Source organism: Acomys minous (genome assembly GCF_964271855.1).
Source record: "Acomys minous genome assembly, chromosome: 12".
NCBI lineage: Eukaryota > Metazoa > Chordata > Mammalia > Rodentia > Muridae > Acomys > Acomys minous.
This window is the reverse complement of record NC_140493.1, coordinates 111985127-112227542: the sequence shown is the minus strand read 5'-3', so window position 1 is coordinate 112227542 and position 242416 is coordinate 111985127. Positions and strand designations below refer to the sequence as shown.

General features: G+C 55.5%; 13 protein-coding genes and 4 long non-coding RNA genes across 40 annotated transcripts; 8 read left to right on the top strand and 9 right to left on the bottom strand.

The window, feature by feature from the left end:
- Window positions 1-6428: 6428 nt before the first annotated feature.
- SLC25A10 (solute carrier family 25 member 10) lies at window positions 6429-12794 on the bottom strand. The gene is made up of 10 exons (XM_084803140.1): window positions 12590-12794; window positions 10158-10277; window positions 9696-9810; window positions 9552-9600; window positions 9304-9345; window positions 8192-8235; window positions 8034-8104; window positions 7627-7719; window positions 7263-7340; window positions 6429-6726 (listed from the first exon to the last, which is right to left on the bottom strand). The coding sequence occupies exons 1-10, from the start codon at window positions 12677-12679 to the stop codon at window positions 6568-6570; spliced, it is 861 nt and encodes a 286-aa protein (XP_084659266.1). The 5' UTR covers window positions 12680-12794; the 3' UTR covers window positions 6429-6567.
- Window positions 12795-16254: 3460 nt separating this feature from the next.
- MRPL12 (mitochondrial ribosomal protein L12) lies at window positions 16255-20541 on the bottom strand. The gene is made up of 5 exons (XM_084803141.1): window positions 20361-20541; window positions 19703-19889; window positions 19405-19491; window positions 16705-16842; window positions 16255-16614 (listed from the first exon to the last, which is right to left on the bottom strand). Exons 1-5 carry the CDS (start codon window positions 20432-20434, stop codon window positions 16498-16500), a joined length of 603 nt encoding a protein of 200 aa, XP_084659267.1. The 5' UTR covers window positions 20435-20541; the 3' UTR covers window positions 16255-16497.
- Window positions 20542-21199: 658 nt separating this feature from the next.
- HGS (hepatocyte growth factor-regulated tyrosine kinase substrate) lies at window positions 21200-37954 on the bottom strand. Of its 5 annotated transcripts, none has more exons than XM_084803127.1 (21): window positions 37806-37954; window positions 36519-36603; window positions 36009-36084; window positions 35366-35458; window positions 32049-32172; window positions 31213-31265; window positions 29995-30063; window positions 28986-29110; window positions 27646-27724; window positions 27469-27567; window positions 27238-27333; window positions 26798-26836; window positions 26575-26718; window positions 26426-26485; window positions 25924-26134; window positions 25479-25651; window positions 24902-25217; window positions 22422-22555; window positions 22226-22345; window positions 21988-22074; window positions 21200-21796 (listed from the first exon to the last, which is right to left on the bottom strand). In XM_084803127.1, exons 1-21 carry the CDS (start codon window positions 37840-37842, stop codon window positions 21686-21688), a joined length of 2331 nt encoding a protein of 776 aa, XP_084659253.1. In that variant the 5' UTR covers window positions 37843-37954; the 3' UTR covers window positions 21200-21685. The 5 variants fall into 5 exon arrangements, with proteins under 5 accessions (XP_084659253.1, XP_084659254.1, XP_084659255.1 ...); XM_084803128.1 differs by having other exon boundaries at window positions 25924-26131; XM_084803129.1 differs by lacking the exon at window positions 37806-37954 and adding an exon at window positions 37537-37686.
- Window positions 37955-38080: 126 nt separating this feature from the next.
- ARL16 (ARF like GTPase 16) lies at window positions 38081-40880 on the top strand. 5 transcript variants are annotated; one of them, XM_084803143.1, is made up of 5 exons: window positions 38081-38196; window positions 38311-38368; window positions 38661-38774; window positions 39808-39923; window positions 40149-40880. In XM_084803143.1, the coding sequence occupies exons 1-5, from the start codon at window positions 38135-38137 to the stop codon at window positions 40318-40320; spliced, it is 522 nt and encodes a 173-aa protein (XP_084659269.1). In that variant the 5' UTR covers window positions 38081-38134; the 3' UTR covers window positions 40321-40880. The 5 variants fall into 5 exon arrangements, with proteins under 5 accessions (XP_084659269.1, XP_084659273.1, XP_084659272.1 ...); XM_084803144.1 differs by having other exon boundaries at window positions 38087-38179; window positions 38312-38368; XM_084803147.1 differs by lacking the exon at window positions 38661-38774.
- A 363-nt stretch (window positions 40881-41243) lies between these two features.
- Window positions 41244-47186, bottom strand: CCDC137 (coiled-coil domain containing 137; the record flags this gene model as incomplete). The annotated part of the gene is made up of 6 exons (XM_084803154.1): window positions 41244-43680; window positions 43808-43887; window positions 44046-44128; window positions 45885-46107; window positions 46582-46715; window positions 47053-47186. 6 exons carry the CDS (start codon window positions 47184-47186, stop codon window positions 43465-43467), a joined length of 870 nt encoding a protein of 289 aa, XP_084659280.1. The 3' UTR covers window positions 41244-43464.
- Window positions 47175-48601, top strand: OXLD1 (oxidoreductase like domain containing 1; the record flags this gene model as incomplete). Its single annotated transcript, XM_084803142.1, has 2 exons — window positions 47175-47522; window positions 48037-48601. The coding sequence occupies 2 exons, from the start codon at window positions 47175-47177 to the stop codon at window positions 48457-48459; spliced, it is 771 nt and encodes a 256-aa protein (XP_084659268.1). The 3' UTR covers window positions 48460-48601.
- Window positions 48602-51379: 2778 nt separating this feature from the next.
- PDE6G (phosphodiesterase 6G) lies at window positions 51380-57169 on the top strand. Of its 4 annotated transcripts, none has more exons than XM_084803122.1 (4): window positions 51380-51707; window positions 54249-54470; window positions 56124-56164; window positions 56582-57169. In XM_084803122.1, exons 2-4 carry the CDS (start codon window positions 54325-54327, stop codon window positions 56656-56658), a joined length of 264 nt encoding a protein of 87 aa, XP_084659248.1. In that variant the 5' UTR covers window positions 51380-51707; window positions 54249-54324; the 3' UTR covers window positions 56659-57169. The 4 variants fall into 4 exon arrangements, with proteins under 4 accessions (XP_084659248.1, XP_084659249.1, XP_084659250.1 ...); XM_084803123.1 differs by lacking the exon at window positions 51380-51707 and adding an exon at window positions 52270-52629; XM_084803124.1 differs by lacking the exon at window positions 51380-51707 and adding an exon at window positions 52649-52671.
- Window positions 57170-58197: 1028 nt separating this feature from the next.
- On the bottom strand, window positions 58198-64387 carry TSPAN10 (tetraspanin 10). The gene is made up of 3 exons (XM_084750607.1): window positions 63864-64387; window positions 60530-61161; window positions 58198-59073 (listed from the first exon to the last, which is right to left on the bottom strand). Exons 1-3 carry the CDS (start codon window positions 63906-63908, stop codon window positions 58758-58760), a joined length of 993 nt encoding a protein of 330 aa, XP_084606733.1. The 5' UTR covers window positions 63909-64387; the 3' UTR covers window positions 58198-58757.
- Window positions 64388-69192: 4805 nt separating this feature from the next.
- Window positions 69193-116464, top strand: NPLOC4 (NPL4 homolog, ubiquitin recognition factor). The gene is made up of 17 exons (XM_084748180.1): window positions 69193-69404; window positions 71129-71209; window positions 73482-73594; window positions 82095-82274; window positions 84310-84358; window positions 85088-85182; window positions 88391-88514; window positions 90288-90467; window positions 93042-93128; window positions 95008-95079; window positions 95794-95920; window positions 100889-101049; window positions 106183-106254; window positions 109390-109485; window positions 110927-111043; window positions 112357-112459; window positions 114255-116464. The coding sequence occupies exons 1-17, from the start codon at window positions 69390-69392 to the stop codon at window positions 114410-114412; spliced, it is 1830 nt and encodes a 609-aa protein (XP_084604306.1). The 5' UTR covers window positions 69193-69389; the 3' UTR covers window positions 114413-116464.
- Window positions 116465-116898: 434 nt separating this feature from the next.
- FAAP100 (FA core complex associated protein 100) lies at window positions 116899-127246 on the top strand. Of its 5 annotated transcripts, none has more exons than XM_084748177.1 (10): window positions 116899-118198; window positions 118297-118415; window positions 119023-119981; window positions 121010-121166; window positions 121818-122587; window positions 123173-123313; window positions 124227-124339; window positions 126177-126263; window positions 126501-126636; window positions 126784-127246. In XM_084748177.1, the coding sequence occupies exons 1-9, from the start codon at window positions 118034-118036 to the stop codon at window positions 126630-126632; spliced, it is 2643 nt and encodes an 880-aa protein (XP_084604303.1). In that variant the 5' UTR covers window positions 116899-118033; the 3' UTR covers window positions 126633-126636; window positions 126784-127246. The 5 variants fall into 5 exon arrangements, with proteins under 5 accessions (XP_084604303.1, XP_084604302.1, XP_084604301.1 ...); XM_084748176.1 differs by having other exon boundaries at window positions 116901-118198; window positions 123173-123309; window positions 124223-124339; window positions 126817-127246; XM_084748175.1 differs by having other exon boundaries at window positions 116901-118198; window positions 126817-127246.
- A 1212-nt stretch (window positions 127247-128458) lies between these two features.
- Window positions 128459-144079, bottom strand: FSCN2 (fascin actin-bundling protein 2, retinal). Of its 2 annotated transcripts, none has more exons than XM_084748181.1 (7): window positions 143966-144079; window positions 139575-139706; window positions 136432-139470; window positions 129945-130101; window positions 129460-129581; window positions 128803-128970; window positions 128459-128729 (listed from the first exon to the last, which is right to left on the bottom strand). In XM_084748181.1, the coding sequence occupies exons 3-7, from the start codon at window positions 137255-137257 to the stop codon at window positions 128524-128526; spliced, it is 1479 nt and encodes a 492-aa protein (XP_084604307.1). In that variant the 5' UTR covers window positions 137258-139470; window positions 139575-139706; window positions 143966-144079; the 3' UTR covers window positions 128459-128523. The 2 variants fall into 2 exon arrangements, with proteins under 2 accessions (XP_084604307.1, XP_084604308.1); XM_084748182.1 differs by having other exon boundaries at window positions 139575-139785; window positions 143966-144061.
- Window positions 141971-146317, top strand: LOC311578299. The gene is made up of 2 exons (XR_014772814.1): window positions 141971-143920; window positions 146002-146317. It is a non-coding gene; the product is annotated as an uncharacterized lncRNA (long non-coding RNA).
- Window positions 145754-148246, bottom strand: LOC311578300. The gene is made up of 2 exons (XR_014772815.1): window positions 148080-148246; window positions 145754-146115 (listed from the first exon to the last, which is right to left on the bottom strand). It is a non-coding gene; the product is annotated as an uncharacterized lncRNA (long non-coding RNA).
- A 111-nt stretch (window positions 148247-148357) lies between these two features.
- On the top strand, window positions 148358-151243 carry ACTG1 (actin gamma 1). Its single transcript, XM_084748183.1, has 6 exons — window positions 148358-148501; window positions 148866-148994; window positions 149078-149317; window positions 149610-150048; window positions 150132-150313; window positions 150400-151243. The coding sequence occupies exons 2-6, from the start codon at window positions 148872-148874 to the stop codon at window positions 150541-150543; spliced, it is 1128 nt and encodes a 375-aa protein (XP_084604309.1). The 5' UTR covers window positions 148358-148501; window positions 148866-148871; the 3' UTR covers window positions 150544-151243.
- An 8225-nt stretch (window positions 151244-159468) lies between these two features.
- LOC311578301 lies at window positions 159469-161686 on the bottom strand. Of its 2 annotated transcripts, XR_014772817.1 has the most exons (3): window positions 160772-161630; window positions 160382-160635; window positions 159469-160196 (listed from the first exon to the last, which is right to left on the bottom strand). It is a non-coding gene; the product is annotated as an uncharacterized lncRNA (long non-coding RNA). The 2 variants fall into 2 exon arrangements; XR_014772816.1 differs by having other exon boundaries at window positions 159469-160635; window positions 160772-161686.
- Window positions 161687-163685: 1999 nt separating this feature from the next.
- LOC311578302 lies at window positions 163686-169126 on the top strand. Its single transcript, XR_014772818.1, has 3 exons — window positions 163686-163875; window positions 167735-167807; window positions 168699-169126. It is a non-coding gene; the product is annotated as an uncharacterized lncRNA (long non-coding RNA).
- A 10482-nt stretch (window positions 169127-179608) lies between these two features.
- Window positions 179609-241890, bottom strand: BAHCC1 (BAH domain and coiled-coil containing 1). Of its 7 annotated transcripts, none has more exons than XM_084748168.1 (28): window positions 240940-241890; window positions 236691-237091; window positions 215571-215726; window positions 205152-205274; window positions 200984-202735; window positions 200678-200786; window positions 200359-200549; window positions 200058-200216; window positions 199547-199776; window positions 199058-199388; window positions 197328-198143; window positions 194334-194536; window positions 194057-194193; window positions 193225-193353; window positions 190471-190585; window positions 189242-189537; window positions 188420-188598; window positions 188038-188336; window positions 187808-187909; window positions 187563-187710; window positions 187351-187465; window positions 187182-187257; window positions 186936-187044; window positions 186174-186293; window positions 185823-185999; window positions 184485-185662; window positions 183229-183465; window positions 179609-182114 (listed from the first exon to the last, which is right to left on the bottom strand). In XM_084748168.1, exons 2-28 carry the CDS (start codon window positions 236866-236868, stop codon window positions 181908-181910), a joined length of 7872 nt encoding a protein of 2623 aa, XP_084604294.1. In that variant the 5' UTR covers window positions 236869-237091; window positions 240940-241890; the 3' UTR covers window positions 179609-181907. The 7 variants fall into 7 exon arrangements, with proteins under 7 accessions (XP_084604294.1, XP_084604296.1, XP_084604295.1 ...); XM_084748170.1 differs by lacking the exon at window positions 240940-241890 and adding an exon at window positions 239360-240087; XM_084748169.1 differs by lacking the exon at window positions 240940-241890 and adding an exon at window positions 237308-239349.
- Between the last annotated feature and the right edge of the window lie 526 nt (window positions 241891-242416).

The window sequence follows — 242416 nt, the reverse complement described above, 5'->3', positions numbered from 1 at the left end:
TGTAAACGGTCAATAAATCCAGCTGGGCCGGGCGATGGTGGCGCACGCCTTTAATCCCAGCATTCGGGAGGCAGAGGCAAGCGCATCACTGTGAGTTTGAGGCCAGCCTGGTCTACAAAGTGAGTCCAGGACAGGCAGGGCTACACAGAGAAACCCTGTTTTGGAAAACTTAAAGTAAAATAAAATAAGTCTGGCTGGGATCTTTTTGCAAAGTGGGGCGCAGCTGAATTCCCCAAGATTATAGTTGGTTGTATTGGAGGACAGTCACTCTCCACAGTTAACAGCGCATACTGCTCTTGTAGCGGACCCTGGATCCTGACCAGGCAGGGTCACGCCAGTTCCAGAGAACCCAACACCTCTCCTTGTTTCTGCAGGAACCACATACATGTATGTGCACACACACAAAGGCACACATAAATAATTAGAAAAAAATTTTTTGGCTTTTTGAGACTGGGTTTCTCTGTGTAGCCTTGGCTGTCCTGGACTCACTTTGTAGAACAGGCTGGCCTTGAACTCACAGAGATCCTCCTGCCTCTGCCTCCCAAGTGCTGGGATTAAAGGTGTGGGCCACCATGCCTGGTGGAAAATCAGTTTAAAAGTTAAAAACACGCCGGGCGTGGTGGTGCACGCCTTTAATCCCAGCACTCGGGAGGCAGAGGTAGGCGGATCTCTGTGAGTTCGAGGCCAGCCTGGTCTACAAAGTGAGTCCAGGATGGCCAAGGCTACACAGAGAGACCCTGTCTCGAAAAAACAAAAAAACAAAAACAAAAAAAAAGTTAAAAACACTTTTAAAAATATAGTTGGCGGGGTGGGGGGTGGGGGTGGGGTGGGGGCTGGAGAGATGGCTCAGTGGTTAAGAGCATTGACTGCTCTTCCAGAGGTCATGAGTTCAATTCCCAGCACCACATGGTGGCTCACAACCATCAATAACGTGATCTGATGCCCTCTTCTGGCCTGCAAGGTATACATGCAGGCAGAGCACTCATACATAATACATTTTTAAAGATATATTAATATATTTGGGTGTTTTCCTGGTGTGCTTCTCTGTGTACCCCAGGAAGCCAGAGGTGTTGACTCTCTAGCCCAGGAGTTACAAATCATTGTGAGCTGACGTGTGGGAGCTGGGAACTGAGCCTGAGCCTGAGCCCTCTGCAAAAGCAGCAGGTGCTCTTAACCTTGGAGCCATCTCTCCATCCCAAAAAACAAATCTTAGAAAAGAAAGGCCAGGTGTGGTGGCGCACGCCTTTAATCCCAGCATTCTGGAGGCAGAGGCTGGTGGATTGCTGTGATTTCAAGGCCAGCCCGGTCTACAAAGTGAGTCTAGGACAGCCAAGCCTAACACAGAGAGACGCTGTCTCAAAAAGAAAAGCAAACAAACAAAACAGCAACAACAAAAAAGGAAAAGAAAAGAAAGCTTGGCAGCTGTGGCCCACCTCTTTAATCCCAGGCAGAGGGCTCCACGGAGAAGTCCTGTCTTGAAAAACAAAAACAAACCCCGGAAAACCACTCTTAACTGTCAACAGGGTTCTGTGTAGCTAGCCCTGGCTGTCCTGTAATTTGCTTGTGGCTGGCCCCCAACTCATAGAGATCTGCCTACGTTTGCCTCCTGAACACTGGGATTAAAGGCGTATGACAACATCGCCTGGCTTTAAGGTTTTTTTTTTTTTTTAAAGATTTATTTGTTTTTTACTTATTGCAAATGAGTGCTTTATCGGCAAAAGAGGGCATCAGATTATATTATAGATGGTTGTGAGCCACCATGTGGTTGCTGGGAATTGAACTCAGGACCTCTGGAAGAGCAGACGGTGAGCCATCTCTCCAGTCCGGCTTTAAGTTTTTTAAGTTTTGTTTTTAAGTTTTGTGTTTATATGTATGTCTGCACGTAGGTTGGTCTGGGGTTGGATGGGGGTGCTGAGAAACCAGTGTTGGTCCTTTGCAAGAGCAGTAACCATTCTTCACTGCTGAGGCTTCTCTCCAGCCCTTCCTTCTCCCCTTCCCCCCTTCCCCCTCCCTCTCCCTCCCTCATCCAGATTAGCCTGAAATTTCTCTGAGCCAAGGATGACCTTTCACTCCTGGCTCTTCAGCATGCGGGTTAGGTGTGTGCAGTGGAGACTAGTTTTATACAGTGCTGGGGATGGAACTCAGGGTTGTACTCACAATAGGCAGATACTCCACCCACCAAGCCACACCCCCAGCCCTCCAGCCCCCATTTTGCTTTGTTGCAGCCATTTGCTTGTGTTGGTATTTTCTGCTAAAAAAAACTCGAGAAGAAAAGTAGTGGTGAGTCTTCATGACTTCAGACTTGGGGACAGTCCTAAACTTGACAGCAAAACAAGTGGTGAACATTTCATCACAAGGAGAGCAGCCCAGGGTATCCTGGTTACAGCTCAGCATGGAGGGCCTGGGAGGGCTACAGTCCTGGACTCCCTCTGTAGACCAGGCTGGCCTCGAACTCACAGAGATCCGCTTGCCTCTGCCTCCCGAGTGCTGGGTTATAGGTGTGCGCCACCATGCCTGGCCCCCAGGGTTTCTTTGTGTAACAGAGCCCTGGATGTCCTGGACCAGGCAGATCACAGAATCAGAGGCAAGATGTCAGGGTAAACACACACACACACACACACACACACACACACACACACACACACCACACATATACACACACCGCACACATGCACCACACACACCACACACACATACACATACATACACACACACCGCGCACACACACTCCATACACACATACACACCACACACACACACCACACACACACAGAGTAAAAGACTTTAGGTACAAACAGCACTGATGGAAACACATGGAAAGCTGTCTGTGTGCTCAGAGGCTGCCCTGTCCTGGCTCTGACACAGCAAGTGGCCAGCCATGCTTTGCCTTTGACAGAGACCCTCAGAGCAAGAAACTAAAGATTAGCCAGGCGTGGTGGTGCATGCCTTTAATCCCAGCACTCGGGAGGCAGAGGCAGGTGGATCGCTGTGAGTTCAAGGCCAGCCTGGTCTACAAAGTGAGTTCAGAATGGCCAAGGCTACACAGAGAGACCCTGTCTAAAAACAAAACAACAACAACAAAAAAGCTTGTATTTCTTCCTTCCTTCCTTTTTAAAAAAATTTTTTTTTAAGATTTATTATTTTGTATACAATGCTATGCCTGCATGTGCACCTGCAGGCCAGAAGAGGGCACCAGATCTCATCATAGATGCTTGTGAGCCGCCATGTGGTTGCTGAGAATTGAACTCAAAAAACCAACACAACAACAACAAAAAAGCAATAAACAATGATGTCTCAGAGCTTGGGAGGTTGAAAGCAAAGGAGCAGTGAGGGTTTGAGGCCGCTTGGATGACACAGTGAGTACCAGGTCAGCCTGGGCTACGTGCACTGCGAGGCCCTGCTTCCAATTCCAGGGAGGAAGCTGGGGACCCTGGTGGCTCCACACTCTCCCAGAGTTAGCTGACCAAGGCAGCTGTCCTGATACCCTAACCTGTGCTGACACTAGTTTTCACCTAAAATCCCAAGTAAGCCTGGCTCAAAGGGCAGGGGTGGGTCCGATGTCCTCAGAAATGGGTTGTCAAAGATTCAGGAGATATTGATCGCATGAAGAGTGAGCTGTGATTGTTGAGCCGCGAGTCACTTAATGTTCTTATTGACACAATTTTTTTGTGGGGTGCTTTCTGAGACAGGATCTCTCTGTGTAACCCTGCCTGTCCTGGAACTCTCCATGTAGACCAGGCTGGCCTCTGCCTCAGTTTAGTTTTTTTTTTCCCAGCCAGGGTTTTTCTGTGTAGACTTAGCTATCCTGGACTCCTTTTGTAGACCAAGCTGGCCTCGAACTCAGTGATCTGCCTACCTCTTCAGTTTAGTTTTTTTAAGTTAAAAATGTAGCCAAGCGTGGTGATGCACGCCTTGAATCCCAGCACTCAGGAGGTGGATCTTTGAGTATGAGACCAGGCTGGTCTGCGTCAGCTGGTGTGTTTAGTGTGAGGTAACCTCTCAGCGTCATCCCTGACCACGTGGGCAAATTCCATGGCACCTTGTACTGAGTGCATACAAGGGCACACGTGCCCATGTGTGTGCATCCAGAGGTCAGAAGTCGGTGCCCAGTGTCTCTCACTGGACCTACCTGGATCTTGCCATTTTGACTGGAGTGGCTGCTGGCTAGGGAGCGCCTGCCTGTCCTTGTCCCCTGGCATCCACCTGAGGATCTACGCAAGTTCCTGGTCAGACAGCAAGCAAGGTGATTTGTTTTTTCTGAGCCAGGGTCTCTGTGTTAGCCGTGGCTATCCTGGACTTGCTTTGTAGACCAGGCTGGCCTCAAACTCACAGCAATCCTCCTGCCTCTGCCTCCTGAGTGCTGGGATTAAAGGTGCACACCACCACAGTGGCCTGCAAGGTGTTTTGTTTTTAACCCATACATCCTGTCCTGGCACCTCTGCTGACTTTTTTCCCCCAGACAGGGTTTCTCTGTGTAGCCTTAGCTGTCTTAGACGCCCTTTGTAGACCAGGCTGGCCTTGAACTCACAGCAATCCACCTGCCTCTGCTTCCTGAGTTCTGCTGACTTGTTTTTTGAGAGCAGGTTTCTCTGTGTAGACCAGGCTGTCCTGAACTCACTCTGTAGACCAGGCTGGCCTCAAATTCAGAGAGATCCGCCTACCTCTTCCTCCCAAGCTCTGGGATTAAAGACACGCACCACCATGCCCGGCTGGGCCCTGCTGACTTCTTATAGTAAAAAGTAACTATTCACCTTTGGTCACTATAGTTAGCTTTGGTGAACTATAAAGTCATTCTTTAGGGAAAAAACACCTAAGGTTCATTGGAAAGTGCGCATGACTCAGGCCTTGGAGCTGTGCCCAGGGCTCATGTGGAAAGTGGCGTTCTGCCTTGGGCCTACAAGCCAACAATGGGAATGCGAGGCTAGCCCACTGTTCCCTTCTCCCTATGAAGAGAGGGGCTCCTAGGATGGCACCCCAGGCTGGCTGTCCATTGACCTGCCCTACTTGTTTCTCTTTCCCTCAGGGAGCAGGGAACTTTTCTAGCTGCCCTCCTCTGTGGCAGGGAAAGCAGGCGTGCAGACCTACCTCATGCACCTTTGCCCTGCAGGGCCTGTTGCCAGGCCTGACCCCACCAAACCAGACTGGCCACTTCCTCACATTCAGGGAGGCCATGCAGGCCATGAGGCTGCCCGGGAGCAGCAGATCAGGTGTGGTATCTGCCTCCCAGTGGCCTTGGCGTCATGAGTAAGGCCTAGCCCAGGCTCCATGTGGAAGCTGCGGTGTCAACAGCCTGGGGACTGACTCTAGAGGCGCCTGTTACTGTGGGTTAAGGTGGCCCTCTCTCCTGGCGGTCCCACTTCCCTCTTCCTACTGACCCTTACCCAGAGGCTCTCCCCCATCTAAGAAGTTAGTCCTTAGTTGGTGGGTGCAAAAACCCACTGCATTGTCCTAATCAGTGAGAGAGCTTAACAAAAAACAAAAAAACCAGCCAGTGCCTCAGAGTGGGTGAGGAGCCTGCAGGGAAGACGCGGAGGTCTCCCAGGCTTCTTGCTTTATTAGATCCTGAAGAGCGAGGGTGCAGGCAGTGCCCCTGAGCCCACTGATGCCCCCTGGGTGAGGACCTAGTGCTGAGGGGACTGTGTGAGGCAAATGAGCACAGGGCCCAGCTTCCCACCTGAGGGAAAACAAGGCTGCTTTGAAGCCTGCGGGATAATGAAGGGGTGGCCACTGCCACTCAGGAAGACAGGTCCCCGGAGGGCACATACACATCATGGCTTCAGCTCTGCTAGGTTCCTGTGTGCCCCTGGGGAAGCCAGGCCCAGGAGGGCACATACACATCATGGCTTCAGCTCTGCTAGGTTCCTGTGTGCCCCTGGGGAAGCCAGGCCCAGGAGGGCACAGATGTTTGAGGGCCATGGTCAGTCCCTGACAACAGCAGTAGCTGCTGAGTGGCAGGTTCGGCAGCACTGACCTCAAAGCGGCCAATGCTGTAGCAGGAGGAGCACGCGGGAACCCCATGCGCCTACTGGACTCCACTGTCACACACGTGCTGGTGATTTGTGCTCCCTCCCCTGAAGGCACTACCTTCCACAACACCACACAATGGTCCCTCTCGTGTCGAAAGTGCGTGCGTGCTCTAGTGCTCTGGTGAGTAAGGAGAAGCTGCCTAGGTCTGCACCCCGCCACACCACCCAGGTTCCAGTGTACAGAGGGCCAGCGGGATTCAGATGTGTACTCAGCTTTTCCCTGCTTGCCGGGCAGGGCCAGGCAGCAGCCAGGGAGGTGGGGACAGTGACACTGCCCTGGGACAGACCTCTTTCTCCTGAGTGAATCATGGGGTGAGAAGACAGGACAACCCAGTGGGGAGTAAGTAGGGCAGAGGTGCCACGGGAGGGACAGAGGACACTGAAGCAAGCCTTGGCCGAGGCAGGGTCAGAAGGCCTAGCCAGCCCCAGGGTGGGAACACAGCAGGGGCCCAGGCCGAGGAGGAGGGGAGTCCACTCCCGTCCACTCTTCCGAGTAGCTCAGCACAGGGTCTGAGCACGGCCCAGGTGTCCCTGGGTGACATCAGGTTGGCACTTTGACGCCGAAGTGCTTCCGCAGCTGCTCCAGGAACAGGAAGGTGAGCACGGTGTGGGGGATGAGGCGGATGCCCGCGGGGAAGAGACCCTTGTAGAAGGCTTGTGGTCCAAGCTTTGCCGTCTCCACTGCACAGTGGAAAACGCCCTGCGAGAGACGGTAAAGGAGACGGAGGGCTTCTCACTCAAAGGCCCAGAGAACCTGGCAGCTCCGAGTGATGCCACGGACATGGTCGGTGCTCGGAACAACTTCGGCCCAGGCTGTGACATCACCGGGACAGAAGAGTAAGAGCCACATGGGCCGAGTGGACGGACTGTTCAGATAACCAACATGACTGGCTTTCAGGGCCAACTCTACTACTGCCTGTGTTGAAAGCTGCTTCGGTTAAAAGAAACGTGTGTAAAATAAAACCAAGGCCCAGGCCTTGGAAAAGTACAACCCCACCCCAAGCTACCAAGAGAGTTGCTCAAGTAGAAGGAAACAAGGTCAACTGCCTCGCCTCGGCCCCCATGCCCGGGAAACACATCCACCCCAGGCCAAGAGCCCAGGCCGAGGCCCCAGCGGGAAACACATCCACCTCAGGCCGAGAGCCCAGGCCGAGGCTGAGGGGAGCCTTGCTCCAGAGCATGGCTGTAGGTGGCAGGGACCGGAGCCAGGCCCACAGCCTGCAGCCCCGCCCTTACCTGATATTCTCCCTTGGAGTTCATCAGGCGGGTCTTCAGCACGTCCAGGGGCTGGCACAGAAACGTGGCACATCCACCCTAGGGAGGGAACTTGTCACCGACGGACCTTCAGGCACCCTAAAACCCTCACTGCATGCCGACCCACACGACACCTTGAAAGAGCCCTTCTCCCTACTGAGTGTCCCGGGGCTACCTGGGTCCCCAGGACAGGTGACACAGGAATTACCCTGGCCTGGGCTAACGTGTGAACTTGATTATTCCCAAATGTGGCCTCCGAGAGGCTGCATCATCAGGCTCACCCCAGCTGTGCCTTGAAGGGAGCCCCGTATTCCCTCACCCCATCCAACCACGCTGGGGCACTTACCGCAATGAAACTGGAGACAAAGTGGGTGAAAATGTTGTCACGCAGGTAGCCAGTGCTGAGGACCAACTGCTTGGCCTGGTCATAGCAGGACAGCTGCACATAGGAGTAGGGACAGTTACGGCCAAAGAAAAAAACCCCCAGGCCCAGGAAGAGTAGACAGGGTCCACAGCGACAACACTTGACAGTGAGCAAGCGCCTGCTGCCAACTCCATCACCACACCTGGACGGTGCAGGCGAGGGTCTGCCTCAAAGTCACCCCCGGCTGCAGCAGGACCCATCCATCTGTGCCCACCCCTCCCCAGGATAATCCTCCCACCCCCAGGTTACCCTGTGCGCACTGCTATGCTCTGTGACCCCTGAGGTCAGAGGTCAGAGATGTTGTCCACAAGCCCACACCAGAAGCGTACCTGGCCGACAGTGACGAGGGCCCCGCGGCTGGATGCCATGGTTGCTCCAGAAAACAGCTTCTTCAGGCCTTCTGCAGGAGGAAGCGGAGGGCCAGCCCTGTAACACCGCGCCTGATCACCCACATATTTACAGTAACATGAAACCCCCCTGCTCTCACCTTCACGGGCTACGCGGTACAGACCATCCAGGGCATGGGCGTAGCTGTTGGTAGCAAAGGTGGGTGGTCAGTGAGGTTCACCACAGCCGCCTGTTCTGCAAAGTGCCTCAGACCCCAGAAAGGGGCGCGTTCCCAACGTGGGTCACAAGACTCTTGCGTCATGGGTATCAGACTCAGTGGGGATCTCACAGGGGTGTAGTCCTCTCGGGGGTGGGGGTGGGGGTACTCGGGAAATGATTCCTGCAGGCTCTAGCTGGTTCTGCCTGGGGGCAAAGCTTTAGTGGTCTGCTCCGCCATTCCTTTGGCTGGAGGTTTTTCCTGAGAAACCCCGGGCTTGCTGTGGCTCCCAGCACACAGGATTGGCCTCTGCCCTCTTGGCTAACATGCTGTGATTCCAGCACTCGGTCGGTAGACTGAGATAGGAATTCAAGGCTAGCCTGAGCTACAGAATGAGGGAGAACCTGCCCCCAAATAAAAATAAACTATAAGCTGGGATGGAGGAGAAGTAGAAACCGATCTGTTTGGCCCTGTGGAGGGCAACCCAGGAGGCTCTGGAGTCCACGGGCGACCTGAGCCAAGGGGGGAAGGGGCCTAGAAACAGCCTGGACCCCCACGGTGAAGGAGAAAGGGAGGTAGCTCGGACTAATAACAGACACAAGGCTGTGCCAGGAAGGGCAGGGCAAGCGGCTTCTGCAGAGGACACTGACCCCACGTTGTGCCTGGGGCTGGCTGAGAATGGAGGATGGCCACTCCCACGCCAGGCCTCCTGGCCGTGAGCCCTTCTCTCAGGTGACCTACTCAACGGGCTCTGATGCTGGCGTGCCCCACCTCACAGACAAGACGACTGGGGCTATCCTCAGCTACAGCGAGGCCCAGGCCCAGTGAAAGAACAACAACAACAAAAGTCTCAGGGGACCAAGTGACAACAGCCCTTAGTGACCCCAGGGCGACTGTGCGCGGTACCTGTTCCAAAGCCATCAGCTCCCTACTCCCCCATGAGCAACCTGGGGGATCCCGGCTAAGTCACAGCACAGCTGTGCGGTGTCCTCCCTGTCCCGGACTCTCACCTCTGCTCCCCCCACCGGGCTAAAGGCCGCCCCACCACAACTCACTTGCGCCGCTGGCTCAGGGGCAGCTTCATGTCATTCTGCATCCTGAAACGGTAGGAGAACAGGCCGTGAGGGGCGGGGGCTGTACATTATTAGCCCAGGCTAGCTCACTGGCCCGGGGCAACGATGCGGGATTGCCTACCCAAGTCCAGGGTAAGACCATGGGATCCAGTTCTTCCATAAACCCACACTGCGTGCTGCAGAGTCCAGGAAGCCCTTGACCCTTGGGAGGCCAAGAGGCACATACAAACCTGACGTTGACCAAATCTGCTGGGGTCCCCACGAAGCCTCCAGTTAAACCTGTGGCGATACAAACGCCAGGCCCATGGGTGACGGTTCCCTGCATCCTGGGCCTTTGCCCTGGCCTTGCCCTGACCGCGCAGCGCAGCGCTCACCACTGATGCCGCCCAGCAACACCTTGTTGTAGAAGGGCAGAGGCCCCTGGCTGTTCTTGGTCATGTAGTCCCGCATGGTCTCGTAGATAGCGAACCGAGTCAGCGAATAGGTCATCTGGGGAAGGAGCGCGGCTCAGAGGACTGGACACACTGCCCAGCCCAGTCATCATCGCATGGACCCCGGGGCCACACAGTAGCCGTTCTAAGGCCACTGAGCTCGCAAGCAGCCAAGCCACCTCACAGACCAGAGGCGCTGCTTGCAGCTGTCCACAGCCTCGGTGTTCCCACCCCCGCCCCATTCCTACCCCGCGTTCCGTCCGTCATAAGTCTGAAGAGAAAGCAGCTGGAGCTGCCTGGGGCTCCCTCAGAGGACTGGGCCCCAGAACCAGGACCTGAGGAGCTGGTTCCGAGACCTAGGAAGCCGATGTCAGGCCGGGAGCCCCCCACCGGCCGTGCACGCACCTGCCTGCACAGCGAGGCACTCAGGCCGTTGTAGAGCGCCAGGACGCCGTCGGTTCGCACCACCTGCAGCGCCATCCCGGTCATCCGCAGTTTCACCTCCTGTTGGGTCTGTAGGTGTACCTGTGCACAGGCAGGGCGGGCGTGTCATGTCCACGCTCGCGGGGCAGAGCTCTCACCTGGCCACAAGCTGGTAGAATCGAGGTTGCCACGGAGACTGATGCCTGGACAAGCTCTACTGAGGCAAAGGCCGGAATCAATCATTTCCAGGTCTGTACCCTGTGGACTCCGGGCCATCAGCACCCCGGGCTAGAGGTGAGGAAACCAAGGCAGGGCGGTGGAGGATCCTAAGGGACTAGGGCTGCTGGGTGTGCCTGGCCCCAGGCCTGTAATTGTTCCCTCTTTTATTTTATAGCCTTGGCAATTACTGCCCTCAGGGCCTGGCGTCACTTCCCGCTCCTGTGCTGGTGGCTCAGGATAAGCACCCTTCTATTGGTACTGATCCTAAAGAAGCCTGTCCGTGGCCACATGTGGCGCCACAAGCGGCGCCACAAGCACAGTCACACCCTCATACACCGTCGTGCCAAGAGAGGATGAGGAGACAGCTAAGATGGGGAGGGCAGAGGGCCAAGGCCCAAGCAAGTACCGGTGGCCACGAGGGCAACAGCCCCTGTGCACAAGCGCACCAAGCAACCTCAAAACAAGTTTTCTTCCTTTCTTTTTATTTTGTTTTTTTCCGAGACAGGGTTTCTCTGTGTGGCCTTGGCTGTCCTGGACTCACTTTGTAGACCAGGCTGGCCTCAAACTCACAACGATCCGTTTGCCCCTGCCTCCCGAGTGCTGGGATTAAAGGCGTGCGCCATTATGCCCGGCTCAAAACAAGTTTTCAAAGCTGGCATAGTCGTTCAAGCATGTGATGCCAATACTCAGGTCACTGAGGCAGGAGGATCGTGAGTTTGAGGCCAGCCTGAGGTAAAGTAAGATCCGGTCTTGCCAGGCGTGGTGGCGCATGCCTTTAATCCCAGCACTCCAGAGGCAGAGGCGGGCAAATTGATATGAGTTCATCAAGGCCAGCCTGGTCTACAAATCAAGTCCAGGACAGCTAGGGCCACGCAGAGAAACCCTGTCTCAAAAAACCAAACACATACCAAAATACCCTCAAGAGAAGCCCCTCAAGACAGCACCTTCCTCCCACCAGTGCCCAGGGGCTGCAGCTGTGCTCGCGACTCCCAGGACAGGGAGGCTCCAATCCCACTTGCAACCAGGGGCCAGCTTTCTCACTAATTAGAAAAGCTAGCCGGGAGGGATTTGCCCGGAACCCTTGCCCCTGGAAGGCAGAGGCGGAGGACACAGAGTCTTAGGCCAGCTTTAGTTGCATACCAAGTTTCAAGATAAGCCATGGCTACAAATAAACAGTACAGTCCCCAATCAGAGACCAGCCTGGAACCTAAAGTGGCAGAAACTGCCTGAGGCTCAGACCTCAGGGGCCAATCCAAAGTGCTGTTTGAGGGGGGTGGCAGCCAGCACCTCTATCCACAGGCCAGCCTGGGGTTCTGGTCGGAGCCCCGTGCGTAGAGTGGGTGAGCTCTTTGTTCTCCGTGGTGAGACAGAATCAGGGCTGGCCCCGGGGAACAGGAAGAGTGCTGTCATAGTTTAGTTTGCCCTATAAGCTTTTTTTTTTTTTTTTGGTTTTGGAGATAGGGTTTCTGTCCTGGACTGGCTTTGTAGACTAGCTGGCATCAAACTCACAACCTGCACTCTGCCTCCCTCAGTGCTGAAATTAAAGGCGTGCGCCACCACACCCGGCGCCCTATAAGCACTTATTTTTAAAGAAAAAAACAAAACAAAACAAAAAAACCCAAGCCCCACAAAACCACGTGTCTCATTTGTTTTTTCTCGCGCCGAGGCGGCCATTCGTCCTGGGCAGGGCCCGGAGGGTCTCCTGGTTCACCTAGGGCTGTGCAGACCCCAGCGTGACAACCACACAAACGGAAGCACCGCCTCTTAGCCCGCCACCCTCACGTCCACCCCGCAGCACCTGCTAAGCACCAGGCAGGTCTCTGCGTGTCCCCTGCAACTCTACCCACAACTTTTAACCAGAGTTGTCGGATGTTTGCGGCCCCGGGACGGCTCAGAGTGGCAGCGTTCACACGGGAATTAAGGCGCAGGGCTGAGGCTGGGCAGCCGTCTGTGAGGATAAGGGGGTAACCAGGTGACAGCGGAGCTGTCCGTCACCTGTGGACACAGGGTTCCCGGGGATTTTCCACCGCTGCCTCGTGGGAAGAGAGCGCAGCTGCGCACAGCGGGCGGCGTGGGCGTCGCCGGCCGCAATCACCGGGTGCGCAGCCGAGCGGCGGCCGCGGTAGGCGCCGGGCCCAGGACCGTCCGGGCGCCCGGGGCTCGCGCAGGCGCTCGGCCTTGCGACTCAGCCTCACCTTGAGCAGGTCTAGCGGGTGCGTGCAGCAGGCGGCCCCGCAGGAAGCCAGCCCCCCAAAGTACCAGCGAGACGTGCGCGTCTCGGCCATGGCCAGGGCACCGGCGACAGCAGCAGCAGCAGCAGCAGCGACCTGGGCCGACCCGGTCAGCGCGGCAACCCGGGTCCCAGCTGCAGGACGCCTGGTTCAAAGTGCCACGGAGCGCCCGCGCCCGGTGCAGCCAATGCGCCCGCGCGGCCCCAGGGCGGGGACTGGCGGACTCCGCCCCCGGCAGGGCGCGGGCCTTGGAGACTCCGCCTCTCTCCTTAAAGCGGCCGCAGCTAGGCGCAGGAGGAGGAGGTCCCACGGAGACGACCGTGAAGCCCCTTGCGGCGAGCCCATGGTCACCTCCACTCCCCAGGTTCTGGCGTGGGGCGCAGATCCGAGGTTGTTCAGCCATTCTCCACTCATCAGGAGCCTGGTTTCCTACCGGCACCCTCTAGCCCTAGCCTGAACTTGCACCCCGGTGCTGACTTAGTGTTACCCAGGCGAAGGACACGTGCTGCAGCCGTGGACCTCTGTCCCCCATCCCCCACCCAGATGTAGAGGGGGATGGAAACCTTCTTGGGGCCAGCTTGCAAATTAAACAGAAAATGGGGACAAAAGGCCCTTAGTAAAGGGTAGCGGCGCTCCTCCCCCATGCCTACACCCAGTGCCGCCTTGCCAAGTGCTGAGAGAGCCCAAGCCTGCTGTGGACGCAGTCCTAGGCAGCCACCATGGAGAAGGTTCTGGGCTGTGAATCTTTCATGGTTACTGGCTCGGGCTCCTAGAGGCCCGGTCTGCATGGTCTCATGAGAAGCCAATCTCCACCCCCCACCCCCCACCAAGATGAATTCTGAATTCCAAGTTTGGCCACATATTAAATTAAAAAGAAAAGAAAAAAGCTGGCTTCGGTGGTGCACACCTGTAACCCCAGCATTTTAGGAGACAGAGGCAGCCAGATCCGTGAGTTTGAGGCCAGCCTGGTCTACACAGAGAAACCCTGTCTGGCGGGGGGAGGGGGGGCTGAAGAGATGGCTTAGAGGCTAAGGGATAGCTCTTCCAGGGGACCCAGGTTCAATTCCCAGTACCCGCCCACACGGCAGCTCACAGCTGTGTGACCACAGTTCCAGGGGACCCAACACCCTTACACAGCCAAGAATGTACACAAACACCAGTGCAAAAGCAAAAAGGCATGTGTCCTGCAGCTCTGGCTTGACTACTGTCCGGTGCAAGAGAATGGTAAGACAGACCTAGCAAACAGCTCTAAGCCCCGAATGACCCTGCTGAACACCCAGCCCTGCCACCCAGTGCCCACCTTGGTAGCAGTGAGGGAGGCAGGGAGTGTGATGGCTTCTAGAACTCCAGGCAGCCTCCCATGCTGTCTTGCACCAAGGTTACATGACGCAGGGGCTGTGGTGTCCTGGCATTGCTCCCCATGCCTGCGAGCACCCTACCCTGCCTGGACCCACTCCTCCCCCACAGCACATACAGGCAACACGCACGCCTTGGGACCAAGCAGGTCTCCAGGTGCCAACAACCATGATAACCCTAGGTTATCATGGGGAACAGCTGGGTGCCTGGCCTTGGTCTTGCCCAACAGGACAGTCCTACCCAGGACCCAGACATAACCACCAGGCACAGCGAGGCCACAGGCTGGAGGAAGCCTGGCTGGTGTTTCTGTGTATGAAAGGGTCAGGGTGCAGGAGTGGGCCTAGTCTTCAGAGAGGGGTCACAAACAGCGGGCCGGCCTTGCCCAAGACAACCCAGGCTATCCAGCATAGCTCGGGAGCAACGCTGTGTCTACATCTGTCTAGGGTCATCTGCTGCAGACCCAACAGCAGTCTAGTCATTCTGAGTGGACGTGGCAAGGCTACAAACGTGCAAACGTACCTGTGAGCACTGGCCAGAGACCAAAGTCCACCTGAGAGTTTACAAGTTACAGAGTAAGACATTCCCAACTGGGAAACGCAGGCCAGGAGTGAAAGACCAGTTTCACCTTTGAGACAGGGTCTTATTATGTCGCTCAGGCTGGCCTCTGTTGGGAAGGCAACCCCTACACATGCGCGTGCACGCACACACAGAGCTGTCTAGGTTAAGAAGTCATCTGTAGCAAGGACAGGAAGGCTGGGGGCTGACTTAGGTGCTAAGGTTTTTCTTGTCTTTGCAGTGCTTGCGAAAGGGCTCAGAGCTCACACACACATCACTGCTGCTTTAGATTTCAAGGTTCATGGTCAGAAAAACGTCCAGTGGCAGGAGTGAGGCTAACTCTGCAGCCATGGAGGTGGCGGTCACCCCCACCTTTCAGCACCTGCCTCAGAGTTCAGACAGCATGGCCTGGCAGCAACTCTACCCTAACAGGCCCGACACCTCCTAGGTGTTGGCAGGGCCTGGCAGGTCATGCCTAGGCGTCCTGGGGGCCACCTCTGTGGAAAATCATCAACAGGAGCAGCCTGGCCACATGACCCCCACGGAGTCCAGCAGCTCAGCCAGCCTCAGGCCATCCTCACAGGGCCACACCGTGGAGCACGCTGCCCTCTTCTGGTCTCTCAGAGAAACCGAAAAAGTTCTCCCAACAGGGGAACCAAACAAGGCCTGTGCGTGTTTCCCTCCCCAGGCTCTGCTCAGAGTTGCTGGAACAAAACTTAACTACTGAGCTGGGAGTGGTGGCGCACGCCTTTAATCCTGCACTGGGAGGCAGAGGCAGGTGGATCCCTGTGAGTTCGAGGCCAGCCTGGTCTACAAGGCGAGTCCAGGACAGCCAAGGCTACACAGAGAAACCCTGTCTCAAAAAACCAAAAACCAAAAACCAAAAAAAAAAAAAAAAAAAAAAAAAAAGCAAAAAAGCTACTGCACACCCTACCTTGGGGGTGACCCACTCCAGGCTTGATCAGGGTCTTCCACGCCCTGCAAGCACACGCTCCTTCTGCCTCCCTGCCCCTTGCACTTGCAACTTTTAGGTGTGCTCACCACTCCTGCCTTGGGCATTAGGCTTAATAGCTCAGTCCCTTTCCCCTCCAGCTGGAGCTATGCTGGACCCAACACTGTCTCGGTGGGCTGGGCCAGCATTACACTGTTACTTTTAAAAAGTCAAGTATAGCCAGGTGTGGTGGCACACATCTTTAATCCCAGCACTTGGGAGGCAGAGGCAGGAGGTTCTCTGTGAGTCCAGGACAGCCAAGAAAACAGAGAAACCTGTCTTGAGAAAACTTAAAAAAAGAAAGAAAGAGGCAAGTACATGTTGGGATGTGGTGGCTGAGGCCTAATCCCAGCACTCAGGAGGCAGAGGCAGGTGAATTCCTGAGTTCGAGCCCAGCCTGGTCTACACAGTAAGTTACAGGGCAGCCAGAGTCACACACACACAAAAAACCGTCTCAAAAAAATTTTTTAAAAAGCCTTCCAAGCATCTAACTGGAAAGTCCCCATCCAAGCCCCAAGATGCACCCTCTCCCTAAAGCCTATGTCTACGTGGGTACAACTGTTATGGGGACCAGAGGACAGTCTCCAAACAACAGGAAGTGATGGATGGCTGAAAACTCAAGCATCGCCAACAGGGAAGAGCGTGTGGAAGGTCCAGGACACACACACGCCTCCATGTGACTGTTTGTACTACCAGCCCTGGGCACACACACCACTCAGTGCACACACCCAGCCTGAACAGTGTATTTTTCTCAGTAGCCACCAGAGGGGTGTTCACTTGGTAAATTCCCTAGGTGGTTTCTTGAGAGCTCTGCAAAGGCTGTGGCTGCCCTCCCCTCCACAGGAGGTCCATCCTGTCCCTCTCCCAGGAGAACTCGGTCACTGTCATCAGCAGCTGGGAGTGAGGCGGGGAGGGCAGGCCCTGGCCCAGATCCCAGGAGCTCCAGTCCATCAGTCCTCACAAGCAGACCTCACTCCAGAACGACCGTGCCACCCACTGCTTCCAAGGCTGCTTTGATCTTCTCAGCCTCAGCTTTGGCGACGTTTGCTTTGATTTCCTGGGGCAAGGACTCCACCAGCTTCTTGGCCTAAAAGAGACAGCAGTCAGAAACAGGGTGCTTAGATGCAAGCAAGAAAAGCCACTTCAGCAACACCCCAGGGGAGGCTCGGGACGCCACCTGGACGAGGTTGATGCCCTGGACGTAGTTCTTGATCTCCTTGATGAGCTTCACCTTGTCCACAGGCTTGGCTTCTGTCAGGCGGACGGTGAAGTGTGTCCGTTCTTTCTGTTTAGGCATGTCTTCTTCCTCGGCCGCCTGAGGGTGTGGAAAACAGAGAGGATGAGGAAGGGCGGGGCGAGGTCCCCACCAGGACCTGCAGGTAAGAGCCAAACAGAATCCTAGCTTCACTCTCGACAAAGCCGCGCCAGGCAGGGCACCGCCTTCCTTCAGACGGTACTCTCTCACCCAGACCCACTTCTGTGTCTCCACAGGACGATGCCCAAACAAACATGCTTCTCACTCCTCGTATCTCCTTCTAACCCCCCAATCTCGCCTCCGCCCCAACCTCACCCTTTTAGGATTTTTGAGATGGTTATCTCAGCGGGCGGGTCTTAAACTCAGGAGACCTGCCTGCTTCTGCCTCCAGAGTGCTGGGAGTACAGGTGTGCACCACTACACCGGCTCATTTTACTTCCTGAAACCTGTAATTTATGGGGCTGAGTAGATGGCTCAGCCAATGAAGTGTATGCTTTGCAAGCATGGAGACGTGAAATGGGTCCCTGGAGCCCATGTTTTAAAAAAAAAAAAAAAACAGGCATGGCAACTTCCACATGAATACATGGGTAACCCGCAACTGTAACTTATGAAACAGAAAACAAATGCTTTATAGATAGTAAGCGGTTTCAGTCCTCTGACTTTTTGTTTGCTTATTTTGTTTTTTTCTAAGATTTATTTATTTATTTATTATGTACACAGTGCTCAGGCCAGAAAAGGGCACCAGATCATGTTATAGATGGTTGTGAGCCACCATGTGGTTGCTGGGAATTGAACTCAGGTCCTCTGGAAGAACAGTCAGTATTCTTAACCTCTGAGCCATCTCTCCAGTCCCCTATTTTGGTTTTTCAACACAGGGTTTCTCTGTGTAGCCTTCGCTGTCCTGGACTCTCTCTGTAGTCCAGGCTGGCCTCCAGCAAATCCTCCTGCCTCTGCCTTCTGAGTGCTAGGATTTAAAGGCGTGCGCCACCTCAACAGGCTGTGACAATGATTTTAAGCTCTATTCCTGCAAGATAACTCAGTGGGACAAATGGGCCATGGTATTCCTCATCTGACGCGCAGACCTGGTGGCCCCAGCCTTGAGCCCCCCACTAGAGCACAACTGGGTCAGTCTACTTCCTGACACAGTGCGATCTTTTCCAGCTTCGGCAATGGATCCTCCCCTTGCTTTAAAAGGTCAGTTTGGGCTAGAGAAATGGCTCAGAGGTTAAGTATATGCTGTTCTTTCAGAGGAACCTAAGCTCAATTCCTAGTACCCATGTCAGGCTGGTCAGAACAGTTCAAGGGGATCCAATACCCTCATCCGACCTCTGTAGGTGCCCACATACATGTGGAACACACTCACATGTACACAGAAATATGAATAAAAACAATCTTTTTATTATTATTCTTTTTAAGTTTTTCCAGGCAGGGTTTCTTTGTGTTAGCCTCGGCGTCCTGGACTCGCTTTGTAGACCAGGCTGGCTTGGAACTCACAGTAATCCACCTGCCTCTGCCTCCTGAGTCCCTGTGCCACCATATCCGGCTTTAAAAGCAAATCTTTAAAACAAAACAAGCCAGGCAGTAGTGGCACATGCCTTTAACCCCAGCACCTGGGAGGCAGAGGCAGGCAGAACTCTGTTTGAAGCCAGCCTGGTCTACAGAGTGATTCCAGGGCAGCAACCATGTCTTGAAGAACAAAAACAAAAACAGAGGGGGGGGGGGGCTTAGAAGAGAGAAAGAGAGAAACCAAAAAGCTTAGCCTGAGTCTAAGCAACACTCATTTGCCATCGGGTTTCACTGTGTGGTCCTGGATGGCCCGCCTCTATCCCCCAAAGGACGGGATTCCAGGTGTGTGCCACCACGCCCAGGCACTACTCAGATTTTAAACATCGCCTAGAAATCCTTCTGTCAGCTACATCTGTTCGAGGGATGCCTCAACACCTTCAAGTTTCATTCAACACTGTCACCTCGTGAAGGCCTTCCTTGCAATTCGAGGCTTCTACCCACCTGAAACTGGTTCGGTATTCCCTGCCAACCCAACTCAGTGCCTCACAGGAGGCAGGCACGCCACCACATCTCTGTACCCTCCCGACGTTTAAAGTTATTTATGATACTGTGCTGTTTGACACAACCCTTTCTCTCTTCAAGCCAGTGCTCCCTTCTTTTTTTACCCCTAAGACAAGGTCTCTCTGTGTAGCCTCCCTCTGTAGACCAGGCTGGCCTCCAACTCACAGTGATCCGCCTGCCTCTGCCTCCCAAGTGCTGGGACTAAAGGTGTGCGCCACCACGCTCCGCCTTGATCCCTTCTCTTTGAAGGTCTACCCACCAGCATAGCACAGGGGTGGAGGAAAGCTTACAGATATGTTTTATCCTAAGAACCCCGCGGAAGAGAACTCCTGAAACTTGTTCTTTGACCCCCATTATGTGCTGTGACATACACACCCACGCACATGCACTCAATAATAAACAAAGATCTCAAATGCCTTGGGCAGAGGAGTCTCCAGAGGTGTTGTAGGGGAGCACACGGGGGTATCCAAGCAGGAACAAGAGAAATGCTCCCCTGGTTGAGGGCAGCAGTTAACTGGGCACACAGAAACGGGTCGTCCTGCGGCTTAGGCTCACCTCAGGGGCTGCTGCAGCAGCAGGGACCGCACCAGGCACCATGCCTCCCATTGGCATGAAGCCAACATCCTGGATCTTCAATGTTTTCTGTAGGGCAAAAGAGAAGGCTCAGTGGCTGGTTGTCACACCCAAAATGTAGGTACTAATGTTTGGCCTTGTCATCTAGGGAAGTACATTTGACAGTTTCCCAAACTCCCCAGACCCCAAAAGAGACGGAGACCTCTGAGCCTGGTTTGGGGAAATGCAAACACAAGGCCGGGACTTTAGTCCTGGTCTGCGCAGAGATCCCTCCCAATACCTTCAGTAGTTCATTGAGGTCTGAGATCTCCAGGAGCGTGAGGCTGGCAATGTCGTGGACCAGCTGCTGGATCTTGGGGGGATATTCTTTGGGAGCATTATCCAGAGGGGCGCCGGCGAGCGCTTCACTCTTTTGTTGGCTGCTGCTTCTCAACTGCCGCGCTGCACAGACACCGGGCACCTGTTGCCTACACCCCCGCCCCCCATGCAAACAGCCGTCAGAGTCGGGACACCGGGAGCTTCAGAGAACCGAGGACACAAGTGGTCCATGTACTCGGTCCGCCACCACTGGGGCCAGGATCCTCCAGCTGGGGGCAAGGGACCTGAAAAACCATCCCTACACTTCTTATAGAGTCTCAGGATCCCACACGGTCATGCCGTTATCCTGCCGGGAACAGCAGGCTCCTGGCTGAATGAAATACATCCGCCTAACGGGTGCACCGCGCTGCAGCAGGCCAAGCCCGTCCACGCGGACGGGGCTCGGCGGCAGGAAGCTGGGGACCAAAGGTACCTGCGCCCAAGGTCGCCGGGCCGAGCCGCCCTCTCCACGCCCCGCAGCCTGGGCCGCGGAGGGTGGCCACGCGCCCGCCACCCCTTCCCTCCGAGCCCGCTGCGGCCCGCAGCCCGGGGTCGGCGCCCCAGACCTCCCCGCACCGCACCTGGCAAGGCGGAGCGCGGCCCCCCGGAGTCCAAGCCGCGGCCCCCACAGGCGGCAGGCGGCCGCGGGCAGCATAGCTCCGCAGGCGGGAAGGTCACACGCGGATCTGTGCGGAAGCGACGCTCTAGCTCGGAGCAGGCGAGCCGGACCGGCCGCTCTAGCCGCGAGGCCTCCAGACACTGGGGCCGACGGCCACTCTAGCCTGCGCGGGCGCCTGACGTTACGTAGTAGGATGTGCGACGCGCAGGCGCGGCGTGGACCCGGAAGTAGCTCTGGGCTGGCGGTGCCTCCGTCACCCGGGGACATGCCTTTGTCTCCCCGCCCAATCGCAGCCGCCCCCCTATCGGAGCTCGCCGCAGACCCTCGAGTCCCTCTAAGTCGTCCCAGAGTCCAGTGCTCTAAGCCTAACACGGCCTCTTTGTTATAGAAGTTGGAATCCTTCCCCCGCGCCCCCAGCGTGTGCAGAGCTCTTTAGGGGGCACAACCGCCACCTCAGCTGCCGGTGCCCTGGCTTTCTGAGAGAGAAAGGGCGAAACGTGAATATCCGCCCCAGAAGTCAGGGTGAAACGTAGTCCCCAAGCGATGGTTTCCTCCCACTAAGGCAGTAATGGGTAATCCCGAGGGCGGACGGCTGGAAAAGCCCACTTTTGCCCCTTCAGAACTGCTTGGCCATATCCCGCGCCGGCTGAGTCGGTGCCACCATGCAGTTCCAGGTGAGCCCCCACCGGAAAGCCGACTGTTAACGGTCCCCCATACTGCAGACTGATGCAGACTATTGGCAGTGCAAAGCACCCTCACTCTGGTCCAAGGCTGAGCCTGATGCCCCATCAAACACTCACGAGCGTTTTAAATACATTTTATTATCACTGTTCTGCACTGGAGAGATGACAACTGAGGAGCGGGAAAGCTAGAGATGCCTGCAGCTTCTGTCTTTGCTGTGCAGGAGCCAAATGGTCCTTCCCAGGTACCAGGGCCATGCCTGGACACCACAGCTAGTTCACACCAGACTCTCTGGGCCAGGCTGAGCACCCCCACAGCAGTCACCTGTGGCAGGCCCAACACAGAGCTGGGCACTCTCCAGAGACGTCCTACTTGCCCTGCAGAGTCCCAGCCCTGGGGAAAGTCGGACCGCATTACAACCAAAGCAGGGAGCCAGTGACAGGAGCCAGGCCACTGAGGACGGGGAGGAGGGCGAGGGTGAAGGCCACCCTTGCTCACAGAAGGGACACGACAGGGCGGTAACAGGGAGGAAATGGCTAGTTAGACACTTGAGTGGTTTCTGGTGAACTGTAGTGTTACTCTGCATGGGGAGACCCCGACTCAAGGTCAGTCGAAGGAGATGAGCTGGGCTTCACTACCCTGTGCTGGAGGTCCCTGTGTGGGCGGTGGCTGGGCCACAGGAGGCTGCTGCTGGGGAGGGCCGGTGGACGGGGCCATCTGGGGAGGAAGAGCAGACAGGCCTTATCACTCCTCTTTCCACAAACAAAAGCAGGAGTAGAAACCAGCTGTTACCAACACTACAGTGAGCAACTGTGGCCTCTCCTGTGTATGCATACGGTGATGTGCTTGCTTTGAGTGGCTGCCATCGTGCCGTCTGTTAAACGTCCCTGGTATAAAGCAGCGCTCACCTGCTGGTACATGGGCTGTTGCCCAGCCAGGTAGGGCTGCTGGGCCGGCAGCGATGCGTCCTGGCCTGGAAGGGTGGTCATGAGATTCTGTGGGAAGGAAGATGGAGGCCAGCACTGAGTGTCTGTGACCAGACAGACACAGAACTCCTGGCTGGGAGAAAGCAAAAGGGAGGGCCAGGAGGAGAGGACCTGTCCTGCGCTGCCCCCCTCACGCCCAGCAGGGGCGAGGCCTCCTTACCTGCATGCTGTACGGCTGATAGCCCATGGACACTGGCTGGCTCCCCATGTAGCCGATGCTGCCGGTCTGTGGAGGCTGGGAGATGGCTGGGAGGCTCTGCGGGGCCGGAGACGCCACATTCTATGGCGGGAAGAAGGGTGACGTGAGGGACAGGTGAGGGCTGGGTGCTGAAGGGAGGGCGACCGTGGCCACGTACCTGGTAGCCTGGGGTTGGGGTGGGCTGGTAGGAGGAATAGGCAGGGCTGGCGGTGGGCCCAGCCTGGGCCTGAGGGGCTGCCTGTGCCCCAGGGGCACCTGTTGGGTACATGTAGGCGCTGACCATACTGGGATCTGTGACAAGAAAGATAAGCAGGCTCAGCTCAGAAACGACGGAGTGGGAAGACACTGCCCTTTCCTGAGTTCTGGGCTCTCCTTCAGTAGTGACTTTCAGAACCAAGCACATGTTTCTTATAAAAGGAAGGTAAACCCAATTTGTGGGGGGGTAGAGGGAAAGGCGGGGAGGGAGGGAGGTCCTAAAAAAAGAATGAAGGAAAAAAATGAACCAAATCTTGTTTGCTTTTGCTTTTGTAGTGCTAGGGGCTGAGCCCAGTCCTGTGTGTGTTGGCAGGTGCTCTATGTAAGCCACACCCCCACCATTCAAACTGTTCTGAAGCAAGTGGTAGTCAGGGCGAAGGGAAAGGCTTAGGGAGAGCTGGCACTGGTGATTTTGGAAGCCTACAACTTCAGAACAAAGACAAACAAATGGGACAGAGAAGGACACCCCAAGCTGAACACTGAGTGAGCTTACTTTGCACACCACACACACTCTTATGGTCCTGTGACCTAGAAACTATAAACACACAGCTCTTGACCTTGGGGTCCTCAAGCTCTCAAGGGTTGGGATCACAGGTGCACACCCCCATTTACAGCCCAACACTCTCCCTTCTAATGGCCATCCTCACAAAGAGGAAGCAGGATCCCAGACTCAAGCGGTCACACCAGGGATAATGTAAGTATTAAAGGCAACAGAAACAGGCACCAGGGGATGCTCAGCAGGTATGAAAGCACATTCTTCTTGTCGAAGACTCAAATTCAAGTCTCAGTTCCCATGTCAGGTGGCTCACAGTCACCTGTTATTACAGCTCCAGCGGCTGCACCTGTTTTGTCTCTGAGAGCACCTGCATTCACAGGCAGATACCTCCATACAGACATGTAATAAAACAATAAAACTTGCCAGGCGTGATGCTGCACACAGGAGGCAGAAGCAGGAGGATCTCTGTGATTCCAAGGACTGGCAGGACTACATAGTGAGACCTCGCCTCAGAAAATAAGCAAATAAAACAATTGTTAAGCTGGGCACAGTGGCACACGCCTTTAATCCCAGAACTCAGGAGGCAGAGACCGGTGGATCTCTGAGTTTGCGGCCAGCCTGGTCTACAAAGTGAGCCCAGGACAACCAGGGCTGTTACACAGAGAAACCCTGTCTTTAAAACAACAACAACAACAAAAAATTGTTAACAAAACTCAGGGCCTAGAGAGATCTCAGTAGTCTACAGACAAGGACACAGACTGGAATTCCAGAGCCCAGGTGGTGTTGCAGTCATCTGAGACTCCAGTTCCAAGGCCTCCAAAGCCTCTTCTGGCCTGGGTGGGCAAAATCCAGCACACATGTGGTACACAGACACACAAAAGCAAAACATGTAAAATAAAAATCTTTATAAAACACTGCCAGAGGTGTGTGTGATGTCACACACTTGTAATCCCAGGAAGGCAGAGGAAGGCAGGTCTCTGAGTTCGAGGCCAGCCTGGTCTACCAAGAAGTCCACAACAGGCAAGGCTACACAGAGAAACCCTGTCTTGAAAAATGGAAAAAAAAATAGATAAAATTGTTGGGAGGTGGTGGCAAGAGCCTTTAATCCCAGCACTCTGGAGGCAGAGGCAGGCGGATCTTTGAGTTTGAGGCCAACCTGGTGTCCAGTGTAAGTCCAGTACAGTCAGGGAGACCTTGTTTTAAAAAACAAACAAAACCAATAGCAGTGAAGGGCTGCTTCCCTCTGAGCAAAATGTCCCTAAGCCCACACCTACATAGATGACAGGGGCAGAGGAAGGAGAAAGGCATTTGACAAACAAGTTCAAGCAGAACAGTACGGAGACATCTACAGTCTCAAGGTCTTTTCTAGAATGATGCCTGCTGAGCCCACCTCAGTCGCACAGCCGCAATGCAAGAAGGAACAACGTTCCCCACACGCCAAAGCTCCACCTGTGCCTGTGCCTGAAGGTGTACTTCACAGCATGAGCAAGCAGCAACACCAGACAACCTGCCAACTCCAGGACAGCGCTGAGTCAGCACCACACAAAACAGAACGGGCAATGCTTTGAAAATGGTGGCACAGGCTGGCCACAGTCACAAGGGGATTTTTCTATTAGCACAAAAGTCAGTGTGTGATAATGACCTGCTGTGACCCCGTGTCTGTGAGCATATCCTGATTTTAGGAAGTGCATTATGGATAAAGGGCCTTCACCTGCCTGCACCCTAGAAGAGATCGAGAAAGGTGTGTGTGTGTGTGTGTGTGTGTGTGTGTGTGTGTGTCCATGTTTCCATATGGACAGGGAAAAGCAATTGTAGAACAAGTCACTGAAAGGATTGGGAAAATTCTTTGTCTTATTCGCACAGCCTTCTGTAGACTGGCATGTTACCTGCTGTGGTGCCAGGCATGCTGGGGTACGGGCCAGCAGCTGGGGCTGGCTGGCTCATGTACACACCATGCATCGGGGAGCCCTCCACTGAGCCTGCTGGGCTGAAGGTGCCAGGAAAGTTGGTTGGGCCTGAGGGCTGGTAGAGAACGCCCCCAGCTGTGGGCACAGCCTGGAGCTGGGCATAAGGCAAGGGGAAGGCAGGCATCTGGGCGCGCATCTGGACCGTCTGCTTCTGCTGCTCCAGGCGCATCTGGCGTTCCTTCTCCTGCTCCTGCAGGCGCTGGATGGCCAGCTGCCTCTGCACCTCCAGGTACTCCTGCAGCGAGTGACACGGGGTCAGGCTAGCCTCGGACCCCCCTACCCACACATGGGGTCAGGAGGTGGTCAGGCTAGCCTCGGACCCCCCTACCCACACATGGGGTCAGGAGGTGGTCAGGCTAGCCTCGGACCCCCCTACCCACACATGGGGTCAGGAGGTGGTCAGGCTAGCCTCGGACCCCCCTACCCACGTGTGGGGTCAGGAGGTGGTCAGGCTAGTCTCAGACCCCCTACCCACACATGGGGTCAGGTGCCACACCTGCTTCTTCTGTCTCATGATCTCCAGCTTCTGCGCCAGTTGGATCTGACGTTGGCGCTCTGCCTCCTCAGCCGCCCGGCGCAGCTTCTCCCGGTGCTCCTCACGCAGGGCACTCAGAGCTCCTCGGGCATCTCGTATCTGGGCCAGCTTGTCCTGAAGCCCCTCGTAGTACACTGTGTGCAGAGAAAGGCAGCTCAGACCTCTCAGGGGAGGGTGCCTAGCTGGTGTGTGCTGCTGTTCTACTTGGGCAGAGGTGTCGGCACTGGGGCGCAGTGGGAGGTCCACCTCCCACGGGCACTCTCAGTGGAGCATGGAAAGAGCCCCGGATCTCGCAGGGCCCCAGGAACCATCAGCTTAATCACTGAATGGGGCTCACAAGACTACTGAAGCTCCTGCGGCCCCCCACGGCTCTGAAGTGACCCTCAGAGAGCCCATGGGCACCTACACCTGCGTTCATCCAGTTGGTTGAGCAGCTCGAGCAGCTGCGGGTGCATGCTGTTGATGGACTGGAAGAGGGACAGCACGGCGGAGTCATTGGTGATGCTGCGGCCCCGCATGTGGTTGCTCTTCATCCGATTGACAAAAGTGGTGACTGCGTTCTGCAGGGCCTTCAGGAACTGCTCGTGGCTCTCCTCGGACTCCCCATTCTGGTACTGCTGGGGACACACAGCACAGGGCTGAGCACCCCCCACCCCGCCCCCCGAGTACACACTGCCTGTTACGTGACGTCATGCTAGCATTGAACGCCGTCAGCACCCGTCTACACACAGCACAAAGCAGGGCCTCACTCCACTCAGACGTGGGTATAACTGGCAGGCAGCTCAGCAGCTGCGGGAGGAGGGCCTCCTCTGAGCTGCTCTGGGTCACTGGGGGCCACAGAGCAGCTGGCCCTGAGAGACACCTTGCTCTCCCACACTCCTCCATCCTGGACGGGAGGCACAGCTTACCTCACTAAAGGGACCACTGGAGGGAGTTATGGGCTGAGAGTCCGTCTCGGGAAGAGGACCCTGGAAAAGATGAGAGGATAAGGGGGTCTTTGTCCAGCCTCAGACCTTGCCCTAGGGACTGACAGCCAAGGTGCAGAGGAGGCCCTCACCTCCACCATGCTGCTGGGGGCCGTATGCCCTTCCCCAGGCTGGGCAGCTGGCTCTGTCAGGGGCACAGGTGCAGATGGCGTGGGGCTTTTCCGAGCCTCTTCCTGTTTCTTCTCCCAGTAGTTTCGGTTGAGGTACCGAGCAAGCTATGAAGCCGTGAAGGAGGGAGGGGAGTTAGTGGCATGGGCAGGAAGCAGGGAGGACGGCACCCAAGACGCTGCTTACCTCAGGGTCGATGTCCTCAGCCAGAGGCGCTGATGAGTTCTGGGGAGACAAGCAGAGTCTGAGGAGCCACAGGATGAAGGAGGCAGGGCTGTGATCCCCAGTAACCACTCAGACAGGGAACCCAACGGCGCCAATGACAGCAGGTACCAGGGCTGGTTGCAGCCCCAGGCCCCATCTGTGGCTCACTGTTCTGGAGAGCTCCACAGAGCCTGCAGGTGAAGTTCTAAATCTGCACATCTTCACCCCCTATTTCCAGGACTGAGGTGGAGCCCCGGGCCAGGCCTGTAATGCTCACTATATGCAAAGTGTGGAAAGGATCCATCACCCTGCGAGGGGACCCTTCCTGGTGTCCACAGTACCCCACAACAAAGCCCCGAGCCAGCAGGACCCTCTGGGTGATCCCTGGAGAGTGAGAAGCCAGCCTGGCTGACAGGGCTCACCACAGGCGAGGAATACAGGCTCCCGGCTGGAGGTGCAGATGACGCCAAGGGTGTAGGCTCTGCCTTTGGGTGCGCTGTATATGTTGACTTCTGTCTCTGAAGCAGAACCAGGAACAGACGTCAGTAGAGGAGCGTGTGGCTCAGGCTGAGGAGCAGAGCCTCCACATGGAGGACATCGGGGCCTCCATCGGTGGGGAAACTCAAAGTGACTCTCTTAGGCCTGTGGCTTACCATCCTCTCTTTCTCCTCAGCCTCTGACTGTGATAGGGCCAGAGCCAGCTGCAGCTCCTCCTCCTCCTGCAGGGCTGTCTCATCCCGCTTTGGGGGCAGCTGAGGACACACAGAGTTGGGTGAGTGGGGCCCCAGGAAGAGGTGAGAAGGTGCTCGCAGGACTAGGGCGGCTTGTACCTGTGACTGCTGTGACAGGGGGCTGGTCAGGTACTCTGGGGGCAGCTCAGTGGTAGAGGCAGCCTTTCCCTCAGCTTTCCTGCGGGCAGGACGAGATGCTGTGAGTGACCGTGCACTGACACCATCTCCACAGACTGACAATGAAGGTCCAATGAGGACAGAGCCCACTCTCAGGAAATGTGGGTACTTAGCCAGCCCCAGAACATGCTTAGGTCACTTGGTCTACGTCACTCCCTCTCCTGCAGGCCTGAGCGAGGGCCTCTTTATAGCACCTAGGCACTGCCCGCGGCATCTACGATGACCAGCAATGGGCCTTCCCCTCATAAGGTGCCAGAAAAAGCAGCACGGCCCAGGCAGGCCAGGTCTTTTCTGGAGTTTGAAACAGATCAGAGATTTCTCCACGATGTGGGGCTGAGAGCCACATGTATACGACACAATCAGGGTTTTGACCCTCACATGCTCTTTTCTAAAAGAAAACACATGCTTCAACCATAGCATTAGTGTCATACCAGCTGTCCTCGGCCCCTCCCAACAAATTTTTAAAATTTAGAATACAATGCAAATATACATGGACGCACGTGGACACAGGAACACAACGGTGAGGTAAGGATCAGATTGTATGACAAACCACAGTCGAGAGATCCAAGTGAAGGGCGCGCACATGTTCCCATGCACGCACATCTCTGTAGTACACCTGCTCCCTTCTGTAAACTACCGTGTCCCGTCCCCTCTGGAACTTACTATGTAGACTAGGCTAGTCTCTAACTCACAAAGCTCTCTCTGCTTCTGCCTCGTCACCCCGAGTGCTGGGATAAAGATGTGTGCCGCCACACTCAGTTTGAAAACTTCATTTCCAACCCAAGGAAACTACAGAGCATGGTGGCCCAGGCCTATAGTTCCAGCATTTGAAAGTCTAAGGATGGGGCTGGAGAGATGGCTCAGAGGGTAAGAGCACCACCTGCTCTTCCAGAGGAGCGGAGTCCAATTCCCAGCACCCACATGGTGGCTCACAGCTATGTATAATGAGATTTGGTGCCCTCTTCTGGCCTCCAGGTATGAGGCAGTTATATACATTTTAAAAATGAATATTAAAAAAAAGAAAGTCTAAGGAAGGAAATTCAAGTTCAAGCCAGAGTCTATATAAACTGAACAAAATGTTCATAAAAGACAGGCAGTCTTAGGCTGCTGTGGGCCATGTTACCCTGCATCCTAGAGCTTGGGGTGCTGGAGCCCCTGGGATAGCTGCATGGGCTTGTCCCTCAAGCCCTCTGACGGTGCTTCAGGAGCCTTGGAGGCCTGCAGCCCTGAAGCGTGGCAGAGCCCGTCAAGTCTACACTCACTTGTTCAGCTGCTCGTAGCACGGCTCACACACGCGCACCTCCTTCTCAATGCCGAACTTAGGGATGGTGGAGTACTTGGAGGAACACTTGCCGCAAAAGATCTGCCCGCACGCCCGGCAGTGGTGCTGTGGGACAGAGCACGACAGGCCAGTGACCTTGGCAATGACTACCCTGCCTTCCCAGCAGTCTACTCTGGACAGTGCTATGAGAGCAGGGACAGGGACAAGGACAAGTACAGCAAAAGAGATGGGAGCCTTGCAGGGAAGTCAATGCTAGCCACCATTTGGAGGGAAAGGAATTAAAAACAAACAGCAGGCCTTCCCAGTAGTGACGACCTCCCTGAGAACACACCTCTCGCAGAGGACCCCTTCATCCCTCTCCAGAAGAGGAGAAGAGGAAACACGGGGAAAGCGCCTGGTGCAGAGCCCCAGGTCACACTCTATGGACGTGAATGCCCAGGCTGCTATGAATCACCATGGTCGTTAGCCATGTGCACATGGTCATCCTGTGTGCTGACTGCTCCACTGTTCTGTCAGCCCACAGGAGGAAAAGCAAGGCTGACAGAGGATGCTCCTGCAGGAGGAAGCAGCACCAAAAGCCGGATTCCAGATGAGGGGAACCACCCCAAAAACAAAACAAGCAGGTGCTGATTCTGAGGAGACTGGGCTCCTGAGTGCGCAGTGACTTCCAGTGCAGCCCCACATTTAGTGTCAGCCAGGAAGTGAGATGGTAGCTACAGACGCCAGACAAGCTAAGCCACCCCAGGAAGAGGTCTTTACCCAACCCTGGAAAAGACTAGCGTGGCCTTTAATCGGGCTGCAGCCTAAGCTTGGGATGTTCAGGCAAACGTCTAAGGAGGGTCCCAACCATCGCAGCGGCCAGCACAGGCCTCGCCCAGGCACCACACAGTTCTAGGTGGATCTGCTTTCAGGCCGTCAGGCTGGAGCAGAAGAGACAGGCTGTTGTGATGATGGCGGCAGGGACTCCGAGCTCAACAGGGGCTACTCACCTTGCGGGTCACCACCCCAAACTGTACTCTGCACCGGTGGCATTCCTCAGCATCCACCCAGTCAGGGGCCTAGGGACAACAGTCATGATCACATGCCATTCTCCCTCCCAAGGGCTCAGAGTTAGCTGACTGACTCCATGTCCCAGACAGGACTAGAGCCGCTATGCCGAGCTTACCCGAATCCATGGCCTAACCCATATGGTCCAGGGTTACGCTGCTTGCTGCTTCAAAGGAAGAACCTCCTCCAACAGCCTTCCTGCCAAGGGTATGACCCTGATACTGGACAGTTTTATGGGCATGGGGTTTTGCTGTCACCCAGTTTTTGAGATAGGGTATCTCTGTGTAACCCTGTCTGTCCTCCAACTCACTGTGTGGACCAGGCTAGCTCTAAAGTCACAGAGCTCTGCCTGCCTCAGCCTCCAAAGGAAGTTCTGGGATTAAAGGTGCGCACTACCACACCTCGTCTGGTTTAGGGTTGTGTAAAGAAATTCACCCTGGGTGTGGTAGCCTTTAATCCCAGCAATCGGGAGACAGAGGCAGGCAGTTCAAGGCCAGCTTGGTCTACAGAGTAAGTTCTAAGACAGCCAAAGCTATACAAAGAAACCCTGTATGGAGAAACCAAAAGAAAGTCACCACCACCCACTTTTTTGTTTTTCGAGACAGGGTTTCTCTGTGTAGCCTTGATTAGTCTGGACTCTTTTTGTAGACCAGGTTGGCCACGAACTCACAGCGATCTGCCTACCTTTGCCTCCTGAGTGCTGGGATTAAAGGCGTGCGCCACCACGCCCAGCTTCCCACCCCACTTTTTAAAAACAGTGCTGCAGATCAGACTCAGAGCCGCGTACAGGCCGAGAAGTCCTCCACCCTGAGTCATGCTTGTTTTAGCCACATGAATCCAGCAGCTACAACCCATGCACATGTTTTCAGCTTGGCCTGTGCTAAGAGCTGCTTTGTTTGTTAGTATGTTACTACGTTCTGCTTTGTGAGCACTACACTCAGGACCATGTGCCTGACAGGCCAAGCTTTAGGGAGCTGGTCCCCAGGCTGCACGCCCTCCTTCTTTGAGCTGGGGTCTCATCACACACTCAGCACATGGTATTGTGGAGTTCAAGGTGACCTTCCCTACAAGGCTGGGATTAAAGGCTCGAGCCATCCCTACCAAACCCCAAGCCCAGGGGCCTTCCTCCTCCGACCAGCAGGGGCTGACCCAGGACTTACTCGTTCAGCAGCAAACATGGCGTCACTTTCCTTGAACTCTGGGAAGACATGTCCTGGCAGAAAAGGCAATCGTCACTACTGGGTTCCACCTACTCAGACACTTCCTAACCCTGACACCTGCCTGGTCAGACAGAACTGACAGGTTAGGACAGGACACTCAGAGCTCTCTGAGACCCAAGGCCAAACAACTGTCACTAAACATCCTAACCGCTCTCCACGGCTACTCCGCCTCAGGGAATGGGGGCGGAGCATGAGAAAAGACCTTCTGCCCCTGTGGCCTGGCCTAACCCGACACTGACTTCCTCCACACACCACCGCATTCTGGTCTTTCTCTCTGCTGGCATGAGCCACTCTTCTGTCCCTCCTGCAAGTCCAGTGCACTCTGACCCCTGGAAGGTCTCAACTGGAGCTCTCCACAAAAGGCACCAAAGCAGAGCCGGAAATGGTCAGTGGTCCCAGCACACAGATGGTAGCCCACACTGTCTGTAACTCCAGTCCCAGGAGATGCCACACCCTGTTCTGAACTCCAGGGGCACCAGCCATGCACATGGGCCACAGACAGATGCTGCAGGCACAGCATCCACACACATTAAAACAAAACAAACACGGTGCCAAGGCCCTGCCTTGTGCCGAGGCCTCCTAGAATCCATGGTCTTGACTTTCCAGGTCTTCCCTGGCTGCTCGCCCTGTGCTGGCCCGGAAGCACATCACTCTGAAAGGTGCCCGTCTATGGACTTCACTGCTTACTGGCTGACCATATAGTCCACTGACTCCTTCCCAGTGCTGGGATTAAAGGTGCGTGCCACCGCCCAGCTCGCCAGGCGGCTCTAACTCACCTTCTACCTTCATGATCTGGTATGTGTCCTGGACCACCTTGTACTTGGGCTCGTTCCGGAAGGCATGCGCCCAGGCCTGGATCAGATACAGGATCTTGTTCCGAACATTAACTTCCACTTGCCTCTGTGGAGCAGGAAGAAGGTGGGGAGGGCTGCAGGAGACTCGTGCAGTCTGAGGGCTCAGTGGGAAGAACCTTCTGCGGAGACTAACTGCCCTAAGCAGAGACAACCGGCATAAAGGCCAGGAGAGTCCCTCCCGCCTCAGCTCAGGGGCGACCCTCCTGGGTGTCTACACCTGCTCAGGGAACTCGTAGAAGCCACACTGGTCCATCTAGAACCATGCTTCCTTCCGTCTCTCCAGGGAACCCTGGCCAGTAACCCAAGCCTCACTCAGGGGTCTATGGCCATCACTAAACCTCCAAGAGGCACTACACAGGCAGGACCTAAGGCATTGGCTTCGCTCTGAGGATACAGACACTAGGGAGCCAGGCCTCCCTCTAACCATAGTCTCAGAGGCGGGAGATCTCCTCTCCAGATGTTCCTCACAGAGGGCTCAGGCTTCGTGAGCCACAGTCCAGCTTCACATGTGGCACACTCTCAAGGAGGCAATGACACCTTACGTTGAGTATGACATGGGCCGCAGCAGCCTCAAGAAGATACAAGAGCGCTTCCACTGAGATCCGGGGCCCCTAAGCATTCCCTCACTAGAGGGCAAACCAGCTGGTGCACGTGCAGCACACGGAACAGCGTGCCTGAACAGGAGCAGGGAGGGCTCCTCATGTTTGCCTTATTCCAGCGAGGACCTTCAACACCCTGGCCAAGGTCAGATTTAAGCCCCAAGTGAGAAGGGCCCAGCTAACAGCTGAATGCCTGAGACTTCAACACACTGAGGCAGCATGAGTTGAGGGTGGGGCTTCCTGTGAGACCAAACCCAGATATAGGCTGATATGAGGAACAGCATCACTTTGGCCAACCCAGCTGCATCGCCACCCACACCACATCCCTTAGGTGCCCTAGGGACACCTGGATCACCTGGATCCAGAGCCTTTCCTCCTCTGCTGATGCCTGCGAATCCCACCCTCCCTGGGGCAGCTCCTCGCGCTATCATTTTGCCCTCCTGACTCTGTCACTGACGCACCTAACCTTGAACCTCTGCACCTTCGCTGCTCAGCTCCCTCCCTCCCTGACTGTGCTGCTGCTCGGGACCTCTTCCCCAAGCCATGGTCACACCTAGGTTCCAGGACCATCTCTGCCCACAGGCGAGTAATCTACGGCCCTTAAAGACTCAGCTCCATGCGCTGCTTCTCGAAGCCTTCCCCAGCCCACAGAGAAGTGTCTTTCTCATTCTGCAGGTCCTGTCTCTCCCAGGACCTCACCCAGACCCTCACCTCCTCTGACACGCCCACCGTTCCTCTTGTGTGGGTGGCCCACAAATACTTAGGAGCTGGTACTGCACCCGATTCTACCCTCTCTGCTGCTCCCCAGTCCCCCCACCCTCTCTGCTGCCCCCAGTCCCCCCACCTTCTCTGCTGCCCCCAGTCCCCCACCTTCTCTGCTGCCCCCAGTCCCCCCACCCTCTCTGCTGCCCCCAGTCCCCCCACCTTCTCTGCTGCCCCCAGTCCCCCACCTTCTCTGCTGCCCCCAGTCCCCCACCTTCTCTGCTGCCCCCCAGTCCCCCCACCTTCTCTGCTGCCCCCAGTCCCCCCACCTTCCCTGCTGCCCCCCAGTCCCCCCACCTTCCCTGCTGCCCCCAGTCCCCCACCTTCCCTGCTGCCCCCAGTCCCCCACCTTCCCTGCTGCCCCCAGTCCCCCACCTTCTCTGCTGCCCCCCCAGCCCCCCCACCTTCTCTGCTGCCCCCCAGTCCCCCCACCTTCCCTGCTGCCCCCAGTCCCCCCACCTTCTCTGCTGCCCCCAGTCCCCCACCTTCTCTGCTGCCCCCCCAGCCCCCCCACCTTCTCTGCTGCCCCCCAGTCCCCCCACCTTCTCTGCTGCCCCCCAGTCCCCCCACCTTCTCTGCTGCCCCCCAGTCCCCCCACCTTCCCTGCTGCCCCCAGTCCCCCACCTTCTCTGCTGCCCCCCCAGCCCCCCCACCTTCTCTGCTGCCCCCCAGTCCCCCCACCTTCCCTGCTGCCCCCAGTCCCCCCACCTTCTCTGCTGCCCCCCAGTCCCCCCACCTTCTCTGCTGCCCCCCAGCCCCCCCACCTTCTCTGCTGCCCCCCAGTCCCCCCACCTTCTCTGCTGCCCCCCAGTCCCCCCACCTTCTCTGCTGCCCCCCAGTCCACCCACCTTCTCTGCTGCCCCCCCAGTCCCCCCACCTTCTCTGCTGCCCCCAGTCCCCCACCTTCTCTGCTGCCCCCCCAGTCCCCCCACCTTCTCTGCTGCCCCCCAGTCCCCCCACCTTCCCTGCTGCCCCCCCAGTCCCCCACCTTCTCTGCTGCCCCCAGTCCACCCACCTTCCCTGCTGCCCCCCAGTCCCCCCACCTTCTCTGCTGCCCCCCCAGTCCCCCCACCTTCTCTGCTGCCCCCCAGTCCCCCCACCTTCCCTGCTGCCCCCCCAGTCCCCCACCTTCTCTGCTGCCCCCAGTCCACCCACCTTCTCTGCTGCCCCCCAGTCCCCCCACCTTCTCTGCTGCCCCCAGCCCCCCCACCTTCTCTGCTGCCCCCAGTCCCCCCACCTTCTCTGCTGCCCCCCAGCCCCCCACCTTCTCTGCTGCCCCCCAGTCCCCCCACCTTCCCTGCTGCCCCCCAGCCCACCCACCTTCTCTGCTGCCCCCCAGTCCCCCACCTTCTCTGCTGCCCCCCAGTCCCCCCACCTTCCCTGCTGCCCCCCAGTCCCCCCACCTTCCCTGCTGCCCCCCAGCCCCCCCACCTTCCCTGCTGCCCCCCAGTCCCCCCACCTTCCCTGCTGCCCCCCAGTCCCCCCACCTTCCCTGCTGCCCCCCAGTCCCCCCACCTTCCCTGCTGCCCCCCAGTCCCCCCACCTTCCCTGCTGCCCCCCAGTCCCCCCACCTTCCCTGCTGCCCCCCAGCCCCCCCACCTTCCCTGCTGCCCCCCAGTCCCCCCACCTTCCCTGCTGCCCCCCAGTCCCCCCACCTTCCCTGCTGCCCCCCAGTCCCCCCACCTTCTCTGCTGCCCCCCAGTCCCCCCACCTTCTCTGCTGCCCCCCAGTCCCCCCACCTTCTCTGCTGCCCCCCAGCCCCCCCACCTTCCCTGCTGCCCCCCAGTCCCCCCACCTTCTCTGCTGCCCCCCAGTCCCCCCACCTTCTCTGCTGCCCCCCCAGTCCCCCACCTTCTCTGCTGCCCCCAGCCCACCCACCTTCAGCAACTCCTTCAGCTCCTCCATGGTCTGCTTGTTGGCCACTTCATCGTGAACTGTCTGGCCACAGTTCTTTACCACAGACTCCATCACCTGAAAATCCCAAGGACGAGAAAGGTCCAGCTGTGTCTGGGCCTCCTACTGGAAGACAGGCCTCTAACAGGGTTTTGAACCCACCCAACTTGTTAGAAGCCTCTTGCAGCAGCTCAGAGACAGACTGAAGCAATGACAACATCGCGTGGACAAAGGTCACTGCCGTCCCTTCCTTCAGTGGTGTATCTCTGGACTATAACTAGAAAAGCAGCATTCCTTTTTTTTTAAATCCAGTTTTTCAAAACACAGTTTCTCTGTGTAGCCTTGGCTGCTCTAGACTCACTTTGTAGCCCAGGTTGGCCTTGAACTCAGAGATCCACCTGCCTCTGCCTCCCGAGTGCTGGGATTAAAGGGTGCACCACTACCACGTCCGGCGGAAAAGCAGCGTTCTTGCTACCTCCCCTGTTCCCTTAGGAGTGGTCAAGCTCAGTGGCCATGCTTACGGCTGTTCTTAGTGCTAGAGGGACCCCACCGGTTGCTATGCACCCAGGAAACCCGGCGTGACCGCCTGACGGAGGCCAGCACACGGCTGCAGCACAGTCCTAGTTACCTCCAGAGCGTACAACGCCACGTGGGGGTTCTTATCATTGACTTTCTTCTTGATGGAATTTACAGCGTATTTTGCCCTGAAAGGGGAGAAAAGGAACAGTGACAGCAGAATCAGAAGGGGAAACACCTCAGTAAAGTGAGCAATGCTCTCCACCTGAGCAACACTCTCCACCTCTTTACTTTTTGACAGGGTTTTGCTGGCCTCAAACTCAATGTGTAGTTATGAAAGACCTTGGCCTTCCCACGCTCCTGCCTTCTTCACAGGCACTGGGGTCACAGGCGCTACCATCCTGCCTGGCTTATGCTGTGTTGGGATAAGCATTGTGCCCTCCACCCACCAGTGCAGTCCCACCAGCCTCCAAGGGACATTAGCAGCCAACTGTGCGGCTCTAACCGTCCACAGATACACCCAGGATATGGACCAGGCAGCCATCTACACAAACACTGCATGGTCAGCTCCATCCTGGAACAGGAGTGGGCGCCGGAAATCAGCATGGCCCTCCTCACTTACTGTGTGTCCCCCTGACGAATCAGGTCGCAGATCTGCAGAATGGACTCCCAGTCTGTCTCCAACAGAAGCTGGCTGGTGGCTTTGTCTGAAGGAAAAGAGAGGCCATTCAAGGGACCCATTGTATGTTTTTTTCCCAGGTGGCCCCCAGGCCAGCCTCTTTCTAAACAGTTGAAACAAACAGAAAATCTTCTTGGAGTACACTGACAACCATGGAAACGGCATCCTCCCATGCTGCTGAGCTTGTCACACATCAGCTGTCACGTCAAGCTCTGAATCCACTCAGTTCCCACAGAACCTCATAAGACAGGCGCTACCTGCATCCCCTTTTAAAGACAGAGGCACGTGATCGCCCCAAGTCAGATGCACTGCTGCTTCTCAGCAGGGTCACCTGTCTGAGTGTTTTGTCCTTTTCACCAGCTCCTAGCTGGGCAAGCTCTAGGGAGATGAGGGACCATGACTTCTCCATGTGGGGGAGGTGAATCTAACCTCCAAGGAGTCCCTAGCCAGCACCTGTCACATCCTTATCACTTCTCCTTTACAACATGAGCTATGCCGGCATACACCCGCTCGCTACCGATTCAACAACTTACTGGATTCCCACATGACGTGCCGAACCTCTCCGGAATGGGAGTAAGGAAAATGTTTCATCTAAAACCCCGCCCCCCTTTGAAAACGAATCGAGAAGGAAGGGGAGCAGACTATGATGGCACCCTGGCGCTTGTTCCTGGACAATATTCTTATTGAGGGAATAGGGCACGCATGGCAAACCCATTTTCCCTCCTAAAATTTCCACTCTCCAGGAGGCTCAGACAGGACCAACAAGCACCTTCGGTAATTATAGAAAAATGTCTTCTAAAACCCTGAGGCACTTCCAGAGCCCAAGGGATGGGGCTGGCTGGGGTCCTGGGAAACATTCTCCAAGAGGATGAATAAGGTTTAAGGAAGGCAATGTCGGTTTCCCCCTTCGATTGGGTATTAGGGTCAGGGGACCCGCATGAATCTAAGATCTGAGTCATACACTTCATGACTCAGGACTTTGGCCCAATCGGTTCGGGGCCGTCGGACCCGGAGGAAGAGGCGTCCATCGCGGACTCCCAATGAGCGTTCCTCACTGGATGCCCAGGACGCGGAGCACAGCGCGGGCGGCCACACCCGAGGCCCGGGAACCGTGCAGTGCTCCCGGGACGCCGGCGGCCGGTCAGGGTGGCTCGCCCGCTCCCCCCGGAGACCCGCCGAGCGGCGGGTGCGCGAGAGAGCTGACGCCTAGCCGGCGGGCGGACGCGTTACCTAGGAGACGCTCGAAGGTGCCGCTGCCTCGCCCCATGGCGACCCCGCTCCGGACCGACGCCGCGGGCGCTCCCTCTTTCGGAGCTGACGCGCCCCCCGACTTCCGCTTCCGCCTTTCTTTTTTCTGACCGCGCGTGCGCACTGCCTCCGCCCCGCCCCGCGACCCGCTCCGAGGCAAAGCCTTGCGCATGCTCACTGACTCTCAGCGCCCATTGGGCCGCGCAACTAGCCAATGACCAGTCTGGGCGAGAGTCTATCCAATGAGAGCCAAGCGGAGGCGGGCCTCATGGCGTCACCCCGGAAGTCCCAGCGCCTGGACCCGACCTGGGATGTGTCTCCTGCTGGGGGCTGCGGGCGTCGGGAAGACCCTTCTGGTAAAGCGCCTGCAGAATATCCTTCCGCGCGCCCCGTGGGCAGGAGGACCCGGGCGGGGCTGGGGTGGGGTGCACACGGCGGCCGGTCATCGCGGCCATCTGCCTCACTCAGACCCTTGACCGCACGTACAGCTGAGCTCCAGAGATGCCAAGGGCGAGCTGGGAGAGCCTCCGCCGACGCGCCCCACGGTAGGTGCCGGCCTCTCCCAGTGCAAACCCTGCTGCCGCCTTCGGGAGAGGAACTCCCGCCCGGGACAGCTGCTCTCCCCTCTCCAGAGCCTCAGTTCGCTGTCGCCTCAGGGCCCATCTCTGTGTTTGACGTTGCCTTTGGAGCTGCTCTTCTTGGTGGCGAGCTCTACCGAAGGGCTTGAGTGGTTGTCACTGGCTGGCTTAGCTCCTCCACACCGAAGAGCTGCCGTTCAGGGGTTTACAACGGCACACGGCTTGCGCTGGTCTCTGTGCATTGTGGCTTTTTCCACAGGTGGGCACCAACCTCACTGACATCGTGGTCCACAGGAAGATCACCATCCGAGAGCTCGGGGGGTGCATGAGCCCCATTTGGTCAAGTTACTATGGAAACTGCCATTCGCTCCTGGTGGGTCAACTTAGAGATTTGGGTTTTTTTTTTTTCTCCTTCTTTCTTTCTTTTGGTTTTCTGAGACAGGGTTTTTCTGTGTAGCCTTGGCTGTCCTGGACTCGCTTTGTAGACCAGGCTGGCCTCGAACTCACAGCGATCCGCCCGCCTCTGCCTCCCGAGTGCTGGGATTAAAGGCGTGCGCCACCACGCCGGCTTTGTTTTTGTTTTTCAAGACAAGGTTTCTCTGTGTAGCTTTGGCTGACCTGGACTCACTTTGTAGACCAGGCTGGCCTCGAACTCACATCGATTCACCTGCCTCTGCTTCCCAAGTGTTGAGATTAAAGGCGTGTGCCACCATGCCTGGCTAAGAAATGATTGTTTTTGAGCCAGGCAGTGGTGGTGCACGCCTTTAATCCCAGCACTGGAGAGGCAGAGGCAGGTGGATCGCTGTGAGTTCGAGGCCAGCCTGGTCTACAGAAAGAGTTCCAGGACAGCTAGAGCTGTTACACAGAGAAACCCTGACTCGAAAAGGGAAAAAAAGAAAAGAAAAAGAAAAAGAAGTCATTGTCTTCAAGGACTGGAGAGATATCTCAGAGGTTAAGAGCACTGACCGCTCCTCTGGGGTTCCTGAGTTCAATTCCCAGCAGCCCCATGTTGCTCACAACCATCTATAATGAGATCTGGTGCCCTCTTTTGGCATGCAGGCATACACACAGACAGAACCTGTGTACTTAATAAATCTTAAAAACAAAAACAAGCTGGGTGGTGGTGGTGCACACCTTTAATCCCAGCACTCGGGAGGCAGAGGCAGGTAGATCGCTGTGAGTTCGAGGCCAGCCTGGTCTACAAAGTGAGACCAGGACATGCAAGGCTACACAGAGAAACCCTGTCTTGAAAAACCAAAAGAAAAAAGAAAAAACCCCAGGCTGCTGTCACAGTTTGGCTGCACTGTGTTGCCGTGGTTGCTGTGCTCTTCCTGAGTCATTTGTGTGGTGTCCATGTGGAGCGTTGCTCAGGACTGTCTTCCAGAGCATGTTTTCCTTTTCCCTAGTTCGTGATGGATGCCTCTAACCCCACGCAGCTCTCCGCGTCCTGCGCACAGCTCTTGGGTCTCCTTTCTGCACGAGAGCTTGCAAACGCCTCCGTCCTGATACTGTTCAATAAAATGTATGGGCTGGGGCTGGGGAGGGCGGAGGCCAGGGAACCCCCCGGGGCTGCGGTGCTTCAGGGCAGCTGGGACAGGGTAATCTGTGGGGGCCCCGGGGCTGCGGTGCTTCAGGGCAGCTGGGGTAGGGTAATCCGTGGGGGCCCCGGGGCTGCGGTGCTTCAGGGCAGCTGGGGTAGGGTAATCTGTGGGGGCCCTGCCCTGATGAAGTGCTTCTCCATCTGCAGCGACCTTCCCTGTCACATGACCACGGAGGAAATAAAGTCATTAATCAGGCTTCCAGACATTATCGCTTGCGCCACACAGAACATCACCACGGTAGAAACAAGTGCCAGGAATGGCACTGGGCTGGCAACGGTGCTGCTCTGGCTCCAGGACCAACACAGAGGCAGCAGCTGACTGCATGAAGAAGCATATGGCCGACTCACCCTATGCCTAGGAGCTGAAGGACGCGGATGGCCTAGGAAGGTCTGTGCTGACAGCAGGCCTTCAGGGACCTGTGCAAGGATGCATGGGCGAGCACACTGCGTAGACAGCACCGTCATCTGAAGTATGTTCCCAAGACTACAAGGACAGGCTGAACGCCATCTTCCATCCAGAGAAGTGCTGCTGGGACTCCCACCAGGAAGCCCTGGGCTTATGTCTCTATGCTTTGTACTGCACAGCTCCGCTGAGCACAGATCTTTATAGTACAAGCTCTGCCTTCTGAGTGTCTGGTATCCTGAACATGCTCCCAGAGAAATAGAAAATTAATAAAGATAAAAATGGTCTCTCAAATGAGAGACAAAAACCAGGCAGGGGAGCTGGAGAGATGGCTCTGTGGTTAAGAGAACCTCCTGCTTCCAAATTCCCAGCAACCATCTGTAATGTGATCTGATGCCCTTTTCTGGCCTGCAGGTGTATATGCAGGCAGAACACTGTACATATAATAAATTTTTTTTTCTTGTTTTGTTTTTCGAGACAGGTTTTTCTATGTATCCTAGGCTGTCTTGGACTCACTTTTTTGTAGACCAGGCTGGCCTCGAACTCACAGCGATCTGCCTGCCTCTGCCTCCTGAGTACTGGGATTAAAGGCGTGCACCACCACACCCGGCTAATACATCTTTTTTTAATGGGCAGGATGTGGTGGTACTTGCCTGTGGCTTGATCTACTCAAGAGACTAAATGGAAGGGCTGTTGATATGAAGGGGGACGGGGTGTGGTGGGGCTTCCTTTAATCCTAGTACTAGGGGGGCAGTAGGTTCTCTGAATTCTGGTCTATGTAGTGAGACAGGGTCTCAAAAAAAACAAATATGGGGGAGCAACCTCACCAGAAACAAATGTTCTAATTGGTTCATTTATTCAAAGATGTGTGGTGGTGTGGTATCAGTTCCCACAGGTGGACAAGAGGCAGCTCAGGTGGCCACAGGAGATGGCAACATTCTGCTGGGATTTATAAAGCAGTTTAGAGCACTTGATAGCTTTACCAGTGCGTCAGTGAGATCTCTGTCCTCTATACCATCAAGACCTAATTTCTATGTGTACGTGTCAGTGCCTGCTTGGTCCTGGCCCGGCAGTGGTGCTGCCCCAGCCGTCCCGTCAATGTCAGGCGTCCAAGATGGCAGCCAAGACCAGAGCTGGCACATGGCCTTCATACAGAAGTGAGGAGCACAGGAAAACCACACTAGACGCATAGCTCCACACCATCAGGTCCGAGGTCTGTGGAGAAGGCTTGAGCAGAGCAGGTCAACAGTCCTTTGTAATGAAGCAGAGCTGTGCTTTTGCTGCTCCACGCTCATTTTCCTCCCTCCAGGATGTGAGCTGGGCTGGGCTGGGGGAGGGAAGCTTAGCCAGGGTGTCGGTTGGGGGTGAGTGCAGGCAGCGCGTACCCAGGGACAGCTCTGGGGAACTGGTTGAGCTTACTAGGGGCAGGGTGCGGGACTTTAGCCTCTGGGGCAAGGTTTGTGTGGCCATGTCCAACTATCCAGGACAGGAGTATTGAAAACTCAGGATACTTCAGGAGATACGGGGTCTGAGGGGGGACACTCATAAGGTCGGAGGAGGAGTAGAGCCTGAGAGCTCTCAGGTGGTGAATCCTAACCGCTTGATGGTGGGGCAGCCAGGTCAGGAGGGGAGAGGGAGCCAGGTGGTGTCCTCAGATGAGGCATCTGGGGTTGAAACTCTCGGCCCTTCCCCATTAGCCCCCATTTCGGCCCCACAGGGTTTAATAAAGGTATTTTGATTGGAAGCCGCGCTCAGTAGATCCTACCTGGAAGCATGGGGTGACTCATAAGAGCCGCAGAATCCGAGACGCGCTCAGCTACGTAGGCACGGGCTCTTTGCGGACAGTTAAGGGTGCTTTTGTTTGCCTCTTTGGTTTCCTGAGACAGGGTTTCTCTGTGTAGCCTTGGTTGTCCTGGACTCACTGTGTAGACCAGGCTGGCCTCGAACTCACAGCAATCCGCCTGCCTCTGCCTCCCGAGTGCTGGGATTAAAGGTGGGCACCACCACGCGCGGCCAGTTAAGAGTTCTTCAGTGCAGTTCGCAGTTGGCTACAGAGCTGGCCAGTGCTTCCGCTGGATCGTTGCATTGCTTCCCAGAAAACCCTTCAAAAGCCTACAGCTGATAAGTGGCCCTGGCCCTGCTGCATCCAACCTGCTCGCCTCTGGCCCCTGCTACTGCTGGGTGTGTGTCTGAGCACTCAGCTGTGAGTGTCATGTCAGACAGCAAAGGCACAGACTTCAAAGAGAGCAAAGTGTTCATCTTCACTCTGGAAAACGCACATCTAGAAGGAGGGACTAAAGCACTCCCCTCCGCTGCAGCTTTGCTAGCGGAAGCACGAAGGCCTGGCGGGACTGTGGGCTCCTCACAGCATCCAAGCTTAGCTCTTCAAGTCTAGGTAGGTTTTGAGAGACAGCCCCTTGCAGTTCAGGCGGCCTCACACTGGCTGTAAGTCAGGACTGGCTTGGAACTCCCAATTCTTCTGCCTTTACACTCTGGGTATAAATATTCCACCCTCCTACCAAGGAAGCCTGGCTAATGTTGATAGCTCAAGGCACCCTGCCAGTACTGACATCCCATGCATCCAAACCAAGCCTGAGCTGGGTTCTGGTCAGCAAGTGCTGACTGCTGGCCCCACCCTGCACTGGGTAAGTCTGCTCTTTCACTGTCCTGCGAGCCTTGCAATGGCTGCACTGAGCCCATGGGAGCCTCTTAAGACAACAGACTGACCTACACCAGCCGCTTCAGGAATTAGCTGGACTAAGGGATTGCGTCCTTGCTACAGTGCTCTTGGCATCTATCAGCTGAGCCGTGTTTCAGAATGAAGCTGGACTCAGGGAAGCACACGTCCTCCCAGCTGTGCCTCAGCCAAGTGCTGGGGAGCCTGCCCTGTGTGAGCCGGGAGTCACTGTTGGTCACTCGTCCTTAAAGCACCCGGCCTCCATATGGAAAGCCTACACTCAGGCTCCTTTCCGGGGACAACCATCTGCGCGCTTGCTCTCTCTTCCCCGGTTAGCAGCTCCCAGGACAGTTCCCAGGGCACTGAACCCCAAAGTCTCTGCATCACAGACAAGCCTGGAGCTTCCTCGGGGAAGAGCTACCGGGTGGCTGTCCAGGTGTCACTGCCTGTCGCTGTAGCTTCTTCAGGGCTCTGTAAGCCCGCACAGCCCGCTCCCGCTCTTCCTCAAGGATCCGCTGACGAGCCAGTGAAGTGGCTGGAGCCGAGGACACACCACCAGAGCCCAGAAGCATCTTCAGCATTAGCGATTTCTTGCCAGGCTGAGGAAGGAAAGGTGGCAAAGGGTTTTAGATGGTCCAGCAGCTAATAGCCCCTTAGGAAGGTCCTGGGCCAGGACACTTTTGTTCCCCGGCGGGACCAGGATGGCCCCTGGGATCCCCCACACACCGCGTCTCTGCACATGCTCCTTCTAGGCTGGACTGTCAGCTCTGGGGGCCGCAGCGCAACTTCTCCGAACTTCACGGTGTCTGCCGAGACAGTGAACACAAGGCCCGTGACATTTCTGACTCACCCACCCACCCACTCTCCCGTTCTTGAGGGCTACAGAACTCATCCATGGCCCCTAGTAGTGGTGAACCTAGGAGAGTCCACAGGGCCGCCGAGGAGGTCTAGTGGGAAGAGCTACCTTTTAGCAACTCCTGCTCCAGCCTTTCCACTGCTCTTGCCTCTTTTTTCTTCTGGGCTTTTTCAAGTCGCCGCCTCTGGAACCTAGAGAAAAAAGCACACGCTTTCCAGATTCCTAGGGCTTTGGCTCACGTGACTATAGTAGAGAAGGAAGTAGAAAGCAATCCCACCACACCGTTGTGCAGTACAAAGACACGTGTTTCTGTATCAGCGAAGTGGGAACAAGCAATGCGGCTACTCTTGGTCGCCTTTCTGTCTGAGGCCCTGTCTGGCCTGAACGCACAGCAGGCCTCCTGGACCCCAGAATTACAGGGAGCCACCACGCATGGCTGCAGTTTCTTTTCCACGTCAGAAAGCCCAGGCTGATTCTTCCTGAAAAGAGTGTGTGTGTGTGTGTGTGTGTGTGTGTGTGTGTGTGTGTGTTTTAGGTTTGGGGGGGGTTGTTTATTTGTTTTTCAAGACAGGGTTTCTCTGTGTATCCCTGGCTATCCTGGACTCGCTTGGTAGACAAGGCTGGCCTCGAACTCACAGCGATCCACCTGCCGCTGCCTTCCAACAGGCTTGCTTTATCTTTTTGAGGAAATCATCCCTCTCCCAGTGCACAAGCCAAGGGTGGCCTGAGCAGGTGGAACCCAGGCTTGAGGTCGGCTTCTCTGGCTGGACGCTATCCATATGGACACTACAGAAGCACACCTCAGCATCATTACAGAGACATTATCCCCTTTGGTATACAGAACTTGCACAAACAACGCAAACTCAAATCTCTTCCAGACCAAGAGGAACACTAGAGACCACCTCACCACCGTGCGGGTGGCAGGCTACACACCGCCTCACACAGTCACTCCACAGGGTGACCCCCTTGGAGAGACTATGTCTACCACCCAGCAAGTTCTCCTGTAGCAGACCCCAAGCTTCGCTTTTTCCACTTTCCTGCAGCAGTGGGGCCAAGGCGGACACTCGCCCTTCCTGTCCCGCTCTAAGACCAGGGTTTCCAGAGTAAAAACAAAACAGAAACAAGATCTTTGAGGCTCCAGCTCCCAGGCTGAGAGGATGATATGATCAAAGCTTTAACTTCTTATGATTCTCCTGAGTCATCAGATGGGATGTACAAGGCTGACTGCCAAGGCACTGTCACCAGAGAATATAATCAGAGCCCTCAGCCCTGCACCACGGGGGCCTCAGTCACCAGAGCCCACAGCCCTGCACCACGGGGGCCTCAGTCACCAGAGCCCACAGCCCTGCACCACGGGGGCCTCAGGCACCAGAGCCCACAGCCCTGCACCACGGGGGCCTCAGGCACCAGAGCCCACAGCCCTGCACCACGGGGGCCTCAGGCACCAGAGCCATCAACCCTGCACCACGGGGGCCTCAGGCACCAGAGCCCACAGCCCTGCACCACGGGGGCCTCAGGCACCAGAGCCATCAGCCCTGCACCACGGGGGCCTCAGGCACCAGAGCCCACAGCCCTGCACCACGGGGGCCTCAGGCACCAGAGCCATCAGCCCTGCACCACGGGGGCCTCAGTCACCAGAGCCCTCAGCCCTGCACCTCGGGGGCCTCAGTCACCAGAGCCCACAGCCCTGCACCATGGGGGCCTCAGTCACCAGAGCCCACAGCCCTGCACCACGGGGGCCTCAGGCACCAGAGCCATCAGCCCTGCACCACGGGGGCCTCAGGCACCAGAGCCATCAGCCCTGCACCTCGGGGGCCTCAGTCACCAGAGCCCTCAGCCCTGCACCACGGGGGCCTCAGTCACCAGAGCCCACAGCCCTGCACCACGGGGGCCTCAGGCACCAGAGCCCTCAGCCCTGCACCACGGGGGCCCCTGGCCTCAACTCACGCTTTCTTCCGCTCAGACTTCTCCTTCTTGGGAGCTGCCTGCTCCTCTGGCTGCCGAGTGGCCTGGTTCTTGCTAAGAAACAGCACGTGCTGGGCCTCCTGTTCCATGCGCTGGACGTAGGCCGCGTCGGACTCCCCCTTCCTTTGCCTGAAGGTGGGGACGGCGATGTCTGGCTCCTCTCCCTTTGCTTCCTTTTCCAACGTCTTCTTGAAAGCCACCTGGGCTGAGGACAGAGGACACCCAGGCTGAGGACTGCGTGGTGGTGACAGGTGAGCAGCCCGTGATCATGACCCTCTTACGGCCACAAGAGGGGAAGACCTCGCTTAACGACATGCGCACCCAGTTCGTGACAGCCCCAGATGTGATAGCATGACCTACTGGCTCCCGTCAAAGATGTCCACTGCAACGCAGGTGAACCAAGGAGCCAGAGAGATGGCACACGCATGGAGTCCCAGCACTCAGGAGGTGGAGGGAAACTGACTTTGAGTTTGAGGCCAGCCAGGGCTACCTAGAAACACCCTAACAAACAAAGAAGAAAGATAAAATCTGCCCTGGGCGGCCCTCCTTCAGTGCTCCCCCCATACCCTGCACCCCAGCACTGGGTCGTGGTGTGCTTCCCCTGCCTCAAACGCCTTTAAGTATTTGGACAAAGGAAGGGGTTCGGCGAGCGCTCTGGTGGCCCCCCCGCTGCACGTACCATCCTTCTTTCTCTTCTTGTTACTCAGCGGCTTTTTCATCTCCTGTCGGCTCCTCATAATCTCTCGGAGGCGGAAAGGGATTTCTTGCTCATCCTGGTTCTTCGGTTTGCAGTTCACTTTCTTCTTTTCTTTCCTGACAAGATAACCAAGGAGGAGTGTGGCCTTTCCCAAGTACCACATAAGCACAACAAGAGTAAGGACTAAGCCTCTAAAGAAACGGTGCAGGGCCCATGAACAGAGACGGTCCTCTCCTCACCCTCGACCCGGGCTGCCTTGAACTGGATCTTTCTCAGCGTGCTGAGGCAAAAGGCGCTACGAAAGCCCCAGGGAGGCTGGCACCCTGGCCTCACACCCGGAACGTGGCTCACAATAAACTCGAGACATCTCCGTTCATTCAACACATGGCCGAGCGTGGGCCTGGGCTGAGGTTCCCAACCGGGTCCTCTCCCATCCCATCCTCTCACACCCACCTGCGCTGTCCGAGCCGTGAAGCCGAGCGCTGCTGTCCCTGCGACTGCTGCTGCCTCCGCGCCTGCGGCTGTCTCGGATCCCCAAAGCCGGCCGACCGCCCAGTAGCCTGGGCTGCGCGTCCATGCCCAGCCATTGGTACCCCAGGAGCGCCCCGCACGAAGCTACTTCCGCCCTCTGGCAAGCCCCGCCCCGTGAGCATCACTTCCGTTTCCTGCGCTCTGTCCGAAGCTCATTGGCCCCGGCGTCCGCACCCGCGGTGGGAATGGTGCTGCTGCTGCAGAGCTTGTCCCGGGGAGAACGGGTCCTGGCTACGCTGTGGCGCAGGACTCGTTCCCTCCGGCTGAGCGGGCCCCAGTGCCCCAGCCGGGTTGCCGGAAGCCTTTCGCGCAGCCGGGGTATCCTAGGTCCGGGAGGCCGGCCAGCGCTTGGAGGAGTCATGATCAGCGCGCTCGCTAAGAGCTCTCTTCAGGTCGGGGCCCCAGAGGAGCTAGTGGACAAATAAGTTGCAAGAGTCACATTTAGTGACCAGGGTCAGAAGGGAATATCAGGGAAGGGGACCCGGGGGCCTTTGAGGCGCTAGAGACGAAAAATGGGGTGACCCGATATCCCTTGAGCTTCTCTTGTTAAGTGATGGAAGGCTGCAGGGACCGAGGAAGGTGCAGACGGTCCGCATGGTCAGAGACGTGCTTAGCTAGATAGCTGGCTGATGAGGGTCATCCGGCTCCATGGCCTTCCCCTGTCCTATCCAGGATCAGTCATCTGTCTGATCTGCAGTTGTTTCCCGGAGGACCCTTGGCCCTTAACAAGTGTCTTCTCATACCAACCAGGATGTCCGTTCCCCCTACCTGTGGAATGCTATACAGAAGTAAAATATGTAATAGCTTGTTCTATTCCAGTGCGAGGAAGGCAGGCCATTGCCCAGAGCTGGGAACAGCGCTTTACCAGCTTCCTGGGGAGTCGTACTGATTGTCACCTCTTGGCAGGGGACACACCAGTTCTCCATCTGGGACTGCTGCCAGATTTCTCCCCGCGGGAGACGCAGGGTTCTTCACGGACACCATACTCCAGTGCGAGCCACTGATGGCTGCAGAAAGCTGGGCATGGACCACGGGGAAGAAGGTTTCCGAGTGGGTACAGAGGATGACAGGGAGCCAGAGGCCTCCCTGCCCCAGGGGAGCCTCGTAGGGCCCCCATACTCTCTGCCACCTGAGCTCCAGCCCCCCACAAACTGCTGCATGAGTGGCTGTCCTAACTGTGTGTGGGTAGACTACGCAGAAGCTCTGCTGAGGCACTACCGGGATGGTGGGGAGCGGGCCCTCGCCCTCCTAGAGGAGCACGTGACCGATGAGAACCTCAAGGCCTTCCTCAGAATGGAGATCCGGCTGCGCATGCAGAGCGGAGCCTGAGCCTGCTCTCCTGGGACTCCTTGCCACCATGGTCGAATGCTGTGCTTAAGCAGCGACAGGACCACTGCACTTCCTGCCTCTGCCAAGAAAAAGAATTTCTGTGTAACAGCTTCAGTGCTGAATAAAGAACTCCTCTCTGTCAGGCGTGCAGCAGCCTTTGTGTTGTCTTGTGGAAGAAAGCGTTCCTAAGCGGGCTGTGTGTCCCTGCTGAGCACTCCTGTGACAGGAGCTACTCCAGGCCCCCGGTGTGCCTGGGATGTCCTGCTGACGGTAAGCTCTGGTTCCAACCTGTGGCAAATAAGAACCATCCCCTGGGAGGGGCCTAGCTATTCCCTGTCTCCTTCTGAGTCCTGGGGGAGCTGTTTTTACAGGTGGTAATGAGGTCACCCTCAGATTTTTGAGAACTGCTAGAGTAACCAACGCGGTCTGGGCATCGGGCTCCAGAGCGACAGCAAGGACTGAGCTTAAATGTATTTGGGCCAGCTGGAAAGATGGCTCAGTGGTTAAGAGCGCCACTTGGCCGAGCGTGGTGGATGCCTTTAATCCCAGCGAGGCAGAGGCAGGCGGATCACTGAGTTTGAGGCCAGCCTGGTCTATAAAGGGAGTTCAGGACAGCCAAGATAACACAGAGAAACCCTGTCTCAAAAAATAAAAAATAAAAATAAAAATTAAGTACCACCTGATCTTCGAGAGGTACTGAATTCAATCCCAGCAACCACATGGTGGCTCACAGCCATCTGTAATGTGATCTGGTGCCCTCTTCAGGCCTGCAGGTGTACATGCAGACAGAGCACTGTATACATAATAAATAAATCTTTTTTTTTTTTTAAAGCACTTGTGTCCACTACCTTGGTTAAAGGGAAAGCTAGGATTATAAAGTGACTTCCAGCAGGGTTTGGGCTGATGAATAGGGCTTTTTCCATGTTTGGTGTTTTACACAGATGACAACATCAGAAAGTAGGGGCACTTTGCTAATGGTATCACGGACAGATGTTGCATGTCATCGAAAGGACTCAGCTGGGCCCAGGTAGACATGACAGTGTGACGACACTTGTTAGGTCCCAGACTCGTGTGTAACTTCTTACTATGGATTGAAAGCATCTCCTCCAAAAAGAGGTTCACAGGACCCAATAGGTAAACAAGACAGGCCCAGAAAGCTCCGAAAACTTGCAAAATACACAGAGCCCTCCCTAAGATAAGACAGTCAGTGAACAGTTTCTGGAAAGTAGAGACTGAACTAGCTGAGCTGCCGGCAAGTTGTGTAAAAAGCCCCAGGCACAACCTTTGTGCCTGGTCACCCTTCCCCTCTCCTCCCCAGGGTTTCTCTGTGCAGCCCTGGCTGTCTTGGAACTCGCCTCTGCCTCCGTTGGGATTAAGGCGTGTGTTGTCACCGCCCAACCTGAGTCACCACTCTTGATGGGATGGCTCTCTGGTGATACAGTTGTCTTTGATCATCCACGCTGCTGTAGGATTCGCCAATAAGCTCACTGGTTCACCAAGCTGGATTTGGGTGGGACCGTTTCCCTGCTGTCATTAGTGCCCTGCCTGGGCTAGGTAGACATTTGTTTCACACCCCCAGGAAATGTTGACGCCAGTGGATCCTACAAACCTCAGCATTTCCAGCATTTGGTAATTGTGGCAAAGCCCAGTAATGTCATGTGGTATGAGATGCCGCCAAAGAAAAGTCGCTGGCCAGCCCTTTGCCGTGGGCCCAGGTCTGCTCCTGGGCATGTGGCACTCAAGACCTCAGACTCTGCCATACTGGCCTGCATCTTGTCCTGCCTGCATCAGTTTTATCCCGGGGTATTTGCCACCATATCTATGAAATGCCCCGCGGTGGGCCAGACACTAGCAGTGTAGCATACCTCCCACACCACGTGAGTGTAGAAGACAGAGGTCCAACACAAGCATTGTAGGGAGCTGCCTGTAATTCCAGTACTTGGGAGGCAGAGGTGGGCAAGGTCGTCACGACCATCCGTAGCTACGTGATGGCGTGAGGCCACCCTGGGGCTACTTAAGACCATGTGTTTAAAAAGAAAAAACAAGGGTCTGCAGAGGAGCCCAGTGGTTGAGAGCGCTGGCTGCTCTTTGGGACGGTCTGGGTTTTATTCCCAGCACCCACACGGTAGGCAGCTCACATCTCTCTGTAGTGCCGGTCACACGGGATCTGACACAGACATACACGCAGGCAAAAATACCATAAAAACAAACAAACAAAAAAACTAATTCTATCCAAACTTCATACAGATGAATGTGGGGGAAGGGGAGCAGGGGAAGCTGATCTGAGGACTCAGTGGTTAAGAACACTGGCTGTTATTCCAGTGGTCCTGAGTTCGTTTTCCCAGCACCCACATGGTGGCTGTCAGCCATCTGTAATAACATCTGGCGCCCTCTTCTGGACTGCAGGTGTACATGCAGGCAGAACGTTGTATACATAATAAATAAGTAAGTCTTATTTTAAAAAAAGAACCTGGGGGGCTGGAGAGATGGCTCAGTGGTTAAGAGCACTGTCTGCTCTTCCAGAGGTCCTGAGTTCAATTCCCAGCAACCACATGGTGGCTCACAGCCATCTATAATGTGATCTGATGCCCTCCTCTGGCCTGCAGGTGGACATGCAGGCAGAGCACTGTATACATAATAATAAATAAATAAATCTTTAAAAAAAAAAAAAAAAAAAGATGTCATATCCTTGCCTGAAGGGCAACGCTAAGACACTGGGGTCAAATCCTAGAGGACCCAGAGGAGGAAACTAAAGGAAATAGACACAGAAAGTGGACTACACAGAGAGTAGATGAAGCCCTTAGGGTTGGATGCAAGAGGCAGGGCTGAAAGACAAAGGAAAAAACCCACCAAAACCCAGATAGGGGCTGCCACACTGAACGTCAAGGTCCACAGACAGGCTCCTCAGTGCCTGGGACAGAAGGCGAGGGGTAAACCCAAGCCGGAGCTGTGTGGAAGGGTGTGCCCCAACACCAGGGAAGCTCATACCGCCCTCCCTTCCTGGGTACCCCTGGAACCAGCTGTCCTTCCTCCGGGCCCTTGACTGCGCCTGAACCCCTTCTGCCCGCCCCAGCGTCCCAGTCGGTGGCGGCTCCCTCAAGGCCCAGCAACCTGATTAGTGTCGCATGAGAGATGAGAATCGTCATTATAATCCGCTCACACCGGAAGGATAAATTCCTAGGCCAGCTCTGCTGATCCAGGTCCAGGCAGCGGGCACCCGAGGCTCCCTGAGATCTGCCCAGCGCTTGGTGAGTAGCGAGGGACTTGTGCGTCCCACCACCCTTTCTGACAGCCAGGCATCTGTTCAGTTCGCGCTGGGTTGGGGGAAGCCACCAGGCTTTTACTGCCTCGCCTCAGCTGAGCTCTCCAATCCCTAGGAGCCTGTCCCGTCCCTTCCCTGGTCCTTTATCGACGACATCTTTTTTTTTTTTCCACTTAAGAGGTTTAATAGGGAGATAAAGGAACCTTATCTAGAGACACACGGGGGGGGGGGAGGGGAGAGAGAGAGAGAGAGAGAGAGAGAGAGAGAGAGAGAGAGAGAGAGAGCGCTATCAACGACATCTTGCCAATCACCTCTGCTTTTCCACAATGCCAGATGCTAATGCCTCTGTCACCAAGGCCGGTGACCTGCTCATACAACTGAATGGCACCAGCTTTAGGTCAGTCCCGGCTAGGCGGATCAGACATGGTTTCCATGGTGACAGCACTGACCAGTGGACCTTGGTCAGGGAGCAGCTGCCCGCAGAGGTTCACGGCCTTTGGCTAGAAAAGTCTTTTGCCACGGGGAAGTAAGGGATGGCTGCCCCAGGGATGGAGCAGCCTGGTGCCCTAGGGACTAAGCTCCCAAGTCCTGGCTGCTAGGCTGGTGCTTGCTTCAGGCAGGGACTCTAAATGTAGAAAGGTTGAGGGGCCATGAGACTGGGGTGCGCGCTGCCTGCAGCAGACTTAGCCTTGTTCGTTTACTGCTCCTGGTCCTGATGTTCTAGCAAACCACTGACAGTGGCTCAAGACTGGACCTAGCACTATGCCCCATAGGACTGAGGGCAGAACAGGGGACCCTGAGCAACGCCTCCTGTCTGGGTCACCTGTGTGGCCTCAGAACCGTCAGCAGCATGTGAGTGAGGTTCATGCAGCTTCCCCGAGTCCTGCGAGATTAGGAGTCTCCTTCAGGTACTGAGAGGATTACAGAAAGCTGTGCTGTCCGTAGCCAAGGTCACTGGGGCTTAGAGTTTGCGGGGACAGGTTCTGGGAAGGGGGGGCAGGGGAGACCACCCTGTGTAGTGTATCTTTTAGGTTGTGGCCTGATACAGGGCAGCATAGGCCAGCTCAGCCACACCAGCACCCCGAGGTGATGCCAAACCCAAAGCAAGCCCCACCTGATGAGCAGTAAGCCCCTTCTGAAATGGAGCCATGAAACCAAGAGGCATAGGCTGGAGAGATGGCTCAGCGGTTAAGAGCACTGAATGCTCTTCCAGAGGTCCTGAGTTCAATTCCCAGCAACCACATGGTGGCTCACAGCCATCTGTAATGTGATTTAATGCCCTCTTCTGGCCTATAGGGGTTCAAGCAGGTAGAGCACTGTATGCATAATAAATAAATAAATCTTAAAAAAAGAAAAAAGAAAAAGAAAGAAAAAGAAAAAACGAGAGGCACTCAGCTCAGTCGTACCCTGGTTCAATGACAGGCCCTTCCCTAGGGCCTCTCAGTGTTCTGTTTTATGCAGCGCTGTTTATCCACATCAAGTCCAGCCCCGAGGGACAGATAACAAGCCACAAACAACAAGTACATAAATATGAAGAAATATACTTAAAGGGGCATGTAAACAAATGAGGAGTTTAGCTGGGTGGTGGCAGGCGGCGTGCAACTCTAATCCCGGCACTCGGGAGGCAGAAGCAGGTGTGTGAGGCCAGCCTGGTCTACAGAGTGAGTTCCAGGCTACACAGAAAAACCCTGTCTCAAAAAAGACTAACTAAGCCGGGCGGTGGTGGCACACGCATTTAATCCCACCACTCGGGAGGCAGAGGCAGGAGGATCACTGTAAGTTCGAGGCCAGCCTGGTCTACAAATTGAGTCCAGGACAGCCAAGGCTACATAGAGAAACCCTGTCTCGAAAAACCTGGGGAAAAAAACCTAACTGAATGAATCAATGAATGAATGAATGAATTAGAATTTACCAGTATACGATATGAACAAATAAATTAGGACCTGGGACTACAGAATGACACGAGGTAGAGTCAGAGGAAGCCTTCCTGAGAAGGGATCAGTGACAGCAACCTGGGGCTGATCACCTGGAAGAGAAGCCAGGAGGATCAACTTGCTGGGTCAGGAGGGAGTGAGTGCCCTTTGTTCCCATCCCCGGAGTCCTCATAAGGCTTTCAACAGAGTGGCATGGCTGGGTCAGGTCCCAGTGGATGTGAAGGAGGGAGGTGCAGGCACAAGCGTGGTCAGTGGTCATTGCAAGGTGAGGGAGTAAGAAGTCCAGGTTTGGGACGTGTGGTGGGGGTCAAAAGTAAAGTGGGTTTGATGTGGAGCAGGAGCAGGAGCAGGGGCCGGGTGTGTGTGGGGGGGGGGGGAGCTGCAGGAGCCCTGTGTGGCTGCTGGCGGTGGGAGGTGTGTGTCGGTCCCAGGCAGAAGAAGGAGAATGCTGCAAACCCACTCTGGAGCTGTAAGGTGCTTCTCTGCCGTCAAGACGGCTGTCTAAGGATGGCTCCCAGGTGTCAACCCTCTGTTCCCAAGGTTGAAAGGTGGCGGTCAAAGGAACTAACAGGTATCTGTCTGGTCTAACCTAGCCTGCATGAGGAGGCCAGCCCAGCCTGACAGAGTCCAGAAACTAAGGGTCACTGCAGTGTGTCTGCCAGCCTCACCATGAACCTGGAGCCACCCAAGGCTGAGATTCGGTCAGCCACCCGGGTTATAGGGGGACCCGTTACCCCCAGGAAAGGGCCACCAAAGTTTAAGCAGCGGCAAACCAGGCAATTCAAGAGCAAGCCCCCCAAGAAAGGTGTCCAAGGGTAAGCAGCACAGCAGAGGGGAGCCTCTCACACAAGGATGGTGGGAGGACCAGGCGGAGGCTGGGGTGGGGCTCTTTGCAGTGTGTCTTCATCCTTATGACTGGGGCCCCAGGAATGCTGGGAGAATGAAGGGTTGCAGCCAAGATGTGCCTGCATCTCCTCAGGGATATGTGTGCACACCTTCACACCCACCTGTGCACACACAGACACACCTACACGTGCACACCTAGAAGCACTGCGGTAGCCAGTTGTCAGTTGCTCTCACAAAATGCTGGGAGTGGTGGTGGCGCACGCCTTTAATCCCAGCACTCAGGAGGCAGAGGCAGGCGGATCGCTGTGAGTTCGAAGCCAGCCTGGTCTACAAAGCGAGTCCAGGACAGGCAAGGATACACAGAGAAACCCTGTCTTGAAAACAACCAAAAAAAAAATTGCTGGGAGCTGAATACTTTATGCAGAAAATACTTGTTGAGCCCACAGTTTTAGAGACTGGAAGTTCCAGAAGCGGGCTGGAGTGATTGCTCAGTGGTTAAGAGCACTGGCTGTCGCACGCCTTTAATCCCAGCACTCGGGAGGCAGAGGCAGGCGGATCGCTGTGAGTTCGAGGCCAGCCTGGTCTACAAAGTGAGTCCAGGACAGCCAAGGCTACACAGAGAAACCCTGTCTCAAAAAACCAAAAAAAAAAAAAAAAAAAAAAAAAAAAGAGCACTGGCTGTCTTCTGAAGGACCCGAGTTCAATCCCAGCACCCACATAGCCCCTCACAGCTGCTGTAACTCCAGTTACAGGGGATCTAGCACCTTCCCACAGACACACATGCAGGCACCACACCAGTGCACATAAAATAAAAATAAATTATTTTTTAAAAAAGAAAGTTCTGGCTGGGTGTGGTGGCACACGCCTTTAATCCAGCACTTGGGAGGCAGAGGCAGGCGGATCACTGCGAGTTCAAGGCCAGCCTGGTCTACAAAGCGAGTTGAGGACAGCTAAGGCTACACAGAGAAACCCTGTCTTGAAAAACCGAAAAAATAAAATAAATAAATAAATGAATGAAAAAGAAAAGAAAAGAAAGTTCCAGGACTCTGGAACTCTGATAACAACCCTGTGGGTATATTACAACCCTGGCAGGAGAAGAGCTTATATGTACAGACAGAGGAAACCAGAAAGCAGGGAGGAGCCAGTCTCTCCCATGTAGTCACCTTATCTACGGAGGTGTAACCCTGTCCGGTGAGGCAGGCACTCTCTCATGGCCCGTCACTCTGTACTGGGCTTCTCTCTTCAAGGTCTTCCACCTCCCAAGACTGTTGCATTGGGGCCTGGTTTCCAGCACGCGTTCCTTTCAGGACAGACCACAGCTGGCACCCTGAGACACACGCAGCGGCACCCTCACACCCGCTCACACCTTCAATGTCACACTCCTGCAGAAACCCACAGCCCATAACCACCCAGGCACCGCCCACCCCACGTGTGTCTGTCTCACCCTTCCCTTCCTGGTCCTCTGCTTGTGGATCTCCGGGAAGCACACTCGCCCCGTGTGGGTAGAGGGGAGCCCTCAGATCCTGCCCGGTAGCATATGTGGGGGAGGCACCCTTAAGTCTGGTCTCCAGGGGCGGCTAGACCTAGCCATGTCACCATCCTTGACCACGCTGTCATTGCAGGTTTGGGGATGACATCCCTGGAATGGAAGGCCTGGGAACAGGTATGACAAGCCAGGGTTGTCCCCTCCCTCCCTCCCTGGGACGTGCTCCCACAGGTCCCAGGCTCCTCTCTTTCTTGCTTAGCCTGCCTTCCATCCTGTTCCCTATTTCTCTCCCGACATCAAGCTTGGGGTCCTACTGAGAGGGGCTGTGAACTAGGGTGGGTTCACTAGGCACAGGAGGGACCTTTGCTTCTCCTCCCAGCTTTGGCAAGGGGGACCCCTTGAGCGGGGTCCCCGTTTGGGCCTCTCTACTGGAGGCCAGACCGAGAAGACAAAGCTGGTGCTTCCTGCCCGGGAGGAGGATTTGCCATCAGAGACTAGACTCTCATCCTAGGCGATGTGGCTTTTATTTGGGGAGCGAAAAGCAAGGCAAGAGGGAACGGGGCGGCGCCATCTTTAATGACACTTTTCTGACAGACATCACCGTCATCTGTCCGTGGGAGGCCTTCAACCACCTGGAGCTGCACGAGCTGGCCCAGTACGGCATCATCTAGTCAGATGCCCGCTGCGTGAGCCCCGCGGAAGAGGCCGGCATCATCTAGTCAGATGCCCGCTGCGTGAGCCCCGCGGAAGAGGCCCGCTGAAGACCCACTCTGCCCCACCACCCTCTGCAAGCCCTGTCCAGGACCCCTGCCCAAGCCCGAGCCTGAGTCCCTAGCCAGGTTGCCCAAGGCCTCTAGGTGGGACAACCTCAGGTCCTGACACCAGCTAGCAAGAGGCCACAGCCTCCCACAGGACACTCTGCTGGCATGAGGTCAGCAGAAAGAAGGGAGGGGACCTAGCCGCACCACCTGTCCTCCTTGTGGCTGGAATGCGGGAATGTACTCCCCATAACTGCCTCTTCTGTGGCTAAGCGAGTCCCTCTGCCTTGCGGCCCTCCCGGATGGAATGGGACCCTGTCCTGGGTGGGGTGGTGTCCTGGGTGTCCCACCATTACACTAACCTCCCCAACATACTCCTGTCCCTTGTTCCTATTTCAAAATAAAATTATTGCGTCCTTGCTTATCTGAAGTGCACTGACGGGGACAGGCAGGTGTGCCTGTGGTAGGGTCCTTTGTCAGCTCCGTGGAGGAAGGGCCAGGGCAGGTGGAGGAGGAGAGACTGGCCAGGAAGAGAACAGAGCATTCCCATGGGCCACATTCACCACAGAGGCTTGGCTAGAGGTCCTGGACATCATACGATCCTGGCCACGACACTTTGGGGGTTTTAGTCAGTGAATCCTAGACAGTGGGAAAGGACAAAAACTGGAAACGTAAACACAGGTGTCTAATAAGTAAGTAGCTCCCCACCCCCCCTCCACCCACTCCCACCCCCCCCATCCTCCCACCCACCCCCCTCCCAATCCACCCTACGACTGACAGCTAACACCTGCTGTGTGCCCCCAGTAACCTAAGGGCTCCACGCATAGGGGTAAGGCAAATGGGCAGACCCACCCCAAGGCACCCACAGGGCTTAGGGTAAATGTAGGATTGTTCTTTGGGCATGAGCAGAAAATAGCTTTCAGAGGCACCCCCTACCTCCCACCCCCTACCTCCCCACCCCCCCCATGCTCCCCACCCCCCATCCCCCACCCCCCCTACCTCCCCACCCCCTACCTCCCCACCCCCCCATGCTCCCCAGCCCCCCATCCCCCACCCCCCTACCTCCCCACCCCCCCTACCTCCCCACCCCCCCATGCTCCCCACCCCCTACCTCCCCACCCCCCCATACTCTCCACCCCCCATCCCCCACCCCCCCTACCTCCCCACCCCCCCATCCTCCCCACCCCCCCATCCTTCCCACCCCCCCATCCTCCCCACCCCCCCATGCTCCCCACCCCCCATCCTCCCCACCCCCCCATCCTCCCCACCCCCCCATCCTCCCCACCCCCCCATCCTTCCCACCCCCCCATGCTCCCCACCCCCCCATGCTCCCCACCCCCCATCCCCCACCCCCCCATCCCCCACCCCCCCATCCTCCCCTCCCCCACACCCCCTCCCCACTGCCTTAGGTCAGCCCGGCTGGCTTGGCTGAGGAAAGACAGTCCCAGCCACTGTGAGATCAGCAGTTTACTATGCAAACATGAATGTACACACGACCAGCAAAGTCTTCCTCCGACCAACAAAGCTTCCTAGAGGGTGTGGCCTGGAAGACCAGAAAGCAGGAGGGGGAGCCTGGGAGGAGCCAGGAGAGATGAACGGAGGCGCTAAGCCAGTCAGGGTGAGACAGCTCAGAGCTGGTGGCTGAGGGAGGGAGCAGGACCCCCCAGGCCTTGCTCCTCCTGTCACCTAGTGGGAAGCAGGCGAGCTCAGACCCAGGCCATGGTGGCCTTTGCAAAAACCAGCCTTGGGCTTAGCCGGCTTCTGAGTAGGAGTGAAATTGTGAAATTGGGGCAGCATAGAGGCCACCAGGGTGGGCCCTGGGGACTGACAGAGCAGGTGCAGCAAAGAGGCCATGGCTGGGAGCAGAAGCCTAGGGGTCTGTCCCACGGGGAGTCACTCTGACACTTCTCTGGAAGGTGAGCAGAGGCCTGGGACTGCCTCAGAGTCTTCTCAGCTCTGCTCAGTGGGAGGGTGGTGCTAGCAGCTCACAGCGGGGGGTGGGGGGGTCGGGGTCAGTGTCTTCTGCTGCCTTTTGGGCAGCTGTCCAGAGCCCTTAGCAGGCGGGTGGCCAGCAGGAGTTCCGTCCCTTGGATCATGACCACAGTGATGGCACAGCCTCCTATGGCCTGCATATGCCCTCGCAGCCATTTTCCCAGTACAGGCCAGCAGCCACGCAGGTGGACTGCTTGTCCAGCTGCGCTCGGGTCCAGGTGCAGTGCCCCGAAGCCACAGTGAGTGTTCACTGACGCTCCCTCTTCCTGGGGGTTGATGCAGCAGGAGGCAGGAAGGCTGCAGGCTTGCACCCCGGGAGAGCTGCAATTAAAGTACCTGCGGGGCAGAGAAGGTTTAGTCTTGGAGAGAAGGCATGCCTTCAAAATCCATCCCCCCCCCCCCCCCGCCCCTTACACACACACATAGGACCCCAGTTTCTGTATTGCGGTGCAGACCAGGGGTGGAGTGTCTGTCTTGGCAGGCAAAGAAATGTTTAGTGAGGAGGTAAGAAGACTTTGCCCCGTCCACACTGTGAGTTTATTTGAGCAGGCAGCGTGAGAGAGGAAGTAGATTAAGCTCCTGTAGAAGCTTCTAGAATGGGCTGCAGAAAGAAGCAGTTTTTACTGGGCAGCATTAAGAGGCTTAGAGATATGAGGAGCTTCATGGTGGCTAAGGAGCCTGAGCTGCAGTTTTCCACAGGTCTGGACCTTGCTGGCCCTGACAACCACCAACAGAGAGTACACTCTGTGATCAGGCCAGTTTTCCCAGTAACCTGGGGGTGCTTTGCAGGGTGCCAGGAGCATGGCAGGCACAATATGTTGCAACTACGTTGGGAACAAGTAGCCAGTCTCCAGTCTTTAGAACCTCTGTCTCCACAGCTTCAGAGGCTTCCAGAAGGAGCATACTTTTATCCTGGAGGTCACAGCAAGGACTGGTGCTGCTCAGGGTGTCTGTGCATTGGAGGAAGTAGACAAAACAGGGACCCTCAAGCAGTACATAAAACACTGTGTCATGCATAAATTGGCAGTTTAATCACACTCGCATGAACACATACATATAGACCTGTGGAATCATAGATTAGGTTAGCCCAAGCTAACATAAGGGAATTTTCTTGACGCTGAAATGATCTGAGATTTTTAAAAAAAAAAAGTTACTTTTTGGGTGTCTACTAGTTGGCCTCTTTATTAAGGCTCCCTACCTGGAGGGACAGTGTGAAGAATGGAAAAGCTGAATCTGGGCCCTAGAGTTGGCCTTTCAAAAGTTGGGTTCATTCAGGCTCAAGACCCCAGGAAAGGCAAGCTCCCCACCCTTCATGAGTAAGTGCACACACTGGCACGTCTGTCTATGTGTGCATGATGTATGAGTGTGCCTCAGTATGAGACTTCACTGCGTGTTTACATAAAAGGGACATGTGAGAGCATATGAGAGTGCATTTGCACGCACACAAGTGCTCTTGTGTACTGGTATGTGGAAACAGGAGTGCAAGGCATGTAGTTGTGTGTGCACACAAGGACATGCACATCCGAATGCAGATGGTCAAGTGAGTCATCCAGACCTCTCCTCTTATTTATTTATTTATTTATTTATTTATTTGGTTTTTTCGAGACAGGGTTTCTCTGTGTAGCCTTGGCTGTCCTGGACTCAGCTTTGTAGACCAGGCTAGCCCCGAACTCACAGAGATCAACCTGCCTCTGCCTCCCAAGTGCTGGGATTAAAGGCGTGCGCCACCACCACCACCGCCCCGCTCAGACCTCTCCTCTCACCCGGGTGGAGTGTGGTGGGGGACACTCACAGGTTCTGTTGCCAGTCCTGGTAGGAGGCTACCCCGCAGCATTGCAGCCCCAGCTGGACTTGGTCGAGGAGGAAGTGCAGGTCTGGGTCATCCCAGTAGTGGACGATAGCCACATGAAGGGTGTACTTCAGGCCGTCCTGCAGCTGGCCCCACAGGGCTACCACGAGAGCCCCCGCCAGAGCTTCCAGTGCCAGGCAGGAGAGGACAGCCCCACAGTAGCAGCGCAGTAGGCAGCTGTTCTCACAGAGAGCACCCAGACATCCAGACAGGCTCACCACGCTGACCACCAGGCCTCCCAGCACCAGCACTAGCATGGGGTCGGTCGGCAGCGGTCCATCCCAGCCACTCCCCACAGACCTTTTAACAGCTAGGCCCCAGAGCCCTGCAGCCAGGGCCAGCAAGGCTAGCAGGGAGAAGAGGAAGTTAGAGAGGAAAGTCAGATATTTGACACAGCTGCTCCCTAGGGAGAGGGGGAGGCAGGAGACCCTGCCTTCCCTCCTGGCCCGGTGCTTTGCCCCAGGACAGCATCCGCAGCCCCAGGCCTCTTTACGGTCTTTCCAGAGTGCTGGACCTGGGCTGTTTGCAGCAGGCCAGCCGTCCCTGGTGTGTGGCTGCTCCTGGTCGCCAGTGTCCTGCAGAGGAAAAGGAAACTCAGAGGATGCATTGGTGGGACCTCAGCCACTCAGACGCCACTCAGACTCTGGGACATCCACCAGGGGGTAAGGCCTTAGCAGGGAGGGGCCAAGAGGACAGGATGGCGTAGGGGAAGCTTGTGGGAGGAAGTAAAGGCTTGAAGAGTTGGACATCTGGGGACCTGTGGCCTTGTCCTGCTTAGGCAGGGAGAGTTCTAGATCACTGCCTTCCAGGGTAGGTGTGTGACTTCCACTAGGACAGTGTAATGGCAGCACCATGGAAGGTCTATAGTAAAGACTGGGCAGGTCAGTCAGCTGTGGTGGCTCACGCTTTTAACCCCAGCACTCGGAGGCAGAGAAAGGCGGGTCTCTGTGAGTTCGAGGCCAGCCTAGTCTACAAAGGGAGCCTAGGATAGCCAAGGCTACACAGAGAAACCCTGTCTCAAAACAAACAAACAAACAAAAACCCAAAAAAACCCAAAACCCAACAACAACCAAAAAAAAACAAAACCAAAATCAAAACAAAAACAAAAATTAGGGGCTGGAGAGAAGGCGCAGTGGTTAAAAGCACTGTCTCTTCCTCCAGGGTTCAATTCCCAGCAATCACATGTGGGAACTGGACAAGGCTAGCTTCCTTGAGCAGAAGCCCCCTCCCTGCCCGATGCTCAATGAGCTTGAAGTCAACTTCCTTGGGAGCTAGACAAGGGACTCGCTTCCGTGAGAGCCAAACAAAAGCTCACCTTATCAGATTAGAGCCAGCTTCCCCTTCCCCAATCGTGTGGGAGACCCTGCAGTGTAACAGCTACAGCACATGAAATGTCTAGATAAGAGTCCCCCTGCAAGGGCTGGAGAGATGGCTCAGAGGTTAAGGGCACTGACTGCTCTTCCAAAGGTCCTGAGTTCAATTCCCAGCAACCACATGGTGGCTCACAACCATCTATAATGAGATCTGGTGCCCTCTTCTGTATATATAATAAATAAATAAATCTTAAAAAAAAAAAAAAAAAAAGAGTCCCCCTGCACTGCAGCATGACTCAAAGCTCCTCTGCCTGGTACCTTATCAATTAAGGCAGAGGAGCTTCCCCTATGCCCCTTCCCCAGTTATGTGATGCCAAGGCTGGGAAAGTCCCTCTTGCGGTTTCTGCCTTTAAAAACCTTGTATTCTAAGGAATCAACCTCTGAGGATGGTTCTTGCTCCAGAGCAAGATCAATAAAAAAGACCCTGTGAGCCGGGTGTGGTGGCGCACGCCTTTAATCCCAGCACTCAGGAGGCAGAGGTAGGCGGATCGCTGTGAATTCGAGGCCAGCCTGGTCTACAGAGCGAGTCCAGGACAGCCAAGACTACACAGAAAAACCCTGTCTCAAAAGACTAAAAAAAAAAAAAAAAGACTCTGTGTACATTGTGTCTGGCTGGTCTCTGGTGGTCTGTGAGGTTTCCTGACTTGGGCATCTCAGGGTCACAACCACCTGTACTGGAATCTGATGCCCTCTTCTGGCCTGTGGGTGTACATGCAGATAAAACACCCATAGATAAAATACATCAAAAAATTTTTTTTCCGAGACAGGGTTGCTCTGTGTAGCCTTGGCTGTCCTGGACTCACTTTGTAGACCAGGCTGGCCTCAAACTCACAGCAGTCCACCTGCCTCTGCCTCCCGAGTGCTGGGATTAAAGGCGTGCGCCACCACGCCCGGCTACGCACGCCCTTTCTTCCACGCGCTTGTGAAGCAGAGAGCAGCTGTGGTCTTGCCCAGACTTGATATTCATGGGTCAGGCTTTCCGTTCCTCCCACACAGCAGACTCATGGCAGACGGGTCTGCTTCCCTGCGTTTGGAATCAGTCTGTAGTGGCCCCAGCAGTGACTCTGTGCAGCCCCAGGAGGGACTTTCCCACCCAAGGCAGAAGTGCAGGCCGCCTGCGACAGAGGTGCTGATCCTGTGACCACCCTCCTGCCCTCTTCTGTGAAATCAACCTTGATTTCTCTGCATCGTCTCAGATCCACCAAATGAACCTAGGCCAAGTGTGGACACTATGCTGGACCTGGTGCAGAGGATCCAGGTGTGATAGTCTGGGCACTGCCAAGCCTGGCTTCCCGGGCAGAGAGAGAGAGAGGCAGCCACTAGACAGGGGCAGCAGCCTGGAGGAGGCAGATGTGAGAGGCCCTCTACAGGGAGGTTTTTCTAATGACAGTTTGACTTGGGAGTTACTACTACACGCAGATGTTGTCCCGGCCCTACCAGGGTCACACTGTTCCTTTCATGTCCGTTTGTCTAGGTGCACGGATGGCTCCTTCACCTTAAATTTGCAGGGGAATGTATGTTAGCTGGAGTCTGTCAGAGCAGGTCAGCCCGGCAGAGCCTATGTGGCAGCGTTAAGACCGTCTGAGGCCACGGGGTCCAAAGTCAGCCTCAAATGTCACTTGCCCTCACCTGCTCGGAGTCAGTGCTTTTCTCAGACCTCTAGGAGACCTCCAGAGGCTAGCACCCCAGTGTAGACACGGGTAAGAGGAGCCATCTGGTTAGTGAAGCCCCACCCCAGTCTGAGAGAGTCACCCATTAGCATCTGCTTAATGACAGATCCTAGCACACAGCCAGGCTGGGGGTAGGGGTGGGGGTGGAGCCGGGAGTCAGGTAGACTATAGCCTGGTCCAGGGGCCTCCCAGAGGACCCTAGGGCTAAGAAACATCACCCCTGAGCTAGCTCACCTGAGACAGCAAGGGGCTGCTTTCTCCTTTCTCCATCCTCCACATGGATTGAGAAAGCCGCAGAGACAGGCAGCCGGTGCCTCTCTGAACGGGTTGCAGTCCTGGTGTAATGGCCTCCCCCTGGCTTCTCTGTAAACTGTGCAACCCAGGCCTGGATAGCTGCAGGCCCCACCCACACAGCCATCACAGCCAGGTCATGTGAAGAGTCACACTTTAGAGCTCAAGGCGGGCTCTGGCTTCTGCAGCTGCAACTGCTTTTTCTTCTTGGCCTCTACTTCTTGGCCTGGGCTCCGGGGATCCCCTAATATCTGCACAACATGACTTTGGTAAGGTGGCTCCGTGCTCGGCTCAGGGCCGTCGCTATTAAGTCCCGTTGTGGCCTCAGCCTGGCAGGCTCAGCTGTCGCTTTAGCAGCACCCTCGAAGGATCTGGGTCCCTGCAGACTGGTTCATAGTAGCAGCCCCGGGAGCTGCGCAGGCAGCGCGATGCCAATGCGCCCTTGCTGTCTGTCCAGTGCAAGGAGAGACCAGTGCTCACATTCCAGATGTTCCCTCCCTCCCCGCTCCTCAGAAGGAGGGTTCCGTTACGATCACCACCCTGTCCTTGAGTCTAAAGGACTCGGGCTACACAACAACAGAAAGCATCGTGTTCCAAGGCAGTCAGCACCAGCCGCCAGCTCTGTGTGGTCTTGGACCCGTCCTTGCTTCTGACTGGGACAGGTGTAAGACATAGGTATGTTTGTTAGTGCCATTGTAGCCTCACGGCCCTTCAGGGACATCGGGAAGAGCCCTTCTGTAGACGCGTTTAGGACGAGAGAAAAGTGCTGCAGTATCCACCCCGTCTCCTCCCCGGTTTCATCCCAAACCCCCTAAGTTTCAGCTTTCTTTTCTTTTTCTTTTTTCTCAAACAAAACAGGGTTTCTCTGTGTAGCCTTGGCTGTCCTGGACTCACTTTGTAGACCAGGCTGTCCTCGAACTCACAGCGATCCGCCTGCCTCTGCCTCCCGAGTGCTGGGATTAAAGGCGTGCGCCACCACCACCACGCCTGGCAAGCTTCGGCTTTTGATGGGCTTTCCAGGCTCAGCCTCCACTTTTGGCTTTGTCTGCTGTTGTTCTGGCTCATAACTGTGTACTCCAGGCAGATTTGCTGACCTGGAATGCGCTAGCACTGTGTGTCCTGGCTTTTGTCATCCCCCACGGCACCATCACTGTTACCCGGAGCCCTTCAGTGTCTAGCAGCAGCAGCAGCAGCAGCAGCAGCAGCAGCAGCAGCAGCAGCAGCAGCAATGCTTTCTTTTCCTTCTCCTCACCCCCAGTGTTGAGGATGGAGTCTAGGACCTTGCAGAGCTATATCCCTACTGTTTCTGTCAGCTTTAGATACCTTTCCATCCAGCCTTCCACTAAGGCCCAGGGAGCAGCAGCTCTCCCCAGGGATAATCCACTTATGTAACGTGTTTACTATCAGGCTAGGGTGGTAGCTCAGTGGGGGAGCACTTTCCTGTCACTGTGCATAAAGCTCTGGATTCTTTTTTTTTTTTTTTTTTTTTTTTGAGACAGGGTTTCTCTGTGTAGCCCTGGCTGTCCTGTAACTTACTCAGTAGACCAGGCTGGCCTCAAACTCAGATCCACTTGTTTCTGCCTTCCAAGTGCTGGGATTAAGGCATGCGCCGCCACCACCACCTTAGTCAGTTCCTCTTGTATGTAATATTCCAGCTGGGCATGTTAGCTTATACCTGGGCCTGACACATCTGTGGGCCACGGTGGATGAAGCAGCTGGCAGTCAGTGAAAGGGCAGTTCAGGCAGGATCTTGAAGGTCTCTTTGAAAATGACTATGCCCCGTGGCGAGGAAGACCCTGCAGGACGGAAAGGAGACAGAGGCTCTGGAGAAACGCTTGTTTACTGACCTGTTTTCTGGCTCATGCTCAGCTCGCTTTCCTAAAGAGTTCAGGCCTGCCTAGGGATGGTGCTACCAATAGTGGGGTGGGCCTCCCCACAGCAACCATCAGTCATGATGTTCTCTCACAGTAGGGCCACACAAATCAGTGTGATCAGGGCAGTTCTTCAGCTAAAGCCCCTTCTTGCCTGGTGAGTCTAGGTTGTGCCCCTAGCCACCTTTGTCCTACTGTGTGACGGGGTCTCACTGTGTAGCTCTCGGTGTCCTGGAACTGAAAGGAAAAATTTTTAATTAACATTAAAGCAACCAGAACAGCAGAGCTCTCTAACTCATAAGTGCAGGTCGACAGGTATGCTAGCCCAAGGTCCCAGATGATAAGTCACAAAGAATGCGGAGCTAGGAGACAAAGGCCTACTGAGTGTTCCAGGGACCGGCTGGCCGTAAAAGATAGGGAGAATACACAAGGACAAATTCCTGAGAGAAACAGGTACCGGACATGGTCGAGTGAGTAATGAGCCAAGACCCCTCATCCGATCTTATGGTGTCTGCTTAATCCCCCCTTGAGACCCGAACACAATGTTCCAGGTTTGAGTTTAACCAGATGTGTCGTTAGCTCAGATAAACATCTACCCTCAGGTTCCAAGAAAGACAGGAACCAAGGACTGTACCCATGTGATTAAGTCTGAGCTTACCCCAGATCTGCCTACGCAATTTGCTGATGTTCAAATGTTTGAAACAACCAATCGTGTGTGGCCGCGCCAAAACTTCCCACTCCCCCCGACCCTTGCCCATATAAACCCCTAACCCCTGGGCTTCTGGGTCGACCCCTCTGTCTCCTGCGTGAGATACGTGTCGACCCGGAGCTCCGCCAATAAACTGCCTCATGTGTTTACAGCAAGACGGTCGTTTGTGTGTCTTTGGGTGCACGCCATCCCGAGGCTTGAGTGAGGGTCTCCCTTCGGGGGTCTTTCAGAACTTGCTATGTGGGACCACGTTGGCCTTGAACTCAGAGCACCACTTTTCTCTGCTTTTAAAGTACTGGGATTATAAATGTGTGCACTCGTGCCCAGCCCCATCTTAAAAAAATAAATTCAGCCTCTGTGTGTGTGTGCGTACACGCATGGGAAGATCTCAGAGGGCCCAAGATTTTGCTTTTCTTTCCACTTTGTGGGTTTAGGGGATTAAGCTTGAGTCATCGGGCTTGGCACACGAACCTGATTCACTCAGTCCCCCAGACATCTTCTTTTTTTATCTTATGTTTATGAGTATTTAGTCTTCATGCCAGAGGGGCCATTAGGTCCTGTCGGACTGGAGCTACAGCAGGTTGTGAGCCGCCATGTGGGCGCTGGGAACGTACCCAGGGCTTCTGGAGAGCAGCCAGCGACCTCAGTGTTGAGCCATCTCTCCAGGTCCTGGTCATCTTACTTTAAATGGTTTCTAAAGCCGGGCGTGGTGTCCTACGCCTTAAATCCCGGCATTTGGGAGGCAGGAGGATAGCAGTGAGTTCGGGGCCAGCCTGGTCTACAGAGCTAGTTCTCAGGATAGTTGGGGCTGTTATACAGAGAAACTCTGTCTGGAAAACAACAAACAAACAAAAAATGAAAAAAAAAGTTAATCAGTTTCTATCACCCTCCATGTCTGTCCTTGCTTTTGTTGTGTAGCTGTCATCAATATCCACCTGTGTAGTCTAGCATGGTGGCGCACATCTTTAATCCCAGCACTTGGGAGGCAGAGGCAGGTGGATCGCTGTGAGTTCGAGGCCAGCCTGGTCTACAAGTGAGTCCAGGACAGCTAAGGCTACACAGAGAAACTCTGTCTCAAAAAACCAAAAAAAAACCTTGGAAAGCAGAGGCAGGTAGATAGCTGTGAGATGGAGGCAGTCTGGAGCACAGAGTGAGGTTCCAGGGCAGCCAGGCTACACAGAGAAAGCCTGTTTTAAAAAGCCAAACCAAACCAAACCATCACCCCTTAGAGGGAGGGTGGTACATGTCTTTAATCCCAGCACCCATGAGGAAGAGGCAGGAGGATCTCTGAGTTTGAGGCCAGCCTGGACTACATAGTGAGTTCCAGGACAGCTAAGGCTATGTTGAAAGAATCTGTAAAACATCCATCCATCCATCCAAAAAACAGTCTAAAATATAAAAAGAGGTATAGGCTCTGTTTCTTAACAATTAAACTTTAGCCGGGCCTAGTGGCGCACTTTTAATCCCAGCACTCGGGAGGCAGAGGCAGGCAGATCGCTGTGAGTTCGAGGCCAGCCTGGTCTACAAAGTGAGTCCAGGACAGCCAAGGCTACACAGAGAGACCCTGTCTCAAAAAACAAACAAACAAACAAACAAACAAACAAAAACAAACCAAAAAACAAACAAAAAAAACAATTAAACTTTATTATACAACCCAACTAGCTTACACAAGAGGGAAAAAGTGAACCTTCCGGTATCTGTTCCACGGGATGGCTCCCGAGGTGTCTCTGGCCTGCATGCTGACCCACGTGTGCTTAAGCCCTGTCCGAACCTGCTGCTGTTCTCTCCTCTCGGCCTGCCTGCCTCACAGTGTGGTGCGAAGAGCGGTCTTCTTCTCCCATTGAGGGTCAATTAGAAAAACAATAATCCAGCTGGAGTCCCCAGGTCCACTTCCTGAATTCCAGGCCCAGGATGGGTCCCCCCAGTCTATTTCAAGGTTAATCTCAGGGAGTATCCGTGGTGTGTCCCAGGGTAAAGCCCGCCAAGACTGCGTCCCCCTGTGACAAAGCATACAGCCTTTCCCACAAAGAGGTGACATACACTTGGAGATTGAGCCTTTAAGTTAAAAGTGGTGGCAGGAGAAAGTGCACTCCTTTAAATCCCCAGAGTATCACTGCGTAGCAGTGGCTGTCCTAGACTCACTCTGTAGACCAGGCTGGTCTCGGATTTTAGCCTCTTAAGAGATGTTTGATCCTGTCTCGGAAAAAAAGGATGTTCATGGGGCTGGAGAGATGGCTCCAAGGTTAAGAGCACTGACTGCTCTTCCAGAGGTGCTGAGTTCAATTCCCAGCAACAGGTGTACATGCAGGCAGAGCACTGTATACATAGTAGAGCTTAAAAACAAAAACGAAAAAAATATTTAAAAAAAAGATTCGTACATCTCCTGCTTCAAATCACACGCATGAAGTCACAACATTTAGTGTAAAAAACATTGCTGGAATTTTTTGAAGACGGTACAGAACTGCCTTAGCGGTTATTTTATTTTATTTTTAGTGAGACCTCGATGCTTGTGTCTTCTGGGGGGCTTTTCTGTACTACTTTAAAACGCCCCTCCTCTGCAGTCTTCTGCTGGGTAGCCTAGGAGGCGGGGCGCCAGGACACGCGCCTCGGTGGGGCGGGGCCGAGGGGGAGCGCGCCGCTGCCTGCGCATGCGCACGCGCGTGGCCGTTGGCGGGGCCCGGAACCTTGTTTCGCCTCTGTGTTCTCCGGGCGGAATGCGTTGAGCGACGCACTGGACGTCGGCGCTGGCGGAGCCGGGCGGCGAAGCTGGAGCGGCGGTGGCGGCGGCGGCGGGAGGCCGGGGCTGAGGCCGAGGCCGGGACTGCGAGGCCTTTGGGGAGGCAGGCGGCGGCAGCCCGGGGCCCGAGTCCGGAGGCAGGAGCGGCCGCCATGGCCGAGAGCATCGTGAGTGCGGCGGCCGTGAGGGGAGCGGGGCGCCGGGATGAGGCAGCAGATTTGCCGGCGCCCTGGGCGGGCCGGCGCGAGACGGTGCTGGGCGCGGGTGGCCTCTCCGCTCTCGGCCTGGGTTTGTGGGGGTCTCACCGAGCCCGGGGCGGGGGAAGGGGGCCGGCGGGAAGGAGGCCGAGCGCTCTGCCCGAGAGGAGCGGCCCCCCTCCTTCCTGCTGTCGCAGGCTGCTTCGCGGGACCTCGGCCTCCTCCCGGGCCCCGAAGCCGGTTGCGTCCGCCTCTCCTGTCCTGAGGGCTCCCCCCGCCCCCGTCATCCCAGCAGTGCCTCGTCATGATTTCACTCCGGAAGAGTCGTCGGGAGGAGGTCATCGTTAGGGGAACCCCTTTCCCACAGAGGAAATGGCCAAGGGGGCAGACAGCAGCCTGGCGGGAGGGACTGGCCCTTCTTTGACAAAGACAACTTGACCACTACCTGTTCATCGTAATAAAAGGCGGTGCGGTGAAGGAGGCCGATTTTTCTTTAGCCTGACAGTAGAGATCGTCAAACCCCAGGCCCATCAAACACGTCAGTCAAACAAGAGGAAAAGCAGCAATAGCTGTAGTTAACCTGTGCGAGTTTCACTCCAGAGTGAACGTGGCAGGGGCTGGAGAATGATGCGAGTAACACGCTGGCCTGACAGAAGAGTTGTCAACTCTGAGGAGCGTTTGGGGTCTCTGGGAGCTATGCTGGGTGCCTTGGGCCTGCAGATGCTCCCTGCGTGCCCGAGACCATCACTGCTTTCTGGATTCCATGGGTTTCCAGGAAAGTACAGCTCCTGAGAAGCTTTGTTTTGCTTTTTGAGGCAGTCTTACTACTTCATCCTCAGCCAGCCTTGACCTTGACATCCTCCTGCCTCAGCTACCTCAGTTCCAGTAGTACAGAGGAGGGCTGCCACCGCCGGCAGGTTAGGAGTTAAGGCTTTTCTCTGAGGGCAGCGCTGTTTAAGGGTCTTCGATTCTCTCCGTAGTTCTCACCCTGGAGATGCAGGGTTGATGCAGAGAAACCTCAGAGGCTGACCGTCTTAGCACTAACATCTACCACCACAGACTGGCTTGCCTGGAAACAGGCGCCGCATCAGCAGGGACACCTGCTTTTAAAACTTTGCACTACTGTAATGACCTTTACTGAGCAAAGCAGTTTGTTCAGATAGTCCAAAGGTGCTCATGCGCACCAGTGGGTCTTAACTTGCCGTTCTCAGGTTGTGAAGGATTAGTATACTCTTCTGAAGTTGATTTCAGGAATTTTACATTTAAGATTTACATATTTGTTTTATGTGTATGCCTGGGTCTTAAGGGGCCAGCTAGGGCATTGGATCCCCAGGAACTGGAGTTACATATGGTTGTGAGGTACCATGTGGCTGCTGGGCATTGAAGCCAGGTCCTCTGGAAGCACAAGCAATGGATCTGATGGATAAGCCACCTCACCAGCCCCACTCTGTGTCCCTCTGTGAGTGTGTGCAAAACAAATGCTGGGCCAGGCATGGTGATGCACGCCTGTAATCCCAGCACTTGGGGAGGCAGAGGCAGGAGGATCTCTGTGAGTTCGAGGCCAGCCTGGTCTACAAAGCCAGTCCAGGACAGCCAAGGCTACACAGAGAAACCCTGTCTCAAAAAAACAAAAAACACAAAAAACCGCAACAAACTCACTAGGTTCAGTAACCATCTCACCTTCCTCACGGTAGATAATCCGCGTCCAGTCCCCGGATGGAGTGAAGAGGATCACAGCAACAAAGAGAGAAACGGCGGCGACGTTTTTGAAAAAGGTACCTGTGACATTTGTCTCGGGGCCTTGCTCTCCAGTGCTCCCGTCTGCCTTTTCTTGTTTGCTTTTTGCTTTGCCCTCAGTTGTCGCTTGTATGGCCCTTTGTCTGTGTGATTGGCTGGGTAGCTGCTGGGTCACTGTGTGGAGGGCGGGGGAGGGAGGGAGGGAGGGAGGGAGTCTCACTCTGTAAGGTGGCTTGCTGCTTTAAGCAGTCCTCCTGCCTCATCGTCAGGGAGTTGATCTCTGCTAGACCACAGGGAGATGTCAAAGTACTTTGCAAGAGCAATTTTTTTTTTTTTTTTGTTTTTTTGAGACAAGGTTTCTCTGTGTAGCCTTGGCTGTCCTAGACTCGCTTTGTGGGCCAGGCTGGCCTCGAACTCACAGCGATCCGCCTGCCTCTGCCTCCCGAGTGCTGGGATTAAAGGCATGCGCCACCACGCCCGGCCTGCAAGAGCAATTTTTGAGAATGAAATTTTAGAGGCAGTTGCAGTGCTAACACGGCCTTGTCTTGGGAGGCTGAAATGAGAGAGGCTTACGGCCTCGGCCATGGGCTGAGACCCTTCCTCACACACAGCAAGGACCATGTTTCAAACAAACATTTGGAGAAAAACATGAGTTATGTCACAGGGGAATTATAGAGGCATGTGTAGAATGATCCATTATATATATTTTGTTTTGTTTTGAGATAAGGTTTCTCTGTGTATCCCTGGCTGACCCAGAACTCACTATGTAGACCAGGCTGGCCTTGAACTCACAGAGATCTGCCTGCCTCTGCCTCCTGAGTGCTGAGATTAAAGGCCTGTGCCAGCACACTCAGCTTATTTTTTATTTTTATTTTTCTCGAGACAGGGGCTCTCTGTAACCTTGGCTGTCCTGGACTTGCTTTGTAGACCAGGCTGGCCTCCAACTCACAGCTATCCCCCTGACTCTGCCTCCCAAGTGTTGGGATTAAAGGACTGCGCCACCATGCCCGGCTGTAGCTGTTTCTAAATATGGCTTTATGTTCTGTAAAGAAATTGATGTTGGCATGTGTGGTGAGATTGTATTGAAAACAGCTCATACACCTGCACTTGGGAGGCGGCAGTGGGAGGATCAGAAGTTCAAGGCCAGCCTTAGCTGCATCCTGAGGTTGAAACTAGCCTGAGCTATTTGAGGTCTTGGGTCACTGTCGCCTCCACTTCCAGCCAGGAAAAACAAAAACAAACAAACCAAAAAAAAAAAAATGAGAGGGGGAGGGAAGAAAACTCACGAAATCTTTGATTGGTTCCTTTGAGACCATTTATTTCAAGGTCTCACTGTTGGGTTTTCAGAATCCATAGAGCCCTGCATGTGGCATGCTTGGTATCTGTTGCGTTAAATGACTGATTGCTCTCAGCAGCACGTGCTGGTGATCTGCCTGCCTACTACCTGTTTATATGTTTTCCCTCCTTTTTCCCCCCCTCTCTCTTTCATTGTTTTGTCTCATGCATATGGTCCAGAACTTGTTGTGTAGCTGAGGCTAGCCTTGAACTCCATACTCCTGTTTCTGTCTAGCCACTGCTGGATGCACACAGTATGCCTCTGTGCCCAGCTGACATTTGTTTGTTTGTTTTGTTTTGTTGTTTTTTTCTTTTTTGAGACAGGGTCTCTTTGTATACCCCTGGCTGTCTTGGACTCACTATGTAGACCAGGCTGGCCTTGAACTCACAGCGATCCACCTGCCTCTGCCTCTGCTGGGATCACAGGTGTGTGGTACCACCATGCCCGGCCAGCCCAACTCACTTTGTAGCATCATTCTGCTCTCCGTTTTTCTCTGGTTTTATGATTGGACTTGGATTTTTACGTCAGATTTGTAGTTATCTTGCCATACATGGCCGCTACTCTTGAGTAGTTTCAACTTTTTTTTCTTCTTCTTCTTTTTTGGTTTTTCGAAACAGGGTTTCTCTACGTAGCCTTGATTGTCCTGGACTCGCTTTGTAGACCAGGCTGGGCTCGAACTCACAGTGATCCGCCTGCCTCTGCCTCCTGAGTGCTGGCATTACAAGGATGCACCACCATGTCTGGCTTAGTTTCAACTTTTACATTGTTTATACAAGACCTTTGCTTCCTGTGGACCACTTACTTGAATTGGCGCTGATGTGACTAATTCAGGTTTTCTCGTGAAATGACACAAGGGAGTGAGTGTCTGATGAGCATTTCCTTACTTCACTGCGTGCTCTCCCTGTGGTCTTGTCAGGCTGTGGTATTGTGATGCTTGGATGTTTCATTGCATTTCTGTTGTTTGGGGCTTGTAGGTTGCAAAGGAGTTTGGCTTCCAAAACAACGGCTTCTCAGTTTACATCAATAGAAACAAGACTGGAGAGATAACAGCATCGTCCAGCAAGTCCCTCCATTTGCTAAAAATCAAGTAAGTGTCCAGCCAGTGGAAAGCAGGCAGTTGGAGGAACTAGAGCCGGTGTTCCACCTGTGGCTGCCGGCAGCCTGTTTACCTGTGGGTACTGCACTAGTGACAGCCCTGCCGACTGCCCACGCTACAAGCATCACGCTGTTCTCCAGTGAGCAGCAGTCAGATTACGGCAGCCGCCTGTAGGATCTGGACTGGTGTCAGGAGAAGGGTAGGGTCTTGGGTCAATGCCTTGTCTGCACGAGAGGGCTTAGAGCACCGCCCTTTGGGAAGAGGTTGTTGTATCAGCCCTGCGCAGACCAAGAAACAGATACGGTGGCCCAGTGTCAGTGGCGCTTTGGCAAAGCCCACTCACTGCTGTGTTTATGGTGTTACTGGGGCTCAGTCAGGTCGTAGGTTGTGACTGCTTTCATGCTTTAAGTGCAGAGGTGAGTCACGGTAGGGATGGAGCCTGCAGAGTTGGAGATGCTTGTCTTCCGGTCAGTGAGAGTAAGCCTGCTTGCTCGACAGAACAGTAGACTATCCTGGCAATTTATCACTTTGAGGTACATAGATTAGGATGTGTGGGGAACAGAAATGTGTGGTGATAACATTATTTACCCTGCAAAGACTTGGCACCTGCTGGCCCACCCTGTACTAGTTCTGCCTTTCACTTTTGCTCCTGGTGACCATTTCCACCAGGGTGGCGCACGTCGTATTTTCTTTGATCTTTAGATGGTTTGTGCTGTGTTTTTACTTATTTTGGAGTGAGCTCTTGCTAAGTAGGTGATTCAGGCCTCGAGGCTTTATGAAGTGGAAGTGGAAGTTCGGGTTCTGAACGTGGTAGTCATCCCTTTGCCCTAGGCTGCATCCTCTACCCTGAGGAAGGGTTTGTGCATTTTGAAAACCAATTAAAAAAAAAATTATAGCTAGGCTTAGTAGCACATGTCTTTAATCCCAGCACTTGGGAGGCAGAGGCAGGCGGCTGTTTGTGAGTTCAAAGCCAGCCTAATCTACAGTCTCTGGCTGCCCTGATCTCCTGAGACCCAGGACAGCCAGAGCTACATAGTGAGACCCTGTCTCAAAACAACAATAATTTACTACATTTCATTTTGTTGGGTGTTCATGTGCATACACGTGTGCATGCTCTCAGGTGTAGAGGTCTGTGACAAATTGGGGAAATTACTTCTCTCCTTTGGGTCCTCAGGATCCAGCTGAGGTGGCTGGGCTGGTCAGTAGGCACCTTCACGTACGGAGCCTCCTCAGCAGCCATTTCTCAGCAATGTTATGGAAGATTGAGTTTATGCTGCTGTTTCTTCCCTGCCTCTGCCCTCCACTGGGCCTTGCCACACTTGGAACCGCGCCGCTTTCACTCGGGTGTAGAGTGCCTGCCTATCCCACAGCCAGCACTGGGGTTTGTGTGTGGTGGTGGTGGGGAGGGGAGGTGGCTGTGGGCTGCCTGGTGTGGGTGCTGGCCGCTGAGCTCAGGCCCTAGCCGAGCTGCGGGAGCTGCTGGTGTTGGTGTTGTGGGGTGGATTTAAGTCTTCACACATGGAAGGAGGCAAGTGTTCAACTGCCAAGCTAGAAGTCTAGTTTTTATTTGTTCTTCATGTTTTTGTTTTTGTTTCGTTGAGACAGGGTTTTCCTATGCCACTCACGTTTACCTTGAACGCACTGTTCTGCCTCCTTCCTCCTGAGCGCTGGGATCATGGACGTGTGCCACTGCACCTCTGTGGCTGTGGTGGTGGTGTTGTTCTTCTTCTTTTGGTTTTTTGAGACAGGGTTTCTCTGTGTAGCCTTGACTGTCCTGGACTAACTTTGTAGACCAGGCTGGCCTTGAACTCACAGCGATCCTCCTGCCTCTGCCTCCCAAGAGCTGGGATTAAAGGTGTGGGCCACCACTGCCCAACATTGTTCTTTTTTTAAAAAAATATTTTATTTACTTTTAACTTAAGTGCATTGGTGTGAGGGTGTTAGATCTTGGCATTACAGACAGTTGTGAGCTGCCATGTGGTTGCTAGGAATTGAACCCGGGTCCTTTGAAGAGCAGTCAGTGCTCTTAACCGCTGAGCTTTCTCTCCAGTCCCCCTGGCTGTGTTTTTATTATTATTATTATTATTATTATTATTATTATTATTATTATTATATTTATTTTTTGGGGGGGTTTCGAGACAAGGTTTCTCTGTGTAGCCTTGGCTGTCCTGGACTCACTTTGTAGACCAGGCTGGCCTCGAACTCACAGCGATTCGCCTGCCTCTGCCTCCCGAGTGCTGGAATTAAAGGCATGCGCCACCAAGCCCGACTCTGGCTGTGTTTTTAAAAGTTGTTCTCATAAGTAGATAAAGAAAGGAAGTTCAATTTACCAGGGTATGCCCAGAACTTACTGTTGTAGGCCGGATGATTGCAAATTTGAGGCTCGTCTGGGCTACAGATCACAACCTTGTCCTGAGGAGGAAAAGAGAAAGACATTATCAAGAGCACCGTTTCTCAGATAAGCCGTGTGCCCTGGGCTGTGCAGTAAGAGAACAGAAGGCGTTCTGAACCTTTCCAGGCTAGCCTACACTGCATCTCTCGTTGTTATTTTAGACAGGGTCTTACTATATTATCCTGCTTGGCCTGCAACGCTATTGTCTAGGCTGGCCTGAAACCCCTGCCGCCTCTGTTCTGGGATTCAAGCCTATACTACTATGATTGGCTTCAGATTGTGTCTTTAATGATAGATGTAATATTTACTTAGATGTTAGCAATTTATTTCCTTACTGTTTTAGGGACCAGGGGTCCAAGATCAAGGTGCCATCAAGGTATGAAGTATTTCTCATTGGCTTGAGGAGGCTGCTTTCTCAGTGTCCTCACCTGCCTCTGTGACTACCCTGGACAGCTGAGACTTCACTGAATTGTCTTTATTTTATGTGTGTTTGTAAGAGTAGTACTTGTTTTTTGTTGGAACTCTGTGTAGCTCCCACTCTTCTATTTTCTAGTTTCAGAATTGTTGCTCTGTAATGACATTATTTTGGTTATTCCTTTTTTGGTGTGTGTGTGTGTGTGTCGTGGTGTGTCTTTTCTTTTGGCTACTTTTTTCTTTGTTTGGTTATGTTTTTTTTGAGACAGGGTTTCTCTGTATAGCCTTGGCTGTCTTGGACTTTGTAGACCAGGCTGGCCTTGAACTCATGCAGGCATGTGCCACCGTACCCAGCTCCGGCTCCTTTTTAAGGTCTGTTTGTGGGCTGGAGAGATAGATCAGAGGTTAAATTCACTGAGACTGCTCCTCTGGATGCCTTGAATTCAATTCCCAGCAACCACGTGTTGGCTTACAACCATCTATGATGAGATCTGGTGCCCTTTTCTGACATGAAGGCATACATGCAGGCAGAACACTGCATACATAATAATAAATAAATAATTCTTAAAAACAAAAGTTAGTGCCTGACAATGTGACTCGGTGGCAGAGTGCTGCTTGTCTAGCATGCCTGATGCTCTGGTTTATGCCAAGAACACACTGTCCTAGGGTGCTGTGGTTTTCTCTTTTATGTCTTTGGGTGTTTCGCTTGGCTAGTTTTTTGTATTTGATGTGTTCTCTATTGGTAATTTTTTTTTTAAGATTTATTTATTAAGCCAGGCGTGGTGGTGCACGCCTTTAATCCCAGCACTCAGGAGGCAGAGGCAGGTGGATCGCTGTGAGTTCAAGGCCAGCCTAGTCTACAAAGTAAGTCTAGGACAGCCAGGGCTACACAGAGAAACCCTGTCTCGAAAAACCAAAAAACAAACCCAACATTAAAAAAAAATTCATTTATTATTCACACGGTATTCTGTCCGCATGTGTGTCTGTAAGCCAGAAGAGGACACCAAATCTTATCATAGATGTTGTGAGCAACCATGTGGTTGCTGGGAATTGAACTTCCAGGTCCTTTGGAAGAACAAACAGTGCTTATTTATTTATTTTTTTGGTTTTTCTATTTTTGTATTTTCACTTTAAAATACTTTATTTGAGGGCTCTAGAGAGATGGCTCAGTGGTTAAGAGCACTGTCTGCTCTTCCAAGAACCTGCGTTCAATTCCCAGCTCCTGTATTGCAGCTCACAACTGTCTCTAATTCCAGTTCCAATGATCTGACACCCTCAAACCAATTCATATAAAATAAAATAAAAATAAGATGAATTATTAAAAATTTTATTTGAAACCGGGCGTGATGGCGCACGCCTTTAATCCCAGCACTCAGGAGACAGAGGCAGGCGGATCGCTGTGAGTTCGAGGCCAGCCTGGACTACAAAGTGAGTGTAGGATAGCCAAGGCTACACAGAGAAACCCTGTCTCAAAAAAAAACCAAAAAACCAAAAAAACAAAAAAAAATTTTTTTTTTTAATTTGAGCCAGGTATGATGGCATACTTATTTCCAGCCCTTGTGAGGCAGAGGCAAGTAGATCTCTGAGTTCAAGGCTAGTCTTGTTTACAAATCATTTTCCATTAGCTGGGCATGGTGGCACATGCCTTTAACCCCAGCACTCGGGAGCCAGAGGCAGGTGGATCAAGGCTCGTTTGGTTCACATTGCAGGTTCCAGGCCAGCCTGGTTACATAGTGAGACCCTATATTTAAAAACAAAAAACAAAAAACAGGGGATTGTGTGAAGGCTCAGCAAGTAAAAGTGATCTCCAGCAAGCCTGACAACCTGAGTTCAACCCCCGGGAAATACATGTAGAGAGAACTGATTACCACACTGTCTTCTGACCGCCACCCATGCTGTGTGGTGCAGGTATATGCAGACAGAAGTAAAACAAATATTAGAACATGAAAAACAACAAATAATTGTGGTACAGAACATTTGTATGTAATTATCGGGGTTGGGGATTTAGCCCTGTGGTGGAGCATCTGCTTAGTGCATGTGGGATCCTGGGTCCCATCCCCAGGAGCATCTCTACTAAAGAAAAGAAGCACAGCTTTCTGTGGGCTGTGACGTTCTGGGTGGTCAGCGCTCCTGTACTGTGACAAAGGCAGCAACGCCTGAGGAAGTGAAGGAGGACAAGGTTACTTTGGCTCAGGGTTTCAGTCACAGGGACTTGGCTCTTTTGCCTCTGAGTGGTAAACAGGCATCATGGGACCATGTAGGAGCAAGCTGTTCATTTACCTTGGCAGATGGGAGGGAGGCAGAGCCCAAGACAGAGGCAAAGCATCTTACTTATTCTGTTTTTCTTTTTTTAAAAAAGATGTATTTATTTACCACGTATACAGTGTTTTGCCCCTCTGTACTCCTGTACACAGAAAGAGGGCACCAGATCTCATTATAGACAGTTGTGAGCCACCATCTGGTTGCTGGGATTGAATTTAGGACCTTTGAAGAGCAGCCAGTGCTCCCGACCTCTGAGCGTCTCTGCAGCCCCCTTAACTGCTTTTCTTCATCCTTACTAGTTGTGAGCTCGGCCTTGTGGCCTGACCTCCGCTCTTCTCCCCGGAGTCCGGGAGCTGCTAGGCAAGTCTCAGCTCTCATGAGATAAGCTCTGCTGCTGCTGCTGCTGCTGCTGCTGCTGCTGCTGCTGCTGCTGATTTATTTTGAGACAGCATCTCTCTATCTACATAGGCCTAGTTCTCCTTCCTATATAGGCCAGGCTGGCCTTGAACTCACAGAGCTCTACCTGCCGTTGCTTCCCAAGTGCTGGAGTTAAAGGTGTGCACCAGCACTCCTCACCTGGGAGATAAACTTTCAGACTTTTGGAAGACTTCAAACATATCTGAAGGGAAGTGGAGCGAGTCAGGGGAGGGTGCAGTGAATGGCAGCCTTGTCTCACTTGAGCTAGTGTCCCCCCGCACCCCCCCTTATGTTGCTTCCCTTTTTACTAAGTGAAACTTGTCGTGAATGCTGAGATGGCATTGTATGTCTTGATGCAGTGTTGTCTTGTGCACAGGGCGAGCAGGGCCACGGATCCGGTGCTGACTTGTGGGCCAATCATGGACATTCTGGAATTGCAGGTGCACACCTCTGCCTGACTGTAATAAGATACTATGATTTAGCTAGGCGTGGTGGCAAGCAGCTCTGAGTGGAGCTCACTGACACACATGATTTGGAGAGACTGAGGAAGAAGGATTTTGAGCTTGACCGGTGGCTGCTGCACTTGCTTAGGAGTCTAGGGCGTCACTTCTCACTTTTCATATTATTTTATCCTTTGGGTTGGAATCCTCCTGCCCTGAGACCGGAGGTGCATAGCACCGTACCACTTTCACTTTGAAATATCCTTTTTTTTTTCAGTCCGAGCATCAGTTTGCAGTGTTGTTGTGAACTCCGGGTGGTGTTCTACCTCTGAGATGTATTCCCGTGTCTCTGCTCCCCATTTTCACGTTTCTCATTTTGAGACAGTCTCTTCTTGTGTGTAGCCCAGGCCAGCTGTGGATGTGGCCTTTTGTCTCGTGGGCAGCTGACTTATAGAACTGAACCACTAGACCAAGACATTATTTTATTATTGCCTTTCATACTGGACGGTTGATGGTTAGCACTTTAAGGTGCCACACTGCCCCCAGCTTCTCCCTGGAAGGTTTCTGTTGCTCTCTGTTGGCGTTTTTTTTTGTAATTCAAATATTTAAACCCTAAGCCTGCCCCTCCCGTCCCTTGTGTCTGTCTACTCAAGGGTTTTTGTTTTTTCAAGTCAGGGTTTCTCTGTGTAGCCTTGGCTGCCCTGGACTCACTTTGTAGACCAGGCTGACCTCGAACTCAACAGCGATCCTCCTGCCTCTGCCTCCCGAGTGCTGGGATTAAAGACGTGTGCCACCACCGCACCCAGCTGCTTGTGTGAATTTATTTCCGTGTAACTTTTGTTTTGTATTGAGGGAGCTGTGAGGACAGTCTATTTGATCCAGGTTGATTTTAGTGGTACTTACTTGTGTAAGCACAAGAGGGTGCTGTGGCGCTGCATTCCTTTCTGGTTTTGTCTTCAGCTCCCCAAAGCTGCCTGGGTTCTGCTCCTTCTGCAGGCGCCTGGTTAGAGCCTTGGAGGAGACTTTTCCCTGCAGTGCTTCTGATGGAAGCAGACTCGTGTTCTTCCTGGTTTCCATTTTGAGTTCTTGATTCTCTCAGTTGTTTAGACCTCCCGTAGTCATCTGGGGGTTTTGTTTTTTTGAGTCAGAGTCTCGTGTTATTTAAGCCTGGAACGTGATGTCAAGCTAAGGCCGACCTTGATTTGTAGCCCTCTTGCTTTCACCGTCCCAGGCCCTGGGACCACAGGTGTGCAGCACCAAGCCTGCCGCAGCGCTTGCTTTACGTGGCAGTTTCAGGCTCAGCAGTCGTACGTGGCAGGGAGCTCAAGGCCTCACCTCCTGTTGCCCAGTGAACACTGCAGTCTCTGAGCCTCAGGTTCTTCGTCCTGGCCTTGGCTGTGTCCTTTCTGTTCCTGCTGGCTTCACTGCTGGCTTTAGCGTCCTGGGGCACACTTCACCTTCGGCACTTAGCAGTGTACTTATGGTCTGTTTGTTAAGATTGATCCGGTGTCTGAGCCAAGTGTTTTATAGCTAGAAGTCTTGGGGAATTTCCAATCCACGGCCAGAAGCAGAAGAGCTGGTTACAGCTCTGGTGCAGGCGTAGCGCCTGTGAACTGTGCAGGGTTGAGGAGGCAAGGGCGGCTCTTGAGAGCTGCTGCCCGCTGTGCTGCTGCCCACTGTCCTGCTGGGAGGCTCCTGTCTGCAGTGTTCATACTTGCAGACGTGGCTCTTTTGGCTTGTTGCTGAACACTGGGCCAGTTGTTCTGTCAGCTTCTTTCTTGTGCATCCTGTTGATGGCAGCTGGAAGTTTGCCAAGTGTCCTCTCACCTCCTGTCTTCAAGGGCTGGAGTTGATGTAGTGCCACAAGCTACCTCTGGTCAAGCCTGACCCACATTGGTTCTGTGAATAGCGTCAGAGAGGAAACATTTTTAGCCACAAGTCATGTCAGGTTAGAGCACAGCAAGTGGACCACTGCCAGGCGAGGACTTTTTTTTTTTCAGTTGTGGGTCCTCATTATATTACTTTAGGTTGTGTCAAGCTGACAAAAACAAACAAACAAACAAAAAATATCTTGCAAGCCAGTGGTTGCCCCGTCTGGTGTGGATGCTTGTGGGTCAGTGTTCACCTCACCCATAACTAGGTGCTTGTGTGTGAGCTACACAGAGGGGCATAACCTGAGAGTGTGTGTGGCCTAGGTGACAGCTGTGGCTGGAGAGCGGAACACCAGGCTGAGCGGGAGAGGCATGCAGACAGACAAGGAACAGGAGGGCTGCCACCGAGGCCCAGGTGGGCACAGCTGTGTTAACGTACGCATGACGTGGCTAGGTGCATTTCATAGCTTTTAAAGTAATTTGGTTAGAGAAATCAAGTTTCAGAGAATCTTCACTTGTGTGTACAATGCTTAGAAACAAAGAGCTCTGTTCTCTTAAAGTCAGGAGCTGGCGTGTGTAGGCCTTTACATGGTAGCATTGTCTTTGAAGCTGTCGGGGTGCACATCTCCACACCAAACTATGTGGTTTGATTTTGGAGGAGAGGATGGCATTGTGATGTTTTGTCCTTTGAACAGGCATGGCGATCTGTTGTTCCTGTTTCCCTCCAACCTTGCTGGACCCTCCTCTGAAATGGAAACATCATCGACCTCACTAGGGTTAAAGGCCTTTGGTGCTCCTAATGTGGTTGAAGACGAGATCGATCAGTACCTCAGCAAGCAGGACGGGAAGATTTATCGGAGCCGAGACCCACAGCTGTAAGTGCTCCTAACGCTCCTGCTTGTGCAGCTCTTAATGGATCATTAAAGGAAATATTGAAGAGCTGGGTGTGGTGACTTTAGTAATCTGTGCATTTAGGGGCAAAGGCTGGAGGGCTATGGCAAGTTCAAGGCCATCCTGGTTTACACAGTGAACTCAAGCCAGCTCATGAGACCCTGTTTCAAAAAAGAAGTATTTAAACATGTCTCATGTTAGTAAGCATTTGTTAAACCTGAATTTGTTCATCCATTTTCACATTATTTTATGCCTGTTATGTTGGCAACTTTAAAAATAGATTCCACATAAAATGTCTAGGAGTGTGTGGATACTAAGAGATTCAAAAGGTGTCTAGGGACAGGTAGGGTCTGTCTTGATGTCCCTTGAGATACATGTCTCCTCCCACCAGCAGAGGTAGGAGTAGAAGGGACTGATGGTTGTAAGGGCTGGTTCTGACCTGTCAGGAACATCAGAATGACTTCCAGTAGCGGGCGCCGGGCACGTGGGCCCAAGTGTGTTCCCTCTAGTAAGTAATCTGACTTGCACATCTGCTCCTTTGAATATATTTATTCACTTTGTGCCAGTTTATGTAAATGCGAGTGTGTATGCGGTACTTAATTTTAGAATTTTGTGCAACACTTTTTAAAGAACCCAGTCCTTGCTGTTCATGCAGAGGACCCAGGTTTAATTCTCGGCATCTGCATGGGGTTACAGTTGTCTGGCCTCAGAGCACCAGGCACATGGTCTGCAGGCATATATAAGGGCACAGTACGCACACACATAATACAAATTAAAATTAAAAATAAGATAGGGAAGCCAGCTAGAAACATCTGGATTTACACTCAGAATTGTGGAATTATATGAGTGGAGTCTGTTTGCCTCCTTTTTAAAGTTTATCACTGTAAATGCAGTGAGGTGCTGACACTGGGATCCTGGTGTTGTAAAAGCTGCATCAGCAACTTCTTTGTCAGATGGACTAGTCACCCGTGCTCTGAGAGTCCTCTGTGTTTCTTCCCAGGGCCTCACTGTTACTCGGGCTCTCGCGGATGCATCCAAGTCTTTAGAGTACTCACACAGGTCACTCTACTCTTCAGAAATAAGCCTCCCCTGGCCAGGTGTGGTGGCGCCTTTAATCCCAGCAGTGCGGGGGGGGGGGGGGGGGAAGAAATAAATGATCCTCCCTCCTAGTGATGTAGGAAGCAGAGAGTCTATCCTTTTCTTTTCTTCCTTTCTTTTTTGTCTTTTTCTTCTGTTTTGTGTTGAGACTGGGGTTCTCTATGTGGCTGCCTTGGAACTCTGTAGACCAGGCTGCCCTTGAGCTCAGAGCTCCACCTGCCTCTGCCCTCCCAGTGCTGGGCTGAAAAGCGTGCGCCACCACTGCCCAGCCTTTTCTTAACATTTGAGTTCCAGGCCAGCCTGGTTCACAAAGTGAGTCTATGACAGCCAAGGCCGTTAGACAAAGAAACCTTGTCTCGAAGAAACAAACAAACAGACAGACAAACAAAAAAACCGGTTACTTTGAGACGTTATTTTTCACGCTGGAGATGAACACGACCTGGTGTTTGGTAAGCACCACCGTTTTATTTTTAGCTGGTTAAGCAGTTAATATTCATGAAAGCATGGTTATACTGTGTTTGTTAGGTTTTTCACTTTTCTTTTTCTTCATCTTCCCTCCCCTTTCCATTTCTTCCCTTCCCCATCCTATCCTTCCTCCCCTCTACCCCCTGCTCATGCTCTTCTGAAACGTGCTGTCCTGTGTAGCCCTGTCAGCCCCGTCAGCCATGCTGGCCTTGAACTTGCTTGCGACTTCCTGCCTCTGCCCTTGAATGCCAGCGTCACAGGCTTGTGCTTTCCCATCGAGTAATCTTCTCCGATCCGCAGCAGGATGAGCAGCAGCTGCGGTGGACGCTCATCTGTGGGCCACCAGGGGTGGTTCTTTACTTGTAGGAAGCGCGCTGCCCACTCGTGGTGTACGTTTACATACAGAGCCCTGGGCAGTAGCTACAGAGTGTAACCTTTGTGTCCTGTGCTTTGCAGATGCCGCCATGGCCCCTTGGGGAAGTGTGTGCATTGTGTCCCGCTGGAGGTAAGTCTGTGCAGCAGGAGGTTTTGGCTGAGCAGTGTGGTTGGCTGCTGCTGAAAGAGCTGTCTAAGCACTTTCTCGATCCTAAACTTGGGTATTTGGCTCTTACAAGAATTTTTCTATTTATTGTCTCGGGCCTGATATTCCCAGTAGTACAAGTGTCTCAGAGAATCGGAGACTTATTTATGGGAATGACCTTCTAGGGCCGTGAATGGCTGCGGCGTCTGTGGCTGTGATGAAGAGCTGTGCACAGTTGCTTCCTGTGTAACTCTTCTCTGACACTCGCTGTGCCTCTTGCTTCCTGCTTGTCATGGCTTTGATTTACTATGTCTGCCTCTTAGGTCTCTTGTTGACTCTCAGCCTTTTACCACCCCCCCCACCTCTCTCCCTCTCCCTCCCTCCCTCTCTGTGTGTCTGTCTGTCTGTCTCTCTGGGGTGTGTGTGTGTTATGAGGATTGAACTCTGGAATTTACCTGTGAGGGGCAAGCACTCTGTCACTAAGCTGTATCCTCAGGCCTTTTGTAACTTTGCAAATTTTTCTTAGAGTTTTCATGTTTAATAGTTTATCTCGGAAAAAAAATGTAACAAGCACAAAGAAACACTTGATTCTGGCCCTGAGCTAGTGAAGACCCAGCCTAGGCTCCCCTGTTGTCTCTGTGCTGTCTGGTCTGACCCCTGCACAGTAAGACTCAGAGACCGATGGCCACTCATTTTCTGTGTGTGGTTTGACAGCCATTTGACGAGGACTATTTGAACCACCTGGAGCCCCCAGTGAAGCACATGTCCTTCCACGCCTACATCCGGAAGCTGACTGGAGGGGCTGACAAGTGAGTATCTCTGTGGCCTTCACGCATGTCTGACTAGAGGCACCGGGCGTGGGAACGGAAAGCAAAGCAGGGCAGGGCAGAAAGCAGCAGAGTTTTGAATGCTGCCTCTTGTAGAAGCGGGGATGGGGGATCTGGACGAGCTCACAGCTGCTGGTAGATGTGGAGGTGGCCTGGCAAGTCAGAAAGGCAGCTACCCCACGAGGACCTCGGCTCCCTAATCTTAGCTCCTGCCTGCTCTTTTCCCAGGGCCCCCCATGTTTGTCATTATTACTTTACACCTGTCACTGGCCTGAAGCCACAACGCTATCTATGGGCTGTATTCTGCTAGCACAGGGCTCTAATGAACAGACTTGGTCAGGCACAAGCAGCCTTTCCCCCTGAATGCTGGTGGCAGCAGTGGCTGGAAAGGGGACTAAGGCTGGTTTTATTTGATATATTTCCTCCCTTCCCCTTTCCTTTCCCCTTCCCCTTCCCCTTTCCCTTTTCTCTTCCTCCTCCTCCTGCTCCTCTTCTTCTTTTATTTATTTATTTATTTATTTTGTTTTTGGTTTTTTTTTTTTTTTTTAAAGACAAGGTTTCTCTGTGTAGCCGTGGCTGTCCTAGACTCATTTGTAGACCAGGCTGGCCTCGAATTCACAGAGCTCCACCTGCATCTGCCTCTCGAGTGCTGGGATTACAGGGGTGCAGGATGCACCACCATCCCTGGCTTTGGTTGATTTTCTTTCTTTTTTTTTTTAAAGATTTATTCATTATTATGTATACAGTGCTCTGCCTTTATGTACATCTGTACACCAGAAGAGGACACCAGATCTCATTATAGATGGCTGTGAGCCACCATGTGGTTGCGGGGAATTGAACTTAGGACCTCTGGAAGAGCAGGCAGTGCTCATAACCACTGAGCCATCTCTCTAGCCCCATTTTCTTTCTTTCTTTTTGGTTTGTTTGTTTATTTAGTTAGTTTCTTCTTTTTATTAACTTGTACACAACTACTTGTCTTCTGGGTTGTGGAACAGTAAGTCAGACGACACTTGCCACAGTAATGTCTGTCCAAGTGGCCAGCCGTGAGAACTCAACACCACATTCGCCAGGACACTCTCCACAAAGTTGCCTAATTTTGCTATTTTCATTCACCGTATAGTATTTCAGCACAGCACACTTCACCTCCTCCCTCCTCTGCCTGCTCTTATTGGGAGTGGTGTAAGACTCTTCCTTTCTCAGCTCCGCCACGAAGTCTCCACCTAGGTGAAGGCTGGACTCCTTCTGAATGTTGCAGTCAGACAAAGTGCGGCCATCTCTCAGCAAGGGTCAGCCTCTGCTGCCCAGTAGGAATTCCTTCCTTATGCTGCATCTTGGCCTTCTATTTTCTACAGTGTCCGAGGGGTCAACCTCAAGCATGATGGTCATCCCTGTAAGGGTCTTCACAAAACCCTTGGCAGTGGCTCCACTGCTGATGGTGGATCAGAAAGCTGGTTGATTTTCTTTTTCTTTAAAAATAATATTATTATTGTTTGGTTTTTTTGAGACAGGGTTACTCTGTGTAGCCTTGACTGTCCTTGACTCCCTTTATAGACCAGGCTGGCCTCGAACTCACAGAGATCTGTCTTCCTCTGCCTCCTGAGTGCTGGGATTAAAGGCGTGCGCCTGGTTGCTTGCTGGTTGATTTTTCTGAAGACAGCCTTTGCTTCATAGCCCAAGTTGGCCTTAACCTTGAGATCCTCTTCCAGTAGCCTCTGCGTGCTGACATTTAGACATGTACTGTCACTCTGGGATGCTTTTGATTCCTATATTGAATGCTTGTCTGTGTTCCTTTTGTGTACACCCGACCAGAAAGTAACACACTTTACGGTAGCTTTGTAGCTCCTGTTACTGATAAGAGGAGATGGCACTGACTCCAAGTTAGCAGCATTTTTTGTTAAAAATGCTTGCTTGATCATAGCTTTTCTCTGACAACCTGCTGACACCCAAAATGCATTTAACTTTGTTTCTATGTTTGTTTATTCTGAGCCAGGGTTTCTCTGTAGCTCTGGCTATCTTAGTACTGTAGACCAGGTGAGTTCAGAGCTCAGAGATCTGTCTGCCTCTTCCTCCCCAGTATTGAGATTAAAGATAACCTTAACTCACTACAAGTTAACTATTAGCCAGCTGTAGCATCCAAGTCTTTCATTATTTATTTTATTTTTTGTTTTGTTTTGTTTTTCTGGTTTTTTTCGAGACAAGGTTTCTCTGTGTAGCCTTGGCTGTCCTGGACTCAATTTATAGATCAGGCTGGCGTTGAACACCAATTGATCCACCTGCCTCTGCCTCCCAAGTGCTGGGATTAAAGGTGTGTGCGACCACACCCAGCGCATCTAAGTATTTTGAATCATTATCAACACCAAAAACATACAGTTCTTACTTACAAAAAATATCACATTGTAGAAGTTAAACATGCATATATACGGACACATCTTATCTATCTATCTATATGTTTTTGTCAGTTATGTTTTTAAAGTTGGGGCAGGGGCAAGAGAGACAATGAAGATTGGTAGGATGACTCACCACGTGTGAGCAATATTCAGTCCCCGGCTAGGACCACATGGAGAGAGCCAGCGGGTATAAATTGACCTCTGACCTCTACATGTGAGTACACACACATATACATGCACAGTAAATAAATAAAGCAACTATTATCAAGCAAGAAAGAATTAACAGACCATTCTGTGACTGAGAAAACCAGTATCTATTGTATAGAATTACCCTATGTCAATGGTAGGTCTAGTACTTCCTCAGGGATATTCATGGCTGAGGCTTTTTACTTTTACTTTAGCAGATACAACGAATGCATTACTGCTCTGTATCCCAATCAGATTGTCCCTAAGAGTAAGGATGCTGTACTAATGATGTCATCAGTCACTGACAGCTGCCTCTTCTCTCACCAGTACTAGTTAGATAAAGGTTTTCAACAGTGTCCTTGAGAACCTCCTGGGTGTGGGAAAGAACTGAGAACAAAAATTGCATTTCTCTAGAAAGAGCTATGTCCCGACCACAGCATGTAGGAAGTGTGATCTTTGAATGGTTTTAGTGTGCTGCCTTGCAGGCCGCCCCGCCCTCCCCACCCCCACCTCCTGCGCACTGTCCAGTGGATGCAGGCTGGCTCAGACACCCTCTAGGCCCCTGCTGACTCCCCAGCATTGTTTTGGTTAACTGAGTCACTTGTTTTCTCCCTCAGGGGGAAGTTTGTTGCTCTGGAGAACATCAGCTGCAAGATCAAGTCTGGGTGTGAGGGACATCTCCCGTGGCCAAATGGCATCTGCACCAAATGCCAGCCTAGTGCTATCACCCTGAACAGACAGGTGAGGCTGGTCTGCATGACCAACAAGTGGACACGGCCTTGGCCGAGTCTCTGCTCACTCTTCCTTTCTGGCTTTAGTTGCATGTGTACTGTGTGTCTGTGTGTGATATGTACCTAAGTACAGGCACCTGAATAGGCAGAGCAGGGAGTGAGAGGCACCACGAGGTTTGAGCCTCCGGTGTGGATGCTGTGAACAAGGGCCCCTCACTCCGAGCTGTCTCTCCAGCTCCGCTGGTGCCTGAGCTCCTCTGCCTTCTGTGGGAGGACAAGTCTCTGCAGCAGCTGGGGTGAGAGCTTGCCTCCATCTGGTTGGCTTGTGCAGTGGATGGATTTTCTTTTTCTTTTCCTTTTTTTACACTTTTAAAAATGATTTATTTCTGTTTTACATTCTGGTGCTCTTCCTGCTTGTCTGTGTGCGTAAGGTCGTCGAATCCCCTAGACCTGGAGTTACAGGCAGTTGCGAGCTGCCATGTGGGTGCTGGGAATAGAACCTGGGTCCTTTGGAAGAGCAGCCAGTGCTCTTAACTCTGAGCCATCCCTATAGCTTGAGGATGGATTTTCTTTTAAAAAGACTTAAAATGTTTATTATTTTAATTTTCTGTCTATGAGTGTTTGCCTGCGCATACGTCTGTGTTCTGTGTGCATCTGGCAAGAAGAGGATGTCGGACGCCCAAGCCACTGAGTGCTGTGAACTGCAACTCTGCCTGTCAGAGGGAAGCCCTGAGCCATCTCCTCAGACCCCCTTCCAGATGTACCTTCCTTATTTTGTTGTTTATTTGGGAGGTGGGATTTCCTTGGAGATGTTAAAATCCTGAGTGGTTGTGACGTTGCCTTTAAGTCATGTTACATGGAAGCTGGTAACTCCTGACATCTCAGAGCTGTGCTTAGGTTCAGAAGAAGAGTGTTCTTGCTTTCTGCCGCACACTGTGTCCTCCTAGGTCTGCCTGCCATATGTGGCTCCTTGGAGCCTGCTGTAGATTTTGAGAGTCTTTGGAATCTTTTGGTTTTTCAAGACAGGGTCTCTCTGCGTAGCCATGGTTGTTTTGGTCTTGCTTTGTAGACCAGGCTGGCCTCGAACTCACAGCGATCTGCCTGCCTCTGCTAGGATTAAAGGCGTCCTCTAGTGTAGGTTCTTAGTTTGGGCTTTGTTGTTGTTGTTTGGTTTAGAGGCTTAAACTCCTGTGCACATGCTAGTCAAGTCAGTGATGTACCACTGGCAACAGCTGTGAACTGTAGCTTGTTTAAAAAACTGAGCTTGGCTCCAAGCTGAAATCAAAACCACTGGGGCTAGGGATATGACTCAGGTCAAGAGCACTTGGTGCTGTTGCAGAATCTTAGGGCTGGTCCTTCCACACAGCTGTCTATAACTACAGTCTCAGACCTCGGAGGGCACCACGCATGCAGGTGGTGTAATAAATGTACATACAAGCAAAAAACAAAACTAAATAAACCTCAACAAAACAAAACAAAAAACCTAGATAATATTTTCACTAGATCTGTTCTTGAAAAACAACATTATGGGACTGGAAAGACGGCTCAGAGGGTAAGAGCACTGTTCGCTCTTCCAGAGGTCCTGAGTTCAATTCCCAGCAACCACATGGTGGCTCACAGCCATCTATAATGTGATCTGATGCCCTCTTCTCCTGTGCAGGTGTACATGCAGATAGAGCACGTGTACATAAAACAAATAAAGAAATCTTTAAAAACAAAACAAAACAAAAACCATTGTTTCTGATGGTGTGTTTTCATTTAAGCCTACTTTTTTAAACTGCAGAAATACAGACATGTGGACAATATCATGTTTGAGAATCACACTGTTGCTGACCGCTTCCTTGACTTCTGGAGAAAGACAGGAAACCAACATTTCGGGTACTTGTACGGACGGTACACGGAGCACAAGGACATCCCCCTCGGCATCAGGGCTGAAGTGGCTGCAATTTATGAGCCTCCGCAGGTATGTGAGTGCGTGGTGGTCTGCGGTTGTTCTTACGGACACTGCCCGTTTCAGATGCCTCTTTCTCTCTCTCTTTAACAGCTTTTCTTTCTTTATTTTTTTGGTTTTTTGGTTTTTCGAGACAGGGTTTCTCTGTGTAGCCCTGACTGTCCTGGACTCACTTTGTAGACCAGGCTGGCCTCGAACTCACAGAGATCCGCCTGCCTCTGCCTCCCGAGTGCTGGGATTAAAGGCGTGCGCCACCGCAGCTTTTCTATCTCTTGTTGTACACTCTTGGACATGTACATACCACATATGTGCACAGGTGATAATTATCTCTGAGATCACACCCTTAGGGCTGGGATGTAACTCACGGCTTAGTTATGTGCAGCCCCTACCGCTTTACGATCTGTGTGGTGCAATATGCCTGCAATCCCAGCAGTGCAGAGGTGAAGGCAGGAGGGTCAGAAGTTTAAGATCACTGGGCAGTTTGTGTGTGTGTGTGTGTGCGCGTGCACGTGTTAGAGACCAGCCTAAGGTACATGAGACCTTAAATTTAAAAATAAATAAATAAATAAATAAATAAATAAAATACAATAAAAAATAAATGAAAAGTTTGTCTTCCAGTCAGGTATGGTGTCGAATGCCTTTAATCCCAGTACTTGATAGGCAGAGGCAGGTGGATTACCACGAGTTCGAGGCCAGTCTGGTCTACAAAGAGAGTTTCAGGACAGCCAAGGCTATACAGAGAAACTCTGTCTCAGAAAACCAAAAGAAAAAAGAAAAAAGAAAAAAAAAGTTGGACGTCTAAAAGGAAACAAATATACAAGGTCTTTTTTCCCTCCTTTGATGTATTTGTGTCTTTATGTGTCTGTGTGTGTGTGTGTGCATGCCACAGCACATGAGTAGAGATCATCGCACTTGCTGGACTCAGCTCTCTTTCCACTGTGTGGGCTCCAGGGCTCATACTCGGGTCACCACACTTGGTGGGCAGACCTCACCAGCCGATTCCCACCCAGCGCGCTGGAGGCCACTCTGCTCCTCTGCCCCAGGCCTGGCAGGGCCTGCAGACATGGCTGCAGGAGGGCAGGGTGCAGCGGCTGCAGAAGTGCGCGTGTCCTCCCTGCCTCTGGGACAAGGGTCCCCTGTGCGTGCTTCCCAGCTTGACATTTTGTTATTTGTATTAGCTGTGTGAGATTATAGAAGGCCTGCATGTTGCTTTGTTCATAAAGAAATGGTCAGTGGGAGCTGACACCCTACAGAGAAGCCCCTCCCGCTGACCTTGGGCTATGGAGTGCTCTCGATTAAAGCACTGCTTACTGAGCACGGAGCGTCGGCTCAGTCTTGTATACTGCTGTCATGGGCAGTGTAGTAGTTACACTAAAAGCACAATGGAAGCCACGCGCAGACACTCAACCCCTGAGATCCAAGCACTTGGAGGATAAGACAGGAGAGTGAGATGCCGTCTAAAAAGCAGGATGTGGCAACCAACACCAGTAATCCTAGCACTGAGGAGGTGGAGGTGAGGGGTCCTTGGGGTTTTGAGGCCAGCCTAGTCTTTGAGGCCAGGCAGCCACATAATAAGAGGCTGTCTCAAAAGACCTTCCCACCCCACCACCACCAGAACACATACTCGTATGTTGCAGGGGAAAGAACAAGCTGCTGCCATTTTGACTGCTGTCCTCAGTATCAGTGTTCCCACACTGGGGGTCCCAGAGGCAAGAATCCTTGACCTCTTAAGACCATGCACCCACACCAAGGCGGCCTGTGTTACCTTGTTGTTGGGTAGGCATCTTGTATTTGTTCCAAACTTGGTATCAAAGTGTTAGTGTTTTCTACCTGGTGAAATCCATTGCTATTTTGTTAAAATTTTACTAACTTACAAGTTGGGAGCTCCTTTCCTTTTAGTCTATGTGACTGGGGTTTTGGATTACAGCGATACTTGCTCACGATGTTGGGGCTATATTTACGTGGAGAGTAAAGATTTTAGTAAGCTTTGTCCACTTAGAGAGCTATTACCACTTAAAATATTTTTTCCTCTCAATTTTTTTTCATTTTATTTATTTGTGTGTACACCGTGGAGGTCAGAAGACAACCTTCAGGAGCCAGTTATCTTTTTACAGCATATGAATTCTGGGAGTAAACTCAAGTCATCAGTATTGGCAGCTCTTAACTTGCTGAGCCGTTGGAGTGCTCAGGCCGCATGGTCCACCCTGTAGTGAGCAGGTCACAGCCTGAGGTGGCCATGTTCTGTTGCTAGATTGTCCCTTTGCACCAGTGTCTGTCTCTACAGCAACAGCAAGGTACAGTGCATCACAGTGGTTCTGGGATGTCTGCTACCTTGCAGCTGCAGTCTGCCTCCAGCCAGGCTATCTAGAGCAGGATTATCTATCCAGGGTGTTCTGAGAGCAGCTCCAGTCCTCAGGGAAAGGCACCTTTCAAGCAAATAGCAGAGGCAGCCTTCCTTGGCCCGTTCTGTTTGTAGCTGTAGACACCTCCAGCAGCGATGAAGCTGGTGGGTGGAAGTGGCGGCTGTGGAGGCACCGCTCTTCCCGGTCCGTCTTCTGACTGTCTTCCAACTGTGCTTCCTTACAGATTGGTACACAGAACAGCTTGGAGCTTCTGGAAGATCCGAAAGCTGAGGTGGTTGATGAGATTGCTGCCAAACTTGGCCTGAGGAAGGTATGAGGCCTCTGCCAGCCCAGTGACCTTTAGGGAAACCTGGGCTCCATGCTGGGGAAATCCAAACAAACGGCGTGGCTAAGTCTGGTCTGGGAGCAAACCCCTTGCTGACAAGTGTGGGCTCAGCCCCTTTGTACCCCAAGTTGTGTTCGCTGCTGGGAATAGGTTTGATGGTGCTCTGACTTAGAGGGAGGTTGAAAACGTTTTCTGAAGTATAAATCCAAAGCTGAGCCTTGTGGCACATATATGTGACGCTGTCATTGTCCCCGGTGCCCCACCCCCCAACACTCTTGTTGGCTGAGGCAGGATGATCAAGAGTTCAAGGCTAGCCTGGTACATACAGCAAGGCTCTAATCTGTAAAGACCCAATATAAGGAATGAAGCCACAACTTTTCAGCTTAATGGCCACAGCTCCTAAGACAGCGGCCACACTGCACACACTCCGTGGGCTGCTCACTGCTCATGTGGCTCGCTTCCCCTCTGTCCTAGATAGTTGCTGCTCGTGTCCTCCTTCCCTCAGCACTGCATTTCCTGTGTATGACGCAGGTCACCGAACCTGCAGTTTTCTTGGTCTCTGGAACAGTTTGTAGATGGAAGGAAAGAGCCCTTTCAGTCCGTTGGTGAGGTTCAGTCCTCTCTCTTGATAGGGCTCTGGGGTGCTGGGTTCCGCTTTTCTTCTTAGGACACGGTCTTGCTTTGTGGCTCCTGCTGTGAGGATTACAGGCTACCGCTGCCATCCCTTGCTTGTTAGTTACAGACTCACTGAAGCGTGGATTTGAGCACATTGTGGACGTTTAGTATTTAGTGGCCTTGTAAGTTTTGTCCCTTATTTGGACGGAGGAGTGGTCTGCGTGGATCCTTCGCCTTCCTCTCTGTGGCAGGGAAACCTAGAAACAGGACTGAGAGAGTCACACACGGTTTGACCTTGTTGAGGCACAAATACCCTACAGAGCCAAGGACCAGCGTCCCAGTGTTGGTCAGTTCAGTGCAAATTCTGGGAGTTCTTTTATTGAGGAGAGAAAGCGGCCCAGTGTTTAGATTTGTGTGGGTTGCACACTTGTGCTTCGGAACATCGTGATAATAGAAAGTCTGAAGTTGCTTCAGTTCCGTTCTTTGCTTGCTCTGACCTCAGCCTGGTTTGCACTGTGCCAATTAATGGATCCTCTGGGCTTGATTTCTGTGTTACAGTCCCTTTTGGTTTGTCACAACAGTAGTGCCCCATAGTGCCCCAGACCTCTGTGTAGAGGGGCATGTGAAGAGCTAGGTGAGTCTGAGTCTGTTGGAGAGGGTGGTGGCCACCTGTCAGTTACCCAAGGATGGTAAAGAGGACGAGGGTTTGCTTGTCGCTAGCTCCAGGCTGACAGTCTAGCTCACTGTCTCTGTCTCTGTCTCTGACTCTGCAGGCCAAGGTAAGGTAGAAGATAGAGCTTGAAGCCCTGTGGCTACAGGACAGTCAGGGCTGCACTAGGCTCCTTGTGCTGCCTGGCCAGCCGAAACTTCTGTAGCCGCACTCCGTTCACCTCAGGTGCCTTTCTTCCTTGTATAGAGGACCTACCCCCGACACCCTCCTGCCTGCTGCTTGTCTGTTTGCTTTCCTTCTTGCCACATCCTGTTGGTCTCATTCACTAGGTGTTCTGACTTCTAACAAAGTCCAGGCTTGGGTGGTCCTGTGCAGAGGCTGTGTGCTGGGCCAATGCCAGCCATGGCAGCACCAGAGGAAGGTCCAGGTTCCCCTGGCAGCAGGGCCGAGGAACCCTGCTCTCTGCTCTGCCTCGCTCAGGAGCCGGAAGGTCGTCTGAAGGGCACCGCGTGTATGCTCTCTAGACGGAAGCCTGTACTGTGTGGAGATACTCAAAAGATGCTTTCCTTTTCCTTTAAGGTTGGATGGATATTCACGGACCTTGTCTCAGAAGATACCCGAAAGGGTACAGTCCGATACAGTCGGAATAAGGTGAGACGGAGACAGGAGGGGCGGGGCCTGAAACCTCCTTCAGGTAGTGTTGACCTGGACCTCTCGGTCTCTGCACAGCGTGCAGATGCCTTTGAAGACAGTTTTCTCAGTAAAAGCGCAGCCTGCAGAGTCCGTGAGCAGCGCAGCCCTGCTGAGGTCTACCCTGTCAGAGAGGGTTGCCCAGGGCCTCTGCCCTTCTGGTGCGGGACCCCAGAGTCCCTAATGTCTAGGATTGCAGATAGTTGTGTCAGTGTGATATTTGAGGCATTGTAGCTCAGGTGTCTTTTTTTTTAAATTAATTAATTAATTAATTAATTAGAGGCAAGGATCTCAGTATATATTCTTGGCTGTCCTGGAACTCACTGTATAGAACAAGCTAGCCTCAAACTCAGAGATTTGCTTCCCTTTGCCTCCCAAGGGCTGCCGTTAGATGCTCTGTCTTGTTTTTATTTTTTTTTTTAGCTTTGTTTATTGTGCATGTGTGTTCACATGTGCCATTGCACACATGTGGAGGTCAGAGTTCAGCTTGTAGTTGTTTTTCTCCTTTTACCATGGGGGCCTGGGAATCAAACTCAGGTCAGTCAGTCTTGGTGGCAAGCGTCTTTACCTGCTAAGCCACATTGCTGGCCCAGCTCTTACTATTTTCTGCAGAAGACATAGAAGCTTGTTTTGACACATGCTATAAAATTTGATATACCGCCTCTCTTGGCTTAGGACACCTATTTCCTGAGTTCAGAAGAATGCATCACTGCAGGAGACTTTCAAAACAAGCATCCCAACATTTGCCGGCTCTCTCCCGATGGCCATTTTGGATCCAAGTTTGTCACTGCAGTGGCTACAGGTATCAACTGGGCAGAGTAACGCCGCAGACACTACTGCCCACTAATGTTTGTTCTTCTTTGCAGCAGCTCTTTATCCCTAACTTTGCTATAACGAGCTTCTTCTTTGTGTCTGTGTGTTTCTGAGACAGGGTTTCTCTGTGTTAGCCTTGGCTGTCCTGGAACTCACTTTGTAGACCAGGCTGGCCTCGAACTCACAGTGATGCGCCCGCCTCTGCCTCCCAAATGCTGGGATTAAAGGTGTGCGCCACCACGCCTAGCATACTAAACTTCCTAGTGAACTTTTGGGGATAGAGGTTCTTCTTTTTGTTTTATAGTAAAAATTCTGAGTTTAGCAGCAGCCAGAGCTTCTCCATAGCAACCCTCAGGTCTAGTGCTCTCTCCCAAGTCAGGGTAATTCAGGAGGAGAGACTTCCTGTTTTCATGATTCATGTACACTGTCTTTCTGAATTTCCATAAGGTCCTTCTGGGAGTGATTTGTGTTAGATAATACATGTCATGTGCTTTGTAAAGATATCACCTGCACCAGGTCTTCCGTGAGAAAATTGGGCATAGGACCATAGAATTGAAAGACAGGGATTTGGAAATGGGAGAACCAGGCTTAAAGCACGTGGCCCACCTAACCTAGCTAGATTTTTTTTTTTTTTTTGGTTTTTCGAGACAGAGTCTCTCTGTATAACCTTGGCTGTCCTGGACTCACTTTGTAGACCAGGCTGGCCTCCAACTCACAGTGATCCGCCCGCCTCTGCCTCCCGAGTGCTGGGATTAAAGGCGTGCGCCACCACGCCCGGCCCTAGCTAGATTTTAAAGTGAGCCCTGACTCTGGCTGGAGGTCTCACCTCTCCTCTTGTCTAGATGATCTGTTTTGTGCCTCCTTCTGTTTGTTTGTTTTTGTTCTTTAAGGTAGGTTTCTCTGTGCAGCTTGGCTGTCCTAGAACTTGCTCTGTAGACCTGCCTGGCCTCACACTCAGAGGCTGACTTACCCCTGCTCCCAAGTGCTGGGATTAAAGGTGTGCACCACTGCTGCCCGGCTCTCTGGTTTTAGAATGCTCCTACCGGTTCGCGGAGTCTGCACTCAGGGTCCTAGTTCAGATTTCCTTTTGTTCTTAGAATGCCCTTACCAGTTCACGCTGCCCTATCAGGGGCCTAGATCAGCTCTCTGTTCCATTAGGTTTCTGTTTCAAGAGACTGGGGAATTTTTTATTTTATTTTATTGGTTTTTCGAGACAGGGTCTCTCTGTAGCCTTGGCTGTCTTGGACTCGCTTTGTAGACCAGGCTGGCCTCGAACTCACAGTGATCCGCCCGCCTCTGTCTCCCGAGTGCTGAGATTAAAGGCGTGCGCCACCATGCCCGGTGAGACTCGGGATTTTTAAGCCTTCCTAAATGCTAACAAGCTTGCCTTTCCTAAGTGGGACTGTGGCCTGTTTAGATTGACAGCGCCCCCCCCCCCCCCCACACATTCTTTGGGTAGTGAGAGCACGATGGTGATGGAAGCGTGTTCATTGCTGCAGGACAGGTTGCCGACATATTTTCCTACATTGTTGCTGGGGTTGAGAGCTAAAGGGGGTGGAAGTATAGGGCTCAGGTTAGCGCCCGGCACAGCCTCTGCCCTGAGGTGCCTTGTGCTTTATCTTGCTCAGGCTGAGCTTTTGCTTCCTTCACAGTCTGTGGTGCTGGAGACCTCAGGATATAGTCATGTGGTTTATAAAGTAACCCTGATTCTCACCTTGGGTCATAATAGAAAAAGGGATTTGCCCACAGGAGCGTGTAGGGTGGGCATGCAGAACAGTTCTTAGTCTGGCAGGGTGCCCAGGGTCTTCATCCCACAGAACCTGCCAGAAACACCTTCAGGGACTCCAGAACCTTCACCTTCACTGAGAATGGCTGTTTTGGGCTCCTGTTTGGGCTTACTGTTTCTACGGGGAAATTGTCCCATGGGCCAAAAGAACTGGCACCTTTTTAGAATTATAAGTAGTTTAGAGACTGCCACCTTCAATTATTGAGTCACATTGCTTGTTGAGAGTTTGGAAATCAGATAATCCATGCCAGTTTTGTCTCCAGAATCTGCTCTTAAAGGATCTGGCGCTGTGACGCAGCACCCGACCTCGTCTGCAGTAAGATCCGCAGTCAGCCTGCTTTTGCTTGGCTGTGAGTTGCCCTTTTGGTGTCTGGTCTCATCATCTTCCTCTCCAGGTGGGGCACTAGCTGAAGAATAGCTTTTTTACAGTGCTGCAGATCCTAACCCAGGGTCTTAGTTACCATAGCTGTGACACCTGTTTTCTTTCTTCTTAAAGATTTATTTATTTATTATGTACCCCTGCAGGCCTGAAGAGGGCATCAGATCACATTATAGATGGCTGTGAGCCACCATGTGGCTGCTGGGAATTGAACTCAGGACCTCTGGAAAAGCAGTCAGTGCTCTAAACCTCTGAGCAATCTGTCCAGCCCGACACCTGTTTTTTTTCTTTTTTGTTTTTTGTTTTTTCTTCAGACAGGGTTTCTCTGTGTAGCCTTAGCTGTCCCGCACTCGCTTTGTAGACCAGGCTGGCCTCGAACTCACAGAGATCCACCTGCCTCTGCCTCCTGAGTGCTGCGATTAAAGCAGTGTGCCACCACGCCCAGTCCAACACCTGTTTTCTGACTCCAAATAAAGCGTCCTCTTTCCTCCAGCATGTAGGGTCTTTGGCCAAGGGCAAGTGGTGTCCTTTAAAGGTGCTGGGAAAGGCAGCTGCTGCGGCCCATCTCACTTATTGGCGAGGACATTGTGAGGCTGCATGCCTACAGATGACATCCTAGGAGTTGTTCCCTCCTGTACAGCCGTCCCTGCCTGCTTAGATAGGTGTGGAGGTTTGCTTAAGTGAAAGCCATAGCACACGTGGGGTCTTCATCATTGGTTACATGTTTGGCTCCTAGGCGGTAAAAATGACTTTCTAAAGACCTCAGGCTCAAGGCAGCTCAGTTCTTCCTGTCACTGTTACTCCCCAGCGTGTGCTACGGTTTGTGTGTGGGCTTTTTAGCAGGTGCTTTGTACAGGGAGTGAAAGTTACATTGCCCAGACTCCTCAATACCTCAGCCTTTGTGAGGTTTGATGAACGAGAGTGAGCCATGTAGGTGTGTGTGTGTGTCTCTTCTCTCGTGGGAAGGGAATATGTGTGTAGCTCAGTTACTTTGAGAGACTGTCTGTGTGGGCCAGCATTACTCTCTTACTGCTGTCCTCGTGATACTGTGATTGAACTCAGGGCCTCAAGCTTGCTGATTTACTGAGCTACATCCTGAGCCCCTGGAGGGTAGCGTGGAGAGGGGAGGGTCTCACGCCACCCAAGCCAGCTTTAAACGGCCCAGTCCTCCCTCTCTCTCACCTTCATGCACTGGAGGTGCATGCATCCCCACGCCTGGCTTTGGTGCTGCTTTCTCTTCAACAATCTCGTGTTTCTAGACACCGTTCACCATGTTCTTCCCCCTGAGCGTTTACCTCCCTAATAACCTGCCACACTTAAGTGACTGATCTGAAAGCCAGCTTCCAGTCCGCAGTCCCCTGAGTAAGTAGCTGTGCAGATGGTGGCCTCCTACCTCCCTGCAGCTGTGGTCTGTGCCAGTGAGCGCAGTCAGATGTGGGGCCTTGTGGGTCGTCAGCTGCACTTGGCCTTGAGTGTGCAGGTCGGGCCACTCAGGCCGGGTCTGCGTCAGTCGTGTATTGAAAACAGGTGGACCGAGTCTCCTTGCTGACTTGCAAGTGTTTGAGACTGAAATAGAGATGGGAGCACTAACCCTCCAGAGCTATAGAAGAACACAATGGAGCTGCCCCTGTGCGGCCTGATCCTGGGCTTACACCTACCCAGCTGCCCTTGTCACATCCTCGCCCTCCTAATTTCAGGGTCCAGTGTTACTGGCTGGGTGGCTCTTGAGTCACATTTTATTATAAATTACAGGGTTACAAGTATGTAATTTCATTACATTTGTATTTATTGTGTGTGTCCTGTGCGTGTGTGCCACGGGATGCATGCAGAGGCGGGAGGGCAACTTGCAGGGGTCGATTCTATTCTGTCTCGTGGTTCTAGGGCTCAAACTCACTGCTGTGTATCTCTAGCTCCCTTGGTGTTAGGTCTTTATGGAGGTGCCACAGAGCAGTGTCTGCATCAGTAGTGTGGGGAGCTGTGGGAGACTCTTAGGGTGCCCTCTGTCTGGCCAGGGTCCAGGTATTCACTTCTGAGGTGCTGGGGCACTGACTTGATAGGACCGCGTAGGCTTCTGTAATCTGGACAGTGGTGCATGTGTGATTTGTGAGTTAGGATCGTTTTCTTCTTTCTGTTATTTGGGGAGAAGGGCGGCTCGTACACTCCTGGGAACGCTGTGATGCACATCTAGGATGCATTTCTCTCCTTTGTTCTCTGTGGGTTGTAGGCCTCAAACTCAGGCCAGCTTTCAGACTTGTATGGCTGAGCCTATTATTGGTTCTGGGTTTTTTGTTTAGTTTTGTTGTTTGAGACATTGTCATGATGCCTAAGCTGGCCTTGAATTTGCTATGTAGCAGAGGATGACCTTGAACTTCTGATCCTCCTGCCTCTGTCTCCCAAAGGCTAGGATTAACGGGCATTTACCACTCTGCTTGGTTTATGTTCGAGATTGGATCTAGGGCTTTATAATGCTAGCGTAGAACTCTCAGCCTAGCCCCACACAGTGTCTGCCTTGTTACCCCACACCTGGACTTCCCCACCTCTGCTTCCAAAGGACTCTGTTGTTGTCCTGCCCCTCCTCACTCAGACACTGACACTGTTGGTTCAGGACGGTGTCTGTCCTGACAGTGTGTGAGTTCTAACAGCAGGAAACCCAGCTCGGGGACAGGCAGAGCAGCCTGTCCTGGTGTGTCCAGTGTCCAAGGCTCGTGCTCCAGCCACCCTCCAGAGAGGTGACATGGGACGCGTCTGATCATCCTTTGGTAGAGTCTCTTAAAAGTCTTTTTTCCTTACAGGTGGTCCGGACAACCAGGTTCACTTTGAAGGGTACCAGGTATCCAATCAGTGCATGGCACTGGTCCGAGATGAGTGTCTTCTGCCTTGTAAGGATGCCCCTGAGCTGGGCTATGCCAAGGAGTCCAGCAGTGAACAGTATGTTCCTGACGTGTTCTACAAGGTAAAAAGACAACAGAGCAAAAATAACAAATGTGGATCTGTCTTAGACTCTTTCGATCTTGCTATACTTTGAAGTGGTACCTGTGTTTGAGAGCCCAGCTTGTGGGTCTGCTGCATCCTGGAGCTTGGATGGCATTGTAGGGTGTGGCCAGATAAGGAACCAGGCGTGTTAGGTTTGGGTGTATTACACCAAATCTGAGCACTGCAGCCACTTCTGCTTTGTAGAGATGAGCCATTTGGACCGGTGATAGAATTCTGCCTGCTCCAGTTACTCAGCTTTTTGATGTGAGGCTTCTAAGAAAAAGAACAAATAACAGTAGGAAAGAAACATCAAATCAGACAGAGGCTTAAAGACACCAGCAGAAACTGACTGGGGAAGCTTCTTGCTGCAGTGAGCTGGAGTTCCATCAGAAATCCTGGGCAGAGCTCTATCTCCTTGAGTGCGGCCTCCAAGTAAGAGCAAACAGCAGCAGACAGGACAACCTCAGCCAGATAAGGCAGGCAGCGACGGCAGAGCTTGTCTTCTCAGCTGAGCCTGCAGCCACAGCCAGCTCCTTAGTGAGAGGATGAGGTTTTTCTTGTCTGATGTCCTTGCCTGTCCTTTTTGGAACAGTTGGACTGATTTCTCTCTTAGGATTGGCTCTCCTCACGGTCACTTGGGTCAGTCTTACCGCCGTCTGTGTGGATACACCAATGCTGTGTCCTGCCCTCTGCCTTTGTGTTTGTTTGGACGGGGACAGGGCAGGGTCTCACAGTGTCTGCTGTCAGTGTCAGACCAGGCTGGCCTCAACCTTACAGAGATGCCGTTACCTCTCCTGAGAACTGGAGTTAAAGCTGCACAGCACCACACTTAGCACTGTTCGTGTGTTTACATGTTTTGCATGTGGTGCTGGAGGAGCACCACAGTGGCAAAGGCTTGGGGTGAGTGTATAATATGTCAGCTTAGAGTAGCTTGTTTAGCGTAGTTTAGGAGTAGATTTGTACTAGTTTAGTAGCGCTGGCAGCTTTAAGCTACACTTCAGACTCTGTGTCTTTTATTAGCCCTCCTAGGCCGAACCGATACATTTTTCGTTTCGTTTTTTCTTTTTTGGTTTTTCGAGACAGGGTTTCTCTGTGTAGCCTTGGCCGTCCTAGACTCACTTTGTAGACCAGGCTGGCCTGGAACTCATAGCAATCCACCTGCCTCTGCCTCCTGAGTGCTGGGATTAAAGGCGTGCGCCACCACGCCCAGCCCCATACATTTTTAATGTGTAACACCCGGGTCCTCTGCAAAGAGTAGCAAATGCTCTTAATCACTGAGCTTTTCTTTATAAGAGTAAGATTTATGGGCTGGAGAGATGGCTCAGAGGTTAAGAGCACTGGCTGCTCTTCAGAAGTCACGAGTTCATTTCCCAGCAGCCACATGGTGGCTCACAACCGTTTATAGTGGGATCTGGTGCCCTCTTCTGGCATGCAGATAGAGCATTCAAATACATTAAATAAATATTTTTAAAAAGAATAATATTTATGTATTCTTTTGTTTTCTTTAGAGACAGGATTTCTCTGTGTAGCCTTGGCTGTCCTGGACTCTCTTTGTAGGCCAGGCTGGCCTTGAACTCACAGAGACCTGCCTGCCGCTGCCTCCTTGAGTGCTGGGATTACAGGCGTGTGCTACCTAGTGCATCTGACTGCTTTATTTTTATTGTGTGGGTGTAGGTGTTTTGCCTGCGTGTATGACCATGTACCACATGCGTGCCTAATTCCTGTCAAGGTCAGAAGAGGCTCTTGGGTTCCCTGGAACTGGAATAAGCTCGTGAGCGTTTGTGTGGGTGCTGAAAATGGAGAAATGAGCTGTTACCCTTACTCTGTAGCCCTTTTCTTTCTTTTTCTAGCATTTAGTTATTTGATGTGTATGCTTGTCTTGCTTTTATTTATGCATGTACACTGCATGTGTGCAGCGCGCGCAGCATCCAGAGTTGGAGTTAGAAGTAGAGGTGTTGTGACGGATCATGCGGGTGCTGGGAACCTAGCCCTGTCCTCTGCAAGAACAGCAAGTGCTTTTCATGGCTTAGCCATGTCTCTAGGAACCTCCCTCTTTGTGTGCATGTGTGTGTGTGCGCGCGCGTACGCGTGCGTGCTGTTGCATTGTTACGATTTCATTTTACTTTGAGATGAGTAAGATGTTTGTGCATCACCTTGGTACAAGTGGGAGTCTCGTATTATTTCTTCAGGTCTGCTCACACAGAAGCACAATTTTGGTCTAGGAAAAAGATCTGTGGTGTCAAATCTGGCTGTAGTTTTTGTTCACTTGCAGTTCAGGTAACTAGTGTTTTGCCAGAACCAGAGCCTGAGTGAGCTCCAGATTCCAGGACACAGTGAGGTCTTCAGTGCCCTGAGCATTGCGGTGTGAACCAGGCGGGCCGCTGTCAGCCTGAGCTCTGGGTGTCGATGGATCCACTCTCTGCCATTTTTCTGGCTCTACTATCTGCTAAATCTTGGGTCAGCCAGTTATGGGAACTTATCATTTCTCATGCACTGGGGACAAGGACAGGACATGCAGAATCCAACCTGGCAAGTGCCTGAGAAGCACCGTGTGTTGCCTCTGGCAGGCGTCCTGCAGATGTTCTGGGAGGATTGTGGAGACAGGCTCTCTGTCCCACACGATCCTGTGCTCTGGTGCTTCTCGGGTCGGTGCTGCTGGTGACCTGTCCCACCACTGTGAGTGGAGCAGCAGCGTGCTAGTGCTCCCCCCGCCTTCTCCAGAGCAGCGTGGTACCAGCTGGTCAGTGAGTCTCAGCAAGCCACAAAGCCTGTGTTAGCTGGGAGACAGCAAACACTTCAGTGTCTGTTTCTTTTTCATGTCAAGACCATGGCACGGTTGCGCACAGACACGGCCTGCATGGGCAGGAGGCTGCGGCCTGTGATTTCACTCTGCCCTGTCCTCCTCCAGGTGTAGATAAAGCTGCTGACGCTTCGGCAGCTGTCAAACTTAGAGTTAAGATGTCTTCCTCCTAGTGTATTCTGTCTGACATTTGCTAAAGCCCATAAAAAGTAATTGCCTTTAAAATGGAGTGCGGGGCTAGAGATTGGCTGGCAAAGGCTTTTGAGTGAGGACACGGGGGAGAGGTTACCTGTTTGCCCAGGGGAAAGATGAGGCCACAACACCTTTGTTTTCATGGTGAGCAGAAAAGGTACAGTTGGGTAGTTAAATTTGAACGAGACCAGCACAACACAAAGAAAGGGTGGGGGCTTTTAACAAGAAAATCCCCTGGAGGGGAGGATTAAAGTGAACAGGTGCTGGAAAAATGTTTCTGCATATTAGAGCTTAATTAGATTTGAAGATGAATTCCAGATGGGCTAATTATGTGTGAGTTGTTGCAGGTTATTTCTTGTAGGGGCAAGCATGTATTTTTGGAAATGGTGATTTAGTTTGATTGGGTTTGATTCCTGCCTCCTACCCTGACTCCATCAAGAAACTGTCTCTTCAGAGGCCCAAGACCCCCTCAGTAGGCCCACATCTCTGGACTGCTGTCAGACATAGCAGAAGCACAGAACATGGAAACCATCCTTACCCTGTGACCACATGTGTAGGAGGAACAGGTGACCCTTGCTCAGGTCAGGGGAAGGCCATCACTCTTACAGGGAGCAGGCAGAACCTGGCCGCTGCTGCAGGAGCATGAGCATCTCCTTGTTTCCCATGAAGATGCAGTTAAGCCCCCACTTCTCACATAGGCGTTGCATAAGTTGATGCGGGTCCCTACGTGCACTTGGGCCTGCTTTCTCGGTAGGGCAAAGCTTTGTTGAAACTTGGGAACAGGTTGCAGTGTGATCGTCTCTCTGAGGTCCCTGAAAGGTGTGATGTGCTGGGAGTGGCCTTATGACACACCTTGGGAACATAGGGTTGGGAATCCGTTTCGGTCTGAGGGCTTCAATAAACAAACTTTTATGTAAGGACCTAAATTAGAAATTAGGGACACATTTATATACAGCTCAATGAATGACTCATAATGCTAAGTGATGATTTAGGTAGAAAATATGACTCCTCTTGTAGGATCTTTTAATAAAAAGCATGAGTTCCTAGGAATTTATTTCTAGAGCTCTGTTTGAACTCAGCATATTTGACATAAATCAGATCTAAATGTCATTTTATGATTAATGAACATATGTTGGCCATTTTCCCCCATAATTAAACTTAATGTTTTGTGCATCTGACAAAACATTTTTGGTGTGTGTTTGTGTGTGTGTGTGTGTGTGTGTGTGTGTGTGTGTGTGTGTGTGAGATATTATGTGATTGGTGTGTGTGTAATTATGATTGTGTGTGATTGTATGTGCATGTGATGGTGTGGTGTGTGTAATTATGATTGTGTGTGTATATGGGATTGTGTAGGGTGTGTGTGTCATTGTGTCTGCGTGATCATGTGTGGGGCGTGTGTTTGTATACTTTTTTGTACATGTTTTTATTTTTGTGTATGTACTGGAATTTTTTGTTTGTTTGTTTTGTTTTGTTGTAAGGGTTTCTGTTGTAGTCCTGGCTGCTCTGGACTCACAGGTCCTGGCAGTAAGGATCACGCACATCAGCCACAAGCTGCTTCAGAACCCTCCTGGACTCTCTTTGTAGACCAGGCTGGCCTCGAACTCACAGAAATCCTCCTGCCTCAGCCTCCCAAGTGCTGGGATTAAAGGCATGTGCCACCAGGCCAAGCTGGTTTTGTTTTTTATTTTGGTTTTTCTTTCTTTTATCTTTTTGTTGTTGTTTTGTTTTTTCGAGACCAGGTTTCTCTGTGTAATAGCCCTAGCTGTCCTGGACTCACTTTGTAGATCAGGCTGGCATTGAACTCACAGAGATCCGCCCGCCTCTGCCTCCCGAGTGCTGGGAGTAAAGGCGTGCACCACCACGCCCAGCAAATCATAATATCTTAACAGAGCTGTGCATAGAGATGTGCACCTGTAATTCCAGCCCTGGCAAGACAGTTAGGATTGTCACAAGTTCAGTGCCAACGTGGTTCACCTAGTAAGTTCCATCCAAGTCAGCCTGTCTCAACACAGTAAAAAAAAAACAAACAAACAACAATAACTTAAAAGCTGGAACACTAGTGTGAAAAGAGCACTGTCATGTTCACCTTCGCTCACCTGTGTTGCCCTTGGATCGTTTCAGGACATAGACAAGTTTGGCAATGAGATCACGCAGCTGGCCCGCCCCCTGCCTGTGGAGTATCTGATCATAGATGTAAGTATCCCTCCGTATTCTGACTCACAGGCTGCGGCCACTGACCCCGGAAGGCCAGGAACCAGGGTAGTGGCCACTGGAGCAAAGGAGTCAGTGAAGTTTTGCGTCTTGATTATCAATTCCCATGTTTTTAGAATCTGCACAGTTTAAACAGCCTAGGGATTAACTTTCCTCCTGTTAAAGTACGAAGGACACCTGCCTCCAGTTCCAGCCAGTTCCAGTTCTGTACATATGGACTTGGCTGGTAGCTCCCCACTGCCCAGGAGGTACAGGTGTTGGCCTGCCTGGCCACCACTCCATCGACTTTCCTGGGGACATATCTACAACTTAGTGTCTGTGAGGAGCGAGGACCCGTTTGTTTCTGGGCAGACCTCCAGGAGGTAAGAAGAGCTGCCTCTGCTGCATCTTCTCAGAATCTCTATTTCTTTCTGAGGAATTTGATGGTCACAGAGGCACACACATGCCATTGGCCACAGGGCAGTGAGTATTGCAGGACAAAGTGATGCCATCACAGCAGCTGTGGCATCATCGCTTGTCCAGAAGGCTGGGGGCGGCTCATTTCCACATTACTGCTGTACCAGGCTATCTGTTCAGTCTGCTTAGACTTAGGATAGGTGTGAGACTTGGGCAGTAAAATATCATTGTGTTTGTAGCAGTGAGTCCCCCTGGCCTCACCCACTGATGCTCCATTTCAGCTGACAGCTCCTGAGGACATACGTATTACTGAGCCGTGAAGGCATCTGTTTTCACACTCCCTGGGGTGTAATTAAGATGAAAGCAGACTGTGGAGGAGTCGGCATGATCTAGAGTGAGCGTCCTAAGCTCTCCCTTCACCCTGCAGCAGCACTGGGTCACTGGGGAACAGTCCTACAGTGCCCACTTTTTTCTGTCCCCGTGAGAATGAGGACTGGAAGGAAGGAGGAGGGAGGGGAGCCTGGGAGAGCCTGAGAGCAGGTGCCCACAGTGTGCCGTTGGGCTCTTTCCCTGGGGTCAGGTAGTGTAGACCTGGACTAGGGCAGTGCACCTATTCCTCCCTGCCACCCCCAGCCCCCTTTCAAAGACAGGGTCTTGCAGTGTAGCCCCCACTGCCTTCAAACTTGTAATCTTACCACTACCTCTCCAGGGCTTCAGTTAGAAGTGTGACCTACCATGCCCAGCATATCTGCTGGGTTTTTGTTGTGTTTGTTTGTTTGTTTGTGGCTTTTTGTATTTTAGAGGTTTTTGTTTGTTTTTGGTTCTTGTTACAGGTGTCCTGTAGGTAGCCCTGGCTGTTATGGTACTCACAGTGTGGCCTCAGATTCACAGGGATCGATCTGCTTCTGCCTCTTAGATTGTGGGTTAAAGGCAACAAGCCACCCCACCTAGCTATCTGCTGTTCTTGTATTTGAGAGTGGGACACTCCTATCACAGCTGTTCACACGGTGAAAGTGTGGGCTCGGGCAGTGTGAGCAGGGTTGGCCTGAAGTGCTTGAAGAGGGGTTGGATTCTGGAGCAGGGCCGACGTTGGCTGTGCTGCTGCCCAGGGTCTCTTTGCAGGCTGAAGAAAGAGCCCCTCCCTCCCCTGTGGAGGTGACTCGTGGCCTTGCACTTGTTGTGGCTGAGCCCCACCCTTCTCTTTCTGTTTGAGTTTTCGTTATTTTGAGATAGCTTCTCCCTTAGTTGGGATCTCCTGTCTGTGCTTTCCCAAAAGAAGAGACGTGAGCATCCCTAGGCTCTTCTGAGCACTTAGCTGTGCCCCTGTGTAGTGTGCAGACATAGCTGGAACTGCGTGTGGCCGTGCTCAGGGCTCACCTGGAGCCGCTCCCTCCTGCGTAGTGTGCAGACACAGCTGGAGCTGCGTGTGGCCGTGCTCGGGGCTCACCTGGAGCCGCTCTCGGTTAGATGGTAACTACCACAGGTCCTCACTTCCAAAGGACCAGCCGTCTGTGATGCGCGTGATGGTTCAGCTCATCCTTACCCAGTGCTGACAGTGCCACTCTGTGTCCAGAAACAGCCTGCTGCCTTTGCTGATGTGAACAGATCACAGCCACCAGACAGTCCACAGGAGTCAGAATAGCTGCTCTGTACCAGGAAGGGGCGTGACCCGATGGTGCTGGTGTCAGGGGCGGGAGAACTGGGCTGGGAACTTGCACATAGGTGTTTGGGTAGGGGAGTGGCCTCTGCCAAGACGAAGAAAACCTGTGTTTGTATAGATTCCTGCACGTTCGCCAGTGACCCAAGACTTCTATTGATTATCTGTTAGATTTTAAATGCCCTGTGCCGTTAACTAAAGCATGCTGGGGTCAAAGGAAAGATTTGCTTAGCTTCGGTAGAAAGACTTCGGTTCCCTCACCTTGGAGGGAACTAGCTGCCATGACTCTCAGCCCTGCCTGCACAATTGTGGGTCTCACAGACTGGCCTCTTGGAGGCGCCCACAGTGTCTCTCAGGCCCACATTGCCCAGCTCCACACCTTTGCCTCGAGGAGCCTCTAGTCTGCCTCCTGCTTCTCCATTCCTTCCTGTGGTTCCCTCGTTTGACCCTTTGCATCTGTAGCAAAGCGAGCACAGCACTACAAGCTCTGCTGACCGGCTGCTGCAGCCGCTAAACAGCCAGGAGGTGCTCACTCTTAAGATAGCAGTTGCCCGGCGTGGTGGCGCACACCTCTAATCCCAGCACTTGGAGGCAGAGGCAGGCAGATCGCTGTGAATTCGAGGCCAGCCTGGTCTACAGAGCAAGTTTCAGGACAGCCAAGGCTACACAGAGAAACCCTGTCTCCAAAAAAAAACAAAAACAAAAAGCAACAGTTGCTGGGTGTGGTAGCGCACGCACACCTTTAATCCCAGCATTAGGGAGGCAGAGGCAGGCAGGTCTGTGTGAGTTCGAGGCCAGCCTGGTCTGCAGAGCAAGGTTCAGGACAGCCAGGGCTACACAGAGAAACGTCTTCTTGAAAACCAAAACCAACCAAACAAAAAAGACACATGCCCTTTCTTAGTTTGTTTCTGGGGTCTGCGTTTCATTATTTGAGGGTGGCTGTTCGCTTCAGCATAACTCACAGGCTTCGAGTGGCTGTTTGTGTTTGAACTGCTTGCACAGGCAGATGTGCCCGTTGTGTTTCTGGCACACTGTCACACTCTTGTTTTTTGTTGTTCTTTTAGATCACAACCACCTTCCCCAAGGATCCAGTTTACACTTTTTCTATTTCACAAAATCCATTTCCTATTGAAAACCGGGATGTACTGGGTGAGACACAGGTAAGCTCTTTGTCTTAGAGACAGAATTTAAAGGAACTTCCCTTTTTAACAAAGACTTTTTATTTACTTATTTATTATATACACAGTGTTCTGCCTGCATGTACACCTGCACAGCAGAAAACATCGGTTCACATTATAGATGGTTGTGAGCCACCATGTGGTTGCTGGGAATTAACTCCGGACCTTTGGAGGAGCAGGCAGTGCTCTTAACTTCTGGGCCATCTCTCCAGCCCCTTAAAGGAACTTCTAATTGTTTATCTAACATTGGTCTGATTTTCCCAAAAATCACCATTTTCACACTCCCCTGATTGATTAGCTGAAAAGTCCCACGAGGCCCTGCTCTGGGTGTTCCTGGCCTCTTGGGTGCCCTTTCTTTGCCATCTTAAATCCTCTGGAGCCTCGGCCTGCAGGCTTGCCAGAGGTGTTGCCGTTGCTGTTCATCACTTTTTGTTGTCTCTAAGCTTTCTCTGGTTGCAGGTTAACGGTCCCGTGCAATAGCAATGCAGACGGCCTCGCTTGCTGTAGGTCTGCCCGACCTTTACTGTCTCTGGGCTTGTTAGGGTCCGTCAGGCCCCATGTAGTGCTGACGGGCTCTGTTGCACTTGCCTCCCACTCTTTGCTTTAGCTGCAGAGCCAACCAGACCTGAGTTGCCAGTACTGCTTAGTATGCAAAGTCTGTGGCCTTACTTGTTTTTAGGGTGTGGTTTGGTGCCAGTATTTCAGAATATGGATTGGGAGGAGTAGCTATAACATTTACTTCTGGTGTGGTTCCTCACGGCGTGTCTGTCCAGGGACGTCTCAGGACAGTGTCAGTTACTTGGCAGACCTTTGAGATGCCCATGATGTCTAGGTGTTTAGAAGCTGCCTTTGCCAGGCGGTAGTCGTGTATGCCTTTAATCCCAGCGCTTAGGCAGCAGAGGTAGACAGATCTCTGTAATTTCAAGGTTAGCTTGGTGCGTAGAATAAGTTCCTAGACAGCCAGGGTAGGTAAAGGGGTGTTTTCTGCTTATCTGACCAATGTCTTGGATGTGAATCCACTTAAACACCTGCCTCAGCTGGGCTCCTAGCACTTGGAAGGCAGAGGCAGGTGGGTCTCCGTGGGTTCCAGGCCAGCCTGGCCTACAAAGGGAGTCCAGGACAGCCAGGGCTACACAGAGAAACCCTGTCTCGAAAAACAAAAACAAACCTCCTTATATACGTGGATCAGGTATGCAAGGGCTTCCCCCTGGGCTGGAGAGTCACGTCAGCCCTTCGGCTCTCTGCACCTCTTCTAGAGCCCCTTGATGGTCACTGAAACAGGACAGTGTGTTTATGCTATTTAGTGTGTATATGTTTAGTAGGGCTTGGCACTCTTCCTTTTTTTTTTTTCCTTTTTTTACTGCTAAGGATTTGTGATGAAAATTTATTATTTTCCTGTCTCCCGTCTTGACTCTTTCCTCAGGACTTCCACAGTTTGGCCACCTATTTGTCCCAGAATACCTCGTCCGTGTTCTTGGATACCATCTCCGACTTTCATCTGCTGCTGTTTCTGGTCACCAATGAAGTCATGCCACTGCAGGTACCAGCCTGCTGCTGCCTGCTTCCTTTGCTCAGATCCCTGGGGCTGGTGTGAAGCTTTGTGTCAAGCCATAGCTGTCTCATGCCCAGTGTGAGAATGTGCAGGCCCAGCACCTCACAGGGGGCCTTCATGGGAGATGGAGAGCGTTCACCTTTAGCTTTTGTGGTGAAGGACAGTTTGGTCATTGAGAATCACCTGGAGAGCACAGGAGCCTGGAGCCTGAGGGATCCGTCCGTGGACAGAGCCAGGGCCCCTGCTGTTTCCCAATACCCCTCACCTAATGAGCTGGTAATGGCCTGAGCCCAGGCTTCACCAGCTTCCTGGTCCTACACAGGCCATTGCACAATTGTCATTTTTAAGACAGGCCATAAGGGCATGTGACCTTGAATGTTTTTGCAGATGGGAGATGCTCTCTGAACAGCACAGGGCAACAGGTCCCACCAGGTCGCCTGTGTGTTTGTGGCATTGGGCATCCACAGTGTGAGTGTCCTTCTTTCCACGGCTTTTCTTTGCTTGTGATCCACAGAAATGCCAAGGAGATAGGAACATGTCTTTCTGAACTTGATCACACTACACTAACTCAGCTTCCTTCTGTAAGGGTGACAAAAGGGAGCTTCCCAGGGTATTCCCGCCCAGCAGCTCTTGTATCTTGCTGGGTGTACATACATAGTAGTATATGCACACCTAGGTCTGGGTGGCATGTTTCCCACCCAGTATAATGCTCTACATGAGCGTTTCTGGTTGTGGTCAGCCTTCTGGATTCAGGGTCAGCCCTGCCATCTGAATACAAGGTACGGAAGGGGCTGTCTACATCAAGACCAACTTTCTATCCAGCATGGCTGTTTTCCCTGATAGTGGTGAGTCTTATTGTAGAGACGTCTCTGTATGTTGACTCAAAGTCTACAGTTAGTTTTCAGGTACAGTGGAGAAGAGGAAGAGCAGAGGCACATTATGAGGTGTGGGCAGGTCTTACAACTTAGGCTCCTGTCTACCGCCTGCCTCTAGGACCCAGGGATGTCAATTTTTTCCTTGTTGTTGAGGCTGTTTGAGAAGAAAGTACATTTTCAGCTCACTTTAGCATTGAAGTCTACATTCGATGCCTGCTTTTCTCTCTCTCTTTACTGGGGACCAAACTCTGTGCTTTTCACATTGAGCCAGTGCTCTGCCACCATGCTGAATCCCCAGCTAAAGCGAATGTGACAGCCTCTGCGGTTTTTTTTTCAATCTTTGAAAGATGTTATTGATGTTTTTTTTTAAAGTAAGTCTTTTCCCTCAGTCAGAACACAATAGACCCTCCTTGTGGCTTCTTGCAGGACAGCATCAGCCTGCTGCTGGAAGCCGTGAGGACCAGAAATGAGGAGCTGGCGCAGACATGGAAAAAATCTGAACAGTGGGCGACCATCGAGCAGCTCTGCAGTAAGTGTGCTCAGTCCTCCTCCCAGGGCCACAGTCAGCACAGAACATGGGCCTCTGGCCCAGTGCTTCTTTGGAGTGAGTGCACGAAGGGACAAACATAGGTGCCCTCCTGTCGTGGTTGCCGATGTGGCCATAATCCTTAGGTTTGTAGAGTTGTAAGCTACGTGATTGTAGACAGACAGATCCTGGTCTGAAAAGGTATCTGTGAGCACCGCATGTGTTTCCATCCCCCACACTTTGATGGTGTGACAGAACCACTGCCAGGACAGCAGGTGTCAGGGCTAGAGCTCCAGTGCTCACCAGCGCTAACCCAGGAAGTGCCGTGTCTGACTGTCAGTCTATGCACACACGGCAGTGCACACCTTCAACCCCAGCACTTGGGAGGCAGATGCAGATAGATCTCTGTGGTTTAGGGCAGCCTGCTCTACAAAGTTCCAGGGCAGCCAGGGCTACATAACAATCCTATCTGGAAAAACAGGCAAGACTTGGGCACACCTTGAGTGTACTAGGTGGAGTCACCTAGTTTCTGTTTTGTAGTGGAGCCACCATGACACCAGGAGAGCTGGTGTGACACACGCTGTCCTCTAGCCTCTGAGAGTCCGTCTCTCCTCCTGTAAGATGTTATTTTCCCAGGGCTGTTTCTCTGTGTAACTACATTGGCTGTTCTGGAACTCGTATTGTAGACCAGGCTGGCCTCAAATTCACAGAGATCTGTCTGCCTCTGCCTCCTGAGTTCTAGGACTAAAGGCGTGCGCCACAGACAACTTTTTAAAAAAGAAAAATGAAGTTACCAGGTTTTTACATTTATTTAGAGACAGAGAGAACCTAGAAAAGCCAAGACCTTCTGAAAGTCAAGCTGAGAGCTGGAGCAGCCGCACTGCCACACTCAGAACTGTGAAGCCTCAGTGCCCTAGACCACATGGTGTTGACATGAAGGCCGATAGCCTGACAAGTAGTTATGAGTGATTTGGAGCAAAGGGTCAGAGCCACAGACTAAAGAGACAACGGTTGTCACAGGACGCGCTGAGCTGAGCTAGATGGCTGGGAAACTCGGAGAACTACAGCTCTCACTGTGGTACTTGAAGACCAGCCTAGGAGAGGTGTGACGTTTAATAGGACCTACACCCAGCCAGGTCAGCCAGGGCTACACAGAAACCGTCTCAAAAAACAAAACGAGAGAGAGAGAGAGAGAGAGAGTGTCACACCTATGTCTTTATGATCTCAGAGCAGACAAAAATTCCTTTAGACAGGAATCAGGACTTTGGGCTAGGGCACAGATATATACCAGCCACAAACCTGGTGAGCTGGCCAGAGGTGGGCTACGCAGTGAGGGGTGGCTGAAGTTGCTGACAGTGCTCACCCAAGCAACAAAAGAGAATTGTTCAAGTTGAAAATGAAACACTGTTTGAGTTGAAGGAGACTGCTGGCCACTTGGAGAGGCACAGACAGGGACACAGTGCCTGGAATGGCTCTGCTTGGGAGTGGGTGTGCTTTTCCCAGGAGACCTCACGAGGGATCTGGCCTGAGGGGTAGCTGTGTCACTGCTGGAACTGTACCAGGAGAGAGGGAGGTCCCGATCTATAAAGGTCATGGCCACCGCAGGCTGTGCTGGCTCTCACAGGGATACCTAGCAACAAGGGAGTGAGCTTCAAGTGCAAGTAGGGGAGCTGCGTGCTGACTGGAGCCAGAGCAGTTGGTGTGCTAACAGTTTGGAGCCGCCCCTGCCCCTGCCATGGTGTTCTCAGGAGATCTCTGGTCTGTGCAGAAATGATGTGTCCTCACTCTACCCCCACAGGCACTGTTGGCGTGCAGCTCCCAGGCCTCCACGAGTACGGTGCAGTCGGGGGCTCTGCTCATGCTACCACCTCTGCCATGTGGGCCTGCCAGCACTGCACCTTCATGAACCAGCCTGGCACGGGCCACTGCGAGATGTGCAGCCTCCCCAGGACCTAGGGCTCTGGCTCTGCTGGGTGGGACTGGCCAGCCCAGCCCTCTCTCGTCTGTAAGGCCTGGAGCAGTGGGGCCAGCTGCCCTGCTGCCCCTGCGTGTACTGAAGCTTCTCAGTGCAGATCTCGAAGAGAAAGAACCCCAGCTGTTGTGCTGGGGTTGAACAGAACCTCCCAACTGGAAAGGCAGAGCATCGCTGCCCAAGAACACCCCACATGCCTCACCTAGTTAACAGCTCCCCGCCATATGGGAGGGACTGAGCACCTCCAAACAATCACCTGGACTGGGGTACACCGAGAGGTCGCTGCTGTCACCCAGCCGTCTTTCCCCCCTATATGCTTTTTGTTTTCTGCCTCCCCCGCCCTTCTCCCCCAGTTTTTGGATGGAGGCTCCTAGCTGTCTCTGTGCCCTCTGGGAGCATGTGTGGCCAGGCTGTGGCCACCTTGGTCTGACCTGCAGTATAGTGCACCCCTGCCCTTTACTGCCTGAAATCCGCAATTACCAGTAATTCCCACTTAGAAAGCTTTTATTTATTGTTTTTAAGATAAAACTGCACAGATGGGAGTGAAAGAGATTTAATTCTGCTTTCTTTCCTCCTTCAGTGCAGCCCCTCTTGGGTGTTCAGGGTGGTTATTGGGCAGGGGGCCGCCATCAGTTCTCCTCTGAAGTAAACCTCAGTGCCTGAGACTTTCCTGCCACGCCGCAGACAGTGGCAGTTGGTAGCATGGGGGCTCAGCAGAGCAGTAGCGGCTCTTGCCTGGCAGTCAGCCCCTTCAAGTCTGTGGGCCAGCCCTGGGGTTCTGGTCCCCTCTCCCAGCACTGTTCCTTTACCCAAGGTGTCCCTACACCGTGGCCTTCTTGCACAGTGCTGTGGCAATTGAGAAAACCTAGAAAAGGTGCCCATTTGACCACTGTGAGGCAAATAGGAACGGTCTCTGAGGGTCCCGTGTGGCTGTGCCGTGACAGCCCTTACCCAGGTAAGATGTGGATATCTTGACGCCTCTTTTGCCTTAATGAGAGCTAAGTCAGCTGAACTTCACCCTGGGGAAGGCCATGCCAGCCGTGGTCTGCTGGGAGCCATGTGTGTCACACTACTGGAGTGCACCCCTGCTTCCTTCCGCATCCTTGGCCCAGGGGACAGAACGCTTGTTTGCCAGGTTTTTGTGGCAGGGCTAGGGTCAGCACCTCTGGTTTCACCTGGCCTGAGACCCGAAGTTAAAGGCCCTGGGGCTGTGGACCTATTGAGCTTGGTTTGGTATTGACAGGGTCATCCGGGAGGGTCAGGAGTGGCCGAGAGCAAGGCAAGGGTGTCTCCAGCCAGTGCTGAGGGCTAGCTAACCCCCTCCTGGTAGTTCCCATGGCTAGGACTTCACATTGCTGTCTTTCCTGGTCCCTAAGATCTGGTACTGGATGTCCTGGCGTCGCTGTGTTCATGACTTAGTGTGTTTCCAGTGCCAGTCGCGCTGGCCCCATTATTCCTGCTGGGCAGATGCTGAACAGCACAGCCCTGGGGACCTTTTCCACTACTCACTACTCCACTCATCTTTGTCTACAGAGTTAGTTTTTCTCATGTTCTGCCAGCCACATAATTCTTGTTTTCTCTGTCTTTTTGCTAAAGAAATTGTTGTGATTTCTCTGCTTATGGTTTTGAGTTACTCTTTGTTCAGTAATGCACTTTATTTTATTGTCCAAAGAGAGTCAAGCTAATGCTACCAGCTTGGGATGAGCCCTAAAGCAGGTTCAGGCCTGGGCAGCTCAGCTACCTCCTCGATGGAGGTGGCCTGGTCCCACCTCTCGTCCCTCCTGCCATCAGGCCCTGCAGCCCAGAACGGGGTTCCATGTGGGCACACCAAGTGAGCCCCATGGCTGCCATGGTCCTCTTCAGGCTCAGAGATGGGGTCTATAGCGCCAGCCTTGCTCTGACCAGCCTGCTCCCGGGACATGGGTGCTCCCGCTTCGGCTCTGCTTTGGGCTCATAGGTGTGCACTGGCTGGTGTGGACTAGTATCTCTTTGACCCCAGCCCTGCAGTGGAACCTAATAAAAGCACCTGAAGCGACTGTCCTGCTCGCAGTGCATTGTCCACGGTTGTGTCCTGTGGTTTGAATGGGTTGCCTTGGGCTTGCGGCAGTCTTGGGTGCTCGAAGCTGGTGTGCAGAAGACGGCGGAGGACGCTTCCAACCCTGCAGGAGATGCAGAAACTGCCGCGGAAGGCTCATCTCCACCTTTCCGGCCATGGGTTCTTAAGAGTAGGCTGGGGACAGGGCTCAGAGATCTGTTCCAAAGGCCACTCAGAATTGGTGCAATTGGGTCCAGGCCTCACCCTCAGGTTAAAGTTCTGGTTTGTTTTTTGTTCTTAATTTTTTATTTTAATTTACAGCTAGGCATGGTGGACCATGCCTTTATTCCCAGCACTCTGGAGGCAGAGCCAGACCAGGGCTATACAGAGGCTCAAAAATATTAATTTGGGTGGGGGGTGCCATTTTGAGACTGTGTGTGTGTGTGTGTGTGTGTAGGTTTGCTGTCCTGGAACCAGCTTTTAAACTCAAGAGATCCAATGTCTCTGCTCCTGGAGTGCTGGGACTAAAGGCTTGTGCTATCTCCTGCTTTTACTGTTTTTTTGTGCACATGAATAGTGGGGTCAGGAAAGGATGTTAAAGGTCGAGGCTGAGAATGAAATTTGGGTCTTCTGCAAGAGTCGTGTGTGCTCTTGGGTGCAGGGCCATCTATCTCTCCAGCCCCCAGGATAGTGTTTTGACTGCTGCACTGGAAATATACTGTGCTCCAAGCCCACCGCGATATTTTGTGCCTGGTTGTGCCCCCAGACCCTTTATTTGTAGATTTGGCTACTGGGTTTTCAGGTGAGCGTTCTTTAAAGAGACAAGGTTGCCTGGCTGGCCCCAAACTCAACTCGAGCATTCCTGCCTCAGCCTCCGGAGTAGCTGCTGGCACAGAAGCACAGGCAGTGGCATCTAGTTTCTGATGAATGTTCTGGAAGCGTGGAGAGTACTTGATCGCGCTCCTGGGGCCTCATCCAGAGTAGAAGTCTCAGCCTGCTTCCTCAAAGAGGAGAGAATAGAGCTGTCCCCGGAGAAAATGGAGTTTCCCTTAGACCTTGCTCATTAGGCCTTTCGGCATCTGCTCCGATTCCAAATCACATTTACGTCCCGACACCTTCACGCGTGGAGGGAAGGCGTGGCAGGCTGGCACAAAGCCCCCTCTCCCTGATGAAGAGGCTGCTCGGTGTGCCGAGCCACCATACTGCAAAGAGCCTGTGCTATACTGGTGGTAGCCTGTCGAGTGCAGAGGCAAGTGCCGCCTGCGACCTTGCACTAGGGCGACCTCTCCTCACCAGGGGGGGTCCGAGGCAAGCGCCCTGACCTGCGCCCGAGCGGACTTGCAGGACCGCATCCCCCTTGGCCAGCCTCGGGCTTCCAGCGCTTCGCTGCGACCGTGGCTCCTTGCTAAGCCGGGCGTTCCCGCCATCTAGCGGGACCGTGGAGCAGCCGGCCACGCCCCCGCAGCGCCGTGGCCGCTTTACGGCGGAGGCCGCGCCGCGCCGTGGGCGGCCGTAAAGCCTGGAGGCGGCGCCGCCTCTCCCGGCAGAGCTCTGGCCCGGCGCCCGCAGGATGGCGGGCGCTTCCTCGCGCGTGCACTACCTGTCCGACTTCTGCTGCCCGCCCGGAGGCCGCGCGCCGGGGAAGCCGCACGTGCTGCGTCATGAGGCGGAGGTCTTTCTGTCCGCCGGGCGCGAGTTCGTCTATGTGTACGACCAGGAGGGCGGGCTGCTGACGGTGAGCGGCGGGAGGGCGGGCGGGCGGGCGCGCCGTCCCGAGGTGAGCCGGGGCCGCGGGTGCCCTCGCCTGACCTCGCGCTCCCGGCTGGCGCACAGGCGATCTACCAGTTTCCCGACCAGGTGTGGCACCTGCAGCTCCTGGCCACCCGCAGGGCGCTCTACGTTCTGTGCGCGCGCACCGGCATCTACTGCCTGGCGTTGGACTCACGGAGCAGGTGAGGGGGCGTGGCCCCACGCGGTTCCGCCCGGGTCCCCGGGGAGGCCTCGCGACCCTGACCTGCTTTCGTTACCCCTGTAGCGGTCCGTATTGACTGGCCACCGATGGCGCCCTGGGGTGGGGCGGGGTAGGGGGGCGACACCTGTGAACCGCAGGCGTAGCTGTAGTGTCTGCGTCCATCAAGTTCTTAGCTGCTGAGGCCTCAGGCAGTGACGCCTGCAGCCAGGAGCACAATTGCCATCGCTCTCAGGTGTCGGGCAAGACCTCTCAGGAGTGGGTCTCAGAAAGCAGGTGTCTCCTGTTAGTAGTGACAGCCAAAGAGTGCTGGCCATTGGCTTGTGCCGGAAAACAACTATACAGCCCAGATACAGCCTTGGGGGCTCATATCCACGCTGATGAGCTTTGCCTGTGAGCTGTTTGTGGCTGATCCATACGTCAAGTGGTGTGTGTGACCTACTGAATGACCTGTGGGCTCCTGCGGGCTCTGTGGGAGCGCTCATGAGCACTTCCCGTGATGTCGCCTCCCTAGAGCAAGTCAGGTTGTTGTTGAAGGTAAACCGAGTCTCCCTCACCCAGTACTGAGTACTGTTGCATTGTCCCTGAAGGTCTGCGAGCCTGGCCTGTACAGAGGACAGAGAGGATGAGGCTAACCCTCCCCGTGTGATCCACGTGGACCCAGATACCTGCGTCCTCCCTGATGCTGCACTCCGTGCCTTCGCTGTGCTGGACGATGTGCTGGTCACCCTGGCACAGGGCTCCACCCAATGGAAGATGCAGCTATTTGAGCTGCCCGGTCCAGGGGAGGAGCCTCTGCCTGGAGGCCAGCTTGGTGAGGTGGAGTTGTCCACCTGTACCCCTCCAGGTGGAGTGCCTGGGAAGCGTGCAGCCCCCTGCTTCCTGCCAGTGCTGCGCTGTGTGTTCCCACCAGACTCCAGGGCACCTCACGGTCACCCCCAGGGCTGTGGGTGCTCCATGCTGGAGGAGGCCCTCTTCGGTCTACTCTTTGGGGTCGACGCCGCCCTCCTGCAGTCCCCTGTGGTCCTCTGCGGTCTCCCCGATGGCCAGCTTTGTTGTGTGGTCCTAAAGGCCTTGGTTACTTCTGGGTCAGCCCCTGGGGACCCGAAGGCCCTGGTCAAGATCCTGCATCACCTGGAGGAGCCTGTGGTCTTCATCGGGGCTCTGAGGGCAGAGCCACAGGCTGAGGAGGCGGCAAGAGAGCTGCTGCCTGGTGAGAACGTGCACTCTGACTGCCTGGTGGCGCTGGGCCACCAGGGCCGGACACTGGCCATCAGGGCCAGCTGGAGCGAGGCAGGGAACCTGGTGCCGGAGCTCCGTGAGTACTGCCTCCCAGGGCCTGTGCTCTGTGCCGCCTGCGGCCGGGATGGCCGCATGTACCACAGCACCCCCTCAGACCTCTGTGTGGTAGACTTGACTAGCAGAGGCACGCCTTGGAACCCTGAGAAGCCAGATGGGACCATGGGAGGTCTGCCTTCCGTGCTGTGCCCAGCCAGCTTGAATATCTGCAGTGTCGTTGCTCTCTCTGTGTCATCAAGAACACCCTCAGGTACGTGACAGAGCCTTGGGCCAGGCCCCTCCTTAATAGCCTTCCTACGCTGTCCTTACTCCTTGCCTTGTTCTTTGGTGAGACTTCCGCTAAGCCAGCAGGTGCAGGCTCTCCTCACCAGGCCTGTCTCAGGGTCCAGGCACCTCTGTATGTGTCCTGCTCGGGATTGGGTGATGGGTGCCACTCCACCTGGGTGTGCTATGGCCCCTCAGCTGGGTGCCACAAGCACGTGGCTTGTGGGGTTGACGTAAGAGTGCCGCCTCTTAGGCCAGGCCAGGCCTCCATGTATCCTGTGAGAGCTGGGTGCGCCCGCTTCAGCAGCTGTATGGCCTGTTTATGAGCCATTCAGGGGGTGTCTCAGGGCTCTCTAAGGAAGCGTTAGCTAGGTTTGCCCGACTCTGGCACGAAAGGAAGACGCCTCCCGAACCCCCAGTGTGTTTCCATTAAGATCAACTGAGAGTATGCTAAATCCTGTTGCAGAGAACACTTCGCAGGAGTAAAAATGCTTTGAAGGAAAGAGCCAAACTACTGCAGGGGGTGGGGGTTGGGGGCGTGGCCTAAGACTAGGGACCTGTGAAGTGGCCTTCAGCTGCTCAGCTGCCCGCTTGAGGGTTCCTGGTAAGAGCTGTGTTGGTGTAGGGAAGCAAGCTGACCCACGGCAGGGCGGGCCGTGAGGATGTGGTGGAGAAGCCAGGCTTCCTGAGCTGTGACTGTGAGCCTCCAGGGCACTTGTCTTGGAAGGCTCAGCAGCCCAGCTTTGTGGGCACCACACAATGTCCCCTTTTGGCCCTCTCTGTCCTGTGTGGACCAGGTGCCACCATCACCTCTGTCCTGATCATCTTGTGTCAGCAACGTAAGGCGCGTATACAATTTAGTGGTCCCTGCCTCTGCTCGGCCTCCCAGGTCCCCTCACTTCCTTCTGTGGACCCTGCCTTGCTAACCCTTTTTTTCTGGAGTCCAGAGAAAACACCACTGAGTGTCCGGCAGCTGCTCCACATTTGCTGACTGGCCCTGCATGTGTCACTCAGGTGGCACGGAGCTCCTGGCCCTGTCTTCTAAAGGACGCCTGATTACCTGTAGCCTGGACTTGAGCCCTGAGGCGCCTGTGCCTGCCAAACTGACCATGGCAAATGCAGGCCAGAAGATTAAGGAGCTGCTCTTGGACATCGGCGACGTCTCTGAGAGGTGAGCCGAGAGCTTGTACTCTGCTCTTGGGGGCAGCATTGTGAGTAGAGCTGGTGGGGGGTGGGAAACAACCATCTGTGTGGCTATCTCGCCTCTGTCTCCATCAGGAGCCACAGAATCTGTGCACATGCCCTCAGAATTCCTCTCAGTTCCCCCACCTCCCCTCTGACAGGGCCCGGGGACCTCCCCTTACCAATCCCTTGCTGGCCGGGGTGTCCCTGCACCCAGCACAGCTCCCGACATCAGAGCTAGTTCCTCCTGCTTTGGGCCTAGAGCTGGTGACTGCAGGTTTTATGGCCTTGAGACTTGGGGATACTCCCACAAAGCCTAAAGGGAAAGGGGCCGATTGTGAGCATGGGTGGGGTGATCCATGGCCTGGCTCACCCTTAGCAGGCATAGGCCAGTTCGGCACCTCCGTCCTGTCCTGCCTCCTATAGCTAAGAATGATGACCAGGTCAGGCAGCTTCAAGTGTCCTCCAAAGGCCTTCACAGTTGGGACAGGGACAGGCGCTCCATGGGCCTGGGAGCTGCTTGCGTCCTCAGAGACCTGTGCTCCAACAAGGATCGGGTGACGTCCCCGTAGGGAGCCCACCAACATGGCTCCCTCTGATGTGATCTCATTCTCCTGGGCGGCATGACTGTCCCTTGCAGGGTGTCCTTTCTGAAGAAAGCTGTTGACCAACGCAACAAGGCCATAACAAGCCTCAACGAGGCCATGAACGTGAGCTGTGCCCTGCTCTCCAGCCAGGAGGGTGGCCGGCCCATCTCCTGCGCCATCACTGTCTCCTGGAGCCGCCTGGAGTTGCGAGACATGCTGATGGCCACCTGCACACTGGACAACAGTAGCAGCTTCTGCCTGGGCCAGGGCTGGACCTTGTGTGTTCAGGCGCTAACAAGTTCCTCTGCCTTGGACCTGGACGGGGCGGGCTCGACGTTCACCTATACCATGCCAGTGGACAGCCTAGGCCCCGGCAGTCGGCGGGAAGTGACATTGCCCCTGGGTCCTAGTGAGAGTGGCGCGCTTGACCTGCCAGTGACCATGTCCTGCTGGCTCTTCTATAGCCTCAGGGAGGTGGTGGGTGGGGCCCTGGCCCCCTCCGACCCTTTAGAAGACCCTTATTTGGAGACTCTCCCTCTCAACCTTCCTAAGCAAGAGGGTGTCTGTCTGCCCCTGTGCAAGCGCACAGTGGACATGCTGCAGTGTCTGCGCTTCCCTGGCGTGGCCTCGCACCCTGCACAGGCCCCCTGTGTGCCTGGCCCTGCCTGTGAGCCTGTGGAGACTTTCCTGAAGACCTGCCAAGGCCCTGGCAGTGAGCCATCGGGTGCTGCCTCCCTGCGGGCCAAGTACCTGCCTCCATCCACAGCCTCCATCCGGGTGTCAGCGGTGCTCCTCAGAACGGCCCTGGAAGACGGCCATGCAGGTTGGTGGCACTACTGGCTTCACTTTGACCTCAGGGCCCTGCAGCCTGTGGAACTAGGGTGTCCCTTTCTCTCCCTCTGCATCCTGGCTGCTGGAGGAGTCTTATGTCATGTTGTCCTGTGGTATCCCTTGTGTGTTTCTTAAAAACTGAGGAGGTACAACCTAAGAGGCAGTTGTCACCAGAGAGCAGCTCGGTGAGTTCTCACACACAAGGCACCTAGGGTCCCCAGAGCTGTTACAGCCCCGGGCTTGGCTTTTGCTCCCACTGTGTGCAGAGCCATTTGTATTGTTTGGGCCTGGCTCCCAGTCTGTTGAGGGCAGGCAGCCGCCATGTTGCACCTTGTTCCTGCCTGTGCACCCCAGGGCTGCTAGGACTAAGCCGTGTGCCTCATGGGACTTTCTGAGCTCTGGGTCTGTCGCCCTCTGACAACCTCCATCCCTCCCTGCCTCTTGGCTAACTAGCCTAGCGCCCTGATGTGGTAGGACTGTGGGCATTTGGGACACTAACTTGGGTGGCATTGGAAAGGGAGCGTTTGACAGAAGCCACACAGGTGCCTAGGCTCCAGCGGGTGCCCCTCTCTTCCAGGTTTCCAGCTGTGCAGTGCTACCCTGCGGTGGCTCCTTGCCGAGAACGCTGCTGTAGAGGTTGTGAGGGCCCAGGCACTGTCGTCCATCCAGGGGATCGCCCCAGACGGTACTGATGTCAACCTCATCGTCCATGAGGCAAGTGGGGGCCACCGTTCTTGGGGACATGGACCTTAGGGCCCATGATGCTCCTGATGCTCCATGGTCCCTGGGCCATTGCTCATGAAGAATCAATTTACCTATCAGCCCCATATGTCTCACCAAGACTGTGCCCCTGGGAGGACCAGCCCTGTCCAGCTCTACCCGTCATGGGTCCCCTTCTTCCTGTGCGCTGCTAGGGTCACAGTGGACAGTAAATAGAGCAACTGCCTCAAGCCAGGAACAGTTTACCTGCTGGACCACCAAAGGACAATGGGTCCCCTTTCCAGTGAAACAGCCCATGCCCCTCCCTTCCCCTCTCATACAGCCTCTTTTGGGGGTCCTCCAAGCAGCCAGCATTCCCTGCAGGAGATCTTTACATCTCACGGTCAGAGGCTCTTGGAGACTAGTTCTGCCTGCCAAGAACCGGGGGCCTCCGCTCCCAGAGCTCGGGCCACGCCCTCCATGTTTCTTAGCCCTTTCAAGCCAGGCTATATCCCTGGGCCAAGACTAGGAACTGGAAGTGGTCCTGGTCAGTGGACAGAGTCACATGGAGAGACCACTGGTTGCTAAGGCCTTTCTGCAGCCCCCAGGCTCTGCGTCTTACCTACTGTGTGGAGAGCAAGCCATGGCTCCCTATCCCTCAGCCCGTACTGAGCACTGTGAGGACCTCCTGGAGGGGGAGGGTGCTGAGGTGTCCACAGAAAGGCTTCCAGCCCCCTGTGTTAGGGCTCACGCTGTCTATTCCTGGTTTGGAGCCAAGTTTAGTTGGGTCTTAGTACAGTTCAGAGTGAGGAGGCTGTTCCCCACTGACCGGTTTTTTTTTACTGTTGTGTCTCCAGCCTGCCCATCTCTAAAATGTGAAGAGCAGTGCAGGCCATGTCACAGCTACTCAGGGCCTCGTATGTTGCAGGTAGCTGTGACTGATCTGAGCCCTGCAGGGCCCATCCAGGCTGTGGAGATCCAAGTGGAAAGCTCCTCTCTGGCCAACATGTGCAGAGTGCACCATGCTATCATCAAACGGATCCAGGTACGACAGCTGGCAGGGGTGGGGTGTGGGAGGAGGCTATGAAGGCAGGGCGCAGCTGCCCAGGTCTCCTCTGTGGACCCACACAGCTGCGGGCAACACTGTGCATCGCCACCTCCAAAAAAGGGTGCACGTATGAGCCCTCCAAGCAAACCAGACACTCCCCTCCGGGTGCCACCCACAAGCTCAGAAATGTCAGATAAATGTCTCGTCGTCACCTGTCATGTCTGGGTCTGAGCCCCAGGAATGGACTCCAGGCCAAGGTTCCTGAGTGGAAGGAACAGGCCAGCGAGCGAGGCCATCGTCCCGAAGAAGCCGCTTGCGCACTGTGCCCTTGCCTACTTGGGGCCACAGTTCTAGGTCGGGAAAAGCTCCCGTGCCCTGAGTCTCCCCTGGTGCTATCAGATAGCTCTGCCCAGGGCACTGTCCCCCACTTGTGACAGTGTGGCCCTGCCCCAAGGCAAGTTCTGCAGTTGGTTCTTGGCTGTCACCTCCACCGTCCTCACCTTGGAACTGGTCCTGGGCTCTCGGGTGCTGCTTCCCCCAACAATCTGGGCCCAACAGCTGACCGGTGCTCTGAATGGAGGGCCAGGTGGACATGCTAGTTGCTTCCGGAGCTGTAAGGTCAGCTGGATATTCTAACACGTGCCCCCCAGGGGTTCACTGCCTGGTCCTGAGCCAATTGCAAAGCTCACCCCATCAAGTGTGTGGGTAACAGTGGCAGGCCATAACACAATTGTGGGCTAGCGGGGTGGTCTCCAAAGCAGCGGTGCTGCAGCCAAAGGAACTGCCACAGGGCAGCCAGCCTCTGAGGACACAGCCACATAGGGTTAAGGCCACCCTAGTGACTTCATCTTGGTCATCTTTAAAGAGTCCATTTCAAAACTATATTCAGAGGAACTGGGCTCAGGAATTCATGTGTGACTTCAAGGGGACAGAGTTGCTTCTTGATAGAGAATCAGTGGGGCAGTTGTCCCCTAGGTAGCATTCAGGCTACTAGTAGCCACACACCCCCATGGTCCAATGACAGGAATCTGTCCATAGCCACTAGGCCCAGCAGGACGTTAGCTTCCCCACTGGAAACACTCCATGGGACCCTGGGCGGACATTCGGCCTAGTCAGGTCTGCCCAGGAGGCTTTGCTCATCCCTGAAGAGGCCTCTGGGCCTCACCTTTGAGACAATCATAGCATTTAGCAAGTTCAGCTATCTTCAGATAGCAAAAAAGGGTGTTGAGGGCTAAGTGAACCTGCAGAGGAGATGAGCAAAAAGGACCAGATGGGGGCCCTGCCTGCCCAAAGTTTGCCTGAGCCACAGCAGGGGGACTTGGGTTTAGGGTAAAAGGCTTTTTAAGCCAGGTGTGGTGGCACACACTCAGTCCCAGCACTCGGGAGGCAGAGGCAGGCAGATCTCTGTGGGTTTGAGGCCAGCCTGGTCTACAAAGCGAGTTCTAGGACTGTGAGGGCTACACAGAGAAACCCTGTCTCAAAACAAAAAGGCTCTTTGGTTAAGCCTAGTGACGCATTCCAAATTCCCAGCTCTTGGTAGGTTGTGGCAGGAGGCTCACTTCAAGGCCAGCCTACGCTACATAGTTGAGGCTTGCCCGGGCTATTCAAGGCCCTGACTTCAATTCCAGAAATGCTCTAATTACTGTCAGGGGAGCTGCTGCTGCTCTGAGGAAAAGTGGTCAGGGTGGGGTGGAGACACTACTGGGTGAGTGAGCGGGCTCCCCGTGGGAGTCGGGGTCATGATGCTCTGACGGCACGAAGCCCTAAGCTGTAGACCCAGGCACCCACGCTGCACAGTTGGGAGCACTCTCCAGGACACCCTTATGTCCCCCAGACTATGGTCACAGAGCAGGCCGCACAAGGCTCCAGCCCACCCGATCTCCGTATGCAGTACCTGCGGCAGATGCACGCCAACCACCAGGTGAGCCCCAGACGGCATGTGGGGGTGCCCGGTTCTCAGTGTGGGCTGGGTCCTCTGCATGGGATGAGATGTGTGGTATCATGCCCGTTTCCTGTTGGTCTGGCTAGGTCCATGTGGCTGCATGTCACGTATTTAAGGCTGTGTGGCCCAGTTTGGTTTTCTGGACTGCCCACTGTCTCCCAAGTATAAGGCGTCCCTAGGTGGGAAGCCGGGCTGAGCCGTGCTGCCTGCCCACAGGAACTGCTTCGTGAAGTGCAGACCCTGCGTGAGCAGCTGTGCGCGGAGGACGAGGTGAGCTCCTGCTCCACGGCCCAGGCACTCTTGCAGATCTACAAACAGCTGCGCAACCCGAGCCTCGTCCTGCTGTGACCAGGTAGGTGCTGGCCCAGCGCTCATAGTGCTGCCCGGATGGGGGGGGGGGCAGAGTGAGTGAGTGAGTGAGTGAGTGTGTGTGTGTGTGTGTGTGTGTAGGGGTGGGGGGGACGTGAGGTGAATTCAGGCATGTCTGCACCAACAACAGGCTTTAGTGTCTCCCATGCCGTCTTCCTGACAGCTGCTGGCCAGCTCCGCGTCACTGTGGGACACACTCTAGGCTGAGTGTTGGGGCTCGCCTGGCAGCGCCCCTCCACTGGAGCATCTGCACCCCTGATGAGAAGTGTCGTCACCCAAGTGCTCAGGCCATGGAGACACAGGGTTTCTGGGGTTTGGGACTGTCCTGCTGCTGCTGCTGCCCCCAGCACCCCTTCAGGAGCGTGGGCTGCCCCTCTGGAACCACCAGGTGGCAGAGTGCTCACTGCAACCAAAGCACAAAGACCTTTGGGAGGGCTCCCCCCGGCGCCAGAAGCCTGCCGCGTGTCTGCGGCACTGTGCCCCACTTGTGGTGCTGTTCTTCCCATGGGGGAGAGCGTGTCTGCAGAGCCCAGGGCCTGCCTGCTGAGTTCTGTCTGTGAGGTGCTGTGCTAACAAGCTACCCTTTTCATGAAGCTCCAGGTGTCAGCTGATGTGTGTCACTTCCGTCCTGAGTCTCTTCTGAGCCCTGCTGTGCCCTGGGCAGTGTGGCGGAAAGCCCTTCCCAGCTTCTCCTTGGCCCTCTTGACAGGACATTCCTCACAGGACCCCCACTGCCCTCCCCCAGAGCTCCTCTGGCCATTTAGGGTGGGAGAGTCTGGACACACTGAGGCTCCCAGCTTCTGCCACCTCACCTCACAGGGTATTTACAAGGGAGTTTGTCCACCCTGTAGGAAAGAGTCCTCTGTGGAGGCAGGAAGTACAGCTGGCCAGCTTGACACCGCCTGGCATCTGTACAAGACTGGCTTTAACAAGTTGCTCGCTGCCAGGGTGACCCGCTTGCTTTGGCCCCAATGGCCTAAGAGCCCTGTCCATAGCCTGACCATAGCCTCCCAAATGGGGCCTCTAGCTCCGTCATGTAGTGTGCATGGCCATGTCTGGCTCCACTGCTGGCTGGCTGGCTGTCAAGGTTGACACTCCCTAGTTGCCCTGCTTGCCCTTACACCCCACAGAGATTGCAAGGCTTGTCTTTAGACTGAACGCCAGCACCGTGTCCTCAGGGACTGCTGGCGAGTGTCCCACCTCAGCCTTGCTGGGCACCTGGACACAGACGTGTCTGGGCTTGTGATCCTTGGCACTGGCAGAATCAGTAGGGCCCACAGCAGACTTAGGTGGCTGCCAGAATTGAAGAAACACTGGTCTTAGCTGGGGTAAGAACCACTGTCCCAGCCGGGGCCCCAGTCTTGCCCACACATGCCTGACATCCGGGACACTGCAAGCCAGGGACTGCCTGGGCTCACAGGCTAAATTCTGAGACTTGGCCCACTTGGGATGGCTGCTAAGGCTATGCCCTGACATGTGACCCTTGTCACTTTGGGTAAGCCAAGAGCATCCCTAAGAGTGAGGGTAGGTGTCTGGCCACAACTTCCTTCCCAGCAGCTAGGCATGGTCTCTTCACCCCAACACATGCTCTGGGTCATGGACTCACTGGGTAGGACAGCCTAACTCAGTGTCGCACCCAAGCCTAGAGCTAGTGGGGTGAGGGTGTAGCCCGGCCTCCAGCCATGGCCCTCGCACAGAGGGTGAGGGCTTTCCAGGGCCAGAGCTCTAGTGCTGAGCTGAGAGGACGGCAGGGCTCCAGGGCGCATCCTTCCCACTACCCAGCTGGGTGGTGCAGGCCCGCAGCAGCTGTGCAACAAAGGTTTAATGCTGGGTTGCTGGGGCTCTGGAGTTGACCCCACCCTGTGAGTCCTCAATATTCCCAGAGAGCTTCCCCTGTCGGCAGGTCAGCGTCGGCTCGCAGCAGCCCTGAGGCGCCGCCACACAGGTACTTGCCGCTGAGGGCACGGATGGCCAGGCGGCCACGCTCTCGGAACTCAAAGAGGAAATCCTCTGCCAAGTCGCCGTCGCTGCACACGCTTCCGTGGCTGCCAGTGTACCAGAACCCACCTCCACGGCCTGTGGGCAAGGCTGGAGGTCAGCAGCCGGCACCCACGCCTCCCAGGGCCCCCCTGCAGCTTTCTCTCCGCACCTCTGATCTGGTAGGCGCCATCCCTGAAGCTCAGGCGGAACACGTCGTAGGTGGAGCGGTTGGTGTCCAGCTGGTTAGAGCCTCGGCGGTGGCACACGAAGCCATCCATGCCACGCAGCACCAGGATGGGCCGGTTGATGAGTTTGAGGATGAATAACTCGTCTTCACCTGCGGAAGAGGGCACCCCTACCTGTCCTGTGCAGGCCATAGACTTGGGGTCCAGGCGTGCCACTGCCCAGTGTGCCCACGGACAAAGAGCCTAACACCCCAGAACCCAGGCGTTCCTAACGTACAAGGTGTTAGGGAGGCGCCCAGTTTGCCCAGAGACAGGAAAGGTGAGGGCGCCCTGGGACCTAGCTGCCCATTTCCCTGGTGGACCAAGTTGAGCGGGCCTCAGGGGCACTGACCCTGCATGGAAGGCTGCCCCAACCTAGGGCAGGCGGGAACGCTCACCCACAAAGTCACTGATGGCTGCCCCAACCTAGGGCAGGCGGGAACGCTCACCCACAAAGTCACTGGTGGCTGCCCCAACCTAGGGCAGGCGGGAACGCTCACCCACAAAGTCACTGATGGCTGCCCCAACCTAGGGCAGGCGGGAACGCTCACCCACAAAGTCACTGGTGGCTGCCCCAACCTAGGGCAGGCGGGAATGCTCACCCACAAAGTCACTGGTGGCTGCCAGCTGCCCGTTTTTCTTCATGCACACGTAACGCCCATTGCTGGCTTTAAGCGCCACCCGCCGGCCATGCCATTCCATTTCAAACATGGTGGTGGCCGAGCTGTGGGGCAAGAAGCAGAGGAGGCCTCAGAGGGAGGTGCAGTTTGGCCTCCCCATCCTCGGCTTCCCCAGGGGCGGGACAGAAGCCTGCCCTCCACAGGAGAACCCATTCCCAGGGGGGCTGCTCCCCACTCTGGGAGCACTCTTTTGGGCTGCTATTCTCACAGCTGAGGTTGTGCCCAGGGTGCTAGTGGAGGTGACGAGGCACACGCCTTCCATCGCGGCAGCGGCAGCGGCAGGGTGCAGGCCAGCCTGCTCTACACAGAGTTCCAAGCCATTCAAGGCTACGTAGTGAGCCCTGTCTCAACAAAACCAAAAAGGCCATGGTTGTGAAGGTGCTAGAGACCAGGGCAGAGGCACTCACACTTGTGTTGCTGTGGCCTGAATGCCCCCGTGCGTGACCAAGGCCCAGTAGCCCCCAGTGCTGGAATAGAAAGTACACTTCTTTGTCTCCTGGTCGATTTGCATCAGGAAGGTCTCGTGGTCCAGTTCTTCATCCTGATTGGCCGAGACATTGACTCCTGAGGGGAGAGCACAGTGGAGCTCCTCACACCTCTCCCGGGAGGAGGCCGGAGAAGGGCATGAAAGCCAGAGGGAGGTCTGTCAGAGGCCGCCCCAGGCTGGTCTGGCGCCCACAGATAGCCTCTGAGGATGGATTCTTAACCCAGTTCTGTCCACTCTGAGACAGGGCTTTCCATGTTGGCAAATCCCCAAATAATCTGCTTGTCCCTGCTCTCCTCTCCTGACCAGGGTTTACCTTAAGCTGCCAGGTGGGATCTTCGGCCTTCCCCTGGGGTGACCTAGATTATAGCCAGTGCCTGGGAGCCTGCCCACCTCCCACACAGCTACCTGGTCTCTTGGGAGTCCTAGGGGAGGGCGGGCTGCCCACGGGCTGCCCAGTGTTCTTGTAATGTGGACAGACAGGACAACTGTAGCTTGGGGCTCAGCATTCAAGCCATGAAGCCTCCTCAGAGTTGTCCCAAAAGCTCTGTCTGCCCCCACCCCTGCACAAACTGCAACAGTGTCCATGGCAACAGGTGTAACTGTGTGTATGTGGGGGTGGGGTGGTCCGACAAAGCCACATCTGACCCAGCCTTGCTGGAGAGGAGGGGACCAACCAACCAGCAGCCCCGTAGTGGAGAGGCTGAAATCCAGCTCCCACGGCTTAAGTTGATTTATTGTTTATGTGTATGAGTGCTTTGCCTGTGCGTATGTCTGTACCACTTGTGTGCAGGGCACTCAGAGGCCAGAAGAGGAAGTTGTATCCCCTGGCACAGGAGTTACAGGTGGTTGTGAGCTACCGTGTGGTTGCGGGGAGTTGAACCTGGGAGAGCAGCCAGTGCACTTAACCACTGAGCCGTCTCTCGAAACTTGGGCCCAACAGTTCTGTTTGTTTTGTCCTTTTACTGTTCCCACCTCTGCCAGCTTCATCATTCAGCAACAAATACTAAATTGGGACATCCCTCAACCTCATGTGGCGTACTAGGCCACATAGTCAGAAGGCAGTGGCATTCTGGGTAGTGTGTTTCATATGGATGGATGCCACAGGCTACAAGAAAAGCAGCATTTCAACAAATACAGAGGGCAGAACCAGGCCAGAGGATCTTAGTTGGCCACGCCAACCAGCTCTATTCACTGCGGCCACATCTCCATCTTGTGGGCCAAGATGCAGTGTCCCACGTCGCCTTGCAGACAGCACCCCTCCAGCTTCCTCTCTCATACTCACCTGGCTAAGGAGCTGACCGGGCAGTGGGAGGGGCACAGAGTCCAGAAGGATCTGGACACTGAGGGTGAGGTGTGTCTGCTGGGACTCAGGGAAAGCACTGAGTCAGCCCTGCAGTGCCAGTGCGGGCAGAGACAGGCTCGTGGTGGCTGTAGAGTGGCAGCCAAGAAATGCAGTGGTGAAACTGCCCACGGGTTGCTCATAGGCAGCGCTGGCTAGAAGGTAAGTTTGGGGCTCTCTCTCAGGTGACCAGACAGACATGGGCTTCTGCTCCACAGACGCTGTGCTGGCCTGGCCAAATAGTCTCAAATCGCCTCTCTAGCTGTGTTGAACTTCCCGTGTGAAGGGGGAGTCTGTCTGGAGCAAGAGTGAGGTTGAGGCATGTCCAAACCCCAAAAATTCTCTTGAGACCGGCAAGAGTAGAACTGCTCCCTCCGTGCCCTGGGCCTGCATGTCCTGGCACATGCACCCCCCACCTCCCTATGCCAACCTTGAGGTGGTCACATAGCCTAACGGCCAAGCTAAACTTCCCTCTCCTCCTAAGGCCATGTCCAGCAAGCACCTGGAATCCCTCTTCGTGCAGTGAGGCCTTTGCAGCAACCTGGCCCCGGCCAATGACATACACTCACCCCAGAGCCTCTACCCACTCCCCAAAGGTTTAAACAGCCTTTGCGTCATACCCCTCCCCCCGCCCCCCCCCATGTGCCCCAATAAATGAGCTCACTGGAGCTGAATCCAGAGAAGGCTGTTTCTTGTGCATTCATCACTGACAAGATCCTGCACTGCATCCACCCAGCCCAGCTAGGCTCCAGCCCTCCAGTCTAGCTTGGTGCGCATGAGAAGCAGCGTTCCACCCAACATACAACCCCACCCTCTTCCTAACACCAATGCCACTTCCACTTCCAACGTTCTTAGTAGGAAACTATCCCACCAAAAAGATGGACTCACATACAGGGTGGTCAAAGGGCTGAAAAAAGCTGAGAGGTGGTGGCACATGCCGGTAACGCCAGCACTCAGGAGGCAGATGCAGGTGAATCTCTGAGTTGGAGGCCAGCCTGGTCTACAGAGTGAGTTCTAGGACCACCAGGGCTACACAGAGAAACCCTGTCTCAGAAAATAAACAAGAAAGGTTGGAGGCGCTGGAAGAGGTTGGGTGGATGCCTCAGCAACTTTAGGTGCCTGCTGTGGGAGCCTAGTGGTCTGAGACTGGCCCCTGGACCCATGGAGAGATGGAAGGAAAAGGAGTCACTCCACAAAACTGTCCTGTGACCTCTACAAGTGTGTCGTGTTGGCATATACACACACACAACTTCTTCTTTAAGACAGCGTCTCACTATGTGGCTCTAGGCTTCCTGGAATTCACTATTGCTGGCCTCAAACAGAGATCGAACTGCCTCTGCCTTGCAATTGCTGGGAGTAAACAAGTGCACCCAGTTAATAATAATAGCTGGGCGTGGTGGCGCACGCCTTTAATCCCAGCACTCGGGAGGCAGAGGCAGGCAGATCGCTGTGGGTTCGAGGCCAGCCTGGACTACAGAGCGAGTCCAGGACAGCCACGGCTAACAGAGAAACCTTGTCTCAAAAAACCAAAACAATAAATTAATAATAATAAATTGAAAGACTGAAAAGTGGGCTGGCTGGTGAGGTGGCTGAGGGTTTAAGAGCACTTACTATTCTTGCAGAGGACCTGAGTTTTGTTCCCAGCACCCTTATCAGGTGGCTGTAGGCCACCTATAACTAGAGCTACAGAGGCGCCACCACCCTCTTCTGGCTTCTACATGCTCTTGCACTCACATGCCCTCCATATATATATATTCTAATGCGGAAAAGTGATCCACCCAACCTTCTACTGAGTTGCCATGACTACCAAAACACCATCTTTTTTCCTTCAGTGCTGGGGATGAACTCAGCGTGTTGATACACTAGTACTCACCACTGAGTTACCTCCTCAGCCCCGCATCCCAGCACCACTGCACCCTCCACCAACCCTCAAGCCACTACCATCTCTCACCATCACAGCTTCTACCACCATCACCCTCCATCACCATCACCCTCCATCACCATCACCCTCCATCACCGCCACCCTCCATCACCACCACCCTCCATCACCATCACCCTCCAGCACCATCACCCTCCATCACCATCACCCTCCATCTCCATCACCATCACCCTCCATCACCATCACCCTCCATCACCATCACCCTCCAGCACCATCACCCTCCATCACCGCCACCCTCCAGCACCATCACCCTCCAGCACCATCACCCTCCAGCACCATCACCCTCCAGCACCATCACCCTCCAGCACCATCACCCTCCAGCACCATCACCCTCCAGCACCGCCACCCTCCAGCACCATCACCCTCCAGCACCATCACCCTCCATCACCGCCACCCTCCAGCACCATCACCCTCCAGCACCATCACCCTCCAGCACCATCACCCTCCAGCACTGCCACCCTCCATCACAGCTACCCTCCATCACCATCACCCTCCAGCACCGCCACCCTCCAGCACCGCCACCCTCCAGCACCGCCACCCTCCAGCACCGCCACCCTCCATCACAGCCACCCTCCAGCACCATCACCCTCCATCACAGCCACCCTCCAGCACCATCACCCTCCAGCACCGCCACCCTCCAGCACCATCACCCTCCATCACAGCCACCCTCCAGCACCATCACCCTCCATCACCGCCACCCTCCAGCACCATCACCCTCCATCACAGCCACCCTCCAGCACCATCACCCTCCAGCACCATCACCCCTCCATCACCACCACCCTCCATCACCGTCACCCTCCATCACCGTCACCCTCCAGCACCGTCACCCTCCATCACCGTCACCCTCCATCACCACCACCCTCCAGCACCACCACCCTCCAGCACCATCACCCTCCATCACCACCACCCTCCATCACAGCCACCCTCCAGCACCATCACCCTCCAGCACCATCACCCTCCAGCACCATCACCCTCCATCACAGCCACCCTCCATCACCGCCACCCTCCAGCACCATCACCCTCCAGCACCATCACCCCTCCATCACCACCACCCTCCATCACCGTCACCCTCCATCACCGTCACCCTCCATCACCGTCACCCTCCATCACCATCACCCTCCATCACCACCACCCTCCAGCACCATCACCCTCCAGCACCATCACCCTCCAGCACCATCACCCTCCATCACCACCACCCTCCATCACAGCCACCCTCCATCACCGCCACCCTCCAGCACCATCACCCTCCAGCACCATCACCCCTCCATCACCACCACCCTCCATCACCGTCACCCTCCATCACCGTCACCCTCCATCACCGTCACCCTCCAGCACCGTCACCCTCCATCACCGTCACCCTCCATCACCACCACCCTCCAGCACCATCACCCTCCAGCACCATCACCCTCCATCACCATCACCCTCCATCACCACCACCCTCCAGCACCATCACCCTCCAGCACCATCACCCTCCAGCACCATCACCCCTCCATCACCACCACCCTCCATCACCGTCACCCTCCATCACCGTCACCCTCCATCACCGTCACCCTCCATCACCGTCACCCTCCATCACCGTCACCCTCCATCACCATCACCCTCCATCACCACCACCCTCCAGCACCATCACCCTCCAGCACCATCACCCTCCAGCACCATCACCCTCCAGCACCATCACCCTCCATCACAGCCACCCTCCATCACCGCCACCCTCCAGCACCACCACCCTCCATCACCACCACCCTCCATCACCATCACCCTCCAGCACCATCACCCTCCATCACCATCACCCTCCATCACCACCACCCTCCATCACCATCACCCTCCAGCACCATCACCCTCCATCACCATCACCCTCCATCACCGCCACCCTCCATCACCGCCACCCTCCAGCACCGCCACCCTCCAGCACCATCTCTATCACTTTCACTCCCCATATCATTAGCCTCTCTGCCACCCCACCCCCACCCCTGAGCACAGCCATCGGTATGGTCCCTACTGTTACAGGCTGTGCATCAATGCCTGGCACCCGTCCTCCAGGCAGCACTCCACACCAACTGCCCCAGCTAGCTTACTTGCCTAAGGCCTTCCCAAGCCAGGCGGTGTCACTGGACTGCAGGGCTGCGCACGGGAACGCAGGCCACACGCTGCAGGCTCCAGCTGTTGTGCTCCAGACTGACCTAAGGCCACGGCTGCAGGTGCAGGTCCTGATGGGAAGTCTGGCCTCCTACCTGGGTGTTCCTGGCCATCAGGATAGGACCTATGATGCCCAGGGGGACTGGGCCTCTGACTCAGATGTACATACCACCGCAGCGGGCAGTGGCATGACAGGCACACGAGAGCTGTGCTTTCTCTGGCATGTGCTAACGTGAACAGGAGGAGCGCTTCCTGCCTCACCTCTCCATTTGAGCTCAGGGCACTCAGGTCAGGGTGTGTCCAGGCACGCTTGGGTGCATGAGCCCAGCACCCAAGAGAGAAGCAATTGTTCCTTCCGGCCTGGACCAGGGTTAGGCCAGTAGTCACGGGCCTCTCAGACTCTCGGCTTCTTCATGCGGCAATAGGAACGCTGTGTTTATCTCAAACTGCTCAGGTGTCACACAAGTGACCAGCGGCCAGGAAACCATGCCCCATGGGTGGAAATGGCACCTTCCCCTTAGAAGCAGAGCTCCTGGCCAAGGTTGCCTTAGCTTGTTCTTAACACTGAAGATAACACTGAAGTCTCTCATTCTTGGGGGCCCCCTAAGGCTGGTCAAACATGAAAATGGTACCCTTGCTCTGTCCTCATCCCTCCCTTATCTCCCTCAAAGGCCAGAAAGTGGGGGGCAGAAGAGTAAGGGAGGATCAGGCAGCCCCAGCCTTCTTCCCACCCCCACCCCCGCACTGCCCTCATATTCTAAATGACCTCAGCACAGCTCTCCGGCCTGACAGACAGCGGCAGTGCAGCAGGCACCAGGCTCAGCCGGTAGGTAGTCTCCAGATGTTGGAGAACGAGGAGGACTGCTCTGAAGCCGTCAGCCCTCGGAGGCCCATAGGCCCACGCTGAGTGCAGAACACCCACCCCCAGCCCTGCACACATGGCCGGCGTCTACACAGTGCACACACCACGCACCTGCAGCCGCCCTGCCCTACCTTGCCTCACAGAGACGTAGCGGTGGTTGGCAGCTACCAGCACCACCTGCGGGTGACTCTGTTCCAGGTGGAAAAGCTCGTCCTTGCCGGGCCTCGAATTGCGGCCAGCCTTGAGTGTGCCCGCAGGCCCCACGGGTGCCAGGTAGCGGCCATCACAGTCCTTGAAGGCCAGCTTGCCTGCCTTGAACTCTAGTGTGTAGCAGGCGTGGGCTTCGGGCTCCCAGACAAGGCGGCCATCACTGCGTAGATAGCGGCTGTCGCAAGACTTGAGGCAGTACCGCCTGCTCTGGAAGATGAGGGTGACCAGTGCGTCCACACCCCACGGCATGTCACCATCTGCTGCCATCTCGTCTTCCTGAAGGCACAGGTGCACGTAGCGCCGACGGCTCACGCTCAACAAATGAGCCTGTGGGTGGATGGCCAGGTGCACAGTCCACAGCTCTGCCGTGGAGACAGCTGTGGCAAAGCAGGACAGCCGGTCCTCAGTGCCGCCGAAGAATCGGCCGTGCGGCTCTGACTGCAGCACCCAGCGGCCATCGGGCTGTGGCAAGACCAGGAAGCGACAGTCACGGCCCGGCTGAGCCAGCTCACAGGCCACACGTCCATCTTCCTCTGCTGACAGGTAGCGGCCTAGGTGGCTGCTGCGGAACAGCACAGCCGCGCCCTGGCCTGGGTCGGGCTCCAGGACCCAGATCTGCTTCCTCTTGAGGCTGGATGCTGAAGCGTTGACCTTGAAGCCGAAGCTCTCTGCTGTCAGGTAGCGGTTGGCGTCATTGACGAGGCCAAACTGGATCTTCAGCACCTGGTGCAAGCCGTTGGTTGGCATCTTTGAGGCTAGCCACGTTGCTTCAGCCGCCTGGGAGGCTCTCTCTGACTGTTCAGGGGCCCTGTGGCCCCCCCAGAGGCCCAGATCTGTCTATCTCGCCCTTGGCTCCCAAGCCTAGCCAGTGACATGGACGCTACCTGCTCCAGTGCTGCCTCTCTTGTGGCCTTGGCCACCCAGGCAGAGCTTACATGGCCAGCGGGCAGCGGAGGGCGGGTGAGGGGGGACGGATCAGAAACGCCGGCTTAGGAGCGGTAGCCACCATGCCTTACCCCCAGCTTGGATTTCAGTGGCTCCTGGGTGGCACCAAGGCCAGGGTCTGTGCCCGGCAGGACGGGAGAGAGGCTGCCCTCCTCCTGTCCTCACCCACGGCCGCCTGGGTCCTATGCCCCGTATCTCGTGGACTCCTTGCCTCTCGGCTCCCCTTCTTCCTATTGCTTTGGGGCTTCCCGCTCCCCAGCTCAGACCCCCAGTCCAGCCCAGCTCTTTCCCAGGGTACAAAATGCAGCCCAGTGGAAAACTCGGCAGGCCGGCAACCTGATCGCAGCCCTCCACCCTCAGCGGCCGCCAGATCCTCTACAGGATCCGGTTACCACGTCTCTGATTCCTGCTGCCAGGGGCAGGAAGGCCCCCTGTAGCACGCAGCAGCAGCCTGGCCTGTCCCGCACCCGGCCACCCGGCTCCTACCCTTGTGGGAAGTCCTGGGTCTGACACTATTCTCCATCTGCCCCTGGGCCGTGGGTTGGGGAGGTGGCGGGAAGGATGTAAGCACCAGTGGAAAGGCTGGGACACCTTGACCCTGAGCAGGGATGGCAGTGTGGAGACAGGGGCCCTAGTGTTCCTAGTCCACTTGGTTTGGAAAGAGCAGCTCCAAAGCTGGGTGTGGTGGCGCACGCCTTTAATCCCAGCACGCAGGAGGCAGAGGCAGGCAGATCACTGTGAGTTTGAGGCCAGCCTGGTCTACAAAGCAAGTCCAGGACAGCCAGGGCTACAGAGAGAAGCCCTGTCTCAAAAAACCAGGGGGGTGGGGGAAGCAGTCCCCTGTGCTAGGGTGGCCGTGTGATGCTCAGGTCCAGGACTGCTTTGCGGGAGCACACCCATGCAACAGGCAAAGAACCAGGGTGTGTGCCAGGATCCTACATACCCTGCCAAATACTGGGCACCATGTTCTTCCCTTTTGTGCTGGGAGCTCCTGGTGATCTGGCTTTGACAGCCTTTGTCAGACTTGGGACCCAATTACTGCTGCTCAGATCACAGGGTTCCAGGCTCGGCTCATGGCCTTTACAGACCAGTATAGTGCAGCTGTGAGGGGCACAGTCTCCCCCATGCCCCTAAAAGTACAAGCATGGAATCCAAAAGAAAGGGACGAGACATGCAGATCAGGAGAGGTTGGGAGCTGGTCCGTCACACCAGACCCTTGGCCTCTCATTCAGGGGTGCACCTGGCTGTCCCCTCTCCATCCTGTGACAGCATCTTAGGGAGGAGCTACAGAGGCCTTGCTCAGTTTTTCCCTGCACCTGCCTCACGGGACCAGAGCCAAGCAGGAAACTGGAGCTGCTCACCCTGGGCCTGAGCCAGAACTGGCGTCGTCTTCCTCCTAACAGTTGTGACCCACGCAGGAAGGCTTTCCTGAGGGGCCGTAATAGGATGTGGAACACGTGCAGTCATGGCTCTGGTCCTCCCACGCTCCTGGGCCCGACTGGTACATTAGCGACCTGGCACAGAGGTCTACACTTGAGGAGTGTGAAGAGGTTGAGGTGGGTCCATCCAAGCATCGCAAGACACTGAGTGGAGGGGTAAGGGTAGGGTTCATGACAGACTGTCATGTGCTGACCCTTCTGGCCTCGGCTCTCCCTGCAGACCAGCTTTATCCATCCCTGAGGCGCTGACCTACGGTGCAGTCAGGTCAAGTGCTGCCCTAGAATACAGTAGAGGGGACATGAGTTACAGAAGCCCCAGTTGCCAGGGTGGTGTTCATCCTGAGAACGGTTGTTCCAAGGGTCTGGCTAGGTTGGTCTGTGAGAGGGGAGGCCTGAGGAGCCAGCTGTGCCCCACCGAGCCAGAGTGCTTAAGAGCTGTGAGAGTCTAGTCCTTCTGATCAGCGGCACACTGGCTTCATTAGCCTGACTGGTGCTGGCAGGGTGCGCAGGCATCAGGTGCCGAGCAGGAGGAGGCCTGGTTGCCAGGCGCTAAGTGTCCTGGCTCTGGATGGGCTCCTGGAAATAAAGCCAGATGTATCAATGGCTACTCGGTGTGGGGACTGGGGACACTTCCCGCCCCCCCCAACACTCCCCAGTGGAGCAGGGCTCTTGGCACTGACCTCTGTGATAGCAGGGGTCCGCTGGGCTCCAGGGTATGCCTTGGAGGGAGGCAGCTTTCTTGGGCCTCTCCACACAGACCTCCACTGCAGTCTACACGGCTGTGGTCCTCTGCCCACTCAGGCCGTTCACTTCTAGATCCCCACGGAACAGACACGTCCTCGGTGTGTGTCTGGTTGGCAATGGGTCTGGCTCTTGTGTGATAAGCTGCAGCTTGGTGGAAAGTCAGAACACTATTGGCGTGTGTGTGTGTGTGTGTGTGTGTGTGTGTGTGTAGGTTCATGGGGAGAGGGACTGTGTGTGTGTGTGTGTGTGTGTAGGTTCATGGGGAGAGGGACTATGTGTGTGTATGTGTAGGATAACAGTCAGGCTGTGCGCTGCTCAAAGGATCCCCTATCGAGGGCGTATCCCAGCCTCACACGAGTTGATGTAGATGACAGAATGCACCTCTTTTATTTTGGGTGCACATGTTTGTCACCATAGCCTATCCAGGCTGCACCCTGGGAACAACTCAAAGTCAGTTCCACTCTAGGACCCCATTGCTCCCCTGAACCAGAAGGGAAGATGGTGTGCCCAAAGCATGGCTGCTTCAGCATCTGGATACAGATGTTAGGCTGTCCGATGTGCCAACCTCAACATGCATGTCTGCGGGAGGAGCGCCTTTGCTGGACTCTGACAGGGTGAGCAACGCCCAACCCTCCTTCAGCCCACTGTGAGCGGACACAGCTGCCGGCTGTTCTAACCACAGCTGGGCCTGAGAGGCTAGGATCACCTCGGGGTTAGACTATGGCAGCTATGGCAAGGCTGGGGTCTGGGCTGATGGCCTTCTCAGTGAGAGTCCAGCGTGCCCTAAAGGCCCCACACTCAGGTGCTCACTACACAGTTAGCCCTTAGGAAACCTTTCTCGGAGTGCTGGGGGCTGGGGTCCCTCACCACTGAAGGGCCCCTTTGCCCTATTCCTCCCACTGGCCCCCAACAGTACTAACAGTACCCCAGAACACAGGTGATTCTCCACAGCCCCGTCTAGATTAGCCCAACCTGGGGCTCCTGCCAGCATGCTGCCTACTGCCATGGCAACCAACACGTGGCCAGGCTCAGTGCCCAGCAACACTGATGCTGGTGGTGTGAGCCGGCACAGGCTTGTGAGTGCAGAGATGGGTGTTTCCCTCCTCACTGGTCCAGAGTCCTGGAAACTGGGAAACAGCTGGGCAGACCTGTGGCCAAAGGCTGACCTTCCACAGCCCTTCAGGGAAACCAGGAAAGGCCAGTTCTTCCCCCTTCCACAGAGGCTGTCCAGCCCCACCCCTCAGCTGCTAAGAAGTGTCAGCTCTCTGGCCCACCAGCCCCTGTAGCCAGCCCCTTCCAGGCCTCCCAGGCTCCTGCAAAGAGGGCAGGCTTCCCAAAACCTTGATTTTCTCATCCTTGAGGAGGGCGCCCGCTCCGGCCCAGAGTCCAGTCTGGCAGAGGCCCAAGGCCCTGCCTCCTGCTGCCTCGCCCTCCCTGGGCTCTTGAATCAATTTTTCATGCTAGGCTTTCTGCAGTTCCACTTACACACAGGCGAGGGAGGGGCCTCCCTCACTTCATCTACTCTGCCTAGGTTCACTTACTGAGGCCCGCAGAGCTGGTTTAGGGTAACAGGCTCCGCTCCGTGAGGGGGGGGTCATGTTAGAGAGAAGAGCACAGCGACCACATCTCACCACATTATCCATCCCTCCCCCACAGCGGACCTGACCCCTCCCCTCCCCCCCACCTGACCCCTCCCCAGTCCTCCCCCACAGCCGACCTGACCCCCCCAGCCCTCCCCTACCCTCCGACCTGACCCCCCCAGCCCTCCCCTACCCCCCCACCTGACCCCTCCCCAGTCCTCCCCCACAGCCGACCTGACCCCCCCAGCCCTCCCCTACCCCCCGACCTGACCCCCCCAGCCCTCCCCTACCCCCGGACCTGACCCCCCCAGCCCTCCCCTACCCCCCCACCTGACCCCTCCCCAGCCCTCCCCCCCCAGCAGACCTAACCCCGGCCTAGGCAAGGCCCCTCACTGTAGTACCTGGTCCTTTTGTTGCTGTTTCCCTCTCCCCCCAACCCCCACACCCACTGAATTATAACATAATTACACCATTTCTTCGTTCCCTTTCCTCCCTTCAAACCTCCCCCCCCCAAAACACCCACCCACCCAACTCTTTCAAATTCATGGCCTTTCCTTTTTTGTTGTTTTAAGACAGGATTCCCCAGGGTTGTGAAAACTTGCTTATCTCTGCTGTTGCCGCAGGTCAGTGGTAGGCACTTCTTTACCTGTCAGGCATGAGGCCCTTGGGTCTGATCTCCAGTGCAACCAGAGCACAGAAAAAAAAATGTCTGAGGGGGCAGGGCATGGTGGTACACCCCTTTAATCCCAGCACTCGGAAGGCAGAGGCAGGTGGATCGCTGTGAGTTGAAGGCCAGCCTGGTCTATAGAGTCCAGGACAGCCAAGGCTACACAGAGAGACCCTGTCTCAAGAACAAACAAAACAAACAACAAAAAAACCACCACCGCCTCCTCCTGTCAGGCACAGGTGTTTACGTCTCTTATGTGCGCACACACCTGCGAATAGGCTAAAAGTGAGGCTGGGTGCTCTCCATCTTCCCTTTTAAATTATTTACTTATTATGTCTGTGAGATCAAGGGACCACTTGGCAGAGTCCTGTCTCCTTCCACCTGGACAGATTATCACAGAACGAGCTTCTCTCTGCTGGGCCGCTCATCAGCCCCCCACCTTAGTTTTTTGAGCTCGGCCTTTTACCCTGAGCTCACTGTTTCAGGTACACTGCTTGGTGGGCAAGCCACAGGGATCCCTCCCTAGCCCCACTCCCCAAGGGTTGGGCCCACAGGCGCACAGGGCTCATTTTATCCTGCAGCCCCTAGTCCATCATCCGGGGAAGTCAGGGCAGGCACCGAGGCAGAAAATAAAACAGAAGCCACAGAGTTCAGCTTACTGCTTTGTTCTCTATGGCTGTTCAGCCTACTTTCTTTTTCTTTTTTAAGGATTTATTTATTGGCCAGGCGGTGGTGGCGCACACCTTTAATCCTAGCACTTGAGAGGCAGAGGCAGGCGGATCTCCGTGAGTTCCAGGACAGCCAGAGAACCCCTGTCTTGAAAAACAAAAAATGAAATCCTAATTAAAAAAGAACAAACAAACCAACTCCAAAACGCAAAATCGCCTGGGTCCTCTGGAAGAGCAGCCAGCGCTCCCGACCGCTGAGTCATTGCTCTGGTCACTGCAGCTGGCTGCCTGCTGCAGTCTCCTCCCCACCTGTAGTTAATTTTATAAATAGTCACAGAACGGGAAGTCTTGGGGATTAAACGTATGAAATGACCCTCTGTTAGATACCGCCAATTGTGTCTTTTTTTAATTTTTAATTTTTTTATTTTTTGGTTTTTCGAGACAGGGTTTCTCTGTGTAGCCTTGGCTGTCCTGGACTCGCTTTGTTGACCAGGCTGGCCTCGAACTCACAGCGATCCGCCTGCCTCTGCCTCCTGAGCCAACTGTGTTTTGAAACTACTTCAAAACAAAGGTTAAAATGAAAAAATTCAGGCCAGGTGTGGTGGCACACACCTGTAATCCCAACACTCAGTTCTACACAGCAAGTTTCAGGGCAGCCAGAGCTACACAGAGTAACCTTCTCTCGAGAAACAAAACACACAAGCAAACAACAACAAAATCAATGTACTGGCAAATCCTAATGCTTTCTATGACTTTGAGGCCAGCCTCCTCTTCAGACAAGCTACATAGCAAGACCTTGTCTCAAAAAACAAAAACAAAAAAGAGGTGGAAGGGAAACAAACAAACAAACAAAAACCCTTTGACTCCGTGGGGAGAGATCAGGCGGTGGTGGGGCTCAGAGTCCTAACCCCAGGCCACTTCCTGCTGTGTGACCTACACTACCGTCTCTACCGTGAACAACCCTTTTCCTTTTCTTAGAAATGACGGTTGTTAGGTGCCTCGGTGATGGCATGACCCAGTGACACCCACGAAGCACAAGGCAGGAAAGCCGGGCGCAAACTTGCCATACTAGGAAACAGACACAGAGGGTCAGGGGTTGGCTGTACTTTACGGTCCCTCTGTGAGTATGAGCTCCCGGGCATCCCACGGGCTGGTCCCGTCTGACTGTTGCGGGTGCAGGCTGTACCACCCCACCTCCTCCCCGTGCGTGCGTGCGTGCGTGCGTCAGCACCAGCTGAGGTCACCAGCTGCTTGGCCGCAGCCCTGCCTTGGTTACCCTGGCGGAGATGACTCAACCGTGGGTCCGCCCTAGCTAGCCCAGCCTGGTCCCTCTCGGCCTTTGAGGTGAGGGGGACTCGGAACCGCAGGTGAGCCGCACTCCTCACAGCCCAAGGGGCAGGAGTAGGACCCACCTGGCGGTCCACGCGGGAATGACACTGGCCGCCGCCACCTGCCTTCTGCGGGGGTCCGTGTCAGGGACGCCATCTGCTGGGCCCTGCGCTCCAAGCTGGAACCCCGGGGAAGCGTCATCGCCCCGAGCCCGCCCTCGCCTTCCCCGGAAAGCTGCGTGTTTGCGCGCGCGCGTGCGTCCTGCCGCCGGCCCTGCTTTCACCTACACCGCCCCGGGCCGAGACTTCGGGAAGGGCAGATAAGGCCTGGGCAGGTGCCTCGCCTTCCTCCTGCCTGCAGTTTGTGAGGGGGAGGCGGGCGGCCGTCCCGCACTCCGGTTCACCCGCCCCGCTGGCTTTCCTTCCTTCCGAGGCCCACTGGGCCCTCCGAAGACAGGTCTTGGCCCGATGGACCGGGGAAGGGAGAGGATGCGGTGGCCAGAGGCTTGCGGCTGGACTGCTCCGCCCCCCATCCCAGTGGCCCGGACGCTGGACTTGGCCTGAGAGTACAAGCAGGGCTAACTCAGAGGACACGCTCCCACGCCCTGCAGAGCACAGTCCCACTGGGCCCGCCCAGGTCAAGCCTCCCTCCTGCCCCGGGGAAGGCCAGGGCGGGGTCAGAATGCCCTTCTGAGCTCCAGCAGACCTCCAACCGAGCCTCCACTAGTGCACCGTGGCAGGTGGGATGGTGGCGGGGCACAGACCGCCCAGACCACCAGCTTCCTGCCCTGTGCAGCTCTGACCTCTTCGCTGCGTTGCTGAGCAGGAGCTGTGGTGGGGAGGGCAATGCGTGTTTGCCTGTCCTGGCCTATGCAGCTGCCCCTCATCACGAGGCCTGATGGATGATGGTGAACTGGGACGAGGGAACCGGACCCTGAGGAGGAGAAGGGAGAATGGGGGGGTTCTCTCCCTCCACTTGGCCACCACTCAGGCTTCCCACACACGTGTACTGGTGTCCAGCTTCATCAAGGACAGGACTGTGGGGACTCAGCGGGTATGACTTGAAGCCTCAGGCTGATGGGGGGGGGGGCGACAGACACTCAAGGGCAGAGGTGGGGGGTGGGGGAGAGGGCGGGTCAGAAGTCAGGAGTTAAGTGCCCCTGGATAGGGCTCAGAGCAGGAGGTTGAGCTGGCAGCAGAGGAGAACGAATATTCAGGGCTCCTCACGGTGGGGGCGGCTTGCTAAAGACAAGTAAGAAAGTGCTGCCGAGAACAAGGACGGGTGTGTGTGTGGGGGGCGGTAATAGTCTTTAGGAGGTGCTGGCCTCTCAGGAGGAGGAAGGAGGCCCTTGCAGGAGAGCAATTCTTTTGAGACAGGGTTTTGGAGCAGTTGGGAACCACCTCAGGCTGAGCAAATGTCCTGCCGAAGGGGACAGCAGGCTCCCGGTTGGCCAACACCGTGCTATGCACAGTGCACCTGCAGAACCGTGGCCTTCATGGTGGTAATATGCTGTGCGTTTGGCTCGCTACCCTGTCACCACAGAAGACCCCAGTCTCACCCTCAGTTTCCGGCTTCCCCTCCAGTGGAAAGGCCAGTCCTGTGCCTCCAGCACAGACAAAAGATCACACTTGCATTTGGTGTGTCTGCAAAGTCCTAGAAGAGGAAAATGAGCTCAGAGCATTTAGCTTTTGGTTTCCTCAGACGTTCACATTTTACTTTTTTTGTTTGTTTTTTTGAGACAGGGTCTCTTTGTCTTAGCCTTGGCTGTCCTGGACTCACTTTGTAGACCAGGCTGGCCTCGAACTCACAGCGATCCGCCTGCCTCTGCCTCCCGAGTGCTGGGATTAAAGGCGTGCGCCACCACACCTGGCTTCACATTTTACTTTTTATTTGGGTTTTTAGACTTACAAGAAAGGTTTCAAAGACAGCAGAGGAGCTCAGCCATCACCTCTTCATGTTAGCATCTGGCAGTGTGCAGTGCGCCCTTACCGAGAGGCTAGCCCTGGGTTACATCCCAACCCTGCCCTGGGTCGCACAGCTTTTCAGTCCCTTCTGTTCCAGAGTTAAGCTGACATCCCGGATGGCAGAGACCAAGTTTCTTGTTCCATCTGCCCAACAGGAAACCAGGCAGTTAGGAGGAAATATGGACGTGCCAAGGTGGGCGGAGCATGCGCTGGAGGATCCAGGTACCAAGTACAGAGGTGACCAGAAATCCACGGGGTATCCAAGGTGGCTGCTGGGAGAAGGAACTCGTGAGAGAGCCTTAGGGTGCGGCCAGACTGCATTAAATCTGACTTCTCACCTCTCGGCATGCCGTTTTCTCATGCATTAAACGACCGGAATAGGAAATGAGGTGCATCAAGGTCACAATAAAAACTGACCCAAGCCAGCACAAGAAAAAATAAAAAATAAAAAATAAAAAATTCCTATCATTTCTTTAGACTGAGTCTTTCTTTACAACGGGAGGACACGCCCACCTCTGGCAGACCGGCCACCGCTGGCCTTGGCCTGCAGGCTCGCGGAAGTCAGGCGTTCTCGATTGCTGGCCCGGGAGGGGTGGGGCCACAAACTTCCCCGGCACTAAAGAATGGCCCCGACCTTGCTTGAGACCTCACACTGCCCAGTTGCAAAATAGAAAAATCACGGCGCGGCCTTCCGGTGCACAGCGTTAGGGGGCCACCCCTCCCCCGCGGTCCCCAGGGAGGGAGGGCTGCGTCTCTGAGCCCGAGCGCACAGCCGAGGGTCTCCGCGTGCACCGGCCCGGACCGCCTTTGTCCCGCGGGCCAATGGGTAGCCTGCTTGACTAAATAAGGCGAGGAGCGCGGCCGAGCGCCCCGTCCGTTACGTCCGCCCCCGTGACTCAGGGCCGCCACTGGGCTCCGGGCGGCGGGCGGAGCGCGGGTCCAAATCGCCAAATATGGCTGCGCGCCGCCCGCCGCCCCCACCCGCACACCTGAGCCGCACCTGGGCCCCGCCGCGCGCCCCGCAGCCGGACAAGGCTGCCCCCGCCGGCGCCAGCGGGAACCCGGGGCTCAGAGCGGTTCCGCAGCCGCGGCGCCTTCTGCACGCGCAGACAAAGGCGTCCGGAGAAAGCCGGGTTTGCGAGCGCGGCCCCGGCAGTGCTCGGGTAGCCCGGGGAGAGAGAGCGAGAGTGAGGGCTCCCCGAAACCTCCCACTCTCCCCACGTCTCAGTGTGCGACGCCGTGTCTAGGGACCCACCCACCCCACCTGGAAGGCCCTGCAGGCTCATGGCGGGGGTTCTGGAGGTCCAGCCCCGCGCGCCCCGTCATGGGTTGTGCTCACACTTGGGTACTCCAGGCCCACCCAGCGCCCTTCTGGGGGCAGGGACTGGCTGTTGGCACGGGTTGTGGCCAGCAGGTTAGCCGGGCTGGCTGCTTGGTCCCCTGGAGTCTCGTGTGCACGTCTCAGAAGGGGAGCTGACCTTGCAGGTCTGAGGGCGCACGGAGAGCGCCCGTGTGAGGGCTGGTGGGGCACCGCCCCCCACCTGCTGGAACCAAGCTGCATGCCCGGTGACCTTGGAGTCCCTCACCTCACCGCCACTCATTCTACAAATGCACCCAGCTTACAAATACACGCAGGGAACTGCGGTGCCTGCTTCCCCTCCGGGTAGCACCGGAAGGCACGGCCACGACCCTGCCAGGGCCGTATAATGGGGAGGGGGGGGACAGGGCTGCGATGCCCGCCCCTCACGCCTGTCTAGGGGCGGCGGGGGATAAGGTCTAGGCATTCTGTGCCCCAAACCGGTTTCACCCGGACCCCGTACTATTCAATAGAAAGGTGTCTTGTCAGCCTGCCCAAGAAGGGGGCGGGGCGAGATCATTTTAAAAATCATGAGACCTTCCATGCCTCAGTTTCCCCAGCAGGCCCCCATAACACAATGCCCACGCACACCACCACCTCTGCAGAGGAGGCTGTGCAGTGGTGCCCAACCCCGTGACGACCCCTTCTCCCGCGAAAGGTCCTACGCGGATATGGCTGTAGTGGGGGAGTAGGCGACCCCTCCCACGTGACTGAGGTGCGATGGCCGCTCCCGGGACCCCCGGGGGACCCTGCCAGCCCCTCCCCAGCCAGGGATCAGCTGCCGCGGCCCGGCTTTGTACGGAGCCCGTGGTGTAAAGCTCCCGGGGGGCGTGCGGGGCGCAGAATTCACAGGGGGGCGGGGGCCGCGGGACTCACCCCGGCTCGGGGCGCGGCCCGCTCGGGCTCGGCGGTTTCGGGGCGCAACCAGGGCGGGCACTCCCTGCTGCGCCGCAGTCCCCGGGCAGGGCGGAGCCGCTCGCCGCAGCGACCCCCGGAGGCCAAGCCCGCGCGGGGGTCTCGGGCGCGCGGGGGCGGCGCGGGCGGGGCCGTTGGCGGCGGCGCGGGCCAGGGGCGGGCGGGCCCGGGCCCCACGTGTCCCTGGCGGGCGGGCCAATGGGCGCCCGGCTTTTGGAAAGATCGCCATATATGGGCATGTTCTGGGGCCGCGCGCGCCCCCGCCCGCGCGCGCGGCCCGCTCCGGCTTAAATAGCGGCGGGGGAGGCCGCGGTCGGTCTCACACTCCGCCGCCGGCTCACCGTGCGTGTTCTCCCGCCGCTTCGTCGCCCCGTCCTCCGTCGGTAAGAGGCCCGCACCCCTCGCACCCCGGGTCTGGCCCGGTTTCCCTGCGTGGCCTGCTCTGGCCCGGGCGCGCCCAGCCGTAGCTCCGCGGAGCCCAGGTCCCCCACGGCGGGTGCGCCCCGATCTGCAGCCCGGGCTCGGGATCCGGCTGGGGGGCAGGGCGGGGCCCGACGCAGTGCGCAGCCCCTCCGCGCCGCGGCGGAACGGGGGGCCGCCGGTTGCCGACGGTTACGCCGTCCCTGGGGACTCGGGGAGGGGGGGGAGAAGCTGCGCTCCTCCGGGTGGGTGGCTCGGCTGTCTGCGGGGGGCTCGTACTGGGTCGAGTGAGGGCTGCGCTGATTCCGGGGCGTCCATCCCGCTCAGATCGCAATGGAAGAAGAGATCGCCGCGCTCGTCATTGACAATGGCTCCGGCATGTGCAAAGCTGGCTTTGCTGGCGACGACGCCCCCAGGGCCGTGTTCCCTTCCATCGTCGGTCGCCCCCGACATCAGGTTAGTGGAGAGGAGTGGACTCCCTTGTGGCCCCTGGGGCGCGGCGGGTGGGGCGAGCCTGACCGACCGGCCTTCTCTGTCAGGGCGTCATGGTAGGCATGGGCCAGAAGGACTCCTACGTGGGTGACGAGGCCCAGAGCAAGCGAGGGATCCTGACCCTGAAGTACCCCATCGAGCACGGCATCGTCACCAACTGGGACGACATGGAGAAGATCTGGCACCACACCTTCTACAACGAGCTGCGTGTGGCCCCTGAGGAGCACCCCGTGCTTCTGACCGAGGCCCCCCTGAACCCCAAAGCGAACAGGGAGAAGATGACGCAGGTATGCCTGGGCCCCGGCCTCTGCTCTCCCTGAGTCTTGAGTCGTTTTCGGTTCTGCCTCATTTCCTGACATTCAAGCGTCTCTTTGGTGTTTCTAGGGTTCTGTTCCTCCTCTCCTGGCATTTCCTCCCTGACGCCCTCCAGGTTTCTGTTTGCGTTTCTGCCTGCGTTCTACTCTTTTTTTTTTTTTCTTTCACACATCACATTTGTGGCATGCAGCATGTAGTGTGTGGGTGCAGGTGGCTCCCTGGGTCCCTGCTGCTCACTCACTGAGGTGCTTTGTCGTCCTCCAGATAATGTTTGAGACCTTCAATACCCCAGCCATGTACGTGGCCATTCAGGCGGTGCTGTCCTTGTATGCATCTGGGCGCACCACTGGCATTGTCATGGACTCTGGTGATGGGGTCACACACACAGTGCCCATCTACGAGGGCTACGCCCTTCCCCACGCCATCTTGCGTCTGGACCTGGCTGGCCGGGACCTGACAGACTACCTCATGAAGATCCTGACTGAGCGGGGCTACAGCTTTACCACCACTGCTGAGCGGGAAATTGTGCGCGACATTAAGGAGAAGCTGTGCTATGTGGCCCTGGATTTTGAGCAAGAGATGGCTACTGCTGCATCCTCCTCCTCCTTGGAGAAGAGCTACGAGTTGCCCGACGGGCAGGTGATCACCATCGGCAATGAGCGGTTCCGGTGTCCAGAGGCGCTCTTCCAGCCCTCCTTCCTGGGTAGGTGTCTAGAGTGTGGTGTAGGTGCTGCGGGCTGGACCACACAGGAAGGATTTAGTGGCTAAACAAGCTCTGTCCCCTAGGCATGGAGTCGTGTGGCATTCATGAGACCACCTTCAACTCCATCATGAAGTGTGACGTGGACATCCGCAAGGACCTGTACGCCAACACGGTGCTGTCTGGTGGCACCACCATGTACCCGGGCATTGCCGACAGGATGCAGAAGGAGATCACAGCCCTAGCACCCAGCACAATGAAGATTAAGGTGAGTGGCTCCACCCAGCCCAGCTGCTGAGAGTGGGAGGCGGAGCCCAGGGCGCTCAAGTCCTCACTCACTGTTGTTCTCTGCAGATCATCGCTCCTCCCGAGCGCAAGTACTCAGTCTGGATCGGCGGCTCCATCCTGGCCTCCCTGTCCACCTTCCAGCAGATGTGGATCAGCAAGCAGGAGTACGACGAGTCGGGCCCCTCCATCGTCCACCGCAAATGCTTCTAGATGGACTGAGCAGGTGCCAGGCATCTGCTGCATGAGCTGATTCTGAAGTTTGGATTTGCCCTGGCAAATGCACACACCTCATGCTAGCCTCATGAAACTGGAATAAGCCTTTGAAAAGAAATTTGTCCTTGAAGCTTGTATCCAATATCAGCACTGGATCGTAGAACTCGTTGCTGATTTTGACCTTGTATTCAAGTTAACTGTTCCCTTGGTATATGTTTAATGCCCTGTGCATATCTTGAGTTAGCCCTTAGTCCATGTGGCTCGGTCACCTGGTGGCTGGGGAAGGCACGCTGTGGAAGAGACATCCCCAGCCTGGTGGATCAGTGTGAGCAGTAGCGATCTGTGCAGGGTATTAACCAACAGCTGACTTCCAGGATTTCTCGAGGCTGGCAAGGGTTCCTGATCCAGTCACCACTTCCGTCTTGCCGGTCTAACAGGGTGGGGAAGTCCGAGCCTTAGGACCCAGTTTCCATTCTGGTTTTTTCCCTCCTGATGGCCATGGGTTGTTACTTGCCTTGAGTTGGGAAGGTTTGCATTGACACCTGTAAATGTATTCATCCTTTTAATTTATGTAAGGTTTTTTGTACTCAATACTTTAAGAAATGACAAATTTTGGTTTTCTACTGTTCAGTGAGAACATTAGGCCCCAGCAACACGGTCATTGTGTAAAGAAAAATAAAAGTGCTGCAGTAACTGACCACTGTCTTCCTGTTTGGGGGGTGTTACGAGGGCTGGGGGCAGGGAAGTGCTGATGGCCTCCTGTGGGGTTGGTTAGTTGCAGGTTTACTCAGAAGCCCTGTCTTAATCCCAGAATAATAAAGGCTGGGAACTTAACATCTCCACAGGGAAGTTATAGTGAGGACTGCGCCTGATGTCAACAGCAAAATCCTCCAGGAAGAGCTGGAGAGGAAATGCAGAGAGCACCAGCCATTGTCCACTGTTGGCAGGTCCCCAGTTACCATGTCTAGGAATCTCAACTGTGTCCTCCACAGATGAGGAAACTGCTCAAATACTGTAGCAACACAATCCTAATAATCACAAGATATAAGTTGCCCAGGCGTGGAGTGGAAAAGCTGTGTAACATTTGGCCGGGCAGGAATGACGTTCTGCAGGTGCTACAGCCTGGAAAGACTGGTTATCCAAAGATGATGCTGTTAGCACAAGGTGTGGGTCGGGGTAATGGAGTGAGTGCCTGCTCCATGGGGTGATGAGGCTCTGGGGTTAGGGCTACACATAGGTTTCAGTCATGTTGGAGTGGAGTGGAGCACAAAGCCTTCAGCATACCCTGAGCTCAAGAGGATCAGGACTTTGGAAGTCACCTTTACAAACACAGTTCTGCCAAGCCCACCAGACACCCTGTATTAAGAAGGGGACGGGAAAGATGGCTCCCTGGTTAAGAGCAGGCAGTGCTGCTCTTACAGAGGACCTGGGTTCAGTCCCCATTACCCCACAGTGACTCAGAACTGTAATGGTAATTCCAGAAGCCTCTGGGTTCCTGCAAGAAGCACAGAAACAGGCAAACAACACGTTAACATTTAAAAGAGCTGGGTGTGGCTGCACTTGGGAGGCAGAGGCAGGTGGATCTTTGAGTTTGAAGTCAACCTGGTTGAGTTCCAGGACAGCCAGGGCTACACAGAAAAACCCTGTCTGAAAAAACCAAAGTAGATGATAGATACATAGGCAGGCAGACTATTCAATGCTGGGTGGGCTGGGATCTCTCAATTACACTCTACATCCAAAAATCCAGAAAATCCAATCCATTGGATCCTTTTTAGGCATGAGCACTGCCTTGGTGGGCCCCGCTCCACCCAAAGCCAGCCCTCACTGCTGTTTGGTTTCTGGTGTGTAGATTCCCTGTCAGCCTGTGTTCTGAGGGTCAGAGAGACCCAGGCCTGCTGTCACCCTCACACAAAGCCAGCCCTGGAATATATTTTTGGTTTTTCGAGTCAGGGTTTCCCTTGTAGTTCTGGCTGTCCTGGACTCTCTTTGTAGACCAGGGTGGCACTGAACTCAGAGATCCACCCACTTCTACCTCCCGTGGAACGTAGAGATGGTCACATCAAGGTATTTTAAATTTTATTTAGTTTTATTTTGCAAGAGCAGTCTACTAGCTTGGGGAAGATAGTCAAGTGCTCCCTAAAGAAGTAGAGAGCAGGCCCAGACCTGGGATAGGGTGACTCCGAAAAGTTAGTATTCTAAGCCTTCAGCACTGGGAACACATCGTGTGCTCAAGTTCTGTGTGACTTCTTTTCCTCTCTCTGTCTCGTCATTATTGTTGTTTTCAAGACAAGGTTTCTCTGTGTAGCTTTGGTTGTCCTGGAACTTGCTTTGTTGACCATGTTGGCCTCTCAAACTCAGATCTGCCTGTCTCTGCCTTCCAAGTGCTGGAGCTGGAGAGGTGGCTCAGTGGTTAAGGGCATTATCTGCTCTTCCAAAGGACCTGGGTCCAGTTCCCAGCACCAACATGGCAGCTCGCACTCGTCTGTAACTACAGTTCTAAGGGATCTGACACCAATGCACATAAAATAAAGTGTGTGTGTGTGTGTGTGTGTGTGTGTGTGTGTGCCCACGCGCTATCTCCACCCAGCATAAACCCAGTGAATTTCAAAACCAGGTCTGCCTTAAGAACAAAGTGAAAGAGAAAAAAAAATGTTTGACATGAGAGAAAACTGAACTGCGGGTGATTGTTTTGCTGTTTGTCTCTTGAGACAGGACCTCACTGCATCCATATGTAACCCGGGCGGGGCTTGACCTGGGACCCTCTTCTCTCAGCTCCTCTACAGGCCTGCCCGTCTGTTTTGTTGGGTGTGAGGGCGCATTCAGAAGCCAGGGGTGGGTGACTGGAGCTTCTCTACCCCTCTCCACCTTATTTTTATTTATAATTTTAAGGACAAAATTCTTACTGAGTTTGCAGCTCCCCAATCTCAGTTCAACTAGACTGATTGTCCAGGCAAGCCCTGAGAATTCTAGCCTCCCCCGACCGCAGCACTGGGTTATAGATACACGCCACCACAGCCAGCCTTTTCACACAGTGCTGGGTATTCAATTCTTGCTCAGTAGGCATTTTACCTACTATGCCATCTTCTCATTTTTTTGGCTGTTTATTTCTGAGATGAGTTCTTTCTTTTTTAAGCCAAATTTGAAACAAGCTTTATTAAATACTAGCCAGGTCCATACTTGGATTCACAGAGTATAGCCAAGTTAGGCTCGTTCTATGTAGCCCAGGCTAGCCTTGAATTTGCAATTCCCCTGCCTCAGCTTCCTGAGTAGCTAGGATTAGGGCTTGCATTAACAAGTCTTTTTCTCTTTCTTTCTTTCTTTTTCATCTATCTATCTATCTCTGTATCCCTGGCTGTCCTGGACTCACTTTTGTAGACCAGGCTGGCCTGAAACTCACAAAGATCCACCTACCTCTGCCTCCTCAAATGCTGGGATTAAAGGCATGTGCCACTACACTTGGCTGCCAATAAGTCATTAAAAAATGTAAAAAGTTCTAATTTGTGTGAATCAGGGAGAATGTCACTTTATTATGCAGTAGCTGTTAGCATACCTGCCCCCAGTCTGCCTAGCAACCTATGATGTCATCACCTGCCCACCATTAGGTGTGCCAGCTGCTCAGGATATAAAAATGGCAAACCCACCTCATCTGTCTCTCTCTCTCTCCCTCTCTCTCCTTTCTGCTCTCTTGCTGGCTCTGTCTGTCTCCCTCCTTCCCCTTGGGGTGCCCCTCCCCCTTTCCTGCTTTCCCCACACTTCTATAATAAAGTTCTCCATATCATATCTGTTGCCTGGCATCTCATGTTTTGTTTGTTTGTTTTTTAAAGATTTATGGGCTGGAGAGATGGCTCAGCAGTTAAGCACACTGACTACTCTTCCAGAGGTCCTGAGTTCAATTCCCAGCAACCACATGGTGGCTCACAACCATCTATAATGTGATCCGGTGCCCTCTTCTGGTGTGCAGGCATATATGCAGGCAGAACACTGTATACCTACATAATAAATAAATTTAAAAAATAAAAATAAAAAAAAAAAATAAAGATTTATTTATTAGTTATACAGCATGTGTGCCTGCAGGCCAGAAGAGAGCACCAGATCTCACTATGGATGGTTGTGAGCCACCATGTGGTTGCTGGGAATTGAACTCAGGACCTTTGTAAGAGCAGCCAGTGCTCCTAACCTCTGAGCTGTCTCTCCAGCCCCTTGCTTTTTGTTTTTTAAGACAGAGTTTCCTCTGTGTAGCCGTGGCTGTCCCTGGACTTGCTTTGTAGACCAGGCTGGCCTCGAACTTAAGAGGGATCCACCTACCTCTGCCTCTCGAGTGCTGGGATTAAAGGCGTGCACCACCACTGCCTGGTCTGACATCTCATTTTTATTTATTTTTATTTTTTATTTTAAAATAGCCTTAGTTAACTTGGGGCAGGGCAGATATCAATCCTTTAAACTACCTCCCATAGTGGGGCAGGCATGGGATCCCTGCCTCAATCCCATGCCATCTGCTTCTAAAAACCTCTATCAAGCTACCTCCCACCCATAATCCCAAATACTTGTTCATGTTCTTTACCTGGGCCGGATTCTCCATCCACGCTGGCCATGTGCTTCTCCTCCATCTAACCCATGACAGCCTTCCTCTCTTCATTTCAGGTCTCTCTCCTTCCTCCTTTCTCCTGACAGTCCGGCATCTCATTTTTAATCATTAGAGCAGCATAGCAGAGTCTCCTGACTGACACAAGCAAATCACACGAGGGCGGCATCCTCAGGATTGGGTAGTCCACTGTAGGGGGCACTGGGTGAAGTCTTGAGTGAATGTGTATTGTTGACAGGGGTACAGCCATGCCAAGGACTGCAGAGCCTCAGACTCAGAGAAATGCCAACGCCTTCCCCAGGTGGGGCTGGATGAATGGCAAAGCCTGTCTTGGCCCAAGCACAGGTGCTGCAAATGATTAACCAGTGTGTCCACAAATTTTCAACCACAGTTTCTCCCTCCCAGGGCACTGAAACTCCAGACTGCTCTCCACAGAGACGTCCTGCCAAGATTAGCTAACCCCCCCCCCCCCACCTTTCTGTTGAGTACCTCCTGGGTCCAGATGCATAAAATAACCCACGCGGGCTTCCCAGGCCCATGCTGGGTGCATCTCCACCTGACCCCAGGCTTCCTGCACGCGTGTCTGTGTGCCTGTCTTTCCTTCTTCATCACCCCAAAGCCATGCAGCTCTTGGCATGCCACCTCCATAGCTGGCATCATGCATAGCCAGAGTGCTGCCATGTTGTCACTGTCTGTGCTGCTGGAAGACTCCTGGGTCTAAGGGTCTCAAATAACTCGGGCTGGCCTCAGACTTGACTGTGCACTTCCTGCCCCGACCTTCCAAGGGCAGGTTCATAAGCATGTGCTATGATGCTCACCTAAGATACACATATGAATCGGGGTGCGGGGTGGGGGGTGGGGATTCACGTATCCCAGTCTGACTTCAAACTCACTCTGCAGCCAAGGATTAACTCCTGATCCTCCTGCCTCTCAGGAGCGTGTCACCAAGCCCAATGCATATGGTGCTGGGGGCTGAACCCTAGGTTTCTGTGCATAAGAAACAAGCGCGCTACCAACTGAATTGCATCCCCAGCCTCAAGATGTATGTGGGGGGGGGGGAGCGCACACTCACACAGTTACTATGTCTTCTACCTTGTGTGACAGGATCTTTGTTATTAGCCTATTGCTTCTGGAGAGTCTCCTGCATCAGCGGTTGGAGGCTTTATAGATGGCACTCAAGGCTGTGTGTGGCTCTGTGAGGGTTCTGGGAATTCAGACGCAAGTCTTCATGTTTTCGCTTTGTGTATGAGTGTGGTTTTTTGTTTTGTTTTTTTGAGACAGGGTTTCTCTGTGTAGCCTTGGCTGTCCTGGACTCATTGTGTAGACCAGGCTGGCCTTGAACTCACAGTGATCCGCCTGCCTCTGCCTCCCAAGTGCTGGGATTAAAGGCGTGCGCCACCGCCGCCCCACAAGTCTTCAAGTCTTTGCAGTAAGCACTGTATCCATGGAACTATCTCCTCAACCAAGACTTTAAAATTATTTATTGTTCTCTCTCTCTCTCTCTCTCTCTCTCTCTCTCTCTCTCTCTCTCTCTCTGTGTGTGTGTGTGTGTGTGTGTGCGCGCGCGCGCGCACTTGCTTGAGTGTGTGTGCATTCATGCACTAAGGAGCCCATTCAGGACAGAAGAGTGCATTTGGTCTCCTAAAATTGGAGTTACAGATGGTTTGGAGCCACTACATAGGTGTTTTTAAAATTGTGGTAAGTGATCATTATAAAATTTATTTATTATGTGCACAGTGCTCTGCCTGCATGTACACCTGCATGCCAGGAAGAGGGCACCAGATCTTATTACAGATGGTTGTGAGCCACCGTGTAGTTGCTGGGAATTGAACTCTGAACCAGTGGAAGCGCAGTCAGTGCTCTTAACCTCTGAGCATCTCTCCAGCCCAGAAAATATATTACTCCTGACTTCCAGCATGCCAGGAAAGTGCTACGCTTTCCACTAAGCTACATTCTCTGTTCCTTGATTTTTATTTTGAGACAAAGGTCCACAGTTTATCCTAGGCTGGCCTTGCCCTGGGACAGTTGCCTTAGCCTCCTGAGTAGCCAGAATTACAGGTCTGAATGACCCAGGCTCTCCTCTGTGCTCTGGGTGCCTCTGTCTTCTTTTCTCAACCATTTTTAAGTATATATCTAAAAGGTAGGCATGGTGGCTCATGCCTGTAACACTGGTGCTGTGGAGGCCAAGACAGGAGAATTGCTTTGAGTTCAAGGCTAAAGAGCAAAACCCTGTCTCAAAACAAATCTCAGGGCTGGAGAGACGGCTCAGTCATCTTGCAGATGACTTGGGTTTGGTTCCCAAAATGGCTGATGACAATCTTCTGTAACTCCAGGTCAAGGTGATCTGATATGTCCTGAGGGTACATGGCACATGTAGTGTGCACACACACATGCAGGCAAATGTTTATACATTTAAAATGAAAATAAATGTTTGTTTTTCAAGACAGAGTTTCTGTGTAGCCTTGGCTGTCCTGGACTCACATTGTAGACCAGGCTGGCCTCGAACCCACAGAGATCCACCTGCCTCTGCCTCCCAAGTGCTGGGATTACAGTCATGTGCCACCATACCTGGATCTTACAGGTGTTTTTAAATCTCTACATGTAGATGCTGGGAATGAAACCCAGATGCTTTTTTTTACTCGTTATTTTATTTTTTAAAAGGGTTTATTTATTATGTATACAGTATTCATGCCTACATGAATGTCTGCACGACAGAAGAGGGCACCAGATCACATTATAGATGGTTGTGAGCCACCATGTCATTGCTGGGAATTGAACTCAGAACCTGTGGAAGAGCAGTCAGTGCTCTTAACCTCTGAGCCATCTCTCCAGCCCTAGAAGTGATATTCTGTCTGTGCCTAAGGATCTTCCGCTGTGTTTAGGGCCTGTTACTCGTGGGTGGGCACTGGGTGTTCCTCTTAGCTCCCAGGGTGGTGCTGAAGGGCCCAAGGCTCCATGCTCACTCTCTTGCGGCCACCCTGGAAGCTGTGCAGCCAATGGACTGTGTCCAGGCCTCCCAGGAAATGTATGACATTGCTCTATAGAAACCAGAAACTGAGCCCAGGACGCACCTCAGACCCAACCCAGGGAGAGGTGAGAGCCATAGGTCCCAGGGATGAATGGTGTGGAAGGACAGATCGGAGTTCCCTGGTGCATGGATGCCAGGGTTCAGACCGGTCTCCCCCAAAGGCCTTGGGTGCCCTGGCTGCTGGGCCCTCCCAGCTCAGGGAAGCAGGCCATGAAGCGCTGTGTGTGTGTGAACTCACCCCCGTGTGCCTGTGTGAACACCAACGTTTCTGTGTTTAGCCTCCAGCATCCGCTGAGCTGAATGCCAGTTCACACTGAGGGCAGAAGCAAGCAAGCCCTCCTCGCCGCCTTGTCACTCTGTCCCGGCGCTCTGCCTGGAAGTTCCCGATGCGGGAGGTAGTGGACACGGTGTGACCGACCCTGACGATGACTCCACTGGCTGGAGTCAGTCTCCACAGCTTCCTTTGCCTCTTACACCGACCACTTATTTTCAGCTTCTTAGGTCACTTCCCCTTCAGTGAGGCTGCCCGGTGCGCTTTTCTTCTCTCTCTCTCTCTCTTTTTCAGGACAAGCTTTCTCTGTGTAGCCCTGCCTCTGCTTCCCAAGTGCTGGGATTAAAGGTGTACACTACTTTGCTCTTTTTTCTTTCTTTTTTTTGGCTGTCCTAGACTTGCTCTGTAGACCAGGCTGGCCTCAAATTCAGGGATCTGCCTGTCTCTGCCTCCGAAGTGCTGGGATTAAAGGTGTGCACTGCCACGCCCAGCTTCCCAGGGCATTTCTTGATGCAGCCAGATTCTCCTATCACTGTCTGAATTCCATCCTGAGATCCTGTTTCCTCTGTGTCCTCTGTCTATGCCTCTCTGTGTCTGTCTGTCTGTCTTTTTGGTGTTTGTGTGTGTGTGTGTGTCTATGTCTCTCTCTCTGTATGTGTGTCTGCGTGTGTGTGTGTGTGTGTGTGTGTGTGTGTCTGCTTGAGATAGGGTTTTGCTATGTAGCTCAGGCTAGTCTTAACCATGTGATCATCTGTTTCTGCTCAAGTGCAGGGATTACAGGCTGCACTGCTGTGCCTGAGCTGTGTGTTATGACTCACTTTTCCCGCAGTTAAGCTTTGTTTTGGCTTTTGTTTGGTAAGCGATGGCACCAACACTAGGCCCCTCCACACACCACGCAGTGCTTTACACTAGGCCACATCCCGAGCCCCCTTGGCAGAGACTGATAAAACATAACATGAGACATCCATTGCAGCAGAACAGAACATTCTACACCCTAAAATCACCTTCACTGTCCATCTACCACCTGCCTCCAAGACAAAGTTTCTCTGTGTAGCTCCGCCTGCCTCTGCCTCCCGAGTGCTGGGACAACAGGTGTGCGCCACCATGCCCAGCTCACTGTTCATCTTTTGACTCCACCCACTTCTCACATCCTTAGTGGTGGTTGCTTGTATGCTTCTGTCCTTTCTGGAATGCCCTATAAATGGAATTACATGGTAGGTGGCCTTTGCAACTGGGTCACTGCCCTGAGAAGTGCATATCTAAGACACCCCGGGCTCCACACCAACGCTGGTTCCTTGTTATCACAGTCCCTGGACCGGAAAAACCTGGGTGTGTTCACCCACTGACAGAGGAGGGTCCCTCCCAGCCTCTGGTCACTATGAGCAAACATTACTGAGGTGTTGTGTGGACATCTTTTCCAATAATTTGGGTAAAACACCTAAGAAGGTTTTCTGAGCTGTGTGGCAAGAGGTGTTCCTCTTCGTCAGTCATTGCCAGGTTCTTTTCTAAACAGCCGCACGGACTGCTTCAGAGTCCCACGACTGGGGATCGAGAACGCCCATGCTCCACGGCCTTGGTAGCAACTGATGCCAGTAAGCTTTGAAAACTTTGCAGTAAAATACATATAGCTTAAGACTTGCTGTCCTGCCCGGTGTGGTGCCGCACGCCTGTAATCCCAGCACTCACTCTGGAGGCAGAGGCAGGCGAGTCTATGTGAGTTCAAGGCCAGCCTGGTCTACAAAGCAAGTCCAGGGCAGCCAAAGCGTTATCTAAAAAACAAACAAACAAACAAACAAAAAACAGAAGAAAGAAAGTACAACAGGGAAAAGGAAGCTTTCAACATTCGGGGGCCAGAGAGACCACCCAGTGCATGCTGCAGTTGGAGAGGACCTGAGTTCCGCCTCCAGGACCTGCATGACGGGTTTCTGTCCATGCTTCCGTTACACTTACTCACCTCCCCTTCGCTCCTCTCCGTGCCTCTCCTAAAGGACAGACTTGGCTTCCATGTTTCTCTTCTTCTTTCCTCCTCTGTGTCTTTTTTAAGTTATAAAGAAAAAGAAAAGATTGATTTTGTTCCACGATTCTGGGTCAAGGCTGGGAGCTGCGTGCCGCTGAGCCCCAGGCAGCACCGGGCAGGCTGTGCTGAGAGCCAGGAAGTGCCTCCATGCCTCTGGAGAGGCCTGTAGCCTTTGGGATCACAGCAGTCGCCTTGGAACGACGAAAGGAGGAAATCCCAGTTAGCACAGGTGTTTCAGGAATAAGAACCCGGGGCCCTAATTGGACAACCACACCCCACCTCTAACTACCCTAAGACCCAACCTCCCCCAACTCCATCGAAAATTACCTGAGAATAAATAATTATCGTTAAACGGAATCCCTGCTAGCTGGTTCTGTTCTCTCTAACCAAAATGGCTAGCCGAGCTGCTTCTGGGCATGCCCCTGTTGGGAGCCGGGGGGGCTAGCAGGAGCCCCTGTTCTGAGAAGCTATAGAAGACATTTGGGGGCCAGGCGGGGGTGAAAGCCTGGGAACCACCTGGACAGGAGGCAAGCATCGCTGGCGGCCCCAGCCTCCACCACCGCGTTACCCTGGCACTTCCTGCTCTTCCGTGGGGGCCTCAGGCTCGCGGACAACTGCCGCTCACCCCGAGCCACGGAGACCCCCACCACTTGTCAGTGGCCTTCGGGTTTACACACAAGCAAGTCCTGGCGCCGGGCGAGGGCCACGCGGGCAGCCTCGAGTTGGAGCCGCCCCAAGTGCTGGTGCAGAGCGAGCCCTAGGCCAGCCTGACTGCACGGGGAGGCCCCGCGTGCAACAAAAGAAAACTAAAACAAGGCACTGTGAGGATGACAGTCAGCCCAGGGCCTCCACCTCCAGGTGTAGCTGCTCGTGGGTCTCCTCAGCTCCGCCCTCCGCGCACCCCGGGGTGCTCCGCAAACGCAGCAAACCCGGACCCCAGAGCTCCGCAGGAACAAAAGCCCCGGGTTCCCGGAAGCCCCGCGGGCGAAGCGAACTGCATTGTGATTGGGCGAGGTCTGAGTGGCTTGAGCCAATCACAGCGCAGGGTAGGCAGGTCGGCTCTGATTGGCCCGTGCTGGTGCTGGGCAGGATGGACGCCGGCTACGCCCCGCAGCTGATGTCTGGTCCGCAGGACTGTATGGGAGACTGCCGGGATGAAGTGGGTTAGCGGCACAGGGCCGGTTCACACACACACACACCAGCTACACAACTAAGTCCCGCAGCCTCCATGCCTCGCCCGTGTGGTGGGGTTCACAGTGCTGGGGGCTGTGTGTTAACTGTGTAAGTGAGAGAGGTGCTTACACACGCGCGCGCACGCGCACACCCTCACGCACAGCCACCGAGCCGTCACCAGAGCAGAGTGGATGGGAAGCCAGCGTCACGCCCTCTAGCATCCCAAACTGTGTACTCTTGCTTTTTTATTTTTTCCTTTGTAAAGTGAGCCCATCTCCCGTATTTCATTATAGTAAAAAAAAAAAAAATACTCCCCATGCAGATGGTGTGTCGGCACTTAATTGTCAGGCAACAAATGACCTTAGAATCCTGAAGCTTGAAACAGACACCTGCTCCATCACACGTGTTCCAGAGCGCGCAGTCGGCAGACTGGGGTGGCTGTGGCCCTGCTGGGGCTGCAGTAGCGCGCCCACTGCCAGGCGCCGTCCACATGGAAGAGGGGGCAGCAGAAACCATGGCAGCCTTCAGAGCCTGATCCCACAGGCAGCGTCAGTTCGCTATGGCCGCGTACACAGTGAGAGGGCAGGTGCGGAGGAGCATGGGCACCAGGAGGCTGCTGTTCTGTTTCTGGGTTTTTTGTTTGTTTGGTTTTTATAGACAGGGTCTCTCTGTGTAGCCCTGGCTGTCCTGGACTCGCTTTGTAGACCTGGCTGGCCTCGAACTCACAGAGATCTGCCTGCTTCTGACTCCCAGAGCGTTGGGATTAAAGGCATGCACTGCCACCGTACTCAGCTGATCTGTTTCTGTGTGCCCACTTATGTTGGTTTTAATCTCCCGCCATCCAGTTTTGTAAGAAAGCGCCAGGTTTTGCTGCAGGTTGAGAATCACACCCCAGAAGCAGACCACGGCTCATTCCCAGGCTTTGTGAGAGGCCTTGTAGCTCAGTCCACTCTGGCCCACCCGGAGTATACTAAGACTTGGATATTTTTCTGTTTGTTTGTTTATTTTGTTGAAAATAACCACTCTGGCCGGGTGCGGTGGCTCATGCCTGTAATCCCAGCACTCGGGAGGCAGAGGCAGGAGGATCTCTGAGTTTGAGGCCAGCCTGGTCTACAAAGCAAGTCCAGGACATCCAAAGTTACACAGAGAACCCTGTCTCAGAAAAAAAAAAAAAAGAGAGAAAAGAAAAAAAAAGAAAGAAAGAAAAAGAAAAAGAAGAAATGGGTCGGGTCCACACTTTCCCCTTGGCCGTAGTCTCCTCCATCTGGGAGACGAGGGTGGCCAGCCCAGTCCCCGAGGCACTCCCGAGGCCAGCGGAATCGGGCGAGTGCACAGCACAAGGAGATCTCCCACGTGTCCCCGCAGGGTTCTGAAACGAGAAGGGTTCCTGTGCAACGCAATGTGGTCAGGTGACAGGGCACACAGGTTTGCCGAGAGCAGGAATTCCAAGCTCAGGGGCCTACGAAGCTTTATCTGCTGCCCAGGCAAGCCTGGTCCACAGGCCCCACCCACCCCAGGTCGGGCAGCCTTTGTTCCTTCCCTCCACTGTTTGCGGCTCCTGACCCATAAAGCCGACCCTTGCGCAGCAAGGTCCAGATCAGGGAGGGTGTCACGTGGCCGCCTGAAGAGCCACACCACACAAGGCAGGAACGGGTGGTGAGGTCCTTCGTGGCGTTGGGAGGGTCCAGCCTTCCAGCTGTCCTCTGGTCCCGTGAACTCAAGTGCAAGCTTCTGCCATTGTGGCCATCGTCTCCTCCATCTGGGCGGCAGGAGTCCTGGGCGACCCGGGTGGCCAGCCCAGTCCCCTAGGCACTCCCGGGGGCGGGGGCGCTCGCCCAGGCTTCCCCGCCCCCGGGAGCGCGGCCCCGGCGCTTTGTTCTAAGGCGAAGCCAGCTTCCCGGTGGGGCGAGCCACCGGCTCTCGAGGGGTCACGTGGCAGCCGCGGGACCCAACCGCAGGGTCAGCCAGACCTCGGACCTCCCGGCGTGGGGAGCCCGGTGCGCACGCGCGCAGCTCCCCGCCCACTGCACCCCTAGTGCGGGTGCATTGGCTGGGGCTGCGTCCTCTCCGCCTATAGGCGCGCGGCTGCGGGCGGGCGTTTGGCGGTGTCCGCGCCTCCCTGCGTCTCAAGGCCAGGTGCCGCCTCCGCCTTGACTGCGGCCCCGGGAAGGGGGCCTCTGGGGTGCGAGGCGGACGTGCTTGAGACCGTCAGGACGCACCCGCATACTGAAGCGCAGTCCGGAGGCTCCCTGACCTTGGTAGGACTGCGACTCCTGGCCTTGTTTGGCCCTGGGTGTCCCTGTTGCTAACACCTGCCTCGCCAGACCCAGAGGCGAGCCAGCCTATGCCTGTCAGAACTGTCGCGGGCCGGGCTTGATGACACACACCTGTAATCCCAGCACTAGGGAGGCAGAAACTACTCTGGATTACACTTCAGGCAAGAAGGCCAAGAGTTTGCCGGGATGTATGTGGCGCGCGTCTGCAATCCCAGCCCTTGAAAGGTGGAGGCAGGAGGATTAGAAATTCAAGGCTAGCCGGGTGGTGGCGGCGGCGGCCTTTAATCCCAGCACTCGGGAGGCAGAGGCAGGTGGATCTCTGTGAGTTTGAGGCCAGCCTGGTCTACAAAGCGAGTCTAGGTCAGCCAAGATAAAAAACCAAAACAAACAAAGTTAACCCTGTAATATATGTTGGCCCCAGCAACCTGAGGGTACCAGCTCTGCTCTCCGTTTAGGCATGGCAGGATTCGATTCCAGGAAGCCCCAATTACCGGTGCGTGAGCCACCGTGTGCTTCCCTCCAAGGGGAAAAGCACCAGTGCCTACAGCTCAGGCAAGTGGTGGGGAGGAAGCACGCCCTTGGGAATGACCTGTCTGGAGGCTGTGGGAAAGTCAGAGTTGACAAAGGCTTTACTTTCCTTGGGACCTGGCCGCAGGCAATGATGATAAATCAGGCTGGGCTTCTGGTATGGTGCTCCTCAGGAATACTCCCCAGGAGGGCTCCCAGGCTGTTTCCGGTTCTTGTCCACGCGTTGCTGCTGCCTCCTAAAGTGACAGCTCTAGCTCCTGACTGGGCTGGTTCCACCCCTTTGGGACCCTAATGGAGTCACCCAAGAATTATGTGTGTGTGTGTGTGTGTGTGTGTGTGTGTGTGTGTGTGTGATGTGCACATGAACGCGTGTCCTGCTTGTTTCTGTGCACACTCGAGGCCAGAGTAGGATGTCAGGTGTCTTCCCCCGATGTTCACTGCCTGGAGACGGAACCTCTCATGGGATCAGAACCCTGTTTGGTTCAGGGTTCGCCTGACTTCAGCCCCCCCCCCCCCGCAGGGCTGGGGCTATCTATGGCAAACGCTAGGGATTCAAACTCAAGTCTTCTGCATGCGGGCCTGTGCACTTAGCCCCTGAGCCGTCTCCCCAGACCTTTGGTTGCTGCACATACGAGTTGGGGGGCTCCTGGGGGGAAGCCGGAAGAGGGCATCGGATCCCTCGGATCTCGTTACGCATTGCCATGTGCTGCCTGACATGGGTGCGCAGAAACCACCTCAGGTCCTCTAGAAGAGCAGCAAGCTGACCCATCTCTCCGTCCCCCCTGGGTTTTTGTTGGTTTTGTGTTGTTTTGAAAGCAGGTCCCGCCATGTAGCGGAGGCTCTCAAACTCAAGATCCTCTCGCCTCAACCGCCTGAGTTAGGATCACAAGTGTGCACCATTACACCCAGAAAAGAGGCATTTTACCGCTCCCTCTCTCCTAAACTGTTCATTTTCTAGTTCCCAAGTTGCCCACGATCCAAGTCAGGAACATTTGCATCCTGGAAGCATTTCTAGTCCAGGGCCCCCTCCCTCCTCGCTTCCTTCTCGGCTCCTGCCAGCCGCCATACCAACTACTACCGCTGGGGGGCGCTCCCGCACCGCTCCTACTGGCTGGCTGGTTCCTATGGGAGGGCCCCTGTTGTGTGTGAGTGCCAGATTGATTTCCAGATTCATACTCGAATTGTAAAGTGAAAGCAGGAGCGGGAGGCTTCAGAAATGAGTTTAGAGTAAAGTTCCCCCAGCCCATGTGGTGGCAACTTCCTGTGTCAGGCTGTAGGTCAATTCATTAGGTCAGCGAGGCAGAAAGATGAAAATAGCTCACCTCCCCCGCCCCAATGTCCTCTGCCCACGCTGTGGGCTGCCTAGGTGCCTAGCTCCTTGTGCACACGGAGCCATGTCCATTACAGATGAAATAGTGATGCCAGATGCTTACAGGTTGATTATGTGCAGACCAGCCAAGGCCCTTTCCTGCAACACTGGACACAAAGGCAGAGATGGGGCAGGTCCCTAGTGATAGTGACTTCCTCGGCCAGCTTCTCCTCTGCCTTTCCAGCCTCTAAGCATTTACCTCACTTTGGTATGGCCTCCTGTACTTGGTCTGGTGGCCATGTATCAGCCCACACGTGGGGCTCGTGACTGTGGGCTGGACACCTGCTGAGGCCTACTCCCAAGGGCAGGCAGCTCCATCCTGGCCTCATGGTGGCCAGTGCTCCCTTCAGATCCCTGCTAAGTACTCTGCCCTCCCTGAGGGCCTCAGGGAGGCCCAGTAGCCGGTGCCTGACTTCAGAGAGCAGGGACTGTCGGACTCTCGGACCAATAGTGAAAACACCAATCTGGCATCGGAGGGAAGGCAGTTTTGGGTGGCCAGCTGTGACTGCAGGTCACCATGAGAGAACAGGGAGACTAGTCCCATCTTTGGAAAAAGGCATTTGAGGCTGCCTGAGAGCAACCTGGACAGGGAGAGCTTGGTGGCAACTTAGGCTCCCAGGCGAGGTCTGTCCTGGTCAGCTGGGTCAGAATGTCTACCACCTAACTCTAATTTCTTTTTACTTTTTACTTTATTTATTGTATATGAGTGCTTTATCTGCAGAAGAGGGCATCAGATCACATTACAGATGGCTGTGAGCCACCATGTGGTTGCTGGGAATTGAACTCAAGACCTATGAAAGAGCAGGTGGTGCTCTTAACCACTGAGCCATCTCTCCAGCCCTGGTTTGTCTGTCTTGCCTGAAGAGGAGGATTCTGTTCCTCGTGGTGGACCCCTGCAGGCCGTTCCTCTTGGCACTTTTATAGTGGGCTTCCTTTTTCTCTCCTGCCACCTCCTCTACAAATCTCATTTCCTGGTGACCACTCCCAGCTCTTAGAGGCTGGTGTGACTTGGGAATTGTAGCGCCCCCCCCAAGGGTTGACACGCTGGAGGCTGAGGGCACACAACCACCACTGCTCCACACTTGACCTTCTTTCCACACACCCACTTTCACACGCTGCTACGCAGCGCAGAGGCTCCCTGGTCCCAAACAGCAGGGAAAGGAGTGTTTGAAACTTAATGGGGTGGGGGTTGCCCACCTGCTCCCAGCCACCCAAGGGAAAAACAGATGTAGCCTCCAGCACCCAGTCCTTAGGACACAGACACCTGCCAGAGGCCAGGGGCTGAGAGACCGTCCAGGGGCCAGTAGGTCCCTGTGCTCCCTGGAGGGTTGCTTTCTGAATGCGGGAGGCTCTAGGAGGGTGTGGCCTTGGAAATGCCCCACTTTGGCCAACTATTCTTTCTTCTGAACCAAGCCGGGCTTGCAGAAGGGGCTTTTCCAAGCCCACCCGTGTTGTGGGGATAGTGAGGGTTTCCCCAGGTCAGACCCCGCCTCCCCTGCAGGCTGTGTGGAGACTGGGTGTCTGTCTGCAGCGGATGCCTGCCTGCGGCCACTCGGCTATACGGGAAGACTGTGCTCAGGCAGTTTCTACAAGGTCGGTGTTGGGACCAGAGGTCAGAAGACCCAGACCTGACCCCTGACCCCCCAGCTCAGCCTAGAGCTCTTTCTCCTTCTGCTGGCCCTGGGCTCCTGGAGGCCATCACTTTCCACTCCAGCCGGAGTGCACTACCACTGACTGGTTTAAATTTAGGGGAGGTTAGCACAGACGGGGGGCGGGCATCAGGGCGGGAGTTCTGCCCCATGCCCAGCGAGCCCATGTGAGAAACAGGCTCAGGTTAGTAAAAGATTCTCGTTAGGCAGTTTCCCACGTGGCCCCTCTCAAGAAAGATCCAGAGCCCCCTCCTATCACCGAAAGTTAGGTGTTTTGTGTGTTTTTTTTTTAAAGAAACATCCCAAGCTTGCTGCCAGGTTCTGTCTGCTCTTCGCCACAATTCCTAGGAGACAAGGAGAAAACGAGGGTAAGAAACCCGGGAGCGGAGAAATGAAAGGGCCCGTCCAAGGTCAGACCCCGAGAGGGCTGCGTGGCAGGCGGTTGCTCCCAGCTCGCGCTGTGCGAACGAGCGGGGGGTGCGGGGTGGGTTCCGGGCGGCACGCGGGTCCGGAGTGGGCGCGCAGGTGGCGGGGCCGGAGCGGGCGCGCGGCGCGGGCGCAGAGAACAAAAGGGCGCCCCACTCCCGCCCCGCCCTCCCTCTCTCGGCCAATCGGCGCGGCCCGAGCAGCAGAGGCCCTCTGATTGGCCACGCGGCGTCCAATCACACGCCAAGGCCGGGAGCCCCTGCGGCCCCACGTGGGGCGATGCTTCTTGCTAGGAGGGCGGGGCGCGGAGCCGGGCCGCGCTGAGCGCGCCTCGGGGACCTGACGGCGACCCGTGCCGCCCTGGGGATCCCCTGCGGTCGCCAGTGGACCTTGTAGCCTCCGGTCCCCATGGGGGCGTCGCCAGGCTCCTTGGGCGCCTTGGGAGTGCAGAGCCTCCCGGCTGGGAGGTAGTAGGGCAAACATGGGGCTGTCCCCTGTTCCCGTGGGAGGTGATGGGGGGTGGAGGGGAAGGCAGAAGAGCGCCACCTGGGTTTGGCTGGGAGGCTGGAGCCGGTGGGGTGGAGGGAAGGAAGACACGGTCCTGCTGTTTAGTGGCAGAGACATCAATTCATTCTTGGATGGAGTCCGGCTTTGACACCTCCTCTCATGGCCCTGGGGACACAAAGAGAGGTGGCCTCTGTGTAGGCTTGGGGGCTAGTCTCCTCCTGGCCGGTTCCATTAGTCTCCCCTCCAGACTACTCCAAGTGGAACATACAAGAATGTTTTTTGATACGGGCAATTGACACGGTCTTACATTTTTATGGCACCCTCAGACGGGACATTTGAAGAAAGCTGAATAAATGGAAAATACATGAGTTAGAGTATAGATGTGTAGCACCCTGGCCGGCACCGAAAGGGGAGCTGCAGTGGAGAAAGAGGCCCTGCTCCGGAGCTGTGACCTGGCAGTGGGGTACCTACCGGCTGAATCCAGTTGGAGCAAAGGAAGCCAGGCTGACGGCCGTGCCTACAACCAGTTTCTTCTGTGGCCAGGAAGCTGGGGTGGTGGTGGTGGTGTGTCGGGGTGCTGGGGTCCTGCACCTTCTCTCAAGTGTGAATAAAAGTGCCGTCCGTATGAAACACTGGTTTTGTTTTGTGAGCAGTAGGCAGGTGCAGCTTAGGGGGACATGGGGTCCACCTGTGCAGCCCTGATAGACGGGTGAGACTGGCCTGGGCTGAACATCCTGTAAGTCACAAAGCGAGGCAGGAGGTGGAACATGCTGTTTAGGTATCTCAGCTGCTTTCCAGATGTGCCCTTTCCATCAGGTGCTTTTCCACCTCTGCAGTGGTCTCGGCAGGCGTGGAAACCTAAGCCCTGTCTCAGGCCTTGTATTCCGTTGGCTGGTGTCCTCCTGTCAAGGGCCTGCTCTGCCAGTCAGCACACGCTGGATTTTGCTGGATACTGAGACATTCCATTCCGCAAGTCTTTTAGGAGAGGTCGTTCTGAACCAGAAGGGCTCAGCCCTGGGGGTACCTGAGGGGGGGGAAAAGGCACAGTCCAGGCTCGGACAAGTGGCCATGCTTGCATCCAGATGAGGTGCTGGACCTCAAGAGGTCTAGACAGCCCTCTCACAGGATGGGGATGAAGGGGAGACGTGTTGCTCCAGGCAGCTTTGAAAGGCAAGTTAGGAGTCGGGTGGTGGACAGCGTGGAGAAAGGCAAGGAGCAAGGGATGACACCAGGTGTCCCAAGAGTGTGGCATCTGGCAGATGTGGTTGTGTTACACATGGGAGTCAGGGACACTGGCAGCGCCCTCCCCTACATCATATGGCGATGACAACAGGATTATTGGGTAGCTGTAAGGGTGTGCTGTGTGCAGGCCAGTGTCTTGCAGTTGGCAATTACGGGCTCAGTGCGCACACATAAGCTGTCAGCACAGGCACTGGCTGCAGTCGAGGAGAAGGTTTTGCGAGCTGAGTTGTCGGTGTGGGAACTGTGGATAGCTTTCTTGCTCTCCTGTCGTGTGCAGGGTGCTGTCCTAGAGGTCACGAGTCTGTCCCCCTGAGTCCCCAGCTTGCTGCCCACCCTAGGCAGCCTTCTTGAGAGCAGGGGCAGCAGAGGACGTAGGACCACTTTGCTCGCCAACCTTGACTCTGCTGCTAAAAAGTGGCATCTACGGGCCTGGACACAGTAGTGTCGGATCCAGATCCAGCTACTCTGAGCCCTGGGGCAGCCAGAGGAAGGCACTTTGGAGGTGACAGGAGCATCCCTGGCCGCGGTGCTGGCGTACAGGTGCCCCGGGCAGGTGGGGCAGCCTCAACATGCCAGGAAGAGCAGACATCACCTCCTAATGTGACCATAGCAAAGACGGTCAGCATCTCAACGTGGGGATGGTGACATAGAACCGTGGAGTCTCCAGCAGAGGCCAGACGCCCTCCAGAGAAGGAAAGAGACAGAAAACACAAGGCTGGTCTGGTGGTTATAGTGACAGGACAATTCCCACAGACACTCTTGGTGCAATGTGACATCAGATCCATGGCATGTATGTATGCACATATGTATGTATGCATGCATGCACGCATGCACGTATTTTGTAGTGCTGGGAATTCACCCCAGGACCTTCTGGGTTCTAGGAAATCATCCTACTGCTGAGCCACACGCAGCTCTGCCTTCTCTTTTTATCTTAATATTTTGGGGTGCGGGCACTATTCCTAAATGTATGAGGTGCTCCTGATGCCCACCCCACTCCCACACTGAGGCAGGTGTGCTTTGCCTGGCCACACCCAGGGGTGGTGTGTCTGCTACAGGAGTAGTTCCTGGGGCTTACTCTGCAGCCCTGGGCGGTACCCTCCATGCGGGGCTACTGTGTGTTCGCTGGCTTCCATGCACATCCACTGTCATCCAGGGCAGGGCAGTTCCTCTCCAGGAGGAGGTTCTAGTACCCACCCACCCCGTGCCCCCCCTTCTTTCAAGCCTTTTGTGTTTCCTGTCAGCTATGCGGGAAATCTAAGGGGATAGACGCCACTCTAATCTTCCCAAAGCACCAAAGGACGCTCTTAACCCTGAGACTCCCTTTCCTCACATCTGAAGGCAGAGTGCAGAAGACCAGGCTGGTGTGTCCCCCTCCATCCCCCCCACCCCTGTCTGCTGCCCGAAGGCTTTGTAACAGCAGGAAGATGGCAGGGGTGGGGGTGGGGCACCCAGAGCTCTGGGTCAGAACAGACACAGAAGCAGGCTGAGCCTGGAGGGAGCTGAGGACAAAGTGGAGGTGCCTTCTTGTGCCCAGACCTCTGAGTGCTGAGGACACTGCGGTGAACACCCAGGCAGGGGCCCTGCCATCACGTTAATGAGAGCCCAGGGAAGGCAGCAGTCAAATAAACCCACAATAAATACATAATTGCAGACTGCAATGTGTGTTCCACGCTGTTGGAAAGCCTGACCTGGCAGTGACATCAAACTGTAGGAGACTGTGGCCTCAGGGGCGAGTGCGCTGCAGGGACTCTTAAAGGGTACCCTGGGATGGGTGGGGGTGGGGGCCTTTGTTCCGGAGAAGTGAGTACAAGTCATGGATGAGGAAAGTGGGGGGGGGGGGAGAATCTAGTAATTAGAAAGTCAGGACACGGTGTGGTGTCCATCAGAAACCCGGGATCCTGTCTTGTCATCTCACTGTCCCCAAATGTATCTCCCTTCCCATAGTAAAGAGGACAGCTAATGCTCCAACTACTTCATCTACACTGGCAGGAAGCGAGAAAAAGCACAAGCCCATGTTTAAAGACGCTGCCCATTACCTGTTCGCCATCTTGGCCAGAATTCAGCCTCACAGCTGCATATAGCTGCAAGGGAAGCTGCGGGGTGTAATGTAGGCTCAATTTTACGTCACTTATAACCCGACTAACCAAAACAATAGGAAAGGAGGATTAAAGAACACAATATCAAACCCGTAAGGACATCGGTTCCAAGGAATGCTTTCTTCTGCTGGAACCTGGAGCAACCAGAACCCGGAACCTCAGCAGGAGCCGGAGCCCTGAAGCCTTCCCTCGAGTGGTTCTCTCTAGGAGCGTCTCGAAATGGAGCGATGAACAGCCAAGACTATCCCAAGTCTACAAAAAGCCTCCCCTCCAGTTCTGGGCTCATTTATATATCTCCTCCCAGAGTCTGTTCACGGGATCTTTTCAGCTGGCACCAATCAAACCCTCGCACGAGGTGGTTTGTTTTCTAGTGGATTAACATCACCTGTTCTCTCACAAAACCGTTCACCATCCCACACTTGGGAAACAGGTTTATCTCTTCTTCAGTGTAACTTTTTCTCTGAAGGAAAAGGGGAGGGTTGGTGTTGGGCTATTCCTCGTAGCTTAAAGGGGGAAAAAAAGCTGATGCTGAAAACAGGAGACGACCAGTGGTTGTTGACGCTCTACAGCCACACACAGGACTCAGCTCGGCCTTCACTGAGGCTGTCTGGCTAATGCCAGCTTCATCACACATTCAAACAAGGGTTGAGACAGGGTTTCTCTGTGTAACAGCTCTGGCTGTCCTAGAACTTGCTCTGTAGACCAGGCTGGCCTCAAATTCCCAGAGATCCACCTGCCTCTGCCTCCCAAGTGCTAGGATTAAAGGCTTGCGTCACCACGCCCAGAGTGTTTGTTTGTTTTGTTTTGTTTTTTGAGACAGTTTCTCTGTGTAGTCCTGGCTATCCTGGAACTTACTCTGGAGACCAGGCTGGCCTCAAAATCACTGATCCATCTGCCTGCCTCTGCCTCCCTGAGCGCTAGGGTTACAGGCATGTGCTACTGTGGCCAGCTTTTGCCTTAATTTTTAATTTTTTAAAAAATTATTTTGAGACAAGAGTCTGTTGTAGGCTAAAGTAGCCTCAAACTCTCTGAGTAGCAGAGTGAGTCTTGAATGACCCTTCTGGGCTTATGGCCATGGACCACCAAGCTGTGTTCTCATCATTTGCCAGTGGGAGTCCGGGATGTCACAGAGTCCCATGCTGGCGTCCTCTCTGTCCAAAAGCCCGTCAAGCAAGCCTTGCGCTGCTTTGGGGAGGGCACGTGCCCTCTTCACTTCCTGGTATGTATGTGCCTGTGGGTGTGCGGAACCAGGACCAGGCCAATGTGTCTTCTGCCTTCTGTGCCACAAACCTTTAGCCTCAGACACTAAGGCAACTGTTCCATGCTTTTGTTTATTTGAAATTTATTTATTATTTATACAGTGTTCTGCCTTCATGTGAGCTTGTGTGCCACAAGAGGGCACCAGATCTCAGTATAAGTGGTTGTGAGCCACCATGTGGCTGCTGGGAATTGAACTCAGGACCTTTGGAAGAACAGACAAGGCTCTTAACCACTGAGCCATCTCTCCATCCTCTTCTTTGCTTTTCAGGACAAGGTTTCCCTGTGGTGTCCTGGCTGTCCTGGAACTCACCATGTAGACCAGGATGGCCTCGAACTCAGAGGTCCGCCTGCCTCTTCTTCCCCAGCTCTGGGATTAAAGGCGTGCACCACCACCGCCTGGCTTGCTCCGTGCTTTTTATCAACCTTTGGAGGTTTGTTTTCTTTTGTTTTTTTTTTCTTTCTTTCCGCAAGGACGTGCCTTAAGAACTCAGTTGTCGGCTAGAGGCTGGGCTGGCACCCTACAAGTAGCTGTTCGTAAAGCCTGGCTGCCACACTTTTGGCTGGAAGCCACTTTTCAGGGGCCATGAACTTGAGGGGAGAGGGGAGGGAGGGCCGGCATGTCCTCCTCTCTTGTGGACATCCTTTGATGCCACGCAGTACAGCTCGGTGCACCTGTGTCTGGTCAAGGGGGGCTGTTGGTACCCAGTTTGAATCTGGCATCTGGATTTCACATTTGCTAGACTTAGCCAATAAAATATAAAATGTTAGATTAAACTCAAACTTCAGATAGTCATTTTTACTATAAGCATATCCCAAACATTTCACGCAACATTTGCGTTACACATTATTTCCTCCCTCTCTGAATTCGAGTTAAATCCAAGTCCAGAAGTCTGGCCTCTGCCAGTGTCCCAGTACCAGGCGTGCTGGAGGCGACCACAAAGATTGGGTTTAAGGTAACCCCTTCCTGAACAGGCCCGAGAAGCACTTCTTTGTCGCTTGCTCTCCAGGAGAAAGCCCTGGTTGGCTAACCCTGGGCCAGGTGTCCCCCAATCAGCATGGCTGGGGGAGGCGCTAGCGATATGATTGGCCTTCCGCGTGTCATGAGACTGGAAAGGCGCGAGGTAGTCTACAGCACCGGACAGGAGCGGAGATTTCCCAAGAGTCCGTAGGCGCTGAGCAGCCTCTTCATGGCAGCAGCCTGGGCCCCGAGGTTGTGTGGCCCTTTGCCGGCTTCCACGTCCTTACGTCTTTGAATCCCAGTGTGCGCGAAGCTTGAAGTGGCCTTGCAGGCCACTGCAGATTGCCCGTTCTGCCTCCAAGAGTGTACAGCCCTAACCTTAGGCTGCCTGGTGCCCGTGGTGCCCTCTTCCTGGCAGGGTCTCTTCCACACTCACGCTCTGCATTGCCCCTCGTTGCTCGGGTTGCGCAGTTCTAGCCGCGCAGGCATCTCCGAATGGGAGACATTTCAGAGGCCTTGGGGTGCCCTAGGCCTAGATGCTCCACGGAGGGTCAGAGAGGGCAGCCGAGGACCTGGGGGGCGGGGGAGATGCTGTTACCCGGTAGTGTGAGCTGCTGACCGCAGCCCGGAGCCTGCTCCTCCTAAGTGGAAACAGATTTCCCGCCAAGGGGCAAGATCATAAACTTCTTTGGAGGCTCCCAAATAAAAATGGCTGTTTCAACTTTCCCTCCTCAGCAAATCCAATTGTGAGGAGGCCTCTAGACTCTCCCACAGCGGGGGTGGGGTGGGGGGCGCTGCTGGGAAGCGTGGGCGAGGCGAGTCTCAGGTGGGTCTCCAGACTAGCCCAGGGAGGACAGACACACGGCTCGGCAGGAAAACAGGTTGCCCACAGCGGAGGAGCGGCGCTTGGAGGCCCTCTGATAGCGCAGGCCGTCATCACAGCACTCTTCTGGCCGTGTGGACACTCCTGAAACCCCGGAGCAGGCTGGAGGTGCAAGCCACTTCTGGCTGCTGACAGGGGCTGTGAGCCTGCTGCTGACGGAGGCAGAACTGAGCAGAAGGCCTGGCAGGCCTGCCTCTTCTTGTTGATCTCTCACTTTTACCTTCAGGGCCTGCACGCTCCACAGTTGGGATGGACACTCGGAGGAGGCCAGAGACCCAGTGGAGGTAGGTGGACCCCCACAGAGCTGCTCTCCAGTTCCGCACCCTGCAAACCTGCTCTGGGCTTGGCAGCTGCTGTCTGTGCTGCTGGGGTTTGCAGCCCCTCCTGCTTCAGGAGGGCCCTCCCCCAGGCCCTCAGGACTCCAGTGGGTTGTATGGAGGTCAAACGTGTCTAGACTGCAGAAAGTACACAAACGCCCAGAGAATTCCCCTTTACTGTTGCCCCAGAGACGAACTGATGGGGTGGGGGTAGGAATCCCTCTGTCTGCACTGACCGGACCCAGTGCTCTTAGGATTTCTGTGGGTGGGGATGCAGAGGCTCTGCAGAGGGAGTGGGGTTGGCCGAAAGCACGTTTGGAGCCGCTCCAGGGCAGAGCCCCTCCCCCACAGCCCTGCCTGCAGCCGGATGGTTCTCAGAGGCTGCTGCTCACTTCTCTCCTAGGGTGGGTGGGTGTGGGTTCCTCACAGGTGTCCATGGGGTCACAGCACCCCTCCATTCCTTCAGAGGTGTGGTCCTCAGCTAAGTCTCTTCCTGAGATTAGGCTTGTGGGGCAAAGGAGAACAGGTTGAATGACCCAGTTGGGGCCCTTCCTCACCCCGGGAGCCTCTCCCTGTTTGTCAACAGCTCTCCTGCACTGCAGGTCTCTGTTATCTCTGTGCCTCAGCCTGCCTTCCGTGCTTCCCCCAAGTTTTTCTATGGGGTCCCCCACAAGTGTGGAGAGAGAGGCCTATCTCTGATTTTTCCAGGTAGGCATGGCAGGTAGACAGCGCCTTCACATGCGTGCAGTTCTCTGCAGGCCCCGTGTGCCCCACAGAAGCAGATGTCCAGGAGGGGCCTAGCCAATGCAGGGCCACCCCCCAAGGGAACCCACTGTCACCTGGTCCCCCAGGGGCTGCTGGGGACGCCTCTCTGACATCAGCTGTCCAGCTGAAGTCTTGTTTGGTCCTCCTGGACCTGGGAGTATAAACACGGTTTTCCTACCGGACAGCCAGGTCCCTACAACGGAGACCCTGCAGGGTCTATGCAAGCCCTGCCCACCAGCCTCAGCCTAGCAGGCTTGGGGACAAAGCTGTGAAAACAGGTGAGGGTGCTTAGGTGACACGAATAACATCAGACAGCAGACTTTGTAGTCCCGGGTTCCCTATCTCACTTGCTGGCCCTCTGCCCTGCCCACCTCTCCCCCAGAGCACGTTGGGAGGGCTGGGTCATGGCCGTGTGATCCCCTTGGTCCCCTGTCAGCTATGGAGACAGAGTGAGGGCTGGATGTGTCCACCTGGGGAGAGGCCCCCCACTGCTCTGTGCAGTTTTGGGCAGGCGGCCTGTGGAGATGCAAAGGGCATGAGGCACCCAGGGATGACTCAGAAAGCACAAGGCTGGGTCTCTGCTTGTAGAAAAGTGGTGGCTCCAGGGGGCTTCTGGGAGAACAGCAAAGAGGGGGAACCGAGATCACCTCTCAAGTCCTGGTACGGGCTTGGCCGCAGGACGGCAGAGGTAAAGGCAGGGAACCACACACAGCCATTCTCCTGGCTGGCTATTTCAGAACTTCCTTAGCCCACACACAGAGCCATGGCAGCTCCTCCTCACCTGTCCCGGCCCCTTGATGCTTCCGTCACACAGGATGCTCAGGCAGTGTTGTGACCCCAGGGTCTCTGAGCACCTCTCAAAGTCGAGCGCTGGTAAGGGGCCCCCCTATGCCTGACCTAAGTAGTTTCAATGCCTCCCCCTTCCAGCCCCTGGCAACCTTGCCAGGGCTGGGGCCCAGCCATTAAAACCCCCTTGTCTCCAATTGGTTTGTAGTATTAAAAACGAATTGCGATCAGCCGGGTTGTCATTTCTACCTGATAAAACATCACTTTCATTGATCTCTCTCAGCCAGCGCCATCATTTATCTTGCCTCAGCATTTCACATAATGGCTCGTTTGTCTTGATCAAAGCGTAGTCTCGCATGTTTAACCCTCGGGGCGCCGCCGCCTGTGTCCTCTCTGTGTCCGTCCTGCCCTTGGACCAGGCCGTGTTCTGAAGGGCAGCGGGTTCTAGAAGGCCAGGACCACAATGTCCAAGGCAAGGTTGAAGGAGGGAGGAGCAGAGGGACGCTGAGGACGTGGGCCAGGCTGGGAATGTGGTCCGGCTGGACTGTGTCCTGCCTGTGTGGCTTGGAGCTCCTCCTACAGGAGGCTCTAAAATTGGGGGCTGACTCAAGTATTTTGTGTTCAGCCTGCCAGGGGTGTGCCCCACTTGTCAGGTGCCTAGGCCTGTGGAGCAATACCCCAAGTCCTGCTGTGTGCTGTCCATACCAGAGCCTTTGTCTTGGTGTGGAATCTCTCCTGGGGTCTGGATCAGCCTGGCCCCTCTATCTCTGACCCAGGGCCACCCAGGGAGCCTTCTGTCTGTGGCCTCTCCGTGCTCTTGGGTGATACGCCTGCCAGCAGGTAACTGCCAGCCCATCATGCTAAGGGCCTTGTCCTTCAGGCTCTGCCACCCCCTAGCTCCTGCTCCCCCCACACCCCCGCCCCCAGCTTCCCTCTCCTTGCTCCGCCCCACCTGGGGCTCCCTTCTCCAGGAAGCTGCCTAGGACCCACTCAGCCACAATCAGAGCTGCTTGCTTCACGGCCATGATCATCCCCATTATTTGAGAGCCCCGTGCAAGTCACAGCACAGTCCTGGGTGGGAAACGGCACAAGCCACTGGGTAGTGCTGTGAGAGAGTTATCTTGGCCACCTGGCCCTCGTGCAGTTGCTGGCCAGCTGTTTCCAGCCTCTGCTTCCTTCCTGCCCGGCTGGGGTCTTGGAGGCTGGCTGCTCAGCTGCCGCCGCCATGCTTTACCACTCAGCTCTGCTGGCCGCCTGCAATTGTGGGGTAGAGGAGGGAAGCCCAAGGTAGGGGTTGCTCGCCAGGCTTCATGGCAGATGTCACTGACACTCTCTAGCCTCTGGCCCCACCTACTTTCTTGCATCAGAGCCTCCTTGTACGACCTCCTGAGTGAAGCAAGATTTTTGTGTACTCGTGTGTGTGTGTGTGTGTGTGTGTGTGTGTGTGTGTGTGTGTGTGTGTGCATGCACGCAGTTACTGGGATAGGACCTACGACCTTGGACATGCTGGGTAAATGCTCTTATCACTGAGCTACAGTCCCAGCAAAATAGGCTGGCGTGGGCAGAGGATACTGTCAGCCTTTCTGTCTCTGGCTCCAGAAGCCATGCAGACGCCCAGCCTCCCTTGATGCCCAGCTGTATTCTTGTCTAGATTTTGCTCAGCACAGTTGGACACCCCAAGTCCACGGAGGGTCCCAGAGCAGCACACCTGCATACCAGACTCCGGCCTTCACTTTGTTTCAGGCCCCAGGTGGGCACCAGGCAGCGCCCACTGTGCAGCTAGGAATGGCAGAACACTTTTCTCAAAGGCCGGCACCCTGCACACCTGACAGACTGTACGGCCCTTACCTGTCAGCTCTCGGCAGGACTTGGAATGGGCTGAAAGGGAGAATTTGGTGGCAGTCTCCGTAGCAGGTGCCTACCTGCTGGGCCACACAGGCACTTGGACGAGGGGGGCGTCTCTTACAAATGTGGTAAAGGTGAACCTGCGGGCCAGGTTGTGTGTGAGCTAAGGGCCCCAGGCCTGCTCCCAGAGACAAGCCCTGCCCTGGGTCCTATCCTCCTTTGTATCAGTAGCGGATTACAAGTCACGGCTGTCTCCTTTGGCCAGTGTTGGACTTTCTTTGGGTCTGCGGCCTCCTGATCAGGCGAGACATGGTCTCTCCCTTTTTAGCCCTGCCACTTGACTTTTTTGTTTGTTTTGTTTTGAGACAGGGTTTCTCTGTGTAGTAGTCTTGGCTGTCCTGGACTCGCTTTGTAGACCAGGCTGCCCTCGAACTCACAGCGACCCGCCTGCCTCTGCCTCCCGAGTGCTGGGATTAAAGGCGTGCGCCACCACTTGACTTATGATCAACCCTCCGATTAACAATGAATCCCCCCTCCCCCCAAGAGGCAGGGTTTCACCACATAACCCTGGCATGCCTGGAACTTGCTGTGAAGAGCAACCCAGCTTCGAGATTAAAGGTGTGCACCACCACGTCCACAGGACTGTGACTTATGAGGTGGGCATAGCTGCCTGGCAGAAAACTTTCTGTTGGACCAATCCGTCCAGACCCTCTCCAGGGAGGGCAGTGTGTGGGGAGACCCCTCTCCCTTGGCCTCTGCTTTGTGGGATCCACCATGGCTGTGTGAACTGCTTCAGGCTGAACAGGCGACCAACGCAGCATCCATTCATACTCGAGGAACAAGTCCAGCCCTAGGATCAAGACGGGCTTATGACTGGGGTGGGGCAGGGTGGGTGTCTAAGCCTGTGACTGGGGTGGGGCAGGGTGGGTGTCTAAGCCTGTGACTGGGGTGGGGCAGGGTGGGTGTCTAAGCCTAAAGCCACCCAACCCCGTTTTAACCGCTCCGCCTTCTCTCCGCCCGGGCAGGAGTGGCCATGTGACACACATGCAGGAGGCAGGTATAGTCACAGTCTGGACCACCGAGCACCTGTACAATAGTTCATATATTTATTCTTAAGCAAGTTATCAATAAAAAATTTAATACTAAAATGCCTTTACATAGAGTTTGCTGTTCATAAAACCTTTGTGTCTTTTGTTTTGTATTTAGTGTTTACATTGAAAAAAAAAATCCAACCAGCCTCTTAGTTTACACATTTACAAGGATCGTGCTTTTATCACGGTTGCCACAGTCGGGGAGGAGGGTCACGCCATTTGCGTGTACACACAGAAGGAAAGGAAAGGGAGGGGGTAGAGATAAAGACAGGTAAAGAGGGCACCTCAGCAGAGGGAGAAAGAAACATCCGGAAGGCAGCTACGGAACAGCCGTCCTGCTCGCTCCTGGGCCCGGGGCTCCGAGCAGCCTTCCTGGAGGCGGCCCTGGCTCTCCGTCCTTCACGCACCATCTTTCTGACTCCCTAGCTGTGAGCAGGACCGTGGTGGTCGTCTCTTTCAATGACCACCAGGAATGAAATATTGCACTCGTGTGGAGAACAGAAAGCCTCAGGGTGGTGGGACCGCCAGGAGTGGGGTACCCTTGGCTATCCTGTGGGCCACCAAGAGTGACCCTTTGAGCAACTAGTGAGAGAAATGGAGTCCCTGGGACCAGGGCAGACTCCTGGTGGGCGGGCCTGAGCAAAGCAAGAGAGGCTGAGGGGTCCCAGGGAGGGCTGGGTGCCCATCAATATCCGTGCTTCCTAGGAAGCCTTGGCCTGGCGGGACACTGCGGAGTGTGTGCAGCACAAGGCGCTTTTGAGGACAAAGGCCTTTGGTCCATGGGTCTTTCCACCATGGGAGAAGTGAGGGCACTGGGCTTTCCTGGTACTTGGGGCCAGGATGTGGGTACCAGAGGCCAGACGGGACCCTTGTATATTCCATGCATGAGCCTGCCATGCCATCTGCTCTGCTATAAAAAAGATCCAGAAACTGCTTGACTGGGTGGTGGTGATGGGGTGGGGGGCAAAGGTCTGGATTGAAAGAAGGGGGGCCAGGTGGGCCTCTCCCCCGTGGGTGAGCAGCACCTGCGTTTCCACTGTTCTGACACTAGCACCTCTGGCCCAGCCTTGTTCGCACCCACACCTGAGGTTAGCCAGAGGTGGTGGGGGCCCCCAGGGAAGTGTCTGGTGGGGAAAGGGGCATCTTAGTGATGAGGAGGAGGTACTCATGCGGAACTGTGGGCCAGCCCCAGGTGGGCCCCAAATTCTGGCCCAGATAGAGACCTGGGCCAGCTGCACCAATGTGGGAGCCCTGCTGCTCTCGGGAGGAGGCAGCTGTCACCCTGGAGGATACGGACGGACGGATGGGGCTGAGGACCAGCGGGGATACAGAGGGGCTGGGGGCCGACTACACCCTGCTTGAGTGAGGCCAGCCTTCTCTCCCTGCGACAAACTGGCCACAGAAACGGAAACCAGAAGTAAGTTGGGATGCTCAGGAAAGAAAGTCCAAACACCCATTTTTCTTATTGATGCTTCAAAATTATTTGTTCGTTTGTTTTGTTTTAAACAGAGGTAAGTATATACGGCTGCTGCCATACTCCTGGGCTGGAGAGTGGGGCAGGCTGATCCTGGTTTTCACCCTGTGGTTGGACACCCTGTCCTTCCAGGGGACCACCATCACTGCTCCCACCCCAATACTTTTGTGTACTGGATGTATTGAGAGGAAACGAACCGGAGTGTCATTTCCTTCATACAGTTGGCCCCCAAGAGACTGGAGGGTGGGTATGACTGGGTCGTGTGACCATCCCCAAGGCCTTTTGGCCTCGCCCCCTTCCAGCAGCCTCTGCAGTCACAGACGCCCCTGTTGGAATTCAACTAGGCTGAGAACAGTGCATTTCCAAAGAAAACCCCAGGACAAAACCCTTCACACACACACACACACACACACACACACACACACGCACGCACGCACGCGCACACACGCGCACACACACACACACTCTTGTCACATAGGTGGGAAAAATCCTTTTCCACTTTCCCCCCATAAAACTTCCCCACAGAAATACAATATTTACATAAAGAAATAAATAGACAACACACCTGATTTCTGCTTTCCCTGGCGGGAGACAGTCGGAGGTACTAGGGAAATATGGCTTGGATTCTAATCTCTCGAGAGCTGCAGGGCCAGCCCTCCCCTCTGGAGCAGCTAGGACAGGCTCCAGCCCTCTGCAGAGAACTCCCAGAAGCTTGATCCCGCCGCCGCCGTGGGGTTGCGTGTTTGCTCAGACCAGCTCCCGGCTAGCTGACCTCTTGGCTGCAACCATGGGCGGGGGTGGGCAGAGGCAGAGGCGGCTCAGCACAGGATGGGCACTCCGTCAGCTGTCACCAGGCGCCCAGTGGTGGGATCATAGGTGCCCGCCAAGTAATAGAGGTCCTGCTGGTCCTGGTACCTGCGGCCGCGCATCAACTGCTCGTACTGCTCCCGCCCTACCACCTGGCACTTGTGGGAGATGGTCTGCACGTCGTTCTCGTCCTCATGGCAGGACTGGTACAGTGCGTTCTGCCGGGTGAGGGCACAGAGTTGGCGCGGGCTTTAGGCAGCACACCCCCGCCCCTGGGGAAGAGCTTGTGCTTGGGAAGGGTTATCAGGACAAGGTGATGCTGTCTGCTGAGACACACACCCCATCTTCCTAAAGGCCCCCACCTCACCTGCCCCTGCCCACACCTGCACCTGCCCACACCACCTCACCTGCCCCTGCCCACACCTGCCCCTGCCCATACCTCACCTGCCCTCACCACCTCACCTGCACCTGCCCACACCTGCACCTGCCCACACCTCACCTGCCCCTGCCCACACCTGCACCTGCCCACACCACCTCACCTGCACCTGCCCACACCTCACCTGCCCCTGCCCACACCTGCACCTGCCCACACCACCTCACCTGCACCTGCCCACACCTCACCTGCCCCTGCCCACACCTGCACCTGCCCACACCACCTCACCTGCACCTGCCCACACCTCACCTGCCCCTGCCCACACCTGCACCTGCACATGCCCACACCACCTCACCTGCCCCTGCCCACACCTCACCTGCACCTGCCCACACCTCACCTGCCCTCACCACCTCACCTGCACCTGCCCCCACCTCACCTGCACCTGCCCACACCTCACCTGCCCCTGCCCCCACCTGCACCTGCCCACACCTCACCTGCCCCTGCCCCCACCTCACCTGCACCTGCCCTCACCACCTCACCTGCACCTGCCCCCACCTCACCTGCCCATACCTCACCTGCCCTCACCACCTCACCTGCACCTGCCCACACCTCACCTGCCCCTGCCCACACCTCACCTGCACCTGCCCCCACTACCTTACCCGCACCTGCCCACACTACCTCACCTGCACTGCCCACACCTCACCTGCACCTGCCCACACCACCTCACCTGCACTGCCCACACCTCACCTGCACCTGCCCACACCACCTCACCTGCACCTACCCCCACCTCACCTGCACCTGCCCACATCTGCACCTGCCCATACTACCTTACTTGCACCTGCCCCCACTACCTTACTGTACCTGCCCACGCCACCTCACCCGCACCTGCCCCCACTACCTCACCTGCCCCCACTACCTCACCTACCCACACCACCTCACCTGCACTGCCCACACCTCACCTTCCCGTCACTCTGCCGCTTCCCCAGCTTGGTCTCCTCTGGGTGGTAGAACCATTTGACCTTCACCACCATATTGCTGCCCCATGACTCCCACAAGCTCTCGATGCGGCCAATATAGGGCAGGTTGGGTCGTCCGGCTGACAGGAAGACTGCACAGTCCCCGATGCGCAGCGTCTCCTTGCCTCGGACGATGGCCTTGTAGAATAGTTTCCTGGCCTTCCCCTTCACGCCTCGCCTCTGAAGGGCAGACCAGCAGAGACAGAGGGATGAGGAGGGACCCAGGAGGCTTAAGAAAAGGTGGTAGCCAGGGAGACAGCACGCAGAGGGACAGGTGGTGCGTCTCTGTATGCTTGGGAAGGCACAAAATGGGGACACGGTGGATGGAAAGAGGCCACCACAATAGCTTTCCTATGGGGTAGGCTACACTTGGATTTTTTCTGCATACTTGTCATGACAGAAAGACTGTACAGAGCCCAAAGGCACACAGGATCTGAGGCCAGACACATGTATGAGATGCTCTCTGCAGTTTGGTTTATAAGGATATATAAAAAACAAAAAAACAAAAAAACCCACAGACAACTGAGCAAGGTGGTACGCACACCTTAAATTCCAGTACTAAGGAGGCAGAGGCAGATAGATCTCTGTGAGTCCCAGGCCAGCCTGGTCTACAGAGTGAGTTCTAGGACAGCCAGGGCTACACAGAGAAACCCTATCACGAATAACAAGCACAGGTCCACCACAGAGCCATCACCAGGCAGGCTCCCCAGGTGGCATCGCCAGCTAGCATGGCAGCACACAAAGCAAACACAGCATAAGCTCACGGTGGGTGTCGGTCATCTGTGTGACCACCCAGGCAAGGCAACGGCTATACGTGCAATTGCAGTGCTGGTCTCATGAGACCACTGGTGGCCTTTTGTTGTTGCCTGGAGGTTTCCAAGTAGTTTGAGATTTAAAACAAAACAGCACTTGGGAGGCAGAGGCGGGTGGATCTCCGAGTTTGAGGCCAGCCTGGTGTACAGAGCAAATTTCAGAAGAGCCAGAGAAGTTGCAAAAACCAAGCAAACAACAAAAAATATGTGTACGTGTGCATGAAACACGTGCTCTTGGCCTCTGAGCCATCTCTAGCCCAGGAATGGTTCGTTTGGAAGTGAAAAGGAGGAGAACTCACAGAAGGCGTGTGGGGGCCGAGGGAGCAAAAGCAAGCCCGTTTCTCTGGAGACACGACGATCTCTGCATCGGGGAGACAGGGCGCTTACCTGTGTGGGGTTTCCAGACCACTTCCAGAGCTGCCGGGCAGGCAGGAAGGCTGAGATCTTTGGCCGGTTTTCCACGGAGGGTAGCCGTTGCCTCCGGGAAAGCTCTTTGGCTTTGGAGAAGCTCAGGGTCTCCTTGCGCTTGAACTTGGATCTCCCACCACTGGGGCCAGCACCGGCACCTGCACCAGCCACCCCGGCCCTGGACAGGAAGCAGCGCTGGGCGTGAGTGTGGGCGTGGGGGCTGCTCCCCTTGGAGCGCAGGGCTTCGGGTGGGGCCAGGAGTGCCGGCACAGGCCGTGTGAGACAGGTCTGCAGCAACAGGGCAGGGTCCTCATCGTCCGAGCTGTAAGAGGAGTCTTCATTGTCTGAGGAACAGAGGCTGGAAGTTGACATGGAGCCTGAGGAAGAGGACGTGGACGAGCCAGAGGAGGAGGACGACATGGATAGGCGCGTGAGGAACCGGGAGGGCACACCGGTGGGCAGCCCCGGCCCATCATCATCCTCGTCCGAGTACGAGCTGGGGCAGTCGCTGTCGCAGGGCAGCGGGTACTTGCGCAGGGCCAGCCCCATGGGTAGCGGATGCACAGGCGCCCGCCCCTTCTTGTCCTTGCCCAGGAGGGCTGGGTGTGCATAACTGGGGCTGGCCAGAGGACGCCCCAACTTCGGTCCAAAGTCCTTGTCGCTCATAAGCAGAGCCTTGCAGTTTTTGTTCTTGGGAGAGGTCACACCCTCATGGTCCAGCTTAACCAGGTACTCGCCGCCTGCCCGCCGCCGCCCAGCCTTTTCAGCCTCAGCCCGCTCAGCCTTCTTGGCCCGAAGCAGCTTGTGGGCTCCCCCGGGCAGGCCTGCCCCGGCCCCTCCAGCGAAGGGCATGTAGGAGTTGGCCAGGCTGCTGAAGGAGTCAGCTCGGAAGCTGTTCCCAAACACCGGGGCCGCCATGCTGTGCATGGGAAACAGGGTCTCCCGGGCCCGCAACTTCTTGGTGCTCCCGTTGAACTGGAAGAGGTCCTGCAGCACCCCTGGCCCTTTGCCAGCCGCCGCCGCTGCCGCTGCCACTGCTTTCCGCTTGGTCTGAGCCACAGCTGACCAGCTCAGCAAGGGGCTGCCCCTGCGGCCTAGGAAGTGGTCTGAGGCACCCGTGGGGGACTTGGCACCTGAGGTTAGGAGGTCGACTTTGCCTGGGGGAGGGGGGAAGCCAGGTAGAGTCAGCTGTACCTGCCGGACCCACCTAGCTGACTCCACTAATCCCTCCCTGACCCCACCAGGCCCCATGCGCCTCCCAGTGACCGCACCCCCCACAGCCCCTCCCTGCCCAGTTCTCAACAGCCCTGCAAATACCAGCTTTGTCTTTGCTGACAGGTTTCTTCCCAGGGGTCTTGGAAGTTTCAGGGCCATCCTGCACTTTAGTGGGCAGGCCAGGAGGGGGAGCTTCGCTGGGTGGGGGGGCCTCGTTGGGTGCTTTTTTGGTTCTCCGGCTGCTGCTGGACACCAACAGGGCCGGAGAGGGCTCTGTGCCTGTGGAGTGGAAAGAGGGGCTTACCACGGGCCTGGAGGTGGGTGACTACCATCCTTTGTAGAACATGCGGGACATTTCCAGGTTTTGTGAGGCCCAGCAGGTAGGAGGGGCTTCAGGGAGCCGCTACATGAGGGAGAACCCCACCTACATAGATGTTCCCCCCGGGTGCTCACACTGGATCTTGAAGTCCGGAGGCAGCAGCCTGATGTTAGAGACAGCTATGTGGCCTGTGTCTCCGTCATCAAACTCCACCACCACTGAGTCCAGGTCTTCCTCTTCATCGCTAGAAGCACCTGCAATGGGGCGTGTGCCCTGAGTGCGCGGCCAGCCCGGCTCTCCAGAAGCCAGGGCAGGATGGACGGTTCTGCAACCTGGCTACACTGGCACTCACTCCCCTGGGCTGCCTGGTTGGTGTTCCAGCCACTGGCCCCACACACTGAGGCAAAGGCACCTGTCCACACTTCCTCTCAGGAATGCCCATCTGGCCTCTCCTTAGGCTTTCTTCCCACCCCGAGGGCCCTACCCGTTTTTGCCCTGGTAGGTGTGCTGTGATGCACAGGTGCTAGATTTGGAGACCCGGGCCCTGGGGTGCTGGGTCCTTTTCTTTTTCAACACAGGGTTTCTCTGTGTAGCCTTGGCTGTCCTGGACTCACTTTGTAGACCAGGAGGCCTCTGCCTCTCGAGTACTGGGATTAAAGGCGTGCGCCACCACGGCCTGGTGTCTGGGTCCTTTTCCTGCTGGGCCTGCTCTGATTAGCTGGCCACGGGAGTGCCCCATCCGTCAACGTCTCACTTTCTCATGGCTGCTGGTGAACCGACCTTCCTGTCTCACTCGGGGCAAGGAAAGCTGGGCTGTGGGCAGGAGAGGCTCCTCTCTGGAGCTCTAAAGGCCACAGAGGGACCTCAGCCTTAGTCCCGGCCTTGGGCATGCTTACCTCGAACCACATTGCCTGGATATAGGCACCGAGACTTTGGACTCCAGTAGGCGCAGACCCGGGTACCGGGTGGAAGGTACCGACTAGACTGTGGCCGGACGTCCAGAACCTGTGGGGAGCGGCAGAGCAGTAGTCTGTGAAAACAGGACAGTCTGGCCGCAGGGATCACTGTAGGGCCAGGCCAAGGTCCTCCCGGTGGTGGGACAGGCTACCAGGCTTCCTGCCCCGGGGTGGGGCCGTCCTTACCGCCTCCTGCAGCAGCTGCTCCAGTGAATAGATGTGCTGGCGGTTGCCTCTCTCGCCCTCAATGACGATGCTGTAGCTGAGGGCATCGTAAGCGGCCATGTGAGCCTCCTGCGGGAGTCTCACGGGCACAGCCAGCATGCAACCCTCCCACCCCGGGGGCCGGGCTCACATGTCGGGGGGCTGCAGGGTCCTGACGCTGCCCGCGTACAGCAGACTGTCCTCCTTCGGGATCAGCACAGGCAGTCCGTCCTGCAGGTCTTCCTTGTGGATGGTGCAGGAACGTGCTGCGGGGGAGGACATCAGTGCTGGGCCCCCACCCGGCCGCGTCCGCCCACCTTTCCCTCCCCAGCAGCTGGCAATCTCCTCCTGGGTGCTGCTTACCCAGGGCGGCGCTCTGCTCTGCGCTCAGCTGGGCGCTGGCTTCCTCTTCTTCCTCTTCCTCCTCCGAGAAGCTGCTGTCATCGTCAAACTCGAAGTCATCCTCCACAGTGAAGCTCTCCAGCAGGCGGCTCACGGCTCGGCCCTGGCCCTGGGTGGGCCACAGGGGTCAGGTTGGGGGGGGGGCTGGAAGGGGCTGGGCCCCCCGCTGGCCCCCCCCCCCCCCCCCGGCCTGTGAGGGCCGCTACCTGCTTGCTGACAGCCTCTCTCTTCACCAGCTTCCTGCTCTTCCCCAGGATGGCCTTGGCATTGCGGGCCGACAGGGCGATGGACAGGGCCCCATTCTTCCGCTGGTCAAGAAGGGAGGGCAGAAGACAGCAGTGAGGACCAGAATGGCTTCCCTTGTCAGCATGGGCTGTGACTCGGGGCTCAGGGAGGGGAGGCTGTGTCACCCACCCATTTGACCCCGCTAGCCTACCCTCAGGACTGGCTGCAACATGGCGCTCTTGCGTGTGGCCCGCTTGAGGCGCTCACTGGCAAGCTTGCTGCCCCCTTCTCTGCAGGCAAAGGCCCGGGTGGGGCCGAAAAGGGCATCCCTGCTGGTGGCTCCAGGCTCTGCACGAAGGCCACTTTTCGCCTTGCCCTTGGTTTTCTTCTTGCCTGGTGCACCCGGGGGCCGCCGTCCTGGTGCCCGCTCCAGCTTGGGGCCCACTTTGCTTTTTACTGTCCGTCTCTTGATCTTAACCTCGCCCTCAGGGCTGGACAGGCGGCAGGCCCCTGTGGGAGAAATAGAAGTGGTCGTCACTGGGACCCTGGTAAGACAGGGCCTTGTTCCTAGTCTGCTCTGGTTTCTTGGTTACCTAGCAACCCCTGTCTCTCCTTCTTCTTCTTGGCCTTCTGGTTGGCTTCCATCTTGACCACGGAGGAAGGTGAGGGTCCCAGCACGGCCACACCAGCCCCCGGGTGTAGCACCAGCCCAGGCTCCCTAGGAGCCACCTCTGTCCCCAGGAGTGCCTGGCAGTCCTCACTGTCATAGCCGCTGCCTGGGGGGACAGTAGAGAGGATTTGGTGACCGGCGTTGAACCTGGCTGTTTGGAGTGGGCCTAGGGAGTATGGCCAGTGAAGATAGTGTCCTCCGCTGGGCTGCTCAGGGTGGGGGCAGGAACTGGGGTGCTGACCCCTAGCCTAAGAGTGTTTGGCAGGGGAAGGGGGCAGGATTTTCTTTCTCTTGCCTTGCAGAGCTGAGCTTTCCCCTGGGGAGTCCCTCCCTCGCTCTGTATCCTCTGGGCCAGCTGGCCCCCTGCTTCCGGCCCCAAAGCGGTCCTGCCCTTTTGTTCTCTCTTAGCCTCTGACCTTAGAGAAGGGACTGGGAGGGAGGAAGCATCTATTTTTCCAGGCTGTTTCTGGACACGTCTGCTGGGGAAGGAAGAGACACCCCACCGACTGGGCCGGATGCTACAGGCGGGGGTGGGAGGGTGTGTCCAGGGCGTCTCTCTGCCCTGAGAGGGGATCTACTGAGCCTGGGACAAAGGCTCCTTCCTGCCTTTTCGAAACAAGAAGTTGTCCTTGCATCTTTCCATCTCACAAACTTCACCTGGGTCTGCTGGCAGCCACAACCCGCGTGTACCCCTCCTTCAGCGCCCATGACCACGGCCCAGGCTCCGGCCACTCACACCGCCAACTTGCCTGCCTCCTGTGCCACAGCCACTGCTGGCTGGGCTTGGGATTTGGGCATCTCCCCTCCACCATCCCCACCTGGGTGTGGATGGTGGGCTGCCCCTGACACTTTGACACTCCTGGCTCTAGAGAGCTTCTTCCGGATGCGCCCACCTGGGGCAGCCTCTTTGTGCTGGAAGGCGCCTCCGAGGCCAGCGGGCAGCCCCTTGCTCTTGACCTTCGGCTTCAGCTGGGCCACCTTGTGGGCCACTGAGGATGACAGCTCGGCCTGGCCACTGCTCTTCCTGCACCGCACCTTCCCCTGCGAACGGGAGGTGAGAGCATCACCTTCAGGCATGGCCCCAGGCCCAGCTCCTGGCCTTTGGGTTTCCTCTGTCATTGTGGGGACCAGAAAACAGCACCCCTGGGGACTTCCCCTGAAAAGGGACCTGAGGACATCTGGCCTTGGACTTAGAGCTGCCTGCTGGAGCAAACACCGGGCCCGCACACGCACGCACGCGCACACACACAGCGAGTTCCACTTCGGATGGTAGAACGGGGTATGGGGGCAAGAACCAGAAGGGTCCTTGTATCACGGGCTTATGCTGTTCGCTTTTGTGAAATGCAGAGATAAACAAGGGGTCCCTAGGCAGAACCACCAGCCAGCACCCCGCCCATGCCTGGCTGCAAGTTCAAGGGCAGCCTGACCTACAGAGCAAGGGAGCATGGAGAGTGAAACCACCAACGCCAAAGCATGCCCAAACCAAGCAAGCCAGCAAAAATAAAAACACCTACGGTGTGGAAGGGGACACACTAGGTAACAGTAGGTCTAGGGCCTTGGAGAATGAGAAAAGTAGAAGGACCCAGGATTCCAGCCGGCACTGCAGACATGGCGTTCAAACCAGGCACTCTGGCTGTTTCCATCCTCAGCACACTATGTGCTATGCGCACTTTACTTCTATTGGAGTGCACACGCATGCACACCCACGCAACACATGCAAACACACACACACACACACACACACACACACACACACGGTGCATCAGGGGACCAGTGACAAGCCACATGGGGAAATCTGCTGCCAGTGCGTGCCAGACACAGCAGCCCCTGGTTACTATGCCCGCGTGTTTGTGCCATCACCTCCTTTAACCAAGGTATCAGAAGCTCTTTACCCGGGCTCACCACCTGGTACCCACTGCCAACATCCCGCGTATGGTGTCCGCCTGGGGTGAGGGTGGAGGGGCGGACACTCACCGAGGATGCCGTCTGCAGGCCCGGGTAGGCATTCTTTTCTAGTTTGCTTCGCTTCCTCGTGGGCCCGTCACCTCGTAGCTCAGCACACAGCAGACTTAGGCTGGCACGAACAGCCCTGGGGGGGGTGGGGGGAGGGAGGAGGCAGTGGTGGGTACAGGTGAGCACAGCAGCAGGGCCTGGGCATCAGCATCTCTTGTACAGTCCCTGTGGTGTGTCCTGAGGAGCAGCCCATGTGCAGGCCAGAGCCTTCTGTCTCACATGCTAAGAGCAGGCCCTGGGTGGCGGGTGGGGTGTCTGACCAGTACTGAGCCTCCTGGCTAGTCTCTTCTGCTCCCGGTGGTCCTTGGAGAGAGGCTAGAAGCAGGGCATCTTTCTCTTCCACACTAATCCTTCCTCCCTGCTGGGATGGGATACCCTTGGGGTATCTGATCATAAGCCAGTGACCCAAGGCCCAGGCAGAGGGACCCGGGTCCCTGGGATGTATCCCAGGATTTGTGAGCTGGGGTTGTGCCCTCACTCTTCCCCTGGAATATGGGAAAGCAACCTAGGCTCCTGTCAGGTGCAGGGGTGGAGATCACTCAAATCTGGGTGTGGCCCTTGAGATCTCTCTGTCCAAGTTGTGGGTCACACCTGCAGCCGCAGCGCTTGGGGGGCTGGAGCAGGAAACTGTCAGAGGCCAGCCAGAAATAGCTGGTCAGGCCTTGTCTCTGAAGAAAGGGTGGTGTGAGAAGGGGGGATATCAGGACACAGATGGGCAGAGAAAGGCAGGCTCCTCCTGGACCTCAGAGGGCTTGGGGGCAAGGACGGGGTGGGGCAGGCCCTTGATTCAGGGTCCCGTGAAGGAGTCCTGCACCCCAGTGTCCATTTTCCAGATGGGACCAGGGGAGCTGGGTTAATTTTCCTGGGGGTGCCTGGCCAGTACTGAGCCTCCTGGTAGTCCCTTCTGCCTGCTGACCGCCACCAGCCCCTGCAGGCCCTTGGGCCCCTTCCCATCTCGTCTAGTGTGAGCTACCTCCTCTAGGCTGGTAGTTAGTCAGGTCAGGGGTCAATGTGGCCAAGCAGCTACAGAGGAAACAGTGAGGGACCATGCCGGATCCCCCATATCCTACTCTGCCCTCATGCCATGTGGGCAGACGTGTCTCCCACACATCCCAGTGTGCTCAGTGTGTGACTTCATTTCCTTCCTGGTACCCCCTCCCCATGAGGAAACCATCACTGCCTGTTTGCCCGGTTGGCCAGGGGCTGGGTTTTGGCCTCCCACCTGTCAACCCCTTAGTCAACAGAGCACAGAAGGAAAACTGGCTGCTCATGAAAGTGAGTGGCAGATGGGGACTGAGGGCCTGGCCCGGCCCTGACCTCACACGGCCGGACACCGTGCGCCACCTTCCTGTCCAACAAGGAGGCTGGACCTCTGAAGGCTGGGAAGGCCAGGCCGGAAGCCCCTGCAGCTCTGAGAGCCTCCTTGACCCCAGCTTCCTGCCACCTTGCCTGGCCTCCCACTTCCGGCATGGAGGAGGCCCAGCCCTGAGGCCCAAGGCCTACTGTCCCCACTGCGTTCCTGAACACTGCCTGAGAGTTATGGACAGGAGCCCCACTCTTTGGAAAGAGAGGACCCTGGCTGCGGCTCCGTCCCTGTTCTCAGACTGTTGGCTTCTCTGGGTCATAGGTGAACCTGGCTGCGAAGTTAAGCTTACTTGCTGGGATTTAGTACAAAGGCCAGGATGGGCCATGTGGCCAGAGCCAAAGAGGGTGCCATCCAGCAGGTTCTCCAATGCCCTCCCTCCAATGAACCCCAACTTCCAGTAACTCTATCCTGCTCAGTAGCCCAAAGGCTTCAGACTGGCTCTCAAAAGAACCCCCTGGAGCTCCCTGCGGGGCAACACCTGGGTAGGGTGACAGGACATCTCCGTGAGGCCCCCAGCCATATGGTGAGCCCTCTCCAGTGCCTGCAGCCCACACAGATTCCCCCGCCCCATAACCTTCTCTGCATTTGCTAATGTTTTGTGACATAAAGCCCTGAGATTAATTTTTTGCCTCTGTCTTAATTGAAGGAACCATTTAGTGCCGATTTAACTATTATTACCAAATCATCAGGATTGATGCAGTGCACATGCCTGCGCGCCAATCCTGTTTGGAGGAGCTCGGAGGATTTATGCAAATGGGCCTGCCGGGAGAGGCAATTTGTAGCCGAGAAGGACAATTATACCCGGCCCGGGAGTGTGCCAACGACTGCGCCGGGCGGGTAATGGATAATAACATCGCGCGGCAGCCGTGAGCAGCAGCGCAGCGTGACCAACGACTTTATACAGTGCAGATAAAGAGCCTTTTACGCAACGCCGCCTCGCACGCAAGGGGCCAGGGCTGGCCGGTGGCTCTGGTGGGGTGATGCCACAGCCTTGGCCACGGCCAGGATCCCAGAGTTAGCGCAGCCAAGCCTAGACCGTGGCTTCCAGGAGGGGGCACTGACGCTGACGGCCGTGCGTGCAGAGAGGATGTCTGTACTGCACGGTGCCAGTCCCTAGCAGGGCTCTATCTGCTGCTGGACATCTGTCAAGGCCTCGGGTTTTGGTGGGGGGGGGGACACGGTAGGCCTTCAGACATTGTATGCGGGGAGCCAGAGAAGAGCTGTGAACCCCTCCCCCACCCATGGTGTCCAGGCCTGTGCCATACACCCTTGTCCCCATAGTGAACACCCCCCGACCCGTGGTGTCCAGGCCTGTGCCATACACCCCTGTCCTCATACTCCAGGCTCACTTGGCTTTCTTGCTGTCAGTTCTGGCAAGCTGGCCCCCGGGACGCAGAGCAGGCAGTGAGCTTGAGTGTTTGCGCTTCCTCGGCCGGCCAGGCCCCCGACGTGCAGGACTCCGTGAGCTCTCCTCTCTCCTGGGGGCCACAGAGTGCACGTTAAGAAACTTCTGAACGGGTTGGAGAGATGGCCCAGTGGTTAAGAGCACCAACTGCTCTTCCAGAGGTCCTGAGTTCAATTCCCAACAACCACACGGTGGCTCACAACCATCTATAATATGATCTGATGTGCACTGTATACATAATAAATAAACAAATCTTAAAAGAAAAAGAAGAAAGAAACTTTGTAATACTCCAACCCCAGGCCTACAGGAGGGTATCAGCCTGCAGGGGGGTGGGCAACGGTAAATCAGAGTGTGATGGTCGGCAGGCTGAAGGCAAGGCTCAACTAGGCTCCTGCTGCCCCGGGATCGGCAGCTCTGAGTGGGCAGCACTCTCCTCCTTGTACACGTTGGCCTGGAGGCTCCCACTGACCGCCCCAGTGCAACGGAGCAGTGGTTCTAGTCCTCCCCAGCCACGCTCACAGCTGCTTCAGCCGCCACTGCCCCTCCACCTTGTGAGCAGGCCTCTCTCTATGCTGCCCTCTGCTGAATGCCTGCTTTCTCCTCTCAGACTTCACCCCTCAGCCTGCTGCCTCGGATTCCAGTCTCCAGGCGGGTCCAGCCCACACGGTGGCAAACGGGGCCCAGCCGCTGCCCCGCTGTGCCTCCCTGTATATGCTGAGCTAGCAGGGATCAAGGGTTCCCGTGCGCCCAGGCGCCCGCCCGCCCTCTCGACGTACTCGTGGTCATGTCTGCGCTGCAGGCGCGCCAGCTCCCGCTGCTTCTCCTTATAACGCCTCTGCAGCTCCGCCAGCTGCATGCGCACCTCCACTTCCTGCGTGTCCAGCCGCTCAATGGCGGCCTTCAGGGGACATACCTGTGTGCGAGAGTTCAGGAGTCTGAGCGCGCTGTAACCACGCCCCAGGGTGGCGTGCTGGGAGGCAGCCCAGCCCTCACAGAGGGGTCTTCCCATCTGTGTCATGGCACCGGGCAGTGTGTGGCAGCGTCGTCACTTACAGGCTTGGTTTTAGGGGCCCAAGTGTCCTTGCGCTGCAGGATCTGCATCCTAGGGGTGAGCCTGGGGCCTCTGTCTGGATCAGCAGCTGGGGCCTGCAGTGAGGTGACTGAGCTGTCCAAGCTGGCAGCCTCCACTAGGGACCAGGCTGTGGCCAGGGTGGCCAGGTGCTGCAGGTTGAAGGCCAGCACATCCTCGTCCTCTGCTGGAGGGAGAGGTATGGGTCATTCACCGCCCCTCCAGGAGGCTTCTGCAGTGGGTCCCCTGCCCAGCACAGTCCCAGCCTCGGGATGCGGGAATCAAAGGTTTAGTCAAACCATAGGAAATGGCCTGCCTGCTGCCAGGAGATGAGACCCCGAGACCCCTTGCCCCCCCCCCCCCCCCCCCCCCCCGCCTAGTGCAGGACAAGTGGGTCACGCGGGCCTGGTACGGTTCTAGAAGCCTCCAAGTGTGCACCCGCTCTTTCAGACACTAGGGATGGAGCAGGGCGAGGATGCTGCGGCTTCCTCTGTGAACCAAGCACACAAATAGGCAGCCCAGTGCTGCCCAGTCCTAGGCCCGCGCAGCTGAGCTGAGCTCTAGAGCTGGTTTATACCCTCTATCCACCCAGCCTCCCGCCAGCATGTGGAGCAGCGTCTAGGCAGCAGGGATAGCCAACCATGAGGAAACCCTGGGCGGGACAGCAAGGGTTGGATCAACACTGGGTCAAAGCGCAGGCCAGCAGAGGGTAGCACGGGTTCAGGGAAGAGGCTGAGACACCATGGTGGACTAGGGACGGTTAAGTTGATCCCACAAGGACATCTAAGAAGGGTCAAAGGAGAGCAGTGGGGTCTGAGTGGAAGTCATGGCATCCTCTGAGAAATGCCGGGACAGCAACACCCCACCAGCCAACCCTGTGGCAACGGGCACCCCATCATTGCCCTGGTCACATGACACCATTGTCCACTGGAAGGGAATCAGGCTTCGCTGGGGCTGGAGGGCTGCAGGGCAACTCTACAAAGTGCTCCGAGAGTGCCGGGGGCGTGTGGGAAGCACCCAGGGCTCTGCCATCCAAACCCAAGCAAGCTGGTCATCAAAACGGTGACAGCGGTGGACCGCTGTGGTGGGAAAGACCCCATATCCAGGAAGGTCAGCAAGCTCAGGATATCAATGCACGGTGGGCAGAGAGGAAGAGCCTTCCACAGCGTCTGCACCAAGGTTTCAAACTACTGAGGGGCAGGCGAGAGGGGCTGTGAAGCACCTACACCAGACAGAATGCACATGACCAATGACAGACAACAGGCGCCCTGGAGAGAAGCAACCACAGCCTGCCCTGGAGGCTCTACCAAAAACGCCTGCATCCTGTCAGGAGGGAAAAACAGTGCAGCCCAGCACAAGGTGCCCCACAAAGTGATGGGTGAATACCCACCCCAAGCACTTCAAGTGGGATGCCCAGCGCGGGCAAGACCGGAAGGTCAAGGAATAGTCTTCTCAAAGGCGGTGCCGTGAGGTACCTGGCGGGGCAGCTGGCAAACGCTCAAACCTTTGGGCAGAATTTTTTTTCCCTGGCCTACAGAGACAGGCTTAGGCCCCTGGCAATCAGAGAATGAGAGGGTTGCAAGAGGGCAGACTCTTCACCACCAACAGGGAAGGCCCATGCGCAAGCTCAGGTCACCACCAACAGGGAAGGCCCATGCGCAAGCTCAGGTCAGGCGTGAGCCCTTGGCTCCGGGTGCCCTTGAGGCCGGCACTTTGCACAGATGGCTCCGCCAGGCCTGGGCCACCCGAGGGTCTCCTGGTGCCAGCAGCCTGGCTCAGAACCTACTTTGCCCCATTTGTCCCTAGATTGTCTGGTGGAAGAAGCTGAGCTGGCTGACTTCAGACACCGCAGCTAGACTTTGCACGGCTACTGTCCCAGCAGTGATTAGCATCAACCACTGCAGGGCCGGGGAGCGGGCCCAGTGGGCACAGCTGGGCAGTCACTTGCACTCTACATCTTGGGATCACAGCCTGTGACCACAGCCACAGCACAACTTGGCGGCTACAACACCCACACTAGGTTACCCAATGTGGCCCCACCCCGCAAGGGTTCACTCAATGGACGGGCTCCAGTCTTGCCAGGGGTCATAAGGCGGCGTGGCACATGCACACATAGTGCTGGGGATCTGATTGGCACCCCACGAGCCCCATCATGCTATTGCACAACCTTTACATGGGAGGCCCTGCAGCTTGGCCTTGACCTGAGGCGTCCCATTACTCAAGTGAAGCCTCAGCAGGGATCATCTAGCCGTGGCTCCTCCGGGGTCTCTTCCCTCCACAGAGCCCAGCAGGAGTCCCTCCAGGGCCTGGACTTCCAGGCACTGACCATCCCCTTTCCCCAGGCTAGGCTGCCACAGCTGAGGACAAGGGCCTCGGGAGCATTATGCATCAGGGAGCCAGGCTGAGGCCAGAGACTTGGTTAGTTCTTGCTGCGAACACCCTGCCGCACCGTGGCTGGCTAGGGCGCTCCTCAGTGAGGTGCTTCCTCTGCGGCCACAGGGATGGTAATGTTTCCCTGGCAGTAAAGAGCGGCAGCTGGGGAGCTCTGTGGGGTCTTCCCGCTGGGCAGAGCCTGCCTGGGCCCCAGGACTCATCCTACTGCACTTCGGGCCTTTAGGTGGCTGGTGGGGGTTTATGAGGTCTGTCCTGAGGTTTGGGGGGTTCAGGGAGCCCAGTCTGACAAAGCCGTGGACAGTCCCCCACTTTCCTGCCACCGGGCCCTCACCTAAACCTCTGCTTTTGGCCTCAGCATCTCCTACTTGAAATGGAATTGCTGCCCTATGGCTTGAACCTGCCCAGGTCCTGCCCTGGACCAGTTGGCTCTTCTGGGCTCAAGTGAATACAGTGGAAGCTGGCACGACCGCACCTGAAGGCAGGCCCGTGGGGGCGAGTCTCCTCCCTGCGCCAGGCCAAAGGCTGTCTGACCCCGAGGGCCTAGCTCCCAGGTCACAGGGAAGGGCGTGTGGCTGGGGGCTCACCTCGCGTGGCCAGCTCGCTCTTCTGCCGCTGTATCTCCAGGTCAGCCAGCTCACTCAGCAGGGCGATCCCATGAATCCCTGAGCTATGGGGCAGAGGGGCCGTGCTGAGCGGCACAGAGGCTCCTGGGCTCTGAGGATCTGGTAGGCTGATGTCAGGCAGGTCCCCTAGGTCCACGGTGGCAGCAACCAAGGCATCCAAGCCCGGCAGCGCTTTGAATGGGTGGCTGAGGTTGGGGGCGCCCCAGTCCACCTCTGAGTCCCCCCCACTCTCCTCCAGCCGGGTTTCTTCTTCCTGTAGCGGGGCCGCGTCAGAGACCCTCTGTGAACCTTCGTCCTTGTCCAGGGCAACCGGGCTCCCTGATACCTGTTCCAGTGCTTGAGGGGTAGCCCCCAAAGGCGGCTGTGGTACCCCCTGATCCACAGTCCTCTCATTCTGCATCCCTCCCTGAGTAGAATTAGTCTGGCCAGCAGCCTCAGTGCCCCCTCCCTCGAGAAGGTCTCCAAATCTCAGTGCTTGTAACCCCTCCAGCGGGCTGGGGTCCTCCGCCTTTCCTGGTGGGAGTCCCTGCTCAGCAGCGTGGGGCGTGATGGCGAGGTCCTGGGTGGCCTCCCTGGCCCCGGAGAGCTCAGGCTCTTCCTCTAAGCTCCCGGGGCCGCAGGGGGGTGGCTCCCCAGGTAGGAACGTCCTTGTGGGCTCAGGCCGAGTCCCTGGGGTAGTGGTTTGCATAGTTTTGGGTTCCGGGAGGTCAGAGGGGTGCACATCTGAAGGGAGGGTGAAGTCCACGCCATCAGTGGGGTTCAGTCTTGGAGGCAGGCCTGTGAAAGAAGGGGGCACAAGCGAGCAGTCAGCTGGGAGCGCGGCCCCCCTTACAAGATGGAGGCTCAGGCCTAGGAGGAGACACGGGGATGGGGCCCTGCTGTTCTAAGGGGGCAGCAAGAGGCCAGGCTTCAGAACCGGCACCACCTCCAACCAGGGACCCACAGGATCCTCAGGGGTGCCTCTGGTGTAGCTGTCTGAAAAAGAGTGATTTTTTCCCCCAAGTATAGTGCTTGAATTGGGGTTTTCCCTGAACTAGAACAAGCTGGCAGCATGTCAGAGGCATTATGCCCCATTAATTTAAAAAAAAAAAAAAAAAGCTCCAACACAAAACCTCCTCTGGCTCTGTCTCCTTACTGTGGAACTGGGACAGGCTTTACACTCATCAGATGGATTTCCAAACTGCTCAGCCTGATTCACAGAAAAATCATTGGCTGTTGGAAAGCCGGTGGGTGGCGGCAGCGGGCACAACACCCCAGTGCAAGCACCGTTCCTCGCGGATAGCTCCTCTGGCCCCTTGTGGTGATGCTGCCCTCTCTCAGCTTTGTTAAAATCTGCGATCACTGGCTGGGGACAGGTCTTGAGTCTGTGCTGGGCCAAGCATGCCACATTCACAGGGCCCCTCGCCAGCCAGTTGTGTGTGTGTGTGTCGGGGGAGGGGTCTGGTTCTTTTTTTTTTTTTTTGCCCCATCTACCCAGAATAAAGAGGGGCCTATAGACGGGCCATAACAGCAACTCGTGGACCACACGAGGATTGTCAAGAGAGATGGAAAAGAACTTCATGGCCTAAGTACAGGGATGCCTGGGCAGAAGTTGTGGGGCGTGAGGTGGGTGGGAGGGTGTTGGGGAGGGGACTCATCCACCCAGCAGGGGTAGGTAGAACCTGCCAGACCAAAAAGGCTCACTCCCTTACCTGGTTCCAGCGTGGTAAGGTCAGTTCCAGCCCGCTGGCCCTCCCCACTCTTGTCCTTGGTGCTAGGCACCTTAGAGCCAGGCCCTGGGCTGCCTGTAGGGCAGATGGATAAAGTGCAGGGGGCGCTGGGACGAGGTGGTGGTGTGGGACAGCTAGCAGGGGCCTTCAGGGTGGGTGAGTGGCAGCAGGGTGACAGCTTGACCAGGCCTGCCGTGGCAGATGAGGGGGCGCCCTTGGCCATGGGGGTTAAGGCAACTGGCTTGTGGGTGGACTTTGGGGCCTTCTCCTGGGCAGGTTCTTCCAGCTCCGCGTGGCGATCCTCAGGCTTGCGCTGTTGGGTGGGGAAGATGCTCAGATGGCCACGCCCTTGGTATCCCTGCGGCCCACTGCTTGGTGAGAGACATGCAGGGGTGTCCTGGGGCCATCTGCATGGGACCTGGAGAGAACAGTCTTGGATCTCAGGTTGGGGTGGCTGCTGGGTCATGGTACCTGGAACTGGGCAGCCCGCTGTAGCTCCAGAGCCTGGGTGGTCCGCTGCTGCTGCTGCTGCTGCTGCTGTTGTTGCTGCTGCTGCTGCTGCTGCAGTGCATGCACCTCTTGCTGCCGTAGCAGCTGGGACCGAGCGTACACAGGGAGCTGGCCGGGGTGCTGCATGTGTGAGGCAGGACCCCGGGCCCCATACATGGGGGGCCACAGTGAGGCCTGGTCCATGACTTCAGCTGCAGGCAGGGCCAGAGGACTATCAGTTTCCAGGCAGACATGAAGAGCCCACCAGGGGCAGTTTCCCCCTTACACACCAGTCAACCTCCCCTCAACTCTCCCCAGCCCGTCTCCCGTTCCTGTGTCTCCGGAGAGACAACCCAGGCGCCTCACAGTTCTCTCCTAGATCCTGGCCAGCCACGTGACTACCTTCCCCCCACCCCCCACCAAGATGCTGCCCTCCTCAGATGAACTGCTAACAGCCCCACATGCAAACAGCCAGCCTGGAGAGGGTCCTTACCGAGTGTGTGAGGGGTAGCGTGGGGTGCGGGTTCTGAGGGCAAGATGACCAGCTGCGTGGGTGCATCCTGGGGGAGGGGGAACACTGAGGGCATGGAGCCGGGCACGGATGCTGGGAAGCCAGGGGGTAGGTTCTGGTGCAGGGCAGGGTGTCCCAGGCCTGAGGAGCAAAAGTGTAGTAGAGTTCAGGCCAGAGAGCCCATGTAATCCAGGCTTCCCGCTCCTGGGTGGCGCAGCCAGGAGAGGGTGACCTGCGACCCTAAGCCAGCCCCCCAACCCCACTCAGCTCTCGGAGCACTGACCATAGGAATGTCCCCCCATCCATAAGGAGGGACTTCGGGTGCGGGGCAGCCAGTGGGGGTGGGCAGGGTGGGGGTGGGGGGCCGGGTCCCCGCTCAGCTGGCTGCCTTGCATCATGAGGTGGGGGGGTAGGTCTCCAGGGCAGCTGCTTGAAGGGTGGATCCGGGCAAATTCCACGAGGTCTTTGTTGTCTCTGCAAGATCACCAGAGTCAGGTGGGGGGGTCCCACCCCCTCCCCCCTCCCCTCCCCTCCCCTCCCCTCCCCTCCCTCCCTGAGGCCAACCTCAGGCTCTCAACAAGGGGACTCTGCTCAGCTCTTACTGTAACAGCAGTTCGCGGCCAGGCAGCCCCAGGCGGTCATCGCACATCCGCGTCCTGTCTTCCTCACTCTCCAGGTCCAGTGCATGGGTAGTGCGAGGTCCTGCGGCGGCTGCAGAGCAAAGGTGGCAGGAAAACCTGACTGTCATATCCAGAGAGCCACTGGCTGAAGCAAGCCTTGAGTTGGGGGCTGATGCACTGAGGCAGGGTCCCCTGGCAGCAGGGGATGGGGGGACGACTTTGGAAGCTCTTCTAGGGGCAGAGGCGGGACCGTCCATCCACCTTGCTTCCCGACCACGAATGCCTTACCTTTGAAGGTGTGGGTGGCCCTGCCCTGCCGCCCGCTGTTGGTACCGTAGGTGGTATCAGGTCGGCTGACGGTGTCCTTCTGCCGGGCCAGGGCCACCGCGATGCCCACAGGCGGCTGCCGTACCTCCCCGTCTCCGTGTGAGGCCTCATGCTCCTGGCTGCGGGCACAGTCGGGTCTTTCCACCGGGCCTGGGCCCTTCGTGGCTGGGAACTTGGCTTCCTGCTGGACGCAGCTGGCTTTGAGGCCACCCAGGCCCACCAATGGAGCCTTCTGGCCCACAACCAGGGCTCGGTGGCTGTACTTGAGGAGGTTCTTCATGGCCGACACCTCATCTGGTGGAGTGGGCAGCTCCTGGGACAGGAGAGCTGCCTGCTGTAGGCCACCTCCAAAGGGGTCGAGATAGGCACCACCCTTCCGTTCCTCGCTCATGGCCATGGACGCGCTGTGGCCTGTCTGAACACCCCATGGAGGCATATGGGGCCCATTGTAACCCAGCGATGCCAGGTCTACCGTCTTGCGTTTACTCTCAACCCCGCTGCCCCCTGCTTCTATCTCAGGAGCCACCAAGTGCTGCTGATGCCGGATCCGGGCCACCTTCTGGGCCCCTGGAAGGCCAGTAGGGGCCTCTTTGCTGGCCACTTTGTCTAAAGTGCAGCAGACCTGGGTGGCCTTCCCACCCAGATGGTCTTGGTGATTGGGCCGGGCACAGTCCTGGGCAGCAGCAGCAGGCAACTCGAAGTAGCCACTCTTGTCCAGGCTGCCTTTGGGAAGTCCTTGGAAGGGAGCGTCAGGGCCTGCACTCAGATACTCCAGGCCTTTCAGCCGAGGGTGGAGGGCTGCCTCGAAGCCCCCAGGCCGCCGCTCGCCCTTGCCCTCGGCCTTTAGGTGGGCATAGGAGACGCCATAGGGTACGCCGTGGTCGGGGGCCATGGCCCCGTCCAGGTGCCGTTCCTTGCCGTCCCCTGCCACGGCACAGGCCTCCGCTACTTGGAAAGGGCGGCTCTTGTCAGCCAGGTGTCCCACAGAAGGCACAAAGGTGGGCCCACTGGCCTTTAGGTCCCGGGGGACTTTGTCCTGCAGGGGGCAGAGGCCGTCTGGACCTGCGTGCAGCTGCAGGCAGGGGAAAGAGCCTGCAGGGCCTGTGCTGAGGGGCGGGGGTGGCCCGGTAGGCAAGCCAGAGGGTACGGTGTAGGACACAGCGTGATGCAGCATCTGCCGCCTCTCCAGGCACTCGCTGAAGGCCGGCCCAGGCTCCACAGGGCCTGCCACCTCCTTGGCACAGCGCCCAGGTGCCGCTACCCCTGTGCTGGGCCGGCCCAGCATGCCCCCTGCACAGCTGGCCAGCGAGGCCTTGGCCATGTCGCCGTTGAGTATCTTGGTGTTGAGCAGGCAGGAGGTGAGGTGTTTGGGGCGACCCTCGCAGGCCCCCCGGAGCGCAGGGCCAGCCTCCTTGCAAGGCCCGTCGGGGGGCATGGGCGGCACCAGCTTCTGGCGTTCTTTGCCGCCGTCCTCCTCTGCCGCTGGCCGTTCCCTGCCCTCTGCCACCTTGCTGGCTTTCTCTTTGCCCAGCTCTTTACCCATGAGGAAACGGTCAAACTCCTTGGGACCCTTCTGCAGGGGGGCGGCCTCGCCGCGGTCCCGGCTGCAGGAGCCGATGGGGTGAGTGGGTGTGGCCCTCGGCACCGCAGGGAAGTTGTGGTTGGCAGGCAGGATGGCAGGCTGCGGGGCCAGGTTACGCAGGTAGAAGTTATCTGGAAGCCAAAAGCGCCGAGGTCAGGACCCAGGACCCAGCGGTTCTGTTTTGTTACGAGTGGAGCTGCAGAGAAGGCTCAGCCTCGCTGCTGGGTTCCTGCGCAGAACCTCAGGGGAGCTAACGCCTTCTGACCTTTGTGGGCACCCGGTGCACACCTGGTGCAGGTACACACACGCAGGCAAAGCACTCGCTCATGTACACAACATGACATTTCAATCTAAAAGATGTTTTTCAAAGCAGGGACACATACACAGCGTAAGACAGCCATCTCGGAGTGCTCGGCTAGGGGCATGGAGCGCACGGACCACATCACCACCATCCGCAGCCAGAACAGCACCATCTTTCCAAACTGAAGCTCCCCCCTTCCTAAACTCCGGCCTTCCCGGTTGCCCCTCCTCCGTCTGGGCCCTAGGAGCCTGGCGTTGCAGAGCCCTGGCCAGGTGCTTCCTTAGCCAGCTCAGTGCCACCCTCAGAGACTGTCAAGGTGGAGGTGGGTGTAGCCTGCTCTACAGAGCTCCAGTGACCATGTGCAGCCTAGAGCTCCAGTTAGTCAAGTGCCTAGCAGCACAGGGGGCCTTGACGCCTGTAGCTTCTATCTGTCGCTCTCCCAGTGCTGTGACTGCCTGAGTAAGAGTGAGTCCAGGGTGTCTGAAGACAGGAAGGGGCAGGGGACACATCCGTAGGACGCTCTCAGGAGCCCCCCCCCCCCCCGCCCCCACGCAGACTGCAGCATCTTACCTCACTATCTCAGGCTAACAGGACTGGGAGAGAGGGGAAGGGGAAACGGTCTGTGGTAAGATACAACTATACCTGCTTGTGTCCCAGCCCTGGCGCCCAGGCTGGGCAGGGTGGGTCCTGAGGACTCCCTCTGTGGTTTAAGGACGAGCTGTCCAGCTGGGGCCCTGGATTGGGGCAAACCCTTCCTGCCCAGGTAGGGTCAGCTCTAGGTTGTCCTCAGTAAGCCCTGGAGACACGTACTCTCTGCCAGCGTACCTGGAGTCCACCCAACCCCTGGCTGACCCTCGGGGCTGCCCTGCCTCCCCCAGTTGGGTGGGTGGGCAGCAGGCAAGGCCTAAGCTAAGGGAGCGCACACCAGGCAGGGAAACAAAAGAAAACGTTTGCAACTTGTAAAACTGTCCTCAGTCATGTAAATTCCGTGTCAATTTCCTCTAATTAGAAACAAGGGGAAGGGGAGAGGGAAGGGGGTGGCCCAGGAGAAACCCAATTAGCTTAATTTCCCAAACCAAATAATGTTCTTGGACGAAGCTCCGCCACAGTATTGTGAAAGCGGAGAGGCTTGGCCAGCAGCTGCCAAGACACCAGTCAGCCCCACGGCCCAGGGGGAGTCCTTGGGCCCAGGTTCACCAGTCTGGTCTCCAGGGCTCAGACTAGCCACCTGCCCACCCTTGACAGATGCTGTCAAAACAGCTGCAGGCACGGGGGGGGGGGGGGGAGGGGGGCAGGGGGGGCTGATGGAGGGGAGACCACGGACTGAGGGCTCGTGGGCCACAAGTACCCAAGTCTGCTTCCTGGGAGCGTGAGGCAGGGCTGTCTAGGATGGCACCATGCTGCTGGGTGTGGCTGCCGGAGACTTCCTGGCCGCACCCCAACCAGGGCAGCCTGTGCTAACCACAGCTAGCCCAAAAGCTATTCTGAGCTTCAGCAGCTCGGAGACTCTTCTGGGCCCAAACGTGCAGAACCTCAGTCCTTAGCTCACCTTCCTGGTCCAGGAGAGCCGCACGAAGGCACTCTGAACTAACTGCCCATCTCTCGGCTCCTGATGGTGGACACTGTCCTCTGCCGGAGCTGGGGCTCCCTAGGGATCTGTCGAAGCCAGCCTCACTCTATCTGCACCTTCCACACACCAGTGCCTTGTTACACGGGGTCACCCGGGACTAGCACCCCCCAGCAGGCCCCTAGGCACCCCCTCAGACTGGTGGTCCTTCCTATAGCCTGGGCTGGAAACTCGAACCACACGGAATACGCAGCTCTGGCCTGGTACACATAGCCCTTGGCATGGCTAACTCTGCCCTGGTACATATAGCCCTATAGCCCTTGGCATGACTAACTCTCGCCTTCTGGGGACTCTGTCTGGGTCTTATCATGTCATAGGGTCCACCTGAAACTGAACCATGGTCACTAATGCAATACCAGCCCCGGCCTCTAGCCACACCATGGGAGAACGTCCCCCCCCAAAATTTCAAAAAGTAAACAGACCCTCAAAAGACAGAGCACAAAGCACCTTCGCCTCATGACAGGGACGGAGATCTCTGGCCAGCTCTTGCAGACTCCCAGGTGTGAGGTGCAAACGCTACTCTTGCAAGGTCTGCACGGGTGGCCGAGGGCTGACTCGGCCCTCTGGTACCCCATGAGCTACCTCCCCCTCGGGACGCCCAGCGCCCCACAGCACTTGCCTTTTTGGGCTCCATAGAGACGATGTTGCCCGTAGAGAACATTGCCGTTTCCATGGTGATCCAAGTGGCTCACGGGTAGGAAGGTAGATGCCAGACTCCCCGAAAATCTGGGGTACGCAGAAGCTAGGGAAGCAAAGCACTGTTGTAGGTAGAGACAGTTCTTAGCTCCCTGGTCCCCAAGGAGGCGAGAAGCCCAGGAGCAGCACACCCCCCAGAGCCGCTCACCACCCCACTGGTGGAAAATCAACCCATCAACACTGTCGTGTTTTTTTTTAAAAGATTTATTTATTTATTTTAATGTATTATCGTTGCTTTATCTGCATGTATACCTGGATGCCAGAAGAGGGCATCAGATCATGTTATAGATGGTTGTGAGCCACCATGTGGTTGCTGGGAATTAAACTCAGGACCTCTGGAAGAGCAGGTGGTGCTCTTAACCCGCTGAGCCATCTCTCCAGCCCCAATACGTCATGTGAACCCTGACTCGGCACAAACTGAATTGCTAACAGGCTAGGGGCTAGACAGGGAGAGGCTGCATTTGAGTCCCTCCCAGCAGTGCCTGGTGTGGCAGCAGATTCCAGGCCAGGCAACAGAGGGGCTCAGAGAGGCAGCTTGAAAGGAGGGTGCAGTACAGCTATCCGTGAGTTCTCAGCCAAGGGAGAGCCACAGAAGACAGGGCCTCCAGGCCGCACCCTCTACAGGCACCCGGGGAAGCATATGGTCTTGGTAGAGTCCGGCTGTACCACAGGCTGGCCTGGGTGACTCACATTCTAACTAGGTGAAACTAAGATGCGGCCAGTTCCCACTCGCTGGAAGCCACCAGCCTCTTCCCTCAACCGTGCTCTCTATGGAAGCGAGGCATCCGGTCTGCAAGGTCCCAGGCATGCCATGTTGTGTACGAGACGTTAGCCCCAGCTGCTACCCAGCAACCCTGAGTAGTACAAAGGGGGCCCCTCTCAGACTTGGTCTGTCCCTCACAGGCAACCAAAGGTCTGAAGGGCTGAGCCAACCCGGCATAGTAATCCCACCCTGTTGACCTTGGGCCCACACCTGGAACAGCGTTCCTGTTCCCCAGCCCTATGAGGTCCTAGCTGGCAAGATGGCTGAGCCCTGGTGGCGAGCACTGGGGAGGGGGCCACAGAAGCTGCAGCACAGGGATCTGGAGAGATGACACAGTGGTTAAGGACAGTGGCTGTCACCGGGCGATGGTGGCACAGGCCTTTACTCTCAGCACTCCAGAGGCAGAGGCAGGCTGATCTCTGAGTTACTGACTCCAGCCTGGTCTACAGAGTGAGTTCCAAGAGTACATGGCTGTTCCTGCAGAGAACCTGGGTTCAATCCCAGCACCCACAGAATGGCTCACAGCCGCCTATAACTCCATTTCCAGGGGACCCAACCTCCTCTTCTGATCTTTGTGGGTAGCAGACATATTTGTAAGTAAAATCCTCATACACATAAAATAAAGCCAATACATCTGAAATATTTAACTTTTAAAAAACTTTAGTTCTTTTTTCTTTTTTAAGATTTATTTATTGATTATGCATGGTGTTCTGCCTGTATGTGTGCCTGCACACCAGAAGAGGGCGCCAGATCTCACTATAGATGGTTGTGAGCCACCATGTGGTTGCTGGTAATTGAACTCAGAAACTTTGGAAGAGCGGCCAGTGCTCTCAGCCTCTGAGCCATTTCTCCAGCCCCCCTGAACATATTTTTAGAGGGGGAAAAAGTTGCAGCACTTTACAAGCTCCCCTTGGGAGGCTCAGAACTGTCGGCATAAGGTACCACTAGCCACAAGGTCTACGGCTTCTTGGCTGGCCCCTCCCAACAGGCCTGACAGAAGCATTGGGACCTGGGCCTCCATCACACCCACCATGGAGTGGCTGCTGGTAGCTACTGACCCTCCCACTGCTGTCACCAAGACAGCTTGGTTCGCTGGCTCAGAAAGCCGGCTTTCTCTGTTTAACAACAGGGTGCGGGATCTTCGAGGAGCCTGGGTCAGACTGAAGCTGTTCCTACAAGGTCTTCAACCAAGCCACTCTGAGTCTAAAGGGCATGTGGGGTTGGAGCACCCTCAGGCCTGTTGTGAGCAGCAGGCAGGGACCCAGACAAAGGCACAGACAAACTACAGCAGAAACAGCCAGGGTGCGCCCAAGCTGAGCTCTGCACGGACATGTCCCCATGGCAATCAGGCCCTAGAAGGGTTTCCCGTTGGGGACACTGTTGTCCCAAGAGCTTCCTGACAGTCTCGCTTCCCGGGCAGTGCTGGACTATGACAGGGGAGTCCTCAGGGTCTCCCCAAGGGATTCGCACAGGGGAGGAGGCTGCCACCCGTTGGCAGGGAGGAAGCCAGGGCAACAGGTGCTGTTATCTGATAAAGGCAGCTTCAGCCACAGGGCTCAGGGAACCAGGCACCAGGACTCTCCCAGGGTCACAGTGGAGCCACCAACAAGATCCACAGCCCAGCGTCAGTCACTCAGCCTCGCTTTACTTTGAGACGGGGACTCCTGAGTGTTTGGGGGAGCAAGGGGGAACCCTGAAGGGGCAGGCCCCTGAGGTACATGAGTGCCACCCTGCCATGCCCGTCTTGCCTCCAAAAGCCGTTCTGGCTGGATGCTGAAGTAGAGGAGCCTCTGTGGCACAGGGCCAGGCAGCTCTGGAGCATCCCTGGCACCCAGCTCAGGCAAAGCCCCCAGAACTGGTCAACAGTTCGCAGTACACGCACACAAGCCTGGGGCGGAGACCACCTAGGACCCTCAGACCACACGCCACACCCCACTGAGGAGTCACCACCCGAACCCTTGCCTACTGACACTGTGGGGCAGTCTCTGCTTCGGTGGCCTCTGGTACCGCACGTAGGAAAGCATCTATCTTGCACGTCTGACAGCGCAGCTTTTCCGGCTGCGTCATAAGGCAGGGGGCCGTGTGAAGACTAGAGATTTCTGTGACGGGGGAAACTTGCCTGCGTGGTGTAGCACCATCTCCCGGATGACAGCACACCCTCAGACCACACGGGAAGATGTGGGGACAGTGCCCACTGCCAGGCCTGTTCCCCTATAGCTCAAGAGCAGACCACGGCTGAAAGACCTGCCCCTTTGGCCTAGTGGTGTGTGTGGACACATCTGCAGCAGATGTTACCCAGATTAAACTCAGCTCCTGGAAGACTTGACAAAAGCCAAGGGGCCTGGGTGGGAGCAGCTGGGCAGGGGGGCTGGGACCTGGGGGTGCGTGTAAACCGCTGCAGCTGTCCCCCGTAATTGGCTGCTGTTAAATGTTTTACGGGCCTCGTTTTTGGTAAACAGAAGTCTGTAAATTCCTCCTTCCCAGACAATGTTTCCAGGCACAGACCCCCCTACTTGCACCCCCTAAGGAGGCCTGGGCCCTGCTCTCTAGGGGCAACGGGCACTTGGCTAACTGAACATGAGACGCCTGCCCTTCCCACTCATGGCACTTCGGGTGCTGTGAAAACGTTGGCAGCCGCCAGTCCAGGGAGTGGGGCTGAAATCTACTGGCCATTCTGATGCGCGGAGGGTCTTTGTCTCCCGGGCCTCAGATGAGGAGCTGGCTGGAGAAAGAAAAGCAGGGGTGAAAGGGGGCAGAGAGTCCTGGGGACAGAGTGAGAAGTGGGGGGTCCTCTTAGCCTAGCAGTAGAAAGGCCCTCTCTTTCCCCCCAAGACTGTACTCCCTAAACCAAAGAGAAAGACAGAAAATGACTTTCGAATCAGAGCTGCTGCTCTGAGATTGGACGTCAAGGCCGGGAGATGCTGCGTCCTGAAGGGACCAAGAAGACCAGGCCTGCTCTGAGAGGGCCAGAGAGGAACCTGGTCAGGATGGCCTGGGCATCAAGGACCCTGTGACAGAGAGGGCCTCACAAGTCACACTTCTGACTGCCAGGGCGGCTTAGTTCACCTGCTGCTGGCAGGTGCCTTTCCCTACAGCCTCCAAGCATCTGCAGCCGGAGCCTCTGTGATGGCCCCAGTGACCACAGACAAATCCGAGGCCACCTTCTGCCTCGGAACTCCTAGCCGACTAGGGGAAGCGGCCCTGGGTAGATGCAGAAGTCAGGCTTAGGTTGCCCTCCTGCCCTACCAAAGCCTACCAACTACCAAAGCCCCTCTTGATGGTTAGAGTGAGGGGTTCCTGACCAACAGGAAGAAAAAGAAAAGAAGATGGCTGACAGCGAGGCCAAAAGACTGCAGGGCAAGGCTGGAGAGGTGGCTCAGTGGATAAGAACACTGGCTGCTCTTCCTGAGGTCCCCGAGTTCAATTCCTAGCACCCACATGGCGGCTCACAACCATGTATAATGGAATCTGAGTCCCTCTTCTGGTGTGCATGAAAACAGAACACTCAAGATACATAAAATAAATAAATAAATCTTTTTTTTCTTTTTTCTTTTCTTTTCCTTTTTCTTTTCTTTGTTTTTGTTTTTGTTTGTTTGTTTTTTCAAGACAGGGTCTCTGTATAGCCTTGACTGTCCTGGACTTGCTTTGTAGACCAGGCTGGCCTTGAACTCACAGAGATCTGCCTGCCTCTGCCTCCCTAGTGCTGTGATTAAAGGCGTGTGCCACCATGCCCGACAAATAAATCTTTTTTTAAAAAGTAAACCATAGGGAGCTGGGCGTGGTGGCGCATGCCTTTAGTTCCAGCACCTGGGTCAGGAAGCCATAAGGTGGGGGCTCCCCCTGCCCACCCAGAAGGACAGGTAGGTACCTAGAAGGTCCTCAGGCAGACTGCCTCTGTTTTCCTGGGGCCTGGTTCCCACTCCCCTCAAGTTATTCCCGGCGCCTATTTCCTGTTATTCTGCACGGTCCACAGTAACTTGGTACTAGCCCTCTCGCAGACCACAGCCCTTTTCCTCAGTGAGATCCACTGTAGCTCACTCATTGATAGACCAGGAGTGCTGGGCTAAGAATCCTGACGCTAGATTCTCGGCTAGATTCTCATGCTGCTTGATTGACTAGTAATGTCTGCCCTGGGAACAAGCAGGATGTAGCGGCCAGTTCGCAGGACACTTGCCATCTCTGCTTCAGTGGCTGGAGGGAGTAACCTAGCAACAACCCCAGCTCTGCCTGCCAAATGCCCCTGCTTTAGGGTCTCCTCAGCCTACTTTGCCAGATTCCTAGTCATCCAGGCCAGGATTTCACAGTGCGGCCCCCAGGGTTGACCACCCAAGTGGCTAGAGATTAGAATGCCAGCCTTCAGGGTATGTCTCCTCCCTCAGGCCTGCAGAGCGCGGAGCCACAAGTGTTCAGGGAACAAGGCCCTGCAGTCTCCATGCCCCCGGGCTGAGAGGGATAACCAAGGGCCCAAGAAGCCAGGCTCCCACGGGCAGGCTGCCCTGGATCCAGAGGGACAGTCCTCCATGTCACAGGGAGGCGCCTGGCACTGGCCAGTCAGCCTGACAGGGGGCTGGGGAAGTCAACTGATGATGGGCAAACTACAGAGGAAGAGTACCCTGGAGGTGGCCCCAACATTCTGCTGGCATCTAGGACAACAGCCCTGCCACCCACACCCTCTGCAGCGCTCCCAGGAGGTCCCTTGTGCCAGGAACTACACGCACACGGGCAGTGAGCATGTGCATCAGGTCTGTCAACTTGGGTTTTGCCCAGGTTGGACCCAAGGATCCAGGAAGATTTCTACCTAGTGATTCACCCCGGCCACTGCCGTCCCCACTACCTGCAGTGCAGAGAGGAGGCGGCCTGTGGTGTCCCAGGGCCAAGCAGCTGCGTTAACCAGTGTGGCTTCAGGTGAGGAAACAGGCCCAGAGACTCTAAGCTGAGCGTGGGAACCTAAGGCTAATGTGCCCACCAGAGGCAGAAGCCCTGAGCCCCTGCAGCTGCTTCCTGAAGGCTGCAATGAGGCTGGCTCGGGGGAGCCTGACCTGGGAGCACCAAATTCCCAGGGCAGTGTCTAAGAGTTCACAACATCAGGGTTTCTCTGTGTAGCCTTGGCTGTCCTGGACATGCTTTGTAGACCCGGCTGGCCTTGAACCCACAGTGATCCGCCTGCCTCAGCCTCCCGAGTGCTGAGATTAAACGCATGTGCCACCCCTGACCCCCGCCTGCCCTCCAACTCTTCCAGCGGCCAGATTTTCCTTATCAGCAGCTCTTTGTTGGCATGGGTGGGACACCATGAAATTTGGGAGGCCCAGGATGAAGCAGAGGACCAAAGAGGAAGCACCAGGGTTCTGGGGGCAGTCAGGGGTGGGGCGGGGTCATTTTATTCATAGAAGCAGGCGATGTAGAGACGGCTCAGCAGTTAAGTGTGCGTCCTGCTCTTGTAAAGGACCCGAGTTCTGCTCCCAACACCCACATCTGTGGCTCACATCTGTCTGTGACCTAGCTCCAGGAGACACAATGGCCTCTTCTGGGTTCTGTGGGTCCTGCAACTCATGCGTGTACATACCCACACAGAGAAACATGCTCATACACATAATTAAAATTTAAAATTAGCCGGGCATGGTGGCGCACACCTGTAATCCCAGCACTCAGGGAGTCATGGGCAGGAGGATGGCTGTGAGTTCGAGGCCAGCCTGGTCTACAAAACAAGTCCAGGACAGGCAAGGCTACACAGAGACACTCTATTTCGGGGGTGGGGGTGGGGGGGAAACACCTTTAAAAAAAAACTAAAAAGGAAGGAAGGAGAGACTACACCACACAATGGTTCATGCCCACGGCAGCAGTGAGAAGAGACAAAGGGGCCGTTGCAATTACTAGGTCGGACTGGTCTTCACCGCAAGCTCTAGGCCAGCCAGAGTCACAGGGCTCACGTGGTAAGTCTGTTCCAAGGAGACCAAATGGAACAGGAGAAAGGGAGCGAGGATCCAGAGTCTGAAGAAATAGCCACCAGGGGGCAGTTTCAGGGGAAAGCCTTTGGCCCACCCAAGAGGGTGGGCTCTGCATAGGACCTGTCTCCTGGCTGGACACAGTCCAGCCCACGCTCACCCCTGTGGTAAGTCCTGAGGGAGGCGGAGGCAGCTGGAGAAACGTGGGAGTGTGTGGGGTCTGGAACAGCAGGGTACACTGGTGTGGCTCCTGTGTGTGGCTCCTGTCTCACTGGAATCTAGCCAGGCAGGGATGGAGAAGAAGTGGCCACCAGGGTGGGTGTGGCTTTGACAGAAGTTGGCTCGGCTGGCAGCCAGTACTGGCACGCGTGCCCATGGCTCCCCCTCCAGGTGGCACAAGAGACCACGGCTGGCAGGGCTGAGTCAGCTCCAAGCTCCCGTATCCATCCCCAGCCCCCTAGCAACAGCATCCCCTTTTCATTGCCCTGTGGGTGGTCCCAAAGCAGGCAGCTGTGGCGGTGGTGGTGGTGGTGGGGGCGGTCACTGACAATAGGGCCAGCTGTGCTGCACCACACCCCAGTGGCACCCACTCAGGCCGTTGGCAATTGGCCACTCACCTCTGCCCCAGGCCAGTTCTGCTGTCCACCCTACCCCAAGGCCCTGACGTCCACTTCTGGCAAGACCCGTCATCTTGGGTGAGCCAAGGGGCCAGAAGGCTTGGGGCTCAGCAAGCAGGTCCCTGCTCCAGGCCAGATGTTTCAGGGCGGCTCCTCCAACACCAGGGTGCAGCCCTTGAGCCCCCAGCTGTTCCAGGGACACAGGAAGCCTGGGCCCCCGCTTACAGCTGCCTTACAGATGGTGAGGGGAGGGTGCTCTGGCTGTCTTGAGAGTCCCTGTCATAAGCAGGAGTGCACCTACGGACAACTCCCACAAGGGCTACTTGTCAGCCCCCGTCTGCCTGACCTAGACACGAGAAAGCCCAGGGCAGGAAGGAGGCGGTGGGCAGGCGAGACAGAGTCCCTGCGTCTCTATGTTCTAGGGGTGGTTGAAGGGACGAAAGGCCAGGGTAAGGCCGGGTCTCCTGGCCTCTTGCCCAGGAAGCCCCCGTGCTGGATAACCCCCATTCTTTGGCCGTGTCGCGTGCCCCCTGCCTGCCTTGCCCCCCGCCCTCCTGTACACACATGGCCGAGAAACAGGCTCCAGCACGTGGAGCCAGCTGGCACCCCGTCAGACTAGCAGCCAGGCACGCTGCCAGGGCAGCCAGCCAGCCTGCCACTCGCTCCCGCCCCGCCCGCCCTGGCCTCTACCGCACAGAGCAGGCTGCGCCATGTGGCCTGTCAGGGAGTGAGGCTGCAGACGTAGAAGGCAGGGGAACCCCCGCAGCGGGGGACACCCTAGGGTGGGGAGGAAGAGGAGGAGGAGGCGGCGGTGAGGGGGTAACCTGAGGCACAGGCCCGGAAGGTATGTACTGTCAGATGACTCCAGGCAGACATGGACCTGCTGCCGCTCTCAGGTGGGACCTGGAAGGTTGCAAGTGTGCGCTTCCCGCTCCAGGACGGCTGTCTGCCCACACACCTGTCTCCAGCCCCCAGTGAGCCCTGTGCTGTGCTGTACGGAGTCTTAAACATCCTGCTTCCTGCCCTGCGTGCACCTGGGCATTCTACCTGCCTCTGGGAACTTCATGTTACATCTGCCACAGTGGGTGCCCAGCAGTGGGCAAAAAAGACTCCTGTTGCCCTTGGAAGTGGCCCCAGAGACGAACGCTTTCTCCTTGTGACACAGCTGGGCCCCTATTCCTGCCTCCAGTGCAGGACTGGGGATACAGCATGAGCGAATGGTAGGACAGAGCCGTGAGGGCCAAGGGCTCGGCTCTGCCCTCTACAGCACACGGCCTGGATATTGGCTCTCACCAGCCATGTGGGCGCCCTTGGGCGTAGGGCTTGAAAACAGAACCCGCCGAGGCGGAGCCCCATGTGGGTGCCTGGGGTTTGGGGGTGCCTAGGGTGGGTCATAAGCAAATTCTACCAGACAACCGTTGCTGCAAGGGGAAGTAAACGGTTGTAGGAGCTGTCAGCCTCCACCCACCCTTCTGAGCGACCGGCCCAATAGGGGACAGGACTGGGCGCTCTCCCGGGCAGGTGGTGCCACCCACAAACCGCCCTTCTTGCTGGTGGTGTCCCCTGGGGGTAGGATGGAGCGGAAGCAGGCATATGTGTCTCTATTGAGTAGGAGGCGGGCCGACATTCCTGGGCACTGTCGGTTACAAGGACGGAAGTTGGGTCGGTGGTCAGTCCAGGGCTGCAGCCCTATCTTGAGTGGCGTCCATCGCCTGCCTGTTCCTGCTGCTTGGCCGCCGCCCTCATCCTTCCTGCAAACATCCTGGGAGCCAGATGTGGCGGCCAGCTGGGAGATGCCCAGCAGACACAAAAGGCCTGGGGCCACCCACAGCTGGCCATGGAGTCTCTTACTAGGGTCCAGCTCTGGCCAAGCCGGTCCCCACCCAGGGCTCTGCCGGGAGGGCAGGGGTAGAAAACATCCCAGGTGGTCTGGGCCGAAGACTCCATTCTTCCCACTGGATTCTCAGGACCTGGCTGACCTCCCCTCCACCCAGGAGAGTGTTGCTGCTTATCACCTGCCCAACATGTGTGCTCTGAACAGAAGCCCAAAGGCCAGATTACTCTAACAACTGTCCCTCACTTGTCACCTGCCCTGTTTGGAAAACAGCCCCTTCTTGTTGCACAAAGAGAGGTTTCTCAGGCCTTCCAGCAGTGCTGGGGTGCTAATCTCTCTGCCTAGGACATGGGCAGGCGGGCTGTGCACCGTGTGTGGGTCCACTGCGCTCTGTAAACAGGACGCCTGAGCGCAGCAGTCATTGAGTTACGGCAGTGCCTGGTGCCAGGAGCGAGAGCTCTGTGTGCCCGCTGCCAACTGCAATTACCTCCCTCCCGAGTGCCAGCCAGGGAGGGGGTTAACCCTTCCTGCACCAAGGGGGATGCACAAGCAATGACCAGGCCAGGGGTACTGGGGACCCAGGGCCACCTTCCAAGTTATAAAACCAAATCGCAAAGCTAACATCAGACATGTGGACAAGGTACATCCTAGCATGGGAAAAAAGCCCAGGAGAGGCCTGAGTTCCCAACAGAGGGGGCTCTAGAACCTATCCTGCTTTAAGATGTCTCAGAGTAACAGGTACTTCGGAGGATCTTTAGCATAGGCGGGACTGGTTGGGGTGGGGGGGTTGGGGGGGGACCAACAGAGGGCTCTGCCTGCTGACAGCTCTCTTCTCTCCGGCTGACACATCTGGAGCCCATGCCTGCTTGAGTCTGGGGAGGTGGGGGCAGCCCGCGGTGGAGGGCACGTCCCAGTCCGGCTGGCCCAGCTGCACTCCACATTTCCTCAGCCTCCCCGGAGCCCTCCCTGCCCAACATCTGGAGCACACACATCTGGCCAGGACCAGTGCCTACTGGGTCCATCCCATTTCCAACCAATTACCACCTCCCCTGAGAGACTTCCTCGGCAGGGAGGCAGCCCCCACACCCCCTCCCAAGCTGCACACTTGGCAGGGCCTGCTGGCAGGGTTTCACAGTTGGCCCTCTAGGGCCCCTGGGTACGGCCAGGAGCCCAAGACCTGACTTACCTTCGTGGGAGTGGGAGAACCACATCTGGGAGGTGGCAGGGTGGGATCCTCGGTAGGCTGGCTCAGAGGGAGAGGTCGCAGGGCCGCTGGGGCTGCTGGTGAGGAAGCTGCCCATGAAAGAGGAGGCTGGGGGGTTTCCCATCAGACGGCTGCTGGCTGTGGACACAGGACAAGAGCGCGTCTATAAGCCGGGGCGGTGGTGGCGCACGCCTTTAATCCCAGCACTCGGGAGGCAGAGGCAGGTGGATTTCTGTGAGTTTGAGGCCAGCCTGGTCTACAAAGCGAGTCTAGGACAGTCACGGCTACACAGAGAAACCCTGTCTTGAAAAACCAAACAAACAGTGTGTCTATGGAAATTCCGAGGCACAGCGCTACAAATGCAGGGCCAGCGCCCTTTCCCCCAAAGCCACGCCCCCCGCAAGGTGCCTTATTTCCATAGGGCCCTCGCCTTGTCTCCAAATGTTCAAGAAAGCCATCGCAGGAAAAGCTGCCCACACAGGCACCTGAGAATCACGCTCAGTGTCCTGAGCCCCTTGTGCCTTGGGAGTAAAACCCTGTTACTTGAGAGCCGCGTTACCACCGCCATCCGTGCCACCCACCCCATCACGTCTGACCATACCTCTACCCTCCGCTGTTCATATCACCCTCGTCGACACCACCGAAACCCACAGCACCACCACCTATAGCACGACTGCCGTCCTCACTGCCGCCACCACCCACCTTGCTGCTACCAGCCGGATCACCAGCAGCAGCAGCAGCACCCACGCACACACCGCCACTCCTGTACCACCACCGGTAACAACGGCTGTGTTATCACCACCACCGCCACCATCACCGCCACCATCATGTCCTTTCCCACAGTGGCATCACCGACTAGGTGCTCAGCATGGTGTCAAACGCGCATTCAGGACCGAAGGTGGACAAACCCCCTGTGGGCCTCCTTGCTGGCACAGCTCTCAGGCCACGGCATTGGCGCCTGACGGTTTCTCTGATGCTGGTGGACTCGTCAGCGAGCTTTGCCTGTGCCTCACTGAGAGGACTAAGAACCAGCAAGGCCTCAACCAGATGCCGTGGGTCAGTGGGAAGGGGCACAGGTCCCCGCCCTGTCCTGGGCAGCGAATTCCTTCACTCCTTTTCCCACCTCCACTTAGACAAGGCGGCCCCAGTCCCAGGTGAACAGGGGAGACTGGGTTGGAAGGAAGTCGGACTAGTCAGGAAAAGAGACCAGAGCTACACAGGGCAACTCCTCAAGTCCCCTGTGGGTCGCTCAGGACCGGGCTCTGACGGAGCTGGCATTGAGCAAAAGACAGTCATTTGCCTGACGCTCAGACAGTGAGAGAGAAGAGCCGCCCAGGCTTCTTGGGCTGGGCCGGCATTTTCCTCGGTGGGGAGCTGTCCCTGATCCTAGGTCACCCTCCAGTCTGCTCACCCTCTTCTCCTGCCCCCCAGCCAGCCTGCTACATCCTCTACTAGTGGCTGTCATGGGCTGTGCCCTGTCTCTGCCAGAGTCCAGCAGTCAGGGCCAGGCCAAGTGAGTCTCCTTGGTTGTCATGACTACCAGCTCTTGTCCACACACAACATACGTGCACAGAAAGCCTCTGCACACAGGGCCGTTCAGTGGGTGGTCTGGGCTGCACTGCTGGTGCTTCACCCCAGCGCAGTGCCCTGGTACCCTGCCACCTCTGTTCCTGGGCAGGGAGCCTATTTCATGGCTATCCCAGGGTGGGGGGCAGGACAGAGTGGGGTGGAGTCAGACCGGCCCAAGGTGAGTCAGAGCAGCAGCTTCCCGCCCAGGAGGCAAGGGAATTGGTAAATGGGTGATGCCTCATCTCTCCTGGCTTGGCCCTGGGAACTTCCCAAACACAGGGTGACTCAGCAGGGAAGCAGCAAGGCCAGGGAGGGGACTGCCCCTGCGGGACCCTGGCATCTGTACCAAGCTCCGCTAGCTCCCAGCCTAGCGGCTGGAAAGTGGTTTCTTTCCTCCTGGTGTTGAGGGGATGCAGTGCGCAGTGGAGAGCACCCTGAATGTGGCCAGAGGACGGAGGGTCTGCGAGTGAGCGCTGGCCCGGGCACAGACTAAAGGGTCCTCTTGCTTTGTGCAGGCCCATGAAGAAGATGCTGAAGGCGCCCAAGAGCCAGGGACTTCCCGGACAAGACCACATGGATGGGATGGCCAGAGGACCAGTCCAGACCACAGGCGTGTCCACAGCGGGGGAGGAGACTCCGGGCTGGGAAGGGAAGTGCTCCCCCCCACCCAGCTCCGGGGACTGTGGGGGGCCATGCTTGTGGGCTGAGTGTGGCTGCTCCAGCTGCAAACTTTCTGCCTGGCTGCCGAGGCTGGCCCCAAGTCTCCCAGGCCTTTCTACTCCTCCTACCCCACGCCCTGCACCCGCCTAGGAAAGCACCACCCATGGGAAGCGACGGAGTCCAAAAGCTGGGTCTGCAAAAACAATTTCTCCAGGATCCTGGCCTGGGAATGGCAGTACCTTGAGTTCTCTCACATCCAGAGGACAAGGTGGCATTGGCCCTCAGCTCAGTGTCCCACAGGCCCATGGATCCATGAGGCCTAAGCAAGGCAACAGCTCCCTCACAGTCTCCCAGTAGGGATCCAATCCTACAGCCCCGCCCCCCCTGAGAGTCAGCCCCTGGGCCCCACCCCTGCTGAGGGCCTACAGTTGACACTCAGTTCCAATGCTGTCCCAGAAGAGGGTCCCTCTGACAGGAGGCCTGAGGCCTGAGGGACAATACAACAGCCTGGTCAAACCGCTACCCTAGGTGAACAAGGGCAGGAGCTGCACCTGTGTTAGAAGCTCCTGTGCCAAGCTCAGGCACGTGTCACCCCATACTGGCCTGTCTTCTGACATGGGGGTATTTTAAAGGGTTCTCCTTTACAGCTGGTTCCACTAAGCCCCTTAAAGCGGGGGTGGGGTAGGGGTGGGAGGGCTGCTGCCTGCAGAGTCTGTGAAATTAAAGGGTGGGGGCAGGGTCACAGCCGTTCCCCTCCTGGATCCTGTGACAAGTCACCTCCTGCAGGTTTCTGGCTGCACCTGGGGGTTTTCACTCCCTTCCTCCCTTTCTTGTCAGAAAGTGAAGTGAAGGGCCTCACAGCGTCCTCACTACACAAACGCCACATCTCCTGCCCAAACAGCGAAAGCGGCGCCTGGAGGCGGCTGCCACCAGTGTTTCAAGGGACCCCTTCTGGGCACTGGGCACCTTGGCGTGGAGTGAGTTCTGGGAGCACTGGCCCAGGGAACATCCCTGTCAGATGGTGGCTCTCCGCCTTTGGAGGAGTGGGGGTTCTACCCACCATCCTGGTGCTGATGAGAAGCAGGAGATCCTATAGGCCTTGCCAGGCGGACAGCCTTGTGGTAGGCAGCAACTACTGGGGGGGGGCTGAGGGGGGGGCGGCACCCCTGGCTCCTTGAGGCTTTCCACAGCCTACCCAATCTGTAAGCAACCAAAAACAGCAGCAGCAACAACAACAACAACAAAAACCGGGACCGGGGATTTGTGTTTCCCATTGTCACCCACACCTTGAGGACTAGCGTGATGGCACCATGCCAGGCAAGAAGAGCCCTAGGCAGACCTGGCAGCCACCTTCTAAACTCTGCCTTCTGACCAGGAGCCAACCCCAGACAGAGCTGGTGCAGTGGCTGCCTGAGAGCCCAGTTCAGCTTGGGTTGTGGCCAGGGCCACTGCCTCAGGCCAAGTCCGGCCGGGAACAGGGCTGAAGGCTCTTTCCTCTTGGCAACATCCCCTTTCTGTGAGTGCTGTGGTTACCAGACTAGGAAGGACACTGGGGAGCCTGGTACAGCAGAGAGACCCAGAAGGGCTCCTAACAGTGGGGGTGGGGGTGGGGGTGGGGGGGACGGACTTCTTGGTTAGGTTCTCAGATCTTCACCCCAACCACACTGTCCCAGGTCTTAAAGGAAAGAAAGTGTTCCACCCTGCATTGTCAGTGCCTGGCGACAGTTCCAAGGACAAGCTGAACAGGTCTGCAGAATGATGCCACTGACCATCCAGTCACCCCTCTGAAGGACAAGACAAGCCCCAACGCCTGAACATCTTCTCAGGAAAGACTTGAGAAGTGTGAGGCAGCGGTGGCCTCTGGGAAAGGCAGTTCTGTGCTGTCCCCACGTCAGACCCCACCAGCTGCTCTGCAAGCCTGCAGCAGCTCTGCTCTCAGCTCTGCCCAGGACACCATGAAGGCCTGGCTCGAATGCCTGCCTGGCTGAGAAAACTATCCTAGGAGCCAGCATGCCAGAGGGCCGACTTGCCGCACCTCAGGCAACGAACACAGAAGGCACAGCTCCATTCGTGGGAGGCTGGTCTGTGCCTATGCCAAGGTCAGCGACCTGCACGGGGCCATGGGCCACACCTGGATCATGGCACGAGGGGCTGAGGAACCTGCTAGAGAGAGCGGAGAATGGCCTGCTCAGAGGCTCACTGGTACCACAGCCTTCGGCTCCCTTTCTGGAAAGATGCTGGACCACTGTGAAGGGTGAAAGAGTCACTGGGCCTGTCAGGGCTCCTGTCAGGGCTCCTGTGAGGCCTGAGCATCAACAGCCATGCACTGGAGAACAGCACCTTCAACTTGGCACTGGGGGCTGCGGAGGCTGCAGTCCTCGAACACCCTGGTTAGGCCTAACTGTCAACCTGACACAGCCTTGAGTCCACTGAGGGAAGCCTCCATTGAGGAACTGCCCGGGTGAGGGTAGCCTGTGGGCGTGTCTGTGAGGATCTGCCTTCATAATTAATTGATACAGGAGAGCCCACGGGCAGCCTCAGTCCTTGAGCACATGGTCTGGGGTGCGCGCGTGCATGTGTGTGTGTGTGTGCGCGCGCGCGATGTAGCTAAACATGAGACAGCAAGCAGCGCCCTTCCATGGTTTCCTCATCACGTTCCTGCTTGAGTCCCCAGTTTGACTTTCCTCAGGCACAGAATGTGACCTGGAAGTGTAAGCCAAATAGTTTTGGGCCAGACTGTTTACTCACAGGCACAGAGTGAAACCAGAGCACCTAGAGGCAAACTGCAGAGCCTGGGAGGCGAATGTGGCCTACGTGGCTAGACGACACTCAGGGCAGCGGACGAAAGCGAGTCAGCCCTTTCTTCTTTCTCTCACCGGTGTGTTCCCTAGGCCCACTTGCCCACTGTGGCCAAGTCAGTCCACGGACGTGATGTCAGCAGGCAACCTTAGGGTGCCCAGGAGTCTGGGCCACTAAGAGCCCTGGACAACAAAGCCTTGTGGACCTGACCGCCTAACACCAAGCCAAGGATCCCCTGAGGATCTGGCACACCAGCGCCTAGTCCTGGCGGCTGTATGCCACCTGGGTGCTAGCTAGCCGTGCCTGTGCAGCCAGCTCTCTGGCCAGACTGTGCCATCTTGGCATTCTGACACTATCCTGAGCCAGTGGGGACAGAGCTTCAGGGAACAAAGGGAGGCACCAGCGTCTCCCTCCTCTGGAAACTGTGAAATGGGTTGTAAAAACTAAAACCACAGCTCACTGAGATGGTGGCAGCTCCGGAGAAGCAGCTCCCTTCCCAGGCTCTCTGTGCTCCTGTTGCTTCCGGAAGCCCCAGCTGACTGGCTGCTGGCATGGGCCTCCTTGGCTCTGTGTCTGGCGGCTGCACCCACTGCCTGTGCCAGCTCCCACCCTCCTGCTCACACCCATTTAGACCCCCTTCCCCTGCCCCCCTTCCCCCCTCCCTTCAGCATCAGCTTCCGGCTCTGTCTCCCTGGGTCCCCTGAAGGCCAACTAGTCTTTGGTCTCCCCAGGAGACACCAGACTGGAGAGCTGAGCAGCCTGAGGCAGTTAAAGGGGAAGGAGGGCAAAGCTCTCTTCTCACACCAAGCCTGTCCCGGAGGGAGCCGCGGAGGAAGGCGAGACTCCGCCCCTCCTGCCTCACCCCACATTCCTCTCATTCCAGGAACCCTGGGGAGAACAGAAGTTCCACTCAGGGCTTTCTGCCAGGATCAGAAGGAAAGGCCCAGCCTGGCCCGCCTGGATCCTAGACATCTACCTGGCCCTGTGGCAGCAGGTGGAGAAGCAATTCTGAGACTCCTCCCCAAACCAGGTGACTGGAAGCTGTCGCAGGTGTCCTAGAGGCTGCCCTCCCGCTGCGCCCTGGTCTGTGGGCACACACAGAGAGCCCTGGCATTCCCATCTGCTGGAGGCAGCTGGTTGCCCCAGCCCCCGATGCCGTGGGGAGTGTGGGTGCACACACACATGGTAGAGGTGGGATGGACCTTACGCAAACACTCCAAGAATGTGTCTCCTAGTGTGTGCGTATTTCTCACCAAGTGCGTGTCTATAACGGTGTATGTGTGCCTGGCTGTGAGGTCACACATGTCAGGTGGGCGACAAGCATGGGTGGTCAGAGTGTGTGAGTGTGAGTGTGAGTGAGTGTGCGCCCACGGCTGGGCTGGGCTGCATACAAGCCTTACAAACTCCGCTCCTGAGCATGAGGGCATACACTGTGCTCAGTCTCCGAAGAGCTATCTCCCGAGTGTCAGGTCTTTACCAGACTCACACTGCCTAGCCTAGGTGGACCCTGGCAAGTCTGCCCACCACCTCCCCCGGTGCAGGGAAGCAGGCTAGCTGTGGAAGAAAAGAACCAGAGTCAGTCTCCGCTGCAGCTTCAAGGCCTCTCGGTTGGTCGGTGGGCACAGCCTCGCAGTTGCCTCTCTTCTCCTGCCCTAAGACAGGGTTTCTCTGTGTAGCCCTGGCTGTCCTTGACTCTGTAGACCAGGCTGGCCTCGAACTCACAGTGATCCGCCTGCCTCTGCCTCTGGAGTGCTGGGATTAAAGGCCTGCTGGGCCACCATGCTGGCCTTTCCAGCTGCCTCTCTGGAGGCCAGGGATTAGGATCGCTCTGGAAGGCAGGCCACACAGCCAAGGTTGTCTCCCTCAGCTCCTGGGGAAGCAAGGTCCAGTTTTCCTCAGACTCCCGTCTCAGAGCCCTCTTCATGAGCAGGCTTGCTAGCAGACAAAAAACAAAAGCACCCAAAAAAATCCCCTAAAGCTTCAAGCCCACCGCCAGACGTCAGCCCATGGCTCAGCATTAGGCTTTCTTCACTTTCTGTCCTGCCCTCAAAGCAGGCAGTGAGTGCGTCTGACAGCACCAGGTCTTCACAGGGCCACACACCACAAAAGCCATGGGCCAGCTCCATGAAGGTGGCTGGAGAAGAGGAGGCTACGACAGACCAGAGAGAGGAACTGAAGGAAAGAGGCAAGATGGAGCCACGGCCTGCGGTGGGGGCTGAAGGAGTGGCCAGGCGCGCTGAGCGGTGGGCGGTGGGCTTGGCCCACCCTTGGGGCGTGGGGGCGGCCCAGGAATGATCACCTCACCCGGGAAGCCCCTTGGCCAGTCCAAGAGAACCTTCCGGAAGTCCCAAAGGAAGCCACTTTCAGGCCATAATAGGAAACCTCTGTGGTTGCTGAACCGCTCAACTGGGCAACCATGGAAAAGGCCGGGAGGCAACGGTGACAAGGGACAGGCCCAACCGACAGCCCAGAACTAATAAAAGAAAAAGGAAAATCGGATATAAGTCTGGTTCTTATTAAAAGAGTAAATTTAGCCCTTTGGCTAGGACAGGAGGCGGGGTGGCCAAGGCTCCCCACAGCAGGGGCGGGGGCGGGGGGGGCTGGACTTCTTCCCAGAGTGATTCAGTATCCCAGGACAGGCGGGCCGGGGTGGGGGGCATGGGGGGGTCTGGGGCTGAAGGAGTGGGGGGACACATACCCCCTCTTGTCCTCCTTCACACCTTCCCTTGTGTCCCTCCCTCCCTGGGCAGCTGGAAACCCAGGGCCTCTCCCAGCGGCCCAGGCTGCTCCTATGGGTGGTGCGAAGGGCAGCAAGGGAGTAAGGAGGTGAGGGGGACTGCTCAGCACCACTCCTGGGAGCCACGCCCTGCGTCTTGGAGCCTTCCACCACCAAAGCAGGCACTTACTTCCCTTCCCACTGCCTTGACTAAGCTGGCCACATAAAGGAAGACCACCCCAGCGTAGTTTATCTATCAGGGCCTCACCCCAGTGCGTACTCACAATACACGGCTACAAATAACACACATGTTGGCAGTGTACACCCACACAAACACGTTTTTACATATACTCTCCTGGCAAACCTACAGATCACTCACACTCACACACACACACAAACACACACACGCTTGGGTCTCTTCTCAGACAGGCAGTGGCCCCGCACTCAGGACTGGAAACTCTGACCCGGCTATGGGCGTCCACCCTGTTCTCCTGTAGCTAGCCTCTCTCCCATGCCTTAAGGATGACCCTGAATGTGGCCTATTTCGACCATGGTCAGCGGGGACCCAGACCCTCGCCTGGGCATGCTCCCTGCAGGATGAACTTCCGTGAAACTAGGTCCGTAGGAAACTCTCACCCTTCCCAGTTTACTGTCTGTGGGTAATGACTTCACCAGGCTGGCTGGATTTCCCCTCCTGACAAGCAGACCAGTGTCTGTGGTGCTGCGTGTAACCTCTCGTCCTATCTAGGACCCACAGTGATGACAGGGGCTGCATAGGGTAGAGACCCCAGGGACAGCGCAGCCTGAGAAATTAAGGAGATGGGGGTGGGGGGGTAGAGATGCTAGAGACAGCTCCTCTCCCCCTCCATGTGGCTCACATTTCTTGGTCGGGTTGCCTGGAGGTGTGTGAGCCTCCTCAGTCCTTGTGGCCAGGGCCTAGCAGTCTCTGTGGTGGTGTGGAAAGCCACCGCCCCAGACTCACAGCGCTGCAGAAACAACAGGCCACTGTAAGTCCCTGGTGCTGGTGCCAGTACTCGGCCAGTGGTTCCCAGCACCTCTCCTGCACCCAGAGGTTGGTTACCTCTGCTGGACATCCACCAGCTCTGGAGCAGTGGGTGTCCACGCTGCGGCTCTCCTAGCCTGGTATCCATGCCCCGCAGGGCACTCAGAACTGGACAGACTGACTCCTTGCTTGGACTCAGACTCCTAAAGCCCCCGATGCACAAAGCAGGTGCAGGGTTCCTGGTGGTCTGAGAAGTACCGTATCCGCCAGAGGTGAGGAAGGGCCAGTCATGCCCGCCAGATGCCTTCCCATGGTGCTCTGGAACAAGCCATAAGGCTGAAAGCTTGGGCTGGCTTGTGCTTCCTGGAGGACCGAGGACTCAACCTGTAACACCCAGCAAGACTCAGGCCCATGGGACACCCCTGGTACCTTACAGGGCAGGGCAGACATTGGCCTTCGTCAAAGGGCTTAAGTAGGCAGTACGGCAGCAGGGCAGACGTGTGCACGGGGGCCGTTCCTCTCGTCCTGGGTCAGCTGCCACACTGGGCTACAGGAGCCACGGGAGTGGCGCAGGGCCTGGATCCCAGCATGACTGGAGGCCCAAGGGACACTGTATTCTGCAGGGGTGCGGGCTATGGGCATTCTGGATCTCTGCTGCCAGAACTGTGTCACTTCTCGGACAACTGTCTCAAGTCCGATGGACACTCGTACTGTGTTCTCTTCCAGAGGGAAGTAAGGTGGCCCCTCCTATACTCTAGTTCTCACGGCTTTCCCTGAAGAGCCCTGCCTGACCCCTTCCCAGTGAAGGCTCCTCCTCTGAATTCCTCACCAGCAGGACCCTCCACTCAGCCTTCTACTGCATGCCCCAGGGGCTGAGTTGTCGGCTGTGTCTTGTGGCACTTGGCCTGGTGCCAGGCATCACATCTAGGCTAACCCAGGGCACAAAGACTTCAGGCCTTGCAATAAGAAAGGAAGAGGAAGGGTCTGGGAAGAAGCAGCTGATGCAGCCAGACACTTTGGACAAGGAAAAGCGGGATGCAACTGCCCAGCTCAAGCCTAGTGCTCTCCTCTAGGGGGCAGACCCTGGTTCCCAGGAAGACCTGAGACTCAGGTGCTCCACACCTGGCAGGGTGGAAGAGCAAAGGACTGAGGGAGCACAGAACACACACAGGGGAGAGGCTGGGGTGTGCAGCAAGTGACAAAAGGCTTTGTGGGACTCGACAGGCCCAGACAGAGTGGGACAGAGGGGTCTAGAAATCCAGTTGTGGCAAACCGATGGGCACTTTTCAGCAAGATTGCGTCACTTTGCTAGGCTGCTGAGCAAGCTACCGAGGACGCTGCGTCGTGCTTGCAGGTCCATACGCCCCTCCAGAGGCACAGGGGTGTCCAGCAGTAGCTTCCAAGTGGAAACACAGAGACTGGACAGTTCAAGGCCACACAATGAAGCTCCGGGCTCAGGCTGTGCCATTTCAGTCTTTCCTGCCTCAGGAGAAGGGAGCACCACCAGGTGACTTGCTCTCTGGTGCGGGACGCTTTTCAAGAGCAGTGCCGCTGGGGCAGAGGGGGGCTGTCCCTGCTCCCTGCAGCACGGAAAGCAGCCAAGGCTCTAGTCTCTAGGATGGCTGTGAGTAAACACAAACTCAACTCCAAGGATTCTGGTGAGCTGATGGAGGGAGGCGGAGAAAAGTCATACCCACTACACAGGGTGGCTCAGAATGGACAGCTGCAGCCAGTCATCTGGCGAGGCCAGCCTGAGGGGGATGCCATGGACTCCAGCAAGAGACTTGATAGGTGGAAGATCCAGTAGAAAGGCTGGTAGCTCACCCCACACCCCCAAGCCCCTGACCTGAAGCCTGGTCCCACCCTTAACTCACCAGAGCAGGCTGGGCCTGTCACAAGTCATGGGGAAAGCAGGTAGAGGACCTCACTGAGACCCTGCTGTGTTGCTGATTCTTACCCTGTCTACTTTGAAGGCTTTGAAGGCAGGGGCGGCCCTTGATGGGGGCTAGAGGCTCAGGGTTGGGGCTGACAAGGGTAGAATCCAGTTCGTGGAAGTGCCCCGCAACAGCTTTGGAGGACTAGCCTGGCCGTGATTGACACCTAGATGCTCAGAAGAGCTCCCTCTAGCATCAGGCCCAGAGCCACCTCCCTACAGTGGGGGTGGAGGCCTTCCCCAGAGCCTGAATGAGGGCAAGGTTAGATGAGGAAGCACCAAGGTGGCCCAGGGCAGACTCTGACTCCACCTGGGCAGTCAGCTGACAAAGGGGAGACTGGATGGGGCACTGGCCAGAGCAGAGGACACCAGCTGTTGCTGCCCAGGCCACAGAGGTTCTGCCTCGGTTCCTTCACTGAGTTTCTGAGTGTCTATGTGGCTCCAGGGCCATCTACCCTCATCCTGGCCTAGCCTGCAACCCAAGGAAACTGTGAGTGGCCTGCACCCTGACCCACAGCCTGGTGCTCCACCTCTCTACACGAACTCCAAGGTAGCGGCAGAGCCAGGGAGCAGGCCTCCCTCAGGACTCGGGCTGTTGGGTCTGTGGTAGACAGTAATGCTGAGACTGGGAAAAGGACGGTTCACACATTTCGGGGGGGGGCGCTGCAGAGTGGGGACAGCTCACCCAGGAGTCTACAGCAATCCTAAGGGAACCTGGGAGAGAGCTGGGAGAGGGAAGCCTGACAGGGGACGTGTGGAGTCAGCTTCGAGGCATCTAGGGGCCTGAACAAGGCGGAGAGGCAGAAAGGCTCCAGTGAGAACAAAGCTTTGATGTGAAGGAATAAACCTCCATCCCAGAAGAGGTCTCTGCCTAGCCAGCGTCCAGAGGGCAGGGTCGTGGGCGCGCTAGGACTGTCTCTAGCGTGGCTGGCTTGTACCCCACCCCAACACACACGCACACACGCACACACACACACATACATACACACACGTGGCTGGGACCTCAGGGTGACTACATGACTAGAATGCCACAAAATTCAGGGGCCACCGCCTCCAGGGGAGCGTGTAGAAACTGCGGGTTCTGTCCAACGTGCCCTCTTCTCTCTCGTTTGCTCTGGGCAAAGCTGCTGCCAGGCTCCAGGATGCCTCACAGCCCCAGGGGCAGGAACTGAGACACCTGCAGTTCAATCCACCCTGCGCCCCAGATTCCCGACCCACAGAGTCTGAAATAATAAACATTTGCTGGCTTAAACTTCTGACTTTGAGGATAATTCGCTGCTATTTGTTACCTATCCTGCGAGAGCTAAGAGCTAACGAACAAGAGGAGACAGGGCCATAGGGTGGGTAAGCTTCCACAGAGAGCCCAGAGCACGCAGGGAGCCTCTCAGAAGGCTGAGGCAGGCATCCTTGCCTCCTTCCTGGAGGGTGGCCGGCGACACAGGGGACAGACCTGCTGCTGCAGAAGACAGGAGCACAGGTGCAGGTGTGAATCCAGCCAGTGGCCTCCCCTGGCCAGCAGGAGGGCCCTGAGGGCTTCTACCATCCTCACAGCCTCTGCCTTTCCTAGTCTGGACCTGAAGGCGTGTTCCCTGCTGAAGGGCCCTCTGGCTTGATCATTTGGGGTTTTTGCTGTTTACCACAAATCTTCAGTGTGTTGTAAAAGACAAAGATAATACGGCGTACAATTTTTTTGTTTTGTTTTTTAAACTTCATCTGTGTTCAGAAATGATAAGGGCTTGTTTAGAGTTAGCCTAAGATGCATTGTAACTTAATTTAGTTTTAATTTTAGTATTATTTTAAAGAAAATTAAAAATTTATTTTTAGGATACCCAAAGGGTTGTAAAATGTCTCAAAAAAAAATTAGATTGATTTCCAGGCAAGTTTCCCACAAGGTGACCTGATGGCCTGGGACGACATAGCGCATAGAAAGCTGGCTGATCAGAGCAGCTACTCAGCTACACAGAGCTGGCAAGGCCTGAGAGGCAGTGGCGCAGGGCAAGAGGGGCCAGCACTTAGCAGCCAGCTCACCGGCTAGGGACAGAGGGGTCTGCACAGGGAGAGATGAAGCAAGGGGCTGGGTCAGGCCGAGCTAAGTCCTTCCTGCAGCAGGCGCCCACAGGGACCAAGAGCAGAGACAGGGCGAGCTAACGTGGAAGAGAGAGCAGTGTCGAGGGGCAGGAAGCAGTGAAGAGCTTGCTGGGCAGGACTTTGCTGAGACATGACGTGTGTATTGGGGACAAGGTAGATGTGGCATCTGAGGGAAGGGACAGCAGAGCTGGCCTGGGCAGCACTTCTAGGCCCACTGGGCAAACATGGGTAGGTAGAGGGCTAAGGTGGGGAACTGACCAGGAGCCTGACCTAGGGGGATGGGCTTGCTCAGCCTGTGTATAGTCAACTCACATGGGGCCATCTTTGTGAAAAGGAGTCAAAAGAGAGCAAGGCCAACTTCAGGGGGAGCCCACAGAGGCTTCCACAGCATTGGGTGTAGGGGGGGGGGTCGTCACAGCACTAGCGCACACTTAGGCCAAGTCTCGGGCGGTGCCCCAGACGGTCATGGGACCTGTGGCTCTGCTCCCTCAGTAGGTGGCGGGGACAAAGGCTGGAGCAGGTGATAAAGGAAGCCTTGAAGAAAGAGGCAACGCTGTCACTAGATGCTGGCTCTTCCATGGTCAATGGAATATGTCTGACTCCCCGAAGGCCACTGGGAGCAGCGCAAACGTTCAAAGACCTACCCTGAAGTGTGAGGACAGTGATCAGGTGTGAACTGTGTTGTGGTGGGTATAGGTGTGAGCTGTCACATGTGTGTATGCTTCACTCACCCGCTGCTGCCGGGGTAGCTATATGCAGGTGTGTAGTTTGGGATTCTCCTTCAGAAAGAGAGCGTGCCTGCCAGGCCTACGGGGAAGCTGCTTCTCCACGGTGTTCCCACCCCAAGTCTGGATTCTCTCTCTCTGTTTTCCCTCCTTTGGTTTTTCGAGACAGGGTGTCTCTGTGTAGCCCTGGCTGTCCTGGACTCACTCTGTAGACCAGACTGGCCTCGAACTCACAGCGATCTGCCTGCCTCTGCTTCCCGGGTGCTGGGATTAAAGGCGTGAGCCACTAACGCTCGGCTTCTTTTTTGCTTTTTCGAGACAGGGTTTCTCTGTGTAGCCCAGCAAGTATAGACTCTTTACACTTCCTGCCCTGGTGTCCTCAGTGCTCACTTCAGCCCACCCCTTCGTCACCCTGCCCTGATCCACTCTCAGCCTGCTGGCCCTGGGAAGCCAGCCTAGTCTGGCTCTAGGAATGAGTGTCCATGGCCCCTCCTCTGAAGCCTCCTGCGGGAGGCAGGAAAAGCAAGCCCTACCACAGAAGGACTGGCAGGTGAGGGAAAGAACCCAGCTCCTGTGTGATGATGGTAGCCAGCTGGTTTGGTTCTTACTTAGTAAAGCTGATTTTTCTCTTTGGGCAGGGTGCCCCAGAAAGCACCGCTCCCCCCCCCACACACACACCATGCCACTTGTTGCCTTGCACACTTCCCTTCTAGAACCTTCCCCTGAGAGTCCGAGTCCCTGCCCTGAGGTTGGAGCGCTGGGCTGCTTTGCTTGCCGTTCCTATCCGGTTCCAGGCACACAGTGGATACTCTACCAAGAATTCAGAAGAGGCAGTGCCCCCAGCCAGCCAGAGAGCCTTCCCAGACAGACACTGGACTCTTTGTTGGGGGTGGGGGTGGGGGAAAGGGGACAGGCGCCAACCCACCTGTTCGCTCCCCCAGGTCAGAATGAAAGAGATGTTTCCTGGCCCACGGAATCTGGACTGTAATCATGTAGACGGCACAGCTGCCACCACAGACACCAGCTTGATGGCTCTAAGCTTGGACATTGGACACCTCTCTGCCAGGCCTGGGGTCCACTGTGAACCCAGGGTATGGACATCCCCTCACTCAGCACCCACCAGCACCTCCCGTGAGCCCACGCCCCACGTCTGCGGTGGCAGCTGCTCACAGGGCCACAGGAGGCGGCAGTATTATATATTACGACAAACAGGGGCAGCCCACTGACAAATAGGCCTGCGTGATCTAAACGGTATATTATCCCATAAAAACGTCAGCGGGCAGAGCGTCGGAGCCAAAGCGGAGTGCCGTCCCATGCCGGAGGCCCTTCGAGGCCTTGCTCCTTCCCAGCACAGCAGGGCTGAGAGGTGATTTTCTAGGCACCGCACAGTGCTTGTGATTCTGCCTTTTGCTTGTTACACCATGTCTACTGGGGAGGGGAATGGGGTCCTAGAGGTTAATGGGGACCAGGCACCCCGGGGGAGACATTCCCTGGCAGGCAAAGGGGTTGGACACGGGACAGAGCAAGTCACCTAATTTGCCAAAGAGACAGGCACGTGCTTTGAATTCTGAAGCCGGTTCCCAGCTTGTCTGAAACTAAGGAGCTACTCACACCCAACCTAGAGGCCTCCTGGCCAGGCCACCTGCCCTGCAGGGTTAGGGACCTCAGAACCTCAGGACAGAGGTGCTCCAGGAAGCTGCCCTGCCGAACACCCTGAGGCAGCTGTGTCCTGGGATTCCTTTGGGAAGTCTTCAGAGTCTCTCCCAGTCAATAATGCAGGAAAGTGTTTCCTCAGGACGCCCTAGGCAGAGCCTCCTTGCTGTTCAAGACCCCAGGCAGGGCCACCAGGCCCCTCCAACAAGATTCTGAAGGAGGGAGCTGGCACGCAGGCTGAGCTGGGGCAGGGGTGAGGGGACAAGAAGAACACTCCTGGGACTTCAGCCTCTATCATCCAGGCAGCTGCACAGCGTCCAGGGGATAAGGCAGCAGAGACCATTGTGGGGACTTATATTCAGACGTTTATGGTGAAGAGGAAGCCAGGCAAGACTCCAGGGGCCCCAGAGGAAGAAAAAAGAGGCAGTAGGGTGACCACCACAGCTCCCTTCCGCTGCCCGGAAAACCCTGATTCCCAGTGGCACCGCGTGAACTTTATCATCTGTGCTTGGGGATTCCCAGTTCAGGGACCTAGAGGGTCCCAGGCTCAGAGCCTGGAGCAAGACCAAGGCATTCTGGGAAATGTAGTCCTTGGGGAGTTAGAAGGGTCAGCAGGATAGGGACTTGGGGGTGTTTAGTTAGGGAAGAAAACAGAGCCAAGGGGTGGCACCCTGACACTAACATCAGAGCGGAAGTTTAAAATGCCAGGCAAATGGATTCACTTAAAAATCTGCTGCCTAACTCCACATGGCCTTTTCTAAACAAGAAGTGCCCGGCCCTTTTATTTTGGTGGGGGAAGACCTCCTCAGGGGGTCCCAACAAAATTTACACAAGCAGAAAGAAGCGTCCATGTCCCCCCCCCATATCCCTCCCCCCCCTCTGGCTAGGGCTTCCAGACACAGACAGAGAGTTGGGGGGAGGGGTTGAGGGGTTGGGGTGCGACCTGCTGCCCCCCCCTCTGAGAGCCTGTGAGCATCCCGAAGCTCCCACGTTATTTATGTTCACAGCCTGCGCAGATGACATATGTAAGTTGACAGCGAACATCCTATCAACTTGCTGGAGTGTATCTTGATTGTTAAAACACACTCTTAAAGGTGTACAATCATTTATCAAATTAAAATAGCCAAGCTTTGCTTGCTCCTTCTCCGTCTTCCTGGAAGAGCCCCAAGCGGCCTCCCGCCTCCTCTGGTCTGCTAGCATGGGTTTCTCTTCCTCAGAGACCCTGCCCTGATGCCTGGGACCCTGGCCTCAGCAAGGCCCCCTCCTACCCCCATCCACCCCCCTCACCCCAACCCCCCACCCCCAGGCCAGGGCAAGCCCCACTAATCGCCAAGAAGTGACAAATACCAGAAGCCCCACCAATTAGATTTAAACTCACGCAAAGCTCAGTGGCTAGTAAATTATTATTTTTATTAGCTTGAACCAAGTTCCCGTAAGAGAGAAAGTCAACTTGCTCCCATGAATGGCTCTTGTATAATTTATTTAACTCTGTGCTCTTTGCCAAAGCCTGGAATATTTTTAGCTCGTTCTGTTGTTGGATTTGGCTTTTTTATGTGTGTTTCTGAGGGGTATTTTTAGCCTAGTCCATGTTATTCTAACAACCTCCTATGCGTTTTTGTCCTGTCTGTGCTGGCTGTTGAACCCTGTCTCACGGGGAGCGGAGGGAGTCTTCTAAGAATAACTGGGTAGTGTTTTTTTGGGGGGGTGCGGTATTTTCCGGGGGAGATGTGCTATTTGCGCTGTGCCACTCCTGCCTCGGCCACCAATTTGCCTTATTGCTCACATGACCTGGATATTCCAACGGAGGGCTCAGTGTTTGCCCATAGGAGTGGTGGCAGCATAGGCCCTACAGAGAAAAAAAACCCCACATTCCAAAAACAGCTTTGGTGGAGCGGGCGTGGCTGCCACAGCCGGCCCAGTCTACGCAGCCGCCAGATCCCGGATCCCCGCGGCTCCGTTGGGCACAGCGGCAGCTTTGATGTCTAGCCCTGTCACTTACGGAGCGGGATGGGAAGAGGCTCGGAAAGTAACTCTTTTCACACCTACTTAATGTTGGTAACTGCTGCAGAGACACTCTATCGTGCGGTGGAGTTAATGAGGTATTTACGAAAATGTATTTTTTTAAAATAAAACAAAAACCCACCCACACGAGGGGAGGGGACATCTTGGATGGGGTCTTTTTTATTATTTTTTTCCACACAGGAAATTGTCTTTTATTATTTATTTATTTATTTATTTATTTAAAATCTATGAGGCTAGGTGGAGTTTGGGTGGCTGATTATTTTATTTTACTTTAGAGACTGGTCATCCCAAGCGCCTTTAACAGGAAATAGGTTGGCAGTCTTCCTTCAAAAAGGGCCTGCCTGAATCCCCCCAAAGCTGCAGCCAAGACACATGGCTGCACAGGCCAAGCTAAATCACATCCCAAAGCCAAAGGGGGTGGAGAAGGAGTCTAAAAAGAGGATTCGCACTAAGAAGTGAACCAGCCCCTTGGTGGAGCCCCAGCCCTTAAGGGGGAACACTAGGAGGAGGACAGGACAGGAGCTGACCCAGCCGGAAGGGGGGGAGGGGCCCCGAGCACACAGCTCCCGAGCTTCTCCCCGGGCCAGCTGCCTCCTGATTAAACCCGTTCCCGGGGAGAGAAGAGATCCCCAACTAACTCTAGGCTGTAACACGGAGAAGAAAACCTAGATTAATTCATGTTGGTTTTCCTTTTTTGTGTGTTCCCCATCCCTAGATTTCACAGCTTTGCCTCCGGACCATCTGTATTAAAGACAAAATCTATCGCTGCACTAAAAATAATGGTTCCAAACATTTTAATTGCACCTCTCGGTGACAAGGTTAAGGGAACAGCGCTTTACCATAAACCCTACAGCTCGAATATAAAGCTACTGGCACTTTCATTTTTAGAAAACAATGGAAGAAGCCCAGGAGCCCAGCATCTCCCCTTAGGGTTCCGAAAGCTGACACCATGAAAGTACCAGGCAGGAAGTGGTGAGACCCCCAGACCAGCCTGACCAGGCCAGCAGGTGGGGAGAGCGTGCCACACAGGGAGGCCGCTGCTGTTCCTGGGGGAAGCGGGGGCTGCAGCCTGGATGTCTGCATCCTACGCAGACACAGGGGACAATCTTCCCTGACAATTTTGCCCTCCGGTCAGCAGTAGGGGCAGGGAGGGGCATGCTGGGCCACTGTGGCCTCAGCCTGTGGGCCAAGGCTGTGTACACACACACACACACAGAGAGACAGAGAGAGACAGAGACAGAGAGAGACAGAGACAGAGAGACAGACAGACACACAGAGAGAGAGACAGAGACAACAGAGACAGACAGACAGACAAACACACACACACAGAGAGACAGAGAGAGACAGAGACAGAGAGACAGACAGACACACAGAGAGAGAGACAGAGAAAGACAACAGAGACAGACACAGAGAGAGACAGAGAGAGACAACAGAGACAGACAGACAACAGAGAGACAGACAGACAGACAGACACACACACAGAGAGAGAGAGAGAGAGAGAGAGAGAGAGAGAGAGAGAGAGAGAGAGAGGAGAGACAAGAAGGTGGCCATTTGGAAATTTGCACACAAAATCCACTCACAAGATTCAAAGACAAATTCCTTAACTTCATCCCACCTTTTTATTTCTAAATGGGGATCTGCACAGACTAAGACGAAAATACAGGGATCTTGAGTACAACTCCTTAAAAATGCACTGTAGCAGGGTTCTAAAACCGATTAAGAAATCCTGACTGCCCTGGCTCCTAGCAATTGCAGAGAGCTTCCAGCCCCACACGGCCCAGCCAGGCTCCGCATCACAGCCAAGTGCAGCATCTCCAAACACAATAGGTCCCTCTGGTCCCCAAGGGGACAGAAACTGGGCTTTCAGAAGCAGGAGACACACTGCCCCCCAGCACTAAAAGAGCCTCTAGGGCTCCAGTGTGTAGGGTCCCTGACGAGACTTGGCACAGTTGCTCACAGCTCTCTGTGGCCTGTAGTCCAAGAACCACGTGGTCCAAGTTAACGTGTGCAAGACAAAGGTCCAGGACACTTCGCCACATCCCCACCTGAGTGGGTACTACCTAGGCCTGGAAATAAGGGGATGGGGAGCAGGCAATGGCTGCTGACCAAGAGCTGCCTGGGCTGTGGGCTGGTGAGTGGGGTCAGGAGGCTGCAGTGACCAGAACTGAAGAACTGGGCTTGGCCGAGCTGCAGGCAGGCAGGCACGGCCCCTAGCCACAGCCCCTAGCCAGCCTGTGCATTACTGTGTAAACCTGCTCTGGGCAGCACTGTGACCCACCAGGCTGGAGGGCACATGGGAGGAAGAGGGCAGAGGCTTCCTGTCTACTCTTCAGCCCTGCACACAGACGCCCCTGCCTGCCACTAGAAGCTGAGGCTGGTAGGGGAGCTGGGCACTGTCCCTGCTGCTCCCCCAAGTCAAAGCCCTCCCCTTCCCTCTCCAGCGGGCCTGAGATGAGTAAGTGGGCAGCATCTCCTCTCAGGGCAGCGGTAGGAGCAGACAATAACCACAGGAATATTGGGGGAAGATATTTTAAAATCACAGATTGCTCAGTCAAGTACTTTCCTTTCTCTTTCCAGTTATAAATCTAGATGGGGGGGGGGGGAAGGAGAGAAAGAAAAAAGGAGCCATCCACGGAGAGGAAAGCACAGCCGGAAAGGCGAGCAGCAGTGTGGGGCTGACCTTGCGGGGAGGCTGGCCACTCCAGCCCAGGGCTTCCCATTCAGACTAACTGTAAAGGCTGGAGGCTCTTCAGTAATTAAGCAATTTCAAGTTTTGGGTTGTTTTTTTTTTCCCCAGGAAAACGGATTTTTTTTTCTTTTTGACTGCCTCCCTTCCAACATTTCCCCTCCCTGCCATCCATTTTAATCCACACGATAATTGTAATCCCATTAAAGCAGATATAATTTTATTAGTATTCACGGTTCATCAAGCTAATAATAACTGTTACTGCCAAACTGGAAAAATAAAAGCAGCAAATAATATTTCTGATGTTCAGGATAAACTGTAAACAAAAGCAAGCCGACCTGAGAGGGTGACCCAGCAGGTCCACCGTACAGTCCCTCAGGTTTCTCAGCTCCGCCCACGCTGGTCAGTGACTTCCCCGCCAGCTGCGGCTTCGCTCCAGAGACTGGGTCAGCGCTACCAAGGGCAGACCATCAAGGCGGGGCACGTGAGGGGACCGCAACACGGGTGCGTGCCGGGGCATGATCAGAACAACTCAGGGTCTCTCCTCTCGAAGGGAAATCGCGAGGACTCGCCTGCACCGAAATCTGGAGCCCGGCGCCGCTCTGAGTTCCCGCGTTGCGGGATGCGCACTCAGGCCGCCACGCTGCGTCCGGCGTTAGCAGGATACCAGAGGCACTTGTTAAAGCGCATGCATTCCCTGCAAACCCATTCTCGCCCTGACACTTCAAGGCTTTATATAGAAACAGGATTTTCTCGTCTTACACTAGCGGTTCCCCATTAGCGCTCCCCGGGCGCACACTGCTCTCTAATCCGCGGGCAAGGCGCGCCCTGGCCCCCTCCCCCGGCCACACGGCCGTCCTGTCCCTGAAGAAAGCGCCACGGTGTCTCAGACGCCGAACGTCTTAACGAGGTGAACGCAGAATGCAGAAAAGAGTCTTCCACAGAATTTACTTCTGCAGGAAGGGGATGGGGGAGGGTGGCTGGGAGCAGAAGGGTCCGTTTTGATGCCTGCTCTCCGGCTTCCCTGCGTGACCCAGGGTATAGCCCGGGAAAGGCTGCTAGAAAACAGCGCGCGCAAGCCCGTGGGCTGGCAGGATGCGCGGCCCGCTCGGCGTTGCGCAGAGAAACGAAACCAAGGCTCCGAGAACTGCTCCGAGGAGCGGAGGGGCCGGCGCTCCTCGCGCTTGGCCAAGGTTGCCAGCTGCGGCGGGGACCCCCGCACCGCTCCCGCCCCGGCTGGGCACTGACCTGTGTGCGAAGCCATCGGCAACGGTGACGGGAAGTACTTTCCGGGCTGGAAATGCGGGGCCGGCTGCGCGGCGGGACCGGCGGGGGCGAGGCGCGCGGCGGCCGCGGCGCTGCGGTGGCCCAGGCTCCCGCGCTCGGACAGCAGATGCGGCGGCGGCGCGAAGTCTCGGCCATCCATGCCGGGCCCCGGCCCTGGCCCCGGCCCGCCGCCGCCTCCAGCAAGCAGCGTGGCCGGGGCCTGGGGGCGGCTTGGAGTGCAGGCGGCGCGCGGGCGGCGCGCGGGAGGCGGCGTCTGGGGTCACCAGAGGCACAGGCAGCGGAGCCGGTCAGCACACCGGCGGACTGGGCTTCTCGGCGGGCGGCCGCGCTCCGAGCCGGCGACCGCCGTGCAGGTCCATGGTCTGCGGAGGCAAGCAGAAGAGACTTGGTAACTAGGGGTTCCTCTCGCCTGGGGGTCCCCGCCCCTCCGGCTACCAGCCCCCCCTCCCGTGCCAACCAGAGCGGCATCCCGACCGGACAGCGGGGCTGGGAGCGCCGGGAGGGACTCCCTACTGCACACGCTTACGCGCCGGGTCAATGGAGCCGCCCTGCACGCGGGTCCGCGAACACACACGCACCGTCCGAGCCACGCTTGGCCTGCAAGGGCCAGAGGCAACCCAACTGCGCTGCGCCCAGCTTCCCTTTCTGGTCCCTGAGAGTCCCTGCGGCGAAGGCGCCGTTGCGAAGAGGCTGCTGGCTCCGCTGGGTGATAAAAACCCAAATCTGCGAAGCCATCACGCACACTCGCACGCGCGCGCGCGCACAAACACACACACACACTCACACACGCACACCCTCTCCCCTCCCCCGCTGCCCAAAGGTGTCTCGGAGGAAAAAGCCCGGGGTCCACGCTTCCCCCACCCCCCGCCCGTCTTTCTGAGGTCCAGCTTTTACTGCATTCCGCTTAACCGAATAACCATGCTAATTAAGCGAGTAATTTTATTGATTGTAACTCAAGAGTTTTTTTTTTAAATAACCTTCCTTTTCGCCTCTCTTCCCATCCCCCCATGCGTCTTTCAGTCCATTCTTTTGAATGTCGTCCCCCACTCGGCCTCAGTGGGACCGGCCCCCACCCCCTAGCATTGTGCCATAACCCCAGACTGGCGTCCCGGAGCCGCGGGGGCGCCCCTCGACCGCCACCGGCATCACCTGGGCCGCTACGCCGCAGTGCCTGGCCTGCTGTCCCAGAGCCGGGAGCTTCCCGGCGAGGCTGGAACAATCACCCCGCCCCCCAATCAAATTCGCCCAGGATCTTCCTCTGCGGGTTGGGGGTCTGGGGGGGAGGGGGGCTCAGAGAGTCAGAAATTGTTTTCTCTCGGCCTCCCAAATCGGCCACGACGTTTCTCCATTCAGCGCCTGCCCTGGATCACCTAAGCAAGGCTGGTCTCCGCGTGGCACCTAGGTCGACCCTGCAGGGAAGGAGCAGACACCAAGCCGTGCACAGCTGCCTCCTGCGTCTAGGTTCCCAGCAGACCCTTGGTCCTCGGGTCTTCCATCGCCATCCCGGGCAGGGCTGGCTTAAAATGACCCTCCTCTCCCTTTTATTCTGCCCCCTCCTCCCATCGCGAAATGTCTACTCCTGGGCGAAATCGGAGACAATTTCAAACTCTGAGAGAGCCACCGAGCAAGCGAAATAAACTGTACACCACCACGCACGTGCGACCAAAGTCTCTCGGCCCTCCTCCATTTCGAATACTTTTCTCCCTTATTTCCGAAATACGTATTGTTTTAATGCTTGGTCTCAGATCCAATAGAAAGGAGATATCCTTAATTGTGACCTTTGCAGAGAATCAAAATATTTTTAAAGCCATCCCACCCTGACAACAAAGCGATTAAGATGTTTCCTATTTCATAAATACCATTTTAAATCGCTTTATTTTATGCTCTGGGTTCCACACTGTCTTATTTGCACACTATTTTGTGTCTGATTTAATCTATAACCGAAAACATAATGTATTAAGTGAATACATATTTGCTCAGCTGATAAGCTTTTTTTAATATTTATTCGGAGAATTTTGCATTGTAAATAAACTGGACTACACAAAGACTTCTCTTTGTGTTCAAACTGCATACAAAGGGGTTTGGGGCTCTCTTCCCTCTGGGGAGCTTCGCTCTCCCCGGGTCCAACAAATAACTCGATTCTCCACCGCGCGGGCCTCCTCAGCGATAGCCAGGGCGCGGAAGGCTCGCGCAGGGAAGGCCCAGGCGCCGCTGGCGCCGGGGTCAGGGGAGGGGCTGCCCGGGGGGATGGTGAGGGACTTGCGCGCCCCTCATCCAGGCCGGCGCCTCCCGAACCCCGGAGGGCGCTGAGCAGGACAAAGGGAGAGAAGGAAGGCGAGGGAGGTCAGGAGCCTGCCGCCTTCAAAGGCGCCGAGGGCCGGAGTGGGGTCGGAGGCTGCGCGCGTGCGGTACAAGCTTTCGCGACGGCCTCCGGGGAGTCTTGCGCGCTGGGCTTTTGTTCTGGGGGGCCCCCACCCACCCCAGTAAGACATTTCAAAGTAAGGAGCCAAAGTCGGGGGCGCTGCTCGGGATTCTCGGGACGCGGGCTCCGAGCTCACGCAGCACCCCCCTGCGGGGCCGACAGCCGGTTGGTTCCTGCCTTCCTCCCAAGCCTGCCCGACTTTTCTTACGCAAACCCGGGGCGGATGGCGCCTCCGGTCCCCGCCGCGGCGCTTCGGACCCGGCTGGAGGGGGCTTTTCTTTGTGTTCTGTCCTGCCCCCGAGAGCCGCTGCTGCGCCGCCGCCATGGTCGGCTCGCGCCCTGGGCCTGGGGAAGCCGGCTCCGCACGGAGCGAGGAGGGGGCAAAAGTTGGGGGGGCCCAAAGTCAAAGAGGGCCTCGGCCCGAAGCTGAGGTGCGGTTTCGCCGAGTCCCCAAGGCTCCGAGGCCCTCCTCGAGGACAGAGCAGCGCAATGGACCCCGGACACGGTCGGACCAGAGGAAAACAGAAAGTGGCAGCGGGCTGAGAGCCCCGCGCGGCCCGTGAGCAGCCGGCAAAACGAGTCTAAAGAACCTGAACCCCCTAAGAAAACCTCCCCAGGGGTGGCTGGGCGTGACCCCCCCGGAGCCGCCGTGCCTCCCGAGGCTCGGCCCGTACCCGTATCCCGAGCGCCTCAAGGTTTGCTTTGTTTTCAAATTTTGCATCTAAAAGCCGGGTCTGGGACGCCTTTTGTCCCCCACCCCACGTGGAGGCCAAGCTCTGGGGGTCCGTGGGCTCCCTCCTGCCGAGCTTCCCGCGCGCGGGTGGGCGCAATGGGGCCTGCAAGGCCAGGCCGGGGCTAGGAGCGTGCCGGGCGCGAGCGGCTCCAGCGTCCCTGCACAACCCGCTCCCTGCGAAACCCGCCGCCCTCCCCACCCCCCATCGCCCCCCCACAATCCCGGATAGGAACCAGAGCTGGGTGGTGCAAGACCCCCGCTCCGGGAGATGGACCAGTCCCCCGGACCACGCCACGCGGGTCGTGGCCCTGAGCCCGCGTGCTGCTGCCCAGAACGCACCGCGTGAAGACGCCCCACTGTTCGGCCCCCCTCCTCCACCCCCCACTCCTCAAAAAAAAAAAAAAAAAAAAAAGGAAATGTTCTGAAAAGAATTAAGTCTGTGGGGAGCGAAACCTGAAAACCTGCCAGTACCCTTCTAATCCCCCGTCCCCTCCTTGAGGCCCGCAAAGCGGCGGCCACCGACAGCCGACGGTTCGCTGCACCACCGAGCGACCGGGCGGGGCCCATTCAAGACGGCTGGGGGAGGGGAGTAGGATGGGGGAGCAAATAATTGGGGTTCGCTCGTGGTCCCTCCAGAGCTGGGCTCTCACTGGCTGCCCACTCGGGGCTACCCGGGGGGCTCTTGCTGGACGGAGCTTGGCGGTCTCTGTTCTGTCTCGATAATTTATTTTTAATGCAGGGTGTCGATCGAGACAACAAGCGCTCAGAGCAAAGCAAGGACGCATTACGGGGGGAATTTTAAACCGATCGATAAAATTTTTCAGAGGAAAAAAAATATCGTACTCACATATATAGTCCATCTCTCTCTTTTTTTAAAAAGCCTTTCAACATCATAACGGATTTTTAAAAGGGAAGATCTCTTATTTCTTAACATCACAATCCTGAATTTCTTTTGCTTAAAAAAAAATTGTAAATCCCCAAACCAAAATAAAACAACAAAATACAAAAAAAAAATACAAAAAAAATTTAAAATGAAAGCAATTGCAGTTACTTACTGGAGGCTGTTTCCTGGATACAACTGAATGCAATACAATTAAATCAGTAAATGTGACTTTGGTTTTTGTATTCCTATTGGTATTTTTCAATGTGCTGACTGTTGCACTGTGAATGCACGGCTTCCACCACAACGACTCTAGCGAGCCCCATCCAGAGCGGCTCTCAAACCTGCAGCCCCGGCGCGGCGAGCCACACGGGCCCTGCATACTAATAAGCTCGTGCCACTCAGCCCCGGGCAGCGCGCGCGCTGATTGGCCGCCCGGCCCTCCGCGGCCCCGAGCTCGTGCCGCTCGCTCGGCGTAAACAGGCCTCCCGATAGGCTGGCGCCGGGCCAGCGAGCTGCCAATCAGCGAGCAGCGGGGCTACTACCGAGCCCGGTGGCGCCTAATTCAAGCCCGGCGACTGCGCAGCTCCCTCTGCGCAGCTCCTCGCCGCTGAATGGGAGAGCGCGGTGGTGGCGCAGGGCGGGAGACAGGAGCCCCGGCGGCGAGCGGGAGCTGCCCTTAACTTGTCAGCGCTAACGTTTTGGGTGGGTTTTTTTCTTTTTCTTTATTTTGTTTGTTTGTTTGTTTGTTTGGGCACGGAATGAAAAAAAAAGCAGATGCCCCGTCCATACCGGGGCCGGGTTGGCGGGGAGGGGGGGGTCTGGTCTGGCAGGTGGCCCCAACTTCCCGAGCGCACGAGGCGGGGTTGCGCTGCTGTCTGTCCACCCCCAGCCGCCACCCGCTAGCACCAAAGCCTGGGGGTGGGGTGGGGTGGGGAAGATACACTTCAAGCCCGAGGCGTGTCCACACGAGACCCCCCGTAAATGCCCTTCCTGCCTCAGGAAGATGTACCTTTCTTCTCCAGCAATCTGTCTGTCCTCCCTCGATTTTATCTCCCTTGGCCATCCTTTGCAGCGCAGCAGCAGCCTAAGTGAAAACCCAGGCTCTGCTACCAAGATAAGGATCTATTCTACTCTCTCTCTCTCTCTCTCTCTCTCTCTCTCTCTCTCTCTCTCTCTCTCTCTCTCTTAATCATCAGCCCCCCCCCCCGATTTTAAAAATATCTTCACTTGATAGTTTTAGGGGCGGTTGTCATGGCGTGAAAGCCGTGCGTGGTACGTCTCAGCGCCTGTCCCTGCGTATTCGCAAAATTCTCACTACAATGGAAAACAGCCTTCTAAACAAGTCTCATCATCCTATTCAGAATCAAACCACTTTTTAAAATGTTCTGCAAGCAAATGTGTCGGTTAGAATTTGGTTGCCCACCCAAATGTTATTTATTCTCAAGAAGCAGAGGTGATGTCTTGGTGGCGACGAATACATAATTTTTGCTTTTCTTTTTTCCGTGTGCGTTGGGGGGGCGGTATTTAAGTAGAAGCCGAAGGACGCAGCCTAGGCTTCCTTGGGTTTTCTTCCGTCTCTTTCCCGCGCGGACACAAAAGAGTTAAACCTGAGATCCTGCGGTCTCCTCTCTTTTCCCCGCCTTCCTCGC

Excerpts from the sequence above, each read along its gene's own strand:
- MRPL12 (XM_084803141.1), bottom strand. The coding sequence starts at position 20,434 with ATGCTGCCCGCGGCCGCCTGCCGCCTGTGGGGGCCGCGGCTTGGACTC. Across the intron at positions 19,890-20,360 it reads GCCGCGCTCCGCCTTGCCAG|GCAACAGGTGCCCGGTGTCT; the intron begins GTGCGGTGCGGG and ends GCGGGGGTGTAG. Across the intron at positions 19,492-19,702 it reads ACCTCAATGAACTACTGAAG|AAAACATTGAAGATCCAGGA; the intron begins GTATTGGGAGGG and ends TTTGCCCTACAG.
- ACTG1 (XM_084748183.1), top strand. The coding sequence starts at position 148,872 with ATGGAAGAAGAGATCGCCGCGCTCGTCATTGACAATGGCTCCGGCATG. Across the intron at positions 149,318-149,609 it reads ACAGGGAGAAGATGACGCAG|ATAATGTTTGAGACCTTCAA; the intron begins GTATGCCTGGGC and ends GTCGTCCTCCAG. Across the intron at positions 150,049-150,131 it reads CTTCCAGCCCTCCTTCCTGG|GCATGGAGTCGTGTGGCATT; the intron begins GTAGGTGTCTAG and ends TCTGTCCCCTAG.
- NPLOC4 (XM_084748180.1), top strand. Across the intron at positions 90,468-93,041 it reads CAATTTATGAGCCTCCGCAG|ATTGGTACACAGAACAGCTT; the intron begins GTATGTGAGTGC and ends GCTTCCTTACAG. Across the intron at positions 95,921-100,888 it reads TGTCACTGCAGTGGCTACAG|GTGGTCCGGACAACCAGGTT; the intron begins GTATCAACTGGG and ends TTTTCCTTACAG.
- TSPAN10 (XM_084750607.1), bottom strand. The coding sequence starts at position 63,908 with ATGTGGAGGATGGAGAAAGGAGAAAGCAGCCCCTTGCTGTCTCAG. Across the intron at positions 61,162-63,863 it reads GCAGCCCCTTGCTGTCTCAG|GACACTGGCGACCAGGAGCA; the intron begins GTGAGCTAGCTC and ends TTTCCTCTGCAG. Across the intron at positions 59,074-60,529 it reads CAGGACTGGCAACAGAACCT|GTACTTTAATTGCAGCTCTC; the intron begins GTGAGTGTCCCC and ends TCTGCCCCGCAG.
- ARL16 (XM_084803143.1), top strand. The coding sequence starts at position 38,135 with ATGTGTCTCCTGCTGGGGGCTGCGGGCGTCGGGAAGACCCTTCTGGTA. Across the intron at positions 38,369-38,660 it reads CTCCGCCGACGCGCCCCACG|GTGGGCACCAACCTCACTGA; the intron begins GTAGGTGCCGGC and ends CTTTTTCCACAG. Across the intron at positions 38,775-39,807 it reads GAAACTGCCATTCGCTCCTG|TTCGTGATGGATGCCTCTAA; the intron begins GTGGGTCAACTT and ends CCTTTTCCCTAG.
- SLC25A10 (XM_084803140.1), bottom strand. The coding sequence starts at position 12,679 with ATGGCCGAGACGCGCACGTCTCGCTGGTACTTTGGGGGGCTGGCTTCC. Across the intron at positions 10,278-12,589 it reads ACCCGCTAGACCTGCTCAAG|GTACACCTACAGACCCAACA; the intron begins GTGAGGCTGAGT and ends GCCTGTGCACAG. Across the intron at positions 9,601-9,695 it reads GTTGCTGGGCGGCATCAGTG|GTTTAACTGGAGGCTTCGTG; the intron begins GTGAGCGCTGCG and ends GTATCGCCACAG.
- HGS (XM_084803125.1), bottom strand. The coding sequence starts at position 37,166 with ATGAAACATTTTCCTTACTCCCATTCCGGAGAGGTTCGGCACGTCATG. Across the intron at positions 36,085-36,518 it reads ATTCGTCAGGGGGACACACA|GGCAAAATACGCTGTAAATT; the intron begins GTAAGTGAGGAG and ends CTCCCCTTTCAG. Across the intron at positions 26,486-26,574 it reads CCCCCAGCAGCATGGTGGAG|GGTCCTCTTCCCGAGACGGA; the intron begins GTGAGGGCCTCC and ends CATCTTTTCCAG.
- BAHCC1 (XM_084748168.1), bottom strand. The coding sequence starts at position 236,868 with ATGGATGGCCGAGACTTCGCGCCGCCGCCGCATCTGCTGTCCGAGCGC. Across the intron at positions 199,389-199,546 it reads AGCGGGCTGCCCAGTTCCAG|CGCAAGCCTGAGGATCGCCA; the intron begins GTACCATGACCC and ends CCCACCCAACAG. Across the intron at positions 187,711-187,807 it reads GAGAGGCTGTCAGCAAGCAG|GGCCAGGGCCGAGCCGTGAG; the intron begins GTAGCGGCCCTC and ends TGGCCCACCCAG.
- PDE6G (XM_084803122.1), top strand. The coding sequence starts at position 54,325 with ATGAACCTGGAGCCACCCAAGGCTGAGATTCGGTCAGCCACCCGGGTT. Across the intron at positions 54,471-56,123 it reads CCCAAGAAAGGTGTCCAAGG|GTTTGGGGATGACATCCCTG; the intron begins GTAAGCAGCACA and ends CTGTCATTGCAG. Across the intron at positions 56,165-56,581 it reads AATGGAAGGCCTGGGAACAG|ACATCACCGTCATCTGTCCG; the intron begins GTATGACAAGCC and ends CTTTTCTGACAG.
- FSCN2 (XM_084748181.1), bottom strand. The coding sequence starts at position 137,257 with ATGCCAACCAACGGCTTGCACCAGGTGCTGAAGATCCAGTTTGGCCTC. Across the intron at positions 130,102-136,431 it reads CTACGTCTCTGTGAGGCAAG|GAGTCAATGTCTCGGCCAAT; the intron begins GTAGGGCAGGGC and ends CTCTCCCCTCAG. Across the intron at positions 128,730-128,802 it reads TGGCGCCTACCAGATCAGAG|GCCGTGGAGGTGGGTTCTGG; the intron begins GTGCGGAGAGAA and ends CCTTGCCCACAG.
- FAAP100 (XM_084748177.1), top strand. The coding sequence starts at position 118,034 with ATGGCGGGCGCTTCCTCGCGCGTGCACTACCTGTCCGACTTCTGCTGC. Across the intron at positions 118,199-118,296 it reads AGGAGGGCGGGCTGCTGACG|GCGATCTACCAGTTTCCCGA; the intron begins GTGAGCGGCGGG and ends GCTGGCGCACAG. Across the intron at positions 124,340-126,176 it reads CTATCATCAAACGGATCCAG|ACTATGGTCACAGAGCAGGC; the intron begins GTACGACAGCTG and ends TATGTCCCCCAG.